General features: G+C 43.6%; 1 long non-coding RNA gene and 1 pseudogene across 3 annotated transcripts; one reads left to right on the top strand and one right to left on the bottom strand.

Annotated features, from left to right (window-relative positions):
- Positions 1–56974: 56974 nt before the first annotated feature.
- On the bottom strand, positions 56975–279075 carry LOC146785420 (ras association domain-containing protein 4 pseudogene; annotated as a pseudogene). The gene is made up of 3 exons (XR_014970402.1): positions 278976–279075; positions 98323–98444; positions 56975–58704 (listed from the first exon to the last, which is right to left on the bottom strand). The product of XR_014970402.1 is annotated as a ras association domain-containing protein 4 pseudogene (transcript).
- Positions 279076–279209: 134 nt separating this feature from the next.
- LOC146785419 (uncharacterized) lies at positions 279210–283800 on the top strand. Of its 2 annotated transcripts, none has more exons than XR_014970401.1 (5): positions 279210–279388; positions 282031–282151; positions 282236–282371; positions 282466–282530; positions 282912–283800. It is a non-coding gene; the product is annotated as an uncharacterized LOC146785419 (long non-coding RNA). The 2 variants fall into 2 exon arrangements; XR_014970400.1 differs by lacking the exon at positions 279210–279388 and adding an exon at positions 280873–281010.
- The last annotated feature ends 4558 nt before the right edge of the window (positions 283801–288358 follow it).

Raw genomic sequence — 288358 nt, 5'->3', positions numbered from 1 at the left:
TTGTATGGCTGTCCCAGGGTGGCACAATAAGTGATGCAGCCCTGGTAGGCCTACTGGGGGACCCATGCCCTGGGTACCTAGGGTACCATCTACAAGGGATTGGTAGGGCATGCCCAGCATCCAATTAGGTTTGTACCTAGAGTACTCACATCAGTTTTAGGGAGAAAGCAGATAGGCTGGGGTCCTGGATAGCAGGATCCCAGCCAGACTAGTCAAAAACCACTCAAATACCAGGCAAAAAGTTGGGGGCAACCATTAGTCAGATTCCACTCTCCTACACTGTGGTGGTCCTGAGTGATGCTGTGGTGGTGCTGAGTGATGCTGTTGTGGCCCTGAGTGATGGTGTGGTGGTGCTGAGTGATGCTGTGGTGGTGCTGACCGATGCTGTGGTGGTGCTGAGTGATGCTGTGATGGCCCTGAGTGATGCTGTGGTGGTTCTGAGTGATGCTACGTTGGTGGTGACTGATGCTGTGGTGGCGCTGAATGATGCTATGGTGGCCCTGATTAATGCTTTGGTTGCACTGAGTGATGCTGTGGTGGCCCTGAGTGATGCTGTGGTGGATCTGAGTGATGCTGTGGTGGTGGTGACTTATGCTGTGGTGGCGCTGAATGATGCTGTGGTGGCCCTGATTGATGCTTTGGTTGCACTGAGTGATGCGGTGGTGGCCCTGAGTAATGCTGTAGTGGCCCTGAGTGATGCTGTGGTGGTGCAGAGTGATGCTGTGGTGGTGCAGAGTGATGCTGTGATGGTGCTGAGTGATGCTGTGATGGTGCTGAGTGATGCTGTGGTGGTGCTGAGTGATGCTGTGGTGGCCCTGAGGGATGCTTTGGTGGTGCTAAGTGATGCTGTGATGGTGCAGAGTGATGCTCAGGTGGTCCTGTTTGACGCTGTGGTGATCCTGAGTGATGCTGTGGTGGTGCTGAGTGATGCTGTTGTGGCCCTGAGTGATGGTGTGGTGGTGCTGAGTGATGCTGTGGTGGTGCTGACCGATCCTGTGGTGGTGCTGAGTGATGCTGTGATGGCCCTGAGTGATGCTGTTGTGGTTCTGAGGGATGCTGTGGTGGTGGTGACTGATGCTGTGGTGGCGCTGAATTATGCTGTGGTGGCCCTGATTGATGCTTTGGTTGCACTGAGTGATGCTGTGGTGGCCCTGAGTGATGCTGTAGTGGCCCTGAGTGATGCTGTGGTGGTGCAGAGTGATGCTATGGTGGTGCAGAGTGATGCTGTGGTGGTCCTGGGTTATGCTGTGGTGATCCTGTTGAATGCTGTGGTGGTCCTGAGTGATGCTGCGGTGGTGCTGAGTGATGCTGCGGTGGTGCCGAGTGATGCTGTGGTGGCGCTGAGTGATGCTGAGGTGCCCTGAGTGATGCTGCGGTGGCGCTGAGTGATGCTGTGATGTCGCTGAGTGATGCTGTGGTGGTGCTGAGTGATGCTGTGTGATGCTGTGGTGGTGCTGAATGATGCTGTGGTGGCCCTGATTGATGCTTTGGTTGCACTGAGTGATGCTGTGGTGGCCCTGAGTGATGCTGTGGTGGTGCAGAGTGAAGCTGTAGTGGTGCAGAGTGATGCTGTGGTGGTGCAGAGTGATGCTGTGGTGGTCCTGAGTGATGCTCTGGTGGTCCTGTTTGATGCTGCGGTGGTCCTGAGTGATGCTGTGGTGGTGCTGAGTGATGCTGTGGTGGCCCTGAGTGATGCTGTGGTGGTGCTGAATGATGCTGTGGTGGTGCTGACCGATGCTGTGGTGGTGCTGAGTGATGCTGTGGTGGCCCTGAGTGATGCTGTGATGGCCCTGAGTGATGCTGTGATGGCCCTGAGTGATGCTGTGGTGGTCCTGAGTGATGCTGTGGTGGTCCTGAGTGAGGCTGCGGTGGTGCTGAGTGATGCTGCGGTTATGCTGAGTGATGCTGTGGTTATGCTGAGTGATGCTGTGGTGGTGTTGAATGATGCCGTGTTGGCCCTGAGTGATGCTGTGGTGTCACTGAGTGATGCTGTGGTGGCACTGAGTGTTGCTGTGGTGGCCTTGAGTGATGCTTTGGTGGCCCTGAGTGATATTGTTGTGGCCTTGGGTGATGCTGTGGTGGTGCTGAGTGTTGCTGTGGTGGCGCTGAGTGATGATGTGGTGGCCCTGAGTGATGCTATGGTGATGCTGAGTGATGCTCTGGTTGTGCTGATTGATGCTGTGGTGGTGCTGAGTGATGTGGTGGTGCTCAGTGATTCTTTGGCGGTGTTGAGTGATACTGTGGTGGTGATGAGTGATGCTGTGGTAGTGCTGAGTGATGCTGTGGTGACACTGAGTGATGCTGTGGTGGCCCTGATTGAGGCTGTAGTGGTGCTGAGTGATGCTGTGGTGGTACTGAGTGATGCTGTTGTGGCCCTGAGTGATGCTGCGGTGGTGCTGAGTGATGCTGTGGTGATGCCGAGTGATGCTGTGGTGGCGCTGAGTGATGCTGAGGTGCCCTGAGTGATGCTGCGGTGGCGCTGAGTGATGCTGTGATGTCGCTGAGTGATGCTGTGGTGGTGCTGAGTGATGCTGTGGTGGTGCTGAATGATGCTGTGGTGGCCCTGATTGATGCTTTGGTTGCACTGAGTGATGCTGTGGTGGCCCTGAGTGATGCTGTGGTGGTGCAGAGTGAAGCTGTAGTGGTGCAGAGTGAAGCTGTGGTGGTGCAGAGTGATGCTGTGGTGGTCCTGAGTGATGCTCTGGTGGTCCTGTTTGATGCTGCGGTGGTCCTGAGTGATGCTGTGGTGGTGCTGAGTGATGCTGTGGTGGCCCTGAGTGATGCTGTGGTGGTGCTGAATGATGCTGTGGTGGTGCTGACCGATGCTGTGGTGGTGCTGAGTGATGCTGTGGTGGCCCTGAATGATGCTGTGGTGGCCCTGAGTGATGCTGTGATGGCCCTGAGTGATGCTGTGGTGGTCCTGAGTGATGCTGTGGTGGTCCTGAGTGAGGCTGTGATGGTGTTGAGTGATGCTGCGGTGGTGCTGAGTGATGCTGTGGTTATGCTGAGTGATGCTGTGGTGGTGTTGAATGATGCCGTGTTGGCCCTGAGTGATGCTGGGGTGTCACTGAGTGATGCTGTGGTGGCACTGAGTGTTGCTGTGGTGGCCTTGAGTGATGCTTTGGTGGCCCTGAGTGATATTGTTGTGGCCTTGGGTGATGCTGTGGTGGTGCTGAGTGTTGCTGTGGTGGCGCTGAGTGATGATGTGGTGGCCCTGAGTGATGCTATGGTGATGCTGAGTGATGCTCTGGTTGTGCTGATTGATGCTGTGGTGGTGCTGAGTGATGTGGTGGTGCTCAGTGATTCTTTGGCGGTGTTGAGTGATACTGTGGTGGTGATGAGTGATGCTGTGGTAGTGCTGAGTGATGTTGTGGTGACACTGAGTGATGCTGTGGTGGCCCTGATTGAGGCTGTAGTGGTGCTGAGTGATGCTGTGGTGGTGCTGAGTGATGCTGTTGTGGCCCTGAATGATGCTGTGGTGTCGCTGAGTGATGTTGTGGTGGCACTGTGTGTTGCTGTGGTGGCATTGAGTGATGATGTGGAGGTGTTGAGTGATGCTGTTGTGGCCCTGAGTGATATTGTTGTGGCCTTGAGTGATGCTGTGGTGGCACTGAGTGATGATGTGGTGGTGCTGAGTGATGCCGTGGTGGTGCTGAGTGATGCTGAGGGTTTGCTGAGTGATGCTGTGGTGGCCCTGAGTGATGCAGTGGTGGCCCTGAGTGATGCTGTGGTGGTGCTAAGTGATGCTGTGGTGGTGCTGAGTGATGCTGTTGTGGTGCTGAGTGATGCTGTGGTGGCGCTGAGTAATGCTGTGGTGGTGCTGAGTGATGATGTGGTGGCCCTGAGTGATGCTATGGTGATGCTGAGTGATGCTATGGTTGTGCTGATTGATGCTGTGGTGGTGCTGAGTGATGTGGTGGTGCTGAGTGATTCTTTGGGGGTGTTGAGTGATACTGTGGTAGTGATGAGTTATGCTGTGTTGGCCCTGAGTGAGGCTGTGGTTGCGCTGAGTGATGCTGTGGTGGTGCTGAGTCATGCTGTGGTTGCGCAGAGTGATGCTGTGGTGGTGCTGAGTGATGCTCTGGTTGTGCCGAGTGATGGTGTGTTGGTGCTGAGTGATTCTGTGGTGGTGCTGAGTGATGCTGTGGTAGTGCTGAGTGATGCTGTGGTGACACTGAGTGATGCTGTGGTGGCCCTGATTGAGGCAGTAGTGGTGCTTTGTGATGCTGTGTTGGTGCTGAGTCATGCTGTGGTGGTGCTGAGTGATGCTGTGGTGGTATTGAGTGATGCTGTGCTGGCCCTGAGTGATGCTGTGGTCTCGCTGAGTGATGTTGTGGTGGCACTGTGTGTTGCTGTGGTGGCATTGAGTGTTGCTGTGGTGGTGCTGAGTGATGCTGTGGTGGTGCTGAGTGATGCTGTGGTGGTGCTGAGTGATGCTGAGGGTGTGCTGAGTGATTCTGTGGTGGCCCTGAGTGATGCTGTGGTGGTGCTATGTGATGCTGTGGTGGTGCTCAGTGATGCTGTGGCGGTGCTGAGTGATGCTGTGGTGGTCCTGAGTGATGCTATGGTGGTGCTGAGTGATGCTGTGGTGGCACTTACTGATGCTGTGGTGGCGCTGAGTGATATTGTTGTGGCCCTGAGTGATGCTGTGGTGGTGCTTAGTGATGTTGTGGTGGCACTGAGTGATGCTGTGTGTTGGACTTGGCCCTTCTGGCAGGTTCACCCCTAAACCCTTTGCTTTTAATTGTGACCTGGTGTTAGTGATTTTTGGCTTCTGCGCACTTTACCACTGTGTCCCAGGGTAAAGTGCGTGCGTGTAGTTAGGTTGGCCTGCCCTCCCATAGGAATGCATGGGGGAATGTATGTGTCCCTGGTAGTTCCTGATGCGTGGGGAGTGCAGGTGCGAGTTTGGTAAGTGTGGACTCGTGTGATGAAATGCTGCGCGATGATGTGTGCGGTGTCCATGTAGCTAATGTGGAAGGGCCACTTCTAGTCGCTGGCATAAATGTGCAGTGACTGCCTGGCGCGTGATTGGCTGGCTGAGGTCATGTGATGGGCTAGGGAATCCCCAGAGTCAGGAGGAGTCACCCAGTGGTGAATGGGGAGATCAGCAGCTAGATGGGTGGGAGGAGTACAACTAGGACCTGAATAGGGCTGGGCTTTCCCCACACAATGCTGGCTCCGCCCCCTGTGGTGCGACTGATGACCCTGGCCTGCTCTGTGAATAGGGAGAGGGGCTGAGCAAAACAAAGTGCTCAAGAACCAGTTGCATCTGGTTAGCCCCTCCCCTGCACCTTGAAACCTGTGTATAAAATGGGGCTGTGACCCCAAGTAAAATGTTCCTTGCTGATCCTAATTTGAGGGGGGCCTGCTGCTGCTGCTGGGCGCCAGTAGAGACCGCCACTGGGGACTGCCTCCCTGCTGGAGAGCCCTGTGAGCTGTCCCCTGGGCCCAGTCTTTGCCCCCCTGCCTCTGAAAACTTTTCCTGGAAGACTCTCCCTGAACCTAGTGCCTGGAATAGCGCTTTTACTTGCCTTGTTTGGAGAAGCGCTTTTGCTGAAGAGCGCCTTCGTTGTGGCCAGGAGCGCTGCACTACGATAATTCACGAGGGAACCCCGATGTAGGGATTCCCCCGCTTTTGCCGTGTTTTGTAGCGGGTGCCCACCCCGCATTGTGGTGCTCGTTGGCGGGTGCCCACCCCGCTTATTACTGGGTTTCCATTGCGGGAGCCCACCCCACTTGCTTGTGCCGTCGCGGGTGTCCACCCCGCACTTTACAGTTAAAGAAGAGGGAGCCTACCCCTCATTGCCGCCGGATTGAAATCACTGCCGCGGCCGGGCTTACCGGAAGTCAGACACCCTCTGGGGGCGGGCCGCGAGACGGAAGCCGTGCCCGGAAGCAGGAAGCAGGCGGGAGCCCACCCCGCGTTCCTGCGTATGCCCCGGGAGACGCCGTGACTGAGGAAGCGCCGCGTCAAGAAGCCCAGGCGGGAGCCCACCCCGCTCTGGGACGTGCTAGCCCGGAGAAGCAAACAGCCTGTCGGAAGGCGGGGCTCTCACGACCACGGGGAGAGCCCCGTGAATGCTGCAGCCGACACAGCGGAGAGAGCGGAGACAACGCGGGAGTCACCAGCGCACTGCCCGGTGAGTTGGGAAGGGCTGGGGGACTCCGTGCGTGTGTCGTTGGTGCCGGTCCCAGACCGGCCTATCTCCTGAGCGGCCCCCTGCCTGATAGAGGGGGGCGCTCCCACGTAAGGGGGACATTATTGATTTTGAGCCCACGAGGCTCCCACGTTGCTCGGGGGCATTTCTTTAGTGATTTTGAGCCCACGAGGCTACAATGTTGTGATAGGGCATTTCTCTGGTGCTACGAGCGGCCCCGGAAGGCAGCGGGCCGCTCCAACGTGAGTGGGGGCATATTTGTCGATCCATAATGTGACCGGCAGTACTGCAGTACCGGTAGGTTTCCCGTTACGTGAGGCTGGTATTCAACCTCACTCTGCGGTACAGCCGACGGAGCCCTTCTCGGATCCAGGGAGGGTTGTGTAATAGGACTTACGTATAATAACGTGTTCTAAGACAATAACTGTCAAACATACCTTATCTAGGATATATAAGGGAATACAGGGTGTCTTTTCCTGATTCCCCTTTTTTTGCTTTACATTTGGTCCTGATGAAGCGCTCTGGGATCCACTAGGGACCACTTCACTGCGCGAAACATGCCGACCATTTAAAAAAAAAAAACACTTCAGTTATACACTACACGGGTTGAGAGAAGTGGGATTCTATTTGGTCTTGTTTCCCCTCTCCTAAAGGCACTACTGTGCATCTCCATCCCCGTGGATTTTTTAGTCTGAACCAGGGGTCCTTTGAATAAAGTTATTAGGGCCTCCTGACTCATTTTAAACTGCACTCATTATCACTTCCCACCCACACACCCTCAGTCACAAATGCGGCAACTCCTGAGAAGATCTCCGCCAGAGAGCCCCTAACAGGGCTCGTGAGGGACTGCAGCGCCACCCCCACGAGGAACAACTTTGCCCAATGATGATGCTATACACTCGTAAGGGTGTGTGAGGGCACCACGTACCATACAAAGGAGTACACTCTCTCTTCTCTTTGCACACTCACCTATCTTACGGAGACATTCCCTATTTTTTACAGCTTAAACTGTTTGCTGTAAATCCCTTTTCTTGAAGGAACTGAAACCATCCATTGTGATTTAGTACTGGTCTTAGGAGCATTGGTCCAGGACCTCTTTCTAAATAGCTCCTTGTCCCCCCCTCTGTTTTTGTTTGACTTTTTTTTATATAATACCTTGTGTGGAGTTCTTTTGTGGTGGGCCTTGGGTGTTGTTGCTGGGTGCGCGTGCAAACGCTTTACATATTGCCTCCGGGATAAGCCTGACTGCTCGTGTCAAGCTACCAAGGGGGTGAGCAGGGGTTATCTTTGGCGTGTAACTCCCCAGCCCTGACTAGAGTGATGGTTTCTGCCTGGCTTTGGCGCAAGCCCTAGCCAACCAGAAATCCCATTTCTAACATTGGTGATCAGCGGTGGGATAGGACTTGCGTTTGCACTGTACCGCAGCAGCAACTGGCTGCACTACAAAACTCTGCATTTTAGATAATCACATGTTGGGGATTATTGTTCTGAGTTTTCGAATTCTTCTCCTAAAAAGGTGTCATTTGAAAATTGTGTACTCTTGCTTCAGCTCAGACGCCTAGGTCTCTTGTGTTGCACCTGTGTTTTAAAAACCTTGCCAGAATGGAACCTACCTTTAGTGCATATAATCTGTTGGAATACAGTATGTGGGAATTAAGGGGGTTCTGTGAGGAGAGAAGCTTAGCAGTGGGTGAGGAAGACACTCGGCTATCCCTTAGGACAGCCCTGCTACACTGGCAACAGGATAGATGGAGACAGATAGGCAGGGACCAGGCCGCACTCCAAGAGGGGGGTGGGTCTGAGGGTGACCCTGAGGAGTCTGAAGAGGAGGAAGATGACAGGACAGGGACGCCAATAGATAGTGAGGACTCCATAGGTAGGGAGTCCCTTGCTGGGTCCAGTGTCAGGGGCAGCGCCCCACCCCTTTCCCTATCCCCAGAGGAGTGGGTAGATAGGAGGGAAGAAAGGGAACATCAGCTGGTTTTGGAGAAGCTCAGGTTAGAGCATGCCAAGGAGATAGCGCAGCTGAATGTGGAGGAGAAAAGGTTTGAGACCGAGAGGGTCTTAGCTCAGAAGAAGATGGCGGAGGCTGAGAGGGCCTTCGCCAGGGAGAAATTAGCTCTGGAGGGTAAGTTGTCCCCTGAGCGCAGTGGTAGTTGTCTGGATTCCCCAGGGAGGGTAGAGTCCAGTGGTGGCAGTGATAGAGAGTCCAGTGCAGAGAGTCCCATTCCCAGTTCCCAGCGTATGGTACCTTGTTCCCGAGAGGAGGAGTACAGGTTGAAGTTCAGGGGCAGTAGGAAGCTGTCTCACCAGTCTTGGGAGGAGTTTGTGGATAAATGTGATGATGCACTGGATGATTGGGTAAAGGTTAACCCGGAACGTGGTAAGTCCGGGCTGTATGATCTGGTTATCAGAGAGCAGATGCTCAGTAGTTGTTATCCCGGGCTGCGCCAACACCTATTGAGGTATGACTCCCTTTGTCCTTGGGAACTTGCGGAGGAAGCAGAACGATGGGAAAGTGCTCAAGGTTGTGAGGAGGCATGGGAAAGCGATTCCAAAAGTAGTGGCTCAGGTATCTTCCTTTCCTGTATTGGAGAAGAGGTTCAGAGTAGCCCAGCTAGGTCCCAGAGTAGTGAGAGGGGTGTAGGGACTCACGTCCTATCTCAGTGGAGTGGGAGTGAGTGTGTGACTTCGAGTCCCCAGAGGCCCGAAACCCAGTCTCAGAGCCTGGATGGTTTCTTTAGAGAACACCAGGTTGGGGGCCTAGGCTGTCCTGTTAGTCCATTTGAGGAGGATCACCTAGCGTATGGAGAACCTGGAGCATCTGTAAGTAGAGCTCCAGTGGTTCTGATGTCTGGCAGTGCCGCTCCAGTAGGGAGGGTACAGAAGTCCAGCGAGAGGAGTGGCATGGGGCTGTGTTCCCCGGTGGAGGAGCCAGTGGGTCAGGGACCAGCCGGGAGGGCTGAGTCTCCTAGAGGTGACCATGGTGACCACACGTCTGTCCTAGGGGATCTTCGCGCACTGTCAGATGGACAAGGGACGGGTGATCTGCGACAAGCAGACTGTCACGCAACATATGAGGCATATGTTACTCTCGGGGGATGGTGTGTAAGTCCCCAGAAGTCCTGGAGTGCCAGGCAAGTACTCAGCCAAAGGGTTTAGACCACTGGTTGGGAAGCCAGGTGCAGGATCAGCCTGACCTGGAGGGAAGGGCGACTGTAAGCAGTGTCCTGACCGATGTAGCTGTTAGGGGCAACACTCCAGTTGGGAGGGTGCCGGACTCTGGAAGGGGGTGCAGAGGGAGGGAGTCCTCGCCTCTGACCCCGGTGCAACCTGAGGGGTTAAACCCTAGGTTGGGAGACCAGTTCTCAGGGAGAGGTCCTGAGCTGGTGGGAAAGTTGAGTTATGAGGGTGCCTCTCAGAGGAAGAGAGGACGGAACCCTAGAAGAAGAGGTAGGGGGAGGAGAGCCTCGACCGTGATTGTTGGTCAGCTTGAGGATACAGACCCTAGGCTGGAGGATCAGTGGCAGTTTAGAACTGCCCTGATGAGGGGTAGAGTGGAGAATGGTTGCTATGTGCCAGGGGTTACTACCCCCCACTCTGTGGTTAGGCAAGGACCAGTGGTATCTGGATGGCCTAGGGCCTGGTCCTGGCCGCGGACAGCTGAGGAGTACCAGTGGGGTAGCCCAGTTGGTCCGCCGAGTTTTTTCAGAGGGAACCACATGAGTTCAGGGTGGTGTAAAACCGGAGAGTGTCCCTGCCGTTGCGGGCCTGCGTCCGTGTTTTATCGCTCCAAGCAGGGAAGACCAGCACGGTGGTGATTGGTCTACCCTGCGTTTTGGCTGGAAGGGGGTTGTGTTGGACTTGGCCCTTCTGGCAGGTTCACCCCTAAACTTTTTGCTTTTAATTGTGACCTGGTGTTAGTGATTTTTGGCTTCTGCGCACTTTACCACTGTGTCCCAGGGTAAAGTCCGTGCGTGTAGTGAGGTTGGCCTGCCCTCCCATAGGAATGCATGGGGGAATGTATGTGTCCCTGGTAGTTCCTGATGCGTGGGGAGTGCAGGTGCGAGTTTGGTATGTGCGGACTCGTGTGATGAAATGCTGCATGATGATGTGTGCGGTGTCCATGTAGCTAGTGTGGAAGTGCCACTTCTAGACGCTGGCATAAATGTGCAGTGACTGCCTGGTGCGTGATTGGCTGGCTGAGGTCATGTGATGGGTTAGGGAATCCCCAGAGTCAGGAGGAGTCACCCAGTGGTGAATGGGGAGATCAGCAGCCAGATGGGTGGGAGGAGTACACCTAGGACCTGAATAGGGCTGGCCTGCTCTGTGAATAGGGAAAGGGGCTGAGCAAAACAAAGTGCTCAAGAACCAGTTGCATCTGGTTCGCCCCTCCCCTGCACCTTGAAACAAAGGTAAACCTGTGTATAAAATGGGGCTGTGACCCCAAGTAAAATGTTCCTTGCTGATCCTAATTTGAGGGGGTTCTGCTGCTGCTGCTGGGCGCCAGGAGAGACCGCCACTGGGGACTGCCTCCCTGCTGGAGGGCCCTGTGAGCTGGCCCCTGGGCCCAGTCTTGCCCCCCTGCCTCTGAAGACTTTTCCTGGAAGACTTTCCCTGAACCTAGCACCTGGAAGAGCGCTTTAACTTGCCTTGTTTGGAGAAGCACTTTTGCTGAAGATCGCCTTCGTTGTGGCCAGCAGCGCTGCACTACGATAATTCACGAGGGAACCGCGACGTAGCGATTCCCCCGCTTTTGCCGTGTTTTGTAGCGGGTGCCCACCCCGCATTGTAGTGCTCGTTGGCGGGTGCCCACCCCGTTTATTACTGGGTTTCCATTGCGGGAGCCCACCCCGCATGCTTGTGCCGTCGCGGGTGCCCACCCCGCACTGTACGGTTAAAGAAGAGGGAGCCTACCCCTCATTTCCGCCGGATTGAACCCCGATGTAGGGATTCCCCCGCTTTTGCCGTGTTTTGTAGCGGGTGCCCACCCCGCATTGTGGTGCTCGTTGGCGGGTGCCCACCCCGCTTATTACTGGGTTTCCATTGCGGGAGCCCACCCCACTTGCTTGTGCCGTCGCGGGTGTCCACCCCGCACTTTACAGTTAAAGAAGAGGGAGCCTACCCCTCATTGCCGCCGGATTGAAATCACCGCCGCGGCCGGGCTTACCGGAAGTCAGGCACCCTCTGGGGGCGGGCAGCGAGACGGAAGCGGTGCCCGGAAGCAGGAAGCAGGCGGGAGCCCACCCCGCGCTCCTGCGTATGCCCCGGGAGACGCCGTGACTGAGGAAGCGCTGCGTCAAGAAGCCCAGGCGGGAGCCCACCCCGCTCTGGGACGTGCTAGCTCGGAGAAGCAAACAGCCTGTCGGAAGGCGGGGCTCTCGTGACCACGGGAAGAGCCCCGCGAATGCTGCAGCCGACACAGCAGAGAGAGCGGAGACAACGTGGGAGTCCCCAGAGCACTGCCCGATGAGTTGGGAAGGGCTGGGGGACTCCGTGCATGTGTCGTGGGTGCCGGTCCCAGACCGGCCTATCTCCTGAGCGGCCCCCCCACCTGATAGAGGGGGGCGCTCCCACGTAAGGGGGACGTTATTGATTTGGAGCCCACGAGGCTCCAATGTTGTGCGAGGGCATTTCTCTGGTGCTACGAGCGGGCCGCTCCAACGTGAGTGGGGGCATATTTGTTTTAGAGCCAGAAAAGGCTCCAACAACGGGGCACAGTGGTTCACAGAGCCCCGTGAGGCTCTAAGTGCTTTGCTGACTTGGTCTCAGAGTCCAGAGGGACTCCAACGACGGGGGCACATTGTTCTAGAGCCTAGAAGGCTCCAACGTCGGGGGCATTATTTCCTCAGAGCCCAGAGAGGCTCCAACGTGGGTGATAATTGTTCTAAAGGCATCGAGGTGCCCAGGCCCCAGTCCCCACAGCTGCCCAGCACTTAGTGGGCAGCTGCAACGTTTAGGTTGTGTCCAGTGCTCTTTCGCGCTTTGGCCTGCGCAGCCTGCACGGTCCCGCCCTGACTCTGTGGACAAAGGGCGTGTGAGCCCCTGAAAGGCCAAGTTGGCCTGAGGACAGTTTCTTGTGTTGTGCCCTCACCTAGGGTACATGGTTATGTTTACCGGTTTACTTTTGCGCAATGCGCCTTTCCTTTATGCTATGTTTATTTCTAACTGTGCCTATGCGTAGGAGAGGGTTTTTCCTAGTATAGGTTACAACTAGTAAGTTAATGGTTCCCTGCGTAATATTTTCCTAAGGTGGTTAGGGTTGCGTAGGTGGTACTTACCTGTTACCAGTGGTTACTGGTTGTGCGCTACCTTTTCTACTTGGTGCTACAGTGATTGTATGTGCTATGTTCTAAAGTGTTATTCCTACCAAGTGTTAGTTCTAAAAGTGCTTATTCCTGACAGTGGTCCATGAGGCCCTGTCCCATGTAGATAATTCCCCTGTAAATTCTGCCCGTGCCAGTGGCACAGTGTAAATTGTGTGAATATTATCTAATGTGTTTTGGTATAATACAAAGGCTATTTTTATATAATACCTTGTGTGGAGTTCTTTTGTGGTGGGCCTTGGGTGTTGTTGCTGGGTGCGCGCGCAAACGCTTTACACATTGCCTCCGGGATAAGCCTGACTGCTCGTGCCAAGCTACCAAGGGGGTGAGCAGGGGTTATCTTTGGCGTGCAACTCCCCAGCCCTGACTAGAGTGGGGGTTTCTGCCTAGCCAACCAGAAATCCCATTTCTAACACTGTGGTGTTGCTGAGTGTTGCTGTGGTGGTGTTGAGTGATGCTGTGGTGGCACTGAGTGATGCTGTGGTGGCACTGAGTGATGCTGTGGTGGCCCTGAGTGATATTGGTTGTGGCCTTGAGTGATTGCTATGTTGGTGCTGAGTATTGCTGTTGTGGCGCTGAGTGATACTGTGGTTGCGCTGAGTGATGCCGTGGTGGCTCTAAGCTGCTTGTTTCTGGGGAAAAAAACAGTGCAAGAGGGAATAACAAATGCTATCGTTTTAAAAAACATCCATGTAACAAAGATTGTGTCAGAATGGATAGCTAATAATAATATTTTAAAGCACACACAAAACAAAAGCCGTGCAGGAGGGAATAATGTTAATTTGCCATTTGCGCGCGCTGTAAAGCACACCCAAAATAAAAGCCATGAAGGAATGATTAACTAATGCTGATGTGCGTTGTGCGCGTGCTGTAAGGGTGCCCTCCAGCGATGCACTTAATTAGGAAGAAAGAGGAAAGCCAGATGGCGCGTCTGCGTGTAACTGTGCGTGTGACCGCATGCTCTAGGTCACACAAAAAGCATGTGGTCGGATTTTTCAATGCCCACTTACTAAAAGTATTGCCATCGCAGCGCATGCACTGGCTCAGGCGTGACCTAAAAAGCAGTTGATATCTATTATACATTTGAACACTGCGCATTTGTATTGTAAGAACTTGGTAGGACGTTTGTATGCCAACATAGACACAGTGTTCTTAGTCATATCTAGCTCGCTTCATTAAATTCATCATATTGATTGACAATGCATCATCATAATGTTTTATCAAACAGCGTTGGTTGCGTGAATCCGGCAGAAATGTTTTAAGAAACGAAGCGCAGGCTCCCGCTCTTTGTTTGTTTTAAGCCCCCGGGTGGGTCAGGTCTCAGGGGCAATGCAGATTTATGTAGCGGGGGCCTGCGGGCCCCCAGCAGCCCCGGGAACTGCCACCTCCCCGGGATTTTGCTGATAATGCATGCGGGCTCGTGGGCCCCCCCAAGCCCTTGGTACTGCCACCTCCCTCTGGCTACTTTTTAAAACTTTGTCTGGGAGGGTTTGAGGCCCCCCAGACTGCCCCATGGACCACCACCTCCCCGAGCACAATTTATGCAAATACAGGGGTCCGTTGCGGAACCCCGGCCCGGAGACCATCATCTCCCTGGGGCTATGTACAAGTTGGGAGTTGGGCTGCGCGGTCCCCCTCGTGGAGCCCTGGAGACCGCCATCCCTCAGGTTTGGTTCCAGCAATGTCCCTGGGTGCCCACCCCTGGGACATTGCAATTTGCAATGGCAGTGCGAGAGCGCTGCTCCCTCCCTGCCAATGCAAAATTCTACTTCGCTTCATGGAAACGAGACAAGAAAAACTACTCTCACTTCCATGAGGTGAAGCAGAATTTCTTTTGGGCATAGGGAGCTGCATGTCAGCAGCTCCCTTTGCCCAAAAGCAATGCCGGCTCCCGCAGGAGGCGGTTAGCCGGCAGGGACCACAGGGGCATTTGGGCTCCCCCTAAGGTCCCCAACATGAGGCCAGGCCCCGGGGGATGGGGTCCCTAGGGCCTAAAGTGGCCAAGGGGAGGAGGGGCCAGTGGCCCCTTCCCATAATGTAAACACAGAACAAAAGAGGTAAAGCCCCGGGGGATGGGATCCCGGGCCAAAAAAGGCATCTGGAGGGGGGCCGCGTGGCCCCCTTACCGTTTAAAAACAAAAAATGGCTCAGGCCCTGGGGGATGGGCTACCCAGGGCACAAACAAATTTAAGAGGAGGGGTGCCACACAGCCCCTTTTTAAAAATATGCAAAAAAAAGAGAAGCCGGCATCTTGCCGGAGGCCCCGCCCCCTACCTTCACCACTCTGCAAAAGCGCCTCCTCGTGCGTTCTGGGTTGGGGGATTAAGTCACCTTGAATCCTAAAGGTCCTTATCGGCCAACTAGCCAACCAGGTACCTCCAGTAAGCCCCACACAGTGGGATTGCTGAGAGGTGGTCCGAGGCCTCATCCCTTTTTACACCACTCTGCAAACGCATCTCTTGGCGCACTGCTGGTGGGGTGATGAGGTTCTCTTGTGTCCTGAGGACCTCAGGACTAAAGTGGACTTCATCCCCCGAGCAGCACTGCGCCAAGAGGAGCGTTTGCAGAGTGGTGTAAAAAGGGGGCATGGCCTCGAACCACTCTCAGCAATCCATCTCTGTGGGGCTTACTAGAGATAACAGGAGGGCTAGTTGGCCCCCATGGAACCCCAGGAGGCAAGGGGACTTCATCCCCAACCAAGAGCACACCCGGAGGCGCGTTTACAGAGTGGTGGAGAAAGGGGGCGTGACCTGTGTCCACCTCTCAGCAATCCCACTATCTGGGGCTTACTGGAGGTATCAGGTAGGCTAGTTGGCCCCTAAGGACCCCCAGAAGCAAAGGGTAATTTAATCCCCATCCAAGATCATGCCAAGGAGTGCGTTTGCAGACTGGTGGGCAAAGCAGGCATGGCCTGCTATGAAAACTTACCAATACTACTGTGTGGGACTTACTGGAGGTAATAGGAGGGGCAGTTGGCCCCCGAGGTTGTCTTTGGGGGAAAACTACCCCTTCTGTTACTTCCAGTAAGTCCCACCAAGTGGGATTGTTAAGAGGTCTTCAGAGGCCACGCTCACATTTCTCCACCACTCTGCAAACGTGACTTAGGGCTCAGTACTGGTTGGGTTATGAATTCCACTTTACTCCTGAGGGACTTTTGGGGCCAAATAGCCCTCCTGGTACCTCCTGTAAGTCCAACACAGAGGGATTCTAGAGTGCTGGTCGAAGTCCCAGTCCCCTTTCTGCACCACTCTGCAAATGCAACTACTATGTTAGAGTTAGAAATTAGCATTTTAAAACCTTAGGAGTTTACTGAAAAAAACCATAGGTTTCAGGGACGTCATAGTTAGAAATCAGCATTTAAAAAACCTTGGAAATATATATATATATCTTCCCTGAAAAAGCCAAAGTAACGTTATAGATAGGTGAATTTGTCAGTGACAAGATTAACATTTTCAACTACAAATAACACAGAAATTTACCAGTTATAGTTAGCAGAGCTAACTATAACTTGCGCCCCCGCCATTTACTTCTATGACCTTACATATTACATCACTCATGACAGGATTTATGACATCATTTATGATTTCACTGATGACATCTCAAATGACTTCATTGATGACATCACTGATGATATCATCCATGCTTCTTTTGTACATGTTGCTCTATAAATGGGTATAGCATTAGAGCTCTGAAAGTAAGTACAAAATAGCTCAGAAAAATATGACGCCATGCACGGCAGACGGTTGGCTGTAGAGCCAACTCCCCAAATGCAGCCAGCCCAACGCTGTGCACAGCCGACATGTGGCCAACCTCCGTAAAAGAAGCCAAACACACACTGCGCAGGGCCTTCAGTCGTGTATGGCGGGTGGTTAGTTGCAGGCAAACACCGCCTATACTGTCAACACCTGTGGTGCGCACAGCCTTTGGCAGCATAGCATATGTTGACCACAAGACATGGCCTGCGGCCAGGCCCTCTCGCCAACCTTGCAAAGCAAGTCAACCCCACACTGCACATGATCTTCAGCCATGCCCAGAGAGGGGTTGTCCACAGGGCCTGCATGGTGGACACAATCCCCTAGGGCCTTTAGTTTTTCGCCATTCACTGCTAATTTCCTCTACATATTACAACACCCATGACATCTTCTATGACCTCAATAATAATATCATTGCAAAATTTCCTGTGAAATTATTGATGAGAAAGCTGTGCATGGCGGGTGTGCAGGTTATTGTTACCTTAGGTAGAAGTTATAGTTACTTGAGATAATTCTAAGTCCTGAATTTCAATGGTTTTGTGTGTGTAAAATCTGAACTTAACTATGACGTCCCTCTAACTTTTGTCTTTTCAGTGAATTTCTAAGGTGTTTTTAATTCTATATCCTAACTATTATGTCCCGGTAAGCTTTGTTTTTTTGTGAATGTGTGTATATTATCTACTGGCGGTCGCCAGTAGATAGTTATAGTTAGGACCGTGTTTCCATAGGAAATCCGCAACATTCTATTTGGAATAACTTTGGCGCCGGTTGACGAATCCTCGCGAAATTTTCAAAATAGGTGGGGCGCTCCGCTCCGCTCCTACCCTAAAAGTATCGGGGGGATTCGTCAAGCGGGGGCTGAGAAAAAAGGGGGGTCCCAAAACGCGTTTTTCCCATGCAATTTTCCTTAGGGACCTTTAGTCCAAGGTACAGCCCGAACAGCTGAACAGAATTACTTGAAATTTGGCAGAGAGGTAGTCCTCAGCTCAGGGATGTGCCTTTTGCATATATGGTGTCAATATGTTCAGTAGTTCCTGAGAAAATCAAAAGTAAAATCACATACATATCTGGGCGGAGCCTAACGACACATCTCATCGTGAGATCTGATTGGCTGTCAGTACTTCATCCAAGAAGTGTTGGCAGCCATCTTGGGACCAATATACATGATAGCACCTCATTAAAAAGCATTGCAGTTAATAAAAGGTTTTAAGACTTTAGTTACATTATAAATCATTTGTTGATGGTACCATACTCATTTTAGGAATTGTGGTGTGTACTAAGGTGATTTTACCATGTGAAAAAGCCTTCTGCTGTGATATCATGAACCATGTTTGAGAGAAAACTATTTTCTCATGCTTTTCCCACAGAGGTTTGGAAGGTGATCTATAAGCTAAACTGAGAGCATATTTTCTGTAAATTCACATTATCTTTCTCAGTCATGTAAGAATGAAGTCTGACATTCTCAGTAAAACATGTACATCCAACAAGGGCAGAGACTGTCAGTTGATTCCTTTGTGTTCTACTGCAGCTTCCCAGAGTGCTCTAAAGAACAACTAGAGCGCTAACAGTCTTACTTATGACAAAAGTATGGCACACCTGAAGCCATCTTGATTGGAATAATGTGGTAACACCTAAAACATTTAATTTACAAAGGAACAACATGAGGGGGTTCATTTTGCCATATAAATTATGATTAATGCTGCAGAAAGAAAAACTAGGGCACATTTTGACTTCTGAAATCCTCTTTTATTTCATAAAAAAATTCTGACATGCAGACTGAAACATGCACTTTGAATACCAGCAGCAGACTTGCCTGGTGAGCAGTAGCTTTACTACAGTGATCTAATGAGCAACTAGAGTGCTAACATTCAGAATTTATGGAAAATGTGTGACACATCTGAATGTCTTCTTGATGGAATCAAAGTAAAAAACTGAAAGTATTTCCTACTGAGGAGACTGTGGTAAATGAGGAAATTAGGAAACTTCATAACAAATAAATCTCCCAAGATGGCCACCAGAGACAAAAGAGCCCAAATGTAGCCCAAATATCACCCAGATGTAGCCCAAGTATAGCCCAATGACAGAATGTCCCAGAGTGTTCTTAAGAACAACTAGAGCGCTTACTGTCTTACTTATGAAAAAAGTATGGCACACCTGAAGCCATCTTGATTGGAATAAACTGGTAACACTTAAAACATTTAAAAAGGAACACAATGAGGGGGTTCATTTTGCCATAGAAATTATGATTAGTGCTGAAGAAAGAAAAATTAGGGCACATTTTGAGTGACTTCTCAAATCCTCTTCTATTTCATTAAAAAATTCTGATATGCAGACTGAAACATGCACTTCTAATACTAGCAGCAGACTTCCGTGGTGAGCAGTAGCTTTACTACAGTGATCTAATGAGCAACTTGAGTGCTAACATTCAGAATTTATGGCAAATGTGTGACATATCTGAATACCTTCTTGATGGAATCAAAGTAAAAAACTGAAAGCATTTCCTACTGAGGAGACTGCAGTAAATGAGGAAATTAGGAAACTTCATAACAAATAAATCTCCTAAAATGGCCACCAGAGACAAAAGAGACCAAATGTAGCCCAAATATCACCCAGATGTAGCCCAATGACAGAAGTGTGCAAAACACTTATTTTTTGTGTATTTGCAGTTTTATATAGTGCAGACTTGTCAGGTATTGGAGTGCTTTACATGAGCATCGGTTACATCACACAAGATCATATTCATTTTGGTTGTAGACATGGGGAGATTAAGTGATTTGACCAGAATCACAGAATGTTGAGCTAAGGCAGAAACTCCAACCTGGTTCCCCAGTTGCAAAGTCTGCAGCTCTGGAATAAACACCACACCCTCTCCCCTTGGATGCAACATTTAATCAAGTGGTCAACTGGATAAAAAAACTAAGATTACAAATAATTTAAAAGTTCTTTGTCGCTATTTGAAAACTCAGAAAATATGTCCTCATTTTAGTTTTTTAGAGCACTAACCATAATTTTGATGCAAATAAGACCCTCTCATATATGTAATTTCTAAAGGAAATGCTCTAGGCATTACAGTTTTGATTGCATCAAGATGACGTCAGGCGTTCCACACTTTTGTAATAAATATAGAATGTTAGCAATCTAGTTGTTCATTGGGATACTGTTGAGAGGCAGAGGTCAGGGGCACGGACTCTGAAAATTGAAGGCAGGTAGGAGAGTGCAGAGGCAACAATTTGACCACACTAGGCAGGCAGGAAGGGCAGTGGCAGCACAACAGACTATGGAGGGCAGTGGAAAGGGGGGCAGGGGCAACAAACCAACAATACAGGACTGGCAAGAGAGGCTGTGGCAATATAATAGACCATTGTGGGCAGAAGGAAGAGGCAGCGGTCATACAACCATACATGCCAACAGACCCGTTTCAGCCAGGAAACGTTCAATGTTTTTAAGCTCAAATGGGCTTTACTTGATCTGTTTCCTGTCTACAATCTTCTCTTTTTCAATGTAACTCAAAGGGGAAAATCAATACCCCAGTTTTATTTCAAAATCTCCCTCTTACCAAGTTCAAAATGTTCGCAAGTATGGTACATTGGATCATGGTAGGCAGGAGGAATTGGGGTAGGGACATGGACTCGGATAACAGAGGACAGGAGGGACATTGAGAGGTGCAGCAAACTGACCCTACAGGGCAGGCATCAGGGTTTGCAGCAGCACAATACACCACACAGGGCATGCGGGACGGGAGTGCAGCACAACAATCCAAAGCAATAAGGAGGGGACAGGACCATGCACATGGACAACAGACAACAGAGGAGAAAGAGGCAATGGTAGCTAGCTGACCATAATGGACAGACAGGAGAGAAAGCTGCAGCATAACAGACCATAAAGGGCAGGAGGGACGGATCAGGGGCATTACAATGGAACCGACAAGCCAGGAGGGAGGGAATAGGGGTCTGCACATGGAAACAGAGGGCTGGGGCAAGGGGGCAGGGCAGGAGCAGCAAGATGACCATGGAGGTCAGGCAGGATGGGCACTAGAAACAAGACACACCATGGAGAGCAACAGTGAGATTATGATGGCATACACACAGACCATGGAGGGAAGGAGGGAGGGGGTCAGGAGCATCTAGCTGACCACACAGGGAAGGTGGGAGGGGCCATGGCAGCACAGAAGACCATGCATGGCAAGCAGGAGGGTAAGTGGCAGCACAATGGCTATGATGGGCAAGAAGGAGGGTGCAGGGGCATGCACAAAGGACCATGGAGGATAGAAAGGAGGGTCTGGACCTGGGCACAGACAAGAGAGTTCAGGGGAAGGGGCCTCACAACAGACCGCGCGGGGCAGGCAGGAGGAGCAGTTGCAGCACAACAGACGAGGGAGGGCAGAAGGGTGTGGCAGTAAAATGGACAATGGAGGACAGGAGGAAGGGGATAGGGGCATGGCATGTGGACAGGCAGGGTGGAGGTGGCAGGGACAAGTTACAGTCATCTGACAATGCTAGGCAGGTGGGAGGGGAGCTCAACAGAACACTCAGAGTAGATAGGAGTGGCTGGTCCAAGGAACATGGTGGTCAAAAAGGATGGAGCAGGGGCATGCACAAAGACATCGGAGGGAAGGGGGAAGGAGCATAGGGGCAGCAAGCTAAGCACAGAGGCTAAGCAGGAGGTCAATGATGGGCCATAGAATTGGGCACTGGAGGGCAGGAGGAGTGGACTGGTACATCATGCTAAATGGAGGGCAGTGGCAGCATATCAGACCATGCATGGCAGGAGGGAGGAGGCTAGTCCATGGATTCAGACAACAGAGGATAGGGAGGAGGTGGATGGGGCAGCAAGCTAACTGTTCATAGAAGGTGGCTATTAGGAAATTTATTGTTTTTAAAATGTGTGTCTGTGCGAACTACTTAAAATATGAACAAGTATGCAGCATAATCTCACTTTAATTCAGGAAGAAGAGGACGTTTGGGACTGTGACTCCGGGCTCACTTGGCAGAAACATCCCCTGACCCTCCACCCCCATCGCAAAATGTAATGCCCGTGAAAAGGGTAGGTGGATGCAGTGTTATATAGAACATAGTCCTGAGAGCACGATTGAAAATGAAAACTAGATATAGTATATGGTATAAACTATGCACCAAAAAGTGTGATATAAGATGAACCGGGCCTTGAAATATAATATGCAATACATTGTGCGCAATGACAGATTCATTGGAGAGCGCGAGATAGCACAGGAACATGCGCTTGCTATGTGATATGCGCCTTGGAGTGTAATATGCACAGGGCAGTGTTGTATAACCTAAGTAGTCTCTAAATTTGTAATATAAAATATGTGCTGGGTAGTGTAACATTGCATATGCACTGTGACAAAGATATGGATCCCAGATTATAATATGTATGGCATAGCGCTGTGCTTTTAACATAGGCATCGAGGAAGGCACGTTAGATGGGGCAATATAACCCGTGCGAAGGCAAGTGTGGCATGATATATTCACGGGGTGGTGTTACAGTGCACATGGGCTAGAGAGTGTCATAGCATACGCACTAGCTGGTGGAATACAACACAGAGGTGTGTGGCACTCGGCGGGCACTGGTGGGTGTAACACAGCATTGGGCTCAGCCAGGAGCACGCTGTGACTCTCAAGTGAGGTTTGTCTCCTTTCCAGAGAGTAAAATAAAAAGTATTACACATCTGGCGGTGGATGTGTGTTTTATTAACCGTGAGGGGATTTCTTGCATAGTTTGGTCGAATGTTTGTCGAATCCCCTTTGAATGGCTTGGTGTTCATGTGTATTAAATGTGCCCGTCAATAGTTACCCATGTTTGTATAAATAAACGACAAGGGTGTCTACTTGGAGAGTACCCACCAGCGGGGGCGCCGGGATTAGGCACGGTAGGGTGTCAGACATGTCAGAGCTTCACTAGCGGTGTGAATACATTCTACGTGGATTCATTGTATGCATAGTCGCCTTTTAATGAATATCACACAAATTGTCATGGTGATAGGTACATACGGTTTGTCCAGCATGTCCTAGGTGTTTCTATAAATATATATTTTTTTTAAATAATAAAAATCAAAGGCCGGCCCCAGGGGATGGGGTCCCCGGGGCCATAAGTGGCCTGAGGAGGGGGGCAACACAGCCCCCCTCCTAAAGAAAAAAAAAAAAAAATAGGCCATGACCCGGCGGTTGGGGTCCCCGGGGCCGATTAAGGCCTTGGGAGGGCCAAATTAATTTTTTTCAACAAAAAAAAGTTAGGGTGCAGGCCCTGGGGGATGGGGTCCCCAGGGCTAATGAATTAGAAAAAGAAAGGGGGCCACACAGCCCTCCTTCTAAAAAAATAAATAAATAAAAGACCGGCATCGCGCCGGAGGCCACGCCCCCTCCTTGCAGCACTCTGCAAACGCACCCCCTGGCCAGTTGTAAGTTGAGGAATTAATTCCCCTTCAATACTGAGGGTCCCTGAGGGCCAACTAGCCCAACAGGTATCTCCAGTATGCGCCAGGGAGCTGCGTTGCAGACAGGTGTTCTGAGGCCACGCCCCTTTTTACACCACGCAGCTCTGTGGCGCTTACTGGAGGTACCTAGTGGGCTAGTTTGACCCTAGGGACCCTTAGGATTCAAGGGGACTTAATCTCTCAACTCAGAACGGCCACAGGGCGTGTTTACACAGTGGTGAAGGGAGGGGACGGGGCCTGAGGTGACGTGTGCCAACACGCCCTGTGGCGCGTTTTTAAGTTGGGGAAATAATTCCCTTTCAATCCTGAGGGACCCTGGGGTCCAACTAGCCCACCAGGTGCTTCCAGTAAGCACCACTGCTCTGCGTTGCAGAGAGGTGGTGCAGGCCGTGCCACTTTTTACACCTCTCTGCAACGCAGCTCTGTGGCGCTTACTGGAGGTACCTAGTGGTCTAGTTGGACCCTAGGGACCCTCAGGATTCAAGGGGACTTAATCTCCCAACTTAAAACGGCTAGAGGGTGTGTTTACACAGTGGGGAAGGGAGGGGACGGGGCATGAGGTGACGTGTTCAAACACGCCCTGTGGTGCGTTTTAAGAGGTAGTTTTGATCCCCTGCCCTATTATATACTAGGGGCTTACAGAGGAGGTCATGTTAATCACAGGGGGACCCCAACGCATAGTGTGCCCTAGTGTATGTAGGTGTTTTCACTGTATTCTGAGTGTCTTTTAACATAGCACTGGCTCTAGGACTGGTTAGTCAGACTCAGTTACCACCAGTATCCGTCTGAAAAAGTTGAGGGTACAGCATGATTTTGCAACAAGGCTTGTTTCTGCTCTTCTGTTTGTTCTTTCTGCACGTTATACTTCTTCCTGCACTTTTCTTCGTCTTTGAGGACTTCTGTTGCTTCTTTCTGCATTTCATTTTTTTTCTTTCTGTGCGTTTTTCCTTCTTTCTTCACATGTCCTATCTCTGTAGGCATAGCTAGAAATTAGCATTTAAAAAACCTTTGAAATTCACTGAAAAAAACATATGTTTCCGGCACGTTATAGCTAGGAATTAGCATTTTAAAAACCTTAGAAATTCACTGAAAAAACCATAGGTTTCAGGGGCGTTATAGTTAGCTGGACTTTTCACTCGTACAAAACCATAGAAATTCCCCTGTCATAGTTAGTTCAGCTAACTATAACTCGCGCGCCCGCAATGCACTACTGATGACGTCACATATTACATCACTCATGACATGGTCAGTGACATCACTCATGACATCACTGATGACATCACTGATGACATCATCCTTGTGATAGAGTGGCAGACCTCCTCTCCCCCTAATATAACCTTTGATACACACATTCAAAAATAGAAATTAAAATTTTCAAAACAATGGACATACCAATACCAGTTACAACAACCTACTCAGTAATTGTAAGATCCACATCCACATCCACTCATTCACCAACAGTCCTATACAGTCACTCATACATGTACTCACTCATCATATGTACTCATACACCTATACATCCTGTTACACAACGCCACTCATCCATAAAGTTACTCACACACATAGACACTCATGCTAATTAAGAATCAAACATCCGTTTACCTGCATATACAGTTATACACACACCACCACACTTACTTCTATAGAAACTTTCACATACTTAGTCTTTTAAACAATCACTTATAGAAACACATACTTATTCATACAGGAACTCTTTTAATCTCTCACTCTCACATATACTCACTTATATACACCAATAGTCACATATACTAGTTTAAAACATATGTAGTTACTCATAGAGACACTATTGAGACAGTCATTCACTCACTAACACACCCATACTCATCCACCCATACAGTCCTGCACACATGCTGTCTTCAACACATACAAACAGTGAGTCACTCATTCATGCACCTATGCACTACGTAATACCCCCCACTGAACCATACAGACATCAGACACTTATACTGATACTCAAAAACCAACTAATAACCTATATAGACACTCATGTAGCTACTCACCAACCCATACAGCCACTTATACACAAAGTGAGAGACTGATACAGATATTTACATATTTAAACATTACTCACTAAGCCATGTATTCACTAAGATACACTTAATCAGTCAGTTATACAATCAATTTTTCGAAAACAAATCATCCATTTAGACACTTATATACCCATTTATTCTTCCATCGACCTTGAGATATACATATATAAAACATATGTAATTTTCAGAAAAACACACATTCACTGGATGATGACATCAGTGATGTCATTTGAGATGAAAGTTATACTAAGAGCAATAGACAACTCTACGAGAAAAGCAACGGTTTGTACAAAGAAAAATTGGATGGGTGGAGAAATAAAAATTTAATCACAGAAGATGAATATAAGTATTTGTGCTGTAAATATCCAAAATTGGCAGCCATGTACTTATTACCTAAGATACACAAAAATAAGGAGGTCCCACCTGGTCGCCCTGTTGTTTCTTCAATGTGCAGTATGTTTGAAAGTACTTCGAAGTACATTGACCATTTTCTGAGACTGTATGTACAAGCATTACCATCTTATGTAAAAGACAGTGGACACTTTTTGAAATTAATTGAAAGTGTTTGTTGGGAACAGGATATGATGTTACTCACAGTGGATGTTAACAGCTTATATACCTGCATACCACATGAGTTAGGCCTTGAGGCCTGCAGGCATTACCTGAAAGATAGATCTGTATGCTTTTTGATGCATACTGAAATGTTGTTGAATATGATGTCAGCATGTCTTAAGAATAACTTTTTCATATTTGATCATGTGATATACTGTCAGGCCCAGGGAACGGCAATGGGGACCTGCTTTGCCCCCAGCTATGCGGGCTTGTACCTTGGCTGGTGGGAGGAGCAGGTGGCAAAAAACATCAATGCCTTTAAGCACCAGGTCATCCTCTGGGCCCGATACATTGATGACATCTTCTGTATTTGGAAAGGAGATCAAACAGAGGCAATGAAGTTTGTGGATTCGCTCAATGATAACAGTCTGAGTTTGAAATTTACCTATACAATAGACAAAAAATCTAGAGAGTTTTTAGATGTGTTAGTTGAAGTGAATGGGAACCACTTAGAGAGTAAACTATTCCGCAAAAACACGGCAGGGAATAGCATTTTACATGCCTCAAGTTGTCACCCCTTAAATTTGATTAATAGTATCCCCTATGGGGAACTATTACGGGCCAGACGTAACTGCAGTTCAGAAATGGCCTTTGCAGAAGAAATGAACATCATGAAGAGTAGATTTGAAGAGAGGGGCTACTCACAAAAGGTCATTAGAAAAGCATGTGAAAAAGTCAAAAAATAAAAAGAGAAGATCTGTTAGTTAGAAAAAATATAACAGATACTGACACGGAACCAATAAGATTTATCACAACCTTCAGAAACCAAGCAAACGACGTTAGAAAATGTCTAAATAAATTCTGGAATGTACTGAGTGTTGATAGCACTTTTGAGAAATGTATTGAGAGTTATCCCAGCATTACATTCAGACGATGTCCAGCACTGAAAGATCTTCTATGTAAAAGTATGCTAACATCCGAGAAGGATCCCCATCTTAAAATCTATAGATGTGCTTCCTGCAAAGCTTGTAGGAATAGCTCTAACTGCAAATAGATAGCACTGTCTAAATCTTTAAAACCATTTGTCATTACCAAACATCTAAGCTGCAAACCTGATTTCTGTATCTATGCCTTAATATGCCCTTGTGAACAGGTGTATAGGTGTATAGGTCAAGAGTTATAACTGCCACACTCAGACCCAATAAAGTGTCAGCATGAGAGGATGTCGTTTCTGAGGGCTCTTCTTCTTTCACATTGTTACTAACAGGATTCTCTGTTCCTGTCTTCAGAGCCTGCCCTGCAGAGTCGGCGGCCCCGGTAAAATGGAGAAATTTTTGTCTTTTTAATGGAGGGGCATGACTCGCTTTGTGGCCACACCAACGATTGGACTTCCGTGATAATTGGGTGTTGGCCGAGAGAAAGGGAGATGAAGGAGGTGTTCCCTCTCTCTGACAGACTACGATTTTCCATCTCAAGCAAGTAATTTTGTGTGTGGCAGCAAACAGCATTGTGCTTTTATTTTTCACCCGAGCGCATCGTGAAATACAGAGGACTTTTCCTGTTATTTGAATATTGGTGCATTTTGGGTAATGTGGTCTTATTGATGGCCACTGACCACTGGGACTTCATTGAACTCACCTGTGAACAAGGCGCATGCGCGCCGAACCACGTAAGGTCAAGAGTTATAACTGCCACACTCAGACCCAATAAAGTGTCAGCATGAGAGGATGTCGTTTCTGTGGGCTCTTCTTCTTTCACATTGTTACTAACAGGATTCTCCGTTCCTGTCTTCAGAGCCTGCCCTGCAGAGTCGGCGGCCCCGGTAAAATGGAGATATTTGTGTCTTTTTAATGGAGGGGCATGACTCGCTTTGTGGCCACACCAACGATTGGACTTCCGTGATAATTGGATGTTGGCCGAGAGAAAGGGAGATGAAGGAGGTGTTCCCTCTCTCTGACAGACTACGATTTTCCATCTCAAGCAAGTAATTTTGTGTGTGGCAGCAAACAGCATTGTGCTTTTATTTTTCACCCGAGCGCATCGTGAAATACAGAGGACTTTTCCTGTTATTTGAATATTGGTGCATTTTGGGTAATGTGGTCTTATTGATGGCCACTGACCACTGGGACTTCATTGAACTCACCTGTGAACAAGGCGCATGCGCGCCGAAACGCGTAAGGTCAAGAGTTATAACTGCCACACTCAGACCCAATAAAGTGTCAGCATGAGAGGATGTCGGTTCTGTGGGCTCTTCTTCTTTCACATTGTTACTAACAGGATTCTCCGTTCCTGTCTTCAGAGCCTGCCCTGCAGAGTCGGCGGCCCCGGTAAAATGGAGAAATTTGTGTCTTTTTAATGGAGGGGCATGACTCGCTTTGTGGCCACACCAATGATTGGACTTCCGTGATAATTGGGTGTTGGCCGAGAGAAAGGGAGATGAAGGAGGTGTTCCCTCTCTCTGACAGACTACGATTTTCCATCTCAAGCAAGTAATTTTGTGTGTGGCAGCAAACAGCATTGTGCTTTTATTTTTCACCCGAGCGCATCGTGAAATACAGAGGACTTTTCCTGTTATTTGAATATTGGTGCATTTTGGGTAATGTGGTCTTATTGATGGCCACTGACCACTGGGACTTCATTGAACTCACCTGTGAACAAGGCGCATGCGCGCCGAAACGCGTAAGGTCAAGAGTTATAACTGCCACACTCAGACCCAATAAAGTGTCAGCATGAGAGGATGTCGTTTCTGTGGGCTCTTCTTCTTTCACATTGTTACTAACAGGATTCTCCGTTCCGGTCTTCAGAGCCTGCCCTGCAGAGTCGGCGGCCCCGGTAAAATGGAGAAATTTGTGTCTTTCTAATGGAGGGGCATGACTCGCTTTGTGGCCTCACCAACTATTGGACTTCCGTGATAATTGGGTGTTGGCCGAGAGAAAGGGAGATGAAGGAGGTGTTCCCTCTCTCTGACAGACTACAATTTTCCATCTCAAGCAAGTAATTTTGTGTGTGGCAGCAAACAGCATTGTGCTTTTATTTTTCACCCGAGCGCATCGTGAAATACAGAGGACTTTTCCTGTTATTTGAATATCGGTGCATTTTGGGTAATGTGGTCTTATTGATGGCCACTGACCACTGGGACTTCATTGAACTCACCTGTGAACAAGGTGCATGCGCGCCGAAACGCGTAAGGTCAAGAGTTATAACTGCCACACTCAGACCCAATAAAGTGTCAGCATGAGAGGATGTCGTTTCTGTGGGCTCTTCTTCTTTCACATTGTTACTAACAGGATTCTCCGTTCCTGTCTTCAGAGCCTGCCCTGCAGAGTCGGCGGCCCGGTAAAATGGAGAAATTTGTGTCTTTTTAATGGAGGGGCATGACTCGCTTTGTGGCCACACCAACGATTGGACTTCCGTGATAATTGGGTGTTGGCCGATAGAAAGGGAGATGAAGGAGGTGTTCCCTCTCTCTGACAGACTACGATTTTCCATCTCAAGCAAGTAATTTTGTGTGTGGCAGCAAACAGCATTGTGCTTTTATTTTTCACCCGAGCGCATCGTGAAATACAGAGGACTTTTCCTGTTATTTGAATATTGGTGCATTTTGGGTAATGTGGTCTTATTGATGGCCACTGACCACTGGGACTTCATTGAACTCACCTGTGAACAAGGCGCATGTGCGCCGAAACGCGTAAGGTCAAGAGTTATAACTGCCACACTCAGACCCAATAAAGTGTCAGCATGAGAGGATGTCGTTTCTGTGGGCTCTTCTTCTTTCATATATATATATATATATATATATATATTACCTACTGGCGGTCGTCAGTAGGTAGTTATAGTTAGGACCCCTTTTCCATAGGAAAACCTCAACATTCTATTTTGAATAACTTTGGCGCCGGTCGATGAATCCTCGCGAATTTCTCAAAATAGGTGGGGCGCTACGCTCCGACCCTGAAAGTCTCGGGGGGATTCGTCAAGCGGGGGCTGAGATAAAAGGGGGGTCCCAAAACGCGTTTTTCCCATGCATTTTTCCATAGGACCTTTAGAACGAGCTACAGCCCGAACGGCTGAACAGAATTACTAGAAATTTGGCAGAGAGGTAGTCCCTAGGTCAAGGAAGTGCCTTTTGTAGGTTTGGTGTAAATCTGTTCAGTAGATTCTGAGAAAATAGCCTTTAAATCAATATATATATCTGAGCCCGCTTACGGTACGCTTACCGTACGCTTACCGTAAGCGTACCGTGGCGTGCGCGAGCGCGATTCTGATTGGCTCTTAGATCTTAGTAAACATTCGAATCGGCCGAAACCAGAAAGCGGCGTCCGCCATTTTGTCTCTCGCACTGAGTGTTGTTTATCAAACATGATGGCCAAAAACATGTTACGGGGCTGGTTTGACAACTCCCTCCCACATAGTCATGTTGAGGGAGTCCCCAAACATCCCCCAAGAGCAAAAACGGTTGTATTTTTTTTTCGGCAATTTCGCCGAGTACGCTTACCGTACGCTTACCGTACGCTTACCGTAAGCGTACGGTAAAAAATAATTTAAAAAAAACACACTATCCACACTTACCCCACCCCCTGTGCTTTTGGTGGCCGCAGGCCACCAAATGTGCAGGGCTTACTAATAACGAAAAAAAACTTAATTTTGGCAACATGAAATTATAAAATCGAAATAAAAAAAACACTATCCACATTGACCCCACCCCCTGTGCTTTTGGTGGCCGAAGGCCACCAAATGTACAGGGCTTATTAAAGTTGATAAAAACCGTGCACGGAACGAACTGCGTTAAGTGAACGCGCACGCCTCGAATGGCGTAAAGTAACTTAGCATTTAAAAAAACGTACAAATTCACTGAAAAAACCATAGGTTTCACACACGTTATAGTTAGGAATTAGCATTTAAAAAACCTTGCAAATTCACTGAAAAAACCATAGGTTTCACACATGTTATAGTTAGCGGAAATTTTACTGATAAAAAACCAGTGAAATTGCCCCGTTATAGTTAGTGCTGGCAACTATAACTCACGCGACCGCAATCTTCTGCTGATGACATATGTGTCTTTATAAAAAAAAATATTTGTAATATATGTATAGCTAAAAATGTATGGAAGAAGACATGGGCAAATAAGTGTCTAAATACAGTATTAGCATCAGCAGAGGATTGCGGTCGCGTGAGTTATAGTTGCCAGCACTAACTATAACGGGGCAATTTCACTGGTTTTTTTATCAGTAAAATTTCCGCTAACTATAACATGTGTGAAACCTATGGTTTTTTCAGTGAATATATATTATAGTTAGGACCATGTTTCTATTAAAAAAGTGTTTTTGACTTGCCCATATCTTTGGGTTTGTTTGATTAATGTTCATGTAATTTTCCCCAAAAAGTGTCATAGTGAGTCCTGTTGTGCATGGAAAGTTTCGAGGTGATCAGTCAAACAAGGGTTGAGAAAAGGTGGACTAGAAAATACCATTTCCCATGTTAATTCCCATAGGAGCTTTGAACATGACTACAGCCTGAACCGCTATACAGCATTAAACCATATTTGGCAGGAAGATAGACTTTGGTATGCTGATCATGCTTTCAGTTATTTGGTGTAAATCCATTCAGTAGTTGTGGAGAAATTGAAACTCTTGCATGCTCAGGATGGAACAGTTCCGTCCTGAGCGGCAGCAGACATGTGCTGAGGAACAATTCCATCCACGCTCCTGCCCTTGTGAGAAGCACTGGTGCTCCCCCCATGGGCCCCCCAAACAGGGTTGGTAGCGGAAAGGCTTCCGCTGCCACCCGGACCTCCCCTCTGCAATCTGATGACATCGGCATGCACAGCGTATGCCAACATCATGAAGAGCTGCCGGATGCGTTGGAGTCCATTTGGTTTCAAGCCATCGGAGGGAAAGGTAGGTTTTCCCTGCCAGGGATGGTGGTTTGGGTGTGCACAGGGGCATTGTGGAAAAGGAAAGAGTTTTTCCTCTTCCTCGATGTCTCTTCACAGGCCATTCCTGTTGCAGGATCGCACATGAGGTCATGATCATGCAGCAGGAATGTCACCACTAACACCGGGGATTTATTTTTTGGAAAATGGAAGCGACCCCATGGGCAAGGGTCACTTTAAAATGTGGCTAGTGTGCTTTGGTCATTACCTGCCCCACTGGGTGCAGATATTCCTATTTTTTAGGCCCATCTGCCCCCAAGGGGGCAGATATACCGCTAGCAACAGGGATGTATTATGATTATGCATGGGTGAGGTCCCTTAGGCAAGGATCGCTCCTCATTAGGGGTACATTTTTTAAATACATTTTAACCATTTTCTGCCCCCCTCCCGGAGGCAGATCGGCCCTATTTTGTGGCCCATCTGCCCCCGGGGGGGCAGAAAACCCAATAGCACCAGGGATATTGTTATATTAGGCATGGGGGTGGTCCTTTGGGAAAGGTTAATCCCCATTTGCGATATACTTTTTTAAATCACTTTTGGCTGTTTTCTGCACCTGTGGGAGTGGATCAGCCCTATGTGAGGACCCATCTGCACCCGGGGAGGGGGACAGAAGACCCACTGGTACCAGGGATATCGTTATTTTATGTTTGTGGACAGTCTCATAGGCAAGGATCGCCCCTATTGGGGCTAATACATTTTGTTCAATTACTCTTTTGGCTGGTTTCTGCCCTCGGGGGGGGGGGTAGAAAACCCACTAGCACCAGGGATGTTTATATATTGTTCATTTGGGTGGCCCCTTAGGCAATGGTTGCCCCCAATTGGGGATGAAATGTTTTTATATTTACTTTTGTCTGTTTTCTGCCCCACCCCGGGCAGCTCAGCTGTCTTCCGAGGCTCGTGTGCCCGGGAAAGGGCGGCGGGCAGAAACCGACTAGAATGAGAGAAATGTAAATATTTATGTTTGGGATGGCCCCTTTTTTATGGGTTGCCCCATTGGGATGGGGCATTGGTTATTATTTACTTTTGGCTGTTTGTCTGTCCCCCTTTGTGGCAGAGTGGCCATATTTATAGGCCCATCTGCCTCCAAGGGGCAAAAAACCACTAGACTCTCGGGAAAGTTTTTGTGTGTGTGAAGTTCAGTTGGCAGTGTGTGTAGACTGGCATTTGGGTAGTAACACAGAGTTTTATAATGTTAATTGTTTTATCTCTTGTCATTTGCATTTGTAATGTTTTATTTCTCCTTTTTTCTACTTCAAAGCTTTTGTTGTTATTCCTGCTTGCAGTTTCATCACTGGTAGTTTTGCAGTTTGTGTAGTTGCATGTATTTGGTAAGATATTGCTTTTTGTACTATTTACTCTAAATGAGTATCTTTTACCTGGTGAAGGCCTTTTTTGTTAAAGCTGTAAGAAAAGGATCATGTTTAGCTTTTGTTTTATTGTGTGTGAAAATCTTTTTGCATTTGTGCACAATGTGTAATGTGTTGTCTTCTGAGTAATTCTTTTTGTTTTTTCTTTCTTGTGGGATATAGTTGTTTTTTGCTGTGTCTGTGCAGACTGGGTGTTGGTGAGTCTATCTGTCTCTGGCAAGTTAGTGGTATTGTTTTCGAGTATAAAGGTCTTTGTGATAAAGCCACACGTTGTTTATTACTTATTTCACACAATGTTAGTTGTTGTTGTTGTCTAGTTTGTGAAGTTACTTTTCTTAGTAAGGATTATTGCTAGCCACAGGATGACGCCTCAGCAGGTTGTTGGTATACTTTTCAAACCTTCCTTTGACCCTAGTTCAAAGACTGACTCTGCATCGGAGGCAGAGCAAGGAGTGGAAGACTCTAGCAGTGAATGTTCTGTCCCAGAGGAATAATCTTATGATGAAGCCACTCTCAGTGCAGATGAAGTGCCTGTTTTAGAGGAGGACATTGATCTGCTGATAGTGTTGCCAGAGGCTTCTAGATTGCAGCCTGAGGCTCCGAGGTTTCCCATTGGAAGAACTGACCTCTGGGTTGCCCCAGACATGGTGCAGCCTGTGTTACCTGCCTTTACTGGTGTCACAGGGTGTAGAGTAGATACTGAAACCTTTTACCTATGCATTTTTTTCAGTTGGTTATGGTTAAAGTATTTTTGTGTGAGATTGTTGAGCAGATTCATTTGTATGCTGAACAGTATTTGATGGACCACAGTGCGAAAATTAAGGCCCACTCTAGAGCTACTTGATGGACTCTCACAAATATGGATGATTTAAAGAAGTTATTGAGTTTAACTTGTATGAAGTTCTTGATAAGCAAGCCATTGATGTCTTCATATTGGTCTGCTAGTCCCTTGATGGCAATGGCTATATTTCCTGCACACTTGAGTCATCATCACTATTTGCTTCTGGTGCGGATGGTGCATTTTGTTGATGGTTTAGTGTTGCCACAAGATCACCCCGATTGTGACCTTCTGTTTAAGATCCAGCCTGTCCTTAATCACTTTGTAAATCAATTTTCAGAGATCTTTGCTCCAGTGAAAGAAATAGGTGTTGATGAGTCTTCAGTCTTGTTCAGGGGCCATTTGGTTTTTAGGCAGTATATTCCTAGCAAGAGGGCACATTATGGAATTAAGATGTATAAGTTGTGTGAGAGTAGGACTGGATATGTCTCTAATTTCAGGGTGTAGATCAGTAGGGATTCCAGAATTGACCCCCCCCCCCCCCGTTGTCCGCCCACTTCCAGAATGAGTGAGAAAATTCTGTGGGAACTTGGTGGAGGACTTTTTAACCAATGTCACCATTTAGATGTAAATAACTTCTACACTGGTGTGCAAGTGTTTAGGGAATTGGTCAAAGTGGACACTGTTGCTTGTGGCACAATTCACTCTAACCGTAAAGGTTACCCAAAAGAACTTGTTTGACAAAATTGGGAGGGGGCAGTACTTTGCGTAGTGAAGAACTTCTAGCTGTGAAGTTTGCAGACAGGAGAGATGTGTACATGCTGACTACCATCCACGAGGAAAGTAATTCACCTGTGACTGTTTGGGGTGAGGTTGCTGAATTGTGCAAACCTGTGTGCATTTTACACTAGAATAGCCACATGGGTGGTTTTGATAGAGTAGATCAAAGGTTAGAAACTTACACTGCTCTTCATAAGGCTCACCTTTGGTAGAAAAAGTTGGTAATTCTCTTTTCCACTGAGTAACCTTTAATGCTTTTGTTGTATTTAAGGATTGCTCTCTAGCGTCAAGGATGACCTTTGTGGAGTTTCAGGAGTCTGTGATAGGCAGCCTTGCTGTAGTTGAACTGGCGAGTGTTCCGATAGATGGATTGGTGGAGGATATGGCTAGTTTAAAAGATCTCTACTTTGCTGATCACATTCCTCCCATGCCCAAAAAGGACTTTCCCAGTAAGAGATGTATAGTCTGTATTCAAAGAGGTGCAAGGAAGGAGACTCCTATGTACTGCTCTGAGTGTCCTTCTAAATGTGTGCTGTGTGTGCCTGCTTGTGTTAAGATGTACCTCACACAAAATAATTTTGGGGAGAATAGGTGAGCGTAAAAGTGAACTGCCTGGTCTGTATTGTTTTATATGTTTTGTTCAGTTTCAAGGTTGGCATTAGTGCAGTGTATTTAGTTAGAGCTTTTGTGTTTGTAGTTTTGTATCTAATTACAATTGGTATATGTTTTCTTTTTTGTGAAAAACATAACGTGATGGCAGTGTGCGCCGACTAGTGCTTGGCTGGCAGTGTACGTGGACTGGTGCTTGGCTTGCAGTGTGCTCGGACCGGTGCCTGGCTGGCGGTATGCATTTTCTGGTGCTTGGCTGGTGGTGTGCATGTACTGGAGCTTGGCTGGCAGTGTGCATGGACTGGTGCTTGGCTGGCAGTGTGGGTGGACTACTTCCTTGCTGGCAGTGTGCATGGACTAGGGCTTGGCTGGTGGTGTGTGTGGACTGGCACTTGGCTGACGGTGTGCATGGACTGGGGCATGGCTGGCAGTGTGCATGGCCTGGGACATGGCTGGTGGTGTGTGTGGACTGGCACTTGGCTGGTGGTGTGTGTGGCCTGGGGTTAGGCTGGTGGTGCATGTGGACTGCAGCTTGGTTGGTGGTGTGTGTGAATTGCCACTTGGCTGGCAGTGTGTGAGTAGTCACTTGCTGCTAGTCACTTCCCACACTGGTAGCCAAATGCCAGTCCACACTCTCCGTCAGCCAGTATAGTTGCTGAGTCAGGCATGGAGGCATATGAAAGTGATGGGCTCTTGAAAGGAGCTGTCTGTTAGTGTGAATGTTGTGATGTGCTTGGCTCACGGCTGGCGGTGTAAATGTTTGTGTGTGTGTCACGTACGAAAGGTGTGTGAATGGCCTGTTGGGGCCTTGACTCAGCTTTACAACTCACGAGCTGTGAGTCACTGGCTCAGTGTTTTGAACTTTCAATTGTGTGTATCACGCAGGAAAGGTGTGTGAATAACTGCGAGTCACTCGTTCAGTGATTTGAACTTTCAATTATTAACAGTGCATTTCATTTTTGTAAAATATCTTGTTAATAACATTTTAAATATTGAACCATCACTCACCCTTGTGCCAAATCCACCCAGTATGTATGTGTACTTAAGGAATAGATTGTTGTGCCGTAATACTTGTCTTTTCTGTCTCGCTCTGCCAGGGTGCACATTGTCTCTAGAGAATATCTATCAACTGTAAATATTTTTGTAACCTAAGCACCCAGGGGGGTACACTGTAGTGTCTCTCTCGTGGATCACAACACGTTTTCTTACCCATCATGCCCTGCAAACCTCAACATGTGACTAAAGACACCCATTCTCCTTCTATTACTGTGCAATAATCTTCCAGAATCAGAAATACCTCAAATTTCCTACCACCTAGCGCTTCCCCAGGTATCCTGATATAAATGGTACCTCACTTCTGTGGGTAGGCCAAGTGCCGGAGACAGGAAAGAGCCCAAAACCTATTGTAGAGACATTAAAATTATCTATCACAAAATAACCTGGCTTTGAAAGGGGGACACCTGTGTTTTTACTCCCAGGTTCAGCGGCCATCTAGAGAAACCTACCAAACCCACACATTTCTGGGTAGTTCAAGTATGGGTGACGTGCATGGATCTCCCACCATTTTCTTACCATGAATCCCCTGCAAACCACAAATTTAGCTAATAAATGAAATTTTCCAACATTTCTGTGTGGGATCACTGCACCAGCACACATTTCCTACCAGCCAGCGTTTCCCTTCGGTCTCCAGAGTAAAGTGATATCGCACATGTGTGCGTGGGCCAAGGGCATGTGACTGGGATGGGCCAAAAAAGTTGACATTGAGGGAATAGCACAGCCAGCCCTGAGAGCTATATTTTTTTTACGGAAGACCAGGAGGAACTTAGAAATTCAATAAAAAAAAAAGGTTAAAGTGACATTCTAGTTAGGTGTTGAAATGACACAAAAATAACATTTACAAACAACCCCTGAAACTTCCCAGTTACGGTATACTGAGCTAACTATAACTTGCACCTCTGCCATGCACTGTTTATCACCTCACATATGCATCACTCAAGATATGTATATGAAATCATTGATGACATCACTTATGACATCTCAATGAAATTATTGATGACAACACTGACACATATCATCATGTTGTTGTTACAGCATCCTATAGGGTTTATGAACTTGATATTATTTACCATACCTGTGGCCTATTTTGTATTCACCTACTGAAGTTACCTGCCTATTGATAGGTATACTTTGAGTACTAAAAAGTTACCTTTTGCCAGACCCTATGGATAACACTTCATAGTTTTGTGAAATAGACTACTTACAATCCTGAGATGGACAAAATGGCATACAACCTAAGAGCCATGCTTATAAGACTAGCGTGAGATAAACCAACTCTAAGTGGGACACTGCTACATTATACATTATTTAACAATTCGTAATGCATCTAAATATTAATCATAGTTCTAGAATTGAAAACCAACACATTACAAACATCCTTGCTACATAGAATTTATCTATAGCAATGCATTACATCTATTTTAAAATGGTCCTGTGCCCAGATATCCACTGGTGCATAATTTGTTTGCAAAAGATGCTTTGGCCTTTCTCTCACATTATTTGGAATAGACTATGACTTTAAGTTACAAGCTACCATGAAACATACTTCTGCAACCACATAAAAGGTGTGCTAATCCTTTTCCTTGTTCAACATAGAATAAAACATGCACCCCCAAACCTTAGTGATTTGTAAACAGTGCCCCATATAACTTTCACCATGCACAAACAAACTTGCCTCCAGGATTTACAATATTTCTGTGCCTTGCATCCATACATGTTTACTCAGTAACTCTCTGTTGTATATGAATGTTTTTAACACTGATGTCATCAATTATGTAAATTGAGATGTCATTAGGTATGATATCAATTATGTAATTTAACACTTCATGAGTGATGTAATACGAGAGATTGAAAACAGTGTATGACGAGTTGAAAGTTGTAGTTAGTTCACCAATCTATAATGTGGGCCACTGAAAATATGTGGCATTGGGAGGACCAAATTATGCATCAGGAGTGGTAAAATTTTGCGCCACAAAAGGACAAATTTTGTGGCACAATATGGCACATTTTGCGATAGTATTAATGTATTATTTTGTTGTTTATACACATTCTACTGCTGTCTGGGAAAAAGTTTCACATCGTTAATACCAGTTTAACACTCAAATACAGCAATAAACAACAGACAGATGACCAGTCAGCCTTTGTAAAGGGTCTTCTGCTTCACATCAACACTGTTTAGCATGCTTTTAGTAACTTCTGATCCATTTGAGTTAGAAACATAGGGCCTCATTTAGATCTTGGCTGACGGGTTATTCCATCACAATGGTGGCGGATATCCCGTCCGCCAAAATATAAATCCCATTATATCCAATGGGATTTATATTTCGGGAGACAGGATATCCAGTACTGTTGAGCCAGAGTACACATCAGCCAAGATCTAATTGATGCCCATTCTTTTTTTCTTAAAATTTGCAGATTATTTAGCAGCTGGTTGATATCGGTTACGTCTTTTATCATTTCCACACCGAACTATAGCTTCACTTCACCCCTGTATTTTTCTTTGAATTTCTACTTTTTTTAGCATAAGCTAAGATCTTAGTATTTACAAAAGTCACATAATTATGTGAAATTAAACCTATTTATGTGACACACAGATCTGTAGTTTCTTGCTATATCTTTGTGGAAAATGTATCCTCGCTTCAATATTTGGAGTGACGAGGCATTAAAATAAAAGCACAGCAAACAGCTGCTCATGTTCTGTTGTTCACAAGAGTTAGTAGTAAAAATATTTACAGCAAATTCCATGCTTGCAGTAAATGTTCACTGCAAATGGTGCGTAACTAAGCAAAGTGGCTTTATGGAGTCATTCTGGGGATTTCACGTATCAAACTTAACACTGTTTTTTTTCAATTACTCAGATTATTTCAGCATAATTAAAATTTCACCCTGGCCTACTTATTACCAAACCTAACTATATTGTCACATTAACCTTAATTTTTTCATTGAATTCCTGTGGTTTTGGTGTTTTTCAGAGTTGAGCAAATGCCTAAGGCCTTCAAACAAACTGTGCCCCAACACTGGCTCATACAGTGTTGGTTTAGCCTGGTGACTAACCACCTGCAGGTGCCCAATCCCCGATGTTCATGACCCTCGCTGTGCACAGCATTGGTTTAGCCCGAAGAGCAATCCACTGCAGACAGCCAACCCCCACTGCTCAGGGCCTATGGTCTGCACAACAGCAGATGGCCACAGGTTCTACCTCACTATGGTCTCAATGGGTACCATGGTTCCTGGTCCTGGCACAGTATTTCTGAAACACAGGGTCTGAACTCTGGCTGTGCCCTGCACCTACATCCCTATCAAACTGCAACCCCCTGCTGGCACCCAAGATCCCCCTACACACAGCCTGCACCCAGCACACCGTGAGCGACCAACACCCAGATGACCAACCAACCCTTTTCCACCCATGGCCTTAGGCCATGTGCTGCAGAAATCGGCTACAGGGTTTCTTTATTCCTGACCACCACAGGCGCCAACACCCTTCACTTTGCAGAGCCTTTAGATCTGTGCAGGGGTGGGTTAGCCCTGCGCCCAATTCACTGCAGACAGCTAACCTCTACTGTGCACAGCCTCCACCCTGTACAATGGTAGATGGCCATAGGGTCTGATGTGTGACCAGACCTTTTTTTTAAATTCTGTACCATAATTTTTAAAAAATAATTTGATTATTGGGGGACCCATTGTAATACTCTCACAAGGCTCTGGGGGACACGGTGTGCCAACTCTTTCTCTACCTGTGGCCTTTGTTTTTATTTTTGTCTGCCACAGCATATTCTCCATGTAGTCACCAGCCAATCGGTATCTGCCCATCCAATTTGAATAGGTCAGTCTCAGAATATCTGGATACCAACGGTCCAGATAGCTCTATCATTTTACCAGCCTTAACTACTTCATGCTCATCCTGAGCAACTTTTAAAATGCTAATTTCTCAAAAACTGCTAAACGTATTTACACCTATAAATGAAAAGCATGCTTTCTGAATAAAATTCTAACTTTTTGCTAAATTTAATATAATTCTGTCCAGCTGTCCGCTGCCTCTCCTGCCTGCCCTGCATATTCTGTTGTACTGACACTACCACTCCAGCCTGCTCTGTGTGTTTCGCTCATTGTTCCTGTCACCTCCTGCCCTCTGTTGCCTGAATCTGTGCCCTTATTCTCCCTGTCCTTTCTTACATGGTCTATTGGCATGCCCTGCCTCTTACCTCCTCCCCTGAATAGTCCATTTCATTGCCACTGCCTCTCCTGCCTGCCTGTCTAGTCTATTGTGCTGCCACACACCCTTCCCATGCCCTGCATTATTAGTTTGCTGTCCCTGTCACCTCCTTCCTACCCTCCATTGTCCGAGTCTGTCTCCCCACCCCATTCCTCCTGCCCTCCATGGTCCATTGTGCTACTACTGCCCCTAACTTGTGGCCTCCATACCCTGTTGTGCTGCCACAGCCTCCCTCACCAATCCTGTGGGATTGGTTTGCTGCCTCTGCATCCCCCGCCCTCCATGTTCTGTTGTTTTTTACCACTGCCCCTTCCCCTGTACTATGTGGTCCGTTGTGTTGCCAGTGCCCTACCGGCTTGCCCACATGGTCAACGTTGTGCCTCTGCCCCTGTTCCCTCTCCCCTGCCTTCAATTATCTGAGACGATGCCCATGTCTCCTCCCACACCACGGTGTTCTAATGAACAACAATAATGCTAACATTCTATATTTATTACCAAAGTGTGGCACACCTGAAGACACCTTGATGAAATCAAAACTCTAAAACTCGAAAACATTTCCATTAGAAGTGTACAACATGAGCAGGGGGTGTTATTTTTGCCACAGAAATTATAGTTAGTCCTCCTAAAAGCTTAAAGGAGGACACATTTTCTGTGTTCTTAAATCATAACAAAGGGCTTGTAAACTAGTTACTATTTTTATGTTTTTTTTTATCCAATTGATCACTTGATTGTTGCACGAGTTTTCCTGGGCGTTTTGCACACTTTTATTATTGGGCTATATTTGGGCTGCATGTAACCTTTCTTTTTTTCTCTGGCAGCCATCTTGGGTGACTTTTTTGTTATTAAGCACGATCGGATGCTCATTTACTGTGGTATCCTCTATAGCAACTGCTTTTAGTTTTACAGCTTTAATTCCATGAAGATGGCAGTCAGGTATGCCCCATCATTTATTTTTATCAACACGACAAACCTTCATTTATTTGGACTTAAAATGTATTAACTGAATTCAAAGAAAACTATTCTTCTAAACAGAAAATTTTAACAGCAAGAGCTGGTAATAGGTGGAGTCTGGCGTGGCCTATCGCTCAATGACACAAGTTTAATATTTAACAGGTACCTGAGGCATACGATTTTCCTAATAGGAGGAAGAGTCATTGCACTGTCGAAGAACATGCTCCTATGACAGTTTATGAAGCAACTCAAACAATTTCAACATGACTGACTCATTCCTTATCATTCAGACATTGCTGCTGATATTTGTGCACACATGCTAATCTGCAGATGATTATATTGATAAATTACATTGTTTCACTGGTGGCCACCAATGAACCTGTGAGACTTATGTTAAGCAAAATAGTCCACCTCCAGGTAATGTCTCACTGGACCATTCTATGCATTGATAATCCCCAACTACAGCAAGGGAATTGTTGTTATTGGTCTGGTCCTTGTCTGGATCTCGCCTGTCACTCACTGGCATATAGTTAATATTCAGGCAGGCACCTGACAGTAATAGATTTGCTCAGCAAGAGCATGCAACCTGCCCTCTAGCTATGGTAAACAGGTGACAGATAAAGCTCACCTTTTTTTTTATCAGGGAGGCACATTGTCTCTCTAACCTGAGAGTTCCAACAAGTGAGTTGATAGTAGGAGCTTGTTGCAGTCCAGCAAGGCAAAATCTACATATATTTTTCAAATGCGGTGAAAAAGCAAACTAGTTGTTTTAGTCATACACATTTATGTAGTGTACATGGGCAACAAAGATGGCACGAGATGGTGACTTTTTTCTGAATTTAACCCAATTACAAATGATAAGATCATTACTCTTATTCAGCAGGCCAAATCAGGTTCTCTCCACAACCCTTTCCCTCCCAATATCTTTAAGCAAGCCCTTGAGACTCTGGCTCCCAGTCTTACCACCATCTTTATTTCCATGTTCACTCAGGGAGTATTTCCCACCATTTGGAAAAGGGTATCTATTTTGCCACTATTGAAGAAACCCAACCTCGATCCTACTGAACCGAATAATTATAGACCTATTTCTGGTCTTCCTCTACCTACAAAACTGGTGGAAAAAGTTATGAACGAACAACTAACTCACTACCTGCTTAGCAACAACTGTCTAGACGAAACCCAGTTCAGTTTTAGGGCAGAACACAGTACAGAACCCACCCTAATTAAAGCCACAGATGAAATCAGAATAGTTGTGGATATTGGGGGTGCAGCTGCTCTGATTCTGCTCGACTTGTCGGCGGCTTTCGACATGGTCGATCACAATGTGCTACTTAAGTGTCTGAATTCTATCAGCATCTCTGGCAAGGCTCTAGCACTGGTCTCTTCTTTTCTGTCCGGAAGAATACAATCAGTAGCCTTGAGCAGCTACGACTCTCCTTCTTTTACCCTTCCATGTGCGGTCCCACAGGGCTCGTCATTGAGCCCCACTATTTTTAATATTTACGTATCTGAATTGGCAACACTTATTAGATCTTTTGGATTGGAATTAACATCATATGCAGACGATACACAAATTGTCTTGTCTGTTTCCAAAAATACTCTGCCACTGCTGCAAAATTTTAAGGACTGCATGCTGGCAGTCAGTTCATTGATGAGCTCTCATTGTCTTAGACTAAATTCAGATAAAACTGAAATAGTCACAGAGTTGGTGGCCTGATGAACTAGGGACAGCACCCACCCCAGTCGCCAAGGCAAAAAACCTTGGCACAACGGCTGACAACAAATTGAACTTCTGAGGCACAGGCTAATGCCGTCTCCTCATCAAGCTTAATTTCTTCTTTAGCCAATCAAAAAAATATTAACTTTTATCCCTGTGGACAGAAAGAAAACAGTGCTTACTTCACTGATTCTTGCCAAACTAGACTATTGCAAAGGGCTCTATCTTGGTATGCCTGAGAAGCAACATAATAGGCTGCAAATGATTCCGAATGCGGCTGATGGAGCAGGTAGTGCAACATTTTGTATACTTCCTCTATTTTGCATGAAAGTATTAATTGAATAACCTACTTATTATAATTTCCTAATTGTGTGCGGTGGTATATTAAAACTAAACAATTTGCATACACAAATCACACGTGGGAACTTGCTATTTGCATGGCAAAATAACTAATAACTAAAATATGTACGCATATTAATATTAGTATATGTATGGTAATTAGATATTGCATGATTTATGTTGCTTTTGTGATGTTTGCATCTTCGTGGAGGACCGTAAAGGTAAATAAAATGCTTTAAATGTCGCTATATGCTTGGAAAATACAAATACATAAAGGGATTAGTAAGGGTATAAAATTAGATGCATAAATTCTTTGTATTAATTACACTTTTGTGTTTGTTTCGCTTAAGTTGACATCTTGGCCTAGCAAAAGATGGCGGCAGAGTACGGGTTCAGAAGTGGCCACCGTCTAGTGCGCAGAATCGGATGGTACCGTGAATTCTCTAATGACCTCTGTACATGCCGTTCCTGTCAAGGATAGGTTATTGGTGAACTGTCAAAGACCCCTGAAGACCAGAACTATTATAAATGAACAATGAATATTTTAGAAACATTGCAACATTAGGAATTTGTTCATACCCGGAAAACTCATCAGCAAAATCCCTGTGAACCCGGACTATAGAAAATCGGACGTTTTCTCCTGACCAATCACCTCCCTTCTCCGTCCAAAAATCTTTCATGTTATCCTGAAATTTATTATAAAAGAGTAGTAGAAAAGGGAGGGATTAAGGCATTCGGCGGTTACTATGACTGCACACCCTCTTTGACCCCACAGGCATTGACGGATGCTGGCATGACTTTTGGTCCTTTGGCAATCTTTGGGACTGTAACGTGCTGAGCAGAGGACTTTCGTACTTTGAGCCTTGGTCTGCTTTATTCGGACAATTGACGACAAAATTCGGTTATGCAGAGCCAATGAATTAGAGAAACCCTAGATAGCCAGAATAGGTAAATATGATATTTTGCGATTTGAATAAATTGATCTGGAAATTCTAAACTTTGATGAGACAAATGCAAATATTAATTACAATGAAATTTAGATAAACAAATATTGTTTAACAGAAAATATGAGTTTGTGGTTTTTGTTTAAAGAGAATAAAGGATTCTGAGTCTTAGACGTGTTTTAGCTGGTTCTAAATCACCATCAACCAATCCAACTAATTGGTCCTTCGACCAAGTGGGTGGAGTGCCTTGATGTTTAGGATTAGGGATCTATAGGTGACAAATGTAAATATATATTTTGTAAGATAACCTTTCTCTCTCTTTAGGTTATAAGGTATTCCCCCACATGTCCAGCGCTTGAATTATTCATCCCTCCTGTGTGCAGACTCATGAGAGGAAGTGTGAGTGTTGGTGTTATGGGCCCCACCAATGAATACGTGTGTAAATGAGTTAGTTTGACGTCAAGTCTGTGACGCAGGGAGGATAATTGTATATTTCCTTCTTTCACCCCGGTCTCGCGCTGGATCAGTTTTACTGGTAGCAGAATGATGGTTTTATTGTTTTGGTTTGGTGATTATTGCTTATTGATTTGATTAATGCTTATTGATTTGATTATTGCTTATTGATCTCTCAATTTGCTTATTGATAATTGACTGTGGATGTTTGGATGAGTATTGGTCTATGTATTAACACTCTTATGTTGAGTCGCTTGATAGAAGGATAAAGTAGAGGGAAGTGCTACTTTATTAACGAGTGTGACAATTCTGTAGTAGGGCAGATTGTTCGCTGCTCTCAGGAAAGACTGAATTCTGTGTGAATGAACTACATTTTCCGTATGAAAGTGCGTGAATGAAATAGCATTCAGGCTAATTGTGAAACTCTGGTTTTATTTCTCAGAAGCAAAGCATCTCCAACAGGTGTCTTAATTCTAGAGAAACGGTTAGCTAATGCTTGTTAGAAGGGTAAGGTAGAGGGAAGTGCTACTTTATCAACGAATGTAACAATTCCATACTAGGGCAGATTGTTCGCTGCTATCGGGAAAGACGGTATTCTTGTGAAAAAGGTAATTAATTATACTTTTGTTAGCGAAGTAGACAATGGTGGCATTTTTATGTCGTTACTAACAGATTTGTAAGTCACAGAGAACGTAAGAAGCTTACCGATAAATTTTGTAAAGCAGGGGTCAGCAAAAGCAGGAGTAGCGAGAAAAGCTGACGTCAGTAAAGACTGCGCTGGGATTGGCCAGCTGTAAAACAACGTAGACGCTCCTGATTGGTGCGCTAGTGTACGCCGCGCTGGAAGTGGAGAATTACAGGGTGACGTGGACGCTCCAGATTGGTGCGTTGGTGTGAGTTGCGCTGGGATTGGAGGATTACAGAAGTGACATAGACGCTCCGGATTGGAGCGTTAGGATAAGTTGTGCTACGATTGGTTAAAACAGCAGAATAGGCGTAGGGAAAATCTAGCGATACTGAAAACACAAAATAATGTATTACGATCCACCAGAAAAAGAGAAAAAGTCCTGGTTTGGAAAGATCAAGAGTTTATTTTAAAAGGACAAACCGATTGTGACTAGAGAGGGACAGTTGCTTCCTCCACCGAAAACGCCCGCATCCTTCATGGTTTCGAAATACGGATATCATACATGTATTTGGTTGGACAATTGGGCAAAGTATACAAAAGATGATGGAGTTTTAGCATTTCCAGAACATGGTTCATTTAATTTAGGGGTTTTGAGAAATTTGAGAGAATGATGAATTTAGAACCGAGACCCAGACCAACTCAGTTTGAAGCATTGACAGAATGGGAAGATGAGATGCATGACAGAGAAAGGCAGAGGAGTGGCGGAAGGTATAAATATATGTTTGGTAGATCATATGGACAGGAGAATCATGATGACAGAATGAGGAGATGGCGAAGTGCAAATATGACTGATGGTTTGTTTCCAGTGAGAAATGCTGAAGAAATTAGCAGTAGAAAATGCATAGAAAAAATAAATAATACAGAATCAGGAGGGTACGGTGTGCATGAATCGGAGAATGATGTTCTTGATGACATGTTTTATAAAAATCCACCCCCGTATCAATCAGATTCCACATTATTGACACCAAGTGCCCCAATAAAAGAGACACCACGAAATATAAAGTTTGAATCAGTACCACAGGAGGTAGGAAGAAATAATCCTTTTAGAGGGATAGAGAAAGCACAACATGGTAAAATGGGTAATGAAAATTCTGCTGAATTAGCGAAGACCACCTTAGAGTTAACTGAAAAGATTAGGGAATTAACTAAAAACTTGAAAGCCGCAGCTGTTCCTGTAACTATAGGACCTGTAATGCCTATTTTTGATAAACAAAAGGATAGTGAGCATTGGCTGACAATTCCTTACAACAGTAATAAACAGATTGAGATGCCAAGCAAGAGTTCAGACGAGAATCCATTGAGACAAACAGTAGGTATTTCAGAACAAAGTACGCCTAAAAACTTGACAGTAAATCAAAGTTTAGTGGATAGGATAATAATGACGACAGAATCAGTCCCAGGATCACCAAAGGGTTCAGAACAAACCAGTAATGACAAAAATCCCATAGGGCCTACTTCAGAAGAACTAAGCGAATGGTTGAGGAGCTTACAGCGGAAAGATGCAGAACCCCAACCTATAGACGTGGCCAAGTTGAAAATTGTTTTGGAAGAATTAATAGTAGGGACTATTCCCACGGAGAAGTTAAAAGCTTATCAGGATGAAGAATTATTATTTTTATGCAAAAGTATAACATGGAGAGCAAAGAATCTACATGAAAGACTAGAAGAAGCAGCAAATGAAATGGGTATAGACTTTGAAATGGTAAAGTCTTTACAAAAACCATACCGAGTAGATATTTCTGAAAAGGATATTGAAAATCTGAACACTGCAGGACGAACAACCCAGATTCAAGACTTAATCATTTTGTTAAGAAAATGGAGAGATGTAGATAAATGGAAAAGTAGGTGGTTTCAGAAATGAGACGATGCATCAGCCTTCCCAATGAGAGAAAAGGAAAAAGTAGTAACAGAATGTCCCATGAGAGAAATTCTAGGTGGAGGCTATGTACATGTCCCCTGGACTAGACAAGATATTTTGTCATTTACCAATGATTTTTCCCGACTGCGTGAAAAGTCAGTCGAGTGGTACAGGCAGGTAGATAGGTTGGTGAAGTTATCAAAAGTTCTATGGATTGATTTAAATAGACTTTTTGACATAATAGTACCAGCAGACTTATGGACAGAATGTAAGGTAATGATTAGCTGGCCTACACAAGAGTACCCTAGGGACCCAAAAACAGGTGCCCCTGATCCAGAAGTAATGAAAAATTATGAACAGGTAATTACCTTTCTAAAAAACAAAGTACCTCCTAAAGAAACTGATTGGGTAAAAATTGACCAAACTCATCAGGAAGCAAAGGAATCAGTACATGCCTACTATGAAAGGTTGATTCTTGCCTTTAAGCAGTTTAGTGGTGATGAAAATTTGAGTGAAAAAGATTTGAGTCACTTTGTATATTGATTTGTATATGGGCTGCGACCAGAAGTAAGTGAAATGGTTAAACAGCATACAGTGGACTGGCAAAATAAAAAAATAGATGAAGTACTGAGACAAGCAAAATATTTTAGTGATGAAATTGAAGCAAAACAGCGTAAATTAAAAGAAAAAGCCATGTGGGCACAAGAAAAAGTGGCAGAAAGACAGGAGGCTCAATTGATTGAACAGGCAAATGGTACAGGTATGAAACCTAAATTTATTGTTGGAAAAGGAAAGGGACAATTTAATATAGAAGAAGCCAAAAAGAAATGGCCATGTCATAATTGTGGAAGAATAGGGCATTGGAAATCCGAGTGTAAATTTTCCCCGAGTGCTAATGGTGATAATGCATCATTGAATTCACAGGTGCAGAAAGAGGTGAGTTGTCAACCACAGCGACAGCAGCAGGTTGTTTCCCAATAGAATCAGGCGCCAAAACCGCCTTTTCCACAGAGCGTAAGTCCTCAGAAATACAGTAATGAGACAGAATTCTACAACGCAGAACAGGTAACTAAGCTGCCGCGTGCTAGTGCTGTTTCGCAGTATTGGCTACAACACGATGAGAGTGAGTCAGAAGAAAGCTATTGACGGTGCCGAGGGGAGGAAGAAGAGTAAGTACTTGGCGCAACTCTAGAAGTAGACCAGACAGGCCCATTTGTGGATGGAAAGGTAAATGACGAAAACATTACTTTCCTAGTAGATACTGGAGCTACTCGTTCAACTGTTAGGTCAGCTGATGTTAAAAATCTTCCTCTCTCGGACGAAACAATCCAAGTAGTTGGAGTATCCAACAGACAGATAAAAACGTATCTCACTGATCCAGTAAAAGTTAACATAGGGAAATATTCTGAAATGAACCGCTTTGTTGTGTGCGATTCAAGCCCTGTACATTTGTTAGGGAGAGATTTGCGGTGCAAAATGAATTGCACAATATTTTGTACTCTAGATGGTATAGCCTTTGAGACTCCAGACGAGGATGTACTATACAAAATGACAATGCCTAACATGGAACCTGAAGTTACTGAGGCATTTGCTGTATTTGATCCTGAGGAATTGCCTCAAGAATTGAAAAAGACAGTAAAAACAGAAGTGTGGGATTTTACAGGAGAAGATGTGGGTTTGATGAAAAATGAAGATCCCACAAAAATTTCTGTAAAGGAAGGAGTAAGTTACCCAAATATTCTACAGTATAAATTGACACCAGAGATAATTACCGGAGTCAGACGTATAATAGAGAAAATGATTAAACAAGGTATTTTGAGAGAAATAATGAGTAGTCCATGTAATTCACCAATTATGGGCCTGAAAAAGCCTAATGGAACGTTTAGAATGGTACAAGACCTGAGAAAAATAAACAAAATCGTTGTGTCATGTTGTCCCATTGTACCAAATCCATCTGTGATTTTGTATCAGATTCCTCATGATGCAGAATGGTACACAGTAATTGACCTGTGTCATGCTTTCTTTTCCATCCCATTGCATCCTGACAGTCAACAATTTTTTGCATTCCGGTTTGGCGAATGTATTTTGGCATGGTGCCGAATCCCACAGGGGTATACAGAGAGCCCCACAATATTCAACCAGATATTGGAAAGGTCCTTAGAAGATATTAAAATGCCTGAAAGCTCAGTGCTGGTTCAATACATTGACAACCTGCTTGTGGCGTCAAAAACTCGAGAAGCTTGTGTAGTGGATACCATAGCATTGCTAAACCATTTGGCAAAAGGAGGACTTAAAGTATCTCCGTCAAAATTGCAATTCTGTCAAAAAGAAGTACAATATTTAGGCCACAAAATTGAAAAAGGATTGAGAAAAGTGGCTGCAGATAGGATGAAAATAATAAAGGGAATGAGAGCCCCAATGACGCAAAGAGAAGTGAGAATGTTTCTTGGAATGGTGGGATATTGCCGTCAGTGGATAAGTAACCTTTCCCTGATTGCAAAACCTTTGGTACGCTTGACGAGAAGTGATGTAAAGGATCCTATTGAATTGAATAAAGAGGAATTGATGGCTATTAAACAATTGAGAGACAGTTTGTGTGAAGCACCAGCACTTGGTATGCCTGACTATGAAAAAGAGTTTGAACTCTTTTGCAGTGAAAGAAATGGATGTGCACTTTCTGTGTTAATACAGAAACATGGAAAACTGCGAAGGCCAATCGCATATTTCTCAGCCATATTGGATCCTGTAGCTGTAGCATTGCCAGGTTGTCTAAAAGCTGTGGCGGCTACATGTAAGAGCCTGGAACAAAGTGAAGGAATTGTGATGGGATATCCTGTGCGAGTGTTTGTACCTCATGATGTGGCAATCCTTTTAACAAGGAGCCGTACACAGTTCATGACGCATAGTCGTCTGACTAAATATGAGAAAGTCATATTAGGTGCAACAAATGTGAGCCTTGTGAGATTTCTGAATGTAAACCCGTCAACGTTGCTACCTGATGCTGAGAATGTGGAAGTCAGAGATGATGTGGATCATGACTGTTTGGAAGTACTTGATTTCTGTACCAAACCACGTCCTGATATAAAAGATGTACCTTTGACAGAAAGTGACTATGTGATGTTTGTGGATGGATCGTGTTTGAGAACGGATGAGGGAATTCTGAGTGCAGCATATGCAGTATGCACAGTAGCAGCGGTATTGGAAGCATCGTGCCTGAAAGGAGTAAAATCAGCCCAAGTTGCTGAACTATTTGCATTAACGAGAGCATGCAAGTTGGGAAAGAATGTGAGAGTGACTGTGATAACCGATACTCAATACGGCTTCGGTGTAGTGCATGACTTTGGGCAAATTTGGTCCCAAAGAGGGTTTTAGACATTGAGTGGAACTCCTATAAGGAATGCTGAAGTGGTTGGGAAATTGCTTGAGGCGATACAGCTGCCTAAGCAGTTAGCTGTTGTGAAATGTGCAGCTCATTCTAGCTCAAATGACTACATTTTAGCTGGCAGCCAGTTTGCCAATGATATGGCTCAATATTGGGCACGTAATCAGAACTCTGTGAATCGGGGAAGAGAAAGAGAAATTAATTCATGTCCCTTGTTGTTTACTAACATTGTGAATACATGGGAAGAAGTGAGGCAGTTGCAGGAAGAAGCAGGAGATGAGGAAATGGGGCAGTGGGTAAAGGCAGGATGTGCACCAAGGGAAACAGATCATGTGTGGGTTTATCGGGATGGAAGACCAGTTATGCCTGATAGCACGGTGTCCGCCATGGCACAGATGTATCATGGACAAGCACATGTAGGAAGAGATGCAATGATCAGACTTTTTAAACAGACATCGTATAACGCAAAATTTAGACTTGTAGCTGAAAGTCTTTGTCAGATATGTCTTATATGTCAGCAGTTCAATCCTGAAAGAAAAAACAGTGGTAAGTCTGGAACGATAGGTCGAGAAGGAGGGCCTTTCACCAGAATGCAAATGACTTAATTGAAATGCCCCCCTGTAACAGGTTGAGGTATGTTTTAGTGATGGTCTGTCTATTCTCTAGATGGGTGGAAGCATACCCAACAAGAAGAAGTGATGGAATTACAGTAGCCAAACTACTATTGAGAGAGTTTATTCCTAGATTTGGGTTTCCAGTCACAATTGGGTCAGATAGAGGAAAACATTTCCATAATGAAATCATGAAGTTAATTTGCAAAGCATTTAATGTACAACAGAAACTACATTGTGCCTATTGCCCAGAGGCTTCTGGTGTGGTGGAACAAGTAAATGGCACCATTAAAAACAGATTGGGAAAAATGTGTTTAGCTACAGGTTTGAAATGGCCTGATGTCTTGCCTCTGGTCCTCATGACTATTAGATCGATTCCAGATAGGAATACAGGTCTGAGTCCCCATGAAATTGTCATGGGAGGAGCAATGCGACATGTTTTCATACCAGTCAACAAGCTGTTGCCTATATCTGATGACTTGGTGTTGGATTATTGCAAGGGGTTGGCTGCTCCCGTTCATTCTGTGTTCCATCAGGTTGAATCGGATGCCACCACTCTTGAAAAGAAGCCAGCTCATGATTTGAGCCCAGGGGACTGGGTGAGAATTAAAGTGCACAGAAGACGAAACTGTTTGGTCCCATGTTGGGGAAAACCATGAAAGGTGATCTTGACCACAACAACAGCAGTAAAATGTGCAGGAGTAAAGAACTGGATTCATGCTAGTCACACCTTGCAAATTCCAAACCCAGTGTTAAACAAGGAAGGAGAATACTTCGAAGAATCAGATACAAGTTCTGAATCCGATACTGAAGACACAAGAACAAATCAAACTCCTGAAAGGGGGGAATCAGAACCAAATTCAGTTATTGCTCTGGAAAATCTTCCTTTAAGAAGAAAATTGCAAATTTCTGATACCAGCTCAGAATCAGATACTGAACCACTACAAGTACACGAGAGAAGAAATACAAACGGTGAAGAAACTGTCCAAGAAATCCTTGGTAAAGAAATTCCGAGTGACAGTTCAAGAGAAATTACACCTGAGGTAATAACATTAGATGGTAAGGTGCCAGATACAGAGAATGAGGGAAAGATTTTTGCGGAAGACCCCGAGGAGTTGTAAGGAATTCACACATCCAGTTAGAGAAAGGGACGGTTAGTCAGCAGGAAGATTGTGTGGAAGAACCACGAGGAGGGACAGAAGTAGGTAATAAAAAAGAAGTGGTGGGAAAAAGAACAGCTGAAAGTAAAAGTCAAGTTCAAACTGAATCAGAGGACAGTGATCAAGAAGTACCAGAAGGTCGAGTCCTGAGAAAGAGAGCATGGAGAACTGAGAAAAATGAAAAGGGAAATAAATTGAAAAGATCAGCAAGAGATGAAATTTGGCCAAACGAAATAAAGAGATTAAGATACAGATTGACACGAGTGAATCCATCTAGAGCTGAACAAGTGAATGAAGTGTCTAGCCAAGAGAAATTGAAAGACGGGGAAAAAACGACAGCAGGAGAAAATAAGAGAACGAGAAAACCTAACCAGAAGTATAAGTCGCCGGAATGGTCATATGTGGCACTGCCTGAAATAAAAGAAGAGGCGGACAGCCAAGGGGATCCAGAGGTGACTGTACCAGAAGTGGTTGAGGAAGACGAAGAATTGGAAATCCTCAGAGTTATCTTGTCCGACATTGGAGAAGAGACGAATGTTCAGGAAGTTCTGTATCAAGATTATGTAAGAAAAGTGAAAGACAATCAAATGCCAAACTGAAAAGACCAAAAGTGGCCCAAATGGAAAGACAATAATTTACTGGAAAAGACATAACTGATAGAACCAAGTAGGTGCTTAGAGCCTTGGGTTAGACAAAACTAGTTGTGGAGTAGAAGAGGCTAAGTCAAAAGACACTGATCAATTTACGAAATGGCAAACATAGAAAGTAGAAAATCAAAATGTACGTTTCTTAGAAGATGGTTCAAGATGTGTTGTTGTTGTTGTACAGGTTTAATAATGCTTCTATGGAGTGCGCTGGCTTTAATTATTTGATTTAAGGTTACATTAGAAACAATAGAAGGACATAGTGAGAATAAAACTAATATAGAGAAGACTCCGAGGGTATATCCGACTAAAATAGATAGAAACTATTTCCATGAAGACAGGTCTATAAATGATTTTTCTAACAATGTATTTTCAAAACTACTATATGAATATGTAAAGACGATGGATGTGAGAGACTGCTACGTCTGCATGCAGTTTCCCACATCTGTATCTGAGGGAGTGACTTATCATCACCTCCCGGTAACATATGGAATAACATGTAGCGTAATAGCAAGTTTATTTTACAAAATAGGGAAATTAGAATAGTATTTTTCAGACGTAGATAACATATTCTCACGAGTATCTGTAGTTAACAAATTAAATAAAGTGAAACCTGCAAAGGTGAATTTTTCTTAGAAACTAAAGAATTAACATTAGAGTCAATATTTAGAAACAATCTAACTTGCAGCTTAAAGAAGGAGAAGATTTTCTTAGATATGATTGAAGAAAGGAGATTAAAGATGCAAAAGAAAGTACCTGAAGGAAAAGAAGAGAAGACAGTCTGGGATGTTGAAAGAGAAAAACATTTGAAAGGAGAAGCTAGTCCAACAATGGCTTTAGATTGGCCTCAGAAAGGAAAGTTGTGTATTAGAAGGAATCAAACTGCATATGATAATTATTTTGTAGGCACAAGTGATTGCCATGATACTTATCGAATCATGGGTGGATCGGGATTTAAATGAGGAAATGATCCAATTTTTCCTGGATTATATTTTATCTGCGGGAACAAAGCATATTATCGATTGCCAGACCACTGGTATGGCACATGTTATCTAGGCCTGGTTTTCCCAAAGAAATTCTATGTGGGAAGAGGAAAAGATGGTGCACATGAGTTAGGTAGTCAACTAACACGTAGAAAAAGAGAATCTTGGTCAGAAATTGTAGGAGACATTTTCGGAGCGTTGATACCAGCAGTGGGAATATCTCTGAATGCACACAAAATTAGAAAACTATCAACAGTAGTGGATCGCTTGTCAACAAGCACTGCCAGAGGATTTTTATTAGTAAATACAGAAATGGTTGCCATGCGTGCCATGGTAATGCAAAATTGACTTGCCCTTGATATAATTTTAGCAAAAGAGGGTGGAGTCTGTGGAATGTTCAAAGTTCAACATTGTTGTACTTACATTCCTGATGAAAGTCAAGATCTAAAAACTTATATAAAGAATATAACTGATTTGCATGTAGAGATTGCACCACTGGAGGTAGACGGTGTTTGGGAAAAGATTGGAAGGAAGTTTTCTTCTATTAAAGACTTTTTATTAAAACTAGGTAGTACATTTATAGGTAAGATCTTATTTCCAGTAACATGTATGATTATGTTAGTATTAATTCTAAGACTAGGATGTTTATGTAGCAAGAAAAGAAAATTACGAAAAGACATAAAAAGAGAAACTGTAAGAAACAAAGAGAAAGAAAGAAAAGAAAGAGAATTTGAAGAGGTAGAGTTTTAGAAGGGTGGAAAGACAATATTTATAGAAAAACAAAAGAAGAAGAGACAGGTGAAACGATAATGTGATCTAACAAAACTAAGAGATTTGAATTCATTTCTTTATTGAAATTTGTACAAAATTTTAGGTAGTGTGGTGATGTTAAAAATCACCAAAGGGGGGATTGATGGAGCAGGTAGTGCAGCATTTTGTATACCTCCTCTATTTTGCATGAAAGTATTAATTGAATAACCTACTTATTATAATTTACTAATTGTGTGCGGTGGTATATTGAAAATAAACAATTTGCATAAACAAATCACACGTGGGAACTTGCTACTTGCATGGCAAAATAACTAATAACTAAAATATGTACGCATATTAATATAAGTATATGTATGATAATTAGATATTGCATCATTTATGTTGCTATTGTGACGTTTGCATCTTCGTGGAGGACCGTTAAGGTAAATATAATGCTTTAAATGTCGCTATATGCTAGGAAAATACTAATACATAAAGGGATTAGTAAGGGTATAACATTAGATGCATAAATTATTTGTATTAATTACACTTTTGTGTTTGTTTTGCTTAAGTTGACATCTTGGCCTAGCAAAAGATGGCGGCAGAGTACGGGTTCAGAAGTGGCCACCGTCTCGTGATGCGCAAAGTCTAGCGCGCAGAATCGGATGGTACCGTGAGTTCCCTAAACACCTCTGTACACGCCGTTCCAGTCAAGGATAGGTTATTGGTGAACTGCCAAAGACCCCAGAAGACCAGAACTGTTATAAATGAACAATGAACGTTTTAGAAACATTGCAACATTCGGAATTTGGTCATAGCCGGAAAACTCATCAGCAAAATCCCTGTGAACCCGGACTATACGAAATCGGACGTTTTCTCCTGACCAATCACCTCCCTTCTCCGTCCAAAAATGTTTCATGTTATCCTGAAATTTATTATAAAAGAGTAGTAGAATAGGGAGGGATTAAGGCATTCGGCGGTTACTATGACTGCACACCCTCTTTGACCCCACAGGCGATAACAGATGCTGGCACGACTTTTGGTCCTTTGGCAATCTTTGGGACTGTAACGTGCTGAGCAGAGGACTTTCGGACTTTGAGCCTTGGTCTGCTTTATTTGGACAATTGACGACAAAATTTGGATATGCAGAGCCAATGAATTAGAGAAACCCCAGATAGCCAGAATAGGTAAATATGATATTTTGCGTTTAGAATAAATTGATCTGGAAATTCTAAACTTTGATGAGACAAATGCAAATATTAATTACAATGAAATTTCAGATAAACAAATATTGATTAACAGAAATTATGAGTTAGTGGTTTTTGTTTAAAGAGAACAAAGGATTCTGAGTCTTAGACGTGTTTTAGCTGGTTCTAAATCACCATCAACCAATCCAACTAATTGGTCCTTCGACAAAGTGGGTGGAGTGCCTTGATGCTTAGGATTAGGGATCTATAGGTGACGAATGTAAATATATATTTTGTAAGATAACCTTTCTCTCTCTATAGGTTATAAGGTATTCCCCCACATGTCCAGCGCTTGAATTATTCATCCCTCCTGTGTGCAGACTCATGAGAGGAAGTGTGAGTGTTGGTGTTATGGGCCCCACCAATGAATATGTGTGTAAATGAGTTAGCGTGATGTCAAGTCTGTGACGCAGGGAGGATAATTGTATATTTGCTTCTTTCACCCCGGTCTCGTGCTAGAACACGGCCGCTAGGCTCTTGCTGGGAATCTCCAAATTTTACTCAGTCAAAAAACATCTGCAAAAAATGCACTGGCTCCCAGTTAAGAGCTGGATCATCTTTAAAGTCCTCTGCCTTACCTATAGGGCACTTCATGATATTGGTCCTACGTTTCTGAGACGCCTACAATACTGGTATACCCCTAAGGGACATCTTCGCCCAGATGGAGCTAAATTGATAGCAACTCCGAGATTTTTCAAAACCAGCTGTGGTGGCAGAAGCTTTAGGGTGGCAGTCACCAAACTCTGGTATGATCTTCCCTTCTCTATTGGAACACTTCCAACCTTGTTTTCATTCAGGAAGGCAGTGAAAACCTAGTTTTTTCACAAATAGAGACCTGTGCCTTACATGAACCTGCCTACTCTGGACCTCAGCGCTAAGACACCTCTGGGTATTCGTGCGCTTAATACATTATTAACATAACAATTTTTTATCCTTAATCTTCTTGTTCTCTGCTTTCTGGCCCAAACACTTGTTATTTGATGATCTGTTACAGAGGTACTGTGTGATAGATGGTCCACACAGAGATCATTTCACTGCCTTGAACTTAGTTATGGTTCCCTTTCTGAATTAACAGCAAGGACTGGCCAAAACATGTCCATCTGAGTGTGTTCTTATGAGCAAGTGGATGCCTCTTCAGTTGAAAGTGACTTTACTAAACTTCACCTTCACCATTGAAGTCACTGCTGAAGGTAAATCCTTAACAAAGGCAGTAGGCAGGGGGTGGAAGTTAAACCATAGTCTTTAAATTCGGGGGTAAACATTTGCAGAGAATCTGGAATTTTAGTGTCAATATAGAGATTTCTCGCTCCTCTTCCTCCTTCAGTTGTTTCACAAAGCTGTCCAGGATAAGCATTGCCAACCTAATGCACTGCACCACATCATGCGTCACTCCTTTGCCCAGGTCAGTCTCATGAAGAACATCTTAGCAATCTTGTCACAAGGTCCATGCATGATCAAAGAGATGAGCAGATATTCTGATCCCTTTAACTTGGTATTTTCACCAGATTTGTAAACCATATAAAGGGCAGATTCTGCTGGATTGTTCTCCACCCAGAACTTTTGCAGCAGCAGAGAACAGAACCTGGGTTGTAGTCATAGTGCTATTGACCGAATCATTTGTCACTGAACCGTAAGCTGGAGCAAACACAGATGTCTTATGGTTACAGAAGTGGTCATTTATTGAAAATCAGTAGTGCTTCATATTGCGGTTTTCCCCAAGGCTATGGTATTTTGATCTCAACATTACTGTAAAACTCGCATTATTCCTCGTCCACATCAGCCAGGAGACTCCATCTCCACAAAAACATGAAGAGTGGTCCAGGCTCAGTGACATTGTGAAGGAGTTATTGTTTGATTCATGAAATTGCTGTTTTTTCCTCAGAGGAGTTCATGATTCTGTTTATTTTGCAAGGGTTTGTATTCCAGATCCCTGGCAGGGAAGCAAAAATCTCTTATTATCATCATGCATCTGGAATGTTTTCGGCCATCTTAGTCCCCAAGAGATGCTCAAAAAGCCTTCAACGATCAGCTAACCTTCCACCTCTCACTGCTGCAGCTTGTTCTCTCCTATTAACAATTGTATTTTCTTAAAAGGCTCCTCATCTCCAAACTCAAGATGCTTCTGGTGTTGCTGACCCTTACTGAAGGTGGATTGGCGGGAACTTCCATCTTGGGTCTGCTCTTCTCAAACCACAATCTGTGGTGGAGCTTCTTTTGGGGCATCTGTTTTCTGGTTGCATCACTGATTTCCTGCCTCTGCTTCTGGTGTCTCCCTGGTCCTTCTGCCCCTCCTCATGCAGTGTCTGTAAGTCTCCCTAGAGATTACTTCTCTCTCAATGTCTCTTTTCTCCTACCCCCATCCCTCTCTTCTCTCCCAGCGTCTCTTTTCCCCTGAAGTCTCCGGTAGCTGCCTTCTTCCCCTTTCCTGTCACTGGCACTGACTGTGACCACCACCAAGTATTCCACACCTTTGTCCTAAATTCTGAATGCTAGTACTCTAGTTGCTCACTAGATCACTGTGGTGAAGCTGCAGGTGATCACAGGGCGTTAATAGGCAGGCTGTTGCTCGTGTTGAAGGTACATGCTTAAGTCTGCATGTTAGAATGATTTACTGAGATGGATGAGGAAGATATTTGAAAACTCATTGAAAACCTGTCCCAGTTTTGCCTTCTATAGCACTAACCATCATTTCTAAAAGGCTTTCAGTTTTGCATTTTTGATTCAATCAAGAGGGCTTCATGTATGCCAGACCTTTTTCATAAATACAAATGAATACTGAGACAGGCTGCAGTAGAACACTGGGGAATCAACTGACGGCAACGCTAGTTCTTTTGGAAGTACATTGTACAGACTTTACTCTCACACTTTATTCTCACATGGCTGAGGAAGATAGTGTGAATTTGCAGAAAATAGGTCCTCATTTTAGCTTCTCAAGCACCTTCCATCCATAACCTATATGAGAAAAAAACAGTTTTCTATCAAACATTGTTCATCAAATACCAGCAGAGGATTAGGATTTTAGACAGACTAAAACCCCCTTAGAATACACCACAATTTCAAAGATTTACCAAACGATTTATAACATGATTCAAATCTGTTCCAACACTTTATATGTGCTACATTTTATGACCCTCAAAACCTGCTGAATGTCAATAGGGATGTGCCCCAGAGATATGTATTGTCTGTCACAGCATTTTGTCCTTTTGGGATACCTCACATCCCCTTTAGGGGCAGGGTGTGCTCACCCTGTCCCTTACACACTTTTTTTAATTCATTTTCAGGAGACAGGGACCATGTCCCTGAACCCTGCAATGGCTGCCACAACAAATTGTTCAGGTTGTGACCAGCCAATCTAAATTGACTAGTCCCCTTTGAATTGGTGAATCAGAGCATAACTGGACACCAAACATCCAGCAATCTATACATATTGAACCTTAATTTCACAAAAACTACTGAACTGATCTACATATATTCATAAAAAGCACACTTTCTGGGTAAAGGTCTAGCTTTCTGCTAAATTTGGTGTAAATCCAGTCATCCATTTTTGCTATAGCGCTGTTCAACATCCCCAATGGAAATTTCTTGTAGATATTGCATTTTCAGAACCCCTTTTCCTCGGCTCCTACTTGACATATCAAACCATACCATTCCAGAAAGGAGCTAAGGTGAATGAATGTTTTTTTTGCAAAGTTTTGTGAAGATTCGTCAAATGGCACCAAAGTTATTAGCAAAACAAAAAATCTATTTCCTATGGTAACATTCATACTTAAGCTACACAGTGGTGAAACCTCTGTATAATATATATATTTGTCTACAAACATTTTACTATTTTGAAAATAGTGAACTGTTGCGTTGGAAAATGTGGTTAGGCAGAGTAAACAGATATAGAATGCAGTACTTATGCAGATGTTTCTCTTCTTAACAGCTTTTAGCCCCGTTAAAAATACATTATGTCTCAAATTACTATAAAATATATCTAACTTCATATTTTAACCCACTGGTTTTACCCCTGCATTAACATCTCAATGCTCATTTATTTCTGTCTGGTTCTCAGAAAAGGCTTCAAATTAGATAGTTAGTTTGTATTCACTTTTGCCCTGACTCACTTTTGCCCCAAATAAAAAATGTTAATGCTTCAATTGTTCATTAGCACTCTGTAGTGATGCAACAGTTGATTACTAGGGATTTAACTAACAGACTGCTACTGGTTTTGAAATGACAACTTTCACTCTGCATGTCAAACTGTTTATTGAAATGGATGAGGATGATATTTTAGACTTCATAGAAAAGATTTCTCTTCTAAGTTTCCAGGGCCCAGATGTACGAAAGGAATTTGCATTTCTTAATGGACCTAATGGGTCATAATTTGAATAGAGCCCCTCCATAGTAACAGAATGATTTTCCTTACATGATTCACATGGCTGGCATATCAGTGACATCATGAACGTTGATGGCAACACTTGAAAAATCTGAATGACCACCAAGAACCAGATGTTAACTGGCTCTGGTTTAATGGACAAATCCTTGTTGAATCCTTTTGCAGAACTTCTTTGACAGCTAGAGCACCCCTGGTGTGGGTTGGGGTTGCTTTCCAGTTTGGGTGGTACGTTTGGGCCTTTGGTGCTTGAGAACACCTTTGCAGCGATACCAGTAGCTCACATTGTGTTGCCTTGACCAATGGGGAGTCAAGTATGGAATCAGATTAGCCAAGAGCCTACAGCACTAGCAGAAAACATTAGTACCCATCAAGGCTATCTCATAAAAGCTATGAGCTGCCCAGGATCTGGAGTAAATGCCTGACAGTAGAAAGTTTGAGAAATCGGTTTAGTCATTTGTGAAAACATTAGGGTTAGACTTAAATGTGTACAGTTTCTCATTACTAGCAGACGAGGGAGAATTCTCCAAGCCTTTAAAACTTCACTGTACTACTGGGCTTGATTCGCATTCTGCGTATTCAAGGTATAGCAGCCCTACTGGGAAGTATTGGCACTGTACCATTAAGGCTACAAAAGCCCTGGTGAGTGTTGCTGACAGCGTCTGGTGAAACACACATGGCAGCCCTGCTGAGAAGTGCATGTACTGGCCTATTATGGGTATCTAAACCCTACTGACACAAGCCGGTACTGTCCCATTAACAGTATGGCAGCTCTGCTGAAAAGAACATTTCAATCAAAAGTTTAGAAGGTCTTCAAAGAACAGCTGGTACTTCTCTACCAGGAGTTATGTTATGTTATGTTAGTTGCATTTTAATGCGCACAGCTGCTCCAGCGAAGGAGCGTCCTGGCGCAGGGAAAGGTAAACACAACACAACACTAGGTCCGGTAACAAAAAGCAAACAATAAAAGCTAGAAACAATTAAAACAGGAAGGTTTTCAGGGCCCTGCGGAAAGACATTAGGTCATTCGAAAGGCGGATTTCCAAGGGGAGCGCATTCCAGAGGGTTGCGGCTTTCACGCGGAAGGAGCGACCCCCCATCCGACTAAGTCTGAAACGGGGGACGACCACCAAGGACTGTCCAAGGGATCGTAGTGAGCGGGTAGGAACATAGGGAGAGATCAGTGTATTGAGTATTCCGGGTGCCAACTCTCTCAGAATTTTGAAAACCAGGCAGAGAGCCTTGAATTGGATACGCTTGCATATCGGGAGCCAGTGCAAGGACCGCAGGGTGTTAGAGGTAGGGCAGGTTCGAGGCAGACCAACCACCGCCCTAGCCGCCGCATTCTGGACTCGTTGTAAACGAAGAATCTCGGCTTGGTTCGCTCCTAATAGGAGAGAACTGGCGTAATCCAACCGCGAGATGATCATTTCTTGAATGACCAGCTGTCTTGTAGGAGCATCGAAGAATCGCAGCAGGGGTCTTAGCCCGCGTAGTACTCCAAAACAGCAGGCCGCCACTCTCTTTGTATGAGTCACAAAGCTTAGCGTGTGGTCAAGCCATACTCCGAGATTCCTGAGTTCCAGGACAGGGGCCGGCGCTGATCCCAGCTCTGGAGGCCACCATTCGTCCCCCCAGTGGTCCGCTTCCCTTCCAACGATCATCACCTCTGTTTTTGACGCGTTCAGCTGGAGACAGTTGTTATTCATCCAGCTGGCCACCTCTCTCAGTCCACTTCGGAACCTGAGGGCATCCTGCTTGGCATCCCCGCTGATCGTAACCGCCAACTGAGTGTCGTCAGCATAGGAGACCATGGTAAGGCCCCATTGCCTGACGACCTCAGCCAGCGGCTGCACGTACAGATTAAAAAGCGTGGGACTCAGCGAGGAGCCCTGAGGGACCCCCAGGTCCAAAGGATGGTACTTGGACTGAAAAGGAGGGGTGGCAACGCAGAAGGAGCGATCACTGAGGAAGGAGCGGAACCACTGCAGAGCTGAACCACAAATGCCAATGTCCTGCAGGCGGTGTAGCAAGATGCGATGGGAGACAGTGTCAAAGGCAGCGCTCAGGTCTAGTAAAATAAGCGCTACCGTTTGACCTGCATCGAGCACACTTCGCAAATGCTCAACCATTGCCAGAAGGGCCGTCTCAGTGCTGTTGGCAGCACGAAACCCATTCTGCGTGGGATCCAGGACATTCACAAGGGTCATATGCTCCGTGAGGGCCCGATTTACATGGGCCTCCATAACCTTGGCCGGCCAAGGGAGCAAAGATATAGGGCGGTAGTTTTCAGGTCTCGATGGATCCAAAGATGGTTTTTTTAGGATCGGGGAAACCACCGCTTGCTTCCATTTGGCAGGGACCAGGCCAGAGGTTAGGGAGAGGTTAATCAGGGAGCACACTGCTGTGCGTCCCTGAAAAGCAACGTCCCTGAAAAGAGCAGATCTTACCGGGTCTGCAGGCGATCCAGACTTGACTCGCAGGGCCCACTTTGCGAACTCCTCATTGGAGATGGTAGGAAGGGAGTGCAGCGATGGACAGCTGCTAGAGCCGCTCCAGGGAATCACAGGAGACAGTGTGATTGGAAACGCCAGATAGATTTTCCTGACTTTATCCAAAAAGAAGGTGGCTAGGGCTTCACAGTGGGCGGTGGAACTGTCCAACTGTGGGGGAACTCTCTTTGCCATTAAGTCTTTTATGGTTTTAAAGATGGTTTTAGTCGGGTTAAGGCTATTTCGAAATTCGGCTGCGTAAAACGCCGCCCGGGCCCTGCATATAGCTCGATGGTAAAGCTTAACTAAAGCCAGGTAGATGGATTTCTTGTCGGCATCGTACGACTTACGCCACACCCTTTCCGCCCGTCTGCAAGAGGACTTCATTGCACGCAGCGCGCTGTCATACCAGGGGCTAGCCTGCCGGGGACTGGACTTGCTGGAGATGATAGGTACCAGGACGTCCAGCGCCCTGGTAATCCAGTTACAGAACCGGTCATAGCCCGAGGTGGCATTCAGCAGGGGACCTAATGGCTCAGCACCCATAATGCGGTGAAGGTCCTCTAACCTAAGTTTGTTCCAGTGGCGCCGGGGTATCCGCAAAGGAGGCGGTATAGTGGGATTGGCAGGGAGGGGAAGCCAAGCAGACACCAGATAGTGGTCAGACCATATCACAGGATCAACCGCCACAATCCGAACATCAGAGAGAGTGGTAAAAAACGGATCAAGGGTGTGGCCGGCCACGTGTGTAGGCTGAGAAATAAGCTGGGTCAACTGCAAAGCCTCTAAATCGGCCAAAAAACCACTGATGGCCAGAAACTCTAACCTATCAAAGTGGAGATTTAGGTCGCCCAAGATAGAAAAGTTTGCACAGCCGCTAGCCAATAGGCTCACAGCCTCCGGAAAGGCACCTCTAAAAGCTGCATCGCTGCCTGGAGGGCGATAGACAACCATCCCTGACAGCGAGAACTGAGGGCTGATGGAAACCTTAAACAGCGCACTCTCACATCCAGCAATCTGCAAGACCGTCCAGGTACATGTAAAGGCGGATCTGATAAATAAGGCGATCCCTCCACCTCTAGAATGGCGGTTAGATCTGAAGCATGAATAGCCCGGAGGACAGGCAAGATTGACTATGGCGTCATCAGTATCTTGTAGCCAGGTTTCAGTTACAGCCAACAGATCTGGTGTCTTATCCAAAATGAGATCAGCCACAGACAGATGGTGTTTCACTAGAGATCTGGTGTTCAGATTTAAAAATCGTAGACCAGATCCCAAGCTACCAGGCAACGGAGAGAGACCAGGAGGAGCTCGTGGGGCGGGAGAAGTGGCGAGCTCGCGAATACCTACAGGCTGGTCCAATGACCATCTGTTGCAAGCACACTGAAACGGGCCACACAGCGGATGGTGGGGTGTGGCAGAGCAGCGTGGGAGAGTATCTCTGATGGCAAGAAGCGAGGCACCGGAATACATAATCATCCTGACAGGGCGACAGCTACGGGCACACAAATAAACAGGAGTAAAACAGCCTTAATAAAGTGATGCTACAGCCTATACTATACTATTAAAAGTATAACAACCTTGCTAAAAAGGGGTTTGATACAGTCCCATGGAACGTACCACACCTTTGCACAAAAACAAGACAAAAATCAAGCTTAATCCCAATGTTGGTCATCTCCAGAGGACAAAGTGTAGCTGCACATACCTTACATATATATATTTGTACATCGGCACTTTATACGTTTCTACTATTTTGCCCGTAACTACTAGTACTACAATAAATGAAGAATTTAGATACAATAGACCTTCCTCTCACACCAGGGCCCTTCCAAGTGTGATTTCTGAGTAAAGTTGCGTCTAGGAATAAACACACAGCTCTACTCAAACAAGTTTCTTAACTGCAAGCATGCTACTTTCACTGGTCAATTCCTGTGCAGCAGATGAACGTGGGCACTTTTAACAGACATTGCGTGTATAATACACAACAACAGTTAAAACTGAAGACAGGCTCAAGTGAATGCCTTTTCCACAAAGAAACCGAGTCTAACAAAGAATTTCAACGCGAATATGCTCCACTGACAAGGTACATAATCTTAACTCCCACTGACCACAGAGAAACGCCCAGGTGCTCAAGATATAGTGCAGGGAGTGGTTTTGCTTAGGGCTATGCTCACCACTCCCTGATCATTGTGGCCTGGGGAAATCGTGTCTAAGGTTTCTTTTTCTACCCACATGACCTTCACAAGAAACCCAGTTCCTGTAACGAAGAGGAACTTGGCAACACAGGTTTCAGAAGTGCACCCACATGACCTCTACCCGACATTCAGCATCTAGAGGGTCGAGAAAATGTGCATCCAGATTATCCCTTCTTAGTAGCTGCACACATAGGACCTCGACATCACTCCAAGTTAATAAATCGTCACTCCAGGTTTCTTCATCGGGAAGGCTCGGCAAATGATCTCTACACCGTGCCCTGTCCGTAGGATACACCTGTGAGCAAGGTCCTGGCGGACTATGAACCATCAAAGAGGAAAATTATCACCGGATTTGCATGCTGCTAATTACCTTTTTAAATAAAAACTCTGACTTGGGAGTGCGACTCGCTCCTTCTTTCTGGTGAAGATGGACCGGTGTCATTTGAAATGGCGTGGTCCTGCCAGGCACCACCGCAAAGCAATGAGCGTCCATCTTGCCTGAACTTGGACCCTCTTTGGAGCCTCTGAAATGAATTAGGGCGTGGGCTGCCGCTGCTGAAAGCACGGATACGCTAGTTCTGTTTTGGCTTATGGCTTGACAAGCCAGAATGGAACAAGGCGGCAGAATACAAAAAGGCATCCAAGAAATGCAGGAACATTGCTGCCATGCTTATTGGAGGGAGAAAAGTGTGCTAGACGTGCCCACTGGAGAGCTGTAGGAAGGTATGATCCTTTTGCATGATTATCCCCACTTTTTGCCTGGTGCTAAGCTGATTTTGACTGGTCTGACTGGGATCCTGCTAATCAGGACCCTAGTCTCTCTGCTTTCTTCCTTAAAATGTTGTGGTCAGTGTGGTGATTGGTCCCTCAGGCCCGCATGCAGGTAAAGGAGCGACACAGGACACAGGATTACTGGTGCGGTAAACTGGCCACGAGCACGTGCGCTCGGCCCCTTTTATTGTCAGGGTCACCTGACTGGTGACGCCTGTGGTGGGTGGGTGTTCAGTGTGGGTTACAGGCACAATGGAACACTAGACTGTATCCAGCCGGGTACTACATCACTCCCAAACTTTAATGAAAGTTCAACCAAATGAAAGTCCGAACCTGTGGGAGTAAACACAAGTTACAAATAAACCATAAATTGGTGATCAGGACTTCCACGTAGTCTTTTTGCTGATGGTCAACTGCCGGCGCAGGTGTTCTGACAGCCGGGGACCACTCTGTCTCCTTGGCACGATGTCCAAGTGCTCTACGGATGTGTTCTTTTGGACTTACACCGTGGAAGTGCGCTTCACAGTCTCTTTCCTGTACCGCCGTCGGTGGAAGTGTGGGTGGAATGATGGTGGACCATCGTTATTCAACTTTCCGCTGTATGCCCTGGTAGAGGTGTTTCCTTCAACTAGTAGTTGTCTTCTTACAGGACTCACCGTTGCAGGATATCCCTCTCACGGATACCCCTCTCTCGTCCTCTCACTGGACGACCCGGAGGCCCTTTGTTGCCAGGTTTCCACTGGACCGGTGGACCGCCGATTTGTCGCTCCACTCGCGTTGGAGGAGTCACTACGGGTCCTCTTTCCGTGTCCAAAGTTCCGCCTGAAAGGGTGCGTTGGCACTTGGTCCTTCGCGCTCTGCCTTTGTTCTCCCAGGAGCTCCAGAGCCAGCTTCAACAGTCCATCTCTCGTCTTGGGGATCCGCTGCCACCGGTGTCCCTGAGGCCTCTGCCCCTTGGATGTCCACGGTCCTGTTTCCGTGACGTCCCAGAGGTGGTTGTTACCAACGGACCGGCCTGCTCGCCTCTGTCGTCCCCGGGTGACCTTCGGGTTTGCGCATCGACATATACTCCCAGTGGTGCTGATGTGGTTCCCAGGTACTGAGTCCGGCTGTCCATGCACCTTCTCACTTCCCTCTTCGGGTACTCCCTTTCCGGTGTGTGTTGTGTTGATCTGTCACGCACACCTCTTTGCTCTTCTCCTTTCCTCTTCGGGAGTTCCCCTTCTGGTGTGTGTGTTGATCTGTCCCGCACACCTCTTTGCGCTTCTCCTTTCCTCTTCTCTTCCTCCGTCGTGGCGTCATGCCACTCAGGATCTGTCTTCCTTTTCCTTTCTTTGCGGCGTGATCCAGTCTTCCTGCCTCCTTGCTCGTCCTTACCAGGCTTCTTCGTGTAGCGTGCACTCTACGCGTTTCCCTCTGGTCGTGTCCCGCCACTAGGACACTGTCTTCCTTTCACTCTGTGACTGGACCGGTCGTCGCGACCTCCTGTCTCGTAGTTGCTTCTGATTTCGAGTGATGTTGATGTTGCTGGACCTCTTGTCCTTCTCCTCCTGGTCCTCTTTGCGGACCTTTCATGGGGTCCTCTTCATTGATGTCCCCTCGGACTTCCTCTTCTCTCCGGCTCTGACCCTTGGCAGGTCAGTGTGCTCTCCGACCTCTTGTAGGCCTGTATCCCCCTTGCGACTAACTGGTGGTCAGTGTCGTCCTCCTTGCGACCATCTGGGTGGTCGGCTTCTTCTGTGCGACCATCTGGGTGGTCGGCTTCCTCCTTGCGACCATCTGGGTAGTCGGCTTCTTCCGTGCGACCATCTGGGTCGTCGGCTTCAGTCTTCCGTGCCACCATCTGGGTGGTCGGCTTCCTCCGTGCGACCATCTTGCTGGCCGGCTTCTGGTGGTCGTGCACCCACTCCTTTCATTCTCTCGCTGTGTTAGTGCTTCAGCGCGCTTCTGACTGCGCTCGTCAGTTGCTTCCGTGGACGCACTTGCTGCGCACTTCCTTCTGATCCTCTTGGGACTTGCTGCTTTGACGAGTCTCTTCAACCTTGCCACCCAAGGCTGGTGCACTCTGGTGTCTTCACTCTTGCGGCGACTACCCCTGGCCAGTAGGCGTCACCGCACTCCACGCAACCTTGTCAGCAGGTTCTTTTCCTGGAGGGCCTCTGGTGTGCGCACTTGTCAGCGTTTTCCCCTCGGGTGTGGGCGGTCGTGCCTACTCCACTCTGCTCTCCTGTGTTGCAGCTTTTCCCCTCGCTGCTGTGCATTCCTCGTGGCACCTTTCCCTCCTTTCGCTGTACTCCACTTGCGCAGCCTGATCCTGCTCCTCAATGCCGATCAAATAGTATGCCTCAGTGCTCTTCCTTGTGTCCCGGTGCTGTTGCACTCACTGCTCCATGCATTCGCACCTTGATTGTTCCAGGGGGCGCAGTACCTTGAATGGCCACTAGATGGCGCTGCAGTTTCTTTTTTTTTCGACTTGGGTCCTGCAGCTCTACTGCTCCACGCTGCCGGCCTCACCCAGAGCTTCCACTGCCTCCTTTCTTGGTGCCCATTCACTGTGTGCCTCTGCTGTGGACGCTCTCCTGTTGCCAGGCACTGAAACTACGGTAGGTGGTTTCGTTTACTAGACTTGCAGAGCCTTTGGCATCATACATGGTGCACTGTGCGTATGGGCCTGGCAGCTCTCTCTCCTTTGCTGCTGCACGGGTCTCTTGCGACCTTCCCACTTATTTTAAATTTGCGCTTCAATGCGCGCTGGACACCCGCTGACTCCCTTTTCCCTCCCGCCCGCAGCAGCTCCTCAGTTCATCCGCTGTCGGGGCGGGGATGGTGGGCTATGCTGCCTTTATTTTACTCATGGGGGTGGGGGGGGCTGAGTGTCCTTGCTGTGCAGTTACCTTTAGTGGTCCGCCCCTTGCATCAAGCTCACGGGCTGCGCGGGGGCTGAAACTGCTACCGGTGTGGTGTCTCTGTTATCTCCGGGCTGCATCGGGACTTAGCAGGCGGGCGCGGTCGGGTCTCACGGGCCTGCCAGTCGCGCGCATATTCGTCCGGCGGGCGGGCACTGACACAGAGGCTGCCTCCTTGCCCGTATCTCGCTAGAGGACCTTCTCATGCTCCCACCCAGCCCCTCACACGGCCGCTTCCGAGGGCACACACACAGGCTGCCGGATCTCGCCGAAGGACTCCGTGAGGCACTTCCCGTTTGCCGCCTCCGATCCGCCGCTTTCGCCTTTGTTCTCTCACGGATTCACCCCTACAGCAGAATCCGCACACAGTTCACTTCTCTGGGGGGGGTAGGGGTTGTAGCTGGCGCCGGAGGCCTCTTGCCCAGTAGTGGGGGAGTGCGTAGTTGCTCCACTCTCCGGCCTCCCTCGTAAGTCCACTTAGCTGCGCCTGCTGGCCTCACTCTGGGCTCACCGTCTGCCCGATGACGACTCGGGCCTCTTCTACAGCGGCGTCAACATCTTGGCCGTCCTGCCTTCCATGCCGTTACCTTCGCCCTCCCCGGGCCTTGCATCCCCAGGTTCGCCGGTACCAGGCTCTTCCGACGCGGGGTAGGCTCCCACTCGGCTTCCTTCCATCGGGGTCACTATGTCGCGGCCAACACGGGTGGGCTCCGGTTGGTCCGCCTTTCTCCCACGGTACTTCCACGCCGGGGGTCACAACGGCAAGCGCGACGGGGTCGGGGTGGGCACCCGACTTCCTCTCTTCACTCTGGGGTGGCTTGCACGCCCGCCGGTCTTCGTGGCGGTGCGGGGTGGGCTCCCGGTCACGGCTCACGCCCGGGGCTCTTCACACGCCCAGCGGGCGATCAGGCGCTGTTCTCGCCTGCTGGGGGGGGGGTCTCCACGCAGGCAGCTCTCTCCCCCCTTCATATTCGCTGGGCTGCTGCACGCCAGGGCACAGCCCCCTCGTCGCCAATGTGGTGATTGGGCCCTCAGGCCCGCATGCAGGTAAAGGAGTGACACAGGACACAGGATTACTGGTGAGGTAAACTGGCCACGAGCACGTGCGCTCGGCCCCTTTTATTGTCAGGGTCACCTGACTGGACGCCTGTGGTGGGTGGGTGTTCAGTGTGGGTTACAGGCACAATGGAACACTAGACTGTATCCAGCCGGATACTACATCCAGTACTTAGGTACATCCCAGATTGGATACTGAGGTACCCTTATCAGTCCCTATTATATGGTAGTAAGGTACCCAGGGCATAGGCACCCCAGAGGTCCCCCATGGTCTGAAGCATGCCACCCATGGGAGACCATTCAAAATGTAACTATCAAAATGTAACCATTGCAGCCTGTGTAAGCTGGTGCTAGCGCCACTTACAAAAGATATAGGTTTCCTATTTCTAGGGTCACTGTACTTAAAACATATAAGTCACCCCTATAGTAGGACTTATCAATCCTGAAGGCAGGGTGCTTGGTTCGAAGTATGAAGGTGCCCCTGCATGCCCATTCTCCTGGGTTGTAAGTGAAACAGCCATATACTAAATAGAGGGGCATCGCATAATTAGGCAATAACCATCTCAAAATTGGCTATAAAGGAAACCTATCATGTTTGGTATCAAACATGTTGGAATCATACCCCCACACTGTAAACGGTGTTGGAGGTATGATTCCAAGCACTGGAACGGGCCTCCGTTAGGCTCTCAGTGCTCCTGGTGCCAATCTTCTAGACCCGACAGCACAACATGGCTGCTGACGACCAGAGACACAATTCTGCCCTCCTGCTGCTGAGCCAAGCTTGAATAGGGGAAGGCAGAACAATAGGCATCCTGTCACAGACATGATTTAGTGTATTGGGGCCGGTGTGAATGCGCTTGACAGCGCCACTCCGTCTGCATGAGGGGCAGATTTGGTGCCTCCTCGCATAATCCACTTCAAACCAGCTGTTGGCTCCCGCTCTGGTGCAAAACTGGACAAAGGGCATGAGAGTAACCTCCCCGCTGTCCAAACCCTCTCCTGGGAGGGTCCCCTGAATCATCCCAACCCTTTCCTTAGGGTGCTTAAGGTCTTACCTGAAGGTGGGTCCCTAAATTCCTCGTGGGACAAGATTCAATTCAGACACCACTTCTACTTTTACCATCTGGGCACTCTGGACTACGCTGGACTTCATTTGGGCTCAACTTTGTTTCCTTTTCAGTCTGCTGCATCGTCTGTGCCTGCACACCCTACAGGAACCTTCCATGGCCTGTGGGCATCCAAACACCTGATGGAATCTCCCTTGAAGTGAAGGAGTCACTTCCCTGCATCTTCAGGCACTGAACTAAGCTGACTAGTCTGCGGATCCTGAGCTCCTTCATACTCCGAAAGGTTCTGCAATACAGGTGGTGGTTCTCCACAGCTCTCACGTCCTGCCCTGCCCTCTCACCAAGTTTGAGGCCAGTAAACCTAGTGGGAGCCGGAGGAACCGAGCCCCTGTGCACCATGTTGACTTGCAGTTGCCAAGGCTTGTTGGCTTCCTTCCACCACAATCTTCAGGCTCCAAGTATCCCCAGCTACAAGCATCTCCAGTGACCAAAGTCTTTTCCCACATCGCATCATTTACACCTTGGTCTGCATCTTTTGTTGAGCTGCTTGAGGTCCTCTTGTGACTGCTGTGCCCTCGGCCTGTGGGTCCTGTTGAGGGTCACCTTTGCTTCTTTTTGGCTCCCCTGATTACTCAGGCCTGCCCTGACTCCCCTGCTGGTGGTGAGTCCCCTGGACCTTGCTGGTATAGACATTGCACCTTCTTCAACTTCAACATTGTTTGCAGTTGCCAAGGCTTGTTGGTGCTCCCGATGGACACCGGCCCCTCAACTCTCGACATCCAACTTGGGACAGCACGTGCACAGCTCCAGGTCTTTCTCAGCATTACCTGGTCCTCACAACTGCAGAGTCAAGGTCACCGTCAACACTCCTGGAACTCCCGATATCGGTGGGCATTCATCTTCCAGATCTCCTGGTCACTTCTGAGTGACATAGACTCTGTCCCCTCTGCTTGCAGGTACATCTCAACCAGAATCCACCTTCGGATTCCACCGGACACTTTCTCCTTCTCCAGCAGCGGCACTTTCCTGAAGTCCTCCATTGGGTTTGACTGCACTGACACTACTTCACACCTATGCACCTGGCTTCCCTGGTGTAGATAACGTGGGTACTAGGGTATCCACTGGTTGGGTGGCTCTCTAACCTTCTGGCTTCCTCTGGGTTTCATCAGGGTCCACTGGGAAGGATCCTTAATCTTTAAAACTTTAACCGTGACTTACATGTTGATTTGTACGGAGAACGTAGTCATGTTCCCACACTGCACACGATCTCAGTGGGTCTACTAGTCTCTCACCTTGGGTGGTTCCTTGGGTCACCGGCACTTCTATGTCCTCTGGACATAGTATTGACACTAGTCGTGGTTCTTATACCACTTTCTTAGTATGTGGATCGTTCCCCCCCGAGGTCCACTGTGTATTTTGTGCTAATTACATGATTTCTATCTAAAGTATTGAGTGAATTGTGCATATCTCCGGGTAGGAGATATCTGTATGTGTTAGAGAGTATTATATAATAAATACATATTTTTATAAATACCTTGTGTGGTTCTTTTTCACTTAATATGTACATATAAGATTGCATTCTGGTAAAACAAGCTGCTTTACATTCCTTCTGGACTAAGCCTGAAGGCTGCTCTCAACAGTTACCACGTGAATAACTTTCTATGGTTGTTTAAGACCTCCTAAATCACCATAAGGGTTGTCTGGACTGGTGCAGGGCGTCCACTTACATAAGTGTACATCATATACCAGGACAGCCTCTCACAAGAGCGATAAAATATTTGAAACAAACTGCTGGACCGTGCATACCAGCATGCATTTGGGTAGTTAAACAAGGCAGGCCAACAAAAAAAATAAGCTGTGTGAACGAGGAGCAGTAATGAAGCTCAGAAGTCCAGTGCAGCTAGGAGCAGTGAGGTGGGAGGGAACGAAGCTGTGTAAAGTTTGCAATGCCCATAACACGCTGTACGGTGTGAAGGCCAAACAGAATGTTCTCAGAGTCAAATCGCCGGAAAGAGATCTAAACACACAAAGGAGGGACATTTACAGAAATCACCAATAACTAGCCAGCATTTCTGAATGCCACAGATAACAGCCAATGGCAATCAGTGGGTGTGCCAAAGCCCACAGGAGGGGATGCACAGGTATTGCGAGGCTCGACCTAAAAAGGCACCTAAAATGCATAAGGATAATTCCCAATGGTGGCTATGGACATCCTGGCAATATAGATAGTTATAGTTAGGACCTATTTTCCATAGGAAATCCGCAACATTCTATTCCCAATAAGTCTGGCGCCGGTTGATGAATCCTTGCGAAATTTTCCAAACTTTTGGCCACCTCCGCTCCGCTCCTACCCTAAAAGTTTTGTGGTGATTCGTCAAGCGGGGGCCGAGAAAAAAGGGGGGTCCCAAAACGCATTTTCCCCATGCAATTTCCCTATAGGATCTGTTGTCGCAGCTACAGTCTGAACCGGTGAACGGAATGACACCAAATCGTGCATTTGCTTAAATGGTGTAAATCCGTTCAGTAGTTCCTGAGAAAATTAGAGTTAAAAGTACATATATATCTATGGCCGGGGAGGATCCGCGGACCCTACCCGCACCGTGAGCGCACCCTCCCCGAACCAAGCGCGCACCCTCCTGATCGCGCGCTGAATACTAATTGGCTGTCGAGTGTCTGTCTACATTCGAAACCAGGAACTGTTGGCGGCCATTTTCTGCCTCGGTAGTGTGTAAAACATATAAAGGGGGCAGAGTGGAAATACTCTGACCCTCTAGAGGTGCTTAGGGGGTCCCAGAAGGAACCCCTGGGGCCCCCTTTAAAAAAAAAACAAAAAAAAACGCCGAATGCGCGCACGGTGCGCGCATCGTATCATGTTGGGTGCACGGATTCTCTCGCGTTGGGTGCGCGGATCCAAGGAATTTTGTTTTGAAAAAAGACAAGAAATCATTCGTTGTATGACTACTTTCTACACTGAAAGGTAGGCTGTATATATTTCTGTTTTTTAAAGGTATGAGTCTTATTGGATAACAAAAACAGATTGTAAGGAACATTATATATGATAAGCTGATATGTTGAAAAGTCACGCACACTTGCTGTCTTGTTTAGCAACATTGTGTGCTGAAATTGTGACCTGTGTGCTCAGTGCAGTGTTCCATGACCTGTTTCTATGGTAACAGGCAGAAGGCAGATTGTGGGGAAGGGTTGAAATGTATTTCAGTTGGAAAGGGTTGAAATGTTTAACCAATAGAAATGTGTATTTGCTTTTGAATTTATGCGTGAAGGATTGTGATTTGATGTTTACATGTATATGCGTGGAAAATGAAAGGGAAACTTTTCCATTCTTTGTTTTTGCTGAGAGGTGCACAGTGCAGAGATTCTATAAAAGAAAATCTGGTGTGTGACTGATATACTTCTTAATCTACAAAACAACTTGAAAGGTGAGTTATTTAAATGTGAGGGGATGTATGTAGACTAATTTGATTTTAATCAGACTAATGTATTTCTCCTGCTAAAGTGTAGGGAGTACTTTTTTTCTCTACAATCTTATTGACAGTGTGTGTGCATGTAGAAACCATTCTGTGATAAGCATTTGTGTTTTTCATGTGTTTGCAGACAGATAACTGTGCTGTTTTTATATTTTGGTAGAATTATAAACCAGTCATTGTTTATGAATTTGTGAAATGAATTATGTTTCTATATTAAAATGTAGTACTCCTTCTAGATGAAGAAATGTGTTTTGGTATAGTGCAAGGGATAGTGTTGTTTGTTTAGAATCACACAGTGAGTATGTGAGCATTTGGGAACCACTGTGAGAGAAGCATTTGGTAACATTGTGTATTTGCTGACAGATAACTCTTTTAAAACCAGTCATGTTGTCAAGTTTTAGTAGCATTAGAAGCCAGTCTTTGGTTATGCATTGATAAAATGATTCATGCTTTGACAGTAAAGTGCACTACTGAAATATGTAGATTGTGTGCAGTCCCCTTACCCCTTTCACAGCAGTGAATGAGTTTTGGTAAGCTGCTAGGGATAGTGTTGCTTGTCTAGAATCACACTGTGAGTCTGTGTGCATTTGGGAACCACTGTGAGAGAAGCATTTGGTAACGTCGTGTATTTGCTGACAGATAATTGTTTTAAAACCTGTCATGTTGTCAAGTTTTAGTAGAATTAGAAGCCAGTTTTTGCTTATGCTTTGATTAAATGAGTCAGGCTTTGACACAATAGTGCAGTCCTGAAATATGTAGATTGTGTGCAGTTCCCTTATCAGTTCCCCAGTAGTGAATGATTTTTGGTAAACTCCTAGGTATAGTGGTTGTTGTCTAGAATCACACTGTGAGTCTGTGTGCATTTGGGAACCACTGTGAGAGAAGCATTTGGTAACATCGTGTATTTTTTGGCCAAATAACTCTTTTACAACCGGTCATGTTGTCAAGTTTTAGTAGCATTAGAAGCAAGTCTTTGCTTATGCGTTGATTAAATGAGTCATGCTTTGACACTAATGTGCTGTACTTAAATATGTAGATTGTGTGCAGTACCATTACCTCTTCTAGACTAGTGAATGAGTTTTGGTAAACTGCTAGGGATAGTGCTGCTTGTCTAAAATCACACTGTGAGTCTGTGTACATTTGGGTAAGGATTGTGAGAGAAGCATTTGGTAACATCGTGTATTTGCTGACAGATAACTGTTTTAAAATCGGTCATGTTGTCAAGTTTTAGTAGCTTTAGAAGCTATTCTTTGCTTATGCATTGATAAAATGAGTCAGGGTTTGACACTAAAGTGCAGTACCATGTACTATTCTCTTCACTGTGCCAGAACTGAAAATTTAAAAGTTTTATCCAGGCACTAACCTTGCAGTAGTCTGATGATTTAGTCAGTTTCCAAGTACTCATGTTGTGAACCATACATTACCACATAGATTGCTTCAAATGTCTATGCAGTATGCATGCAGTCTTCTAACATACTATAAACTTGTCTTTCACATTTTCAATTCCCTAGTCAGTATCCATACAGTCCAGCAAACATCCTGTCACTCCCTTTGCACTCCTCTAGTGACCCATTCAGTACCAAGTACTAATCCATTCACTGTGTCAAAAGCCAACCACTTATAAATTCACTCAGGCACTCTCTTTGCTGTACTCTAATCATTCCGTCAGTTCTCAAGTACTCATGCAGTGAGCCAGGCCTTAGCACATAGACTGCTTCAAATGCATATTCACTATGCATGCAGGCCTCTAATCACCTACACAGTTGTCTTTCACACCTTCAATTCCCCAATCAGTATTCATACACTTCTAGCAAACACCCTGTCACTCATCCAGCGTGTCTCCTTATAGTACTGTCATCATTCAGTCAGTTAGCATGTAGTCTTTTAGTGAGGTAGGCTTTAGGGCATGAACTGCTTCAAAGTAGTATGCACTATGCATGTAGTGTTTTAACGATCGTCACACTTGTGGTTCAGGGCTATAGTTTCTTAGTCAGTTTTTATATAAAATGTGTTTGTACAGTAATGGAATAGTATAAATTTGAAAGTTAATAATATACATTTATTTGTGATTCTTTTTTACAGAAACAGAACAGGAGTGTTTCTCATCTGTTTGCACTCTTCTTGTGCAAGATTGTTTGGATGAAGGGCCATTCGGTGTTTTATCATACTTGCCGTGCCGTACGAGTATTTCTTTTTAGGATCCCCTTGCAACAGAACTCTTTTGCAAATCTTGCACGAGACCAAGGTGCCATTGGTCTTTGTGTGCCCCTCTGGAAAAGTAAAAAATTTCCACACAACTGAAGGAAAACGTTGTGGGTGTGGTGCGTCCTCCAAAAATTCATCCTTAGATTCGGTGAATATTTTAAAGCGACAACATTTACAGTTTTTGTAAGTTAAACTTATAACATTTTGTTAGCTGTAAGCATTTCATACATCTGTGATTTGTATCTTGTGGTATTTTGTTGAGAATAGTATGTTGTTTTTTTTAACAATCTTTGTGATTGTATGTTTTTTTGCCCGCTGTTAAGTGATGAGTACGATTGAAATCACTATTTTTAGTGAAATTTAATATATTCTGAGAACAGCAAAAAAGGCAAACAAATTACTTTGTGGAAATTATTCTGTGTTGTAAAAAATGTATTTTTATATATTATATTTTTTTTTCCTTTTCTTTAACTGATCCAAATTTTAAAATTAGCAATTTATATGAATTTAGATTGGAATGAAAATCTGAAAAAAATGTATACCATTTTTTATTCCTATTACTGTGAAGGTAAGTTTAACTAAGTCTCAATATGCAGAATGAGGAGGTCTGCAAGAAGCTACAAAGTTGAAACACATTTCTAAAAACACTCTGTTTATACCTATGTAGTTTTGAAATCTGACCATAATCAGATATCATGTGACCTGCAAAAAAAGAGATTTGAGGGGTTCATAATATTTCCCATTTTAGCTATTGAAGGACCACAATTATTTCCATCATTCTTCTTTGAACATCTTTGCAGACACAACTCTGTGCTTACCTTCTATCATTCGCAAGGAATTTTAAAAATGGAAATATGTCACTTTCTGTAACATAGTTATTGTGCAAGATACTCTTTCATATTTACAAAGAGAGGAAAAGGCACTCTGTGCACTTTTTATATTCCATGTAAATACAACCTCATCATGCACACCACTTTGTGTTGAAAGGGTGTTCTATAAGTGTTGTTGTGCATGATTGCACTTAATACTCATAGAACAAGACACATGTCTAGATTTATCAGAAATCATAAATCTCGATATGTGTGTGAATGCTGCACCATTCTAAAATTGGTGTAGGAAAGCACAACAAGGAGAATTGTTTTAATTTCTCCACATTTTTATGTCTTCAATGCATGCTGAAATGTTCAGCATACATTGAAGGAGAAAAATGCATTTTCTCATTGTTTTTGTGCAGGAAGGTGTGTCTTCTTGTAGAAATACAAAGAGCACATGACACAGATATCCTTGCACAATGGTGCAATGGTGCCTGTGTCACCACATGGCTGCAGTTTAAGCAGCCGTGCAGAGAGAAGCATAGATTTGCAACATATTTATGTACATATGTTGTATCCCTGTGCTTCGGAAGTACTACAGCACACTGCAGTTAAAGAGGTTACTGTGTAATGCTGCAGCACATCCTCATAGTTCTGCACTTATACATTCACCATACGCTACTAATGCATTCATTCAGTCAATTACGTACTACACATACATTCATCTAAACTTTCACACACTAACAAAGAAATGTAGCTCTTTTTTTAAACCAGGAAAGTTAGTTCTTACAAGAACTTTTTTGTTTCTTCTTTCTTCTTTTATATTTTTTGGGGGGTGTTCTGAACAATTTTTAATTTTTTTTGGTTTTTCTGCAAAAAAAAACCAAAAAACAAAACAGGAGGAACCAAACAATGAACTTCAGGGAACAATAAAAAAAAAAAAAACTAGCAAATGTGACTTTCTTGCCGGCGGCAGATCAGATCGATCGACTGCTCACCCTAGCACAAAGTCGCATTGCACTTAGTGCAGAGTATTTTTAAATATTGAAATAGAGGACGGATGTCCAAATTTTGGGCTGATGGATGCACTCTTGAGGTGCTCGGCTGCGATGAGGTGGAAGGCGCAGGAGCAGGAGTGTTTCTTATCCGTTTGCACTCTTGTCGGGCAAGATTGTTTGGATGAAGGGTCCGCAGGTGCTTCATCATACTTGCCGTGCTGCACGAGTATTTCTTGTTAGGATCCCCTCGTGACAGCACTCTTTTGCAAATCTTGCACGTGACCAAGGTGGCATTGGTCTTATTCTGCCCCTCGGGAAAAGTAAAAAATGTCCACACCACTGAAGAAAAAAGTTCTTTGGGTGGTGTCTCCACCAAAAATTCATCCTCAGATGTATGAGGAGATGCAGGTGAAACCATAGATGACAACAATTTGGTTATCAACATTTCCTCCTATTCTTTGAATCCGATGGAACTGAAAACTCTACAGAAAGGCACATCTTTCGTACCGACCTGTCACACCACCTCCCTTGAATTGGAAATCAGCTTTTTTAAACTGATGCGCAACCTTCGCCTACAAAACTTTTTTGAAAACATAACTCAAATTGATGACACCCAGAGAAGTGATTTCCTAAAAGGCCTCAAATCCTCCAGCACCTACATGGCTCCCGTGAGCCACAAAAGCTTAGACACCTTCGAGACACTGGTAAAAAAGGATTTACAAATGTTACCTTTCACCAAAAAATCCAAACACCGAAACCTTTCGGTTAAGGAGCACAATATCCTTTTGAAACTTGCCAACAACACCAACATAACTTGTCAAAATGCAGACAAGGGAGGAGCACTTGTCATAATGGACACAGAATATTACGTCCAACAAGTATATAACCATGTATCCAACACTGACACCTACATGAAATTGACCCAGAATCCCACAGAAGAATTTACATCCATTCTTCAAGCCATTTTACAGAAAGCTCTCAATGATGGTGTGATCCAAGAAAAGGCGTACAAATTTCTATTGAAAAGCTACCCACGGTCACCTTCTCTATATATGTTACCCAAGGTACATAAGAACATCGAAAAACCTCCTTTTCGACCTATTGTTTCCACCAGAGGCAGTTTACACGAACCTATTGGAAAACTGTTGGATAGATATCTACAACCGTTTGTGTTAAACATGAGTAGCTATGTACGAGACACCACCGATTTCATCAACAAAATAAACAGTATCATTCTGGATGATAACAACGAATATTGGTTATGTACTGTGGACGTGACATCCTTATACACTTCCATTCCACATGATGTAGGCATCTCTGCCATTGAACATACCTTGGTCAATTCCAACTTGGATCCTCAACTACAACTATTTTTATTAGAACTATTGTACTTCACCCTGTATCACAGTTATTTCAAATGGCAAGATCAATGGTACTTACAGCTCACAGGTACATCGATGGGCAATTGTGCCGCCCCGGCATATGCCAATATCTTCATGGAAAAATTTGAAAATGAGAACATTTTGAATAACACCAACTGGCAAAACCACGTCACTATCTTTCTAAGATACATTGATGACATATTCTTTATTTGGCAAGGAGCACATTCTGAACTCATGACAGCACTTAATTCTTTGAATACCATTGATGAAAGAATTCAATTTACCTTTGAAACGCATGAAGATTCTGCTACATTTCTGGACGTCAAAATCAGTCGGATTCACAACAAGCTTGAGACTACCATACATCGAAAAAAAACGGACCGCAACAACCTGTTACATTTTACCAGCTTCCATCAACCAGCACTCAAAAATCATTTACCATATTCTCAATTACTACGTGTAAAACGGATTGTTTCTCAAACGGATACTTGCACTCAAGAAATGGAAAAGATGCTCAACAAATTTTCCCAGAGGGGATATCCACAACAAATCCTCACACAAGCAGCACAACGTTGTTCCACCATCTCCCGCAATCAATTGTTGAGAAAATCAGATAAACCCACCACTCGACGAGCAGTTGTAGTTTCTAAATTTTCTACAATGAGCAACCACTACAAAAAGCTAATATTGAGACATTGGTCAATATTGTCCATTGAACCAGATTTCAGAGGGCTATTCAAAGATAAACCTATCTTCGCATTTAACAGAGGCAAAAATCTCAAAGAAATTCTCACCAAACCTACTGATACTTCTTGCACAACTTACAAAGGAACGAGACCTTGTTACAATTGCAGTAATTGTAACAATGTGATTACTGGTCCCGTCATCAATCACCCAATGAAAGGTCACAAAATCAACCTGAAAGTGAACGCCACGTGCAACACCATGAACGTTATCTACCTCCTTAAGTGTCCTTGTGGATCCGTATACGTTGGTAAAACCGAAAGAAAAATAAAGACCAGGATTCTTGAACACAAGAGCAATATTCGAACCAAGAACATCAAATTTACCATAGCAGTACACTTTTCTGAGTTTCATCACAACATCAGCCAGCTCAAATTCATGGTACTTGAAACCATAGAAGCCAAAGAAGGAAGAGACATTCACAATCTGCTTCTCCGCAGGGAGAATCACTGGATCAAATTGTTGAATTCAATGAAACCAAACGGACTCAATGATCGTATGGAATTTTTGTGTTACCTGTAACATGCTACTGTTTTTCATGTCATCCCTTTAATTGTGTATTTCGTTTACATTTTATTATTCCCTTACCTCTCGATAACCATGTCTATTAACACACACACATTAGTCACTGTTTGTTAATTTCTATACAACTCGCCACTGCAATATGGCGCTCGCACTTTCTTTATCTCATTGTCCGCTTTCCATACCCATGAAGCGCGATATTCAAAAACACCGTAGAAGCGCATTTCGGCGTTCACGTTCATGTTAACCATGAGACATTCAGAGCACTAAGAGAGCACTTCGCGTTTCGTAAGTTTGTTGCAATTTTTTGTTTACACTCGGTATGTTTAATGCCACGCTGCTTGCTACACTGGCACAATTTGTCAACTCTCCTTGGTTTTTAAACTCAAACCGGCACCTTTTATCTGCACTGAATTTCTATTTTTCGTTGTTTTGTATTTTCACCAACCCCGTACTTTGTTCACGATAGCTATCACATTTCAAAGCATTTTTCTATAAAAGCACCTGTAATATCTGGTTTCTGAATTCGCACAATTTTCATATGACAGCTTTTAGATTTTTGTGATTTACCGACGCACTGTCAGTCTTTGCGATGCATGTTCCTAGCCAATTTTATTAAGCTTCCCGCATGTGAACACTTTCATCGTTTTTGTACAATGTAAGCTATTTTCGTTTTCAATGTCTTCCTGACTCTAGTGTTTTGTTATTATTCATAGATATGTCCCCTGACGAAGGTCCGTCCGGGACCGAAATGCATTGGGCTAACTTTTGAAATGTTTAACGTTTGGATGTAAAACGGATGAATATTCATTTGATATGATTTACTAAACATCAATTGAAAAACTTGACCAAAGCTTCGCTGCATCTTATTTTCTTCAAATCATAAACATTTAATGATTCAATTTAACTTGATCAACCCCGGTGTTCAGGGGTTTCGAGCTGTGCACAGGGGGACGTCTCCTAACTCTAGGATACGCTTCATTTGGTTCATTGTTTTAACATTCCGGATCAGAGAGTGATACCCCAGTAGCACGCCACAGCTTTACAAACTGTTACAATTTCAGTTGTGCGCTTATCCATATCTTCTTTTGAGATGCAGGTGATGCCTGCTGCCCTGAAGCCATTTTTAGGTGAAAAAAGTTAGAGCTAAGTGTAAACTTAGTCTAAAAAATCTTCTTCTCTGCAAAGAGATGCTCCTCCAAAGAAGGTCAAAGAAGAATGATTGAATTGGGTGGGGTCTTTCAATAGTTAGAAGAGGAAGTGTAATGAACCAATCAAATCTCTTTTTTTGCAGGTCACATGGGATCCGCGCACCCTGCGCTTATGCAGCACGCACCCAGAGCGCATCCGCGAAATTGAATTAAAAAAAATTATAGATTTAGATGTAAAAATATATTAGTTTTAAAACTACTTTAGAGTTTGTCTTCAATTAATATTCACATGTAATACATATATATGTGTTTTTTAAAATGTTAAATATTTTATGGGATCCGCGCACCTACCGCGTCATAGACGCAGATGACACATCGTGGAAGCGCGGAAACGTCGTGTTACGTACATCGAACATGTCCCGTATAGGCTGGGGGTCGCGTACCGGTTCCATTGCAATTGCGCACTAAACACGTACCCGACGCATACCATGTGCGGATGCTATCGCGTAGGGATTGGGAGCGGTGCGCTTAGGGTGCGCGGATCCAAAAACATGGAAAAAATATATAAAAGAAAGTTTTGAACATATAGTTAAAAAAATATTTTGAAAAATATAAAAAAATATGTTTGAAAAACCCATTAAATTCAAATAATATTTTTTAATTTGTAAAAGAATTAATTGAAAAAAGAAGTTTAAAAAATGGTGATAAAAAAGTATTTAAAAAAATAAAAAATTAATGAAATTGACACACTGAATTTGAAAAATATAGAAATTCAATCAAAATCATTAAACATGATATCTTCAGAGATAAGTTAAAGATAGGAATTAGCATTTAAAAAACCTTTGAAATTCACTGAAAAAACCATAGGTTTCATGCACGTTTTAGTTAGGAATTGGCATTTAAAAAACCTTTGAAATTCACTGAAAAAACCAAAGGTTTCAGGGGCGTTATAGTTAGGAATTGGCATTTAAAAAACTTTAGAAATTCACCGAAAAAAACATAGGTTTCAGGGGCGTTATAGTTAGCTGGACATTTCCCTCATACAAAACCCTAGAAATTCCCTCGTTATAGTTAGTTCAGCTAACTATAACTTGCGCCCCTGCAACGCACTGCTGATGACGTCACATATTACATCACTCATTACATGGTCAGTAACATCACTCATGACATCACTGATGACATCTCAAATGACATCACTGATGACATCACTGATGACGTCATCCATGTGATAAATTAGTGCATCTTCTCACACCCTAATATAACCTTTGATACACCGACTCAAAATTTCAGATGGCCATTTTGAAAACCATAGATACTCCAATACCAATAACTACATACCCACTCATTGACTCTTAGGTCTACATACATCTCCACTCACTCACCTGTACAGTCACTCATACTTACAGTCACTCCATACAGGACTATCATATGCATTTATACACCTATATAGACACTCACACACCGCCAATCATCCATTGAGGTACTGACACACCTAGTCAGTCATGCAAATAAATAATCACAGTCCAATTTACTCACCAATACAGTTAAACACACTCAAGTTCACTTACTCATAAAAATACTAACAAATTTTGATGCTCTTATACAATTACTGATACAAGCACACACTCATCTATACAGCCACTCCTGCAATCACACACTCTCACATATAGATAGTTATATACTCTTACACACATATACACTGCGTTTCACATATGTAGTTACTGACACATGTACAACTGAGATATACATTCAATCACTAACACACCCTTACATAGTCACCCAACCATACAGTCCATCACAGTTACACTCTTAAAACCATGCACCCATAGCATCACCCACTCACACATCTATGCACAGAGTCACACATACCCTACTCACACAAACACTCAGGCACCCATATAGATACTCAGACAACCAATCAATAACCCATATAGACACTCATATTGCTATTCACAAAACCATGCAGCCACTTATACACCAACACACAGACACATACAGACATTCACACAGTTTAGTCACTAGTCTGCAGTAAGATACATTTAATGACTCACTTATAGAGTCAGTTATGCACCTAGAAAATCATCCGTTCACACACTTATACACCCACTCATTCTTCCACAGACCTTTCATTATAAATATATAAAACATATTTAAACTTTACAGAAACACACAGTCACTGGATGACGTCATCAGTGATGTCATTTGAGATGTCATCAGTGATGTCATCAGTGATGTCACTGACCATGTCATGAGTGATGTAATATGTGACGTCATCAGCAGTGCATTGCGGGGGCGCGAGTTATAGTTAGCTGAACTAACTATAACGGGGGAATTTCTAGGGTTTTGTACGAGGGAAATGTCCAGCTAACTATAACGCCCCTGAAACCTTTGGTTTTTTCAGTGAATTTCTAAGGATTTTTAAATGCCATTTCCTAACTATAACGCCCCTGAAACCTTTGGTTTTTTCAGTGAATATATATATATATACACACACACACATATATACATTTTTCTGTGGGAGCTGGACGGTGTGTTCATTCAATGCAGCGTGAGCGGTCTTCACGCTTTCCACGGAACACCAGTCGTTTGTGGCTCTCCCCTTGTGACCGCAAGTTCTTTGGAGGAGGACGAAAGTGCTAGGGGTTTGCCCCCATGTTTGACAGCCAGCAAGAGGAACAAGGATGGCAGCTGTTGGAGACTTGGGTCCTGCAGCGGGGCGATTTTTGCGACTGCCAGCACATGGTCCACTATCCACTGCAAGAAATGCCTTGCCCAGGAGACTGGTGTCAACTGGTGACTGGGCACTGCTGACGCCTACTCCGAAGCGGTGAAGATTGCTTGGCATACTCATCTTTTTCTTCCATCAACTCCCTTCAACCCTGAGTTTGTGCCTGATTATCTCTGAATTTTAATACTGTTAATCTTATGGACATCGAGACTCTGACCCTGGCCCCTGGTCAAATTGCACCCATGACTTGACCTATAAGTATTCAATATTTGCGATAACTCAAGTGGGTAACTTTTGGATCAGCATGGGGCATTCTGGGATTGGTAGTCCCGTGATGGTTTACTCCTGTGATTGGTGTTATGGCATTTATTGAAAACAAAGAGGTATGCAGTTCCTAAAGTTAACGCAAGGTGTGTTAGAATCACTAAAAGATACCAGGGTGATACTGTGAAAATAATGAAATAAGCAGGAGGGAAGGTTACTCCTTCTGGAAAAGAAGACCCTCACACACCCAACAAGCGGGTGTCTTGCTTCATCACCGGGTCTTTGCTCCTTATCGGGCCGGCGGTGCAATGCCCGATCAGGCACCCAATGGGGCCTTCCTATCGGAGATCTTTATTTCCAATGCCGATGAGTGAGGTGTGTGGGGGGGAGTTAATTTTAATAGTTGGTGTAGGTGCATGTGAGGTGAAAGGTAAGTGTACTAAAACAGGGGTAGGTGAACCACTTCAAACAGTTTTAATAAAGCATGGTCACCATCCTGATTAAAATCAAAATAATCCGCACATATCTCACCTTTAGGTGTGTGAGTAAACGTGCTAAAGGGATCAAAGGGTCAACATGTTTCTTGCCTTGTAATGTATTAAATGGCAATTCTTCAGGACCAAAGAAAAAGATACGGCTACCTGCACCTTTTTGGTGGTGGCCACAACCTCTAAAAGGTATCAATGGTGGACACACTTACAGCACCCTAAAAATGTGTGGTACCGCGAGTAAAAAAACACAACCTGCGGAAGAAAAAGGAAAATTACAAGTAAAAGCATTATAATAAAAACCAATCCGAGACATCAGGTTAACTTTAGACAATAGGTGATGTCAAAATGAAACCGTGACATGCGTCGATTGTGAGCAATTGTTTGTAGGACTTACTTAGGCTATCAGCAGCAAAATAATTATAAACCAACTCAAAGACCAGCCCAGGAAAGGCTGAGTCAAATTATCAAGAGTAGTGTTGCAAAACTCACCCTCATAGGCTGTGATGAATTCGAGGCCAGGGTGGGAGAGCACTAAATTTTAGTGTCCTTGAATATGGAAAGCAGATAAAACAACAGACAGGTGAGGAGAAAAGTAAGAAGAAAAAACATTGTAAGGTATTGAAACCTATGTTGCATTAAACCTCATGGTATATTGGGGTACAGAGGAAACAGTCTGCAACTGAGACCCCGCAAAGGCATAAGCAACTCGAGTGGTAAATAATGCAATGTCACTAGAGGGTTAAAATACACGTGACTGTGTTGATTACCCGTGGAACAAAGGGTACATGAGGGTCTGGGTTGAGTCGCTCAAGTACCTAACAGCGACCATCACGAGAGTAATAATGCTGTAAGTAACACGTTTGTGTCTTCAACACGCATCAGATTAGTGAAGAGATAGTGGTGTGAAAAAAACTTGGGACGTTGTCAATACAGCAAGTGGCGCTTATTAGCGTAAAACCAGTCATGCTCAACGTCAGCACACTCATAGAACAGAGAATAACATGTGAGCGATAGTATCTTGCCATTGGAGGCAGTAAGGTATCAAACAGACCTAACGCATACGATACACGCATACGGACAGCCTCTATTGGCCAGAGCTCTGAAGATTACAATTCAATTATGCGGGCACAGCCTGATGGTAAGAGAGATATATGTCTCAATACTCACGATTCCGTATTGAGGAAACTACCGTACACCTAAAACCTCACCAGCCACTGCAGTCTGGTTTTCGCACGTCCGACTAGTTCCTGGTTATGAGAACACGTCGGCGTGGAGCGCGGGTGCGTGGAGGGCGGGAACATCCGGTAGACAGAGGCGTGCCCCCGCAATAACAACTGGGCCGCTAACCTCGCTGAATATGAATAGGAAGGGACGCGAATGTGGTTGTTATGGTAACTCGTACGCGGGGAAGACAAATCCTGTCGCTCGAGTGATGGTAGAGAAACCGGAGGGGTAAAAGGCAATCTGTTCGCATTGCGGCAACCGGATCAGCAATAGACTCCTAAAGTGAAATGAGAATATTAAATGTCAAAGAGAACTGAAAATCGTTAAATAGAGCACTGGGTCAAATTCAGTAAATCGGCTTAGTAATGTGGGGTGCAAGCATACTTCATTCAGCTAGAGTTATAGGAGGCAGCAAAATTAATTTAAGTAAGCATGCTCCACGGAATATCCTCTTTGAGGCCAGTGCTCTATTTAACGATTTTCAGTTCTCTTTGACATTTTATATTCTCATTTCACTTAGGAGTCTATTGCTGATCCGGTTGCCGCAATGCGAACAGATTGCCTTTTACCCCTCCGGTTTCTCTACCATCACTCGAGCGACAGGGTTTGTCTTCCCCGCGTACGAGTTACCATAACAACCACGTACGCGTCCCTTCCTATTCACACTCAGCGACGTTAGCGGCCCAGTTGTTATTGCGGGGGCACGCCTCTCTCTACCGGATGTTCCCGCCCTCCACGCACCAGTGCTCCACGCCGACGTGTTCTCATAACCAGGAACTAGTCGGACGTGCGAATACCAGACTGCAGTGGCTGGTGAGGTTTTAGGTGTACTGTAGTTTCCTCAATACGGAATCGTGAGTATCGAGACATATATCTCTTACCATCAGGCTGTGCCTGGATAATTGAATTGTAATCTTCAGAGCTCTGGCCAATAGAGGCTGTCCGTATGCGTGTATCGTATGCGTTAGGTCTGTTTGATACCTTACTGCCTCCATGATCAATGGCAAGATACTATCGCTCACATGTTATTCTCTGTTCTATGAGTGTGCTGACGTTGAGCATGACTGGTTTTACGCTAATAAGCGCCACTTGCTGTATTGACAACGTCCCAAGTTTTTTTCACACCACTATCTCTTCGCTAATCTGATGCGTGTTGAAGACACAAACGTGTTACTTACAGCATTATTACTCTCGTGACGGTCGCTGTTAGGTACTTGAGCGACTCAACACAGACCCTCATGTACCCTTTGTTCCATGGGTAATCAACACAGTCAAGTGTATTTTAACCCTCTAGTGACATTGCATTATTTACCTCTCGAGTTGCTTATGCCTTTGCGGGGTCTCAGTTGCAGACTGTTTCCTCTGTACCCCAAAATACCATGAGGTTTAATGCAACATAGGTTTCAATACCTTACAATGTTTTTTCTTCTTACTTTTCTCCTCACCTGTCTGTTGTTTTATCTGCTTTCCATATTCTAGGACACTAAAATGTAGTGCTCTCCCACCCTGGCCTCGAATTCATCACAGCCTATGAGGGTGAGTTTTGCAACACTACTCTTGATAATTTGACGCAGCCTTTCCTGGGCTGGTCTTTGAGTTGGTTTATAATTATTTTGCTGCTGATAGCCCTAAGTAAGTCCTACAAACAATTGCTCACAATCGACGCATGTCACGGTTTCATTTTGACATCACCTATTGTCTAAAGTTAACCTGATGTCTCGGATTGGTTTTTATTATAATGCTTTTACTTGTAATTTTCCTTTTTCTTCCGCAGGTTGTGTTTTTTTACTCGCGGTACCACACATTTTTAGGGTGCTGTACGTGTGTCCACCATTGATACCTCTTAGTGGTTGTGGCCACCACCAAAAAGGTGCAGGTAGTCGTATCTTTTTCTTCGGTCCTGAAGAATTGCCATTTAATACATTACAAGGCAAGAAACATGTTGACCCTTTGATCCTTTTAGCACGTTTACTTACACACCTAAAGGTGAGATATGTGCGGATTATTTTTATTTTAATCAGGATGGTGACCATGCTTTATTAAAACTGTTTGAAGTGGATCACCTACCCCTGTTTTAGTACACTTACCTTTCACCTCACATGCACCTACACCAACTATTAAAATTAACTCCCCCCACACACCTCACTCATCGGCGTTGGAAATAAAGATCTCCGATAGGAAGGCCCCATTGGGTGCCTGATCGGGCATTGCACCGCCGGCCCGATAAGGAGCAAAGACCCGGTGATGAAGCAAGACACCCGCTTGTTGGGTGTGTGAGGGTCTTCTTTTCCAGAAGGAGTAACCTTCACTCCTGCTTATTTCATCATTTTCACATTATCACCCTGGTATCTTTTAGTGATTCTAACACACCTTGCTTTAACTTTAGGAACTGCATACCTCTTTGTTTTCACTGATTGATGGGCATGTATGCTGGACCTTTAATAATAATAAGATAGATTATTATTGATAAGACCCCCTTTTCCCTCTATTTGTTTGAGGTTATGGCATTTATGCCAATATTTGATTTCCCACAATCTGTTTTTATATTTTAAACCTGTGAGTTTAGCTACCAGTATCCCTCTTTTATGCCCCAGAAAACTTGCTATTGAATTGTGGCTTTTGTCAACGCTTCAGGAAGTATCACGGCATTCAGCATGGAGGTCAAAGGGCGCACTGTGACGAAGCTGTGATCAGTGGTGGCGTTTATTTTGGGTCAGAGACAGCTTCTGTGAAACAAACCAATGACTTTGAAAAGTATTTTTTTTGTTTTAGATTATCTCATTCTACGAGCTCAGGCATTACGAGATTAAGTAGACTGATGGCGCATTTACATGTTAACATTTCTTCCCACTTGAACGTTGATTGCACATGTCTGCTATGTCATTTATTTATGCCTGCTATTGCGATGGTAATTCATATTAGCTATTTAAAGTTTGCACTATGCATTTTATAATTTGACAACTGCTTTACCAGCATTATGAGCATGTCGTTGGCAGCACACATTTTAGCTTTACATTGTTTTGACTTACTGACAGTATATCTTCCATGTTTATCATTCACTCAAGTGAGAGTGACTATATAATAAGTGTGATTCAATAGCGCCATCAGGATTGACAAAGGCTTTTTTACAAGCCGAAACACGTCTCTTCTCTTACCTCATGGGTTGACGGTGTCTTGAATAAACTAATTGATGCTGTACCCTGACAATCCTCGTGTCCGTGCCTTCTCCTATGGTTTTTTCTGTGGGAGCTGGATGGTGTGTTCATATATATACAGATATATATTTATGTAAGGGCAAGGTGGGAGCAGGATATAGTTGTTGGCATGGGTAGGTTAAATGTTTTGGGTGGGTATGGGTTTTGGTGATCCAGGTGCTCTCAGTCTCATCCATCGAAGGGGGACAGTCTTGTAATTGGGGTCAAACTGCGTGAATCCCTTGGCTCATAAAAGTTGTTTATCACGTGGATTTTTATGTTAATCTCATCCCATGTATTATAAAGATGCAGGATGTTTTAGAAGTAGCCAGACATGAAATGGCTTCTCTTTTAAATAGGATTACTGAATTAGGAGAGAGATGCCCATTGAGCTGGTGGAGGCAGGACATGTTCAATCTAGTACCAGTACACCTTTGATCTCCATGATAGAAAGGAATCCTATCATGACTAGAATATGTTTTCCTGAAAGAAGTCAAGGTGATCCTCAAAGGCATCAATAGTTTGTGGATAATATAGGCTTCATTTCATGAACAGACAGATTTTTTCCTACTGTTGGGTCTATTGTAGCCTTCATCTTCTCGTTCTTAACAATAGAAGCTTTGACTACAGCAATGCCCCTACTAAAAAGCTAAAGCATGAAGTAAGCCTATTTGCACCAGTTTACGAATCACTTTTTACAAGAAATCCTAATAAACATCTTATTTGGGACTTGAGATACAGACAGAAAGCGCTAATATTCCATATAAGCTATTTTCAGCTGTGGTGTTCTGAATCTAAGAGTACAGATGAGTCGAACGCAGCAGCCTTCTACAATGGCCTTAGAGAAGATGAAGATGAAGATTCAATCTCACTCATACGTTAGCCAATTCTTGATCAGAGAAATTAGGAGAAGAAGCAATGGAAATGGGGCAATAGGACACTTCTTACAAAGGAGGAAATATGTAGAAGAAGAACTTCATAATAAAATTACCTTCACTAGAAGAAAATTAGACTTTTCACTCATAACTGACAGACCGAGTGTGAGCTTGCCTACTTCTCAAGAATTTACCACTAATAAATTAAATTTTCATGTAAAGGTGACCATCACAGCCCAAAGACCATTAGCGACATTAGCTATTGGAAGGCATTTGAGTGTTTTAATATCCTTTTGTGAGAAACATTCTATTCCTTTAGATACAAATATTCTGATGGCATCCTTCTTTGTATAGATAGAAAACCTCTCCCATTAGGAGATGTTCAATGGAAAGCACACTCTCTATTGGAATTACAATCTCTATTATTAGCAATGGATATTAGATATTGGGAATTCCAGGATGTGTTGGGCAAATAAAAACCTGCCAGTTATTTACCAATGCAATGTATTTATCCATCATTCTGTCCATCCAAAAGGGACACCACGTCCATGTGTGGATTACAGAGATATAAATGATCTCACAATTCAACATAAGACATCCTCTTACCTTTTCTTCTGTACTATTAGGTCAGGTAAACAATGCCATGGTATTCTGTAAAAAAGATCTTCGAAAAGCCTACATTTCTAGACCCCTATACAAGAGGAGACTCTTTATTGTTTAAATTACACCCAGGAGTCTCTATCTTTTGTTGTCAATGAGATTTATACATTTTAAAAGTCACATTCACCCTTCACATCACGCTTGCTGTCAATTATTTTTTGTGAGCACTTGAACTATATTCTGAGTTAATACGTTGCAATTTTATTTATTGGTTATAAAATAAATATTGCACGGGAAAAGAAGCCCATCTGTGTCCCTGTGTACAGTTGAATGAATTCCTTGGTCTTCATCTACACCTGATATGACCTTTCGTCAGTAACAGTCGACTTGAAATGGAGATCACTCCTCTAATTATTATGAGAACACTGGTGTAATAACGGGGGCTTGTGCATTGACATTACGTGAAGAAAGAAAGCGGGACATTGTATTCTGGGAGATGTAGTAGCATGGCGCATATCAGGGCGGAAGTGTAATAGTGTCATCATTTAGTCCATTGTTGAGCGCAGGATAAGATCTGTTTAAACACAAATCACCTGGAAGTAGTTAACGAGGGCAGGAAGATAAAAACGCTGGTTACGATAGTTTGAGTTTGCTTGCAACTGGGACATGCGTGCTTTGGCTGGAATGAAATGCGGCGAGTTGTGTCAACTCAGACCAGTACTTTTCAAAACACGATGTTAAGATATTAGAGAGATCAGCATGCCATGGTAAGTGTTCAGAAGTGGCTACAAGTTTCTGGGTTTTAAACTAGCTAGATTACTTTCTTTAAGTAAGGGGGTGTCCTTAGGGCGAATGAACCGTGTTGAAGTCATAGGAATATTAAGGGTGCTTAAAGCATGGAAATAATGTAGCATGTTGGGGGTTACTTTATGGACATGGACCTAGTAAACTATTAGAAGGTTATTGTACTGAATATGACCTCTTGGAAGAGCAGATGCTTTTTTTAGCTTAGAGTGAAGTGTTTCATTGCGTCGACAGAGATTATTATTTTTTTTTTTAACTAACATGCTTTGTAAAATATAAAATATATGTTATTGTGCTTGTATTTCCAGATGCCCCTGATGAAGGGAACCTTCTTTCCCGAAATGCATTGGGTTGTGACAATAAATCATGGCATGTGGAAACCACTTTTTGCTGCTGTGCTTTTGTGAATGTGGATGTTAAGCATTGCTCGGATAAAATGGATTGAATAAGCAGACAAGTATGAAGTTGAAAAGTAAAGATGAAATAATATGATAAACTCAAAAGATAAAATACATGAATTTGATTCATTGAATTCAAGCAGTCATGGCTGTGCAGCTTGCTGGAACCGTAATTGGTTCCTTCCTATTTTGACCTTTGGTATAGCCATATTGCTTGACACTGCTATAAAATTCATCGTTCGTTCTGTGGCACCTAACTGGCCCAGAAAGAATCATTGTTCAATACCAACTATATGCCAAGGAAGAAAATTAAATATTTGAAACTAGACAACTGTCCTGGTTGGATTTTGTTATTTCTAAGAAAAGTATCCATAAAGAAAGTAAAAGCAGTCTTGAATTGGTCTGCATCCTGTAATGTAAAACACATTCAACATTATTTAGGAGTTGCCAATTTCTATAAACAGTCAATTGACAAGTTTTCACATATTGTAAAACTATCACTGACTTACGTAAGAAAGTTCATCCATTTAAATGGGGCCTTCAACAAAACCAAAACTTTCAAAATTTGAAGGCACATTTTACACCAACTCAGATTTTATTAAAAATCTAGACTGCAATAAACCCTTCTTTGTAAAACCCAATACCTCCTTCTTTGCAGTTGGCATCATTTTACTGCAGGAACATCGTAAAATCAGAATTTTTCATCTAATATCCCTGTCGTTAACAACTCCAGAGGAAGCAATTATACCATCTTCCGTCATGAGTTATCAACTATCAAAAGGTTTTCACACATTGGTGCTATTATTTAGAAGGTTCTGAATTTCCAGTTACAGTCTTTCCAGATCATAAAAACATGAGATTTATTTTTAAGCAGTAAAATACGCGAAAGCCATTGGCCCTTGTATTTTTCATTCTTTTATTACAATGTTAAATAATAACCCAAAATCATGCAAGGGGAAGCAGATATCTTGTCTTGGCAGGGAAAAGAAGAGGCTAGAGATCACAGTAAAACACTAATTACTCTATAAGTTTAGCAATAGATTATCTGCTTAGACACTCCTAAAACAGGTCCAGTAAAATCAGATAATATGGATCAAGAGAATTGGTTAATGTCTGGTCCTTTACAGTGAAATTAACAGAGAGTTATCTTTTGCATGATCAAAAGTCTAACTTCTTGACAAGCGGATACAAGCTACTGTGAAGCAATTATGTCACAATATCCTATGTACAGGGCATCCTGGTTCAAAGAAGCCCTTGAATTTATTAAACAGTTTTTTTCTGATGGCCTAAAAAAAGATAGTCTATTCAACATTAGTTGCCAGTTGTGTTACCCATGTTCAAAGGAAATCTACAGCACAAAGATAGGTGGATTGTTGCAACCTGTGCCAGCTCCTAACCTGCCATTTCTCGAATAACAATATTGTTGAATTACTTCTGTCACAAGGATTTAATGTTCTATTGGTTTCACTGACTATTTCTCTAAGTTAGCCCATTTGATTTCCCTACCTGGATTGCATACAGCTACTGAGTTAACAGAGGTATTTCTAAAAGAAATGTTAATTACTTATTGGTGAGTGACTTATTAAAGATAATATTACAGACCACACATCATTTCAAGTTTTTGGAACATCTTATTGAAAGATCTAGGAACTATTAATTTCAAATAAACTATTATCCATCCTCAGACAGGTGGTCAGACTGAAATGCAGAACCAAGCAATTGTACTTAGACTGTTTCATTATTGATCATCAAAAGGGTTGGGTTTCCTGTATTCCTTTAGTGGAATGTGCTTATCCCCCTTTGTTTCCTTCCTTGGAGTATTCCCCTTTCATTTGTACTTAGGGATTTCACCCACTAGTCTGCCCTACTTGCTTTAGTGCTGTAGCTGTGTCCTCAAGTATATGAATGGAAAACATCTTAATGACAAGACCCATAAGGCAGCTGTCCCTAATCTCCTCCTTGGTAATGCTGCTTATAAGTAGGCCTGGGCAGAGTTCGTGAAGTTGAACTATGCGTAACTTTGCACATTGTTTAAAAAACGCCATTGCACTATGTGGAGTTCCGAGTGCGGGAAGAGTTTGCCGTGCACCCATTCACATTGCCATGCGCAATGCGGAGTACGTACTTGCCTTCCAAATCAAGTGTGAATGGCACCACGCGGTTTGCATGGGCGCGTACATCTTATTTTTCTACTCTGTTATGGTGCTGGGCCTATTTCAATCCCTCTTTAATCTCATTAATCCTCTCCCTATCAAACATATATACCCCCATTTTTTTAAATTATATTAGAGCATCTTTGTGTTCATGTATTTTACTTTAAAAAAAAATTGTGCTTTGTGACTTTTTATATTTTGTTTATATTTCCCCTTACTTACTTATTTCTTCTTTTCTTCCTTTTCCTGTTTATTTCTTTTCTAATCTTTCCTTACACCACCCAACACCATTGCAGAGGGTCACCTACCTTGTTGGATGCACCTCGGCCCAGGTGTGCAGCCCAAGCGATCTTATGGATGAGAGTTGCTACCTGGAGGCTGGTGTTGCTGGTGAGAAATAAATGCTCTGACACCCTAACCTGCCATCTTCCTTTCACGTGCAGATGATGATGGGATTTGAACCCATTCGTGCAAAGCACAATGGATTCAATTTTTGTTTCATTCCTGTTATCCCACAATTCTCTTTTTTCCCCTTATATTACATTTTTTTTTTTTTTTATAGCTGACTTTTTCTGGTCTCTAGTCATTATTTCACTATATATCTTGTGGTACTGTAAGAGTAAGAGTAAGCACACATTTTTGGTACTCTACTGTCTACTGTGAAGATTGCAGGCCAAAGTAAGTTTGCATTAATAAATAATATTCACCATGTATGTTTGTTGAGAAGGCTTTCTTTTTCCTGCTTATGCTTTAACAGTTGAGTTCATGAGAGAGTGGCCATGGGCATTGATACTACCGCCAATGTGGTGTGGTGTGAAATTAATTTATACAGTATGCCAGCAGTTTCCATGAGAGTGCAGCACAGCTAGAAAAAAGGTCATAGCTCTCCCCCTTTATTATGAAAAGGTTTTTTGGTTGGCTTCACTGCCTGTCTTATCTAACATTGTCAACCAACCAAATGCCCAGAGTAATATTTTTGTTGGAAGATACTGCAGTGTTAACCGATCTAGTGATGTACTGCGGTTGTATTTTTGTTATTGAAAAAAAATAAGGGGAGGTGTATCTGGCGTCTAAAATAATATGTATAATGATTTTTTTTTGCCACACAGACTACCACTCAAGTAGTGGTGCTGAAGGAGGGGAATCAGTTAGAGGGGGAGAAGCTGTGGCCAAGGTTGGACACTGAAAAGTCACATATTTGCTTGCTTATTGACAATTACTATTATACTCACCAGCTAGTAGTGTTGAATGAAAGGGTAGGTAGCTGAAAGGGTGTGTGGGTGGGTAAGGGGATGAATGGGGGAAAGGATGCTTGGAAGAAAGTTAGATTTGAATAAATGGATATTGGATTAGAAATGTTGGTGAAAGACGGGGTGAAAGTGGCTATGGGTGAATTAGAATGAAAGGATGCATGAATATTTTGATAGCTTGGATAAATAAGCTAGGCAGCTCTTCTCATGGAGAGGAGGTTGCAGCTCACCTATTTCGCTTACTTTTTTATGTAGGCTTATCAAAGCTATGGCTCAAAGTGTGAAGTTTTTTTTACATTAATGTTATGCTTCCTTGACTCACTGTATTCGCTAAGCATAGCCGAAGTATCACCCCGGCTCCTCGCCAATGGCATTTTGCCACCTATGATCGAAGTGCAGTATGGTTCAATACAGGACTGCAGTGTTGGCTGGGCAATGTGAGTCTGCTTCAGTTAATGCAGCATTTACATTGTTTTCAATGCATTGCAAACCGAACAAGCAAGGTGTGTTTCCCTTTTCCCACTCAGTCACCTCTTAGTACTCCACTCCTTTATTTTTTCCTAAGTTCTTCTGTCCCAGCCTACCAAAAAAATGAAAAATCCATTCTTAGCATGTCCCAAATTCGATTTTATAGCCATGTGAAGTGATTCCAAAATATATTTCATGGTTTTCCATAACAGATTTCTTTTACGCCTGTTTAGACTTTTCACTTTCAACTTCCGTTAACTAGTACAGTGACTGAATAAGCCAAAGATGACGAATCAATGATCAGTGTAGTGACACCACCATTCTATATCAAAAGCTGTACCATACCCACCTAATCCCTCTACCCTACCCTGCAGTAGTAGGAGTCATGTTTCCTCTCCTTACTGCCCAGCAAATGAATTTGTTGGAAATAAATGTGGTGGCGGGCGAGGCCAGTGAGGAAAGTGGGAGTAAGTGCATGATTTGATGATGTCAAGTTTGGCGTATAGGCTACGATGTCATAAACGTGCCAAATACAATCTATGTAGCCCGTTCCTTTCCCTGTAGTGCAGTGCATCATTTTCTCCAACATCTACTTATGACAGACAGGATAATATCCACATTTCACACGTGAGGTGTGTGATGTAGTATTTTATTTATAATTCATCTTCCTCTTTGGAGTCAGGGTTGAAAGAGAAAGGCATTTGGGGAAGAGCAGAGCCATTGGAATCACAAATACATAATTGTCAACTACAGCTGCCTCAGCTGCAGACAGTTGCAAAATACCCAACTAGCAATGAGCATGGCTCCGTTAATTTAGCACAACCCACAACTTGTACACCATAGTGCATAATGCCTTACTCATTAATGAAAGGTAATTTATTTTTCCATTCAAAGTGTCTGTTTAGTTACTTGAAAAGACTTTAGAAGAAAAACTAAATCAAAACACTGTTTTTTTAACTCAGTGTTATTTTTACTCTGCCAAATGCTTTTCTGTCACACAGTCAGTGCTTTTTATGTGAAGAATGTGTGGGTAAAACATAAAATTGGCCTCCTGACTCTTCTAATTATAATCATATCAAATTCTAATGGCTGTAGGGGTCATTTTTCTTTTTCTTTATATAGCTACCCCTGCTGGTCCACCCATAACACCCAACAGGCAGGAGATGGTGGCCCATCTGCGGTGGCAGAAGCTGGACCGTATCCAATAAGAATACCAGTGGCTGGTGGTCCTGGAGAAAGAAGAGGCAGCAATAGTAGCCTATCAGTCTCAGCCGGGCCGTAGTGCAGCCAATCCCTCTCAGCCTCCAGCCTCCCGGCCATCCCATCAATGTGCCTTCACCAGCTGACCAGAACTGCTGCCGCCACTTTCCACTCTGACAGGTCAGTACTACTGCGCATCCTGCAGTGGCTGGACGCTATGGAGAGCCGGCTCTTCAGGATGGAGCAGAGCCTGGACCAGCTCCAGACCCAAATACACAATGCCGTCTTCTAGTCCTTTTTTATTTTTTGCTTTGGTGGGAGGCACTTGTTGTAGGTGGAGAGGGTGTTAAACCAGTTGGGCCTGGGTGTTTTTTTTTAGGTCTTTGGACATTTCAATTTCATATTTTGTGCATTGGTGGTTGGGTCAGTTTAGAGGGGTGGGCTTGTTGTGGGTAGAGTGGATAGGCTTGTTTGTAAACAAATATAGGGGCAACCTATTATATTTTCTCAACATTTATGCCTGAAGTATTTTCCTTTACATTTACTTTGCACTGCTGCCTTTAGTTTTTACGCATCCTGTTGTTTATGTGCTTGTAAGAGTGCACTGCTTAGTTATATCTCCCTAACTATCTTCACCATTAGGGAGGATACTGCCATATGCTATATTGTAAACAACAACCTAGACAAATGATCCCTTGCAGAAGCAGTTAGTACCTACTTAGCAACTTAGCTAGTTCACTTCACTCTGTAGTTGTCTTACCTGAATATAGATGAAGCAATAACAAGGAAGGAATGCATCACAGCTTCACAAGCGAGGTCCCACTTCCACCCAGGTGAGCTACAACTGTAGGATTATTTGGAAGGATTATCCATTGTAGGCAACTAAATGGAAATAAAAACACTGAGTTAGTGGGTTATATAAAAGCTTTACAAAGAATGAGACCAGGCTACTACATGATGACATGACAAGAATTCCTGAAAGTGATAAAATAACAAAAATAACAAAAAATAGCAATAGTAGTAACTTGAGCAATGAGGAGCTACTAGTAACTTACAAAATCATTGTGTCATAAAAAATGGACTCAAAGTCTGGAGTGGGCAAGCTTAGTTAGGCGTTTACGCAACAAAAGTCCTGAATGATGATGCTGACAACTGATGTTCTTCGTTCTATATCTAAAATATAGAGCACTTTTTATGCATGGGTGGGTAAATGGGGCCATTGTGGGCCATCGCTTAGAAGATCCTGCAGTGAGTTGGTGTTGCTTTCACCAATTCTGCCCCACCAAGTGTATGATCCATTGATGGTGTAAATTAACCCTTGCCTCAATAAATCACAGAGCCGGGGGGAAGAGGGGGAAGGGTTTGATGAATGGATAGGAAAGGGCAAAAGATTGGACAAAGACAAACACTTCACAAGGACAACATTCATCTGGGCAATGAGCAGCACGTCATTTGTCATCAATCCATTGTGGAAGGAAACAAAGGAATGAGTATGATGGAGTACAGTTAATTGCATTGCAAACAGTCCTTCTGCCCTTGAGACCCAAGTTGTCAGATATCTAAATGTTCTGTCTTCTAGTTTGGGAGTGAACCCACCCACCCAGTTCTCCAAATATGAATGATTAAAGACAAATGACACTGTATTGCAAAATTTGATGGTGCATCTACATTCTCCTTGGGAATGTCTGTAACTCTTGGGTGTCTGTCTGGACTGGTCCAGTAGGTAAGCAGCTTTTGCCTTTCATTCGTGTAGGAGACTAGACGGCCTGCGGATTGTAAGACAGAAACTGCATTTTAGAGACAAGCAGTAGGAAGGTAAGTCTCTCTCTCTCTCTTTCGCTTCTCTTCTCTTCTCTCTCCTCCCACCCATAAGGGAGGTATGTAAATTAAGGGCATGATTTAAAAATGTTGCATGACACCTGCAATGGGTAAAGGTGTGTATTTTCTTAAGGAGCAAAAAGCAATGTATGTAAGGAATTCCTCGGTGTTACCTCTGGCTCATTGAGTTTGTGAGAATATATATTTTTTTTAATACAGTCTTGCGAATATATATATATATATTACCTACTGGCGGTCGGCAGTAGGTAGTTATAGTTAGGACCGTGTTTCCATAGGAAATCCGCAACATTCTATTTTGAATAACTTTGGCGCCGATTGACGAATCCTGGCGAAATTTTCAAAATAGGTGGGTCGCTCCGCTCTGCTCCTACCCTTAAAGTCTCGGGGGGATTAGTCAAGCGGGTGCTGAGAAAAAGGGGGGGGTCCAAAAACGTGTTTTCCCCATGCATTTTTCCATAGGACCTTTAGTCCAAGCTACAGCCCAAACGGCTGAACAGAATTACTTGAAATTTGGCAGAGAGGTAGTCCTCAGTTCAGGGATGTGCCTTTTGTAGGTCTGGTGTAAATGTGTTCAGTATTTGCTGAGAAAATAGCATTTAAATCAATATATATATCTATAGGCGTGCTCCGAGCGTGTACGGTAAGCTTACCGTACGCGTACGCTGCCGTGCGCGAGCGCAATTCTGATTGAGGGTTACATGACTGTAAACATTCGAATCGGTCGAAATCAGGAAGTGTCGGCCTCCATTTTGTGTGTCTCACACTGATAAACAAAGGAGGAGAACGTGGAAAGGGGGCAACGAAGAGAGTTGCAGACCCCCTAGCATTTGTCAGGGGGTCCAAGAAGGTCATAAAAGTATGAAAAATACATTTAAATTTTTTTTAAAAAAATCGCGGGGTGCGCGTACGGTAAGCTTACCGTACGCGTACGGTAGAAAAAAAAACCAATAAAAAAAATAGAAGAAAAAAACAAATTTAAGTGTTAAGATATTAGGGGGCTCTAAAAAGAGCCGTTGTGTTTATGAAGTGTTTTTTGGTACCTATGAGTAAGTACCGATGCAGAGTCTAAAGTTCAAGAGGAAGACTCTGTTGCCTTCATCAGTGAAATGTACACCGTCTCTTCTATAAATGCCTTGCATGTTGTAACGCAAGTTGTTGTGGTATATAGAACCCATACCATAGTCTCTGAGGAAAGCAGAAATACATTTGTTGACGTGCTTTCTTGCTTTGTCAATCTGCGGACAAAATTGGTTGGACCAGTTCCACTTTTGCCTTTGGCATATGTTAGAATATACAAAGGCAGATTGAGTAAAAAGCGACATCAATTGTACAAAGGTGTCCTTAATAAGCATTTCCAGACCTACACCAGTTAAAGTGCCTAGGTCATTTCCACCACAGTGCACAATAATAAGGTTAGGCTGTGGGAGATGTTGAAAGGTTTTCACCAAAGGCAATAATTGGTGCCACTTTAACCCTCTCTGACCAATCCATTTAATGTCTACATTTGGCAAAGCAAGGTCTCTCACCATACCTCTGATTTCTGCATACTTTTCACTCCAGAAGACATAGCTGTGACCTACAATCCACACTGTGAACATCTTTCAAGGAGATCTGGATGCACTCAGGTGTCTTTCAGTAGAATGGCAATATGAAATGAAAGACAGTTGAAAAATGGAGGCATACATATTTTTTTTAAATAAAAAGAACTCATTGGCTGATTCAAATCTTTTTACAGTAAAAAGTAGGCTGTATGTGTACATTTTTAGAAGCATGTTTTGTATTGGTTCAGAAAATTGTGTTCCCACAGAAGATTAGTTTGGATTTGCTGTTAGGTTGGACAGGTGAAGCACTCTTGCTCTTTGGATTTGAAACATTGTGTGGTGAACTTCTGAGCTCTCTCGTCACAGCAGTGTTCCATGAGCTGTTGCTATGGTAGCAGGCAGAAGTCAAGTTGGGGGAAGGGTACATTTGGAAAAGGGTTGAAGTTTTCAACCAATAGAAATGTGTGATTTCATTTGAAAAAAAGTGGGAAGCACTGAGATTTGTAATTAACATGTATATGTGTGAAAAAAGAGAGGGAAACATTGCCATTTACTGGTTGTGGAGAGAGGAGAGAGGTGTAGAGCTCTGATATTCTGACTCTGATAGTCTGCTGTTTGAGTGCCACATTTCTTTCTCAACTAACTAATTTTAAAGGTGAGTTATGATTTTGAGAGGGGATGTATGTGGTGATTTTTGATATAAATATTAGAATTGTGATTCTTCTTTAAAAGTTATGTTTTACATTTTGTGGTTTGGGAGATATTTAACTGTCTTTAACTATTTAAATATTATGGAGTGTGTTTTTACCATAAGTTAAGGTGTACTGGTATCACTGAGGAATACTGTTTTGTGCCTAGAATCAACCCATGAGTCTGTGTGCACACAGGAATTGTTGTTAGAGATTTTAATAGTGATGGTCCGGTACAGTAAGAATGGCATTTGTAGGAAAGGGGCAGCTTTCTTTTTGTAAATATGATGGTTTCCATTCAGCATAAATCAGTAAGACACAAATGGGAGGCAAATGCTAACACATTTGAAATTGATGTCGCAGATTTTGCTTATAATCATGCAATTGCTGAGCTTGGTCATACATATACAAAACTGCAATTAAACCTTGCCACACATGTACTTTTACATATATTACTACAATGTTTAAGCTGTTATGGATGCATGCATGAATATGTCTCTTGCAACTGAAATACACAGTCTGCATAAGCAGACTCTTAGCACACACCCAGCAGTTTATCCTGTAGAATCATGCTTAGTATTCACAAGTGAGTGGTGTTTCAGGTAGCAGTGAGTAATGCGAATACATTCAACATTACTAAGGCTGATTTCTTTTGCTGGAGTCTAGTCAGTCACCAAGGTCACACATGTTCATGGTCTCAAAAAGCTGTTTGCACATGTGCTGTTTTCTGTATCTGAAAACTGCAATGAAAATGTATGAGACTGTTAGAGTACTTAACACTTGCAGAAAAAAACAGTAGTAAGTGTGCTTTGAAATTGGCAAGCAAATTTCATTTTCTGCCTAAAATCACAGAAAACAGTAGTAAGTGTGCTCTGAAATTGGCAAGCAAATTTCATTTTCTGCCTAGAATCACAGCATGAGTCTCTGAGCACACAGGAATTGTTGAACAGAGATGTATTTCGTGTCACTCTGGCTCTTTTTGGATGTATCCATGCATATGTCTCTTGTAACTGAAAATACACAGTCTGCATAAGCAGACTCTTAGCACACAACCAGCAGTTTATCCTGTAGAATCATGCTGAGTATTCACAAGTGAGTGGTGTTTCAGGTAGCAGTGAGTAACGCTAATACATTCAACATCACTAAGGCTGATTTCTTTTGCTGGAGTGTAGTTAGTCACCAAGGTCACACATGTTCATGGTCTCAAAAAGCTGTTTGCACATGTGCTCTTTTCTGTTTCTGAAAACTGTAATGAAAATGTATCATACTGTTAGAGTACTTAACACTTGCAGAAAAAAACAGTAGTAAGTGTGCTTTGAAATTGGCAAGCAAATTTCATTTTCTGCGTAAAATCACAGCATGAGTCTGTGAGCACAGAGGAATTGCTGTCAGAGATGTATTTTGTGTCACTCTGGTTCTTTTTGGAAGTATCCATGCATATGTCTCTTGTAACTGAAAATACACAGTCTGCATAAGCAGACTCTTAGCACACACCCAGCAGTTTATCCTGTAGAATCATGCTTAGTATTCACAAGTGAGTGGTGTTTCAGGTAGCAGTGAGTAATGCTAATACATTCAACATCACTAAGGCTGATTTCTTTTGCTGGAGTGTAGTCAGTCACCAAGGTCACACATGTTCATGGTCTCAAAAAGCTGTTTGCACATGTGCTGTTTTCTGTATCTGAAAACTGTAATGAAAATGTATGCGACTGTTAGAGTACTTAACACTTGCAGGAAAAAACAGTAGTAAGTGTGCTTTGAAATTGGCAAGCAAATATCATTTTCTGCCTAAAATCAAAGAAAACAGTAGTAAGTGTGCTTTGAAATTGGCAAGCAAATTTCATTTTCTGCCTCGAATCACAGCATGAGTCTGTGAGCACACAGGAATTGTTGTCAGAGATGTATTTTGTGTCACTCTGGCTCTTTTTGGATGTATCAATGCATATGTCTCTTGTAACTGAAAATACACAGTCTGCATAAGCAGACTCTTAGCGCACACCCAGCAGTTTATCCTGTAGACTCATGCTTAGTATTCACAAGTGAGTGGTGTTTCAGGTAGCAGTGAGTAACGCTAATACATTCAACATCACTAAGGCTGATTACTTTTGCTGGAGTGTAGTCAGTCACCAAGGTCACACATGTTCATGGTCTCAAAAAGCTGTTTGCACATGTGCTGTTTTCTGTATCTGAAAACTGTAATGAAAATGTATGAGACTGTTAGAGTACTTAACACTTGCAGAAAAAAACAGTAGTAAGTGTGCTTTGAAATTGGCAAGCAAATTTCATTTTCTGCCTAAAATCACAGCATGAGTCTGTGAGCACAGAGGAATTGTTGTCAGAGATCTATTTTGTGATACTCTGCTTCATTTAGAATTGCATTCATATAAAAAGGGGAAGCTTGTTTTCTGGAAATGTGGTGGTTAGCATTCAGCCTAAAACAGTTTCTCAAATAAGAGGCAAATGCTAACATATTTGAAATCAACATGGTAGATTTTTCTTCCACTCTTGCAATGGGTCATGTAGTTGCTACATGCTAAAAACTCATATTAACCCTTACCACACATGTAGTCTTACATACATGTTTACAGTGTTTATGCAGTTATGTAAGGGTCCATTCAAGTCTCTCTTGCAGCTGACAGTAGACAGTCTCCAGAACCACACTCTTAGCAGAGAGCTAGCTGTTTTTCCTGTACACTCATGCTTACTAATCAGCACTGTGTGGTGTTTTAGGTAGGAGTGAGGAACGCTAATGCATTGAACATCACCAAGGATCATTATCTTTGCTGGAGTGTAGTCAGTCAGCCAGGTTACACATGTACATGCTCTAAAAAAGCTGATTTGACATGTGCTCTTTTCTGCCTTTCTAAACTATAAAGAAAATGTGTCAGACTGTTAGAGTAATTAACAGTTGCAAAAAAAAAAAGTAAGTGTGCTTTTGATTTGCAAATGAAATATCGTGTTCTGCCTAGAATCACACCAAGAGTCTGTGTGCACACAGGAATTGTTCTTAGAGATTACATTCGTGTTGGTTTTGTTGTGTTTTTCACTTGTAGGAAAGGGGTAGATAGTGTTATAAGAAAAGAAAAGATCATAACAAATATAGTAATATATTTAAATTACAAAAAGGTATTTTTTTCTAGTGTCTTTCAGGTATTGCTGTAGAGCAGTGAAGGAAATATAAGATGCCTATAAAATCAAGACAGCGAAAACAACAGAAAAAACATGTATATTTGAAGACAACTGGAGGACCCAAGTTAGTTGAAGATGCTCATGTTGGGAAAAAGAAAAAGTCTTCTGGTAAGCAGACAAAGGAATTCTTTAAAAATATATTCAAAAAAAGGAAAAATTTAAAAAATGTCCCCATTGGAAAAACTGTTTCAAGTAGAAAACAACAGGAGAATAGTGAGAATTTACTAAATGCTAATGTACAAGCAGAAGCTATAAAAATTGACTTGAAAAGAAAATCAGCATTTAAAGAGATCCGTAGGAAAATGTTTCAGAGAAGAGTGATGTCCAATTTGCTAAAGGATGTGAAAAAATATAAGAAAAGAGCTAAATTTTACAAGAGAAAAAAATATATTGAAGCCATTGTAGCTAAGGCTTTAGAATTAAAAAGAAAACTATTCATTTTAATTTTGAACAGGATGCGTACATTAGAAAAAATAGTCAATGTCATGAAGTCACAAAGCAAAACGAAAAGAGTAGTGAAAAGAAATAACTTTTGTAAAGTGTTTTTAGGAGAATGGATGCATAGTTCAAGTACTGAACCATTTTTTAATGAAGAGAGTTATCTTCAAAGTAATAGTTTGCTGCATGCAGTTGACACCACTGGACGAGCATATGAAGTAAAAGATGGTTGTAAAATGGAAAAGGAGAAAATGGTTCCAAAAAATGAGGAAGAAGTGATTGCAGATGAGGTTATGGGGAGACGTCCTAAAGCCCCAGTGTATACTTGGAATTGTAGTAGTGTTTGTACTTTGCGACAGGAATCTATTGATAAATTACGTGAGTTTTTAAGAGAATATAGTAAAAAGAGTGTTAAACAGAAGATTAAGGTGCTTCAAGGACTAGATCCATGCAGAGTGAGAGAGAATATACTGGTTTGCAAGGACACTCTCTGGTTTGTCTATCTAGGAAAGTTTGTCAAAGTGTTTTTCACCATTTTAGGATGCTGGCAGTTCATCATATTGAAATTAGAAAATTTGTGAGAAGATTGTATTTTGCTAAAAGTCCAGCACTAAAGTTAAATGATGTTAATAAGGCTCTGTTCCGTGGATCTGTATCAGATGTTGAGAAGGTTACTGATGAAATTCAGTTAAGTTACTTTGGTCTGGAACAAGAAAGTGCAGGGAATGACACAGTTATTGAGGAAAATGTGGAAGAGAATGTAGAACCCTCCGTAAATAAGAAATTTGAAGATCGAATAACAAAATTTGCTATCATCTCTAATGAAAGACCAAATATTACTTGTATTTGTTGCCGGAGAAGCCATTATAAAATCCAAACAAGGAATGTTGATCTCTAAAAAAAGTGAAGAAGAAGAAAATTATAAGTGGAAGGATTTTGCAACATATATATTTCTTGAAAATTGTTTTGATTTGGGTGAAGATCATCGTATTTGTAAATACTGTTACAACAAGTTAGAAGAAAATAAAATGCCAGCTAGAGCTGTACATAATAATTTAGAATTGGTTGAAGTTCCTGCAGAACTTTCTGATTTAAATACGTATGAGTCTATACTCATTTAATGTGTTCATCCGTTCTAGACCATAGTACGTATGGAGCCAAAAACAGGCAAATTACCGCCTTCAGATTTACAGAGAGGTTTAAAAGGAAGAGTTGTCTATTTGCCGTTGGATTTGAAAAAAATATGGTAACTATTGATACAGATACTTTGGAAACTGAACCATTAGTTATTCTGGTTAATGGTGTACCTACAAAGAGTAAGAAAATTTGGCAGGAGCTGGTAGATGTACGGAAAGTACAAAGAGCAAATTTATATTTGAAAAGGAATAATAAATGGTATGAATCAATTTATATAGATGAAGATGAAGAAGATGTACTAGGAGACACAGAAACACCAACTGGGCAAATTGAAAAAGTTGACAAGTCAAAAGAAGAAGAAATTTATGAACATTTCAGCATACATCCTCTTCATTCAAAAGAAGTAATGGCAAACACCATTGATCTGTTTCAAATGAAAAAAGCACAAGGAACTCCCGTGAGTGTATGGGAGGAGAGCTTGGAAGCTCGTTGTTTTCCCCAGCTGTTTCCTACAGGAGAAGGTGGACGATACGATGAACGTCCAGTCCAGATTCCTGCTTCTGAGTATCGGACTACAAGATTATATGCAGAAGATCCCAGATTTCGTCAAAGTATTCCTTATTTGTTCCATCTGTTATTTGAAAGTGACTTGTCTGCACTATCTTATGCAGTAAACCACATTTTAAAAAGTGGAACACATCTACATAATGTGTCTGCTAAGGATTTTATGAACAAAGTGCAGCAGCGAGATGATCATTTGGAATCACAATTGATCAATCTGATGGCTTGTCAGCGTGGGACGAATGAATATTGGTACCGACGCCATGGAGAATTGAAATGTATGTTACGGAATTTAGGAACTCCTACATGGTTCCTAACCCTAAGGTGTGCCGAGTACGCTTGGGATGATTTACTGGATTTTCAACGAGAGGCAAATTCAAACATTAAAAACATCGAATACAAGACAGCAGGAGAACTGTGCTCATTGGATCCGGTTAATGTTTGCAGATATTTCAATCATAGATTTGAGGCTATGATGTCCTTCATCTGCAATAAAAAAATCCACCTCTTGGAGAAGTTGTGGATTTCTTTTGGAGAAAAGAGTACCAAGCAAGAGGTGCTCCTCATATTCATATGCTGTTGTGGATCAAGGATGCTCCAAAATTTGGAACAGATGCTGATGAAGTAGTGTTATCTTTCATTGAAGAATATGCAACATGTGCTATACCTAAAAGCACAGAAGAGAAAAAGTTAAAAGAGCAAGTTTTACGTTTCCAAAGTCATCGGTGTGGAAAATACTGTCGACGGAAGTACAAGACCAAAGATAAATTCTACACAAAATGTCGATTTGGATTTCCTAGACCTGTTCTTTCAAAAGGAAGAGTCAACAGTTTTATGTCAGCTGTGCGACATACTATTACAAGAAAATCTCCCAAAAATACGTACAACCTAATAAGAAAAGAAGAGTCAAAATATATAAATGACTACAACCCAGTCATTTTATCCATGTGGAATGCTAACATGGATATTCAGTATGTGGCAGACAATTCTATTGCTGTTGCTCGGTATGTCACATCTTACATCACTAAATCTGAGAAAATGGAATTGAAGGAAATGTGGGAAGAGATTTCTCATGAGAAGACTGTCAGTAAGAAGCTGTAAAGTTTCAGTTTAAAGATGTTATCACTTCGAGAAAATGGATCCTACGAATGTTCAGATAGGTTATCATCTGCAAGTCTGTACTCGAAATCAAGAAGAATAATTTGGGTCAGTTTAGGCCTTGCAGGAATGCGAAATCGGGTACTGAAATCTGTTGGAGAAATTGAATATTTGTCCGAGAACGACCCAGAAAGTACAGATATTTTGAAAACAAACATGTTGGACACATATTACCCAAAAAGAAGTCATCATCTTGAGAACATGTGTCTCTATGAAGTGCTGCAGAACTACATTTTTTCACGGAAAGCCACAGAAGACATCAACAATGGAAAATATAAAGTCATTGGTGAGGAAGGATGTTTGGTGAATCAATCAAAAGGAAGTTTGATTAATCCAAGGAAGCTGAGTTGTGACACTACTGACAAAAAGGATTTTACTACTTGGCACTTTTACAGCTGTTTAAACCATGGCGTTCAGAGGACGAACTACTTGGAGAATTTCAAAGCTATGAGGATTCATTTAATGCATGTAAAGATACCATTGAATGCAGTATTTTCAGGAATTATGTCCAAATGTTAAACGAAGAAATTGAACAGGAAGCTACAATTGCAGCTGAAGTAGCTAGAGACAGTTCTCAAGACAGCCAAAGTTCTGGAACGCTCAGTCAAGATCCACTAGGACAGCCAATCTTAGAAAATGAAGCTGCAATAGCCATGACTGAAGTGGAAACGGCTATGAATCAAGCTCAGGAAGATTTAATAGACTTACCAGATTTGGAACAACAACTGAATGAAGAACAACAACAAATTTATGAAGAAGTCAGAAAAAAAATTGATCACGGATTACTACATGAAAATAAAGAGTGCACATGCACATCATTTGAACCAATTAGGTTGTATGTGAGTGGACAAGCTGGAACTGGGAAAAGTATCTTAATTAAAGTCATCAGAAGCTACCTACAGCAAAAAACTGATTCAACTTTATCTTGTGTTGTTACTGCTCCAACTGGGTTAGCAGCATATAATATTAAAGGAATTACTCTCCATCGCTTGCTAATGTTACCAGTGGAGCATGAGAACAAAATAGAATATCACAAGCTAACTGGCGAAGCATGCTTCGAAGTTTCAAGAGTGTTGAAGAAGATGCAAGTTCTCATTATTGATGAGGTAAGCATGGTATCAAACTTAATGCTTGCCTTTGTGCATTTAAGAATGCAGCAAATTCTAAAGAGAGACTATGACGTGTTATTTGGTCGAAAACATGTTATAGTTTTTGGGGATCTTCTACAGCTTACTCCAGTTAAAGGACAACCAGTGTTTAATACTGTGACACATGAGGACACGAAGAAGTCATTAGGAAGCATTGGTAATGCGAATATTTGGTCATTCTTTGAGTACAAAGAACTCACTACCAATATGAGGCAAGCAAACGATGAAGAATATGGAAGTATTCTGAAAGATATCAGAATTGGACTACTCACAGAAGTTGGCAGAAAAGCATTACAGAGTCGGTTGCTACATAATTTATTTCCAAGTGAAGAAATAGTTGCAGAGAAAATATACAAGAACATTGCAGAAAAAAATACTGTAATCTGCTTAGTGCCAACACTACGTGAATGCTCAATATTCAATGAGGAACTTTTGAAATTGGAAAAGGAAGAGATTAAGAAAATGGAAGCAGTGGACACAATCCAACATGAAAGAATTACTATTACATTAACAGGCGAACTGAAAAATAAATTGGATTCTCTAGAGAAGAACATTTCGAAAACAGCTGGATTAGAAAAAAATCTATATCTTTGCATGAACTGTCGAGTATTTTTAAGGAGAAATTTGGATGTTGAAAAAGGTTTAGTAAATGGAGCTATGGGTAAAGTTGTGGGTTTTGTTAACTACCAGAAAAAAGAAGGAATTGAGTTTTTAAAAATAAAATTTGATCAGATTGAAGAGGTAAAAGACATTAGTCGTTGTTCAGTTCGTTTTTTGCTTGTGAAAGACTTATATGTACGTAGGAAGCAGTTTCCATTTTCTCTAGCATATGCTGTAACTATTCACAAGTGTCAAGGATTAACTGTTGATAGTGCATTTGTAAACATTGGATCTACTGTGTTCAAAGAAGGTATGGCATATGTTGCTTTGTCACGAGTGAAAACATTATCTGGTTTATTCATGATAGACTTTGATGACTCAAAAGTTAGTGCTGATGCAAATTGTGTAAAGGAGTATAATAGATTAAGAAGAACCTATGCTCCTCATTTAGGTCAGTATCCTGTGTTGGAGAAACGTGTTGTTTGTCGGAAAAGGAGAATTGAGAATATCTGTAATGAGGATGTACAGAAGAGAAAACAAAAAGAGAGTCATGTGATTGCAAGCAAAAAGAAAAAGGACAATGTTGAAGAGGTTGTTGGTTGCCATTTTAAAAATAGCTCTGGTGTCAACTGCTACGCAAATGTAGTGCTGAATGTTGTATTTTATCTTGAAAGTTTGCAAGAGCAGATAATAGAAAATCATGAAAAAAGATTCTGTTCTGTGCTAAGTCTTCTTTATGAGAAGCTGAGTGTTGGTAAAGCTAAAATAGAAAGTGTGACTGAAATTAGAAATCTATTAGATGTATGTTCAGGACGAACACAGTTTTCTCAAAATGTCCAGCAAGATGCACAGGAATTCTTGATGTATATCCTTTTGGTACTTGAAGATGAAGGGATAGAAATTGAAAATTTGTTTGGTCTCTGTTATAAATGGGAACATAGTTGTGAAAACTGTTTCTACACATGCAGCTCTAATGTTGATTCAGAAAGGTTTATCTATTTAACATTGCCAGAGACTAAATCAGTGACTTTTAGTAAATTAGTTAAAGATGCCAATCATAGCATGGAATGTTGTGAATGTAAATCTGACATGTTTTCAACCTTACTTTTAAAGAAATATGGACAGTATGTAATTTTAATGATGCAACGTTGTAGAGCTGATGGAACAAAATTGGACACTTTAATAAAGAAATTTACAGGACCGCAATTATCAATTTCTGGAAAAACTTTTGTCACAGTTGCAATAATTTTCCATGATGGGCCTATTGTAACTTCTGGTCATTACATAGTTTTTCTTAAATGTGAAAAAGGCTGGACACTGTGTAATGATTCTCAATTGGTTTTCAAGCAACGTTTGCCTTTTGATTTAGCAAATTCCTATTTAATTTTTCTGAAACCAAAATTTTAGACAGAAATTGCAACATCTGTACAAAACATTATTGCAATTTAATTGGATTACCATTGGAAATGTCATCAAAAAATATTTTAAAAATTACCATTTGGCCCAAAGGAAAGGTAATAATTTGCATTGTGGACTTCTTTGACACAAATTATTTTGGTGATTATGCTTATGCAACAGAATTTTCAGGCGATATTTATTGGAATTAGTTATTGTTCTTAGGTGAGATTTTTATTGCAAATGTTACATTTCTATTACGGTATGTTTTAGTTAGAAGAGATTCTGGGCTTTTTTTAAACAATCTTTCAGATTGTTTTTTTTTTTGCCCGCTGTTAAGTGATGAATGTAATTGCTTTTACGATTTACAGTGAAATGCAATATATTCTGAAAACAGCAAAAAAAGGGCAAAAAAATGTTTGTTGAAATATGAAAATATGTGCACTGTATTCTAAAATGTATTGTTAAATATTAATACTTTTTTCTTTTTTTACAGATTGAGAAAGGAAAAATATGAAAAATAAACTTCTTTATAGAAAGTTAAATAAATCACTTTTTTTAATTAAGTTATTTTGATTGGCAGGTAAATGTGAAATTTCTGGAATTATTACACATTTACTTTAATGCTCAGTTTTTTTCACTACTCTTCTCTATGTTTTTCTCATTTCTGTAGTAGTCCCTCAAGGACCTTTTAGGTTGATTAAAAAAAATTTGTTTTAAAAAAATAAAAAAAATGCGCGTACCGTACGCGTACGGTAAAAAAATAAAAATAAAAAAAAGTGATTTCAAAAATTTTAAAAAAGTTAAGAGGTAAGGTTGGCTCTTAAAAGAACCGTTGTGTTCATAAAGGGAAAGAGGAAAGAAAGAATGGGAATATTAACAAGGACCACAGATGTGCTGGTCTATCCTATTGTTTATTAGGGAAACACTGGTCTCCGCATGAACAATTAGGCCATGACATCTTGTGCACCTCATTGCAACCCTCCCAAAACGAGGGTTTATATCCAGAGGAGCAGAAAAGGGTGATGCTCCCACCGCAGAGGAAGGGCTCAGCTGAGCTGCCGAAGATGTACTCGGCTGAGCTTCTGCAGGTGTGCTCGGGTGACTTACTGGAGATGTTTCTCCAGTATGTCGAGCATAAGTCCTGGGATGTTTATCCTTAATGTGTCTAACCATAGAGTGATTGCCAAAAGAATACTTCTTCCTTGCATTCCCTCTAGATAAGACACGCTCACAAAGTGAGCAGGTGACTAAAGGAGCCTTTAGCTTTTTCTGCCCCTCTGGATAGGTAAAATATTCCCATACAAAAGAAGTCTTTTGTTTCCTACTTCTCTCTCTGATGATGCTGCTACCAGGCTCACTCTCAGAAGAGGACTGCTGTTCTGCCATCGTATCTCAAAGTCAACTCAGCTCCTTCTCCTAAGGGGTCACAAGCAGTAATGAGGGGAATGGGTGTGGTGTAGGAAGGTTCTAGAACTGAAAGTAGTTTAAACCAATCAAATGTGTTGTTTCTTGATCACATGACCAACCGTGCGCGTACGTTACGCTTACGAAGCACTTACGGAGCGCTTACAGTAAAAGTACGCATGCGCGTACGAAAGACACGCGCGCGCGTGCATGCGCATTACAGGCATGCTCGTACACTTCCGCGTAACGTGCGCGCGCGTGCGCGTGTAAAGCATGCGCTTACGCGTCGCGTAGGAAGTACGGATGCCTACGCAAATTGCGTAACCATACGCAAACAGAGTAGAAATATTACGTACATAAAGCGAAACGTGCGCTTACGGTAAGCTTAACGTACGCGCACGTAAAAATAAAAAAAAAATTAAAAAAAAGTTTGTTAAAGAGTTTCACTATGTTATACAACTATATCTTACCTTTTTTTTTTAAAAGGTGAAACTTTATATATTGCAGAATGCATTACATTTTAGCATAGTGTTTAAAGGGAAAAAAAAGTTTAAAAAAAAGATGTAAAATACCTTGCAAAGTAAAAAAAAAAACGAAATGTTTCACACACGTTAAATTTAAGAATTAGCATTTAAAAAACCATACAAATTCACTGAAAAAACCATGGGTTTCACACACGTTATAGTTAGGAATTAACATTTAAAAAACCTTGCAAATTCAATGAAAAAACCATAAGTTTCACATACGTTATAGTTAGCTGGACATTTCACTCGTAAAAAAACATTGAAATTCCCCCGTTATAGTTAGTTCAGCTAACTATAACTCGCGCGCCCGCAATCCACTGCTGATGACGTCACATATTACATCACTCATGACATGGTCAGTGACATCACTCATGACATCACTGATGACATCTCAAATGACATGGTTTTTTACGAGTGAAATGTCCAGCTAACTATAACGTATGTGAAACTTATGGTTTTTTCATTATATATATATATATATATATATATATTTCTTTTTTTCACATTGCAACTTTCTGATATTCGTCCGCTGGCACTGACTTTGAATGAAGTGTCTGCTCATTTATGTTGCTTCACTTTACTATACTGCATTTTAATTGGGTCTGAACATACAACAATGGTTGCAGATTGGTGGAATGTGGGCATGTGGGTCAAAGTGAAGCATTAATGTGCTTACAGTTTACTTTTAAACATTCCCTAACCTTTGATGCATTTTTTATTCTATGTTGAAATCTTTGCTTCTGAAGTTGTTTCATTTTGCAAAAATTGTGCAAGCACTGGCATCTCCCATCACTAGGAAATGAAGGCAGCAGGAGGTTCAATGTGACTTTTTTCTCTCAACTGCAAAGATGGCATGTGACAGTTGTAGTGGTTCATCATCCTGCCTGCTACTACACTACTGACAGGAGGCAGTGGTACAAGAGAAAGGACAGTGGCAGACACTCACCATGCATTATATTATGACCTAATTGACCAAAGGCATGTTTACGGTCCGCCATAATGGAAACCACAGCCAGCCGGTGGAAACTTGACTTTCATTTTGTATCACTGACAAGTGGACACACCACCTAGATATAGCTGGACACTTTAAATTATGCCACATTTAACTCTTTTTTTCAGGCAAGACACATGCGGATCAGAGCATTAGAAGGCAGACAAAGCTTAGACCCCATTAATCAAATTAACAGACTTTCTCGTGAGCCCAGGCAGGTCTAAATGCAAGGACTGCCCAGCGTACAAGGTGCCTGAAGCCACATCATAGAATCCTAGCAAATGTGCTTAGGGTTTTGAAAAGAATGTTTCTTTACCAGCCTCCTTCATTTTCAAATATGTGCCCCATAGCATAAGTACAGTAACCTCCTTACAGCTGACTGGGTTAAGCCAACCACCTACTCCTGCTGCACGCCGGGATCAACCTCTTTAAACGTTTATTCCTTGGCCTACTTACAAAAACAGGACCTAAAAGCAACACACCACCCCTTGCAGACTTTAATGATGCTGCACCAACCTAACTATTTTAATTTGCACAATGGCACATGATCACCGTTTTAGGCAGCAGAATCTGCAATTTTGCTTAATTACTGTTTAAGTTAATTGCATACTGATTGGAAGATAATGTCTGTTATTCAAGCTGTAGACTTGCTATATTTTTAAACCCAAGAGTGGTAAGATTTTTTTGCTCTTTCCCTGGGAGATGAAAAAGTGTCTGAAAAAAAGCCTTATATATTTATTCTTTGCCCTTTCGCTGCACTAGAGAAATGGTAGCGTAAAGCATATTGGTCTCCATAAAAGCGTGTAAAGCATTCAGAGGATAGGAAAACAAGAACGATGGACATGGGCAAAAATAGGTACAGGCAGCCCACTTTAGTATGCCTTTTTCAATGGACACAGTTACATGAAAGGTCAACTATAGCCTTCAGCATTTCTCTTATTTTTCTGCTTCTATTGCTGCCTTGTTTCTGTCGCATGCTTTGTAAGCTCTGCTGTACCTTTACTCAGTCACACTTCTTTGGAAGCAGTAGGATTTCATTGTATGGAGACATGACATCCCAGGGCTGTCTGCCCCCATAGAGTCCTCTTCTCTGTCATTTTCTTTTAGAACCTCATCCTGCCCTGTAAAATGGTACTCTGGTACTTTGTGTATACCCATTAGCATGGACCCCCGTTAGGCACTGGGAGTGGCACCCCTAGGTGTTAACCCTGAGTGTCCTTGTAGGATCCCCGGCTAGCAATCAATATTTCCCTCTCCTGTTCAGATCCTTTTGCAGTGCTGTGGAGGTGACACCGACAGCTCATTAAGACCCACAGGTTACTGCTAAAAGGGGCATAAATTGCATGTATACAGTTGTATCTGTAAGTGCAACTTTCACCATAAAGAGCACTGTTCCAGTGTTACCCGTGGGCATACCTGTTCATGGATGTTCCCTGTTGAAAACAAATAATAAATGCAACAGGGCGCTATTAGAATTTGCAAACCTTAGTCCCCATTATTTCAATTCTACCTATAATTTTTTACAAATACAGACAAGACATTATTGAATCAGGGTTCAATGAATGATGGTCCCCATTGCCTGACGTTTACCCTCTGTAAAAAACAGACCTAAGATCGAAACATGTTAACAGTTTCTATTTGGATGGGGATGCATTAAAAAACGGTGGGGTTAAAGCATATGGTGCTACGTGTTTCCAAGTCAAGCTATTTTAAGAAATCATGTCCACTCTATAAATCCCTTCCAAGCTTTATAAGCCCAGAGCAAGACTGAATATAATAAAAAATACGGATTTTTTCGCTAACATTTTAAACTGCACCAGCGGAGATAAAAACACTTCAAAATACAGTGCTTGATCCATGAAATGAATAACACAAGCAAAAGATGAAAACCTTCTCCCAAAGATAACAAAAAAATGAATTCCATCAGGACCTTCAGTTATTGAGAAGGTTCTCTGTCAAAATAATTCATAGGGAGTGTATATTGCAAAATGTGTCAATTCCGTGGCCGGACTGACTGGCAGAAATTCCCCTACAGGACTCTCCATAAGCACTATAGAGTCCCACAGAAATAGATGTGATGAAGTTACAGTCTAAGATTAATGTGCTGGATACGTGTGGACAGTGCTTAATTTGTAAAAAAATGAAGTGCCAGGGCCCTCGTCAGGAGGCCAAACCAGCTTGCATTGCCCATTGCCCCTACCAGCAAAACAACTAACCATCTCACTCCTAGAAGTGTGACAGTACAGACTATTCCAGGCCAGTAAAAGCTATAGGAATGGCTCTGACAGCAGGAATTTGTAATTTTAAATTCACAATAAATAACTGTTGTTGCGCTCATTTCCAAAGTAGCTAACAGCACCCCAAGTGGCCGACTGCCATAAGAGCTGATGTTGACTATTAAGTGCCGGTGCTTAGCACCGGAAACCACCGGCACAAATTAAGCACTGCGTGTGGCGCTCATGCTAGCAGCCTAGCCTGGGCAAGAGGGTACTTCGCTACTGACATTTACACAGGAGCAAAGGGAGCAAGGCTTGCAGCATGTCATCAAGAGAGTGTCCTTAGGCTGTCTACTTGCCCCATGAGTTCCTAGTATGACCCATGGGGGAAGGCTGGGACTGTGTGAGGAGAGTGGGCTGAAAGATTCTTCCCAAAGTGTGAGTACCCTTTGAAGACTGTTGTTGGTTAAAGTATCTCCACTGGATGAGTGTGCACTGCTGCCGTTAGTTACAGATGTTGCAAGTCGTGTTATTTTGTACTATTTTGCCTCACACCATAATAATCATGCATGCAGGGGCGTAACACAGGCCCCTGCAGCCTCTGCAGTGCAGGGAGGCCCCACCTCTTTAGTGGGCCCCAAACTGTTTAGAGAGCCCCCAGTCAGCCAAAGTCCAATGAACATCTGTGACATAGGGTGTACTCATGAGGCCCGATTCATATTTCGTGGGGCCCAATCATTTTGCTTTAAACCACTGCATGGTTGTACATTGAGGGCCTATCGTAAAATGTTTTATGATACAGGTTTAGGCTCTGTTGTCTAAAGGGGCCCACTATGTGCAGCCCTTCTTTATTGAGTGTGACTATTATCAGCTCACTGAGGTGTAGAAGACTGACAAAGGGGGCAGCAATGCATGTTAGTGTCACATACTTTCTAACTGCCCGTTCTGTCTACTGGCGATTAATGACCTCCACTTCTGTCTGTCTTGGTTTCCGTACGGTGCCCTAGCTGTGGTTCTGGGTCTTCATTCTGTTTCCACACTTTGCCTACAGGTGTTTTTTGGCCTGTCTCTTTTCCATTTGCCTTATAAGGTCCAATGGAGAGCTGTTCTTGTAATGAAGTCTTGATCTTTTTCTGATGGTGTCTTCTATCAAACACCATCTTTTTCTCATAATGAAGGTGTCCATACTCTTTTTGCTTGCCCCTAGTGAGCAGGTCCTAGTCGGAGATGGTTTGGTGCCAGTAAATGCGCAGGATTCTTTGCAGATTACTGGTGTGAAAGGATGACAGTTTGGTGATGTTGTTTTTTAATCATCCACCAGCATTCTGATCGATACAAGAGTGTAGACAGAATGCAGCATCTGTTAAAGCCTCAGCTTAATGATGATGCTATACATGAGAGGACCTCCACATTTGTTTCAGCATTCTGTAGGCATTCCTGGCCTTGTTCAGTCTGCACTTGATGTCACTGTTGCACACCCACCATATCTGATAGTACTGCCTAGCTAGGTGAACTATTCAGGCATGACTTCTGATATCTTCATGTTGATCTTCAGGCCCACTTGCTGTGCATAGACGTTGATCTGAAACTTCCTTTTCTGCATATTTTGATGTTTGTGATACGGCAAGGCTCAGTTGTCCACATAGTATAGTTCATCCAGTGTAGAGAAAAAGGTAAATCTGATGCTTCTGGCTTGGTCTTCAATAGTGCATCACATCATCCAGTGAATGACTAGGTTGAAGAGCAACGCAAACATCACACATCCCTGTCTCACACTAGATTTGACTTCGAAGCTATAGTCCCTATCTCCCTTCTTGTAGGTAAAATTATTATAAAAGCTCTTGATGAGGAGAACTATCTGTTGCCTTATGCCATAGTCTCGCAGTGTATGAGAGGCTGTCACAGTGGATACTGTCCAAGGCTTTTTCAAAATCCATTAAATTGATGTATGGTTGTCTCTGTCACTCTGTGCACTGTTCCATGATGTTGCATAGAGTAGGGGTCCGATCAGCACAGCTTATACCCTTGCAGAACCCAGCCTTTTCTTTTCTTAACTGCTTGTCCACAGCATCAAAAAGTGACTGCTGCGGGACTTGGCTGTCTCTGCAGGTCCATTTCCCAACTTTTTGCCTTCACCCTTTTGTTTTCTGAACCCATTTTTGTTGTCTTTTAAGCCTCTGCACACTTTACCACTGCTAACCAATGCTTCTCCCCTAAACATGGTAACATTGGTGTATACACGATTGGCATATTTAATTTACTTGTACGTCTCTTGTAAAGTGGTATACTATATACCTAGGCCTGTAAATTAAATGCTACTAGTGGGCCTGCAGCACTGATTGTGCCACCCACAGAAGAAGTCTTTCAAACCAGTCTCAGGCCTACCATTGCAGGACCTGTGTGGACAGTTTACTCCCACTTCGAATTGGCATTCAAAACCATTGCCAAGCTTTAAAATCCATTTATATTACGCATTAGTCACCCCTGAGGTAAGCCCTAGGTAGCTCTAGGGATAGGGTTCTATGTAAATAAAAGGTTGGACATGTACTTTGAATGTTTACATGCCTGGGTAGGGACAAACAGCTAAATTCATTTTTCACTTCTATGAGGCCGACTCCTCTAATGGGTTATCATTGGGAATTCCGTAAACAACTTTTAAACTGTAATTACTGATTAGAAAGGAGTAGCTACCTCATGCTTCATACCTTTGAAAAGTTAATGATAAATCCTCTTTACTGGTAAAGTTTGTTTTAACATTTCTATTTTAGAAATGCCGCTTTTAGAAAATTACAAAAGAAACAATTGATGGACGGAATGCTGGACAATGCAAACATTCACCCACAGTCACAAGGATCTGGGTTTGAACCATCATTCTTTTGCTCACCACCCCAGTTTGGACCCAGCCATATGCAAATCAGTCTTGTCCCTGTTCCTTATGGGAACTGCCAAGCCAGGTCCTCCCTGGACCGGAAACAAGCATCCTGGGACCCGTTTCAGGGCATCACCCTTCATCAGCCAGGCTAGCTTGAATCCAGTGGTGTAGTGAGCACGGAACCCACATCTGGGCATCCTCTTGCCACTTAGGGCGACATATGCAAAAGAAACAATTAATGGACGGAATGCTTGACATTGCAAACATTTACCCCCAGTAAACGGGATGTGGGTTTAATCCATCCTTCTTTTGCTCACCACACCACCCCAGTTTGGAGCCAGCCATATACAAATCAGTCTTAACCCTGTTCCTAATGGGAACAGTCCAGCCCAAACTGCCAAGCCAGGTCCTCCCTGGACCGGAAACAAGCATCTTGGGACCGGTTTCAGGGCTTCACCCTTCATCAGCCAGGCTAGCTTGAATCCAGCAGTTTAGTGAGCATGGGACCCACGTCTAGGCATACCCCTCCCACTTAGGGCGACATATACAAAATAAACAATTGATGGACAGAATGCTGGATAATGCAAATATTCACCCCAGTCACAAGGATCTGAGTTTAATCCATTATTCTTTTGCTCACCACACCACCCTAGTTTGGACCAAGCCTTCTGCAAATCAGTCTTGACCCTGTTCCTTATGGGAACAGTCAAGCCCGAACTGCCAAGCCAGGTCCTCCCTGGATCGGAAACAAGCATCCTGGGAACGGTTTCAGGGCATCACCCTTCATGAGCCAGGCTAGCTTGAATCCAGTGGTATACCCTTCCAACTTAGGGCGACATATGCATAAGAAAGGGATGACCTGGCTCGGCAGTTCCGGCTGGACTGTTTCCATAAGGAACAGGGTCAAGGCTGATTTGCATACGGCTGGGTCCAAAACTGGGGTGGCGTGGTGAGCAAAAGAATGATGGATTAAACCCAGTTCCTTGTGACTGGGGGTGAATGTTTGAATTGTCCAGCATTCCGTCCATCAATTGTTTCTTTTGCATATGTCGCCCTAAGTGGGACAGGTATGCCCAGACATGGGTCCTGTACTCACTGCACCACTGGACTCAAGCTAGCCTGGCTGATGAAGGGTTGTCCGCTGGAGCAGGGTGAGGCCCTGAACCGGTCCCAGGAGGGTTGTGGTCCAGGTAGTACCTGGCTTGGCAGTTCGAGCTGGACTGTTCGCATAAGCAACAGGGTCAAGACTGATTTGCATATGGCTGGGTCCAAACTGGGGTGGTGTGGTCAGCAAAGAATGCTAGATTAAACCCAGTTCCTTGTGACTGAGGGTGAATGTTTGCATTGTTCAGCATTCCATCCATCAGTTGTTTCTTTTGCATATGTCACCCTAAGTGGGAAGGGTATGCCAAGATGTGGGTCTTTTAGAAAGTTGGCGTTTGTTCTGCTCTTACAGCTCTGTGTGCCTGCAGCTTGTCTCCAATACATGTCAGGGTGGGTTACAGCTACACTTTGGGCATTTCCTCTATATAGCCACCAGCACAGGAAGGTTAGTTGTATCTGAGTACTCATCTGCATTCATCGGCATTCTGATTGCTCTTTCTGAGCAGGAAGGGAAGGACGGGCTGACAATCAGATCTGAATAGGTGGTGGCCTGACCCCACACAGTGGGCTGATTACCCCACAGTGAGTCTGGAGCAAGGGCTGAGGAAGAAAGGATACTTATGCACTTCAAAGACCCTGCTTTGAAGTCACCCCCACTTCAAAGGCACATTATGGTATAGGTACTGTGTCTTTTACCCCACCAAATGAGGTACTTCTGTACCTACAATTAGGCGCTGTCAGAAGAACTGCTGTGCTGCTTCAAGGACTGATACTCTGATGGACTGCTGACCTGTAAGGCAGCTTGCCTTTCTGCTGTGCTGCCCTGCTAACCTGCTGTTCTCTGACCCTACGAGGAGAGCTGAACTCTGCCTTGCAACTGAAGTAATCTCCAAAGACTTGTTGGCTTGCCTTCTGTTTCTTGAGACTCAGGGATATCAAAAATCTCTACGCCTGCTCCTGTGCCAGGTTTACTGGAAGGGACCCTGATACTTGTTTCAGAGAAATCAAAGCATCTCCAGTCTGTATGTAGCAGAACCAGCACAATAACCCTTTTGCGGGAGTAGAACTCAGCGCATTGCACTCTGAACCACAGCATCACGCAGGAACAACATCTTTCGAATCAATGCATCGCTGCCAGTGCGCAGAGAAGATCTATGCATCACCTCTCCAGCCTGGATTAACGCTGCACATCATCTTTTCAGAATCATCGCACTCAGAACTGGTGCTTTGGTTAACAGACCCAACACATCGCCACCAGTGTGTGCAGAAAATTGACACATCACCTTGACTGCGGGTCCGACATAAATACATCGCTTGTCTGCTATCTGCATCTGCTGCTTGTGACCAGGATCAATGTACTGTGTCCACCTGCCCTAAGTAGCTCTTGTCCCCAGCCTGCTCCCCATGTTGACTTTGCTCCGGTATAGGGCGACCAGATATTGCTCATTGGAGCTTATTGCTTCTAAGCACTAGAACTATTTTTAATCTTTAACAATTCATTACCCATACATCGACTTATTGGATTTTTGTTGTTTTGGTCTTGAATTATTTATAAAATCATAATCTTTTTTTCTAAGCCTCTGTACATTCTTTTTGTGGTATTTCCACTGTATTATTTTGTGTGCTGTTTCACAAATACTTTACACATTGCATCTTTAGATAAGCCTCATTGCTCTGTGCTTAGTTACCAGAGGGTGAGCACAGGTTATCTTTTAGTTTGTATCTGACTCACCCTGCCATGAGTGATGGTCCCTACTTGAACAGGATGCATACCTCTGCTAACTAGATTAGAGACCCCAATTCTAACAATGGTATTGTAGGGTGCTCTTTAGAAGAGCCGCTCTCTACTTAACTTGGGAACTACCCAGATTTCATTCATATATATATATATCTATATATTCACTGAAAAAAACAGAGGTTTCAGGGGTGTTATAGTTAGTTGGACATTTCACTCGTACAAAACCAGAGAAATTCCCCCGTTATAGTTAGTTCAGCTAACTATAACTTGCGCCCCCGCAATGCACTGCTGATGATGTCACATATTACATCATTCATGACATGGCCAGTGACATCACTGATGACATCACTGATGACATCTTAAATGACATCACTGATGACATCACTGATGACATCATCCATGTGAAAAATTACCACATCTTCTCACACCCTAATATAACCTTTGATACACCGACTAAAAATGTAAGAGTTCCATTCTCAAAACCATATATACTGCAATACCAATCATTACATACCCACTTATTAACTCTTAGGTCTTCATATACCTCCACTCACTCACCTGTACAGTCACTCATACTTACAGTTCTTTATAGAAGTGTCCAATTTTGTTCCATCAGCTCTACAACGTTGCATCATTAAAATTACATACTGTCCATATTTCTTTAAAAATAACGTTGAAAACATGTCTGATTTACATTTAGAACATTCCATGCTGTGATTGGCATCTTTAACTAATTTACTAAAAGTGACTGATTGACTCTCTGGTAATGTTAAATATATGAACCTTTCAGAATCAACATTAGAGCTGCATGTGTTGAAACAGTTTTCACAACTATGTTCCCATTTATAAGAGAGACCAAACATATTTTCAATTTCTACCCCTTCTTCTTCCAGTACCATACGAATATACATCAAGAATTCCTGTGCATCTTGCTGGACATTTTGAGTAAACTGTGTACTTCCTGAACATACATCTAAAAGTTTTCTAACATCAGAAGCACTTTCTATTTTAGTTTTATCATTACTCAGCTTCTCAAAAAGAAAACTCAGCAGAGAACAGAATCTTTTTTCATGATTTAGTATTATCTGCTCTTGCAAACTTTCAAGATAAAATACAACATTCAGCATTACATTAGCATAGCAGTTGACACCAGAGCTATTTTCAAAATGATAACCAACAACCTCTTCAGCACTGTCCTTTTTCTTTTTGCTTGCAATCACATCACTCTCCTTTTGTTTTCTCTTATGTACATCCTTATTACAGATATTCTCAATTCTCCTTTTCCGACAAACAACACGTTTTTCAAACACAGGATACTGACCTAAATGAGGAGCATATCTTCTTCTTAATCTATTATATTCCTTTACACAGTTTGCATCAGCACTAACTTTTGAGTCATCAAAGTCTATCATGAATAGACCAGATAATGTTTTCACTCGTGACAAAGCAACATATGCCATACCTTCTTTGAACACAGTTGAACCAATGTTTACAAAAGCACTATCTACAGTTAATCCTTGAGATTTGTGAATAGTTACAGCATATGCTAGAGAAAACGGAAACTGCTTCCTACGTACATATAAGTCTTTCACAAGCAGGAAACGAACTGAACAACGACAAATGTCTTTAACCTCTTTAATCTGATCAAATTTTATTTTTAAAAATTCAATTCTATCTTTTTTCTGGTATTTCGCATAACCCACAACTTTACCCATAGCTCCATTCACTAAACCTTTTTCTACATCCAAATTTCTTCTTAAAAATACTCGACAGTTCATACAAACAAAGATTTTTTTCTAATCCAGCTGTTTTCGAAATATTCTTCTCTAGAGAATCCAATTTATTTTTCAGTTTGCCTGTTAATGTAATAGTAATTCCTTCATGCTGCATTCTGTCCACTGCTTCCATTTTTTTCTTAATCTCTTCCTTTTCCAATTTCAAAAGTTCCTCATTGAATATTGAGCATTCACGTAGTGTTGGCATTAAGCAGATTACAGTATTTTTTTGTGCAATGTTCTGGTATATTTTCTCTGCAACTATTTCTTCATTTGGAAATAAATTATGTAGCAACCGACTCTGTAATGCTTCTCTGCCAACTTCTGTGAGTAGTCCAATTCTGATATCTTTCAGAATACTTGCATAATCTTCATCGTTTGCTTGCCTCATATTGGTAGTGAGTTCTTTGTACTCAAAGAATGACCAAATATTCGCATTACCAATACTTCCTAATGACTTCTTTGTGTCTTCATGTGTCACAGTATTAAACACTGGTTGTCCTTTAACTGGAGTGAGCTGCAGAAGATCCCCAAAAACTATAACATGTTTTCCTCCAAATAACACGTCATAGTCTCTCTTTAGAATTTGCTGCATTCTTAAATGCACAAAGGCAAGCATCAAATTTGATACCATGCTTACCTCATCAATAATGAGAACTTGCATCTTCTTCAACACTCTTGAAACTTCGAAGCATGCTTCTCCTGTTAACTTGTGATATTCTATTTTGTTCTCATGCTCCACTGGTAACATTAGCAAGCGATGTAAGGTAATTCCTTTTATGTTATATGCAGCTAACCCAGTTGGAGCAGTAACAACACAAGACAAAGTTGAATCTGTTTTTTGCTGTAGGTAGCTTCGGATTACTTTAATTAAGAAACTTTTTCCAGTTCCAGCTTGTCCACTCACATACATCCTGATTGGTTCAAATGATGCACATGAGCACTCTTTCTTTTCATGTAGTAATCCATGATCAATTTTTTTTTGTGACTTCTTCATAAATTTGTTTTTGTTCTTCATTCAGTTGCTGTTCCAAATCTGTTAAGTCTACTAAATCTTACTGAGCTTGATTCATATCTGTTTCCACTTCAGTCATTGCTATTGCAGCTTCATATTCTACGATTGGTTGTCCTAGGGGATCTTGACTGAGTGTTCCAGAACTTTGGCTGTCTTGAGAACTGTCTCTAGTTACTTCAGCTGCAATTGTAGCTTCCTGTTCAATTTCTTCATTTAACATTTGCACATAATTTGTGAAAGTACTGCATTCAATCGTATCTTTACATGTATTAAAGGAATCTTCATAGCTGTGAAAATCTCCAAGTAATTCATCCTCTGAATGCCATGGTTTAAACAGCTGTAAAAGTGCTAAGTAGTAAAATTTTGTCAGAAGTGTCGCAACTCAGCTTCCTGTGATTAATCAAGCTTCCTTTTGTTTGCTTCACCAAACATCCTTCCTCACCAATGACTTTATATTTTCCATTGTTGATGTCTTCTGTGGCTTTCCGTGTAAAAATGTAGTTCTGCAGCACTTCATAGAGACACATGTTCTCAAAATGACGACTTCTTTTTGGGTAATATGTGTCCAACATGTTTGATTTCAAAATATCTGTACTTTCCGGGTCATTCTCTGCCAAATATTCAATTTCTCCAACAGATTTCAGTACCTGATTTCGCATTCCTGCAAGGCCCAAACTTACCCAAATTATTCTTCTGGATTTGGAGTACAGACTTGCAGATGATAACCTATCTGAGCAGTCGTAGGTTCCAATTTCTCAATGCAATAACATCTTTAAACTGAAACTGTATAGCTTTTTACTGACAGTCTTCTCATGAGAAATCTCTTCCCACATTTCCTTCAATTCCGTTTTCTCAGATTTAGTGATGTAAGATGTGACATACCGAGCAACAGCAATAGAATTGTCAGCTACATACTGAATATCCATGTTAGCATTCCACATGGATAAAATGACTGGGTTGTAGTCATTTATATATTTTGACTCTTCTTTTCTTCTTAGGTTGTAGGTATTTTTAGGCGATTTTCTTGTAATAGTATGTCGCACAGCTGACATAAAACTGTTGACTCTTCCTTTTGAAAGAACAGGTCGTGGAAATCCAAATCGACATTTTGTGTAGAATTTTTCTTTACTCTTGTACTGTGTTTCTCTTCTGTGCTTTTAGGTATAGCACATGTTGCATATCCTTCGATGAAACTTAAAACTGCATCATCAGAATCTGTTCCAAATTTTGGGGCATCCTTGATCCACAACAGCATATGAATATGAGGAGCACCTCTTGCTTGGTACTCTTTTCTCCAAATGAAATCCACAACTTCTCCAAGAGGTGGATTTTTTTTATTGCAGATGAAGGACATCATAGCCTCAAATCTATGATTGAAATATCTGCAAACATTAACCGGATCCAATGAGCATTATTCTCCTGCTGTCTTGTATTGGATGTTTTCAATATTTGAATTTGCCTCTCGAAGAAAATCCAGAAGATCATCCCAAGCGTACTCAGCACAGCTTAGGGTGAGAAACCATGTAGGAGTTCCTAAATTCCGTAACATACACTTCAATTCTCCATGGCGTCGGTACTAATACTCATTTGTCCCACGCTGACAAGCCATTAGATTAATCAATTGAGATTCCAAATGATCATCTCGCTGTTGCACTTTGTTCAAAAAATCCTTTGCAGACACATTACGTAGATGTACTCCAGTTTTCAAAATGTGATTTACTGCATAAGATAGTGCTGATAAGTCACTTTCAAATAAAAGATGGAACAAATAAGGAATACTTTGACGAAATCTGGGATCTTCTGCATATAATCTTGGAGTCCGATACTCAGAAGCAGGAATCTGTACTGGACGTTCATCATATCGTCCACCTTTTCCTGTAGGAAACAGCTGGGAAAACAATGAGCTTCCAAGCTCTCCTCCCATACACTCACTGGAGTTCCTTGTGCTTTCTTCATCTGAAACAGATCAATAGTGTTTGCCATAACTTCTTTTGAATGAAGAGGATGTATGCTGAAATGTTCATACATTTCTTCTTCTTTTGACTTATCCACTTTTTCAATTTGCCCAGCTGGTATTCCTGAGTCTGGTAGTAAAACTTCTTCATCTTCAGCCATATAAATTGTTTCATACCATTTATTATTTCTTTTCAAATATAAATTTGCTCTTTGTACTTTTTGTACATCTACCAGCTCCTGCCAAATTTTCTTGTTCTTTGTTGGTACTCCATTAACCAAAATAACTAATGGTTCAGTTTCCAATGTATCTGCATCAATAGTTTCCATGTTTTTTTTCAAATCCAATGGCAAATAGACAACTCTTCCTTTTAAACCTCTTTGTAAATCCGAAGGAGGTAATTTGCCTGTTTTGGGCTCCATACGAACTATAGTCTGGAACGGATGGACACATTGAATGAGTATAGACTCATACGTATTTAAATCACTAAGTTCTGCAGGAATTTCAACCAATTCTAAATTATTATGTACAGCTCTTGCTGGCATTTTATTTTCTTCTAACTTGTTATAAAAGTATTTACAAATACGGTGATATTCACCCAAATCAAAACAATTTTCCAGAAATAAATATGTAGCAAAATCCAACCACTTAGTATTATTTTCTTTTTCACTTTTTTTATAGAGATCAACATACCTTGTTTGTTTTTTATAATGGCTTCTCCGGCAACAAATACAAGTAATATTTGGTCTTCCATTAGAGCTGATAGTAAATTTTGTCATTTGATCTTCAAAATTTTTACTAATAGTAGGTTCTACATTGTCTTCCTCATTTTCTTCAATAACTGTGTCATTATCTGCACTTTCTTGTTCCGGACCAAAGTAACAAAACTGAATTTCATCAGTAACCTTCTCTACCTCTGATACAGATCCACGGAACAGAGCCCTATTCAACTCATTTAACTTTAGTGCTGGACTTTTAGCAAAATACAATCTTCTCACAAACTTTCTCATTTCACTATGATGAACCGCCAGCATCCTAAAATGGTGAAAAACACTTTGGCAAACTTTCCTAGAAAGACAAGCCAGAGAATGTCCTTGAAAACCAGTATTTTCTCTCACTCTACATGGATCTAGTCTTTGAAGCACCTTAATCTTCTGTTTAACACTTTTTTTTACTATATTCTCTTAGAAATTCACGTAATTTATCAATAGATTCCTGTCGTACAGTACAAATACTAGTACAATTCCAAGTGTACACTGGGGCTTTAGGACGTCTCCCCATAACCTCATCAGCTATCACTTCTTCCTCATTTCTTGGAACCATTTTCTCCTTTTCCATTATACAACCATCTTTAACTTCATAAGCTCGGCCACTGGTGTCAACTGCATGCAGCAAACTATTACTTTGAAGATAACTCTCTTCATTAAAAAATGGTTCAGTACTTGAACTATGAATCCATTCTCCTAAAATGTATTACTATATTTTTTTGTGCTTTTCAAATCTTATAATACTATCTACCCCTTTCCTACAAGTGAAACACACAATAAAACCAACACGAATTAAAGCTTCCCCTTTCCTACGAATGTAATTCTAAAAGAACCAGAGTACCTCGAATTTAATCTCTGACAACAATTCCTGTGTGCGCACAGACTCATGGTGTGATTCTAGGCAGAAAACAAAATTTGATTTGCAATTTGAAAGCACACTTACTACTGTGGTAGAGCAAGTGATAATTACTCTAACAGTCTGACACATTTTCATTATTTTTTTTCAGAAACAGAAAAGAGCACATGCCCAAACTGCTTTTTGAGACCATGAACATGTGCAACCTGAATAACGTACTACACTCTAGCAAAGGAAATGAGCCTTGGTGATGTTCAATGTATTAGTGTTACTCACTGCTATCTGAAACACCACACAGCGCTGAATAGTAAGCTTGACTGTACATGAGAAACAGCTTGCTCTCTGCTAAGAGTGTGCTTCTGGAGACTGTCTACTGTCAAGTGCAAAAGAGATCTGCATTGATCCTTGCGCAACTGCATAAACATTAGAGACATGTGTGTAACACTACATGTGTGGTAAGGGTTAATTTGACTTCTGAACATGTACAAACTACATGACCCATTGCAGGAGTGTAAGGAAAATCTACCATGTTGATTTCAAATGTGTTTGCATTGCCCTCTCATTTGTGACATATTAATTTGGGCTCAATGCTAGCCATCACAGTTCAATAAAACAAGCTGCCCCTTTTCCACGAATGCAATTCTGAAAGAACCAGAGTAACACGAATTGAATCTCTGACAACAATTCCTGTGTGCGCACAGACTCATGGTGTGATTCTAGGCAGAAAACGAAATTTGATTTGCAATTCGAAAGCACACTTACGACTGTGGTAGAGCAAGTGATAATTACTGTAACAGTCTGACACATTTTCATTATATTTTTCAGAAACAGAAAACAGCACATGCCCAAACTGCTTTTTGAGACCATGAACATATGCAACCTGAATGGCATACTACACTCTAGCAAAGGAAATGAGCCTTGGTGAGGTTCAATGTATTAGCATTACTCACTGCTATCTGAAACACCACACAGCACTGAATAGTAAGCTTGACTGTACATGAGAAACAGCTTGCTCTCTGCTAAGAGTGTGCTTCTGGAGACTGTCTACTGTCAAGTGCAAAAGAGATCTGCATTGATCCTTGCACAACTGCATAAACATTGGAGACATGTATGTAACACTACATGTGTGGTAAGGGTTAATTACACTTTTGAACATGTACAAACTACATGACCCATTGCAGGAGTGTAAGGAAAATCTACCATGTTGATGTCAAATGTGTTTGCATTGCCCTCTCATTTGTGACATATTAATTTGGGCTCAATGCTAGCCATCACAGTTCAATAAAACAAGCTGCCCCTTTTCCACAAATGCAATTCTGAAAGAACCAGAGTAACACGAATTGAATCTCTGACAACAATTCCTGTGTGCGCATAGACTCATGGTGTGATTCTAGGCAGAAAACGAAATTTGATTTGCAATTTGAAAGCACACTTACGACTGTGGTAGAGCAAGTGATAATTACTGTAACAGTCTGACACATTTTCATTATATTTTTCAGAAACAGAAAACAGCACATGCCCAAACTGCTTTTTGAGACCATGAACATGTGCAACCTGAATGACATACTACACTCTAGCAAAGAAAATGAGCTTGGTGAGGTTCAATGTATTAGCGTTACTCACTGCTATCTGAAACACCACACAGCACTGAATAGTAAGCTTGACTGTACATGAGAAACAGCTTGCTCTCTGCTAAGAGTGTGCTTCTGGAGACTCTACTGTCAAGTGCAAAAGAGATCTGCATTGATCCTTGCGCAACTGCATAAACATTGGAGACATGTATGTAACACTACATGTGTGGTAAGGGTTAATTGGACTTCTGACCATGTACAAACTACATGACCCATTGCAGGAGTGTAAGGAAAGTCTACCATGTTGATGTCAAATGTGTTTGCATTGCCCTCTCATTTGTGACATATTAATTTTGGCTCAATGCTAGCCATCACAGTTCAGTAAAACAAGCTGCCCCTTTCCTACAATTGCAATTCTGAAAGAACCAGAGTAACACAAATTGAATCTCTGAGAACAATTCCTGTGTGCGCACAGACTCATGGTATGATTCTAGGCAGAAAACAAAATTTGAATTGCAATTTGAAAGCACACTTACTACTGTGGTAGAGCAAGTGGTAATTACTGTGACAGTCTGACACATTTTCATTATATTTTTCAGAAACAGAAAATAGCACATGCCCAAACAGCTTTTTTATGCTGAATACAAACCATCACAGTTCCAAAACACAAGCTGCCCCTTTCCTGCGAGTGCAAGGCTAACAGAGCAAGAGCAACACGAATTACATCTCTGATAACAATTCCTGTGTGCACACTGTCTCATGGTGTGATTCTAGGCAGAAAACAGTATTCCTGAGTGATACCAGTACACCTTAACTTATGGTGAAGACATACTCCATAATATCTAACATGTTCAAGGCACTTAAATATCTTCCTTAACATAAAATGTAAAACACAACTTTTAAAGTGGTAGGAAAATGTACCATGCTATTTTCAAATGTGTTTGCATTTGCCTCTCATTTGTGAGAAAGTGATTTCTGCTGAATGCTAACCATCACACTTTAAGAAAACAAACTGCCCCTTTCCTGCGAGTGCAAGGCTAACAGAGCAAGATCAACACACATTAAATCTCTAATAACAATTCCTGTGTGCACACAGACTCATGGTGTGATTCTAGGCAGAAAACATTATTCCTGGGTGATACCAGTACACCTTAACGTATGGTGAAGACATACTCAATAATATCTCACAACTTCAAGACAGTTAAATATCTCCCAAAACACAAAATGTGAAAAACAACTTTAAAAGAAGAATCACATTTCTATTATTTATATCAAAATGCTCCACATACATTCCCTCTCAAATTCATAACTCACCTTTAAAAGTAGTTAGTTCAGAAATAAATGTGGCACTCAAACAGCAGATTATCAGAGCCAGAATCTCTGAGCTGTACACCTCTCTCCTCTCACCAGAACCAGTTAATGGCAATGTTTCCCTCTCTTTTTCCACACATATACATGTTAACTCCAAATCACAGTCCTTCCCACAATTTTTTCAAATGGAAACACACATTTCTATTGGTTGCAAATTTCATCCCTTTCCAAATTATCCCTTCCCCCAACATGACTTCTGACTGCTACCATAGCAACAGAACATGGAACACTGGTGTGAGCAGAGAGGTCAGAAGTTCAGCACACAATGTTTCTAATCCAAAGAGCAAGAGTGCTTGACTTTTCAAACCTAACAGCAAATCCAAAGTAATGTTCTGTGTGAACACATTTTTCTGAACCAATACAAAACATGCTTGTAAAAATCTAAACATACAGCCTAGTTTTAACTGTAAAATGGTTTGAATCAGCCAATCAGTTCTTTAAAAAAAAAAAAAAAGTATGTTAGCCTCCATTTTACATCTATCTTTCTTTTCATATTGCCATTCTACTGAAAGACACCTTCTGAGTGCATCCAGATCTCCTTGAAAGATGTTCACAGTGTGGATTGTTGGTCACAGCTATGTCTTCTGGAGTGAAAAGTATGCAGAAAAAAGAGGTATTGTGAAAGACCTTGCTTTGCCAAATGTAGACATTAAATGGATTGGACAGAGAGGGTTAAAGTGGCACCAATTAATGCCTTTGGTGAAAACCTTTCTACATCTCCCACAGTCTAACCTTATTATTGTGCACTGTGGTGGAAATGACCTAGGCACTTTAACTGGGGTAGGTCTGAAAATGCTTATTAAGGACACCTTTGTGCAATTGATGTCACTCTTTCCACAAACTGCCTTTGTTTATTCTAATATATGCCAAAGGCAAAAGTGGAACTGGTCCAACCAATTTTGGTGCCGATCACGATCCTGCAAAAACCGTGTACGAACCGTCGGACGGAGCATATTCTCCGTCCGACGCGTACCCGGTCGTCAAAATATACAACCATGGAATTACGATTCGCACGGAAACACCATTTCCGTACGAATCGTACAAAACCCCGACCGACGAAAATAAACATACAAATGCGATCCGGGAAAGCGCCGACGTGACGTCGGGACGCACGCAGCCTGCCATTCACGAACCAGGAATTACGATTCGCACCGACGTCATCCCGCACGGACAATATTTTCCGGCTGCCAAAAACTGCCGGGAAATCAGGACGACGCGAACAAGGAGGACCTGTACGCGACGGACAGACATGGACCCGAACCTACGTGTCATCCCGGCCCTCATAGCAGTCGACCTCCTCTACAGGTTCCGACGCAGACGCCGCAGAAGGTCAGAACAACTAAGGGAGGGGGAAAAGGGGGGGGGCAGGACCAGGGGCAGGCCACAAAACCACCACCAAAGTCACACAGCACACATGCCCTGGACATACCTGACCCCCAGGCCCTGGTCACTACGAGGGGGTGGGGGCGTGTCCAGCAAAGCCAGCGTCTGCCACAACGGAAGTGCCTGACGACGCGAACCGGCAACACAACTATACAGGTACGTCCCGTACCCACGCCTTAGGAGCGTGGGTACGAGTCGTACCACGCCCACACCTACGTCACCCCAACAATGGCGGGACGGCTGTACCCTCGTGGCAAAGGCCTGGGTACGGCCCGCACAAGCATCACATAGCGTGGGGACGGATATGTACGGACCGTACCCCCACCCCCATATGCATGGAGCGTACCCCCAACCCCAACAGTGTAAGTACGACCCGTACCCCCACCCGCGTACGTATGGAGCATACCCCCCACCCCAACAGTGTAAGTACGACCCGTACCCCCACCTCGTATGCATGGAGCGTACCCCAACCCCAACAGTGTATGTACGTACCGTACCACCACCCCAACAGTGTAAGTACGACCCGTACCCCACCCGCGTATGTATGGAGCGTACCCCCCACCCCAACAGTGTAAGTACAACCCGTACCCTCACCCGCGTACGTATACGTCCCACCCCAACTGTGTAAGTACGACCCGTACCCTCACCCGCATATGCATGGAGCGTACCCCAACAGTGCAAGTACGACCCGTACCCCCACCTCGTATGCATGGAGCGTACCCCAACAGTGTAAGTACGACCTGTACCCCCACCTCGTATGCATGGAGCGTACCCCAACCCCAACAGTGTATGTACGTACCGTACCACCACCCCAACAGTGTAAGTCCGACCCGTACCCCACCTGTGTACGTATGGAGCGTACTCCCACCCCAACAGTGTGAGTACGACCCGTACCCCACCCGCGTACGTATGGAGCGTACCCCCCAACAGTGTAAGTACGACCCGTACCCCACCCGCATACTTATGGAGCGTACTCCCACCCCAACAGTGTAAGTACGACCTGTACCCCACCCGTGTACGTATGGAGCGTACCCCCCCCAACAGTGTAAGTACAACCCGTACCCTCACCCGCGTATGCATGGAGCGTACCCCCCACCCCAACAGTGCAAGTACGACCCGTACCCTCACCCCCGTACGTATGGAGCGTACCCCCACCGCAACAGTGTATGTACGACCCGTACCCTCACCCCCGTACGTATGGAGCGTACCCCCACCCCAACAGTGTAAGTACGACCCGTACCCCCATGGAGCGAACCCACACACGTGTATGTTCTAAGCGTACATATTGTTAAATAGGAGGGGTGTGTGCCTATCACTCCCAGCAGTGCCCAGATGCAGGAGGGGTGTGTGCAGAGTCCTCCCAGCAGTGCCCAGACACAGGAGGGGTGTGTGCCTATCACTCCCAGCAGTGCCCAGACACAGGAGGGGTGTGTGCAGAGTCCTCCCAGCAGTGCCCAGACACAGGAGGGGTGGGTGCCTATCACTCCCAGCAGTGCCCAGAGTCAGGAGGGGTGGGTGCAGAGTCCTCCCAGCAGTGCCCAGAGACAGGAGGGGTGGGTGCAGAGTCCTCCCAGCAGTGCCCAGAGTCAGGAGGGGTGGGTGCAGAGTCCTCCCAGCAGTGCCCAGAGACAGGAGGGGTGGGTGCAGAGTCCTCCCAGCAGTGCCCAGACACAGGAGGGGTGGGTGCCTATCACTCCCAGCAGTGCCCAGACACAGGAGGGGTGTGTGCAAAGTCCCCCCAGCAGTGCCCAGACGCAGGAGGGGTGGGTGCCTATCACTCCCAGCAGTGCCCAGACACAGGAGGGGTGTGTGCAGAGTCCTCCCAGCAGTGCCCAGACACAGGAGGGGTGGGTGCCTATCACTCCCAGCAGTGCCCAGAGTCAGGAGGGGTGGGTGCAGAGTCCTCCCAGCAGTGCCCAGAGACAGGAGGGGTGGGTGCAGAGTCCTCCCAGCAGTGCCCAGAGTCAGGAGGGGTGTGTGCAGAGTCCTCCCAGCAGTGCCCAGAGACAGGAGGGGTGGGTGCAGAGTCCTCCCAGCAGTGCCCAGAGACAGGAGGGGTGGGTGCAGAGTCCTCCCAGCAGTGCCCAGAGTCAGGAGGGGTGGGTGCAGAGTCCTCTCAGGACAACCAGCAGCAGGCCTTAATACTTGTCCCTCATGTGTCCCCTATGTAAATTTGAGCTTCACACACAGGTACAGTGCGTTCCGGGGCCCTAGGGCACCCCAAATGCATAGCAACGGCCCGTACAGGCGTGTGTATGGGCCGTACCACTATGAGTACGCATACGCAAGAACACCCATAGTGGTACGGCCCGTACATGCGTGCGTACGTTCACTATCACTATGGGTGTCCTCGCGTATGCGTACTCGCAGTGGTACGGCCCGTACACACGCCTGTACGTTCCCTATCACCATGGGTGTCCTCGCGTATGCGTACTCGTAGTGGTACGTCCCGTACACACGCCTGTACGTTCACTATCACCATGGGTGTCCTCGCGTATGCGTACTCGTAGTGGTACGGCCCGTACACACGCCTGTACGCTCACTATCACTACGAGTACGCATACGCGAGGACACCCATGGTGATAGTGAACGTACAGGCGTGTGTACGGGCCGTACCACTGCGAGTACGCATACGCGAGAACACCCATAGTGAGACGGACCGTACACATGCCTGTACGCTCACTATCACTACGAGTACGCATACGCGAGGACACCCATGGTGCTAGTGAGCGTACAAAGCGGTACAAAAGGGGGTGGTGATGGACGGAGCATCAGAACCAATCAAACACTCACACCCAGTCAACAGATCTGGGTTTGATCCATCACCGTTCTTTAGCCCACTCTGCCACCCCAGTTCAGACATGGCCATATGCAAATCAGTCTGACCCTGTGCCTCATGGGAACAGTCCAGCCCGAACTGCCAAGCCATGTCTTCCCTGGACCGGAAACAAGCTACCTAGGACCGGTTTCTGGCATTTCAGCCGTCTTCAGCCAGGCTTGCTTGAATCCAGTGGCAAAGTGAGCAAGGGACTCACGTCTGAGCATACCCTGCCAACTTATGGCGAACAAAGCGGTACAAAAGGGGGTGGTGATGGACGGAGCATCAGAACCAATCAAACACTCACACCCAGTCAACAGATCTGGGTTTGATCCATCACCGTTCTTTAGCCCACTCTGCCACCCCAGTTCAGACATGGCCATATGCAAATCAGTCTGACCCTGTGCCTCATGGGAACAGTCCAGCCCGAACTGCCAAGCCATGTCTTTCCTGGACCGGAAACAAGCTACCTAGGACCGGTTTCTGGCATTTCAGCCGTCTTCAGCCAGGCTTGCTTGAATCCAGTGGCAAAGTGAGCAAGGGACTCACGTCTGAGCATACCCTGCCAACTTATGGCGAACAAAGCGGTACAAAAGGGGGTTGGTGATGGACGGAGCATCAGAACCAATCAAACACTCACACCCAGTCAACAGATCTGGGTTTGATCCATCACCGTTCTTTAGCCCACTCTGCCACCCCAGTTCAGACATGGCCATATGCAAATCAGTCTGACCCTGTGCCTCATGGGAACAGTCCAGCCCGAACTGCCAAGCCATGTCTTCCCTGGACCGGAAACAAGCTACCTAGGACCGGTTTCTGGCATTTCAGCCGTCTTCAGCCAGTGAGCGTACAGGCGTGTGTACGGGTTCCACTACGAGTACGCATACGCGAGAACACCCATAGTGAGACGGCCCGTACACACGCCTGTATGCTCACTATCACTACGAGTACGCATACGCGAGGACACCCATAGTGATAGTGAACGTACGCACGCGTGTACGGGCCGTACCACTATGGGTGTTCTTGCGTATGCGTACTTACTGACCGTACACATGCCTGTACGCTCACCATCACTATGGGTACACATACGGCAGCACTCCCATAGTGATATGGGAACGTACACAGGCCCTCTTAGCAGCAGTACGGTGGTTTTCACACATCACAGTGGTGACAGGCAGCACACAGGAAGGAATAGGGCTGACATACTTGTCCATGGATGGATATCAAGGCATTGTCTGGGCAGTACTACATGTGTGGGGCACAGGTGTGAAAGGCTGTGATGTGGCACATGACTCCTGAGTCGAGAAGGCACCAGATGTATAATGAGATGTGTACACATGTAATGTGTGACGGTGCAATGTGTGCCAGGCATGCCCTTGACTCCTTTGACATGTGTGCATGTCGTACTGCACACTTGTGATGAGCGTCACTGCCATGGCACGGACACCAACACACGGAAGTGTCCCCTGAGGCCCGGTACAGGGGTTACCACACCTGACATGTCACTACCCACGGTGCACGATGTGACTATGTCATGTATGTGTGGGGGGTTCCCATTAGGTTGATGTTGGAGCTCCCTCAAAAGCTGCAGCTGTTGCAGCAACCAACATGTGTCTGTGTGTAGATTGACATTGCACACTGTTCCGCACACCATGCCACATGTGGTATCGGATGTGAGGTGCGTATGTATGCATGGGACACGGAGTAGCGTAACAAGGACATGTCTGCATCCTCTCTATGAATGTGTGGTGAGTCATGACATGTACACCTTCATGGCAAGGTGTGTGGGCTGTCCTAGTGTAATGTCATGTGACCTGTGGCTCTAGTGTTCCGCTACCAGTCTCTGAAATCGACATCCTACTTCTGCTGATGTGTGGATGTATGTCACTCCTGTCTTGCGTCTGGCTGTTCACTTGCACTGGGACACAGCTAATCCCATGCCATGGCATGTGGAGGTTCACAATCTCCGTGTGTAGCTGGGTCTTGGTAGGAGTGTCACCTGGCAGCCATACGTGTCCAGGGCATGTGACACATACCTGACTCCGTATGTAGCATATGTGTATAGACAGATTAACATGTGCTCAGTACAAATTAATTGTTGTTGTGGTGCACTCACTCATCCTTGTCACTTCCAAATTACTGCAGAGCGCCGCCTCTTCCCCGACCAATTCCGGACTTGGCTGCCATGCGGGAGAATGACTGTATCCGGTGCTACCGCTTCCCCCAACGGTTGATTCTGGATTTGACGGCGAGACTGGCACCACACCTGCAACCGCTGCACAGGTATCCTACGGCACTGACAGCCAAGCTGAAGGTAATGGCAGCCCTACATTTTCTAGCCACGGGTACCTTTCAAAATACCATAGCTCATGTTGGTGGCATGTCCCAGAGCATGTTCTGCCATGTGCTGCATGATTTCTTAGAGGCCATGTTGATTCACCTGGATGACTTCATCCATTTTCCTACCCCTGAAATGTTGACTGGGGTCAAGCATGGATTCTATGCCCTGGGAGGGATGCCCCATGTCATTGGGTCCATAGATGGGACACATGTGGCTTTGGTACCACCACAGGCACAGGAGGTAGCGTACCGGAATCGCAAGCACTACCACTCCATCAATGCCCTTGTGGTGTGTCTGTCCAACATGGTGATTTCACATGTCTGTGCTCGTTTTCCAGGATCAGCACACGATGCCTACATCATGAGGCGTAGCAGGGTGCCTGAAATGATGACGCAGCTGCGCAACGAACGAGCATGTGTTGTTGGTGGGTACACTCTGTCTGTCCTGTATTTTGCGTAGACTTCCAGCACGACCGCTTCTCCTGTCCTGCTTATGTCCATGTACTTTCCATGTAGGGGACGCTGGCTATCCCAACATGCCATGGCTGATCACACCTCTCCGCAACCCCATCACGCCGGCCCAGCTCCGCTACAACATCGCCCATGGCCGGACAAGGCGAGTGATAGAGAGGACGTTTGGCCTCCTGAAGAGCCGATTCCGATGCCTCCACAAGACCGGCAGCGCCCTCCCATATGCCCCGGCAAAGGTCTGCAAAATCTTCATGGTCTGCTGCATGCTGCACAACATGGCAGTTGAGAAAGCTGTGCCACTCATCCTGGATCAAGATGACCAGGACCATCCACCCGTGGAGGACGAAGGGCTTGGCAATGGGGCTAGTGATGTGGAGGATGTGGAGCCGCAAGAGGACATCCGGACTCGGCTCATACGCGACTTCTTTGCTTAGTGGTGAGTACCAGTGTCTGAGTGTGCACGCATTGGTCCCCGTGTGGCATGTGTTGCGATGTGTGTCTCCACCTGCATGTATGGCACGTGAGTCAGAGGTGTGTGTGGGTGTGTCACTGGAGTGATGGTGCCAGTGATGGTTGTATTTCCCCAGTCATAATTGTGACCTAGCATGTTGTCATCCATACATGTGTCGAGTACATGCACATGCAAGTGGCTGTGCTTTTTGTGGCTGACTTCTTGTGTGTCTCTCTTCCCCAGGTACTTGTGCATGCCGTCTGCTGGTTGCATTGTTGTGGCACTGCTATTCCTCATAGACACGTCATCGTGTGCTGACTCAGCGTTACAGGCACGGACACGTTTGGAAGTCTCCTTAGGGTAAGGGATGCATCAGGGGTGTATTGGGTGTGGCAGTTGTTCACGATGTATGCACACTGCCCCTGTCGATGTTTGGTTCCTCTGCAGACATGTTGCATCACCATGGTGCACATTACATGCAGCTGGGTACACCTGAATAGATGGTCAGACTTGTTGACAGTCATCAGTGATGGGATTGTGGAATGTGATGATGGCATCAATGTGTGTAACACTGCCCTCGGACACATACGGTTTGCATTGGCTTGACATGCTGTGGGACTTCCACATCAGCGGATCAATGGTGTATGGCAGGCTCTCCGTGAGCAGCTGGGGGTGTTTAGCTGTTAGCCGACACTTGTGTGCCAGTTCCATGGCTATCACGCATTTGTGCTGCAGAAGGGGGGTGCCAGTGTTGGACCCACATGCTACTCCACATGAACTGTTCATGTGTACTTCGAGTTTCCTCTGCAATCCCGAATACATGACTAATAAAGGTGTCCCTATGCCTCCAAGGTGCCTCTTCTCAGTCAATGCTGGTGTGTTGCCACGGTGCATCCGGCATGTCTGGCATGGTTTTCCGTGATAGTGGCTATGTGTCTATGTGTCTAGTAGCAAGATGCAAGCTGTTTGTGTGGGATTAGACTGTGTATTGTGCATGATGTCCATGACTGTGTGGGTATTGTGACATGTGCCATCCCCATGCCTCCAACGTTGGCCAGGCCACCATTCTCTGCATCCACCGGACTCAAGCTTGCAGGACATGGTTATGCCACCTGTCTACACATACCTGGGTGCCCCCCAGGACAATCGACATGATCCCTGACCTCTGCGCATGACTGTTGCTGTACTCAATATGTCTGTCGGCACGGTTGTGCGGCCACCCCCTCAGCTGGTTGGGCCCATCACGGGTGTGTATGGTGCTCCATGTCTGTCTTGCCTAATACACTGTGACCCATGTGTGTCCTGTGGCAGACTCAGGCCCCAGGGTGTGGTTGGTTGGAGTCAAAAGAGAACTCAGGCATGTTTAGACTTTACAAGACACATGTAAGGTAATAATGCAACCAGCAGGCCTCTTCTCTTCATGGTGTGACTTTTTATTTTAGTGGGGGGGGGTTTGACATGAGGGGCTTTCCGGGTGTGTGGAATCCAAAGTTCACTAGGGGAGTTGGTGTCCTTGCCATTTGAAATCCTCAGAGTCCATGCCACAGTCTTTGTCAACATTGGTCAGACAGTGACCAGCAAGGCCATGTGGCAGAGAATGTCTTTTGATGCTGTGCTGCTGTTGCTCCAGTGGGCCAGGTGCCAGGCCAGGTGTCCTGGGAGATGGTGCTGTAGCGCCGACCCTCACGGTCTTTTCCGTGGACGACCCGCCCTCCTGCGGGGACCCTCAGAAGCAGGCCATGATGATGTTTGGGATGCTCCATCGGATGTTTCCTCCTCCTCCTCCTGATCCCTCCCTGTGGGTGGTGATGTTCTACGCCTTCTGGCACAGGGAGGGTTGCCCATGTTGTCGGCCATCCGACGGAGTGTACTGTGAATTCCTGTGAACACCGTCACGAGCTCAGCCTGTCTGTCCTCCATCCTCCGTTGGTGTTGCAGTAGACAGGCATGTAGCTCCGCATGTTGCTGGGCCTGCTGGGTCTTGATCCCCTCGAGGACGGACACAACCTGGGCCATGTCCGTGGTGTCCTGCCGGTATGTGTCCAGGATGTTTCGGACATGGGAATATACCGGTTCCCCAGCCAACTGGTCAGGCTGGCGCCTCCGCCATCCTCCACTCCCACCACCCCTGCCCACTTGCTCCTGGCCTGCCGTTGTGGGCACACCGGGTCTCTGGGACCCCTGAGGGATGGCATTTGCGGTGTTGCCTGCCTCCTCCTGGGTGCCCGGAGAACCTTGTCCCTCCTGGACAGACTGGCTGCTTTGTGGTGGTGGGGCAGGGATCCTGGGTGTCTCCTGGGATGTGGCAGGAGTGGGGGTGGTGGTTGGCCCCGTTGTACCTGACGCAGGTGCTGCAGGTCGTTGGACACCAGAGGGGCCAGGTTGGTCGGGGTCGTCCACAGAGTGGTGAGAGTCGTCGCTGCCGGTGGGATCGGCCTCCCGCAGAGCCAGGTCCTGTGAGTCTTCCCCCCCAGTGTTGGGGGGTGAACCACGACGTTGACCTGTGTGTGAGAGAGACAATGTTAATTTTGTTCCATGCAACATCCATGTTTCATTAGTTTCAAAGTTGGAACATTTCCTCTGGGAATTTGGATCTGTCTTGCATTCCACTCACAGTGCACTTGTGCATGGGTATGTCCCTTGGGCACAGCTTCGGTGACTTTAACTATGTGTGGCACAGTCTTACTTGCTGCGTCAAGTGTGACTGCAGTCAGCAGTGGAGTGGGCTGGTGTGGTGAGCCATGCATTGGCGCCTTCCGTGTTGCACTGTAGTTGTTCCACACACTTCAATTATGCAGGTAGCTGTCGTTGTGCTCGTGCACAGGTTGTGACATGGCCCTGTGTTTTGCCATGGAGGAGAGGGGGGGTGCTGGCACTGGCCACCCTTGTCTACATGCACGCAGTCCACCTGCTGACGAGCAGACATTCCCACACACCACAAGGCTGATTTGCTCTCCCTGTGTCTCCCTCCCTCTCTGTCCCCCTCTCCCTCCCTCTGTGTGTCGGCCTCCTCCCTCTGTCCGTCTCCCTGTGTCTCCCTCCCTCTCTGTCCCCCTCTCCCTCCCCCTGTGTGTCGGCCTCCTTCCTCTGTCCGTCTCCCTGTGTCTCCCTCCCTCTCTGTCCCCCTCTCCCTCCCTCTGTGTGTCACCCTCTGTCACCTCAGCCCAGCTTCCTGGGCACACACTGTTAGCAGTTCTTTGAATGGCCCTTGGATTGTTGCTGTGAGTTTGTTTCTGATCTCCAGGCACCCATTGGGTGTGGTGTCTGTGTCTGCGCTGCTGCTGTGGTGGTGTGTGCTGCCACTCTTTCACAGTGTTGGCTGTTCATTAGCTGCTGTCATGTGCAAAAACGTGCCTTCACCCCCATGTGTTAATGCAAGGCGTCCACCATTTGCTGGCAAGTCTTTCCTGTGTGGGGACACACTGTTTGTCTGGCTGTGACCTAGGCCATATGGGCAGAGGGCATTGTTGTCTGCTTCTGAGTTGCACTATGTGATTTTTGGGGCCCACCCTCCTGCCATCCGGGTTACCGTGTTATGTGTTGGTGTCTTCTGTGGCCTGTGACTTGACATTGTCCAGCTGGGTGCATGGGACATGGTGGCGCCAGTGGCATGCGCGTGTTCATGGATTGTGGTTGAGTCATGCGATAGCTTGGGGTGGTTGCGTGCCTGTTTGTGAGTTTGGTTGTGGATGACGTTCCCCCCATGTGAGGTGCGTTGTTTGTGTACTCACCCGGGTCTCGGAGTCCTCCTAATCCTTCGACTGCCTCCACCGGCAGTATGGCCATCACCCTCTCCTCCCAGGGATGGTAGTGTACGGGTCTGCGGGACGGCCCTCCTCCAGTGACGTTGGCCTGGTTGTGTTTATCCGTCATCTTGGCTCGGACCCTCCTCCGCAGATCGTACCACCTGGCTTGGCATTCCTGCTTGTTCCTTCTGGTGTCCGCAACAGCATTCACAGCATCGACGATGGTCTGCCACATGGCTGTTTTTGCTGAAATGCTGGTCTGTCTGACCAATGTTCCAAAGAGGTGTGGCTCGACTCTGAGGATTTCATCGACAAGGACCTCCAACTCTCGGCTAGTGAACTTTGGATTCTTGTTAGTGGGCATGGTGAGGGGTGTGGGTGTGGATAGTGGGGGGGCTGTGTGGATGGTTGGGGGTGTGTGGGTGTGGTTGTGCAGGTGTGTGTGTGAATGTGATGAGGGGGTGTTTGTGAAGGTGTGTGTGTGAAGGTGTGCAAGTGTAAGGTGTGGTAAAGCTTCTAGTATGGTGCTGTAGGTTGTCTGTGGGGTCTGGCAGCAGTGAGTCTGTTGCAAAGGCTCATGGTTTGTGTGTGTGGGCCCTTTTTATTGGTCCATTGGTGGGTGTGGCTGTGTTTGAACTTTGGGTGGGTGTGTTATAAGGAGTGGTGGTGTTTTGGGCCTCTGTTTGTTTTTGGCAGTTGCAGGTCAGTGAATGTGTTGTTTTAGTGGTTGTTGGACATGTTTAGTGGCTTTGTGCCATTCGAATGGTGTATTCTTGTGTCTTTTTGGTTTGTCCTGGTTGTGTACGTGCGTTTTTAGCGTGTGTACGGTGTGTACATGGGCCATTTTGTTGTACAGTGCTGTCCTTGTGTGTGGCTTGGTACGACTCGTACATGCGGTTGTGATGTTGGGTCCTGGGGTGCGCTCCGTACTTACAATGTTGTGGTGGGGGTACGCTCCATGCATACGCGGGTGGGGGTACGACTCTAATGTACACGGGTGTAGATACACGGGGGTACGACACGAACGTAGAGGGGGGGTACAACACGTACAGGGGTGTACATACACGGGGGGTACGACACGTACAGGGGTGTACATACACGGGGGTACGACACGTACACGGGTGTACATACACGGGGGGTACGACACGTACAGGGGTGTACATACACGGGGGGTACGACACGTACAGGGGTGTACATACAGGGGGGGGGTATGACACGTACACGGGTGTACATACACGGGGGTACGACACGTACACGGGTGTACATACACGGGGGTAGGACACGTACATGGGTGTACATACACGGGGGTACGACACGTACACGGGTGTACATACACGGGGGTACGACATGTACAGGGGTGTACATACACGGGGGGTACGACATGTACAGGGGTGTACATACAGGGGGGGGTATGACACGTACAGGGGTGTACATACACGGGGGTACGACACGTACAGGGGTGTACATACAGGGGGGTACGACACGTACACGGGTGTACATACACGGGGGTACGACATGTACACGGGTGTACATACACGGGGGTAGGACACGTACATGGGTGTACATACACGGGGGGTACGACACGTACACGGGTGTACATACACGGGGGGGTACGACACGTACAGGGGTGTACATACACGGGGGATATGACACGTACACGGGTGTACATACATGGGGGGTACGACACATACAGGGGTGTACATGCACGGGGGTACGACACGTACAGGGGTGTACATACAGGGGGGTACGACATGTACACGGTTGTACATACACGGGGGTACGACACGTACAGGGGTGTACATACAGGGGGGGTATGACACGTACACGGTGTACATACACGGGGGGTACGACACGTACAGGGGTGTACATACACGGGGGGTACGACACGTACAGGGGTGTACATACAGGGGGGGGTACGACACGTACACGGTGTACATACACGGGGGTACGACACGTACAGGGGTGTACATACACGGGGGGTACGACACGTACAGGTGTGTACATACAGGGGGGTACGACACATACACGGTGTACATACACGGGGGTACGACACGTACACGGGTGTACATAAACGGGGGGTAAGACACGTACATGGGTGTACATACACGGGGGGTACGACACTTACACGGGTGTACATACACGGGGGGTACGACACGTACACAGGTGTACATACACGGGGGGTACGACACGTACACGGGTGTACATACAGGGGGGGGTGTACATACACGGGGGTGTACATACACGGGGGTACGACTCGAACGTACGGGGGCTGGGGGGGGGTGTTGGGCGCGTATGCGGGCACATGTCTCCATGGTTGCTATGGGTGTTCGGTGCGGACGGTGTTTTTTCCATATGGTTGTAACTTCTGATGCACGGGATGGATCGTGATTCCGCGGTCGGACTTCACTTTTCACATTTGTACGGTGATTCGTCCGACGACGTGTCGGACACATTTTCCGACCCGAGGACGTGTGGGGAATAAGTCCCAATGCGATTCGTATGGACTTTTTCCCATGCGAATCGTAATTGGCAGTTTGTACGGCACTTGTACGATTCGTACGGTAAAAAGACCGGATACGAGTCGTACGGGGAATTTTTTTACCGGATCGTAATCGCCACCTTTGTCCGCAGATTGACAAAGCAAGAAAGCACGTCAATAAGTCTGTTTCTGCTTTCCTCAGAGACTATGGTATGGGTTCTATATACCACAACAACTTGCGTTACAACATGCAAGACATTTATAGAGGAGACGGTGTACATTTCAATGATGAAGGGAACAGAGTCTTCCTCTTGAACTTTAGACTCTGCATCGGTACTTACTTATAGGTACAAAAAACACTCCATGAACACAACGGCTCTTTTTAGAGCCAACCAACATCCAAACATTTCATTTTGATTTTTAATTCTATTTTTTTTTCTGCCGTACGCTTACCGTACGCGCACGGTACGCGTACCCCGCGATTTAAAAAAAAAAAAAAAAAAAAGTATTTTTCACACTTCTGAGTCCTTTTTGGACCCCCTGACAAAGGCCAGGGGGTCTGCAACTCTCTACCTTGCCCCCTTTTCACGTTCTCCACCTTTGTTTTTTAGTGTGAGACACACAAAATGGCGGCCGACACTTCCTGATTTCGACCGACTGGAATGTTTACTGTCATGTAACCACCAATCAGAATTACGCTCGCGCACGGCAGCGTGCGCGTACGGTATGCTTACCGTACGCGCACGGTGCGCGCTTATAGATATATATGTACATTTAACTGAAATATTCTCAGGAACTACAGAACAGATTTACTTCAGATATTCAAAAGGCACATCCCTGACCTGAGGACTACCTCTCTGCCAAATTTCAAATAATTCTGTTCAGCCGTTCGGGCTGTACCTTGGACTAAAGGTCCCTGTGGAAAAATGGATGGGGAAAACGTGTTTTGGGACCCCCCTTTTTTCTCGGCCCCCGCTTGACTAATCACCCCGAGACTTTCAGGGTAGGAGCGGAGCGCCCCACCTATTTTGAAAAATTTGCGGGGATTCATCAACCAGCGCCAAAGTTATTCAAAATAGAATTTTCAGATTTCCTATGGAAACACGGTCCTAACTATAACTATCTACTGGCGACCGCCAGTAGATTATATATAATATATATATATATATATATATATATATACACATATATATATACACATATATATATACAAGTATTCTGAGGCTCCTTCCGGGGTTAATCCCATAGTCGGGTGGCGCGTTTCCGGCAGGCACCCAAAAGCCGGATTTAGGTATCCCAATCCAAGAAAAAGTAGAATGCGCACTCAGGAGAATGAATTTCACCAGACTTTTATTCCTTCGTAACGCGTTTCAACAAACAATGGTGTCTTGTTCACACGATAGTTACAATGGGAATCAGACGTGTATAAGTAAACAATACATAAACATAAATGATGTACTTGCAGTTTTTTTGTATTCAAATGACCTGACGAGCAAAGCGCCATCTTGGAATGGTAAATACGAATGGGAGTTTATATATCCTTTATCGTAATTGCACTGTTATTGGCATGTGCCATGGGGGTGTATATATGGTTCATACTTTTTTCTGAATACATTATACTACACCATTTGCTTGAAAAATTGCTCGAAATCTGGCCATTTATGAATTATATTACACAAATGATAATTTGAAACACATGATATTTCAGACTAGTGCATGAATATAACAAAGTTTTGCAATAAATATGAACTGATTAAGTTGGTCTAGTGCCAATGAGTGTTTTCATACATGACTTCCTGCGAAAGTGTTCAAATATAGGCGGACTAGTGCCTTGATGTACCTTTTCTTAGTTCAACAAAACCATAGAAAGCATTTTGTGTGTATCATTTCAAGCATTCAATGATTACCAAGTAGATATTCATAATCTATAGTCATATTGGGATATCACTGCAATGTTCATTTATCAAATAAGACGATTTAAAAAAAGAAATTCTGAGAAATATAAAAAAATATATATAATAAGTGAAAAAAGTGCCAACACCAAACTGAAGAAAAGTCTCTTATCTTAATAATGAACCAGGGAGATAGGGAACCCATGAGCTATCTCGAGCCATATAGATGGAGGGTCCCTTCTTGATCCCTGTAACAAAGCAAGTGAAAAATCTCATTAAAAAACATACACTTGTAAATCTAAATTTTCATTTTCATCTTACACACAATCCAGAACAATGGATAAATTAAGAATTTACATTTCTCTTTCAATTTTCAATTCTCAATTTTCATGAAGGTGGGTTGCCAATTCTTCATCTAAATTGTGTCCCCCAGGGAAACGAGTTTCCAATTCAATGATCCACTTTGATTCTTTCTTTCTTAATGCTAATTCTCTATTGCCACCCCTCTTTCCTATATTAACCTGCTCGATGGCATAGAATTTCAATAAAGCATTATTAGACTGATGGTTTTTTTGGAAGTGGCGGGCAATAGGATAATGTAGATCACCATTGGTGATGGCCCGAAGATGTTCTTGTACCCGTTTAACCATAAACACGGTACTGCCCACGTACCGTAATTTGCAAGGGCACTCAAGTACATATATGGCAAAATTAGTACTGCATGTAAGAAACTGTGTTAAAATGTAGTTTCTTCTCCCTTGAACCATTATATCTTTCACCATCTGACTAGTTTTGCATGCTCTGCAATGTCCACATGGGAAAAAACCTTTCAAATTGTGGACATTGCGGCTGCTGGTTTCAGATATATCACCTTTGATAAGAATATCTCTAAGGTTTCTACCTCTGCGGTAGGTTATTTTAGGCCTATCATCGATTTTTGGACCAATGATTGGATCAGATTTAAGTATATTCCAATTATCCGCCAAAACTTTACGAATTTTTTTCGAGTCTTGATTGAAAGTAGTGACCATTCTGGATTCGATTTCCTTGAAAGAAGTGATACTTTTGTCCCCCAAAGTACTAGCCCTGGTGATATCTTTGGCTTTGTTCATAGCTTTACTTAACACCCAATCTGGATAACCACGTTCTTTGAATCTGGTAAGCATCCTGTCTTGCTCGACTTCAAATAATTCAGTGGTACTGCAGTTTCTTTTAGCCCTCAGTAACTCACCATGGGGTATGCTCCATTTGAGTGCCTCAGGATGAGCACTGAGGGCATGAAGAAGGCTGTTTCCTGCGGTTGACTTTCTATGGAGACTAGTGGTTAGTTTCCCCTCACGTATAGTTACTTGAGTGTCGAGGAACTCAATGCTGTTGTCACTCATTGTTGATGTGAGTTTGATGTTGTATGGACTATTGTTCAATTGTTCAATAAAGATCATAGCCTCTCGTTCTGATCCTTTCCATATAATGAAAAGATCGTCAATGTAACGAATCCATACTTTGACCAGATTAAAATACCTTGTGAAATTTCTTTCACTGCGGATTTCCTCCTCCCACTTCCCAAGGAAGAGATTCGCGAAACTGGGCGCAAAGCTTGAACCCATCGCGGTGCCACGCACCTGCCTGTAGAGGTCGCTGTTAAACAAAAAGATGTTATTCTTTAGACAAATCCCCATCATCTCTACAAGCATGTGCGTGTGCTCCAGGTTTGAAATATTTCTCTGTTTGAGAAAATGGAAACATGCCTCAATTCCTTGATCATGATCTATTATGGTGTATAGCGAACTCACATCCATGGTGATGAGGATGAATCCCTGTTCCCATATAATTTTGTCCATTTTATTAAGGAAGTCCTTTTTATCCTTAATATATGAGGGTAGGGATGTGACATATTCGCTAAGGAAATAGTCGATGTATTTGGATAGATTTTCGTTGATACTTCCCATAGAAGAAACAATGGGTCTCCCTGGTGGTGTAGTGGGATTTTTGTGTATTTTTGGTAGCAGATATAATATGGGCAATTTGGGATAATCCTTCTTTAAATAGCAATATTCATGCCATGTGATTAAACATTCCATTTGCCACTTTGTAAGTTTGTCCCATGTATCAGTTATGCTGAGATTATATTCTCTGGTATTACTTTTACAGTAGAAAGTTATATCATCCAACTGTTTGGTTGCCTCATCAATATACATTTCTCTTCCCCATAATACAATATTGCCCCCTTTATCAGAGGGCCTGATGCTTACATTTCTATCCTCTGCTAGAGAGACAATAAAATCACGTTGTACTTTGGATAAATTAGAACATGCATAATTGCTTCTAGTTTGTTTATGTTTATGTTTGATTAATTCTCTAGTCACAACGCCATGAAAAGTGTCAATTGCATCATGGGGCATAGCTGGCAGGAAGACAGATTTGGGTCTGAATGGGGTACATGCTGCCCTGTCCATGATGATGTCATCTTGTTCTTGTGGGCTCACTTCTAACTCTCTTAAAGTTGACACCTCTCCCAAATCATAGACTTTTTGTAATGTCTCCAAGTCCCCTACTGTTAGTTTTGGTACATTTAGTTCTATTTGTATATCATCATTATTTTTCTTGTACAAATTATGCCACTTCCTAAGTTTAAGCTTCGGTACAAATTTAAATATATCGACTCTGGTGTTTGTGTAATTGAAGAGTTCTGTTGGGCAAAAGGTCAAGCCTAAGCAAAGAGTAGTTTTTTCTGCTTCACTTAATGTTCTTGAGGATAAATTTACAATAGTTTTGTTTACCATTGATGCATCCATTATTGTTTGGCTTTTCTGTAGCCCCCCCTTCTGGTTCCCATGGGCTTTTGATTTGTTAGTTCTTTGTCTTGCTTTGAGCCTTCTCCTCTTAGAGCGCCCCTGCCTCTTGATCTCCCTCGTGTTCGGCCTCGAACCGCCTGTGATGTTGTGTTCGTGTTTCTGGTTTCCTCTTGGTCTCTGCGGGATCGTAGTACTCGGAATTCGTCTAAAAAGTAGCCGGTTTCTTTGTTATTTCCACATCTGACATGGTGCTTGTTGTTAAGATGGAAGCATCAGTATCCGAGTCGCTTGCTTGTACACATTCCTGTTGTTCTTCTTCTTGTCGTGTTGGTTCACTGGCATACTTTTCATTGGAGTTGTCTTGTTTATACAGATAGTCATATTTGGGATTGTATGTTAAAATGCGGCCACTTTCATAATCTCCACAATCTCTGTGAAGTTTTCTTTGTTTTCGATATTTTATATCATTTTCATATTTGATTAATCTTCCTTTGAGATCTTCCTTGAATTTTGTAATACTATCTTTTTCCGTGTTCGTTTTAAGTTCCTCTTCGATTTCCAATCATTCTTTTAATATGTTTTCACGGTCTTCCCAAGCATATTTGATTAATATGCACAGCATGTTTTTGGAGCTGATTGCTGAATTTGCCACCCATTCCTGCAGCATATGTGGATTTAAAGATTCATGTGATGGTGTAATGTATATTCTTAATCCTCGAGGAACCATATTTTTTTCGACATAATCTTGCAGACTGGTCGCCTCCCACCACTTGGAAGACTCCTGCTTCCTGAGTTTCTCATATCGGCGTAGTTTGGTATTAAGTAAATTCCCTTCGGGTTTTGCACTCGTGGGTCTGGTATCACTTGCTTTCCCTGGAGCCCGCGCAAAGAGGGCTTGTGCCTCTTTGCGTCTTTCATCTTCATTGTCCATTGTTCAAAAGTGTGTGATGAGTTGTATTGGCATTCAGTATCACACACGTCTCAGGAATATTGCGTTTAAGTACCCTTATTCCGCTTGTCCCTTCGAGCTGGTTATCACTTCTCCCCCGTCTTAATTAAGACGGTTCCCGATGCCACTTGGTGCTACCAAGACCTGAGTTATCGGTGGATTTGACGCGGGTGCGATATCAGCGAGGCTTCCCGCTTACAAATATAGTATCCCCGCTTGTCCAGTAGATACCAAATTAGCCCTTATGTGTATCTTAGGCAAGCCCAAAGCACCTAGGTCTCCGTTTGAAATGGGTTATATCCGAGCAGAACAGTTCGGACATTTCCTTCCCTCCCAAACTACCCGGGGCAGGGCTTACCTTGATATAATTGGGGCGCGCGTCTTCCACTCAGGTCTCTGTGTCAATCAGTTTGTTGGATCTTCATAATGGCCGGCATATACCCCTCAATTTCCAAACAAGTATTCTGAGGGTCCTTCCGGGGTTAATCCCATAGTCGGGTGGTGCGTTTCCGGCAGGCACCCAAAAGCCGGAATTAGGTATCCCAATCCAAGAAAAAGTAGAATGCGCACTCAGGAGAATGAATTTCACCAGACTTTTATTCCTTCGTAACGCGTTTCAACACACAATGGTGTCTTGTTCACATGATAGTTACAATGGGAATCAGACGTGTATAAGTAAACCATACATAAACATAAATGATTTACTTGCAGTTTTTTTGCATTCAAATGACCTGACGAGCAAAGCGCCATCTTGGAATGGTAAATACGAATGGGAGTTTATATATCCTTTATCGTAATTGCACTGTTATTGGCATGTGCCATGGGGGGTGTATATATGGTTCATACTATTTTCTGAATACATTATACTACACCATTTGCTTGAAAAATTGCTCGAAATCTGGCCATTTATGAATTATATTACACAAATGATACTTTGAAACACATGATATTTCTGACTAGTGCATGAATATAACAAAGTTTTGCAATAAATATGAACTGATTAAGTTGGTCTAGTGCCAATGAGTGTTTTCATACATGATAGCCCATGGGTTCCCTATCTCCCTGGTTCATTATTAAGATAAGAGACTTTTCTTCAGTTTGGTGTTGGCACATTTTTCACTTATTATATATATTTTTTTATATTTCTCAGAATTTCTTTTTTTAAATCGTCTTATTTGATAAATGTACATTGCAGTGATACCCCAATATGACTATAGATTATGAATATCTACTTGGTAATCATTGAATGCTTGAAATGATACACACAAAATGCTTTCTATGGTTTTGTTGAACTAAGAAAAGGTACATCAAGGCACTAGTCCGCCTATATTTGAACACTTCCGCAGGAAGTCATGTATGAAAACACTCATTGGCACTAGACCAACTTAATCAGTACATATTTATTGCAAAACTTTGTTATATTCATGCACTAGTCTGAAATATCATGTGTTTCAAATTATCATTTGTGTAATATAATTCATAAATGGCCAGATTTCGAACAATTTTTCAAGTAAATGGTGTAGTATAATGTATTCAGAAAATAGTATGAACCATATATACATCCCCCATGGCACATGCCAGTAACAGTGCAATTACGATAAAGGATATATAAACTCCCATTCGTATTTACCATTCCAAGATGGCGCTTTACTCGTCAGGGCATTAGAATGCAAAAAAACTGCAAGTACATCATTTATGTTTATGTATGGTTTACTTATACACGTCTGATTCCCATAGTGACTATCGTGTGAACAAGACACCATTGTGTGTTGAAACGCGTCACGAAGGAATAAAAGTCTGGTGAAATTCATTCTACTTTTTCTTGGATTGGGATATATATATATATATATATATATATATATATATATATATATTACCTAATGGCGGTCGCCAAGAGGTAGTTATAGTTAGGACCTATTATCCATAGGAAATCCGCAACATTCTATTTGGAATAACTTTGGCGCCGGTTAACGAATCTTCGCGAAATTTTTAAAACTGTTGGGGCGCTCTGGTCCGCTCCTATCCTGAAAGTCTCAGGGTGATTCGTCAAGCGGGGGCTGAGAAAAAAGGGGGTCCCAAAACGTGTTTTCCCCATGCAATTTTCCATAGGATCCTTTAATCGCAGCTACAGCCCAAACTGCTGAAGGGAATTACACCAAAGTTGGCAAAAGTTAGCCCTTGGTTCACACTCATGCCTTTTGGTTAAATGGTGTAAATCCGTTCAGTAGTTCCTGAGAAAATCAAAAGTAAAATGATAGATATATCTGGGCGGAGCCTAACCACACATCTCATCGTGAGATCTGATTGGCTGTCAGCACTTCATCCAAGAAGTGTTGGCAGCCATCTTGGGACCAATATACATGATAGTAATAAAAGGATACTTCAAGGAACATCAAGAGAGTTTATTGTAACACCCACCAGACAAACAGCGACATCGGCTGACTCCGTAACTCAACTCCCTTCACTGCGGCTCACATATTCCGCCGCTGATGTCGTAACATTCCAATGAAGAACAAGAACTTAATGGGGAAGTTACAACACATCTTCCCTTTATAAAAATGTAAAGAAGGAAAAGAAAAGAAAAGAAAAGAAAGAAAATACAGCTTATGCAAACTACAAAAACAAACAATAATCCTGAAAACAATGCTGACTCTAATTACACTTTACACAATAATCTTGAAGATACAATGGTGGTACAATGCTGACTCTAATAATACTTTACACAATAATCTTGAAGATACAATGGTGGTCTCCTGACTCTAGAACCATGAGTAGATAGATCAGAGCGAACACTACTGTCATTACACTTGGGAAGACTGGACTGAGACAGAAACCTTCTATTTCCACCCTCCCCTGAATATTTTGACAGACGAGACATGCTCCAAACATCACCACCATCAAGCATTACCACATTCCTCATCTCTTTGGTAATACGCCTGGGACCAAAATATTTGGTTTCACCTTTTGGAGACCAAACTGCCTTCTTCACAAATTCACCTACTTTCCAAGTAGAATTTCGTGCTCCCATTTTTGTATCAAACCTGCGCTTGTAATTCTCTTGATATTTTTTTACTCTCCAATTCCTCACTACACAACCCCTATCTTTTACACTCAACCAAAGTGGATTTAACTTGGAACCAGCTGTTCTCCCTTTGTGTTTTTTAAATGGCGAACAACCTGTCACACTGTTGGGTGTATTCCTGTGTGCCCACAATTTTTCTCTAAGAATGGGCTTGAGAGGGACTCTCATCTCCAAGGCAGTCTGGGCAGAAGTTCTAATTAGCCTATTCATGCTCTCGACTAGACCATTTGCCTGAGGAGCATAAAGAGCAGTTCTGTGATGTGTGATGGAGAGATCTTTTAGAAAATCTGACATCTCCTGAGAGGTAATCTGCACCCCATTATCTGAGACAAGGATATCAGAAACACCTTCACAAGTAAAAGCATCTTTAAGAAATTCTATAATATTCTTTGTCACAATAGAACTCATGCAAGAAGCAGAAACCCACTTTGAGGTATAATCAACAAGTACAACAACAAACCTTTCCGAGGGAGACAAGGTGTCAAAAGGGCCAACAATGTCAACAGCAAGCTTGGACCAAGGACGTTCAGGTATGGCAGCTGGAAAGAGAGGAGTAGCCTTAACTTTCCTCGATTTGTCATTGCCAGCACAAATTACACAACCCCTAACAACCTCTTCTATCTGCCGATCAACCTCGGGCCACCAGTAAGATTCTCTAACTCTCGCTTTTGTCAAACTGCAACCAATATGTCCCTCATGTGCAAGATTAATTATTTTCTCTCTCATTTTCAAAGGGGGTATCAATCTCTCCCCTCGGAAGAGCTCACCCTGCAAAATATTCAATTCATCACGAACATTCCAGAAACCTTTCGCACAATTTGGAATATCATTCAAAGAAGGCCAACCATTGACAATAAAGTTCATGATTTGACCTCTTGCCTCATCACTCTCAAAACTAGCTTCCCATTCTCCTTTGTCAAGAGCTGACTCTTTCACCCAGGAAACAATGCTGTCAAGGCTGTTAGTGACATTTTCTTCTAATGGCATTCTAACAGAAAATCTGCTGGAACATTTTTTAAACCAGGCAAATATTCCACTGTGAAATTGTATTCCCAAAGTCCCTCAACCCACCTTTTGATTCTGGGCATAGTGCTCTCAACATTCCTGCAGGAAAACATGTGCACAAGTGGTTTGTGGTCAGTTCTAACAAGGAATGGTAGACCCCACAAGTAAAATCTAAAATGATTGATTGCCCAAAAACAGGCTAAAGCTTCACGCTCTATCACCGAATAACGCTTTTCTGCTCCCTTCAATGAGCGAGAAGCGAAACCAATAACTTTCTCACTGCCATCAACCACATGCGATAAAACTGCACCCAACCCTCGCACACTGGCATCTGTGGTCAAAATGGTCTTTTTATGTACATCAAAATGACCCAAAGTTGGCATACATGCAATTTCTTCTTTTACTTTTTTAAAAGCATTTTCACAGTCATCAGTCCAATTAAAATCAGCACCTTTATTCAAAAGTAACCTTAACGGTTGCATTACGCTAGCAAAATTATAAACAAATTTCGAATAATACTCAGATAAGCCTAAAAAAGGCTTTACTTGATCTTTGTTTGTGGGGGCTGTTGCCTGTAAAATTGCCTCGGCAAGATAAACTTTAGGGCTTATCCCCTCACCCGAAATTGAGTGCCCCAAGTAAGAAACAGAGGTAAATCTGAATTTGCATTTTTCACTTTTCAACATGAGTCCACGTTCTTTCAATCTTGACAGAACACAAAATAAAACCTCATCATGTTTATCTCTATCTTGTCCATGGACAAGTATATCGTCTTGGAAGAATAAAACAGAGTCAATTCCACTCAAAACATTTTTCATCACTCTCTGAAAACAAGCTGCAGCGCTTGCCAAACCAAATGGCATATGAATAAATCTGTAAGCACCTAAAGGGGTTACGAAAGAGGTAAGTGGTTTGGAATCCTCATGAAGTAAAATCTGATGATACACCACAGATAAATCCATCACACTGAACAAACTGGCACCGTCAAGCTTTGATAAAGCTTCATTGATATTGGGTAAGGGATGCCTATCCACCCAAATACAGTTGTTTAAGCTTCTCAAGTCCACAAACATCCTGATTTTTTTTCCATTATCTTTAGGGACCAAAACTATGGGAGCCAACCATTCAGAAGACTCAATTTCTTCTATTACTCCCAATTCAAACAGTCTGTTGATTTCTTCCTGTAAGTGTTTCATCATAAGTTTGGGAACCTTCCTTACTTTGTGTACAACTGGTTTTGTTTTTTCCTTTAAAACTATGTTATGATTGAAACCATTAAGACAACCTAGTTTGTCGCTAAAAACTTCAGGAAACTTTTCTGCGATGTCTTGAACATCACCCTGTTGCGAAACAAGCATAACTTGATCAGGCGCATTGGGGTTCAGAATAATGCCAAGGTCTCTTTGATGGCGCCAACCTAAGAGATTATCCCCTCGTCTTGCAACGTAGATTTTTCCTACTGTTTCTCCTCCTTTGAACACAATAGGATGTATTGAATAACCTATTAAATCAATTCTCTGTCCTCCGTATCCCACAGGGTTGATGTCAGGTGATAGAAGTTTTATATTACTGGAACCAAAAGTGGAATACCAGAATTTGTCACTTAAAAGCGTATATAGTGAACCGGAATCCGCCAAAACAGGAACACATTTTCCTCCGATGTATACATCACATTTGGGCATGATTACATCACCAGTGTCTACTATTTTTACATCATTCACAGCCTCATCCTTACTGTCAGTGATACAATGATTAGCTAATTGAGAGAATTCATCATCATCACCTATCATGTTCACCTTAGTGTTCCTACACATGCGAGCATAATGTCCTCTTTTCCCACAGTTCCTGCAATTGGTACTTTTGCAAAACAATTAGGGAAATTAGGTCCATGGTTTTGGCTACCACACCTAGGACATTTTAACTTACCATCCATATTAAGATTAAAATTAAATTTTTGTCTGTCAAACTTGGTAGCAGTCTTGTCCTGTTTAGTATTCATTTTACTAACCACTGCAACTGATGTGTCACACGGAACACATTCATGATCCACTTTACTAACGCTGGAAACAGGATCACTAGAAATTGTGCTGCTAAGCATCTCTTTGACACAGAAGGAGGTGTGCTCAATACTCTCAACAATCATAATAGCTTCTTTAAGATTCAGATTTTTAGATAATAACTTTTCCTAAATTTTCGAGTCATTAGTGCATTGCACTAGTTAATCACGGATGAGAGAGTCAGTTAATTGCTCAAACTCACAGGTTTGTGCCAATGACTTTAATGCTGCTACATAGTTGCCCTCTCTCTCTCCTTTGGCTTGCACATGCATAAAAAATGTGTGTCTTTCCATGACTACATTTATGCGAGGTCCAAAATGTGTTCGTGACTGTAGTACACTCATTTTGTAAACATCACTTGGTTCACCCGCTCCTCTGCCTATTGGTATAGGATCTAAACTGTCGTAAATATTTCTTCCTTCAGTACCAAGATTGTGGAGTAATATAGCTTGTTTTCTTATGGCAGAGAATTTTTCACCACCAATGGCTAAAAGATAGGAATCAAAAAGCGGTTTCCATTTCTTCCAAGAAAGCACAGGTTCACCTCGTTCCCTTAAAAACTGTGGAGGTTGTCTCATACCACTGGACGTCGTCATGCTGAAAATGAAATCAACTTAAGCTAATAAAATAAACTAATACAATTATCTAAAATAATAATCTAAAATAAAGAAATAAAATAACAAGTTAAACAAACTCGTAGTCAAATTTGTTCCACATCTTTTTCTGCACTACAGACCATTCTGGATGCTCAAAAACACATTTTCAGTTCCAGCTCCAATTGCAAAAATAAAATTAAAAAAAATAGAATTAATATAATAAATTGAAACAAATAAACTTGTTTTGAAAAATCATTGCCTTGTCTCTCTGGAAATAACTTGTAGTAGAGTCCAAAAGTTGTTTACAGAAGAGATCTGCACGTCACTTGGCTGCTTAATCTTGTATCGCTGAATGGCAGTACACAACAAAATTCATTTTCTTTAATTTCACTCTTTAAATATGTGTGTCAGCACAATGAGTCTGTGCTCGTGTCTAATTGCTGATTGCTTGTTCTCCTTGTAAACAATGCCCTTCTGTGCTTATATGTTGTTAATTTCCTTCACGCGATGCGTGTCTACTTGCTCCAGCACCTCCTAACAATGCGCTTCTGTGATCACACATCAAACTAAAGTGTGTGTATCACACCTTCCACGCTCTGTTATCTCCGTTCAGAAATGCTTTCACGCACTAAGCCTGTGCGTGTGTCATCCGCATTCTTCTCTGTAATCTTCGTTCTATAATGCCTTCACGCGCTAAGCCTGTGCGCACCATCCAAATTCCTCGCGCTCCAATTTAAACGATGCGTAACTGCTATAAATCGTTCTTCCAAAACCCCAAAATATAGAGTTTCACTTCCGCATGCAGACACTCGCTCGTTGATAATCTTTGACTCTTTGACTCTCAGCACCGTTCCACAAGCAGCACTTTAATTTGCCTAATAAATCAAATGAACAGACCTTCTTTCTTTAACTCTTGTCAGTTCTTTTCATGGCACGCTGGGTTCCTTGGTGGGTGTTCTCCGCTCATCGTCGCCAGTAATAAAAGAATACTTCAAGAAACTTCAAGAGAGTTTATTGTAACACCCACCAGACAAACAGCGACATCGGCTGACTCCATAACTCAACTTCCTTCACTGCGGCTCACACATTTCGCCGCTGATGTCGTAACATTCCAATGAAGAACAAGAACTTAAAGGGGAAGTTACAACAGATAGCACCTCATTAAAAAGTATTGCAGTTAATAGGTTTTAAAAATTTAGTTACATTATAAATCATTTGTTGATGGTACCATACTCATTTTAGGAATTGTGGTGTGTTCTAAGGTGATTTCACCATGTGAAAAAGCCTTCTGCTGGGATATCATGAATCATGTTTGAGAGAAAACTATTTTCTCATGCTTTTCCCACAGAGGTTTGGAAGGTGATCTATAAGCTAAACTGAGAGCATATTTTCTGTAAATTCACATTATCTTTCTCAGTCATGTGAGAATGAAGTCTGACATTCTCAGTAAAACATGCACATCCAACAAGGGCAGAGACTGTCAGTTGATTCCTTTGTGTTCTACTTCAGCTTCCCAGAGTGTTCAAAAGAACAACTAGAGCGCTAACAGTCCTACTTATGTCAAATGTATGGCACACCTGAAGCCATCTTGATTGGAATAAAGTGGTACATTTTAAAACATTTAATTTAAAAAGGAACAAAATGAGGGGGTTCATTTTGCCATAGAAAGTATGATTAGTGATGCAGAAAGAAAAATTAGGGCACATTTTGAGTGACTTCTCAATTCCTCTTCTTTTTCATTAAAACATTCTGACATGCAGACTGAAACATGCACTTTCAATACCAGCAGCAGACTTCCCTGGTGAGCAGTAGCTTTACTACACTGATCTAATGAGCAACTAGAGTGCTAACATTCTGAATTTATGGCAAATGTGTGACACATCTGAATGCCTTCTTGATGGAATCAAAGTAAAAAACTGAAAGTATTCCTACTGAGGAGACTGTAGTAAATGAGGAAATTAGGAAACTTCATAACAAATAAGTCTCCCAAGATGGCCACCAGAGACAAAAGAGCACAAATGTAGCCAACATATCACCCAGATGTAGCCCAAGTATAGCCCAATGACAGAATGTCTCAGAGTGTTCTAAAGAACAACTAGAGCGCTAACAGTCTTACTTATGACAAAAGTATGGCACACCTGAAGCCATCTTGATTGGAATAAAGTGGTAACACTTAAAACATTTAATTTGCAAAGGAACAAAATGAGGGGGTTCATTTTGCCATAGAAACTATGATTAGTGCTGCAGAAAGAGAAATTAGGGCACGTTTTGACTTCTCAAATCCTCTTCTAGTTCATTAAAAAATTCTGACATGCAGACTGAAACATGCACTTTGAATACCAGCAGCAGACTTCCCTGGTGGGCAGTAGCTTTACTACAGTGATCTAAGGAGCAACTGGAGTGCTAACATTCAGAATTTATGGCAAATGTGTGACACATCTGAATGCCTTCTAGATGGAAGCAAAGTAAACAAGCATTGAAAATGCAATAGACCTCACCCTCGTTTAAGTTAAAAAGCAATTCTGTTTGTAATTAGGTGGCTTTTAGCTTTGCTTTTATTAGTGTTTTTCAAACTTTAATGTACTTAACATGCATATGTATGCATATATGTATATGTATGCATGCATTTATATTTGTATTTATATAGATATGCAGATAATATATATGTTTATATATGTTTGTATATATACACATACACATATATAAATGCATATATATGCATATATATATGTGCATATGTATGCATGTAGAGAGAGGTAGAGGGAGGTAGAGAGGTAGAGGTGTAGAGGTAGAGAGGTAGAGCTAGAGAGGTAGAGCTAGAGCGGTAGAGAGGTAGAGAGTAGTAGAGAGAGAGGTAGAGAGAGGTAGAGAGGTAGAGGGTAGAGGATGAGTAATAGAGAGTAAAGAGTAGAGAGTGAGTAGTAGAGAGAGTAGAGAGTAGTAGAGAGAGTAGCAGAGAGTGAGCAGTAGAGAGTAGTAGAGTGAGTAGTAGAGAGTAAGTAGTAGAGAGTAGTAGAGAGTGAGTAGTAGAGAGTGAGTAGTAGAGCGTAGTAGAGAGTGGGTAATAGAGAGTGAGTAGTAGAGAGTAGTAGAGAGTGAGTAGTAGAGTGAGTAGTAGAGAGTAGTAGAGTGAGTCGTAGAGAGTAGTAGAGAGTGAGTAGTAGAGAGTAGTTGAGAGTGAGTAGTAGAGAGTGAGTAGTATAGAGTGAGTAGCAGAGAGAGTAGTATAGAGTAGTAGAGAGAGAGTAGTAGAGAGTGAGTAGTAGAGAGTGAGTAGTAGAGAGTGAGTAGTAGAGAGAGAGTAGTAGAGGGTGAGTAGCAGAGAGTAGTAGAGAGTGAGTAGTAGAGAGTGAGCAGTAGAGTGAGTAGTAGAGTGAGTTGTAGAGAGTAGTTGAGAGTAGTAGAGAGAGAGTAGTAGAGAGTGAGTAGTAGAGAGTAGTAGAAAGTGAGTAGTAGAGAGTAATAGATAGTGAGTAGTAGAGAGTAGCAGAGAGTGAGTAGTAGAGAGTGAGTAGTAGGGAGTAGTAGAGTAGTAGAGAGTGAGTAGTAGAGAGTGAGTAGTAGAGAGTAGTGGAGTAGTAGAGAGTGAGTAGTAGAGTGAGTAGTAGGGAGTAGTAGAGAGTGAGTAGTAGAGAGCGAGTAGTAGAGAGCAAGAAGTAGAGAGTGTGTAGTAGAGAGTGAGTAGTAGAGGGGAGCCGCTTCATTGTTTGTGAACTTAACTGCTGTGAACTACAGGTCCCAGGGGGCGTGAGGAGAGTGCCCGCACCTGAGCCTGCCTGTGCTGAGGAGATAAAGCGCCTCGCCGCTTCCGCTTCCCGGAACACGTGCGGTCGTGTGCCGGCGAAGCCTGGGACAAGGGCGGGCCTGTTTGAGCCCGTTGGGAGACCGGAGGAGGCTGGGCTGGGCCCCCCCTCTAACATCGTTAACATCGTAAAGCCCCTACTGATTGTGAATAGCAGTGTTGATCTGTCTCGTGGAAGAAAGCTGTTACTAGTGGGGGGGGTCGTCGGCACTTTAGATCAGTTCATAACCAGGGCTACGTAAGTATTGGTACAAGAGATAGCCTTAACTGAACGTCGACCTTCATTGGACCCCATGTACACTAAACGATCATCCTTAGAAGGGCTAATGTCGGTAAATTCTCCTGAACGACAAATAGTTGTTAATCCTCATCCCACTGATGTGGCAGAAAGTAATGATGTCCAGCCACAGGTAATGCCGACTCAATCTGTGATAAAAGATTTTAGCCCTACTATCCTAACTGATGATTCTGCCCTGGCTGTTATAGCTAGTGGAACAGTTACACGTACATCCACAAGGTCAGCACTTAAACCTAAATCCCCATCCCTAAAACAAGCTACAGGACCTATTGTTAAGAGGAAGAGAGGAGGGGGCTCACATAAAGGAAATTTCCCAAAGATAACAAAAATGTCCAGAACTGCTAAGAATGCGGAATGTGAGTTTCCGGTTTTACTAGATACTGCACCCCTTCGACAAATAATCCTTCGTCAAGGGACTTGTCAACGGAGTCTGCAGGCCGTTCTTTGCCCCAGTTTGAAGATGGATTTATGTAAAAAGGTGGAGCAACTTATTAAGTCCTCTATGTTACCGCTGCTTGAGAGATTGAAATTTATCGATGAAAGATTGACAACATTTGAACAGTCTATTGCAATAAATCTTGAGGGGACACCCAACCCGAGTTGAGGGGATAATAACATAACCCGTGATCCCATAACTATTACACCCCGGTTGCCCATTCCAACTGTACCCAATACACTTTCTGTAGCATTGTGTGGGAATAGTCAAGCTGGTATAAGTACCTACAGTGTTGCAGTGATGCAAGGAAGAGGGGGACAACAAAGGGAAGGGCGGCAGGAACAGGAACCCAGGGAATCAGGATTGGCCCGAAAGTCATCAAGTACAGCTAATGAAACAACGAATAATATAAAAACCAAGGGTCTTATGTATCAAAGGGTTTTACCCATTCTGTGTCTATGGGAAAATGGTTACACAGACGAGATGGCATCTGCTATCTTAGCAGGACCATCATTACTTCCAGATACCAATATTGGTCAGAGCCTCTCCCAGGCACAGAATTGGGATGCATTGAAAGAACTCAAGCGCTGTCAGATGAGAACCCTCCTACACGGAGCCATCATGACAGAATATCTCCGTGGCAACATAGCACCAACAGGCTTGTTGGTCACGAATGCACCCAGGATCTTCCTGGATGACCCTCTCTTTAAGAAAGAGTGGTCACTCATTGCATGGCGCTGTTCGAGAGATTGGCTTATCCTGATAATTAATACTGCCAAGCGCTTATCAGATGCCATATTAATCAAAATCAAAACCAGCGAAGACCACCTAATTACAGAAATTAAACTATCACTCTATAAAAAGAAGCTTGAAGAAGTGAATAAAGAGATCATTGAACACAAGGAGTACCTCATGCAAAAAAAGATTTCTAAATTACAGAAAGACCTCAAAAAATTTAGCCATGAGAAGGTATACCCTTACATTAAGGATGATTACAAAGGAGAGGACAATTCCGACACAGGTTCCTCACGGAATGACCATTCGGGATCCTCCGATTCCGAACAGGATAGTTGGTCTAGTGATGGTTCATATAAGAATTGGCAAAACAAACCAAGAAGACCTCGACGCGGAGGCTACAATCAGAGATTTGGACACCCACAAATGTACCCATGGTCTGGCCCATTTGGTCCCGTCCCTTTTCAAGGACCGCCACAATTTCCAATGGGACCCTACTTCCAACCTGAATTTAACCAGCATTTTTTAGGCCAGGGCGGAAGGAGGGGGAAACGAGGAAGACGTCGCAACAGAAGAGTACAATGGGAGGAGGACAGGCCAGGACCGAACACAAGGAGCAACTCCAGGGACCAACCACAACCGGGGACAAGCACAATGAGGGATTAGTAGTAAACCTAACAGACATAACCCTCACTACAGATGAGATGTCAATCTTGGAAAGAGGCCTTTGATTTGTTCCAACTACCCACTTAGATAAATTCCAGTTACGCTGTGAACTTGGAGAATTTTTTAGAAAAATCAGACTCAAGGTCTTCTTCCAAGACAAAGAAGAAGTCATCAGCGATGGAGAGTACACTGATTTGAGACTAAAATCGACCTTCTATCCACCCTCAAACATGATGCCTCCAGAAGTACTAGCTTTTGAAGAAGCAGTTGCCAAAGAAATAGAAGAACTACAACCCAGAGTGAATGCTTTTAATAACTTGAGTAACAAAGAACGTACGGCCTTGACAAAATTAAAAAATCGCACAGAAATAATAATCAAACCCGCTGATAAAGGGGGTGCTACAGTCATCCAAAGTTTATCGGCATACAAGACAGCTTGTCTCACTCTTTTGGCTGACACAAAATTCTACAAAAAAATCAACCGAGATCCCACAAAGAAACTCAAGACAACTATATCAACTCTGACATCAGATGCACTTGGGAAGGATTGGATCACTAAAAAAGAACACAAGTTTCTGAACCAAGAGGAACCTAGAATTCCTCTATTCTATACCATCCCCAAGATCCACAAGGGGAAGTCACCTCCTCCAGGGAGACCTATAGTCTCAGGAATTGGCTCGATCCTGGAACCACTCTCCCAATATACTGACTGGTTTTTGCGCCCTCTGGTGAAACAAATAACATCGTATGTACAGGATACAAAACATCTCCTGAATCTTCTGACTAACATTGAATATGACCCAATGAATTGCTTTCTAGTATGTCTGGATGTAGAAGCGCTGTATACGAGTATACCCCAGACTGAAAGCATCGGGGTCATTGAACAACTCCTGGAGAATGAGGAGTGGCAATGGACTGCACCAAAGGAATGGGTGATTACGTTAATGAGACTTGCATTAACGGAAAATTTCTTCAAATTTGAATCCCAGTTATATTGGCAAATCCATGGAACTTCTATGGGGAGCACCTTCGCTCCTAGTATAGCATGCCTATACATGAGCCATTTTGAGAACCAACACATTTGGAATGCTAACCCATACACTAATAACATCTATAAATGGTATCGTTATATCGATGATATCTTTATGGTGTGGCGAGGCGATACTCAGAGTCTTTCAAACTTCACTCTATGGATTAACGATCTTAATCCTCACTTACGATTTACCATCAATAAAGACAGAGAAACCATTCCATTTTTGGACATCAACATCATTGCAAAGAATGGCACACTGAGCAGCTCGCTATACACAAAAACGACTGACAGAAACAGTCTGTTGAGATTCGACAGCGCCCATCCACGATCTCTCAGGGAAAATCTCCCTGTAGGACAATTCCTGCGTATACGTAGAAATTGTTCCGAACTCCGAGATTACAAAAAAGAGACAGAAATACTCACAGACAAGCTGAAAGAAAGAAGGTATCCAATCAAAATAATTGAACAAGCCAAAAAAAGAGCACGGAACACTCCCAGAGAGGCCCTGCTTGAAACCCAAGAAAGACAACAACCCCAGAATATGATCTGTGTTACCACATTCAATTCGTCCTCTAATGATGTAAAGAAGATTATAAATAAAAGGTGGCCCATCCTCACCTCCAACAAACTCTCGTATGACAAACCCATGTTCTCTTTTAAAAAGAATCGTAGTCTGAGAGATACCCTGATACATACAGACACTTACGATACTGTGGGTGACCTCCAAACAACATTATGGAATACACCACCAGTGACCGGACATTATCCTTGTGGGTCCTGTGTAGCCTGCGAATTTACCAGACCCAGCAAAACTCTAGAACTCGGCCTAAATACTCCCTGGGAACAACGATCGCATACAAACTGCAATTCAGAAGCAGTTATCTATCTTATCAAGTGTCCATGTGATCTAACTTACATAGGCATGACAAGCCGCAAAATAAAAATTCGCATATGCGAACACAGGAGTACCATCAGGCGTATGATCACAGCTACCAGACTAACAACACATTTCGTGGAAAAACAACATAAAGACACGGACATACGATGGACAATCATTGAGAAGATCAATGGCACCAGAAATCTACAGAAAAGACTCCTAGAGAGGGAACAACGTTGGGTGTACCGTCTGAGAACACATGAAAAGGGACTTAATGACTCTATACCGTGGAGTCAGCTTAACAAATAACCGCCCCCTATTTTCATCACCTAACACCAAAACACTGAGTTACAGACACAATGTCCAATGACTCTTGTTGATACTCTACGGCTCTATGAACCCCTCACCGAGACGCCGGATTGGTAATGAGTACTACAAGGGCAACAACAGATACTACCACAGTTGTACCCCTGCACCTAAGCGAAACGATGTTCAGAAGAATATTCACACCTGTTCATATCTGAACTAACATCATACAATCCGAGCCCCTCCTTGCCTCCCCACCCTGGCTCTGTGAACATATTTGAACATTGATTTGCAGACTGTCCCCTTGTCAATGGACCTCTTTCCAGTACTATAATTAATAGACACTATACATCGTGGCACAATAAGCTATCTATATTTCAACTACGATGCTCGCTAACTATTGTTAATCATCCCTTTCTCATCCACATTACCTCGGTTTCTACACACGAGCATTTTAACGAGTACACATAGAACCTTCATAATCCCCGGGTTTAGCCATCACGAGTCCGTCAGGTAAATCCCGCATCATTTATACATAAACTACAATTCCCATGACCCCAGCCCCGCCACACGCCGTGACGTTTCACGTCACTTCCTGTAACCGAGGGGCGTGGTCCCAATCAGCCCTATGTTCCGGCGCGCTTTCCATGTTATTTATGCGCGACCATGGCTCAACTTACTTGCGAAAGCCGGGGACCAGAACCAAACAGGTAGCAGGCAGGGCGACCGATCTTATATAAGTAAGTAAACTGATAAGCGCGATGTCTCAGTTTTTCTGACGCGACAGCACTCACCATTTTTGCCCTACCCTTTCGGATCGAAATACTGGCAGAGCCACTTAGTCTGCTCGGTGACACACTCTTTCTTCACGGTTCCCCCAGGACCGCCCATTCTGGCAAACTGGTCCTGTGAGATTCAGTCAACCTCCCCGATTTGGGTAATGTATATCTGTAAATTTAGTACGAATGAGTGTGGTGTATGCCTGTGTATATATTTTATTAACATGTTTTACCTGAGTATCACAACACACTCGTAGACAGATCTTGGAATAGCACTAGTATTTGGAGACACTGTGTGCACGCTACTTTCAATAGCAGACATCACGCTGTTATCGCTAGGATGCGAATCATTTCGCCGCTCGCACAGTATGCCTGTCACATATACAACGATATGTTACAGTGATTTTTGAGTGGCACGATTGGAGGACACTCTTCCCGACGTAAGCATGCGCACGTAGATACACGCATGTCCACTTGCGGTTATCAGTATACCGTTAAAGGAGAAATGAACTACGCGGCAATCCTACCGCTGATATATATTTTTATATGTTGTTTGTCTCGACATTTTTCTTTTCAGATGGAGCCTGGCAGTTGACATACATCCACTCTTAATCATATCACGTGGAGCAGCTACACTGCCCTCACCATACTGATAGGATAGGGACACCCCATCACGAGTAATTACACTCACATAGGGGAGTTACTTTTTTGCCCTGAAGAAAGTCCTGGACCATTTTTTGGCCCCTTTTAGGACTGAAGCATGTCGGCACTAGGGTCCTAGGACCATAATACTCCTACAAGACCCATTTTATTTATTTTAATTACCCAGACAGACCCAAGAATAAAGGGATACTGGGGATCTGCCTGCGGTATTTTATCTAGATAACTCCCTCTGCCGTAAACATATTAAAAGCACTCCCAACACTGTGGTCGAGCCCACCCGGACTTCTAGGGGTCTGGGTGACCCGATGATGAAGCATGACACCACTAGGGTGTGTGAGGGTAACTTAAAGAAATACTTATTTTCCCCACGACCACGGTTGTATTAGGCACAACCTTTTTTAGGAGTTTTCATTTTTCCCCCTCTCCTTTCATTTTGTTAGATCTCTTCTCAGATCTGTTAGAGTATTTTTTGTGCATATATGGGAAAATGTGTTCATACATATGGGCCCAAGTGTTCTTTTACACGAATCGATTTACCCCCTGATTCCTTTCCATACGTTGCTATGATGGCCGGGGTCCCCGAATTGAATAAAGGCAGTACAGAAACGTATACCGACTTGAAAAATAAGGTTATTTTTTGGCTAAACAATAATAGACACCTCCCTTCCTAAATTCATAGTGAAATTTTGTTTGTTCGCAGAGTAGGCTGGGTGGGACATAGACCAAAGGATTTAGCAGGTGACTGTATTATTATCAATTTTAGAGAAAGACAGGTAGTTGAATGTATCTGTGATTGGCACCACCGAAGGGGGGCAAGCAGTATACAGACCTTTGATTTAAGTTATTTTTATCCCCTTCCTATTGTCCAGCAATCAAATGTGTATTCTTTTGAGGCACAGCGAGGGGACTCAATGATGTTGCATAATAATCAATTCAACATCCCGACTTTTAATCGCTTCGACAGGCTCTACGGGCTTGAAGGAGTGGATTGACTGAGAACAGGGTATGTTATGGTTAATGATACTTCTAATCCACGGAATATAACTATACAAAATGGCCAACCCATACATGGATCAAGTTGTCCTCAACCTGATTCCTGTGTGGGAACCCGGACATCAGATATAGAAGCTAGCGGGGAAATGGGGGAAAACGGTCCTGCAGCTAATATCCATATTGAAAATAACATCAGTTCTAGTGACGCCCTTAGATGTAATAGTCAGGTAGATAGTGCCATTAAAGAGGGCAAATGGGCGATCATGTTTTGGAACGTGGCCGGGTTAAAAACAAAGGTGTCTAACCAATTGTGTCCTGATCTTGTAAATGGGTATGATATACTAAGTCTACAAGAAACTTGGGCGGAAGAAGCCCACCGTTTGTGTGGTTTTAAGACACTACACACATCAGCGATAGGCTCCAGACATGGAAGGGCAAAAGGGGGACTCTGTACTTATATATCTAATTATTTTAAGAGTGAAAAAATAGAAATGGTTCATAATACTAGATACTATCATACGGTTAGAATACACTTAGATAAAGTGCTTTGTTTGGTTATTATACATTTTTATAATAATGCCCCTTCGGAGACAATTGAAGACATATTAAGAGCATTGAATACAGATGTTAAAAGTTTATTAGGCTGGAAAACTAAAGAAGTCCTTGTTATTTGGGGAGGGGTTTTTAATTGCTCACTATGTAAAAGAGGGGACTCAGGGACATGCGGTATAATGTTGGATAGAGAGATTAGTTTATCGCATTTTGAACATACTGTATGGGGGGATCTAATGAATGAAATAATGTTTTCTTGTGATATGGGTTATGCTAATAGACTCTGTCAACCAGAGACCTCTTTCTGTCCCACATTTAATGGTAGAGGCGCTTCTTCAATAATCGATTTTATTATGATATCTTCCAGATATTCAACACAAGTTAGGAATTTTAATACTCTTGATATTGCCCTAAGCGATCATTTTCCGTTAAGTGTTGAAATTTTATACCTAATTACGAATACGTCAGAAATAGAACACCTAGGCAGCTTATAAATAATATTGTCTTGAACAGACAAAATGGGTACTCCTTAAAATAGACAAAGGTGATACCAGATGACTTTCTTTTTAGCCTAGTTAAGAATTGTGAAGTTAGTATCTATGCTTGCCTGGATGAAAGTTCAAATAATTCTGAAATTACCAAAAACTTTGCAGTTATCGCCTCTTACATTAAGAAAAGTTTGTGGATCGAAACCAATAAGCATAGAGAAGACTCAGAGGGTTGGTTTGACATAGCTTGCACTAAGGCGTACTCTAACCTGAAACATGCCTTAAAGGCTCCTGAAAAAGACCAGATTTTAATAAGGGACCTGAGAAAGAATTATAAGAAGACCCTTAATAAAAGAAGAGATGAAATGAAAAAAGAAGCATGGAATTCCTTGTGTGAGGCTTCACTGAAAAGAGACACCGTAGCTTTTTGGAAAGCGGTTAATGCCCTTTTTTTCAATGATAAAACAAAAGCAACGATAGAGATAGCCATAATGGAGAATGAATGGGTATCACATTACACAGATTTATATAGTGTTTCGCCCGCACTAGAGCAGATAACATTTGAGAATGCAGCAGCCTCCACATAGTTTTTAGAGAGTGGAGTTGGGTATCACCTTGAATGAAGTCAACATGGGCATTAAAACTAGTACGGGAGGAAAGGCACCGGGCCCGGATGGGGTGCCGGTTGATCTGTACAAAAATAATGTGGTGTTATGGGGTCCACTCCTTACGCAAGTGTTTAATGCATGCTGCACGAGTGGATTGTCACAGTCATGGTATAAGTCTATTATTGTACCTATATTTAAAAAGGGGGATAGAACAAGTTGCTCGTGCTATCGCCCCATTTCATTATTAGACTCAACAATTAAGATCATTGGACGTGTGATTTTAAAAAGACTACAATCATGGGCGGATGAACATTTAATTATTAGTGATCTGCAATATGGCTTTCGGAAGGGTCTTGGCACTATTGATCAGGGCCTTAACTTACATATTCTCCTAGAAAAATATACCAGAGCCAAGGGAGGTCGCTTATTTTTAACTTTTGTTGACTTAACGTCAGCCTTCGATTGTGTTACCCACACTAAGTTATGGCTAATTAAAAATGTAGGGGTGGACGAAAATATAATTTCTTTTCTCAGGGAGCTTTATTCTGGAGCAAGGGCCAAAGTTAGATTTGGAAAGAATGGGGATTGTACAAGGGCTTTTGGTATTGCAAGAGGAGTGCAGCAAGGATGTGTCCTTGCCCCATTCTTGTTTACAATTTATATTAATGATATAGAAAGAACCTTGCTGAGGGATTGCAGGGACATGCCTAAGGTAGCCAATAGATCTGTTCTGGCACTCCTATACGCGGACAACGCGGTATGGATGGCCCGGACGCCCGTTGCCATGCAGAGGATGGTAACATCCTTCTCTCAATTCATGACAAATCTGGATCTGGGAATCAATTGCACAAAGACGTTTTGCATGAATTGTGGCTCTGGGGCAAACAAAAAGAAAAAGTTAATGTTTATTAACTCTAAACCCCTTGATTTTACACCTACATTTCCATATTTAGGAATTTTATTTGACCAGACTGGTACATGGACAAATGCGGTAAAAACAAGAAGATTCCTGTTTTGTAAATCTTTAATGGCTTTGACTAATTTTAGTCGAAAAATGGGCAGAAGGCCGATTGGGGAACTTCGGTGCATCTATAGAGCCACTTGTGTAGCTATTGCAACCTATGGCGCAGGGTTATGGGGATATACAAATGTGAAATCATTACAGGTTGCAGAAAATTGTTTTCTGAGATATCTCTTAGCAGTCCCGGATAGTGTCTCCACATTTATATGTCACGCTGAACTCGGACAGTCGTACATAGAAGACGTAATTAAGGTACAACCGGTTCTGTTGTGGCATAGGGTATGGACTACTGAGGAGTGTGTTTTTAATCGTTCCATTTTGAAGGATGCGATGAATATTAACAACGTTAGTAAGATTAAGTGGTTGCATTATGTAAAGATGTTTTTTATACAAATAGGCCACCAGGAGTATTTTAGCGATCCCTCATTGATGTGTAATGTCTCTAGGAAAGACCATAAAAATCTCTGTATGACATATCTGAGTTATTGTAGAATTAACTGTGAAATGACAAAAACCACCGTAGTGGCTCACCATCTAATAATGACCACTTTTAATATCCAACCGTATGTTAAGAGACACATGAAGGACTTTGAAAGGTTTTTATTAACACGGTTTAGGCTACATATCTTATTTAGATTTTTAGGCTTCCCCAAAATGAATAACTGGATAAGACAACTTGATAAATGTCCATGTGATGATTTGTCTAGTCAATCAGATAAACACATTTTGTTTTTCGATAAGTTCTACTCTATACCGAGGAGAAGATGGATAGTACCAATATTAAAGAGTATGGAACTTAGGCAATGTCGCCCTGCATTTCTGGCCATTCAGAAACTAGACAATATATTTACTGTGGCATCTGTTTCCGCTTTTTAAAAAAATGTTTTTAAATCACGGAAATCAATTCATGCATGAAATTTTATTATTCATTTTAACGAGGGTTGATTTTTTCCTTTTTATTACTTTTTAATATATATTGTAAATGTGTTTATCAAATTGTACTTTTATGGTTATCTTATGTATAATAACCGAATAAAGTTATTTGATTGATTGATTGAGTAGTAGAGAGTAGTAGAGAGTGAGTAGTAGAGAGAGTAGTAGAGAGTGAGTAGTAGAGAGAGTAGTAGAGAGTAGTAGAGTAGTAGAGAGTGAGTAGTAGAATGAGTAGTAGAGAGTAGTAGAGAGCGAGTAGTGGAGAGTGAGTAGTAGAGAGTAGTAGAGAGTGAGTAGTAGAGAGTGAGTATTAGAGAGTGAGTATTAGAGAGTAGTGGAGAGTGAGTAGTAGAGAGAGAGTAGTAGAGAGTGAGTAGTAGAGAGGAGTAGAGTGAGTAGTAGAGAGTGAGTAGTAGAGAGAGAGTAGTAGAGAGTAGTAGAGAGTGAGTAGTGAAGTAGTAGAGAGTGAGTAGTAGAGAGTAGTAGAGTGAGTATTAGAGAGTAGTAGAGAGTGAGTAGTACAGAGAGTAGTAGAGAGTGAGTAGTAGAGAGTGAGTCGAAGAGAGAGTAGTAGAGAGTAGTAGAGTAGTAGAGAGTGAGTAGTAGAGAGTGAGCAGTAGAGATTAGTAGAGAGCTAGTAGTAGAGAGTGAGTAGTGGAGAGTGATTAGTAGAGAGTAGTAGAGAGTGAGTAGTAGAGAGTGAATAGTAGAGAGTGAGTGGTAGAGATAGAGTAGTAGAGAGTGAGTAGTAGAGAGTAGTAGAGTGAATAGTAGAGAGGGAGTAGTAGAGAGAGAGTAGTAGAGTGTAGTAATAGAGAGTAGTAGAGAGTGAGTAGTAGAGAGTGAGTAGCAGAGAGTAGTAGCGAGTGAGAAGTAGAGAGCGAGTAGTTTAATTTAAAAGGAACGCAATGAGAGGGTTCATTTTGCCATAGAAATTATGATTAGTGCTGAAAAAAGAAACATTAGGGCACAATTTGAGTGACTTCTCAAATCCTCTTCTATTTCATTAAAAAAGTCTGACATGCAGACTGAAACATGCACTTTCAATACCAGCAGCAGACTTCCCTGGTGAGCACTAGCTTTACTACAGTGATCTAATAAGCAACTAGAGTGCTAACATTCCAAATTTATGGCAAATGTGTGACACATCTGAGTGCCTTCTTGATGGAATCAAAGTAAAAACTGAAAGTATTTCCTACTGAGGAGACTGTAGTAAATGAGGAAATGAGGAAACTTCATATCAAATAAGTCTCCCAAGATGGCCACCAGAGACAAAAGAGCCCAAATGTAGCACAAATATCACCCAGATGTAGCCCAAGTATAGCCCAATGACAAAATGTCCCAGAGTGTTCTAAAGAACACCCAGAGCGCTAACAGTCTTACTTATGACAAAAGTATGGCACACCTGAAGCCATCTTGATTGGAATAAAGTGGTAACATTTAAAACATTTAATTTTCAAAGGAAGAAAATGAGGGGGTTCCTTTTTGCCATAGAAATTATGATTAGCGCTGCAGAAAGAAAAATTAGGGCACATTTTGACTTCTCAAATCCACTTTTATTTCATTAAAAAATTCTGACATTCAGGTTGAAACATGCACTTTGAATACCAGCAGGAGACTTCCCTGGTGAGCAGTAGCTTTACTACAGTGATATAATGAGCAACTAGAGTGCTACCATTCAGAATATATGGCGAATGTGTGACACATCTGAATGTCTTCTTGATGGAACCAAAGTAAACAAGCATTGAAAATGCAATAGGTCTCAGCCTCGTTTAAGTTAAAGCAATTCTGTTAGTAATTACGTGGCTTTTTCGCTTTTCTTGTATTAGTGTTTTTCAAACTTTCATGTACATAACATGCATATGTATGCATATATGTATATGTATACATGCATTTATATTTGTGTTTAGATAGATATGCAGATTATATACATGTTTATATGTGTGTGTGTGTGTGTATATATATACATATACATATATATAAATGCATAAATGCATATATATACGTACATATGTGTGCGTGTAGACAGAGGTAGAGAGAGGTAGAGAGGTAGAGGTGTAGAGGTAGAGGTAGAGAGGTAGAGAGGTAGAGGTAGAGAAGCAGAGAAGTAGAGAGAGAGTTAAAGAGAGGTAGAGAGTAGAGAGTGAGTAGTAGAGAGTAGTAGAGTGAGTAGTAAAGAGTGAGTAGTAGAGAGTAGTAGAGAGTGAGTAGTAGAGAGTGAGTAGTAGAGTGAGTAGTAGAGAGTAGCAGAGAGTGAGTAATAGAGAGTGAGTAGTAGAGAGTAGTAGAGAGTAAGTAGTAGAGAGTGAGTAGCAGAGAAAGTATTAGAGAGTAGTAGAGAGTGAATAGTAGAGTAAGTAGTAGAGAGAGTAGTAGAGAGTAGTACAGAGTGAGTAGTAGAGAATAGTAGAGAGTGAGTAGTAAAGAGTGAGTAGTAGAGAGTGAGTAGTAGAGAATGAGCAGTAGAGAGAGAGTAGTAGAGAGTAGTAGAGTAGTAGAGAGTGAGTAGTAGAGAGTGAGTAGTAGAGAGTAGTAGAGAGTGAGTAGTAGAGTGAGTAGTCAAGAGTAGTAGAGAGTAGTAGAGTAGAAGAGAGTGAGTAGAAGAGAGTGAGTAGTAGAGAGTGAGTAGTAGAGAGTAGTAGAGAGTGAGTAGTAGAGAGTGAGTAGTGGAGAGTGAGTAGTAGAGAGTAGTAGAGAGTGAGTAGTAGATAGTGAGTAGTAGAGAGTGAGTAGTAGATAGTGAGTAGTAGAGAGTGAGTAGTAGAGAGTAGTAGAGAGTGAGTAGTAGAGAAAGAGTAGTAGAGAGTGAGTAGTAGAGTAGTAGAGAGTGAGTAGTAGAGTGAGTAGTAGAGAGAGAGTAGTAGAGTGTAGTAATAGAGAGTAGTAGAGAGTGAGTAGTAGAGAGTAGTAGCGAGTGAGTAGTAGAGAGTGAGTAGTTTAATTTAAAAGGAACGCAATGAGGGGGTTCATTTTGCCATAGAAATTATGATTAGTGCTGAAAAAAGAAACATTAGGGCACAATTTGAGTGACTTCTCAAATCCTCTTCTATTTCATTAAAAAAGTCTGACATGCAGACTGAAACATGCACTTTCAATACCAGCAGCAGACTTCCCTGGTGAGCACTAGCTTTACTACAGTGATCTAATAAGCAACTAGAGTGCTAACATTCCAAATTTATGGCAAATGCGTTACACATCTGAGTGCCTTCTTGATGGAATCAAAGTAAAAACTGAAAGTATTTCCTACTGAGGAGACTGTAGTAAATGGGGAAATGAGGAAACTTCAAAACAAATAAGTCTCCCAAGATGGCTACCAGAGACAAAAGAGCCCAAATGTAGCACAAATATCACCCAGATGTAGCCCAAGTATAGCCCAATGACAAAATGTCCCAGAGTGTTCTAAAGAACAACCAGAGCGCTAACAGTCTTACTTATGACAAAAGTATGGCACACCTGAAGCCATCTTGATTGGAATAAAGTGGTAACATTTAAAACATTTAATTTGCAAGGGAAGAAAATGAGGGGGTTCCTTTTTGCCATAGAAATTATGATTAGCGCTGCAGAATGAAAAATTAGGGCACATTTTGACTTCTCAAATCCTCTTCTATTTCATTAAAAAATTCTGACATTCAGGCTGAAACATGCACTTTGAATACCAGCAGGAGACTTCCCTGGGGATCAGTAGCTTTACTACAGTGATATAATGAGCAACTAGAGTGCTACCATTCAGAATATATGGCGAATGTGTGACACATCTGAATGTCTTCTTGATGGAACCAAAGTAAACAAGCATTGAAAATGCAACAGGTCTCGCCCTCGTTTAAGTTAAAGCAATTCTGTTTGTAATTAGGTGGCGTTTTAGCTTTTCTTGTATTAGTGTTTTTCAAACTTTCATGCACATAACATGCATATGTATGCATATATGTATATGTATACATGCATTTATATTTGTATTTATATAGATATGCAGATTATATATATGTTTATATGTATGTGTGTGTGTGTATATATATATACATATACATATATATAAATGCATAAATATGCATATATATATGTGCATATGTGTGCATGTAGACAGAGGTAGAGAGAGGTAGAGGTGTAGAGGTAGAGGTGTAGAGGTAGAGAGGTAGAGGTAGAGAGGCAGAGAAGTAGAGAGTAGTGGAGAGAGAGGTAGAGAGAGGTAGAGAGGTAGAGAGTAGAGAGTGAGTAATAGAGAGTAGAGAGTGAGTAGTAGAGAGTAGTAGAGTGAGTAGTAAAGAGTCAGTAGTAGAGAGTGAGTAGTAGAGTGAGTAGTAGAGAGTTGCAGAGTGAGTAGTAGAGAGTGAGTAGTAGAGAGTAAGTAGTAGAGAGTGAGTAGCAGAGAGAGTATTAGAGAGTAGAAGAGAGTGAATAGTAGAGTAAGTAGTAGAGAGAGTAGTAGAGAGTGAGTAGTAGAGAGTAGTACAGAGTGAGTAGTAGAGAGTGAGTAGTAGAGAGTAGTAGAGAGTGAGTAGTAGAGAGAGAGTAGTGGAGAGAGAGTAGTAGAGAGTGAGTAGTAGAGAGTGAGCTGTAGAGAGTGAGTAGTAGAGAGAAGTGGAGTAGTAGAGAGTGAATAGTAGAGAGTAGTAGAGAGTGAGTAGTAGAGTGAGTAGTAAAGAGTAGTAGAGAGTACTAGAGTAGAAGAGAGTGAGTAGAAGAGAGTGAGTAGTAGAGAGTGAGTAGTAGAGAGTAGTAGAGAGTGAGTAGTAGAGAGTGAGTAGTGGAGAGTGAGTAGTAGAGAGTAGTAGAGAGCGAGTAGAAGAGAGTGAGTAGTAGAGAGTGAGTAGTAGAGAGTGAGTAGTAGAGAGTGAGTAGTGGAGAGTGAGTAGTAGAGAGTAGTAGAGTGAGTAGAAGAGAGTGAGTAGTAGAGAAAGAGTAGTAGAGAGTAGTAGAGAGTGAGTAGTAGAGTAGTAGAGAGTGAGTGGTAGAGTGTAGTAGAGAGTAGTAGAGTGAGTAGTAAAGAGTGGTAGAGAGTGAGTAGTAGAGAGTAGTAGAGTGAGTAGTAAAGAGTGAGTATTAGAGAGTGAGTAGTAGAGAGTGAGTAGTAGAGAGTAGTAGAGAGTGAGTAGTAGAGAGTCAGTAGTAGAGAGTGAGTAGTAGAGAGTGAGTAGCAGAGAGCGTATTAGAGAGTAGTAGAGAGTGAATAGTAGAGTAAGTAGTAGAGAGAGTAGTAGAGAGTGAGTAGTAGAGAGTAGTACAGAGTGAGTAGTAGAGAGTAGTAGAGAGTGAGTAGTAGAGAGAGAGTAGTAGAGAGTGAGCAGTAGAGAGAGAGTAGTAGAGAGTAGTAGAGTAGTAGAAAGTGAGTAGTAAAGAGTGAGTAGTAGAGAGAAGTGGAGTAGTAAAGAGTGAGTAGTAGAGAGTAGTAGAGAGTGAGTTGTAGAGTGAGTAGTAAAGAGTAGTAGAGAGTGCTAGAGTAGAAGAGAGTGAGTAGAAGAGAGTGAGTAGTAGAGAGTGAGTAGTAGAGAGTAGTAGAGAGTGAGTAGTAGAGAGTGAGTAGTGGAGAGTGAGTAGTAGGGAGTAGTAGAGAGTGAGTAGTAGAAAGTGAGTAGTAGAGAGTCGTAGCGAGTGACTAGTAGAGAGTGAGTAGTAGTAGAGAGAGAGTAGTAGAGAGTGATTAGTAGAGAGTGAATAGTAGAGAGTAGTAGAGAGTGAGTAGTAGAGAGTAGTAGAGTAGTAGAGACTGAGTAGTAGAGTGTGAGCAGTAGAGGGTAGTAGAGTAGTAGAGAGTGAGTAGTAGAGAGTGAGTAGTAGGGAGTGAGTAGAGAGAGAGTAGTAGAGAGAAGTCAGTCAGTGTAAGTCAGTGTCAGTCAATCAGTGTCAGTCAGTGTCAGTCAATCAGTGTCAGTCAGTGTCAGTCAGTTAGTGTCAGTCAATCAGTGTCAGTCAGTGTCAGTCAGTCAGTGTCAGTCAATCAGTGTCAGTCATTGTCAGTCAGTCAGTGTCAGTCAGTCAGTGTCAGTCTGTGTCAGTCAATCAGTGTCAGTCAGTGTCAATCAGTCAGTGTCAGTCAGTGTCAGTCAGTCAGTGTCAGCTAGAAAAGCTCTGCTGACCTGGTTCTCTGGCTCTAAAGCAGCTCTGGTGACCTGGTTTCTCTGGCTCTACAGCAGGTCTGCTGACCTGGTTCGCTGGCTCTAGAGCTGCTCTGCTGACCTAGTGTTTAAGCTACAGAGCAGCTCTGCTGATCTGGTTCTCTGGCTCTACAACAGCTCTGCTGAGCTGGTTCTCTGGCTCTAAAGCAGCTCTGCTGACCCGGTTCTATGGCTATAAAGCAGTTCTGCTGACATGGTTCTCTGGCTCTAAAGCAGCTCTGCTGACCCGGTTCTATGGCTATAAAGCAGTTCTGCTGACATGGTTCTCTGGCTCTAGAGCAGCTCTGCTGACCTGGTTCTTAGGCTCTAGAGCAGCTCTGCTGACCAGGTTCTCTTTCTCTAAAGCAGCTCTGCTGACCTGGTTCTATGGCTCTAAAGCAGCTCTGCTAACTTGGTTCTCGGGCTATAGAGCAGCTCTGCTGACCTGGTTCTCTGGCTCTAAAGCAGCTCTGCTGCCTTGTTCTCTGGCTCTAAAGCAGCTCTGCTGACCTGGTTCTCTCCCTCTAAAGCAGCTCTGCTGACCTGGTTCTCTGGCTCTACCGCAGCTCTGCTGACCTGGTTCTCTGGCTCTATAGCAGCTCTGCTGACCTAGTTCTTAGACTCTAGAGCAGCTCTGATGACCTGGTTCTCTGGCTCTAGAGCAGCTCTGCTGACCTGGTTCTCTGGCTCTAAAGCAGCACTGCTGGCCTGGTTCTCTGGCACTAAAGCAGCTCTGCTGACCTGGTTCTTTCCGTCTAAATCAGCTCTGCTGACCTGGTTCTCTGACTCTAAAGCAGCTCTGCTGACCTGGTTCTTTCCCTCTAAAGCAGCTCTGCTGACCTGTTTTCTCTGGCTCTAGAGCAGCTCTGCTGACCCGGTTCTCTGGCTCTAAAGCAGCTCTGCTGACCTGGTTCTCTCCCTCTAAAGCAGCTTTGCTGACCTGGTTCTCTGCGTCTAGAGCAGCTCTGCTGACCTGGTTCTCTGGCTCTAAAGCAACTCTGCTGACCTGGTTCTCTGGCTCTAGAGCAGCTCTGCTGACCTGGTTCTCTGGCTCTAAAGCAGCTCTGCTGACCTGTTTCTCTCCCTCTAAAGAGCTCTGCTGACCTGGTTCTCTGGCTCTACAGCAGCTCTGCTGACCTGGTTCTCTGGCTCTAGAGCAGCTCTGCTGACCTGGTTCTTAGGCTCTAGAGCAGCTCTGCTGACCAGGTTCTCTGGCTCTAAAGCAGCTCTGCTGACCTGTTTCTCTCCCTCTAAAGAGCTCTGCTGACCTGGTTCTCTGGCTCTAAAGCAGTTCTGCTGACCTGGTTCTCTGCCTCTAGAGCAGCTCTGCTGACCTGGTTCTATGGCTCTAAACCAGCTCTGCTGACCTGCTTCTCTGACTCTAGAGCAGCTCTGCTGACCTGGTTCTCAGGCTCTAAAGCAGTTCTGCTGACCTGGTTCTCTCCCTCTAAAGCAGCTCTGCTGACCTGGTTTCTCTCGCTCCAAAGCAGCTCTGCTGACATGGTTCTCAGCCTCTAGAGCAGCTCTGCTGACCTGGGTCTCTGGCTCCAGAGCAGCTCTGCTGACCTGGGTCTCTGGTTCTAGAGCAGCTCTGCTGACCTGCTTCTTAGGCTCTAGAGCAGCTCTGCTTACCTGATTCTCTGGCTCTACAACGGCTCTGCTGACCTGGTTTCTTTGGCTCTACAGCAGCTCTGCTGACCTGGTTCTCTGCACTCACGATGCATGCACCCGACTTCGCGAAAATACATTTAAAAATAATATGAGTTTATTATAAGTACAAATATATTATTTTCTATTAATCTCTTGCCCTAATATGTATATTAAAGACACATCCATATCATTTTGGAACACAATTTCTTTTTGCGGGAGTCGCGCACCCAGCGCGACCCACCACGTATATGACGTCACGCGGGACCCGCCACCGTGCAAGCATCTCGTACCATAATGCGCATGTGTCGCGAATGCGCGGGAGCAGGAATCGCTGACTGGTCGCATACCAATCGCGCACATCACGTAATATTAAATGTATATGATGTAACTGAAAAACACGCAGCCGTCGCACACCATATGTGGATCCTTCACGACTTTTCTAAAATAGCGGCTAGAATCCGCGCACCCACAGTGATGTGTACGCCTTGAGAAAATAATAGAAATATATTAAAATAAAAAATGAAAACAAAAAAATGAATCACTATTTCAGTTACAATTTTTGTGTGTGCATTTTTGAGAAAAATATATAATGTTATTTAATGAATAAAATATTTATAAATAAACAGTTAAAAAACTGTAGAAAATCAGTACAAAAAAATAGGTATAACTACTATCAAACTTAGAAATTAGCATTTAAAAAACCTTTGAAATTCACTGAAAAAAACATATGTTTCAGAGACGTTATAGTTAGAAATTAGCATTTAAAAAACCTTAGAAATTCACAGAAAAAAACATAGGTTTCAGGGGTGTGATAGTTAGCTGGCCATTTCACTCATACAAAACCATAGAAATTCCTCCGTTATAGTTAGTTCTGCTAATTATAACTCGCGCGCCTGCAATGCACTGCTGATGATGTCACATATTCATGACATGGTCAGTGACATAACTGATGACATCACTGATGACATCTCAAATGCCATCACTGATGACATGATACATGTGACAATCTGATACACCTCATCATACACTAGTATAACCTTTCATCACTCATTGTAAAATTCAGAGTACCATATTTGAAACCATTGACACACCAATACCAGTTACTACATACACTTACATGTACTCACTTACACAATAATCCAACAACACCTCATTTATTCAAACACATAGTAACTCATAGTTAAAATGTTAAGAAATCACCATTACAATTATAAACTCATTCACATAGTTACTCTCACAATCACTGACTCTTACACATACTTACTTATATACACCAACTCTCACATGCAATGCCTTTTATTTTTTTACTTTGTTGAAGATGTACAACTAAAATATATATTCGCTCACCAACACACAAATAAATACACTCAGTCACCCAAACAACTGTTTCCAGATGCACTTTTAAACCTATACACCTAGTCAATCAACCATTCACACATCTATGCATAGTTACACACACCACATCCAACCACACACAAACTCAGTGTCCCATACAAATAATCACCCAACTAATCAATAACTAATATACACACTCCTGTAGTTAGTGACCAACTGATGCAGCATGTTATACAACAACAGAGACAGTGATGCACACATTCACATAGTTTAGTTACTAATCCATGTATTAAGTGAGACACTTTTAATTACTCCCTTAAACAGACAGTCAGACAGCTACTAAATTCTCCATCCCTGGGAAATTTATTTTTTGACCACTATTTTTTTAATTTCTCAAGAACTACTGAATGGATTTACACCATTTAAAAAAGGTCTCTTTCTGATCCAAGGGCTACCTTTTTGCCAAATTTGGTGTAGTTCCGTTCAGCAGTTCGGGCTGTAGTCGTGTCTGAATTTTCCTATGGGAAATAACATTGAGAAAACGCTTATGGGACCCCTTTTATTTCTCGGTCCCCGCTTGACGAATCACCCCGAACTTTCAGGATAGGAGCTGACCGGAGCGGGACCAACGTTTTGAAAATTTCGCGAAGACTCGTCAGCCGGCGCTTAAGTTATTGGAAAAAGACAAAATGCTTTTTGAATAGAAAGAAGGTCCTAACTATAACTACCTAGGTAATATCTATCTATCTATCTATCTATCTATCTATCTATCTATGTTATGTTATGTTATGTTATGTAATAAAAAACTTGTAGAGCGCACGGACACCGGGGGGTTTCATGGCGCTAAGCTTGCATAGAGTTGACAGCGAGAGGGCTTAAGCATAAGCTTGCATGAACAACCAAGTTTTAAGAGCTTTCCTGAAGCTCAGAAGATTGTCACAGCTCCTGATTGATAGAGGTATGGTGTTCCAGAGTTTTGGGGCGAGGTAGGAAAACCTACGGCCACCTTGTCGCTGGAGCTTGAAACGGGGGAGTGTGAGGAGGTGAAGATGAGCAGAGCGCAAGTTACGACGGGGTGCGTGTTTGGAAATCATGTCGTTGATAAATTTGGGACTCCTGCAGTGTAGAGCTTTAAATATCACACAGCCAGTCTTGAATAAAGTGCGTTGGGCTATAGGGAGCCAATGAAGATTGAAAAGACAGGATCTTGCGGAGTGCCAATTAGGTTTTTTAAGAATTAATCTAGCAGCCTGGTTCTGAACCAGTTGGAGACGGTGAAGTAGGAACAGGGGAAGACCAAAGTAAATAGAATTAGAAAAGTCGAGGCGAGAAAGAACCAAAGCGATTACGACTTGTGTGAGTGCTGAGGGAGAGAGCAGGTGAGAGATTTTGCGAATTTTGCGCAGTTGAAAGAAACATGAGGAGACCACTGCCCCAACCTGACCTTTAAGAGACAAGGCGGAGTCAATGGTCACCCCCAGGCTCTTTACAGCAGATGAAGGGTTAGGAGGAGTGCCAAGTTCAGAAGGCCAAAAGTGGTGACCCCATAAGGCCTCACTCTTCCCGGGCAAGACCAGTTCCGTCTTGCCAGGGTTGAGTTTGAGATGGTTAAGATCCATCCAGCGCTGGATATGAAGCATAGTGGCTTGAAATTCGGCCACTGAATCAGCAGAGTCAAGGGTAAACACTAGCTGAAGATCATCAGCATAGTTAAAGATAGTCACCTTTCTACTTTTTAGTGAAAGAATCAGAGGTTTAAGATATAAATTGAAAAGGAGTAGGGATAAGGACGAGCCCTGTGGCACCCCACAGGTGGTAGAAAGTTTGGGGGCTGTGAAGGAGCCGAGACGGACTGCCTGTGTCCGATCATTGAGAAAAGACTTTATCCATTTAAAAGCGGAGCCCTGTATGCCAGCTTGTGTGACACGGTCCAACAAGATCTTATGGTCGACTGTGTCAAAAGCGGCCGACAAATCCAATAGCACTAGGGCCTGGGGGGTATTTTTGTCTAGGTTGGCTCTAAGGGTATCCAGGGCTGCGAGAATCACCGATTCTGTGGAATGGGCAGGCCGAAATCCAGCTTGATGTGGCTCTAGATATTCTGTCTGTTCAATAAAGGAGGAGAGGCTGCCTGTAACGTGGGTTTCCAAGATTTGGGCCAAAAAAGGGAGGAGAGAAATAGGACGATAGTTTGACAGCAGTGAAGGTTCGGATCCTGGTTTCTTTAGAAGGGGGATTACGATAGCGTTCTTAAAGGCTGAGGGGACCATGCCTTGTGCTAAAGATTGATTAAGGAAAGGAAGGACATGCTCAGGAAGGTTGGTAAGAGCGAGCTTCATGACTTGAGGGGGACAGCAGTTGTTTGGGGACCCAGATTTAACACGGGTCATCAGGTCCGAGAATGACTGAGGGCAGATGGGTGGGAAAAAAGATAAAGTTGAAGAGTTGACAGGTCCGCTGGGCAAAAAGTCCAAGCGAGTCCTAGTCGGTATGCTGGCTTTGATGGCTGAGATTTTGTCCAAGAAGTAATTATTAAGGGAATTGCATAGCTCTTGAGTCGGAGCCTGAGTAGAACGTGTGCGCTCGGGATTGCATAGAACGTCCACGATGGTGAAAATTTCTTTTGATTTGTTCTGGGCATTAAGAATTCTGGCTGAGAAGTAGTCAGCCTTAGTCTTCAGTATTACTTTTTGTACTCTTTGCGGGCTTGTACAAAAAGCAATTTGTCTTCCGTGGAGTATCTAGCCCTCCATTTCCTCTCCCTTTGGCGGAGCGCGAGTTTCAGTTCTTTTAGCTCTGCCGAAAACCATCTATGAGCATCTGAGTGACGGGCGCGGGAAAATTTGGTAAAGGGAGCGTGAATGTTGGAGGCCGAGAGTAACCAGTTGGAAATATTTCCTTCCATGATGTTAATGTCGGGGTTAGACGTGGGGGCAGTGCTAGACAAGGTGTTGATGAAATGTGACTCGTTGAGTGCCCTCCATTTCCTAGTCGTTCCTCCTATAGTAGGGGGGGCTTTAAGCCCAGCGTTAATGGAGGCAGTGAATTTTAGCAAGTGATGATCAGACCAGATACAGGGTAAGATTGAAGGTGCTGAGATATTGAAATTGAAGACCAAATTTGGTCCAGGATATGCCCCTTTTCATGAGTAGGAGCTAATACATGTTGGGTCATATTAAGATTGGAAAGCAACTCAGAGAGTTCTGTAGCGTGGGGACCACCCCGGGGATCCAGATACCAATAGTTTAGGTCTCCTACTAGTAGGACGTTGGAGTAATTCGTAAGAAGGTCAGCCATTAGTTCGCTGAGTAATGCAGGAAAGGTGGACATTACCTGAGGGGGGGCGATAAATAAGCGCAAAAACAATGGAGCCGTAGTTGGTGTCAAGTTTGAAAACAACGTTCTCAGTTTCCGGCAAAGCAAGGGGGGGGAGTGGGGCAACCTTCAAATTTTTGTTAATGATAGCCGCAACCCCACCACCACTCTTGCCTGAAGACCTATTGGCATGCAGGATGTAATAATCAGCCGGGAGTGCTGCCAAGATGTCAGGGGCAGAATCCTCGGTTAACCAAGTTTCGGTGACCAGGAAAATGTCCGGTTTTTGAGAAGACAATAAAAGGAAAACATCAAGCTGGTGCTTAACCAGGGAACGGGTGTTGAGGTAGAATATGTGCAAAGGTAAGGATTTGGCTATAAGGGGGTCAGAGGACGCAGGGATAGAAAGAAATGAAGTGGGTGGGATAGAAGGTGTTTTGAAGATGGTGTTGTCCATTAGGATCTTCTGGGTAGACTGTTTGAGTGGAGCAGTGAAGTCAGCTAGGAGTCGAAGGTCGGGGGACAAGTATGAGATATGATTAGCATAAGGCCGAGCCCCAGGGCCCGTCAGGGCGCGGACGGGTGCAGACGGGCTTGCCTTTGGCACGCCTTCGGCGCGCCAAAGGCGCACCCGCTGCGCGCGTCCGCTGCGCTCCCGCGCTGAGGTCGTCATTTAGAACCTAAGCCCCGCCTCCACTCCTCCTCCTGCCGGCCGATAGGCTGATGCCGCGGGGTGGAGAGGTGCAGGGGAGATTGAGCAGCGATCGGTAAAAAGATACGTTTTTCCGTTTTAGCAGACAATAAATGCAATACAGTACAATTCTTAGCAGTTTTTAAAATAAAATGAAGGTAGGGAAGTTAAAAAAGCGCTGTCAGCCGAGGTCCGCGCGGCAACAATACAACAAGAGTGCCCGCTCCCGCGCTGAGGTCAGCTTTGAAACCTAAGCCCCGCCTCCACTCCTCCTCCTGCCGGCCGATAGGCTGATGCCGCGGGGTGGAGAGGTGCAGGGGAGATTGAGCAGCGATCGGTAAAAAGATGCGTTTTTCCGTTTTAGCAGACAATAAATGCAATACAGTACAATTCTTAGCAGTTTTTAAAATAAAATGAAGGTAGGGAAGTTAAAAAAGCGCTGTCAGCCGAGGTCCGCGTGGCAACAATACAACAAGAGTGCCCGCTCCCGCGCTGAGGTCAGCTTTGAAACCTAAGCCCCGCCTCCACTCCCTCTCCTGCCGGCCGATAGGCTGATGCCGCGGGGTGGAGAGGTGCAGGGGAGATTAAGCAGCGATCGTTAAAAAGATGCGTTTTTCCGTTTTAGCAGACAATAAATGCAATACAGTACAATTCTTAGCAGTTTTTAAAATAAAATGAAGGTAGGGAAGTTAAAAAAGCGCTGTCAGCCGAGCTCCGCGCGGCAACAATACAACAAGAGTGTGATATATATACAGATATATATATTATCTACTGGCGGTCGCCAGTAGATAGTTATAGTTATAGTTAGGACCGTGTTTCCATAGGAAATCTGAAAATTCTATTTTGAATAACTTTGGCGCCGGTTGACGAATCCTCGCGAAATTTTCAAAACTAATGGGGCGCTCCGCTCAGCTCCTATCCTGAAAGTCTCGGGGCGATTCGTCAAGTGGGGGCCGAGAAAAAAGGGGGGTCCCAAAACGCGTTTTCCCCATGCATTTTCCCATAGGACCTTTAGTCGAAGGTACAGGCCGAACGGCTGAACAGAATTACTTGAAATTTGGCAGAGAGGTAGTCCTCAGGTCAGGGAAGTGCCTCTTGCAGGTCTGGTGTCAATCTGTTCAGTAGTTCCTGAGAAAATAGCATTTAAAAGCATATAAATATATATAAGCGCGTACCGTGCGAGCACCGTGCGAGCACCCTAACGTGCGCGAGCGTAATTCTGATTGGTGGTTACATGTTAGAATCGGTCGAAATCAGGAAGTGTCGGCCGCCATTTTGTTTGTTTTCAGTGCGAGAGAGAAAAAGGAAGGTGGCGAACGTGAAAAGGGGGCAGGGTAGAGAGTTCCTGACCCCCTAGCCTTTGTCAGGGGGTCCCTGAAGGACCCCGAAGGCAGACATTTTTTTTTTTTTTTTTAATCGCTGGGGTGCGCGCACGGTGAAAAACCCCAAAAAATTTAATACGTAGTTTATTGTAAAATAAATATATAAAAAAAATAATAATACATACATAACTTAGCATTTAAAAAAACGTACAAATTCACTGAAAAAACCATAGGTTTCATACACGTTATAGTTAGGAATTCGCATTTAAAAAACCTTGCAAATTCACTTAAAAAACCATAGGTTTCACACATGTTATAGTTAGGTGGATATTTCACTCGTAAAAAAACAATGAAATTCCCCCGTTATAGTTAGTTCAGATAACTATAACTCGCGCGACCGCCACTCTATCACAAGGATGATGTCATGAGTGATGTCATGAGTGATGTCACTGACCATGTCATGAGTGATGTAATATGTGACGTCATCAGCAGTGCATTGCAGGCGCGCGAGTTATAGTTATCTGAACTAACTATAACGGGGGAATTTCATTGGTTTTTTACGAGTGAAATATCCACCTAACAATAACATGTGTGAAACCTATGGTTTTTTAAGTGAATATATATATATATATATATGTTTGCTTTTATACTGAGCTATCTCAGATTTGTTTTTGTTTTTTTGTTTTTTTTATTTATTTGATTTTTTAATTACATACCTCCCGTGTAAATAAAAAAGAAATTCATCAATCATTTTGATGCCACGTGTGTTGAAGCCTTGCATGTGCCTTTCAAATGGGGATGGTGCCACTTCATTGTCGTGCGATTCATATTTTCTCAGTAAAACTGTGCATTTGTTATAATAAATGTCAAAACTGCACAAGAATGAGTCCATGCACACCATCAGGACATGTTGGCTTTAATACTGGCTAGCTCACAGTGGGCCATCTGCACCCTAACCTGGCAAGGAAAAGGTGGCATGTAAATCCTCAGAAAATGACAACCCTGGCTCCCCAAGGAAGTCATGGAAACAGATCTAGAACCCTTTAATTTGGGTAACTCATGCATGCCCAAATGGAGGCATAAGAAATACTCAAATCCTGTTATTTTAAACACACTAGGGTATAGGTTGGTGTGTGCCACATCGCAGGGGGCACGGGTTCGGGGGGTCGCAATCTTAGCCAAGGGCAGTGGGTACATTTTTAATCACTCCAAAACTGATACATTTGGTCGATGGGCTATTACGGAGTGCCAATATGGTAAGGGACAGAAGCTAACTCTGTGTGCCCTATATGAGAGCAATAGTGATGACCCTTTTGGATTTGATGAAATCTCTAATGAGCTTGTACATTGGCCTCTACCAGTAATAGTCTGTGGGGACTTGAATATTAATCTCCCTGCGGATTGGTCTTTAAAAAATGACTGGTTTTATAAAGGCCGCAAACCTAAAGTATTTAAGTCTCTGAAGAATATGTGTTTTGTACATGGCTTAGTGGATGGTTGGCAAAGATCCAATCCTAACGACCCAGGGTATACTTATTTTTTCTAATCCACAATCTACTCATGTTAGAATAGATTATGTATTAATGTCAAACTCACTCAAAACTAAGTGTCAAACAGAGAAGCTGCCCCGAATACTATCAGACCATAACCCTCTAGTTTGCACCCTGGAAATGGCACCTGTAAACATAGAACCAACACCCTGGACTTTTGAACAATCCCTGCTGCTAGATGTTAATTATTGTTCCCATATCAGAGAATGTATCCCCAATTTTCTAGCCGTTAATATTGGCAGTGCCTCAATTGAAATAGTTTGGGACACTATGAAGGCAGGGATTTAGGGAGAGACGTTGCAGTATTCTTTAAGGGCTAATAAACTAGAGAGGGAAAGTATGCAGGGTTTACAGGAAAACCTTAGGTTGGCTGAAGAAGAGTTGATAAGAGTAACAAATGGGATCAAAGTGGCAGAAAAAATTACTGAAACCCAAAGCCAGGTTGCAATCGCTAAGGCGGCAATCACCAATATCTTTACTGACAAAGCTGTCAGGAAAGCAATTGTGCGGAAAGAAATGGCGTATGAAGTTAATGAACAAGTGGGTCATCAGCTAGCCGTGCGAATACGACAACAAACTACATCCAATCTGATACGTGAAATATATGATCCCGCTGAGGGCCATCTATCTGATTCAGAACTTATTAGAGAGGCTTTTTGGCGATTCTACCGAGATCTGCACATGGAAGAAGGTAGGGGGGGCTCAACGGAGGTTGATAGATATCTAGATTGCGGCATTCATGATAAACTCGCTGAGGAAGATCAGAGTATGTTGGAGGAAACACCTAATCTAGACGAAATCTTAGTCATCATTAAGAATCTCTCAAAGGGGAAAGCTACCGGATTGGAGGGTATTCCTTCAGAATACTATGTAACGTTTCTAGAGCAAATTAAAAAACTTCTATTAGAATTAATTATACATATTTTTAAAGGCGGCCAACCTCCAAATTCTTGGTCTAGGGCAAAAATAGTTATTTTCCCCAAAAAGAATAAACCTCCAGAACAGCTAGGCTCATACCGCCCTATTACCCTCATCAATGCAGATTCGAAAATATATTCAAAAATTCTGGCTAATAGGGTAGCCCCCATTATTCACAAAGTGATTGATAAGTGCCAACATGGCTTTGTTCCAGGGCGGTCAACCATCAACCACATTCAGAGAGTGATTACCCTATTTGACGGTACGGAGGTTGCGGGAGACCCTATGGCTTTGATCCTTCTCGATGCCGAGAAGGCGTTCGATAGGGTCTCCTGGCAATTTCTGTGGAACTCTATGTCTAAGGTTGGGATCAAGGAAGACTTCATACAGGCAGTACAAAAACTATATATTAACCCCAGAGCAGTGGTATTGGTGAATGGAAACTTAACCAAAGAACTAACAATCTCCCGTGGAACACGCCAGGGCTGTCCATGCTCACCACTGCTTTTTGCAATTTACATAGACCCCTTTATCCGCAGACTGGAAAGGGATAGGGAAATAATACCCATTGTATTACAAACATATCCAACTAAAACATTGGCATATGCCGATGATATAGCCATTGTCACTGCTGACCCTATTACAGCAATGTCTATTATTGAGCGCAAAGCTAGCAATTTCGGTTTAGTTTCCGGTTACGCGCTCAACCGAGGGAAGACACAGATTGTTTTAAATAAAAAAAGCAGGATGGATGATCCTCGGGTCTGCTCTAATGTTGATAATATAGTAGACATAAATCTAAAGCCAATTGTGGGCTCAATGCAAAAAGATTTACGCCGATTAGACAATCTTCATTTGTCTATAATTGGAAGAGTGAACGCAGTTAAGATGGTGTATTTTCCGAAAATGTTGTATTTATTTAGAGCAATTTGTCTTGAATTTAACAGCCATTGGTTTAAGTCTATGGAAAGCATGTTCTCTCGTTTCATTTGGGCATATTCCCAACCTCGGCGCACTTACAACTTTCTCACTCTCCCCAAGAATAGAGGTGGCCTAGCTTTCCCTAATATAACAGCTTATTATTGGGCATCAGTATTACTCTATAGCAGTGACCTAATACAAAATTTGGGGGCTGAGGAAATGTGTGAGGATAATCCACCGTCTATTTTCCAATTAATTCTTGGTAGTAAAAGCAGAGGGTAACTATGGAGACATTTACATGATAGTTATCATAAAAAGGTAAAATTTAAAACACTCTATAGTGAGTTTAAGGTTTGGAAGGTGGTGAGGAAAAAGTTAGGCTTAGGGCAAGTGTCTTATTACACCCCCCTAATGGATAATCCGACTCTTCCGGGTGCTATTTTTAGAGACAATTGCATAAACAGATGGAATAAGGCAGGAATAATACAGCTAGGATGTCTCTTCTGGCCATCCGGGATTAAACCCTTTGAAGCTCTGAAAAATTAGTTTCACTTGGATTGGTGGGACTTTTTAAAATTTCTACAAATCAGGGATTTTCTTACACGTAAACTAGGGGGGAGGGTATTGGGTGGAAAAATATCCATAGTGGAAACAGTAATACACACTAGGAATTACACTATAGGAGAAGCCTACTCCTCTCTTATCGCTATGTTTTCAGATGACTTGGAGAAAATCTCACAGAAATGGCAGGGTAAGCTAGAAATATCTGCCGATGGATTTAACCATGCCTATCTTCTTTCTCAAACCATACTCATTTCTACCAAACTTCAGGCACAGTTTTACAAAACTTGCTTCTTTTTGTATTATACCCCAGATAAAATAGCTAAGTGGGGGAGTGGCAAGGGAACCTGCTGCCCCAGATGTATGATGTTTAATGCTGACTCTATTAATATTTTCGCCACTTGCACTGGATTTACAATATTAAAACAAGATATAGAGAAGTGTTTGACCACTGTTTTGATAACTCTAACTAGCGGAATAATTTTATTAGGGGCCAACGACCCTGACAGCCTTGGCTTTGGCAACGAGTTTATCTTTATTGCGATGGCGTTCTTAAGATTGTGTATAGCCTCTGGATGGCTAGACCCTATAGCACCATCTTTTCAACAGTGGTTAGCCAGGCTTTTGGCTATGTCTAATTTGGAGGTTGCCATCTATAAGCGGAAGGGCAAGCTATGGCACAAAAGGGGCTTGAGGATCTGGACTCCTCTTCTACAATGGAGCCTAGCTCAAAGTTAATCGCTATTAATTTTTCAGTTTTTTTTTTCTTTAAAATCAACCATGATGAATAAGAATGCTTTTGCTAATTACTTTTTACTTTGTACTTTCTAAGGAGCATAAGGAATTTGTTTGTATATCTGTCTGACTCCGGAGGGTGGAGAGTGGGGCGATAATTGTTGGCAAAAATCTGAATAAAGATATTAAAAAAAAAAAAAGAAATACTCAAATCAGCATTACAAATATTTATTGAATCAACAATATTCTTGTATAAAATACGTGTGCTGCAATTACCAATAGATGGATCAAAACAGAGTAATCAGCGTCATGATAATGGTATGGAAAATGAACAATTCAACCATTGTGAAGTTACATGGATTATTTGTTTGCATATAAGTACAGTTATAGTTATGCTCCTACCTAGAGCTCCCTATCCTGGTGTACCTAGGGTGGGTGAATCTGCCAGAACCCCTTAGGGCAATCTAACTCTCCAGCTACCTGTGGGTATGTTTCATCTGGGAGCCTGTCTTGATGTAGAGCTGGGCACCATCCTTCTCAGGATGTAAACAGGATTTAACTGGGCTGTAAATCTAGCATTAGGTGACCTTGACAGTGTCAGCGAAATGCTCCTCTATCTAAACAAAGGAGGGATCTTGCGTATATATTAAACTTCACCCATGTTGCCATGTCACATTCCCAGCCATGCCATCATTATTGATTCTATCCTGACAAAGATGTCAACGTGAACAATAACAAACATCAACATTTTGAAATTTAGCTTTCAAGGCTCTGATTATATGCCTACGTAGAAATGTACATGTAAGCAGAAGTAATTTCCCTCCCTCTGTAACTGCCATAAACAAATAGTTGCATTTCCCACATTCATTCATTCCTGTACCTACAACGATGGAGTGGAGGCAATCTTTGTCGGCTATTTTCCTCAAAGCCACGATCTCTTCAGAGGAGTAGCACACTGTATCTCCTGAGGAACAACCAGGGGTCCTGGTCCTTGGCACTGTCCAGTCAGGGACATGCGCAGACAGGCTTGCTTTTGGCACGCCTCTGGTTTGTTGTGCGCTAGCCTTTGCATGTCTTTAAGTAGTATGTAGGCTGGGAGGCTAGGAGAACTAGACCGCCCCCACCAGCACTGCGCGCACTCCAACTGGAAGTGAAACAGGGCCTGAGAAGATGTCGCAACATGCCCTCTGCTCAAACGGCACAAGCCGTGGCAGAACAGGGTAGGAGCACCTTCGGCTGATTGGAGAACCACCTAGAAAGTGCAGTGCCTCACAGATATAAGGTAAGTGAAACCCACATAAGAACATAAACAGAGGAGATTGAAAACAAATAATCAGCTTCCAAAGAGCCCCCCCGTTCAGCTAAAAACTACTTCACTATAAAGCAAGTGACAGCGTATATAAAACCACTTAAAAATGGGGAATAAGTATTCTGCAATTAAAAGGAAGACATGCAATGTCAGTAGACTTACAGACGCGTTATTGTGGTAACACCTCTTTTTTTTTGCATCATCAATAGAAGTCCATTGTCGGTAGTAGCTATACATTGCAAGCACCGACAGTAGAGAAAAATCCCACACTGGACATGGGAACTCTGTCTTGGTCACATGTTCAGACTAGAGCACAATAGTCTCTTGTTCAGCCACAGGTTTCGCCTGTGCTCATTATTGGATTCCTTTCCCAGACATGTATCTATTGCTGTTACAAGAAATTTATTTTTTCAAACTAGCAATACATAAACACACTTGCAGAAGAAGCAAGTCGGCAAAATATAAGAGCACAGTTAATTATACAGTGAAGAAAAGACCTATAAGAATAATGCTAACTTAAGACATTAATAAATGATGAACATTTAATATGCGTGCACACATTTAAACATGTATAAATATAATATTTCTTGAGTACTTTTAGTTCATCTTGCATAGGTCACACAAGAATCAATGAAACTTCACAATAGCAGGCATGCCTAAGAACTACACTGAAAGAACATACATGTAACAATAATTCATACATTGACTAATCATTATCGTTTGACCTATACTAATATACTACACATATGAGGAACACTTAAAATTAAAAATGGCATTCCTAACATTTATACCTGACAGTATAGCGCACATTTATGTATATTTTGTAGGACTTCTGCAATGAAGTAAAGCGGATGCTTTTTGGAGCAATTACAAGATACTGGTTTTCATCTTTGCATGGTAGTATACTGCATACTCTATACTGTAAATCTGTTTGGTTAAAATAAAGCATGTATGTTTTATTATTGCATGTCAGTTACTGTATTTATCAACATTGAGGATTATTTCTAAATCATTTTATTGAATGCAGCTCTCATTTAGTAAAGTTGATTCCTAAGTTAAACATTCAAAATTATTTATTTTCCGATATTAGTAAATATTCTATATAGGAAGTATGAATTCTACAGTAAAGATTCTTCTACAACCGCAGTATTACACGCACGTGTACATAATTCATTATGACATGTTGGGCTCATGAGCAAGTTGCATGTCCATTTTGTGTGTTAGGTATCATTTAGGTTTTAGTGAGGTGTAAAGATTGGGAAGTTTTGCACTGACCACTACCAATGAACTGTAGATAAGAAAGAACTAAGTATGTGCGAAATTGTAATTTGTGTAATTTTGCAAATATCACATGTAATTATGCAAAATGTAGTGCAAGCAAAATCTCCCATCAATATTAAACATGAGGCAATAACTCACATTCAAGTCATACAAATATCGGCAAGGGAACCCGCTTGATTAGAAAATGTTTCCAGCAAGATTTGTTTTGCTCAAACCATTCACGCATGGAACAGTTTCTGTTCAAACCAGTACTCCAAGGTAAAAATGTGTATGGAATTTGGTACCAGCAAAATCCGTGGTATTTCACACATTTCCCTAATTTTGTGGGCTTAGGAAAGGTTTTCATGGGCAAATAGGATCTTTTAATGAATCTAAGTGCTACAGATAGGCTGTGATTCTGGAATTAATGTATTAATATTTTGTAGGTGCAAATGGTCAAAGTGTATGAACGCCCTCCAGAATGTACAATCAAAACAGATGGAGGTTTAAATTTCTAGTGGCTTTGAAGGAACTTGAAAATTAATTTTTAGGGACAGTAAGATGTGTTCATACAAAGACATATGTTCTTTACTAAAAATTTGTGAATGCATATATATATATATATATATATATATATATATATATATATATATATATATATATATATATATATATATATATATTCACTGAAAAAACCATAGGTTTCAGGCACGTTATAGTTAGGAATTGGCATTTAAAAAACCTTAGAAATTCACTGAAAAAAACATAGGTTTCAGGGGTGTTATATTTAGCTGGACATTTCCCTCGTACAAAACCCTAGAAATTCCCCGGTTATAGTTAGTTCAGCTAACTATAACTCGCGCCCCCGCAATGCACTGCTGATGACGTCACATATTATTACATCACTCATGACATGGTCAGTGACATCACTGATGACATCTCAAATGACATCACTGATGACATCATCCATTGAGTATGTGTTTCTGAACAGTTTAAATATGTTTAATATATAAAGGGAAGGGCCTGTTGAAAAATAAGTGGGTGTACAAGTGTGTGAATGGATAATTTTCTAGGTGCGTAACTGACTCTATAAGTGAGTCATTAAATGTATCTTACTGCAGACTAGTGACTTAACTGTGTGAATGTCTGTATGTGTCTGTGTGTTGGTGTATAAGTGGCTGCATGGTTTTGTGAATAGCTATATGAGTGTCTATATGGGTTATTGATTGATTGGTTGTCTGAGTATCTGTATGGGTGCCTGAGTGTTTGTGTGGGTAGGGTGTGTGTGACTCTGTGACTAGATGTGTGAGTGGGTGATTCAGTGGGTGCATGGTTTTAAGAGTGCATCTGTGATGGACTGTATGGTTGGGTGAGTGTATGTATGGGTGTGTTAGTGATTGAATGTATATCTCAGTTGTACATGTGTCAGTAACTACATATGTGAAACACAGTGTACATGTGTGTAAGAGTATATAACTATCTACATGTGAGAGTGTGTGATTTTGGGAGTGGCAGTATGCGCCATAGTGCAAGGATATCTGTGTCATGTGCTGTTTGTTTTTCTGCAGGAAGACACAGAATTTGTTAGTATTTTTATGAGTAAGTGAACTTGAGTGTTTTTAACTGTAAAGGTGAGTAAATTTTACTGTGATTAATTATTTGCATGACTGACTAGATGTGTCAGTACCTCAATGGATGATTGGTGGAGTGTGAGTGTCTATATAGGTGTATAAATGCACAGAGTGACTGTAAGTATGAGTGATTGTGCAGGTGAGTGAGTGGAGATGTATGTAGACCTAAGAGTCAATGAGTGGGTGAGTAGTTATTGGTATTGGAGTATCTATGGTTGTCAGAATGGCCGTCTGAAACTTTTAGTCGGTGTATCAAAGGTTATATTAGGGTGTGAGAAGATGCAATAATTTATCACATGGATGACATCATCAGTGATGTCATTTGAGATGTCATCAGTGATGTCATCAGTGATGTCACTGACCATGTCATGAGTGATGTAATATGTGACGTCATCAGCAGTGCATTGCGGGGGCACGAGTTATAGTTAGCTGAACTAACTATAAGAGGGGAATTTCTAGGGTTTTGTACGAGGGAAATGTCCATCTAACTATAACACCCCTGAAACCTATGGTTTTTTCAGTGATTTTCTAAGGTTTTTTAAATGCCAATTCCTAACTATAACGTACCTGAAACCTATGTTTTTTTCAGTGAATTTCAAAGGTTTTTTAAATGCCAATTCCTAACTATAACGTGCATGAAACCTATGGTTTTTTCAGTGAATTTCAAAGGTTTTTTAAATGCTAATTCCTATCTATAACTTATCTCTGAAGATATCATGTTTAATGATTTTTTTCAAATTCAGTGTGTCATTTCATTAATTACATTTTTTTTAAAATACTTTTTTATCACCATTTTTTAAACTTATTTTTTCAATTATTACTTTTAAAAAATTAAAAAATATTAATTGAACTTAATGGGTTTTTCAAACATATTTTTTTATATTTTTCAAAATATTTTTTTAACTATATGTGCAAAACTTTATTTTATATATATTTTTTCCATGTTTTTGGATCCGCGCACCCTAAGCGCACCGTTCTCGATCCCTACGCGATAGCATCCGCGCATGGTATGCGTCGGGTACGTGGTTAGTGCGCGATTTAAATGCGACCGGTACGCGACTCCCAGCCTATACGCGACACGTTCGATGTACGTAACGCGATGCGTCATCTGCGTCTATGACACGGTGGGTGCGCGGATCCCACGAAGTATTTAACATTTAAAAAAACATATTTATGTATTTCATGTGAATATTAATTGAAGACAGACTCCAAACTAGTCTTAAAACTAATATATTTTGATATCTAATCCTATATTTCTTTTTAATTCAATTTCGCGGATGCGCGCTGGGTGCGTGCTGCGTAAGCGCACAGTGCGCGGATCCCATGTGACCTGCAAAAAAAGAGATTTGATTGGTTCATTACACTTCCTGTTCTAACTACTGAAAGACCCCACCCATTTCAATCATTCTTCTTTGAGCTTCTTTGGAGAACCACCTCTTTGGAGAGAAGAAGATTTTTTAGAGTAAGTTTACACTTAGCTCTAACTTTTTTCAACCAAAAATACTCATACTTCTGAGGATGAATTTTTGCCGGAGTTACCACGCAAAGAACGTTTCTCTTCAGTGGTATGGAAATTTTTTACTTTTCCCGAGGGGCAGAATAAAACCAATGCCACCTTGGTCACATGCAAGATTTGCAAAAGAGTCCTATCGAGAGGGGATCCTAACAAGAAATACTCTTGTGGCACGGCAAGTATGATGAAGCACATGAGGACCCTTCATCCAAACAATCTTGCAAAAGAAGAGTGCCGACGGATGAGAAACGCTCCTGCTCCTGCGCCATCCACCTCATCGCAGCCGAGCACATCAAGAGTGCATCCATCAGACCAAACCTTGGACATCCGTCCTCAATTTCAATTTTTAAAAGTGCTCTGCACTAAGTGCAATAAGACTTAGTGCTATGGCGAGCAGTCGATTTTTTCTTTATTGTTCCCTGAAGTTCATTCTTTGGTTTCTCCTGTTTTTTTTTTTTTTCTCACAAAAACCAAAAAAAATCACAACATTGTTAGAAAAAACCCCCAAAAAATAAAAAAGAAGAAAAAAAGTTCGTGTAAGAACTAACTTTCCTGGTTTAAAAAAAGAGCTAAATTTCTGTGTGTGAAAGTTTAGATGAATGTATGTGTAGTACGTAATTGACTGAATGAATGCATTAGTAGCGTATGGTGAATGTATAAGTGCAGAACTATAAGGAAGTGCTGCAGCATCACACAGTAACCTCTTTAACTGCAGTGTGCTGTAGTACTTCCGAAGCACAGGGATGCAACATATGTACATAAATATGTTGCAAATCTATGCTTCTGTCTGCACGGCTGCTTAAACTGCAGCCATGTGGTGACACAGGCACCCTTGCACCATAGTGCAAGGATATCTGTGTCATGTGGTGTTTGTTTTTCTACAGGAAGACACACCTTCCTGCACAAAAACAATGAGAAAATGCATTTTTCTCCTTCAATGTATGCTGAACATTTCAGCATGCATTGAAGATATAAAAATGTGGAGAAATTAAAACAATTCTCCTTGTTGTGCTTTCCTACACCAATTTTAGAATGGTGCAGCATTCACACACATATCGAGATTTATGATTTATGATAAATCTAGACATGTGTCTTGTTCTATCAGTATTAAGTGCAATCATGCACAACAACACTTATAGAACACCCTTTCAACACAAAGTGCTGTGCATGATGAGGTTGTATTTACATGGAGTATAAAAAGTGCACAGAGTGCCTTTTCTTCTCTTTGTAAATATAAAAGAGTATCTTGTACAATAACTATGATACAAAAAGTGACATATTTCCGTTTTTAAATTTCCTTGCGAATGACAAAAGTAAGCACAGAGTTTTGTCTGCAAAGATGTTCAAAGAAGAATGATTGAAATGATTGCGGTCCGTCAACAGCTAAAAACGTGAAATATTGTGAACCCCTCAAATCTCTTTTTTTGCAGGTCACATGATTTCTGATTATGGTCAGATTTCAAAACTACATAAACAGTGTTTTTAGAAACGTATTTCAACTTTGTAGCTTCTTGCAGACCTCTTCATTCTGCATATTGAGACTTAGTTAAACTTACCTTCACAGTAATAGGAATAAAAAATGGTATTCATTTTTTGCTGTTTTTCATTCAAATATAAATTGTTAAAAATTGCTTATTTTAAAATTTGGTTCTGTGAAAGAAAAAAAAAAATTATAACATATAATAATACATTTTTTACAACACAGCATAATTTCCACAAAGTAATTTGTTTGCCTTTTTTGCTGTTCTCAGAATATATTGAATTTCACTAGAAATAGTGATTTCAATGGTACTCATCACTTAACAGCGGGCAAAAAAAAAAAACAATCAGAAAGATTGTTAAAAAAAAACCAACATACTATTCTCAGTAAAATACCAGAAAATACAAATCATACATATATGAAATGCTTACAGATTACAAAATTTTATAACTTTAACTTATAAAAACTGTAAATGTTGCCGCATTAAAATAATCACCGAATAAATTACCACCAAAAAGTCCATAATTCAAAAATATACCTTTCCTTGAGGCCAAATAGTATTTTTGCACTTCTTCTTTATGTAAATTGTCCAATGGTAGTCCTATTAAATTATAAAAATAAATTCCTCAGAGAGTGAATTATCTTCCTAAAACTTTGGCTTCAAAAATATTAGGTAGGAATTTTGTAATTCCCTAGGCAAACGTTGTTTGAAAACCAACTGGGCATCATTACAAAGTGTCCAGCCTTTGTCACATTTTAGATAGGCAGTGTAATGTCCAGACGTGGTGGAAGGACCATCATGGAAAATTATTGCAATTGCTACAAAAGTCCTTCCTGATATTGATACTTGTGTTGCTACAAACTGCTTTATTAAAGTATCCAATTTTCTTCCATCAGCTGTACAACGTTGCATCATTAAAATTATGTATTTTCCATATTTTGTTAAGAATAATGTGGATAACATTTCTGATTTACATTGGCTACACTCCATGTTTTGAATTGCACTGTTCACTAATTTATTGAAAGACACTGATTTACAGTCTGGTAATGTTAAATACAGAAATCTATCAGTGTCTACATTGGTGCTACATGTATACATGTAATTTTCACAATAATGTTCCCATTTGTAAGAAAGGCCAAAATTATTTTCTATTTCTACACCTTCATTTTCAAAAATTGTAAGCATATTCATTAAAAATTCCTGAGCATCTTGTTGGATATTTTGTGTAAATTGTGTAGAACCAGAACACACATCCAAAAGATTATGAACATCTGAAACAGATTGTATTTTACTTCTATCTGTTGTCAATTTTTCATAAACAGAATGCAACAGAGAACAAAATCTTTTTTCCAGATTCTGCATAATTTGTGCTTGCAAACCTTCCAGATATAAAACAACATTGACCACTACATTAGCATAGCAGTTGACACCAGAACTATTTTCAAACTGACAACCAACAATCTCTTCAACAGTGTTCAATTTCTTTTTACCTGCAATCGCAACATTATCTTGTTCTTTTCCCTTCTTGACATCTTCAGTACAGATATTCTCTAACCTTCTTTTTCGACCAACCACACGCTTTTCAAATACAGGATATTGACCTAAATTTGGAGCATACACCCTTCTTAACCTATCATACTCTTTTACACAGTTTGCATCTGCAGTAACCTTTGTCTCATCAAAATCAATCAAAAACAATCCAGATAATGTTCTGACTTGCGACAAAGCAACATATGCCATACCCTCTTTAAATACAGTAGATCCAATGTTCACCAATGCACTGTCTACACTTAATCCTTGAGATTTATGAATAGTCACTGCATATGCCAGAGAAAATGGAAATTGTTTCCTACGGACATATAAATCTTTAACAAGCAAAAAACGAACTGAACAACGACCAATTGCTTTAACTTCATCAATCTGATCAAATTTAATTTTTAAAAATTCAATTCCTTCTTTTTTCTGATAATTCACAAAATCCACCACTTTACCCATTGCACCATTATCTAAACCTTTCTCTACATCCAAATTAGGCCTTAAAATTTCCCGACAGTTTACACACACATACAGTGTCTTTTCCAAACCAGCAGTTTTAGGTATTTGTTTTTTCTAAACAATCTAGTTTTGATCTCAACTTACCCGTCAAAATAATAGTGATTCCTTCATGTAGTATTTTATCGATGGCTTTCATTTTAACAATTTCTTCATTTTCCAATTTTAATAATTCTTCGTTGAATATTGAACACTCATGCAGTGTCGGCATTAAGCAAATTACTGACTTATTTTTAGCAATTTCCACGTACACTTTTGCAGCAACTGCATTTTCATTTGGAAAGACATTGCAAAGTAATCGACTCTCCAAAGCTTCTTTCCCTTTTTTTTAAAGAATTCCAATTCTTATATCTTGAAGAATACTTCCATATTCAGCATCATGTGCCTGTCGCATATTTGTTGTCCGTTCTTTGTATTCAAAATTACTCCAAATGTTCACATTACCAACACTGCCAAGAGACTTTCTGGTATCTTCATGGGCAAGTGTTTTAAATACCGGTTGTGCTTTTACCGGTGTCAGTTGCAGTAGATCTCCAAAAACTATGACGTGTTTTCCTCCAAATAACACGTCATACTCTGTTTTAAGAATGTGCTGCATTCTTAAATGCACAAAGGCAAGCATCAAGTTTGAAACCATGCTCACCTAATAATGAGAAGTTTCATTTTCTTCAGCACTCTTGAAACTTCACAACAAGCTTCTCCAAATAGCGTGTGGTATTCCAATTTGTTCTCATGCTCTACTGGCAGCATTAGTAAACGATGTAAAGTAATTCCTTTAATGTTATGTGCTGCCAACCCAGTTGGAGCAGTGATAACACAAGACAAATGCGACTCAGTTGTTTTTTTGCAGATAACTTGTAATTACTTTAATTAAGAAACTCTTTCCTGTTCCAGCTTGACCACTCGCATACATTCGGATAGGTTGAAATGATGTACATGAGCACACTCTCTTTTCATGAAGTAATCCATGGTCAATCTGCTCTTTCACTTGCTGATATATTTGTTTCTGTTCAACATTTAGTTGCTCTTCCAAGTTTCCTAACTGTATTGCATCTTATTGTGCTTGATACATTGCTGTTTCCACCTCATTCATTGCAATCGCTACTTCATTTTCAACAATTGGTTGTCCTAGTGGATCTTGACTCAGTGCAGCAGAACTTTGACTGTCTCGAGAACTGTCTCTAGCAATCTCAGCTGCAATTGTAGCTTCTTGATCAATTTCATCATTCAACATTTTCACATAATTTGCGAAAGCACTGCATTGTATGCTATCTTTACAAGCATTAAATGAATCTTCATAGTTGGGAAAATGTCCAAGTAATTCCAGTTCAGAACATTTGCAAAAGGGCTAAATAGTAGAATTCCTTTTTGTCAGCAGTGCCGCAACTCAGTTTTCTGTGATTAATTAAATTTCCTTTCCTTTGTTTCACCAGACATCCTTCAGAACCAATAACTCCATATTTTCCATCGTTGATGTTCTCTGTAATATTCCGTTTAAAAGTGTAGTTTTGCAGCACGTCATAGAGACACATGTTCTCAAGATGATGACTTCTCTTTGGATAGTATGTGTCCAACATATTGGTTTTCAAAATATCTGTACTCTCAGGGTCATTTTCTCCTAAATATTCAATTTCTTGAACAGATTTCAGTACCCGATTTCGCATTCCTGCAAGACCTAGACTCACCCAAATGATTCTTCTACTTTTGGAATATAGACTTGCAGATGATAACCGATCTGAACATTCATATGCTCCAATTTCACAATGCGATAACATCTTCAAACTGAAACTGTATAATTTCTTACTTAGAGTCTTCTCGTGAGAAATCTCTTCCCACATTTCTTTCAATTCAGTCTTTTCTGATTTAGTAATGTAAGACGTTACATATCGAGCAACAGCAATGGAATTGTCCGCAACATACTGAATATCCATGTTAGCGTTCCACATGGATAAAATAACTGGATTGTAGTCATTTATGTATTTTGATTCTTCGCTTCTTCTTAAGTTGTAGGTGTTTTTCGGAGACTTTCTTGTGATGGTGTGTCGTACAGCTGACATAAAACTGTTCACTCTTCCTTTGGCTAATACAGGACGTGGAAATCCAAAACGACATTTGGTATAGAACTTATCCTTTGACTTGTACTTTCATCGACAGTATTTTCCACACCTATGGCTTTGAAATCGTAAGACTTGTTTTAAGTTTTTCTCTTCTCTGCTATTTGGAAGCGCACATGTAGCATAATCTTCAATGAAAGACAAAACAGTTTCATCTGAATCTGTTCCAAATTTGGGGGCGTCCTTGACCCATAACAACATATGTATGTGAGGAGCACCTCTTGCTTGATACTCCTTTCTCCAAAAGAAATCCACAACTTCTCCAAGAGGAGGATTCTTTTTATTGCAGATGAAAGACATCATAGCTTCAAATCTATGATTGAAATATCTGCATACATTGACAGGATCCAAAGAGCACAATTCTCCAGGTGTCTTGTATTCAATATTTTTTATATTGGAATTTGCCTCTCAAAGAAATTCAAGTAAATCATCCCAAGCATACTCAGCACAGCTTAGTGTAACAAACCATGTAGGAGTTCCCAAGTTCCGTAGCATGCATTTCAGTTCTCCATGTCAACGGTACCAATATTCATTAGTCCAACGCTGACATGCCATCAGATTAATCAACTGAGATTCTAAATGATCATCTCTCTGATGCACTTTATCCATAAAATCCTTTGCAGTTACATTTTGAAGATGCATTCCAGTTTTTAAAATGTGATTTACTGCATATGAAAGTCCAGACAAGTCACTTTCAAACAGAAGATGAAACATATAAGGCATACATTGTCGAAATCTTGGATCTTCTGCATATAATCTTGTTGTCCGATATTCAGATGCAGGAATCTGCACAGGACGTTCATCATATCGTCCACCTTTTCCTGTTGGAAACAACTGCGGGAAACAACGAGCTTCCAAGCTCTCTTCACATACACTCATGGGACTTCCTGTTGCTTTTTTAATTTGAAACAACTCAATTGTATTCCCCATCACCTCTTTGGAATGAAGTGGATGTACACTGTAATGTTCATAGATCTCTTCACATCTGGACATGTCCACTTTTTCAATTTGTCCACTTAATGTTTCACTATCTTCTGCTAAATCTATTTCTTCTTCTCCAACAAACACATTTCTATAGTACTCATTATTTTTTAACAGATACAATGACGCTTTTTGCACTTTTCTAACATCCATTAACTCTTGCCAGATTTTCTTATTCTTAGTAGGAACACCATTAACTAGAATGACTAGTGGCTCATTTTCTGCATGATCTACACCAATAGTTTCAACATTTTTCCTTAAATCTAATGGTAAATACACAACTCCTCCTTTCAATCCTCTTTGCAACTCTGATGGAGGTAATTTATTTGTTTTGGGCTCCATACGAACAATAGCCTGAAACGGGTGAACACATTGTGTCAGAATAGACTCATACGTATTTAAATCAATCAGCTCTGGAGGAATAGCAACCAACTCTAGATTATTATGAACAGCTCTAGCAGGCATTTTATTCTCATCTAATTTATTATAACAATATTTGCAAATACGCTGCTCACATCCCAAATCAAAACAATCCTCTACCAACAAATAAGTTGCAAATTCCATCCACTTATCATTATCTTCTATTTCACTTTTTAAATACAGATTGACACCCCTAGTCTGATTTTTATAGTGATTTCGCCGACAACAAATACAAGAAACATTTGGTCTTTCACCTGAAATTACCTTAAACTTTGTGATTTCATCCTCACATTTTTCTGTAATTACAGGTTCTACATTGTCTTCAACATTTTGTTCTACTAATGTGTCAGTTTCTTCACTCTCTTCCTGAGGCCCAAAGTAACAAAACTCAATATCCTCACAGACCTGCTTCACATCTGAAACTGACCCACGTAAAAGAGCACTGTTCAACTCACTTAACTTTAGTGCTGGACTTTTTGCATAATACAACCTTCTCATTAACTTCCGCATTTGAGTATGATGTACTGCCAGCATTCTGAAATGATGAAAAACACTTTCACAAACTTTCCTAGAAAGACAAGCCAGAGAATGACCTTTCAAACCAGTATGTTTTCTCACTCTGCAAGGGTCTAGTCCTTGCAACAGCTTAATCTTTTGTTTTACACTTTTTTTAGTATAGACTCGTAAAAAACGACATCATTTTTCAATAGATTCCTGTCGTACACTACAAACACTACTGCAATCCCAAGTGTACACAGGGTTTTTAGCACGTCCCCCTAAAACTTCATCAGCTATCACTTCTTCTGCATTTCTTTCAACCATTTTCTCTTTCTCCATTGGACAACCATCACTAACCTCATAACCTCTACCACTGGTGTCAACTGCATACAATAATTTTTCACTTAGTGAATAACTCTCTTCATTAAAAAAAGGCTCTGAACTAGAACTGTGTTTCCATTCTCCCAAAAAAACATCACAACATTTTTTTTTATTAATAACTATTTTCCTCCTACTTTTGGCCTTCATTACATATATTGGTTTATCTAGTGATCAAATTCTGTTTAACAATAAAATAAACAGTTTCCTTTTTACTTCAAAAGCCTTTTCCACAATGCTTTCAATATGCTTCTTCTTTTTATAAAATAAAGCTATCTTTTTATATTGCTTCACATCTTTCAGCAAATTATGCACTACTCTCTTGTAAAATATTTTTTTGCGTAATTCGTTATACTGATTTTGTCTTCTTTTACCATACTTTATTTCCTTTGATTGAACATTTGCTTTTGTACTTTTCCTCTTACTTTGATTTTTTTTCTTACTTAAAATTTTTTCTGAAGTTGCAGCATTCTCTACATTCTGTTTGCTCCTACAAACATTTTTTATAAATTGCTTTGTGATCTTACCAGAATTTGTTTTCCTTTTAGCCACATTATCGTGTTCATTCAATACTTGTGGTTGATGTTTCTTCAAATAATCCTCCTGTCTCTGTTCTTTTCTTTTTCTTTTTTTTTTAGCATAATTTCTCAATTTTAACGTTGAAAAACAGTATCTGCAAAAAAGAATCACAAATAAATGTATATTAATAACTTTCAAATTTACAGTATTCCATTACTGTACAAACACATTTTATATAAAAACAGACTAAGAAACTATAGCCCTGAACCACAAGTGTGACGATCATTAAAACACTACATAAATAGTGCATACTACTTTGAAGCAGTTCATGTCCTAAAGCCTACCTCACTAAGGGCCATATGTAGGTAGCCCAATACCGGTCGGTAACGGCCGATTTTCGGTAAAAATCACGTTACCGACCGGTATTCAGGCTTTCGGTATGTAGGGGGGACATTTCAGGATTCGGTAATTTACCGAATCGGTAAAATTACCAAATCGGTAATTTTACCGATTCGGTAAATACCGAATCCTGAAATGAGATGTAGGGGGAGTGTGTGGGTGTAGTGTGGATTCGTTATTTACCACCAACTGAAAGTTGGTGGTAAATGACGAATGTCTTAGTAAATGCATTATTTGTCCCTTAGATGTGTGCAATGTGGCAGACATACATGCCCTTAGGGCATGTATGTGTGCCACATGTGCACACATGCAGGAAACAGGGGTGCAACAGGGTGTCACTGTGACACCCTGCCACCCTTGATTGTGCTCCCCCCATTACCGAATCGGTATTTACCGATTCGGTAATGGTAAATGGCTTCCCATTGATTCCTATGGGCCTCCTGGCCCATAGGAATCAATGGGAAACAAGTTACCATTACCGAATCGGTAAATACCGATTCTAAAATACCGACACTTACCGAATCGGTATTTTTTTACCTACATTACATTTACCGATTCATAAATACCGAATCGGTAAAATTCGGTATTTAAGAATCGGTAAATGTAATTTACCTACATATGGCCCTAAAAGACTACATGCTAAGTGACTGAATGATTACACTACTAAAAGGAGACACACTGGGTGAGTACCAGGGTGTTTGCTAGAAGTATATGAATACTAACTGGGGAATTGAAGGTGCGAAAGACAAGTGTGTAGGTGGTTAGAGAACTGAATGCATACTGGATAGGCATTTAAAGCAGTCCATGTGCTAAGGCCCGGCTCACTGCATGAGTACTTGGGTACTGACTGAATGATTAGACTACAGCAAGGAGACTGCCTGGATGAATTTATAAGTGGTAGGCTTTTCGCACAGGGAATGGATTAGTAATTGGTACTGAATGGGTCACTAGAAGAGTGCAAAGGGAGTGACAGGATGTTCGCTGGACTATATGGATACTGACTAGGGAATTGAAAGTGTAAAAGACAAGTCTGTAGGTGGTTAGAAAACTGCATGCATAGTGCATAGGGGATTGAAGCAGTCCATGTGCTAAGGCCTGGCTCAGTGCATGAATACTTAGACAGTGACTGAATCATTAGAGTACTGTAAAGAGAGTGTCTTAGTGAATTTATAACTGTTTGGGTTTTGGCACAGTGAATGGATTACTACATGGTCCTGAATTGGTCACTAGAAGACTGCAAAGGGACTGACAGGGTGTTTCCTAGAAGTGTATGGATACTGACTAGGGAATTGAAGGTGTGAAAACAACTGTGTAGGTGGTTAGAGAACTACATGCATACTGCATAGACATTTAAAGCAGTCTATTTGGTAATGAATGGTTCAAAACATAAGTACTTAGAAACTGACTAAATCATCAGACTACTTCTAGGACAGTGCCTGGGTAAACATTTTAAATTTTCAGCTCTGGTGCAGTGAAGACAATACTACATGGTACTGCACTTTAGTGTCAAATCATGACTCATTTTATCAATGCATAAGCAAACACTGGCTTCTAATGCTACTAAAACTTGACAACATGACAGGTTTTATAACAGTTATCTGTCAGCAAATACACGATGTTACTAAACGCTTCTCTCACAGTGGTTCCCAAATGCACACAGACTCACAGTGTGATTCTAGACAAGCAGCACTATCCCTAGGAGTTTACCAAAACTCATTCACTACACTGGAAGTGGTAAGGGAACTGCACACAATCTACATATTTCACGACTACACTTTACTGTCAATACCTAACTCATTTAATGAAAGCATAAGCCATAACTGTCTTCTAATGCTACTAAAACTTCACAACATGACATGTTTTAAAACAGTTATCTATCAGCAAATACACGATGTTACCAAACGCTTCTCTCACAGTGGTTCCCAAATGTACACAGACTCACAGTGTGATTCTAGACAAGCACCACTATCCCTAGGAGTTTACCAAAACTCATTCACTACAGTGGAAGAGGTAAGGGAAGTGCACACAATCTAGATATTTCACGACTGCACTTTAGTGTCAATGCCTGACTCATTTAATCAACACATAAGCAAAGACTGGCTTCTAATGCTACGAAAAGTTGACAACATGACAGGTTTTAAAACAGTTATCTGTCAGCAAATACACGATGTTACCAAACGCTTCTCTCACAGTGGTTCCCAAATGCACACAGACTCACAGTGTGATTCTAGACAAGCACCACTATCCCTAGGAGTTTACCAAAACGCATTCACTACAGTGGAAGAGATAAGGGAAGTGCACACAATCTACATATTTCACGACTGCACTTTAGTGTCAATGCCTGACTCAATTAATCAACACATAAGCACAGACTGGCTTCTAATGCTTCTAAAACTTGAGAACAAGACATGTTTTAAAACAGTTATCTGTCAGCAAATACACGATGTTACCAAACGCTTCTCTCACAGTGGATCCCAAATGTACACAGACTCACAGTGTGATTCTAGACAAGCACCACTATCCCTAGGACGTTACCAAAACTCATTCACTACAGTGGAAGTGGTAAAGGAACTGCACACAATCTACATATTTCACGACTGCACTTTAATTTCAATGCCTGACTAATGTAATCAACGCATAAGCAAAGACTGGCTTCCAATACTACTAAAACTTGACAACATGACAGCTTTTAAAACAGTTATCTGTCAGCAAATACACAATGTTACCAAATGCTTCTCTCACAGTGGTTCCCAAATGCACACAGACTCAGTGTGATTCTAGACAAGCACCACTGTCCCTAGGAGTTTACCAAAACTCATTCACTACACTGGAAGTGGTAAGGGGACTGCACACAATCTACATATTTCACGACTACACTTTACTGTCAATACCTAACTCATTTAATGGAAGCATAAGCCATAACTGTCTTCTAATGCTACTAAAACTTGAGAACATGACATGTTTTAAAACAGTTATCTGTCAGCAAATACACGATGTTACCAAACGCTTCTCTCACAGTGGTTCCCAAATGTACACAGACTCACAGTGTGATTCTAGACAAGCACCACTATCCCTAGGACTTTACCAAAACTCATTCACTACAGTGGAAGTGGTAAAGGAACTGCACACAATCTACATATTTCACGACTGCACTTTAATTTCAATGCCTGACTAATGTAATCAACGCATAAGCAAAGACTGGCTTCTAATACTACTAAAACTTGACAACATGGCAGCTTTTAAAACAGTTATCTGTCAGCAAATACACAATGTTACCAAACGCTTCTCTCACAGTGGTTCCCAAATGCACACAGACTCAGTGTGATTCTAGACAAGCACCACTATCCCTAGGAGTTTACCAAAACTCATTCACTACACTGGAAGTGGTAAGGGAACTGCACACAATCTACATATTTCACGACTACACTTTACTGTCAATACCTAACTCATTTAATGGAAGCATAAGCCATAACTGTCTTCTAATGCTACTAAAACTTGAGAACATGACATGTTTTAAAACAGTTATCTGTCAGCAAATACACGATGTTACCAAACCCTTCTCTCACAGTGGTTCCCAAATCTACACAGACACACAGTGTGATTCTAGACAAGCACCACTATCCCTAGGAGTTTACCAAAACTCATTCACTACAGTGGAAGAGGTAAGGGAAGTGCACACAATCTAGATATTTCACGACTGCACTTTAGTGTCAATGCCTGACTCATTTAATCAACACATAAGCAAAGACTGGCTTCTAATGCTACGAAAAGTTGACAACATGACAGGTTTTAAAACAGTTATCTGTCAGCAAATACACGATGTTACCAAACGCTTCTCTCACAGTGGTTCCCAAATGCACACAGACTCACTGTGTTATTCTAGACAAACAACACTATCTCTTGCACTATACCAAAAAACATTTCTTCATCTACAATGAGTACTACATTTTAGTGCAGAAACATAACTCATTTCACAAATTCATAAACAATGACTGGTTTCTAATTCTACCAAAATATAAAAACTGCATAGTTATCTGTCTACAAACACATGAAAAAAACAAATCCTTATCAAAAAATGGTTTCTACATGCACACACACTGTCAATAAGATTGTAGAGAAAAAAAGTACTCCCTACATTTTAGCAGAAGAAATACATTAGTCTGATTAAAATAAAAATAGTCTACATACATCCCCTCACAATTAAATAACTCACCTTTCAAGATGTTTTGTAGATTAAGAAGTATATCAGTCACACACCAGATATCAGTCACACACCAGATTTTCTTATACAGAATCTCTGCACTGTGCACCTGTCAGCAGAACCAAAGAATGGCAAAGTTTCCCTCTCATTTTCCACACATATACATTTAAACATCAAATCACATTGCTTCCCACATAAATTCAAAAGCAAACACACATTTCTATTGGTTAAACATTTCAACCCTTTCCAAATGACATAAACTTCAACCCTTCCCCCAATCTGCCTTATGCCCGTTACCATAGAAACAGGTCATGGAACACTGTACTGAGCACACAGGTCACAAGTTCAGCACACACAATGTTGCTAATCAAAACAGCAAGTGTGCTTGATTTCTCAACATATCAGCTTTATCATATATAATGTTCCTTACAATCAGTTTTTGTTAACCAATAAGAATCATGTGTTTAAAAAACAGAAATATGCACCCTACCTTTCAGTGTAGAAGGTTGTCAAACAACCAATGATTTCTTGTCTTTTTTCAAAATTGCATCTTAGCCACCATTTTAGAAACATCTTACTTTCCAAACTGCCATTTCATTTTCAGAGACCATCTAAGTGCATCCAGACCTCCTTACAAGATGCTTACAGTGTGGATTGTGGGACACAGCTACATTTTCTGGAGCCAAAGGTATGCAGAAAACAAAGGCATTCACAAAGACCTAGGTTTGCCAAATGTAGACATTAAATGGATTGGACAGAGAGGGTTAAAGTGGCACCAAATGATGCCAGTGGTGAAATCCTTCATGCAAATCCAACACCCTGACCTCATAATAGTGCACTGTGGTGGCAATGACCTAGGCACTTTGACTGGTGTAGGTCTGGAAATGCTTATGAAGGACACCTTTACACAACTGATTTCACTTTTCCCTAAAACTGCCTTTGTGTACTCTAACATATGCCAAAGGCAGAAATGGAACTGGTCCGATCATTTTTGTCCACAGATTGAGAAAGCTAGGGAACATGTGAATAAATCTGTTTCTGCTTTTCTCCGAGACTACAGAATGGGGTTCATTTACAATAACAATCTGCGCTTTCATATGCAAGAGATGTATAGGAGAGATGGAGTACACTTTACTGATGAAGGAAACCGAGTCTTCCTCAACAACTTTAGACTCTGTATAGGTACTTACTATAAGTACCAAAACTCTCACAACGGCTCTTTTTAGAGCCAATCAAGAACAAAACACTTAAGCTTAATCTTTATCTCCCAACAATTTCATTATTTTCCCTTGGATCCGCGAACCCACCGCGAGAGGATCCATGCATCCAACGCGATAGGATGCGCGCACCGTATGCGCATTTCACCGTTTTGTTTTTTTTTAAAAAGGGGGCCCAGGGGATCCTTCTGGGACCCCCTAAGCACCTCTGGAGGGTCAGAGTATTTCCACTCTGCCCCCTTTATATGTTTTACACACTTATTCCCCTTACTTAATCAGCCTCGCTTCTACTGAGGCAGAAAATTGCCGCCAACAGTTCCTGGTTTCAAATGTAGAGAGACACTCGACAGCCAATTAGCATTCAGCATGCGATCGGGAGGGTTCACGCTCGGTTCGGGGAGGGTGCGCTTATGGTGCGGGTACGGTCCGCTGATCCTCCGCGGCCATAGATATCACTAACTTTTTTACCCTAATTTTCTCAGGAACTACTGAACAGATTCAAACCATATATGCAAAAGGCACGGGTCCGAACTGAGGACTACCTCTTTGCCAAATTTGGTGTCATTCCATTCAGCGGTTCGGGCTGTAGCTGCGACAAAGGATCCTATGGGACATTGCATGGGGAAAATGCATTTGGGACCCCCCTTTTTTCTCGACCCCCACTTGATGGATCACTGCAAAGCTTTCAGGGTAGGAGCAGAGCGGAGCTGGCCAAAAGTTTGGAAAATTTCGCGAGGATTCGTCAACCAGCGCCAACGTTATTCCAAATAGAATGTTGCGGATTTCCTATGGAAAATAGGTCCTAACTATAACAATCTACAGGCAACCGCCAGTAGATACTATATATATATATATATATATATATATATATATATATATATATTCACAGAAAAAACCATAGGTTTCAGGCACGTTATAGTTAGGAATTAGCATTTAAAAAACCTCAGAAATTCACTGAAAAAACCATAGGTTTCAGGGGTGTTATAGTTAGCTGGACTTTTCACTTGTACAAAACCATTGAAATTCCCCCGTTATAGTTTGTTCAGCTAACTATAACTCGCGCGCCCGCAATGCACTGCTGATGACGTCACATATTACATCACTCATGACATGGTCAGTGACATCACTCATGACATCACTGATGACATCTCAATGGTTTTGTACAAGTGAAAAGTCCAGCTAACTATAACACCCCTGAAACCTATGGTTTTTTCTGTGAATTTCTGAGGTTTTTTAAATGCTAATTCCTAACTATAACGTGCCTGAAACCTATGGTTTTTTCTGTGAATTTCAAAGGTTTTTTAAATGCTAATTTCTAACTATGCCTACAGAGATAGGACATGTGAAGAAAGAAGAAAAAATGCACAGAAAGAAACAAAAGAAGTGCAGAAAGAAGCAACAGAAGTCCTCAAATACGAAGATAAGTGCAGGAAGAAGGATAATGTGCAGAAAGAACAAAAAGAAGAGCAGAAAGAAGCCTTGTTGCAAAATCATCCTGTACCCTCAACTTTTTCAGACGGATACTGGTGGTAACTGAGTCTGACTAACCAGTCCTAGAGCCAGTGCTATGTTAAAAGACACTTGGAATACAGTGAAAACACCTACATACACTAGGGAACATTATGCGTTGGGGTCCCCCTGTGATTAGCATGACCTCCTCTGTAAGCCCCTAGTATATAATAGGGCATGGGGATTAAAACTACCTCTTAAAACAGGCCACAGGGCGTTTTTGCACACGTTAACTCAGGCCCCGTCCCCTCCCTTCACCACTGTGTAAACACGCCCTGTGTCCGTTTTTAGTTGGAAGATTAAGTTCATTTGAATCCTGAGGGTCCCTAGGGTCCAACTAGCCCACTAGGTACCTCCAGTAAGTGCCACAGAGCTGCGTTGCAGGGAGGTGTAAAAAGTGGCACGGCCTGGACCACCTCTCTGCAATGCAGCTCAGTGGCGCTTACTGGAAGCACTTGGTGGGCTAGTTAGCCCCCAGGGGCCCTCAGTATTGAAGGGAAATTATATCCCCAATTTAAAACGTGCCATAGTGCGTGTTTGCACACGTCACCTCAGGCCCCATCCCCTCCCTTCACCACTGTGTAAACGCGCCCTGTGGCTGTTCTAAGTTGAGAGATTAAGTCCCCTTGAATCCTAAGGGTCCCTAGGGTCAAACTAGACCACTAGGTACCTCCAGTAAGCGCCACAGAGCTGCGTTGCAGAGAGGTGTAAAAAGGGGCTTGGCCTCAGAACACCTGTCTGCAGCGCAGCTCCCTGGCGCATACTGGAGATGCCTGTTGGGGGCGCGTTTGCAGAGTGCTGCATGGAGGGGGCATGGCCTCCGGCACGATGCCAGTCTTTTATTTATTTTAATTTTTTAAGAAGGGGGGCTGTGTGGTTCCCCTTCTAATTCTTATTTATTGGCCCTGATGACCCCATCCCCCAGGGCCTGTCTCCTAATTATAGTTTTTTTGACCCCAATCCCCAGGGCCGGCCACTGTTTTTTATTATTTTAAAAAAATATATATTTATAGACACACCTAGGACATGCTGGACAAACCGTACGTACCTATCACCATGACGATTTGCGTGATATTCATTAAAAGGCGACTATGCATGCAATGAATCCAGGTGGAATGTATTTACACCACTAGTGAAGCTCTGACATGTCTGATGCCCTACCGTGCCTAATCCCGGTAGACACCCTTGTCGTTTATTTATACAAACATGGGTAGCTATTGACGGGCACATTTAATACACATGCACACCAAGCCATTCAAAGGGGATTCGACAAAAATTCAACCAAAACTATGCAAGAAACCCCCCTCACGGTTAATAAAACACACATCCACTGCCAGATGTGTAAAACTTTTTATTTTACTCTCTGGAAAGGGGACGAACATCACTTGAGAGTCACAGCGCGCTCCTGACAGAGCCCAATGCTATGTTACACCCACCATTGCCTGCCGAGTGCCACACACCTCTGTGTTGTATTCCACTAGCTAGTGCATATGCTATGACACTCTCTAGCCCATGTGCACTGTAACACCACCCCGTGAATATGTCATGCCACACTTGTCTTCGCACGGGTTATATTGCTCCATCTAACGTGCCTTCCTCGATGCCTATGTTATAACGCACAGAGCTATGCCATACATATTACAATCTGGGATCCATATCTTTGTCACAGTGCATATGCAACGTTACACTCCCCAGCACATATTTTATATTACAACTTTAGAGACTAGTTAGGTTACACAACACTGCCCTGTGCATATTACACTCCAAGGCGCATATCGCATAGCACGCGCTAGTGCCTGTGCTATCTCGCGCTCTCCAATGAATCTGTCATTGCGCACAATGTATTGCATATTATATTTCACGCCCGGTTCATCTTATATCACACTTTTTGGTGCATAGTTTATACCATACACTATATCTATTTTTCATTTTCAATCGTGCTCTCAGGACTATGTTCTATATAACACTGTGTTCACCTACCCTTTTCACGGGCATTACATTTTGCGATAGGGGGTGGAGGGTCAGGGGTTGTTTCTGCCAAGTGAGCCCGGAGTCACAGTCACAAACGTCCTCTTCTTCTTGAATAAAAGTGAGATTATGCTGCATACTTGTTCATATTTTAAGTAGTTCGCACAGACACAATGTTTTAAAAACAATAAAGTTCCTAATACCCGCCTTCTCTGAACAGTTAGCTTGCTGCCCCATCCCCCTCCTCCCTATTCTCTGTTGTGTGAATCCATGGACTAGCCTCCTCCCTCCTGCCATGCATGGTCTGATGTGCTGCCACTGCCCTCAATTTAGTATGATGTACCAGTCCACTCCTCCTGCCCTCCATTGCCCAATTCTATGCCCCATCATTGACCTCCTGCTTAAACTCTGTGCTTAGCTTGCTGCCCCTATTCTCCTTCCCCCTGCCCTCCGATGTCTTTGTGCATGCCCCTGCTCCATCCTTTTTGCCCACCATGTCCCATGGACCTGCCACTCCTATCTACTCTGAGTGTTCTGTTGAGCTGCCACTCCCCTCCCACCTGCCTAGCATTGTCAGATGACTGTAACCTGTCCCTGCCACCTCCACCCTGCCTGTCCGCATGCCATGCCCCTATCCTCTTCCTCCTGTCCTACATGGTCCATTGTACTGCCACACCCTTCTGCCCTCCCTGGTCTGTTGTGCTGCAACTGCTCCTCCTGCCTGCCCCGTGTGGTCTGTTGTGAGGCCCCTTCCCCTGAACTTTCTTGTCTGTGCACAGGTCCTGACCCTCCCTTCTATCCTCCATTGTCCTTTGTGCATGCCCCTGCACCCTCCTTCTTGCCCATCATAGCCATTGTGCTGCCACTAACCCTCCCACTTGCCATGCATGGTCTTCTGTGCTGCCATGGCCCCTCCCACCTTCCCTGTGTGGTCAGTTAGCTGCCCCTGACCCCCTCCCACCTTCCCTCCATGGTCTGTGTGTATGCCATCACAGTCTCACTGTTGCTCTTCATGGTGTGTCTTGCTTCTAGTGCCCATCCTGCCTGACCTCCATGGCTATCTTGCTGCTCCTGTCCTGCCCCCTTGCCCCCAGCCCTCTGTTTACATGTGCAGACCCCTACTTCCTTCCTCCTGGCTTGTCTGTTCTATTGTAATGCCCCTGATCCGTCCCTCCTGCCCTTTATGGTCTGTTATGCTGCAGCTTTCTCTCCTGTCTGTCCATTATGGTCAGCTAGCTACCATTGCCTCTTGCCCCTCTGTTCTCTGTTGTCCATGTGCATGGTCCTGTCCCCTCCCTCTTGCTGTCTATGGATTGTTGTGCTGCACTCCCGTCCTGCATGCCCTGTGTGGTGTATTGTGCTGCTGCAAACCCTGATGCCTGCCCTGCAGGGTCAGTTTGGTGCACCTCTCCATGTCCCTCCTGTCCTCTGTTATCCAAGTCCATGTCCCTATCCCATTTCCTTCCATGATCCAATGTACCATACTTGCGAACATTTTGAACTTGGTAAGAGGGAGATTTTGAAAAAAAACTGGGTATTGATTTTCCCGTTTGAGTTACATTGAAAAAGAGGAGATTGTAGACAGGAGACAGAGCAAATAAAGCCCATTTGAGCTTAAAAACATTGGACGTTTCCTGGCTGAATCGGGTCTGTTGGCATGTATGGTTGTACTACCATTGCCTCTTCCTTCTGCCCACAATGGTCTATTACATTGCCACAGCCTCTCTTGCAAGTCCTGTATTGTTGGTTTGTTTCCCCTGCCCCCCTTTCCACTGCCCTCCATATTCTGTTGTGCTTCCACGGCCCTTCCTGCCTGCTCAGTGTGGTTAAATTGTTGCCTTTGCACCCTCCTACCTGCCTTCAATTTTCAGAGTCCGTGCCCCTGGCCTCTGCCTCTCAACAGTATCCTAATGAACAACTAGATTGCTAACATTCTATATTTATTACAAAAGTGTGGAACGCCTGACATCATCTTGATGTAATCAAAACTGTAATACCTAGAGCATTTCCTTTAGAAATTACATATATGAGAGGGTCTTATTGGCATCAAAATTATGGTTAGTGCTCTAAAAGACTAAAATAAGGACATATTTTCTGAGTTTTCAAATAGCGACAAAGCAATTATTTGTTATCTTTATGTTTTTTTATCCAGTTGACCACTTGATTAAATGTTGCACTTAGGGGAGAGGATGTGGTGTTACTTCCAGAACTGCAGACTTTGCAACTGGGGAACCAGGTTGAAGTTTCTGCTTCAGCTCGACATTATGTGATTCTGGTCAAATCACTTAGTCTCCCCATGTCTACAACCAAAATGAATTTGTTCTTGTGTGATGTAACCAATGCTCATGTAAAGCACTCCAATACCTGACAAGTCTGCACTATATAACACTGCAAAAACACAAAATAATAAGTGTTTTGCACACTTCTGTCATTGGGCTATATTTGGGCTACATCTGGGTGATTTTGGGCTACATTTGGGCTCTTTTGTCTCCGGTGGCCATCTTGGGAGATTTATTTGTTATGAAGTTTCCTAATTTCCTCATGTACTGCAGTCTCCTCAGTAGGAAATGCTTTCAGTTTTTTACTTTCATTCCATCATGAAGGTATTCAGATATGTCACACATTTGCCATAAATTCTGAATGTTAGCACTCTAGTTGCTCATTAGATCACTGTAGTAAAACTACTATTCACCATGGAAGTCTGCTCCTGGTATTAAAAATGCATGTTTCAGTCTGCATGTCAGAATATTTTAATGAAATAGAAGAGGATTTGAGAAGTCACTCAAAATGTGCCCTCATTTTCTTTCTTCAGCATTAATCATAATTTCTATGGCAAAATGAACCCCCTCATTGTGTTCCTTTTTAAATTAAATGTTTTAAGTGTTACCAGTTTATTCGAATCAAGATGGCTTCAGGTGTGCCATACTTTTGTCATAATGAAGACAGTAAGCGCTCTAGTTGTTTTTAAGAACATTCTGGGACATTCTGTCATTGGGCTATACTTGGGCTACATCTGGGTGATATTTGGGCTACATTTGGGCTGTTTTGTCTCTGGTGGCCATCTTGGGAGACTTATTTGTTATGAAGTTTCCTAATTTCCTCATTTACTGCAGTCTCCTCAGTAGGAAATACTTTCAGTTTTTTACTTTGATTCCATCAAGAAGGCATTCAGATGTGTCACACATTTGCCATAAATTCAGAATGTTAGCACTCTTTTTGCTCATTAGATCACTGTAGTAAAGCTACTGCTCACCAGGGAAAACTGCTGCTGGTATTGAAAGTGCATGTTTCAGTCTGCATGTCAGAATTTTTTAATGAAATAAAAGAGAATTTGAGAAGTCACTCAAAATGTGCCCTAATTTTTCTTTCTGCAGCACTAATCATACTTTTTATGGAAAAATGAACCCCCTCATTTTGTTCCTTTTTAAATTAAATGTTTTAAGAGTTACCACTTTAATCCAAGCAAGATGGCTTCAGGTGTGCCATACGTTTATCATAAGTAGGACTGTTAGCGCTCTAGTAGTTCTTTGGAACACTCTGGGAAGCTGCAGTAGAACACAAAGGAATCAACTGACAGTCTCTGCCCTTGTTGGATGTACATGTTTTACTGAGAATGTCAGACTTCATTCTCACATGACTGAGAAAGATAATGTGAATTTACAGAAAATAAGCTCTCAGTTTAGCTTATAGATCACCTTCCAAACCTCTGTGGTAAAAGCATGAGAAAATATTTTTCTCTCAATCATGTTATCCCAGCAGAAGGCTTTTTCACATGGTGAAATCACCTTAGAACATACCACAATTCCTAAAATGAGTATGGTACCATCAACAAATGATTTATAATGTAACTAAAGTCTTAAAACCTTCTATTAACTGCAATGTTTTTTAATGAGGTGCTATCATGTATATTGGTCCCAAGATGGCTGCCAACACTTCTTGGATGAAGTGCTGACAGCCAATCAGATCTCAGGATGAGATGTGTGGTTAGGCTCCGCCCACATATATATATGCTTTTAAATGCTACTTTCTCAGGAAATACTGAACAGATTTACACCAGACCTGCAAAAGGCACTTCCTTGACCTTATGGCTACCTCTCTGCCAAATTTCAAGTAATTCTGTTCAGCCGTTCGGGCTGTAGCTGTGTCTAAAGTTCCTATGGAAAAATGCATGGGGAAAACGCGTTTTGGGACCCCCCTTTTTTCTCGGCCCCTGCTTGACGAATCACCTCGAGACTTTCAGGGTAGTAGCTGAACGGAGTGCCCCATTAGTTTTGAAAATTTCGCGAGGATTCGTCAACCGGCGCCAAAGTTATTCAAAATAGAATTTTGAGATTTCCTATGGAAACTAGGTTGTAACTATAACTATCCACTGGCGACCGCCAGTAGATTATATATATATATATATATATATATATATATATATATATATATATATATATATATATATATATATATATATATATATATATATATATATATATATATATATATATATATATATCCTTTTCTTCCAACACGGCTCCAGTAAACGAGAACCAAGGGATGGACACAGACCCAGAGTAAGTGCTAAAAGTGATTTATTGTCCAGAAGTCGTCGACTATATATGTTCCAGGTGGGGAAGTGCCCAAGGGCTTGAAGACGCACTCCACAGCAGTGTGATTTGTAAAATCCTTTATTTGTTTGAGAAGCAACCGGCGTCCGCTTTCTGGTATAATTTTACAGCTTTGCCCTGACGCGTTTCCGAGCTCCCCTGGCTGCTCCTTGTTCACAGGGTGAAAATGGAGGTTTGCAGCATGCACAAGCACTTGAATCATGCCGAGTTTAATGAATTTACACGCCCTCTGGTGGGCCTCACAGGAGAGTAGCAGTCCAATGCATTATGGTACTTGCAGCGCTCGTGACAAATTGTTTCCCTCCGGTGGGTGCTGCTCAGTTCCATTAATTTGTTTATAGTATCCCAGCCCTCTGGTGGGCCCCAGATAGCGTTGGCACAGTCAATTAATAAGGTTTGTGGCTTCGCTGCTGTTCTCACAGGGAGGCTTGAATAATAAACAAGCCCCGTGGTCCCACTGGCTTTGTTCGTGGGGGTGCTGTCTTCTCGGCAGGACTGCCGAAAAAATGTTCCAGGTGGGGAAGTGCCCAAGGGCTTGAAGACGCACTCCACAGCAGTGTGATTTGTAAAATCCTTTATTTGTTTGAGAAGCATCCGGCGTCCGCTTTCTGGTATAATTTTACAGCTTTGCCCTGACGCGTTTCGGAGCTCCCCTGGCTCCTTGTTCACAGGGTGACAATGGAGGTTTGGAGCATGCAAAAGCACTTGAATCATGCAGAGTTTAATGAATTTACACGCCCTCTGGTGGGCCTCACAGGAGAGTAGCAGTCCAATGCATTATGGTACTTGCAGTGCTCGTGACAAATTGTTTCCCTCCGGTGGGTACTGCTCAGTTCCATTAATTTGTTTATAGTATCCCAGCCCTCTGGTGGGCCCCAGATAGCGTTGGCACAGTCAATTGAAAAGGTTTGTGGCTTCTCTGCTGTTCCCACAGGGAGGCTTGAATAATAAACAAGCACCGTGGTCCCACTGGCTTTGTTCGTGGGGGTGGTGTCTTCTCGGCAGGACTGCCGAAAAAAATTTCCAGGTGGGGAAGTGCCCAAGGGCTTGAAGACGCACTCCACAGCAGTGTGATTTATAAAATCCTTTATTTGTTTGAGAAGCATCCGGCGTCCGCTTTCTGGTATAATTTTACAGCTTTGCCCTGACGCGTTTCGGAGCTCCCCTGGCTCCTTGTTCACAGGGTGAAAATGGAGGTTTGCAGCATGCACAAGCACTTGAATCATGCCGAGTTTAATGAATTTACACGCCCTCTGGTGGGCCTCACAGGTGAGTAGCAGTCCAATGCATTATGGTACTTGCAGTGCTCGTGACAAATTGTTTCCCTCCGGTGGGTGCTGCTCAGTTCCATTAATTTGTTTACAGTATCCCAGCCCTCTGGTGGGCCCCAGATAGCGTTGGCTCAGTCAATTGAAAAGGTTTGTGGCTTCGCTGCTGTTCCCACAGGGAGGCTTGAATAATAAACAAGCCCCGTGGTCCCACTGGCTTTGTTCGTGGGGGTGCTGTCTTCTCAGCAGGGCTGCCGAAAAAATGTTCCAGGTGGGGAAGTGCCCAAGGGCTTGAAGACACACTCCACAGCAGTGTGATTTGTAAAATCCTTTATTTGTTTGAGAAGCAACCGGCGTCCGCTTTGTGGTATAATTTTACAGCTTTGCCCTGACGTGTTTCGGAGCTCCCCTGGCTCCTTGTTCACAGGGTGAAAATGGAGGTTTGCAGCATGCACAAGCACTTGAATCATGCCGAGTTTAATGAATTTACACGCCCTCTGGTGGGTCTCACAGGTGAGTAGCAGTCCAATGCATTATGGTACTTGCAGTGCTCGTGACAAATTGTTTCCCTCCGGTGGGTGCTGCTCAGTTCCATTAATTTGTTTATAGTATCCCAGCCCTCTGGTGGGCCCCAGATAGCGTTGGCTCAGTCAATTGAAAAGGTTTGTGGCTTCGCTGCTGTTCCCACAGGGAGGCTTGAATGGTAAACAAGCCCCGTGGTCCCACTGGCTTTGTTCGTGGGGTGCTGTCTTCTCGGCAGGGCTGCCGAAAAAATGTTCCAGGTGGGGAAGTGCCCAAGGGCTTGAAGACGCACTCCACAGTAGTGTGATTTGTAAAATCCTTTATTTGTTTGAGAAGCAACCGGCGTCCGCTTTCTGGTATAATTTTACAGCTTTGCCCTGACGCGTTTCGGAGCTCCCCTGGCTCCTTGTTCACAGGGTGAAAATGGAGGTTTGCAGCATGCACAAGCACTTGAATCATGCAGAGTTTAATGAATTTACACGCCCTCTGGTGGGCCTCACAGGTGAGTAGCAGTCCAATGCATTATGGTACTTGCAGTGCTCGTGACAAATTGTTTCCCTCCGGTGGGTGCTGCTCAGTTCCATTAATTTGTTTATAGTATCCCAGCCCTCTGGTGGGCCCCAGATAGCGTTGGCTCAGTCAATTGAAAAGGTTTGTGGCTTCGCTGCTGTTCCCACAGGGAGGCTTGAATAATAAACAAGCCCCGTGGTCCCACTGGCTTTGTTCGTGGGGTGCTGTCTTCTCGGCAGGGCTGCCGAAAAAATGTTCCAGGTGGGGAAGTGCCCAAGGGCTTTAAGACTCACTCCACAGCAGTGTGATTTGTAAAATCCTTTATTTGTTTGAGAAGCAACCGCGTCCGCTTTCTGGTATAATTTTACAGCTTTGCCCTGACGCGTTTCGGAGCTCCCCTGGCTCCTTGTTCACAGGGTGAAAATGGAGGTTTGCAGCATGCACAAGCACTTGAATCATGCAGAGTTTAATGAATTTACACGCCCTCTGGTGGGTCTCACAGGTGAGTAGCAGTCCAATGCATTATGGTACTTGCAGTGCTCGTGACAAATTGTTTCCCTCCGGTGGGTGCTGCTCAGTTCCATTAATTTGTTTATAGTATCCCAGCCCTCTGGTGGGCCCCAGATAGCGTTGGCTCAGTCAATTGAAAAGGTGTGTGGCTTCGCTGCTGTTCCCACAGGGAGGCTTGAATGGTAAACAAGACCCCCGTGGTCCCACTGGCTTTGTTCGTGGGGTGCTGTCTTCTCGGCAGGGCTGCCGAAAAAATGTTCCAGGTGGGAAAGTGCCCAAGGGCTTGAAGACGCACTCCACAGCAGTGTGATTTGTAAAATCCTTTATTTGTTTGAGAAGCAACCGGCGTCCGCTTTCTGGTATAATTTTACAGCTTTGCCCTGACGCATTTCGGAGCTCCCCTGGCTCCTTGTTCACAGGGTGAAAATGGAGGTTTGCAGCATGCACAAGCACTTGAATCATGCCGAGTTTAATGAATTTACACGCCCTCTGGTGGGCCTCACAGGTGAGTAGCAGTCCAATGCATTATGGTACTTGCAGTGCTCGTGACAAATTGTTTCCCTCCGGTGGGTGCTGCTCAGTTCCATTAATTTGTTTATAGTATCCCAGCCCTCTGGTGGGCCCCAGATAGCGTTGGCTCAGTCAATTGAAAAGGTGTGTGGCTTCGCTGCTGTTCCCACAGGGAGGCTTGAATAATAAACCAGCCCCGTGGTCCCACTGGCTTTGTTCGTGGGGGTGCTGTCTTCTCGGCAGGGCTGCCGAAAAAATGTCCCAGGTGGGGAAGTGCCCAAGGGCTTGAAGACGCACTCCACAGCAGTGTGATTTGTAAAATCCTTTATTTGTTTGAGAAGCAACCGTGTCCGCTTTCTGGTATAATTTTACAGCTTTGCCCTGACGCGTTTCCGAGCTCCCCTGGCTCCTTGTTCACAGGGTGAAAATGGAGGTTTGCAGCATGCACAAGCACTTGAATCATGCCGAGTTTAATGAATTTACACGCCCTCTGGTGGGCCTCACAGGTGAGTAGCAGTCCAATGCATTATGGTACTTGCAGTGCTCGTGACAAATTGTTTCCCTCCGGTGGGTGCTACTCAGTTCCATTAATTTGTTTATAGTATCCCAGCCCTCTGGTGGGCCCCAGATAGCGTTGGCTCAGTCAATTGAAAAGGTTTGTGGCTTCGCTGCTGTTCCCACAGGGAGGCTTGAATAATAAACAAGCCCGTGGTCCCACTGGCTTTGTTCGTGGGGGTGCTGTCTTCTCGGCAGGGCTGCCGAAAAAATGTTCCAGGTGGGGAAGTGCCCAAGGGCTTGAAGACGCACTCCACAGCAGTGTGATTTATAAAATCCCTTATTTGTTTGAGAAGCAACCGGCGTCCGCTTTCTGGTATAATTTTACAGCTTTGCCCTGACGCGTTTCGGAGCTCCCCTGGCTCCTTGTTCACAGGGTGAAAATGGAGGTTTGCAGCATGCACAAGCACTTGAATCATGCCGAGTTTAATGAATTTACACGCCCTCTGGTGGGCCTCACAGGTGAGTAGCAGTCCAATGCATTATGGTACTTGCAGTGCTCGTGACAAATTGTTTCCCTCCGGTGGGTGCTGCTCAGTTCCATTAATTTGTTTATAGTATCCCAGCCCTCTGGTGGGCCCCAGATAGCGTTGGCTCAGTCAATTGAAAAGGTGTGTGGCTTCGCTGCTGTTCCCACAGGGAGGCTTGAATGGTAAACAAGCCCCGTGGTCCCACTGGCTTTGTTCGTGGGGGTGCTGTCTTCTCGGCAGGGCTGCCGAAAAACATGTTCCAGGTGGGGAAGTGCCCAAGGGCTTGAAGACGCACTCCACAGCAGTGTGATTTGTAAAATCCTTTATTTGTTTGAGAAGCAACCGGCGTCCGCTTTATGGTATAATTTTACAGCTTTGCCCTGACGCGTTTCGGAGCTCCCCTAGCTCCTTGTTCACATGGTGAAAATGGAGGTTTGCAGCATGCACAAGCACTTAAATCATGCCGAGTTTAATGAATTTACACGCCCTCTGGTGGGCCTCACAGGTGAGTAGAAGTCCAATGCATTATGGTACTTGCAGTGCTCGTGACAAATTGTTTCCCTCTGGTGGGTGCTGCTCAGTTCCATTAATTTGTTTATAGTATCCCAGCCCTCTGGTGGGCCCCAGATAGCGTTGGCTCAGTCAATTGAAAAGGTTTGTGGCTTCGCTGCTGTTCCCACAGGGAGGCTTGAATAATAAACAAGCCCCGTGGTCCCACTGGCTTTGTTCGTGGGGGTGCTGTCTTCTCGGCAGGGCTGCCGAAAAAATGTTCCAGGTGGGGAAGTGCCCAAGGGCTTGAAGACGCACTCCACAGCAGTGTGATTTGTAAAATCCTTTATTTGTTTGAGAAGCAACCGTGTCCGCTTTCTGGTATAATTTTACAGCTTTGCCCTGACGCGTTTCGGAGCTCCCCTGGCTCCTTGTTCACAGGGTGAAAATGGAGGTTTGCAGCATGCACAAGCACTTGAATCATGCAGAGTTTAATGAATTTACACGCCCTCTGGTGGGCCTCACAGGTGAGTAGCAGTCCAATGCATTATGGTACTTGCAGTGCTCGTGACAAATTGTTTCCCTCCGGTGGGTGCTGCTCAGTTCCATTAATTTGTTTATAGTATCCCAGCCCTCTGGTGGGCCCCAGATAGCGTTGGCTCAGTCAATTGAAAAGGTTTGTGGCTTTGCTGCTGTTCCCACAGGGAGGCTTGAATGGTAAACAAGCCCCGTGGTCCCACTGGCTTTGTTCGTGGGGGTGCTGTCTTCTCGGCAGGGCTGCCGAAAAAATGTTCCAGGTGGGGAAGTGCCCAAGGGCTTGAAGACGCACTCCACAGCAGTGTGATTTGTAAAATCCCTTGTTTGTTTGAGAAGCAACCGGCGTCCGCTTTCTAGTATAATTTTACAGCTTTGCCCTGACGCGTTTCGGAGCTCCCCTGGCTCCTTGTTCATAGGGTGAAAATGGAGGTTTGCAGCATGCACAAGCACTTGAATCATGCCGAGTTTAATGAATTTACACGCCCTCTGGTGGGTCTCACAGGTGAGTAGCAGTCCAATGCATTATGGTACTTGCAGTGCTCGTGACAAATTGTTTCCCTCCGGTGGGTGCTGCTCAGTTCCATTAATTTGTTTATAGTATCCCAGCCCTCTGGTGGGCCCCAGATAGCGTTGGCTCAGTCAATTGAAAAGGTTTGTGGCTTCGCTGCTGTTCCCACAGGGAGGCTTGAATGGTAAACAAGCCCCGTGGTCCCACTGGCTTTGTTCGTGGGGTGCTGTCTTCTCGGCAGGGCTGCCGAAAAAATGTTCCAGGTGGGGAAGTGCCCAAGGGCTTGAAGACGCACTCCACAGTAGTGTGATTTGTAAAATCCTTTATTTGTTTGAGAAGCAACCGGCGTCCGCTTTCTGGTATAATTTTACAGCTTTGCCCTGACGCGTTTCCGAGCTCCCCTGGCTCCTTGTTCACAGGGTGAAAATGGAGGTTTGCAGCATGCACAAGCACTTGAATCATGCCGAGTTTAATGAATTTACACGCCCTCTGGTGGGCCTCACAGGTGAGTAGCAGTCCAATGCATTATGGTACTTGCAGTGCTCGTGACAAATTGTTTCCCTCCGGTGGGTGCTGCTCAGTTCCATTAATTTGTTTATAGTATCCCAGCCCTCTGGTGGGCCCCAGATAGCGTTGGCTCAGTCAATTGAAAAGGTTTGTGGCTTCGCTGCTGTTCCCACAGGGAGGCTTGAATAATAAACAAGCCTGTGGTCCCACTGGCTTTGTTTGTGGGGGTGCTGTCTTCTCGGCAGGGCTGCCGAAAAAATGTTCCAGGTGGGGAAGTGCCCAAGGGCTTGAAGACTCACTCCACAGCAGTGTGATTTGTAAAATCCTTTATTTGTTTGAGAAGCAACCGCGTCCGCTTTCTGGTATAATTTTACAGCTTTGCCCTGACGCGTTTCGGAGCTCCCCTGGCTCCTTGTTCACAGGGTGAAAATGGAGGTTTGCAGCATGCACAAGCACTTGAATCATGCAGAGTTTAATGAATTTACACGCCCTCTGGTGGGTCTCACAGGTGAGTAGCAGTCCAATGCATTATGGTACTTGCAGTGCTCGTGACAAATTGTTTCCCTCCGGTGGGTGCTGCTCAGTTCCATTAATTTGTTTATAGTATCCCAGCCCTCTGGTGGGCCCCAGATAGCGTTGGCTCAGTCAATTGAAAAGGTTTGTGGCTTTGCTGCTGTTCCCACAGGGAGGCTTGAATGGTAAACAAGCCCCGTGGTCCCACTGGCTTTGTTCGTGGGGGTGCTGTCTTCTCGGCAGGGCTGCCGAAAAAATGTTCCAGGTGGGGAAGTGCCCAAGGGCTTGAAGACGCACTCCACAGCAGTGTGATTTGTAAAATCCCTTATTTGTTTGAGAAGCAACCGGCGTCCGCTTTCTGGTATAATTTTACAGCTTTGCCCTGACGCGTTTCGGAGCTCCCCTGGCTCCTTGTTCATAGGGTGAAAATGGAGGTTTGCAGCATGCACAAGCACTTGAATCATGCCGAGTTTAATGAATTTACACGCCCTCTGGTGGGTCTCACAGGTGAGTAGCAGTCCAATGCATTATGGTACTTGCAGTGCTCGTGACAAATTGTTTCCCTCCGGTGGGTGCTGCTCAGTTCCATTAATTTGTTTATAGTATCCCAGCCCTCTGGTGGGCCCCAGATAGCGTTGGCTCAGTCAATTGAAAAGGTGTGTGGCTTCGCTGCTGTTCCCACAGGGAGGCTTGAATGGTAAACAAGCCCCGTGGTCCCACTGGCTTTGTTCGTGGGGGTGCTGTCTTCTCGGCAGGGCTGCCGAAAAACATGTTCCAGGTGGGGAAGTGCCCAAGGGCTTGAAGACGCACTCCACAGCAGTGTGATTTGTAAAATCCTTTATTTGTTTGAGAAGCAACCGGCGTCCGCTTTATGGTATAATTTTACAGCTTTGCCCTGACGCGTTTCGGAGCTCCCCTAGCTCCTTGTTCACATGGTGAAAATGGAGGTTTGCAGCATGCACAAGCACTTGAATCATGCCGAGTTTAATGAATTTACACGCCCTCTGGTGGGCCTCACAGGTGAGTAGAAGTCCAATGCATTATGGTACTTGCAGTGCTCGTGACAAATTGTTTCCCTCCGGTGGGTGCTGCTCAGTTCCATTAATTTGTTTATAGTATCCCAGCCCTCTGGTGGGCCCCAGATAGCGTTGGCTCAGTCAATTGAAAAGGTTTGTGGCTTTGCTGCTGTTCCCACAGGGAGGCTTGAATGGTAAACAAGCCCCGTGGTCCCACTGGCTTTGTTCGTGGGGGTGCTGTCTTCTCGGCAGGGCTGCCGAAAAAATGTTCCAGGTGGGGAAGTGCCCAAGGGCTTGAAGACGCACTCCATAGCAGTGTGATTTGTAAAATCCCTTATTTGTTTGAGAAGCAACCGGCGTCCGCTTTCTGGTATAATTTTACAGCTTTGCCCTGACGCGTTTCGGAGCTCCCCTGGCTCCTTGTTCATAGGGTGAAAATGGAGGTTTGCAGCATGCACAAGCACTTGAATCATGCAGAGTTTAATGAATTTACACACCCTCTGGTGGGCCTCACAGGTGAGTAGCAGTCCAATGCATTATGGTACTTGCAGTGCTCGTGACAAATTGTTTCCCTCCGGTGGGTGCTGCTCAGTTCCATTAATTTGTTTATAGTATCCCAGCCCTCTGGTGGGCCCCAGATAGCGTTGGCTCAGTCAATTGAAAAGGTTTGTGGCTTCGCTGCTGTTCCCACATATATATAATATATATATATTACCTACTGGCTGTCTCCCAGTAGGTAGTTATAGTTAGGACCTATTATCCATAGGAAATCCGCAACATTCTATTTGGAATAACTTTGGCGCCGGTTGACGAATCTTCACGAAATTTTCAAAACTGGTGGGGCACTCCAGTCCACTCCTATCCTGAAAGTCTCGGGATGATTTGTAAAGCGGGGGCCGGGAAAAAAGGGGGGTCCCAAAACGTGTTTTCCCCATGCAATTTTCCATAGGAACCTTTAATCGCAGCTACAGCCCGAACTGCTGAACGGAATTACACCAAATTTGGCAAAAAGGTAGCCCTTAGTTCAGAGTCGTGCCTTTTGGTTAAATGGTGTAAATACGTTCAGTAGTTCCTGAGAAAATCAAAAGTAAAATCACATATATATCTGGGCAGAGCCTAACCACACATCTCATCGTGAGATCTGATTGGCTGTCAGCACTTCATTCAAGGGACCAATATACATGATAGCAGCTCATTAAAAAGCATTGCAGTTAATAGAAGGTTTTAAGACTTTAGTTACATTATAAATCATTTGTTGATGGTACCATACTCATTTTAGGAATTGTGGTGTGTTCTAAGGTGATTTTACCATGTGAAAAAGCCTTCTGCTCGGATATCATGAATCATGTTTGAGAGAAAACTATTTTCTCATGCTTTTCCCACAGAGGTTTGGAAGGTGATCAATAAGCTAAACTGAGAGCATATTTTCTGTAAATTCACATTATCTTTCTCAGTCATCTGAGAATGAAGTCTGACATTCTCAGTAAAACATGTACATCCAACAAGGGCAGAGACTGTCAGTTGATTCTTTTGTGTTCTACTGCAGCTTTCCAGAGTGTTCTAAAGAACAACTAGAGTGCTAACAGTCCTACTTATGACAAACGTATTGCACACCTGAAGCCATCTTGATTGGAATAAAGTGGTAACTCTTAAAACATTTAATTTAAAAAGGAACAAAATGAGGGGGTTCATTTTGCCATAGAATGTATGATTAGTGCTGCAGAAAGAAAAATTAGGGCACATTTTGACTTCTCAAACTCTCTTTATTTCATTAAAAAATTCTGACTTGGAGACTGAAACATGCACTTTGAATACCAGCAGCAGACTTCCCTAGTGAGCAGTAGCTTTACTACAGTGATCTAATGGGCAACTAGAGTGATAACATTCAGAGTTTATGGCAAATGTGTGACACATCTGAATGCCTTATTGATGGAGCAAAAGTAAACAACTGAAAGTATTTCCTACTGAGGAGACTGCAGTAAATGAGGAAATTAGGAGACTTCATAACAAATAAGTCTCCCAAGATGGCCACTAGAGACAAAAGAGCCCAAATGTAGCACAAATATCACCCAGATGTATCTCAAGTATAGCCCAAATACAGAATGTCCCAGAGTGTTCTTAAGAACAACTAGAGCGCTTACTGCCTTACTTATGACAAAAGTATGGCACACCTGAAGCCATCTTGCTTGGAATAAACTGGTAACACTTAAAACATTTAATTTAAAAAGGAACACAATGAGGGGGTTCATTTTGCCATTAAAATTATAATTAGTGCTGAAGAAAGAAAAATTAGGGCACATTTTGAGTGACTTCTCAAATCCTCTTCTATTTCATTAAAAAATTCTGAGATGTAGACTGATACATGCACTTTTAATACCAGCAGCAGACTTCTGTGGTGAGCAGTAGCTTTACTATAGTGCTCTAATGAGCAACTTGAGTGCTAACATTCAGAATTTATGGCAAATGTGTGACATATCTGAATACCTTCTTGATGGAATCAAAGTAAAAAACTGAAAGCATTTCCTACTGAGGAGACTGCAGTAAATGAGGAAATTAGGAAACTTCATAACAAATAATTCTTCCAAGATGGCCACCAGAGACAAAATAACCCAAATGCAGCACAAATATCACCCAGATGTAGCCCACATGTAGCCCAATGACAGAAGTGTGCAAAACACTTTTTATTTTTTGTGTTTTTGCAGTTTTATATAGTGCAGATGTGTCAGGTATTGGAGTGCTTTACATGAGCATTGGTTACATCACACAAGAACAAATTCATTTTGGTGTAGACATGGGGAGATTAAGTGATTTGACCAGAATCACAGAATGTCGAGCTGAAGCAGAAACTCAACCTGTTTCCCCAGTTGCAAAGTCTGCAGCTCTGGAAGTAACACCACATCCTCTCCCCTAAGTGCAACATTTAATCAAGTGGTCAACTGGATAAAAAAACATAAAGATAACAAATAATTTAAAAGTGCTTTGTCGCTATTTGAAAACTCTGAAAATATGTCCTCATTTTAGTTTTTTAGAGCACTAACCATAATTTTGATGCAAATAAGACCCTCTCATATATGTAATTTCTAAAGGAAATGCTCTAGGTATTACAGTTTTAATTACATCAAGATGACGTCAGGCGTTCCACACTTTTTTAATAAATATAGAATGTTAGCAATCTATTTGTTCATTAGGATTCTGTTGAGAGGCAGAGGCTAGGGGCACGGACTCTGAAAATTGAAGGCAGGTAAGAGGGGGCAGGGACAACAAACCAACAATACAGGACTGGCAAGAGAGGCTGTGGCAATATAATAAACCATTGTGGGCAGAAGGAAGAGGCAGTGGTAGTACAACCATACATGCCAACAGACCCGATTCAGCCAGGAAATGTCCAATGTTTTCAAGCTCAAATGGGCTTTATTTGATCTGTCTCCTGTCTACAATCTAATCTTTTCAATGTTACTCAAAGGGGAAAATCAATACCCCAGATTTATTTCAAAATCTTCCTCTTACCAAGCTCAAAATGTTCTTAAGTATGGTACACTGGATCATGGTAGGCAGGAGGAATTGGGGTAGGGACATGGACTCGGATAAGAGAGGACAGGAGGGACATGGAGAGGTGCACCAAACTGACCCTACAGGGCAGGCATCAGGGTTTACAGCAGCACAATACATCACACAGGGCATGCGGGATGGGAGTGCCGCACAACAATCCATAGAAAGCAATAGGGAGGAAACAGGACCATGCACATGGACAACAGAGAACAGAGGGGAAAGAGGCAATGGTAGCTAGCTGACCATAATGGACAGACAGGAGAGAAAGCTGCGGCAGAACAGACCTTAAAGGGCAGGAGGGACGGATCAGGGGCATTACAATGGAACAGACAAGCCAGGAGGGAGGGAATAGGGGTATGCACATGGAAACAGAGGGCTGGGGGCAAGGGGGCAGGGCAGGAGCAGCAAGATGACCATGGAGGTCAGGCAGGATGGGCACTAGAAGCAAGACACACCATGGAGACCAACAGTGAGACTATGATGGCATACATACAGACCATGGAGGGAAGGTGGGAGGGGGTCAGGGGAAGCTAGCTGACCACACAGAGAAGGTGGGAGGGACCGTGGCAGCACAGAAGACCATGCATGGCAAGCAGGAGGGTTAGTGGCAGCACAATGGCTATGATGGGCAAGAAGGAGGGGGCAGGGGCATGCACAAAGGACCATGGAGGATAGAAGGGAGGGTCAGGACCTGGGCACAGACAAGAGAGTTCAGGGGAAGGGGCCTCACAACAGACCTCGCGGGGCAGGCAGGAGGAGCAGTTGCAGCACAACAGACCAGGGAGGGCAGAAGGGTGTGGCAGTAAAATGGACCATGGAGGACAGGAGGAAGGGGATAGGGGCATGGAATGTGGACAGGCAGGGTGGAGGTGGCAGGGAAAGGTTACAGTCATCTGACAATGCTAGGCAGGTGGGAGGGGAGTGGCAGCTCAACAGAACACTCAGAGTAGATAGGAGTGGCAGGTCCATGGAACATGGTGGTCAAAAAGGATGGAGCAGGGCCATGCACAAAGACATCGGAGGGCAGGGGGAAGGAGATTAGGGGCAGCAAGCTAAGCACACAGGCTAAGCAGGAGGTCAATGATGGGGCATAGAATTGGGCAATGGAGGCCAGGAGGAGTGGACTGGTACATCATGCTAAATGGAGGGCAGTGGCAGCACATCAGACCATGCATGGCAGGAGGGAGGAGGCTAGTCCATGGATTCAGACAACAGAGGATAGGGAGGAGGTGGATGGAGCAGCAAGCTAACTGTTCAGAGAAGGCAGATATTAGTAACTTTATTGTTTTTAAAATGTGTGTCTGTGCGAACTACTTAAAATATGAACAAGTGTGCAGCATAATCTCACTTTTCTTCAGGAAGAAGAGGACGTTTGTGTCTGTGACTCCAGGCTCACTTGGCAAAAACACCCCTTGACCCTCCACCCCCATCACAAAATGTAATGCCCGTGAAAAGGGTAGGTGAATGCAGTGTTATATAGAATATAGTCCTGAGAGCACGATTGAAAATGAAAACTAGATATAGTGTATGGTATAAACTATGCAGCAAAAAGTGTGATATAAGATGAACCGTGGCGTGAAATATAATATGCAATACATTGTGCGCAATGGCAGATTCTTTGGAGAGGGCAAGATAGCACAGGCACTAGCGCGTGCTATGCGATATGCACCTTGGAGTGTAATATGCACAGGGCAGTGTTGTGTAACCTAACTAGTCTCTAAAGTTGTAATATAAAATATGTGCTGGGGAGTGTAAAGTTGCATATGCACTGTGACAAAGATATGGATCCCAGATTGTAATATGTATGGCATAGTGCTATGCTTTATAAATTAGGCATCGAGGATGGCATGTTAGATGGGGCAATATAAGCCATGCGAAGGCAAGTGTGGCATGACATATTCACGGGGTGGTGTTACAGTGCACATGGGCTAGAGAGTGTCAAAGCATACGCACTAGCTTGTGGAATACAAAACAGAGGTGTGTGGCACTCGGCGCCACTGGTGGGTGTAACACAGCATTGGGCTCAGCCAGGAACGCGCTGTGACTCTCAAGTGAGGTTTGTTTCCTTTCCAGAGAGTAAAATAAAAAGTATTACACATCCAGTGGTGGATGTGGGTTTTATTAACCGTGAGGGGGGTTTCTTGCATAGTTTTGGTTGATTTTTTGTCGAATCCCCTTGAATGGCTTGGTGTGCGTGTGTATTAAATGTGCCCGTCAATAGCTACACATGTTTGTATAAATAAACAACAAGGGTGTCTACTTGGAGAGTACCCACCGGCGGGGGTGCCGGGATTAGGCACGGTAGGGCGTCAGATACGTCAGAGCTTCACTAGCAGTGTAAATACATTCCACGTGGATTCATTGTATGCATAGTCGCCTTTTAATGAATATCTCGAAAAACAAAGGCCAGCTCCGGGGGATGGGGTACCCAGGGCCATAAGTGGCCTGAGGAGGGGGGCAACGCAGCCCCCTCCTAAAGATTTTTTTTTAAAAAGGCCATGCCCCGGGGGTTGGAGTCCCTGGGGCCAATTAAGGCCTCGGGAGGGGGGCCACGTGGTCCCTTCCACATTTTTTTGTTTCTAAAAAAAAATTAGGGGGAAGGCCCTGGGGGAGGGAGTCCCCAGGGCCAATAAATTAGAAAAAGAGGGGGGCCACACAGCCCTTCTTCTTAAAAAAATAAATAAATAAAAGACGGGCATCGTGCCGGAGGCCACGCCCCCTCCTTGCAGCACTCTGTAAATGCGCCCCCTGGCGAGTTGTAAGTTGGGGAATTAATTCCCCTTCAATACTGAGGATCCCTGAGGGCCAACTAGCCCAACAGGTATCTCCAGTATGCGCCAGGGAGCTGTGTTGCAGACAGGTGTTCTGAGGCCACGCCCCTTTTTACACCTTTCTGCAATGCAGCTCTGTGGTGCTTACTGGAGGTACCTAGTGGGTTAGTTTGACCCTAGGGACCCTTAGGATTCAAGGGGACTTAATCTCTCAACTTAGAACGGCCACAGGGCGCATTTACACAGTGGTGAAGGGAGGGGACAGGGCCTGAGGTGACGTTTGCAAACACGCCCTGTGGCGCGTTTTAAGTTGGGGAAATAATTCACCTTCAATCCTGAGGGACCCTGGGGGCCAACTAGCCCACCAGGTGCTTCCAGTAAGCGCCACTGTACTGCGTTGCAGAGAGGTGGTCTAGGCTGTGCCCCTTTTTACATCTCTCTGCAACGCAGCTCTGTGGCACTTACTGGATGTACCTAGTGGGCTAGTTGTACCCTAGGGACCCTCAGGATTCAAGGGGACTTAATCTCCCAACTTAAAACGGCCACAGGGCGTGTTTACACAGTGGGGAAGGGAGGGGACGGGGCCTGAGGTGACATGTGCAAACACACCCTGTGGCGCGTTTTAAGAGGTAGTTTTAATCCCCCTCCCTATTGTATACTAGGGGCTTACAGAGGAGGTCATGCTAATCACAGGGGGACCCCAAAGCATAGTGTTCCCTAGTGTATTTAGGTGTTTTCACTGTATTCTAAGTGTCTTTTAACATAGAACTGGCTCTAGGACTGGTTAGTCAGACTCAGTCAGTCAGAAAAATCTTTATTCTATTGTTACATCATGAAAGATACACTATAGCAAGATTAAAAAAGAAGTAAAAAGATTCAAATACAAATACAGGTGGTTTAAGAATAAAATAAGAGCACGGGATCTAAAATCCTGAAGAACATTACGTGACTGGGTCCAGCCCAGAAAGAAACTGCTAAAATGTAATTAAATCAACATAGCGATCTTTCCTTACATCATAAGAGCAAATAAAAAAGGAAAAAAGAAGGAAAAACTTGCTAAATAACAGCTGGGTCAATTATACGATTAAATGTCAGAAATAGGGGGTTCTGAAGGAGTAGCCCTCTTCACAATAGATCTACGTATGGCCCATGACCAGCTCAAAAATTTAGCCATTGCAATAACTATGTCCTCTCGCGTATTAGTTCTCAGAATACGCCGTGCTGTCTTATGCGATCTGGTTCCTAAATTTGAACAGATCGGCTTGAGCCATGTATGCCTAGGGCGAGCAAAGGCAGGGCACACAAACAAAACATGAGTAATTGACTCATCCTGTGTTGAGCATGTAAGGCAAAACCTATCATGGCCGTCCTTCCATTTATTCCCGAAGGAGTTAAGTGGGAGAGACCCCACTCTAAATTGGTGGTATAGTTTGCGATCATCTGGTCTAGAGATAAAATTCCAATATGGTTCAAAGCTGCTTATGTACTTATGATCCATAAAGAGACCAGATAAGGAGCTACTGTTTACCCCTGACCTTAATTTCCCAAACCTAGATTCCCAATATAGGGCTTTAAAGTCCAATTTATTGGTGAATTGGTTGCCCCTAGGGTCAGACCAAAGGTGGCCCAATCCCATGTCATGCAAGCCACTTTTGATATATTGGAGCCAGGCTATTCTCCTAAGCTTAGTTAGACTCAGTTACCTCCAGTATCCGTCTAAAAAAGTTGAGGGTACAGGATGATTTTGCAACAAGGCTTCTTTCTGCCCTTCTGTTTGTTCTTTCTGCACGTTATCCTTCTTCCTGCACTTTTCTTCGTCTTTGAGGACTTCTGTTGCTTCTTTCTGCATTTCTTTTTTTTCTTTCTGTGCGTTTTTTCTTCTTTCTTCACATGTCCTATCTCTGTGGGCATAGTTAGAAATTAGCATTTAAAAAACCTTTGATATTCACTGAAAAATGATAGGTTGCAGGCACGTTATAGTTAGGAATTAGCATTTAAAAAACCTTAAAAATTCACTGAAAGAACCATAGGTTTCAGGGGCGTTATAGTTAACTGGACTTTTCACTCGTACAAAACCATTGAAATTCCCACGTTATACTTAGTTCAGCTAACTATAACTCGCGCGCCCGCAATGCACTGCTGATTATGTCACATATTACATCACTCATGACATGGTCAGTGACATCACTCATGACATCACTCATGACATCTCAAATGACATCACTGATGACATCACTGATTTGAGATGTCATCAGTGATGTCACCAGTGTTGTCACTGACCATGTCATGAATGATGTAATATGTGATGTCATCAGCAGTGCATTGCGCAGGTACGAGGTATAGTTAGCTGAACTAACTATAACGCCGGAATTTCTATGTCCAACTAACTATAACGTTCCTGAAACCTATGGTTTTTTCAGTGACGTTATAGTTAGTTGGACATAGAAATTCCGGCGTTATAGTTAGTTCAGCTAACTATAACTCATGCCTGCGCAATGCACATATGTATATATATATATATTAATGTAAATAATGTATCCCAACTCGTTGAACAGAGGATAAGGATGAACTCCATGGCAAATTGTTCAGCAAATTTAGAACGTGCAGTGTGACTGTCTAAATTATCTACTGGCGGTCGCCAGTAGATAGTCATAGTTACAACCTAGTTTCCATAGGAAATCTCAAAATTCTATTTTGAATACCTTTGGCGCCGGTTGACGAATCCTCGCAAATTTTTCAAAACTAATGGGGCGCTGCGCTCAGCTCCTAACCTGAAAGTCTCGGGGTGATTCGTCAAGTGGGGGCCGAGAAAAAGGGGGGGTCCCAAAACGCGTTTTCCCCATGCATTTTTCCATAGGACCTTAAGTCGCAGCTACAGCCCGAACGGCTGAACAGAATTACGTGAAATTTGGCAGAGAGGTAGCCATAAGGACAAGGAAGTGCCTTTTGCAGGTCTGGTGTAAATCTGTTCAGTATTTCCTGAGAAAATAGCATTTAAAAACATATCAATATCTATACGCGCGCACCGTGCGCGCACGGTGTGCGCACCCTGCCGTACGCGAGCGTAATTCTGATTGGTTGTTAGATGTTGGTAAACATTCGAATCGGTCGAAACCAGGAAGTGTCGGCCGCCATTTTGTCTCTCGCAGTCTGAGGGGGTAAAAAAAAAGGTGGAGAACGTGAAAAGGGGGCAGAGTGGATAGTTGCTGACCCCCTAGCCTTGGTCAGGGGGTCACAGAAGGACCCCCAAGGGAGAAAAAAAAAAGTTATTTTTTTTAAAAAAATCACGAGATGCGCGTACTGGGCGCGCACGGCACGCACTGTGAACCGTGAGTGCTCGGTGCGCGAAGCGCACGGTGCGCTCACAGCGCGCGCACGATGTGCGAAGCGCACGGTGCGCGCACCTCGCGATTTAAAAAAAAATAATAATTTTCACGGTGCGCGCACTGTGAAAAACCTGAAAAAAAAAATTTAATAAATACATAACTTAGCATTTAAAAAAACGTACAAATTCACTGAAAAAACCATAGGTTTCACACACGTTATAGTTACGAATTAGCAGTTAAAAAACCTTGCAAATTCACTTAAAAAACCATAGGTTTCACACATGTTATAGTTAGCTGGACATTTCACTCGTAAAAAAGCAATGAAATTCCCCCGTTATAGTTAGTGCAGGCAACTATAACTTACGCGACCGCAATCCTCTGCTGATGACGTCAGATATTACATCACTGATGACACATGTGTCTTTATGAAAAATAAATATTTGTAATATATGTATAGCTAAAGATTAATGGAAGAAGACATGGGTAAATAAGTGTCTAAATACAGTGATGTAATATCTGACGTCATCAGCAGAGGATTGCGGTCGCGTAAGTTATAGTTGCCTGCACTAACTATAACGGGGGAATTTCATTGGTTTTTTACGAGTGAAATGTCCAGCTAACTATAACATGTGTGAAACCTATGGTTTTTTAAGTGAATTTGCAAGGTTTTTTAAATGCTAATTCGTAACTATAACGTGTGTGAAACCTATGGTTTTTTCAGTGAATATAAATATATATATATATTTTCACTGAAAAAACTAAAATTGAAGTGATGATGTTATATTTAGGTGAAAAAGTCATCTAAAAACATTGCTTTTTAAGCTAAAAAAAAGTGAAATTCACCAGTTATAGTTATCTGAGCTAACTATAACTTGCATCCCACCATTCACTGCTTATGACCTCACACATTACATCACTCATGGTATTTTATATGACATCACTAATGACATCCCTGATGATATCTCAAATTTCATCATTGATGACATCATCCACCGTAATGCTCATTAAAGAAGGCTACAAACATATAGAAGATAGATATAAAAGAAAAACATTACAAAAAATACACAATTCTCTATGCAGAAATGTCCTTCTGCATAGAGGTGTGAGTGGAGAGGTCAGTACATCACCACACTGAACAATGCAAAGTCTGGCACATAGGTCTGATTGGATAGACCATTACTGTCACTACACACTACTATGCACATCCACTGTCCTGCACAGGTATCTCAATGGGAAGGACAGGTCTTCACTCTACCATACTACTCACAATTTTCATCCTCAATAGAGGTCTCGGCAGACAGGCCACTCCCTTTCCACAATTAACTACACACATATGTTGCCCTACCCAGAGGTCCCATTGGAGAGTCCAGACCCTAGCAACACCATTCAATGCAAATCATTCATCCTGGAATGAAGTATTGGTGTAGAGGCAGTCCCTCACCACTCCCTACTATGTACAGCTTTTACCCTGCAGAAAGGTTTGTTCAGAGTTGCCAGTCCCTGACTAAACACTATTGTGCACAGCCATTGCTCCGTAAAGAGTCCTAAGCAGAGAGCCCAGTGTCTCTCAAAACCATACTACACACAGGTTTTACCCTGTACAAAGATCTTTGTGGAGAGACCAATTCAGCAGAGCCATCGCTGTATACTCAACTTTTCACGGAGAATCCACTACCTACAGACTCTATGACCGTGCTGGAGAATCCACTAATACACACACCATTTGTCCTGTGGACAACTGTTCACAGTGAATAAATATCCTCCACACCTTCAAGCCCCATTAAGAGACCAAGCTTGTTGCAAAAAATGTACTCTTATTTGCAGTAGAAAAGCTATAGAAAACTTGCTCTAGGTGTAGTTCACTAAAAAACTTTCAGTGAAAGAAGCGTATAGCAAATTGTTATAATCATTGGATGATGTCATCAGTGATGCCATCAGTGATGTCATCAATTATATAATTTGAGGTATCATCAGTGATGTCATCAACGACACCATTTAACATGCCATGAGTGATCGAATATGTGAGGTCGTAAGCAGAGCATGGCGGGGAATCAAAATATAGTTAGGTCAGATATGTGGGGGTATCATGGTGTTTGAGTTCAGGGCTAACTAGGGTTGTGGACTGTTGGGGAAGTGCCATCTAGGTATTTTCACCTGCCTTCTTCTACATATTTGTAATGGAATCTGTTGTGCTAAGTAGTGCACACCATAACCACTTGGAAGGGTGTTTTAAAATTTGCATATTATGATTACGCACTGCAGAGAAGGAAGGGCCATGACAAACATGTTCCTAAATGTTTTAGGGTCGGCCAAAGTTGTGGCTTTATGACCCATTACAATTAAAGTTTCTGTAAGAGTCACATTATATGTTGTAGAGGGTAAAATTGCTGCGCCATTAGAGTTTTGTTTAGCCCATTTCAAGCACTTCTTCAGTTTGTGATTTTGCTTACATTTTGTATTAGTGGTGATTTTTGTTGGTGGGTTTTAAGGCTGAGATTGCTCATTTTTGCAAAAAAGCAAATGCTTATATTTTGTAGAATTTGTCATGCTTTTAGACTTGACGAAGGCTACTGTGTAGCTGAAACGCGTTGTTGTTTTCTCATGTAATAAACCTGTACAATGAGTTGGTGTGCCACTTCATCTTTTGTTTAAATGGGACTGATGAAAATTCCCAACAATTATACTCGGTGCAAGCCGTTGCTGGCGCCTGCATCGACTGGTAGACAGTGGCATTCTTGCAGCAGTGGTAACTGAGATATATAATTCGTTTATTTATCCATCCGGCACTCTTATTAACGTTTTCTGGTAATTTCGTCTTATTTATGGTGTGCTGCTCCCTCTTTTAGTGTTTTGTCTAGGAACACTATTTATGAAACATGAAATCAGGGGAAAGTGACGTCTCTCACTTCCAAGTAGCAGGTGCGCACAATTATCCTTAGACCCGTTAAGGTCTAGTCATATTTAATCTGTTTTATAAAGAAATCCATTTAATCCATTGTGTTTATGTTCATTTCATTTATTATTCTTATTCTTCAAATTGTCACGTTTACTCATTTCTTTAGTAAAGCAACTAAATCTTTTTACATATTCACATGTTCACACTACCCAATGCATTTCGGGTCAATGAAAAAGACCCTTCTTCAGGGGTCTGTAACAGAAAAATAAAGGAAATATAATGAGCAATTCAGTCGTCTAATCATACTCTTTCAGTATTTGACTCTATCTAATATACAAAAATTGTCAATGTATCTCGTTTATAATAAGGTTTTCATTATTCTGTCAGTTGGCGAAGTCTAAAAATCTTTACAACTCTATACCTTGAAAATCCAGTGCCTGTATTACCCCTGTCAATGTTTAAATAAAACACCTGAAAAGATAATCCTAATGAAATAAAGTTCGTGCTAACTACAATTCATTAACATTCAAATTGCAAAAAATATATCTGAAAAATGAAGACTAAAAGCTAACATATCTAAAAGATGAAGGCTGAAAGCTAGCGTAACTATTCTTTGCAAGTCTGCCGGTTACTTACTTCCATGTGCAACACGAAGTTCCCAACTCTCCTTCAATGCGAGTTCAGTTTACAAAACAGCCCTAGTGTGTGATATTTATACATGACTTAATTGGTTGAAAGCATGATGACACATCGTGCCTACAGCCAATCATATGTAGTGGTTACCAGAACCTATCAGATTCTCTTATTCGTGTAGGTGAAGCTCCCGCCTAATTTCAACCTATCAAGTGATTCTTGATAGGTTGAAATTAGGCGGGAGCTTCACCTACACGAATAAGAGAATCTGATAGGTTCTGGTAACCACTACATATGATTGGCTGTAGGCACGATGTGTCATCATGCTTTCAACCAATTAAGTCATGTATAAATATCACACACTAGGGCTGTTTTGTAAACTGAACTCGCATTGAAGGAGAGTTGGGAACTTCGTGTTGCACATGGAAGTAAGTAACCGGCAGACTTGCAAAGAATAGTTACGCTAGCTTTCAGCCTTCATCTTTTAGATATGTTAGCTTTTAGTCTTCATTTTTCAGATATATTTTTTGCAATTTGAATGTTAATGAATTGTAGTTAGCACGAACTTTATTTCATTAGGATTATCTTTTCAGGTGTTTTATTTAAACATTGACAGGGGTAATACAGGCACTGGATTTTCAAGGTATAGAGTTGTAAAGATTTTTAGACTTCGCCAACTGACAGAATAATGAAAACCTTATTATAAACGAGATACATTGACAATTTTTGTATATTAGATAGAGTCAAATACTGAAAGAGTATGATTAGACGACTGAATTGCTCATTATATTTCCTTTATTTTTCTGTTACAGACCCCTGAAGAAGGGTCTTTTTCATTGACCCGAAATGCATTGGGTAGTGTGAACATGTGAATATGTAAAAAGATTTAGTTGCTTTACTAAAGAAATGAGTAAACGTGACAATTTGAAGAATAAGAATAATAAATGAAATGAACATAAACACAATGGATTAAATGGATTTCTTTATAAAACAGATTAAATATGACTAGACCTTAACGGGTCTAAGGATAATTGTGCGCACCTGCTACTTGGAAGTGAGAGACGTCACTTTCCCCTGATTTCAACTGAGATATATAGACATATTCACCCACACCCTGAAAATATCTAAGGTTGAAGTGATGTCATAGGCAATCAACAACTTATAGTCCCTTGCGGATCTGCTGAAATGCCCCCAAAAAAACTGAGTTTTATGTTTCAATGACCGGAGGGGTCTCTTTGCAACCCTCAACCCATCTAGGGGGTCAGGATACCTCTTGTTGTCCTCCTTCCACTTTGCACCAATTTTACTTTATTTTTAGAGGATTGCTTACTGGATGAAAAGCAACTCACAAAATGTTTGCTTTCTGGAGCAAGAATTTGCTTCCTGCCAAGCTTGGTATATTTCTGTTCAGCAGATTTTGTGATATTGCAGTTCAATTCTCCTATGGAAAAATTAATGTCAAAGCACTTTCTTGGGACACTCCATTTTCCTTTTTCCCAGTTTCACGGATCACCCCAAAACTTTCCAGGAAGGATCTGAAGTAGAACAACTGTTTTTTGGAAGGTTTTGGGACGATTCATCAATAGGAGCCAAAGCTATAAGCAAACCAAAATATGGTTTCCTATGAAACACAATCCTAACTATAACTATCAATACATTGGTTGTCACTGATAATAATATTTAGGACCGAGTTTTTCACAGGAAATTGATTTTTTTTTCTTTGCTAATAACTTTCCTAGTATATGATGAATCTTAAGCAAACATTTGTGGCTAAACACTTAGTCAGAAAGTGTGCCTCTTTTATATGGTGTACATACATTCATTAGTTTTTGAGAAATTAAGGTTCTGAATGTAATGATATCCAACCATGGCCAAGCAATTTGATTGACATGTAGGAACTTGTTTTGCTAATAACTTTGATGCCATAAAAAAAACTAGACTACACTTTCCAACAAATAAGTTCATCCACCTCAGCTCCGTTTCTGGAAATGTTTGGGGTGATCCATCAAGCGGACACCAATATAAGGGTGGGGTCTCAAAATGCAGTTTTCCCATACACTATCCATAGGGAATTTTAGACATTACTCCAGCTTAAAGGGCGGACAGAAAATCCGCCAAATTTTGCAGAAACCTAGATCAGCCCTGGAAAGTGTGATTTTTGTGATTTGGTGTAAATCTGTTCAGTAGTTTGAGAAATTAAGGTTCAGAATGTATAGACATCAGGACAGTTGGATTTGCAAGAGTCTCTCGACATTCCCATGGGCATTCAACTTTAAATAATGAAGCGATCTTATTGGCAGTGGAGGCTAATTTAACTGTCAGCCATCTCGTTCTTGCAGAGCAAAAGTCTCCCACAAGTGCCTCAAGAGTACTTGCTCTGATTTGGATGACTGCAAAACAAACAAAAATGTTTCAACCATGATTACAGGACTCAGGTACTTGGTCCCCATGTCCTGAAAAATAATTAGACTATAAGAGGACAGGCTCAGGATACCCTGACTTCTAGCCCTTGTAGGGAATGTCTATGAGGGTCAACCTGGGGTTTAATTTGAAAACTAATACTTTTTGGGGCACTGCAATCTTGCAAGGGTCTCTTAGGAGCCACGGTGGCACCTGTTCTTCCTTGAGACTCTTGCAGGAGTACAGGTGGACATAATGGCTCAAGAGAGACTCTCACAAGTGAACAGCAGGATCGAGAGACTATATATTTTTTTAAAAGACCTCATGCAGTGGGGTTTGGGATGGCTGTGGGGGGTAGAGCACAGGCATTGCCAACTACTATGTGCAGAAGAGGGTTGACCACGCAGAGGAAGGTTGGCACAGGGCCTTGCCGCATGCCAGGCGCATTGGCCAACCACACGCTGTGCACTGCCAATGTTGGCACCCACACTGCAGGGGTCATTGGGCAGTGCAGGGAAAGCAATACTAGGTGTTGGTGTAAGCGGGCATATTCTCTTTGCTCCCACATGGACTAGGCCAGGACTTTTTTAACTGCTCTGGAGGGGTGGGAGCAAAGTTTAGTTCCCTGTCCAGGAGAGTGTGGGCAGAGTGTACCTACACCCTCCTTGTCAGGGAATCAACATCCCTGTATTGGACTCCCGGGACACTAAAGGGCATACGTACAAGGAGGAAATGCCGCCTTAGCAGCACTTTTTTGACGGTTCGGCGGCGATTTTATAATTACCATATGTACAAGCTGTGGCTAACCTCAGTTAGCGTCAGTTTTTTGGCGAAAACATGCATATTAATGATCGCCACTTCTGTTAGCAATGGTTAATGTAAATGAGATGCAAGGTAGGTGGTCCCATGCAAAAATGGCCGCTAACCCCACTTTGCGATATTTACAAGGAATTCCTTGTATGGAGCATGACCAAAAAAACTGCCTCTAACTGCAGTTAGAGGACGTTTTTTAAGATCAGAAAATAGCTAGTCTTAAAAATGGTGCAAAGACTTGGGGCCTCATTTCAGCAGGTTTTGGTGCTGGACAGCGCTGCAAGGAATGTTGCTGCGCTGCCCTCTGTCAAAACTACAGGGCAGGAATGAGCACTATCAGAAAGATAGGGCGCATTCCTGGTTCTCATACATGAAAAATGTTGCAGTGCTGCAGCAAAACAGCATTGCAACACTTGCGACACCATGGATGCACTGTAATCACTGTACAGTGCTCCATGTTGCAATTAATGACAGATACATTTGGAATCCTGACGTATCTGTCAACGCTAAAGGCACGCATTGCTGCAGTTGTGTCACTGGCATGACGCAACTCCAGCAATGCATTGGGCCGGCATATCCCTGTGGAACTGCATCACCCTTATGCCTGCCATGAGGCAGGTGTAAGGTACTGCCGCAGTGCCTTCCTACAATTGTTGCAGTGAAATCTGATGGATTTCACTGTGCCACTCCTATGAGGCTTTGTTGCGTAGGAACGCACACCCTGCATACATCTTACCTGTTGCAGGTGTTATGTGGCACAGGGCTTTACAAGGTCACACAAATGCCTACATGCGTCACTTTGCAAAACGGTGTAACGTGGTGCAAGAATCATGCTGTGAGTACGCCAAGAAACTGAAGCACTGTCACGGTGAAACTGTCAGAAGGGGCTCATGAATATGCACCCCTGTCTTTTTCACCTCCTTTGGCGCACAATGGCTGCCATGCACCAATGCAGGCACCCTTGCGCCATGTTGCAAGGGTGACTGTGTTGCGGAGTTGATTGATGTTGTGGCTCCATCACTTCTCGAGACGTCTGCAGGGCATCTGGACTAGTGGAGGGCGGGAGTGAACCAGTTGGCCTTCTAGGAGTGTTGTTTGCCTGGTCATTTCTTGAGGGGTGCCAGGGTGTCAGTGCAGTATGAGATCCATTGGTGGAGGTTTCGCGCTGTGTGTTATCGTCTGTAAGCATTGGCTGAGTGGTGGTGCTGAGAGAGTTGACGAGAAGTTCTTCAGTGGCCTTGATCCAGCTGTGAGGGGGGCGATGAGGGCAGTGGTGTACGGTGGGCATGGTGGAGACGTGATGTATACAATGATAGTCTGTCCAGGAGAGTCCGGTGGTGTGGCTGTAGTTGCAGTTCCCGCTGTCGGAGAAGACGTGCTCGAGCGTGTGTCCTGCTATGTGGGTTGGTGTGGTGACCAGCAGCTTGTGTCTGATGTTGGGGAGCTTCCCCGGGAGGGGGTGATGTACTGGTCACTGGGGTTGTCCAGGTGAAACTTGAGGTCTCCAAGTAGGGTGGGAGAGCCTGGGGTGCAATGAGGTCTACAATGGTATCGGTGAATGGGGGGCCATGGCCCGGGGGGTCTGTAGTTGAGAGTGCTGCAGAGGATGGGGTTTGGGTTGGTCCGGATCTGGAATTGGAGTTGTTCCATGGTCACCGTTGGGTCATTCGAGTGAGTGGTCAGTCGGAGTGTGCTTTTGTAGGAGATGGCAATGCCTCCTCCTTGATGGTCGGGGTGGTCCTTGCAGTTAATTTAGTAGTGGTCAGGGATGGTGATGGCAATGTCTGATCCAGAGCAGAGGTTGGTCCAGGTTTCCATGAAGAAGGCGATGTCTGAAGAGGTTGCGTCAAAGAGGTCACAGATTTCTGTTGCATGTTTGTGGAGTGACCGCACATTGAGGAGGATGTAGTTGAGCTGGTCGGGTGCACTGTTGGTCAGCTGGGCAGCATGAGGCACTGGTGTGCTGATGTGGCAGAAGGTGCATTTCTAGTTTCGACAGGTGCAGGGTTCAAGAGAATTCCACAGTGTTGCTAGATGGCAGGTGATGTGGCGTCCAGGTTTGATGGAGAGGAGGGTGCTGGTGCCGTAGAGGTGGAATGTCCAAGAGGAGGGGTCCTTGGTGCTGGGTGTGCTCCAGGGTCAGACAGATGAAGATGGGCTAGCCTATGGCTTGCCTTTGGCAAGGGGACGTCCATTACTACGCAGGCATTACGACTCATTGTAAGGTTAGTAATGGGAATTTGTAAGTTTTAGTGTGTGTATGGGTTTTGGGGTGCCAGGGTTAATTTTAAGGTTCAGGGTGTGTTTGGGTTTTGGGGTGCAAGGGTTAGTCTTATGGTTGTACTCACTGGCGTGGAAATAGTGATTTTTACCCCTCCGCTATCCAGCACTTTCCCTACTGTTGCAATATGTGTAGTTTTTGAAATGGGATTTCTGGTTGGCTAGGGCAAGCGCCTAAGCCAGGCAGAAACCACCACTCCAGTCAGGGCAAAGGAGTTACACACTGAAGATAACCTCTGCTCACCCCATTGGTAGCTTCGCGCGAGCAGTCAGGCTTATCCTAGAGGCAATGTTTAAAGCGTTTGCACAACACACTCACAAAGCAGCAACACACTAGGCACACCACAAAAGAAACTCCAGACACAGTTATATCAAAAATAGCCTTTGTATCATCATAAACACATTAGATCATAACCACACATATACACTGTGCTAACTGGCACTAGGCAATATTCACAGGGGATTATATACAGGACAGGGCCACTCGGGCCACTGTCAGCACCTTTTAGAAAGCACTAGTAATAACGCAACCAGTAACTACTGGTATAATAATGACCTCAGCATTATTTCACCTTAGGCATAAAACACATTAGGCCCAAACCTCATTAGCATAAACACATTACACAATAGGCCTCACCAGCATAACCACATTAGGCAGTAATCATGGTGCATAAATCACATTTGTCATAGGCCTCCCATAAATACATTATGCGCACATAATGAGGCATAAACATTATAGTACTAGCGAATCACAGTAACCCCATGTACACTCGATAAATGTATTAGGAATAACCCAAATTATGCATCACATCACAGTAGGGCCATAGGAAATACTGAGAATGTGCACATGTCAGGAAAACATCAGGGAATGAATTGCTGTACACATCCTGCCAAGTTGCTCCACCAAGAACACTGTAATCACCATCTGATGCGTAGAGTATCAACCCTGGGCAATGTAACCATAAAGCCTAATCACATCAGGGCATCACACCAACATTACTGCTAAGGCAGCCGTCCTTCCCTATGAAGGTTCGTGGGCCACCTGCCTGCCTACTACAGCAAAAATGCGGGATCCTCCGATCCCCAAACGGGGCCTCCTTTGCCCAATTTGAGAAGCGGGGGCCTCTGGCGAGGTTTTACCCTGAGCTGTCCCAAACAACAATGCCCTCAAACAGTAGGCAAGCTGGCAGGTATAATGAGGCAAGAAACACACCTGAAACATGCGAGGGATCTGAGACCTTTGTCGGCCCCACTCCGTTCCCCCACGGTCTTTTACAATGCCCCCGGCAGGTCCACACTCATGGAGGAGGCACCTGTACTGGCCGCAAGTGGCGGGAGGACTTCCCCATGCCTCCTGCCCACCGAATCACTCCGAGAGTCTCCTGCAGGTCAGGACCATCCGCCCTGACTCCTTGACCTGCGGTGGCGGCCCGTGAACATGCAGTGCTGCTGATTCAATGGGGGAGACATGCAGGGAGCGGAGTCTCCCTCAGCTCTGGTGTCTCTCCGACCTCCTTTTGAGTGCAGCCCCCGCCCCAAACATGCACAGGCAGCACGCGGGCTCCCTCTTCCTCATGGGAGCCCCGCCTCCAATCAGGCCACCTCTGACTGGCTTTGGGCGCTCGGGGGATCACTCAGCTCTTAACAGTAGTGGGCCTCATCCACAACCAGGTGTGAGAAGCATGCCTGGCTTCCTGCGTTGGGGCATGAATACGGAGCGAAGTCTCCGTCGAGTTTGACTCCCTCTCCCTCTTCTTTGTGCCTGCAACCAGTCACTGTTGATGCCAGCACATGGGGGGAGTGCACTTCGGTCGCTCAGCTCTCCCCTCCCATTGTCTGGCCGCAAAGAGGTGTGTGGTGCTGCCCACTCTGCAGAGCAGTACAAAGTGCCCCTCCCTGGTGGTGCGCGGTGTGCCTCTTCCGTGGTCGGCAAAAATTATAACCCTCACCCAGCGCTTTTTGAGAGCCATGATAAATAAAGGGGCTCAGTCTGACTCCACCATGGAGAAGAGTGAGAGGGCACAGGAAGCGCTCACCAGTGCGATGTTTCCTCCAGCATGGAGCAGCCTTCCTGGGAGATCACTGGGGTATATCAGCAAAGTGTGCACAGGCAGGCCAGCCCACAGGCAAAAGTCCAGATGGCGGTTCCTTCTGGCAGTCCTCAGGCCCAGTGCAGTCCATCCAGTCCCAGCAGCCAGCCGGCCGCAGGCTCCTGTAAGCACCCAACAGCACAACCTTCATGTGGTCACAGCCCCAGTATATTTACACCTTTTTCTTTATCTGTCCTGGCACAGAGCTAGGGGGAACCAGTCTGAGCTGGTTCTTTGGGGTTTTGGAGCACTCTGTGTACAGGGCTCCTCTTCCCCTTTGTCAGGTGGGGGCTCGTCATCAGACACACCACAGGGGGGCAGAGCCAGCATTCACATAGGCAGGCACAGCCCTATTCAGGGTCAAGGGACCACTCTTCCCACTACTCCAAATGAAGATGCCCTATTCAGACTCACCCTGCCCCTCCCGGAGCCACACACACCTCACCAGCCCTTGTCACTCCAAAGCCAGACATGCAATCCACATTGGGCAGGCAGACACATAGCACACAGAACTGCCAACTTCTAAAAGTGCAATTTCTAAAATAGTTATATTATATCTGTGCACACCATTGCGTAGCATTTATTATTACAATTTCAACCATACCAAACTTGACAACGCTGCTCCTCTCATTTCAGGAATTACCACTGAAACACTTAACAGGAAATCCCCAATGCATTCCTACGGGAGGGCAGCCTCACAGCAGTGAGAAACCAAATTGGCTGTTTGTCACTACCAAGACATGTCACACACTCAAGGTACATGTCCTACCTTTCACCTACAATGCACCCTGCCCACAGGGCTAGCTAGGGCCTACCTTAGGGGTGACTGACATGCAGTAAAAGGGGGGGGTCACAGACGTGGCACACACTTTAGGTGTCACGTCACTTCGGCTGTAACACTGCATTCACAGGCCCTGCAATGGCAGAGGCCTGAGATAGGTTTGAAAGGCTAATTTGGTGGGTGGCGCAATCAGCGCTGCAGCCCACCAGTAGCATTTAATTTACCAGCCCTGGGTATATGAGATACCACTTTACAAGGGTCTGACAGGTAAATTAAATAGGCCAAACAGGTGTAGACCAATCCTTACCATATTGAACACAGAGAGCACACGCACTTTACACTGAACAGCAGTGCAAAAGTGCCCAGAGTCCGAAAACCACCAACACCATGTCAGAAAAAAGGCTAGGAAAAAGGCAAAACATTTAGGGATGACCCTGCAAAACGGGCCAAGTCCAACACGTAGTATTAGTATGTATTGTAATGGAATGCGATGTAATAGTATGTGTTGTAACGTCATATATTCTTTGACACTCCAGTGGTACGCACGCTACGCATGGGCGCACAGAGGCCGCCATTGAGAAGTGCAGCAGGGGAGACTGGACAGCTGGGAGCCGGGAAACTCGGGAAAGGACACTAGAGGGGGGAGCAATGCGGGGGGTGAGCGGGGGTTGGAAATATTTTTGGGAATTAATTCTCCCGCGTCTTCTGTGCTCCTGTTCTCCTGAGTCTGCTTCCAGGAACAGGAAGCAGGCAGCCAGGCTCCCTCCCCAAGCCAATCCCAACTCTGCAATGCGGCATTGTGATTGTTCTTGAGCACCGTGGCAAGGCGTTCAGCCAGCGGCTGGAGGGGTGGGCATGTTCTCCATGCAGGCTGTAATGCAGCCTGTATTACAAACAGAGAAGTATGCATGACTGCTTTGGGCGGCCGGAGAGGGCCGACCAAACAGTCATTGCGCACTTGAGTGGGCATACCACTCTGCCCCTGCCCTGCTCCATGAGTGGAGCAGCCCTACCCATCCTCCCATCTGCAAAGGAAACATAGCTTGTGTGCATCAGAAAGTTATCATCATGTTATTATTTTGCCACTTCTTGCACTGCTTGAAAGCAGTAGGGCGACACTCTTCCGCCATAGCGAATGATCTGCTACTGGGGGTGCGTCATTCGCAAATGCTAGGCCTGGGCAACTCGACCCCCGGGCCTCCTCCGCTATGCGTCCCACCTTCTCCTTGCCTGGACATTGACACCGTGACACAATCCGCTGCACTCTCTCCAAATCTGTGACTCAGCCAGCAGGAGCCACAGCCAGGTGGGATTTCACAAGCCTGGGTACAGCAGTCGCCACCAAGTCCACTGGGGAACCTCCCGATGCAGGTGATGCAACAGGGCCCCTTAGGCGTGAAGTTGCAATGCTCCCGCCACACAAGTTCGGTGCAGCTCAGGGGCCTCACCCTCCACAGCATCCAGCCAGTGAACATAATCCGGCCTGTGATGCACAGAGGCGCCGCCCACCATTGATAACCTCTCCGTGCACCCCGGTGTTGGGGTGGATCGTAGTGTGTGATGCAGACCTCCCTATGTTGGTGCCCAGGAGCGCCTCTACCATTCACAGCTCCAAGGAGCTCAAGGAGGTCTTTTCACACAGGTCAGCAACGTGTCTCCACGCGACCTGGCAGACTTGCGACCTGGCAGACTTCACCAATAGGTAAGGGTGATCGCCAATGCCTCAATGTCTGCCACCATGTGCCAGCAACTCCACAGCACCTCAGCATCCCACTCCAGGTCCCAGACGCAGGCCCAGCAAGGCCTTTGGGCCCTGGGGGCTGTCCGCGCTTTCAAGGTTTTGGATGCCATGGTGTTGCAAGGAGTGCACATTGATAAGTGATGCTTCACTGGTTTTGTCCAGCGATGCGCCTCTTTTCATGATTGTAGCCCTGGATTTTCTCTTCCCCCGGGACTCTGGATGGCCATCCAGGCTGCTGGGGGGGTTGTTGATCTGTGCTGCACTTGGCCCTGGCTGCTCCAATCGGAATTCCAATGGTTTTATTTCCTATTTTTCATTGGGGGTGGACTTATAGGCTATGTTTGCCTCTAGAGGCAAAAAAACTCACTTTTGGCTGACTAACTTGAGTTTTTTGCCCACAAAGTCTTTCGTCAGTTTTCGTCCACTATCGACAGAATTTGGATCGCCTTCACGCTAGTGTTAACGGCAGTTTTCACTACAGCTACCTGGAACTATCGCCATGTAGCGACGTATTGTAAATACATCGCTAACAGGGCGATGGTTTTTGGTGATAGACCGCGTTAAGAAAACTGCATCTAACTATCGTTAGCGTCAGTTACCAGCAGTTCTTGTACATATCCCCAAGGAGGGTTTCCCATTCACATCCACCCTGAGCCTTGCAAGATATAGCATGACATATCAAAATCCCAGTTTAAGTATCGTGACTCAGGGATGGGGACCCTGTGCCTGATCCTGGAGTCTCTGAGGCCCAAGAGTGGCTCGAGGAGGGGGGCCACATGCCCCCTTCCCTTTTTTAGAAATCGGCCGAGGGGATTGGGTCCATAACGGTCCCAAAAAAGGGGTGTATGCCCACTCCCCTTTATTTACTATTGGCCCCGGACGATGTGGTTCTCGAGGTCTTACTGAGGCTTGGGGAGAAGGGCTGCATGCCCCCTCCTCTTTATTTACTATTCAACCCTAGGGAATGGGGTTCCTAGAGCCTCGTAGAGGCTTTGGGAGGGGGAGTTACAGGCCTCCAACCCATTTAATATATGTCAGACCCCGGGGCATAAGTTGCCCAGGACAGTAATTGGCTCAGGAGGGAGCGTTTGTGGGGTACATTTATTGACCACCAGGACCTGGTTCACCTCAGGAGTCTGATTAATTAAAAATTGTGGAAAAAAAATCCTTTTTTTAAATGTTTGCCGTCTGAAACACTCTCCACAAGTGCTAGGAGGCAGGGTATCTTTTAAAAAAAACTATTTTCATGTCAAGGGGCCAAGTCCCCTGAGTCCTGTTATGGCTGCGACAAAAATGTTGTTGATGCTGCAGCCAGAGGGCTCACTCCCGTGGGGGCCTCAATCCTGTTGGTCCGAGGGGGTTCAAGGGGAAAAAAAGTGTTGTAGGCCAATCAGAATGCTCTTTTTTTAAGTTGTCTCGAGCTTAGTTTGCTTGGGTAGCAGCCTGACGTTTAGTGCCTACGATCACAAGCCCAGACATGTAAAATGTGAATTTCACAATGTGTGTGGTTAAGAAACTTTGCAAATCTATTTGCAAAAGTGTATTTTTCAGATTCATTAATGTCTAAAAATTGTTTACTGCATTACGATTTTACACTCTACTGTATAATCAATTAAATGAACAGTGTTTATATGCCACCTTGGGTGCAGATTGACTTGGCGGTGCAAAAGCCTTGATCCACGTTTCTGAACTGATTGCTGCCTTTCTTTTTAGCAGAAGGGCGCTAAGCCAGCACGTTGCCTTTTTTTCATGTCCCTGATGGGTGATCTGTGGGCCTATTAGGCAAATTGCATTGTTTCCTCCCTCACTGTGCTTGGCTGAAATGTGGAATGGGGCACCTGCAGGAAGAAAAGGGCCGCTTCGGCGGGTAGTCTTGCAAAAGTTGTACTTTCAACATTTAACATAATAATGCAGACATGGGGGTGGCACTTCACCTGGGCTTCCCACCGTGCTCTGCCTCCAAGAGATTGGCTCATTTACCTAAGCCTGAGTGTTTTCTAACAGCAATTCAAACACACTTTCCGTCATTTGGTTCTGACAGTCCCCACGATCCCTTTGAGGCCCGCACAAATTGCCAAGTTTAGCTTGGTGGGTCTTGCCAAAAATTGGCTTGCTTCATGGTGTCTTTGTTACCGATCTAGCCACTCCAGCAGCTTTTCTAAATGCCCATGGTGCCAGATGATACAATCTACAGCTGCTTAATGGCAGAATCAACACTGCTTATTTTTAGTCTTTAATATATATATATATATATATATACATATATATTTGTTTAAATACAAGCTCATTCGCTCAAATGAAAAATACATAATCATATAATCAAAATAATATCGCTCTGAAAAATGCGCTATAAACTGGTAATACAAAAAAATTCCCCAATGAAAAGTCCAAAATACAGTATACAGCTATAAATTGGCTAAGAGCACTTTCAACCTTCTAAGTGTGGAACCTTTTAAAGCTAAAAAACAGACAATACTTGTTAGTGCAATACAAAGTTGTCCTACCTATATGGAATACTGTACTACATAACAATGTTAAAACAGATTTGCGCAACAGCTTTTCCCACTTGGCCATTCATCCATTACACTTAAAACTCATATTCTGTTTGAAGATCTTATTTTACGAAATTCTGAAATCCCAGTATAGGGAGGTATTGACTATTGCCAGTTACTAGTAATACACACATTGGCAATTAAAGAACCTAAATGTACTCCACACTGAGTTTACTTGTGGTTCCACAGTCTGAGTATATGTTTGTTTTAAACCTCTTTCCCAGACAGACACGCAGGGAGTTTTCTCCTGACACGTGGAGGATACTGGTTTTGCCTTTCTTTGGCAACTATGTTCTGCATGGTGTTCCCAGGTAAGACAATCTGGGGTAGTATTGCCCTAAATGCTAATGCACCTGTAACTAGTTGGTTCCTAGGCAGACCGGCAAAGTTTTTCCAATGGTGGAAACATTGGGGCTTCTATGGGTTGGTGATGTGCCAGGGTTGGGGCTCCAACAGGGGGACAGCTGCCTTGTGGCAACAGTCCCTTGCATCTGCCTTGTCACAGCAGCCATATTTTCACCTTGCCGCCTGTACTTAATTTGTAAAACAATAAGTGTTAAGCCCAGTTTTTCTCAGAAGCCGAATGACCGGTTACTCACCGGTAATATTCATTACTCCGAGTCGTAGCCCTCCCCGTCCCAGTCCTAACCAGTTGAGCATAGCTCCTCCCACCAGACACTCCCAAGCAACTTGAAACCCATCTCTTCCCTCCAGGCCACACCCATACCCTGAGGCATATAACACCGTGACCCGCCACTCCACATCCTGTATCAACCAAGCACAAGAAGCCGAACAGGGAGGGAGGGATGGGAACCAGGACTGGGACGGGGAGGGCTACGACTCGGAGTAATGAATATTACCGGTGAGTAACCGGTCATTACCTCCTCGTCAGCCCTCCCCGTCCCAGTCCTAACCAGTTGAGCAGATACCAAAGCACTAATCGGCTTCACTCAGTAGAAAAATAGACTTTAATAAGCATAGAAAAGTCACACCACTGGAGCAGAACGCAACACAGCGTCCCAAAACCCAGCAGACTCAGTCCCCCCCAACCACCAAACGATAATGGGACATAAACGTGTGAGGAGAACTCCAGGTAGCAGCTCTGCAGATCTCGGCCATGGAAGCCCCCTGAAAACAAGCCCAGGAAGCCGCCACCCCCCGAGTAGACCTCCCCTGAACAGAACCAGGAGCCAACGCCCCACAGGCCTCATACGCAGCACCCACAGCCCACCGTAGCCAACTACTGAGGGTAGCCCCAGAAGGCTTCAGACCTTGACCAGCCAGCCCAAAGGTCACAAAAAGGGATTCCACCTTACGAAAAGGCGCAGTACGCAACAAATAGACCTCCAGAGCCCTATGAACGTCCAAACAGTGCAGCCGCACCTCCACCTCCGAAAGAGGATCAGGACAGAAAACAGGCAACACCAGATCCGAAGAGCAGTGAAAAGAGGAAGGGATCTTGGGAACAAAGGAAGGATCAGGCCGTAGAACCACCCGATCAGGAAAAAAACGTAAAAAAGGGGCAGAACAAAGCAAGGGGCCCAACTCCCCAATCCACCGAGCCGAGGTAATAGCCACAATGAACAGAACCTTAATAGTCAGAAACCTCAAAGACACCTCATGCAGAGGCCCAAAGGGAGCCACCTGCAAAGCCCCCAAAACCAGAGGCAGATCCCAACTAGGAGCAAAGGCCCGAATGACAGGCTTCTGAAGGAAACAACTCCGCAACAAGCGGGACACCAGGGGAACCACCGGGTCACAGACCGAACCCCGAAAGGCCCGGACAGCAGCCCACTGAGCCCTCAGGGAGGACACAGCGAGACCCAAGTCAAACCCGTCCTTCAAAAACTCCAAGACACGCACCGGATCCACCTCCAACGCGGACCACCCACGCGCCTCACCGCGTGGGTGGTCCGGCCAAGACCGAAAAGAAACCCAATGCCGGGCATAGGACTTGAGAGTCGAAGGGCGCCTGGACCTCTGAATAAATTCCGCCACAGAAGAAGAACACCCCAAAGCCATAAGGTTCATCCTCTCAACAGCCAACCCGCCAATCGCAGGCGGACCAGACACTCCCGAGACAGAGGGGGAAACGACAAAGGGACAAGGGACCACCGGCAACCTCCAGCAGGGCCCCACCGCCAACTTTAATAACAGAGGGAACCAAGGCCTCCCGGACCAAACCGGAGCCACCAGGATCACTGAAGCCCGATCCAGCTTGACCTTCAGGAGAACACGCGGAAGCAGAGCAATAGGGAGAAAGGCATACAGCAGACCCCCCTTCCACCGGAAGGACAGGGCATCCACCCTCCAAACCGCCGCAGAGCGAACCAGAGAACAATACTTCTCCCTCAAGGCGTTCCCCGGAGCGGCAAACAGGTCCACCACCGGGATCCCGAACCGAGCCATTAGGCAACCAAACACCTCCTGAGTCAGGCACATGTCCGACAGGGAGGGAAACACCCTGCTCAGGCGATCCGCCTCCGTGTTCAAAATCCCCGGTAGATGCAAAGCCCTTAGAGACAGCAAGTGAGACTCCGCCCAAAGGCCGCTACTTCGCGCCAACAAATTGAGGGAAGCCACCTTCGCGCTCCCCTGGCGGTTGATATAACACACCACCACCGTGTTGTCTGACCGTACCATCACATCCCTCTGGAGGATCCAAGGCAGAAAATGAGTCAAAGCCAACAGAACCGCCTTCAACTCGGTTGGAAACGGCCCTTTTTGCAGGGTTATCCCCAAACTTTTTGCTTCTTCCTCCTTTATTTTTTCTGACCTGTGGTTGTTGGCAATAAGACTCTGAGCACTTTACCACTGCTGATCAGTGCTAAAGTGCATATGATCTCTGTATAAATTGTTATATTGATTGGTTATCCATGATTGGTATATTTGTTTCACCTGTTAGCCCCTAGTAAAGTGCACTGAGTGTGCCAGGGCTGGTGATTCAAATGCTACTAGTGGGCTGCAGCACTGATTGTGCCACCCACAGGAGTAGCGCTAAAATGATGTCTTAGGCCTGCTTGCAGTGCCTATGTGCAGTCCAGGACTGCCATGTCGACCTGGCCAGTGCACCCACTGACCAGGCCTTATCCTTCCCTTTCTGTACATGTCAGGCATCCCTATGGTGGCCCTAGGTACCCCCCTGGGCTGGGTGCAGTGTATCTGAAAGGTAGGGCATGTACTGAGGTATGTAACATGCCCTGGTAGTGAATTACAGCCATTTTTTGTTTTTCACTGCTGAGAGGCTATCTTGCCCATAGGATAGAATGGGGAAGGCTGTTTACATGCCTATCTTCCCATAAGGGCAAGATAGAAAATCCAAGTTTGGTATCTCCGTGTTCAGAATTTAATTATACATCTTTTTAGCAAGAAGGTTTTTAAATTCACTGTGTGAGAATAGCACTTTTTTGAAAGTAGCTATTCTCCTGTTTAACCTTCCTGTGTGCCTGTGTGCTGGTTGGCTGAAGGGTGTCATGTGATGGGCTAGGTGGCTCCAGGAGCCTGGATGAGTCAGCAGCAGGGTGAATAGGGAGATCTGCTTTAGATGGGTGGGAGGAGTAGTCCCTGGGTCTGAATAGGGCTGTCCCTGCCAAACACAAAGCTGGCTCCACCCCCTGCTGGCCAGGCTGAGGACTCTGCCTCTGCTGGCACAAAGAAGGCTCCACCTCCTGCTGAGCGTCTAACGACCCTGCCCCTCACTCTGAAAGGAACCAGGTGCTCCAGAGCAGAGCACACCCAGGAACCGGTTTGAGCAGGGGAATCCCCCCATTGGAACAAAGAGAGACAAAGACTTGGAGGGGTATAAGAAGAGGACCCCAGACACCTAAACTTTAGATCACTTTGGAACTAAGAAGAAACCTCTGCCAAGGAGAAAGCTGGAAGAAACTGAAGAGGAGAAGACTGCCTGCTTGCTGTTTTGCTTTGCTGCCAAGGAGAGGGGAAGGACTTTGCTGTGTCCCCTTCTTTTGATTCTGATCTCCAAGGGCCTGAGAAGAGCTGGCTCCCTGTTAAGAAGTCCCAGGAACAAAAGGACTTCACCACCAGCTCCCCTGGAACTCTGCTGAGAGAGTTCTGACCTGCCTTGGAGTGCTTGCCCAGTCTTGGGGCCTCAGGAGGTCGTTTTTGCTGTGTTTGGGAGCTGGGAAGCAGAAGCGTGAACAAGAGTGACTGGTACCCAACGCATCATCCGATTGCGTGTCGCAAGACGAGAGTGCGGGGAAAATTTCATCGCGGCACCATCGCAACACGCAGAGTCTCCGCATCGCCGAGTGCGTCGAGCATCGTCCCGAAGCGTGAAGCTTCCTGCCATTGCGAGGGTTGTCGCAGAACCAGTTTGCGGGCCGCACCACTGCCGGTGCGTGAAAAGTCTCCAATCGCTGCGTGCGTCGACGCAGAGTCCCGTTCCGTGGCGCATCGAGAGTTGCGGCGCCGGAAGGCAACGCTGCGCCACGCATCGCACCACATCGAAGAGTGTCGCATCGAACCTGTGCGTGAAGCTTCCCCCCAAGAAACCTACGCAACGAAAGCCAAAAGTACCGCATCCTCCCCCTACAGATCGGAGCCGGCGCATCCACCTCTGCTGCGTGAAGCAGGGCTGCTGCAAAGCCTCCCCAGGATCTCAGGAGTATCGCATCGCCTTTGCCATCTTCCTTGTTATAGCTTTTGGGAACCTTATCGCAACTACAGGTACTGTTGGGCACCAGAGTGTCGCATTTTGTGCATTGAGAGTCGCATTGTGCAGGACACTGATTTTGACATCCTGGAGTACTTTCTGCAAACTCTTGAACTATTCTTAAAGTAACCTTTTTAATTGTATGTTGGTTTGTCTGTAATATTTGGTCTTGTGAAGTTTTTAGTAAAGATTCCTTATTTTTCTAAAACTGGTGTGGAGTAAATCTGTGGTGTTTTTACTGTGAGTGTTGGTACAAATACTTTACACATTGCCTTTGATAGCCTAGACTGCTCAGGCCAAGCTACCTAGAGGGTGAGCAGGGGTTATCTTAACAGTGTATCCCCCTTTCCCTGACTAGAAGCAAGGGTCCCTACTTGGACAGTGGTACCTACCCTGCCAACTAGAGACCCCCAGATCTAACATTGGTGGTCAGCGGTGAGGATTGAACTTGTATTTGTACTTGACCCACAGTAATTGGTGTACATCACTAGTTTAAGTGCAGACCAATAGACAACCACATGCTGTATTTTTGATTCTATTTGGGAGTAACTCTTCAAGAGCATCATGTCTCAGGTGGCAACAAGTGAGAGGGCAGAATTGGAGTTTTCCATGGAGGATCTGTATTCGTACAAGGTTGAGGAGCTCAAGCAATTCTGCAAAGACCTTGGTTGCCCTGTGAAAAGCGGATCTAGAAGGGATGTGCTACAAAGAGTCTTGAAGGCCTGGTGGGAGGCTCAAGAGGAAGATGATGCAGATGAAGAGAATGGTTTTATTCCCCAAGCTCTGCCCGTGGTCAGACCAGTCTCAAGGGCTGGCAGCTCCCATTCCAGTAGGAGTCTCACTCCAGAGGAGTTGGAGGAGAATCAAAGAGCTAGAGATCATGAGTTAGAAGTCATGAGGCTTGAAATGGAAACCCAAATAGAAGAGAGCAAGAAGATGTATGCCTTGGAAGAATTGAAATTGACCTTGGCACATGACTTAAGGATGAGGGAGCTTGATTTGAAGCTCGAGAGGCTTGAGGCCATGAGGGTCTCAGCTGAAGAAGAAAAATGGGTAGCTCAAGAAGTGAGCTTTGCTGAGTTGGAGGTGGAGTCCAGCTCAGATGGTGGCAGCAAGATTGTAATATCCAGTGCTGAGGGAGAGGTACAAACACCCAGAGATGTGGCACCTAACTTGAGGGAGGGGGTTGACATACGCCAGGGGGTTCAGGTTTATGATGTAGTTCCAGTGGAGTACAGTGTCCCTGAAGTGGATTGGGGAACTGGCACAGGGGACCATATTCCTAGTGGTGGGAGGGACACTCTACTGACCCTAGATGAGAGGTACAGGGAGAGGGGTTCCCCCATGGTAGAAACCTTGGTGTGTGAGTGTGAAGACCGCCCAGAAGAGTGTGAGTTGTGTGACAGAGACAGTCAGGTACTGTCTTGCCAATCTCAGGAGAGTGGTGTGGGGTACTTGTGTGAGGCACTGGAGGGTGAGGCAAACGGTAGCTTGGTTAACAACTGTGGGGGGCTGTGTGATCCATTTGTTGGAGAGCATATTTTAAGTCCCTGTTTTCCAGAGCTATGCCAACACCCGGTGGAGTGTGAGTTCTCTGGTTCCAGAGAGCTTGCGTTGGAGGCAGACCTTTGGTTGGATGTCAAAAGGTCTGGAGAGGCATTGGGGAGTGATCCCAAAAGGAGTGGCCCGGATATCTTCCAGACCTGTGAGGTGGAAGAGGTTCAGTGTAGCCCAGTTAGGTCCCAGAGTAGTGGGAGGGGTGTAGGGGCTCACGTCCTGTCTCAGTGGAGAAGGGGTGAGTGTGGGACTGTGGGTCCCAAGGTGCCCGAAACCCAGTCTCAGGGCCTGGATGGTTCCTTGAGGGAACACCAGGTTGTCAGACCTGACCTGACAGGGAAGGGAGTGGACAAAGGGTGCCAAGCACCTGGGGCTACCGCCCCCCACCCTCTGATGCCACAGGGGTTTGAGGGCCCTGAGAGGAATAAGGCCTGGGTCTCATCCCTGACCACTGTCAGTGGTCACTGCGGCTTGATGTCTGTCTGTTGGGACACACCTGTGAGCAAGTTAAGGCTAGGTGCTGCACAGGTGGTGTCCACAGGTGAAGAGAAGGGTTCCACATGGGTTGGCGTGGTGGACCCTGAGAGTATGGATGGAGAGATCCAACCGGGTTCAGGAAGGCGTAGAACAGGAATAGTGCCCTGCTGTGTGGGCCAGTTTCCGTGTTCTCTCGCCCTAAGCAGGGAATCCCATCGAGGTATCGCTTGGTCTACCCTGGCTTTAGGCTGGAAGGGGGTTGTGTTGGAAACGGCCCTTTTTGCAGGGTTATCCCCAAACTTTTTGCTTCTTCCTCCTTTATTTTTTCTGACCTGTGGTTGTTGGCAATAAGACTCTGAGCACTTTACCACTGCTGATCAGTGCTAAAGTGCATATGCTCTCTGTATAAATTGTTATATTGATTGGTTATCCATGATTGGTATATTTGTTTCACCTGTTAGCCCCTAGTAAAGTGCACTGAGTGTGCCAGGGCTGGTGATTCAAATGCTACTAGTGGGCTGCAGCACTGATTGTGCCACCCACAGGAGTAGCGCTAAAATGATGTCTTAGGCCTGCTTGCAGTGCCTATGTGCAGTCCAGGACTGCCATGTCGACCTGGCCAGTGCACCCACTGACCAGGCCTTATCCTTCCCTTTCTGTACATGTCAGGCATCCCTATGGTGGCCCTAGGTACCCCCCTGGGCTGGGTGCAGTGTATCTGAAAGGTAGGGCATGTACTGAGGTGTGTAACATGCCCTGGTAGTGAATTACAGCCATTTTTCGTTTTTCACTGCTGAGAGGCTATCTTGCCCATAGGATAGAATGGGGAAGGCTGTTTACATGCCTATCTTGCCATAAGGGCAAGATAGAAAATCCAAGTTTGGTATCTCTGTGTTCAGAATTTAATTATACATCTTTTTAGCAAGATGGTTTTTAAATTCACTGTGTGAGAATAGCACTTTTTAGAAAGTAGCTATTCTCCTGTTTAACCTTCCTGTGTGCCTGTGTGCTGGTTGGCTGAAGGGTGTCATGTGATGGGCTAGGTGGCTCCAGGAGCCTGGATGAGTCAGCAGCAGGGTGAATAGGGAGATCTGCTTTAGATGGGTGGGAGGAGTAGTCCCTGGGTCTGAATAGGGCTGTCCCTGCCAAACACAAAGCTGGCTCCACCCCCTGCTGGCCAGGCTGAGGACTCTGCCTCTGCTGGCACAATGAAGGCTCCACCTCCTGCTGAGCGTCTAACGACCCTGCCCCTCACTCTGAAAGGAACCAGGTGCTCCAGAGCAGAGCACACCCAGGAACCGGTTTGAGCAGGGGAATCCCCCCACTGGAACAAAGAGAGACAAAGACTTGGAGGGGTATAAGAAGAGGACCCCAGACACCTAAACTTTAGATCACTTTGGAACTAAGAAGAAACCTCTGCCAAGGAGAAAGCTGGAAGAAACTGAAGAGGAGAAGACTGCCTGCTTGCTGTTTTGCTTTGCTGCCAAGGAGAGGGGAAGGACTTTGCTGTGTCCCCTTCTTTTGATTCTGATCTCCAAGGGCCTGAGAAGAGCTGGCTCCCTGTTAAGAAGTCCCAGGAACAAAAGGACTTCACCACCAGCTCCCCTGGAACTCTGCTGAGAGAGTTCTGACCTGCCTTGGAGTGCTTGCCCAGTCTTGGGGCCTCAGGAGGTCGTTTTTGCTGTGTTTGGGAGCTGGGAAGCAGAAGCGTGAACAAGAGTGACTGGTACCCAACGCATCATCCGATTGCGTGTCGCAAGACGAGAGTGCGGGGAAAATTTCATCGCGGCACCATCGCAACACGCAGAGTCTCCGCATCGCCGAGTGCGTCGAGCATCGTCCCGAAGCGTGAAGCTTCCTGCCATTGCGAGGGTTGTCGCAGAACCAGTTTGCGGGCCGCACCACTGCCGGTGCGTGAAAAGTCTCCAATCGCTGCGTGCGTCGACGCAGAGTCCCGTTCCGTGGCGCATCGAGAGTTGCGGCGCCGGAAGGCAACGCTGCGCCACGCATCGCACCACATCGAAGAGTGTCGCATCGAACCTGTGCGTGAAGCTTCCCCCCAAGAAACCTATGCAACGAAAGCCAAAGGTACCGCATCCTCCCCCTACAGATCGGAGCCGGCGCATCCACCTCTGCTGCGTGAAGCAGGGCTGCTGCAAAGCCTCCCCAGGATCTCAGGAGTATCGCATCGCCTTTGCCATCTTCCTTGTTATAGCTTTTGGGAACCTTATCGCAACTACAGGTACTGTTGGGCACCAGAGTGTCGCATTTTGTGCATTGAGAGTCGCATTGTGCAGGACACTGATTTTGACATCCTGGAGTACTTTCTGCAAACTCTTGAACTATTCTTAAAGTAACCTTTTTAATTGTATGTTGGTTTGTCTGTATTATTTGGTCTTGTGAAGTTTTTAGTAAAGATTCCTTATTTTTCTAAAACTGGTGTGGAGTAAATCTGTGGTGTTTTCACTGTGTTACTGTGAGTGTTGGTACAAATACTTTACACATTGCCTTTGATAGCCTAGACTGCTCAGGCCAAGCTACCTAGAGGGTGAGCAGGGGTTATCTTAACAGTGTATCCCCCTTTCCCTGACTAGAAGCAAGGGTCCCTACTTGGACAGTGGTACCTACCCTGCCAACTAGAGACCCCCAGATCTAACAAACTCCCTCCAATTCGAGGACATGCCCGCCTCCGGCACAGACCAGAGACCCTGCACCGACTCCTGATCCAAGACCGCACCCCAACCCAATTCGCTGGCATCGGTCGTCAGGACCAACCTCTCCTGGGACACAAAGGGCGAGCCCTGTAAGAGGTTCCAATCCACCAGCCACCAGGACAATTCTCGGGCGATGGACACACCCCCCGGAATCAACTGTTCGTAATTCAGAGAGGCCGGATCCCAATGCTCCAGAAGATGATTCACCAGGGGGTACAAGTGTAGACGGGCCCAAGGAACAATCATAACAGTAGCTGACATTAGCCCCTGAACACGCAACCACTGGCGAGCCGTGGAAGACCGAGCCCCCAACACCTTCCTCAGCTCGTGCATAAGAGTCAATCTGCGAGGTTCCGACAGGAAGACCTTTCCCAACCTGGTGTTGAACACCCCCCAATGAACAGCAGATCCTGAGTGGGGTGAAGATGGGATTTCTCCAAGTTCAGAATCCACCCGAACCGTTGAAGGAGACTGCAAACCTCCATGGACTGAGCCTGAGCCTGAAAGAAAGAAGAGGAAGAAATCAACCAATCGTCCAAGTAAGGGAACACCTGAATACCCTGAGCATGCAACAAACCCACCAAGGGAGCCAACACCTTAGTAAACACCCTAGGGGAAGCAGACAGGCCAAACGGTAATACCTGGAACTGGAAATGATCCACCCCCACACAAAAACGCAGGAACCTCTGCGAATCCGCGTGCACTGGCACATGAAAATAAGCGTCCCGGAGATCGAGCGAAGTCAGGAAATCCCCCACTGACAGGAAGGGAAGAATCAACTGTAGAGTCACCATTTTGAAGGACCGATGAGGGACACATAAGTTCACCGCCTTCAGATCTAGCACAGGACAGAAGTCCCCATTTGGCTTCTGGATCAAGAACAGGATTGAGTAAACCCCCCGACCCCTTTGACTCACAGGCACCTTCACCACAGGCCCCTTGGACACCAAGTCACGAACTCCGTCCAACAGAGCACGGCATTTTGCCGGAGACCTGGGAACAGGGGTAGACCTGAACACATCCACCGGAGGAGTTCCAAATTCTATTCTGTAGCCCAGCCGGACCACCTGCAGGACCCACTGGTCCCGAACGAACTCCTCCCAGACAGGAAAAAAAGAAGTGAGGCGACCCCCAACCGGCAACCCCATCATCACATAGTCACGACTTGGAGGGACCTGCGGAAGAGGAAGCACCCTGTTGACCCCGGGACTTGTGGAAGGAAGGGACACCCCGGCCACGTCCCCTACCACGAAAGGGCTGGGTCGCCATTTTAGACTGAAACGCCTGCCCAAAAGCCCGCTTATAACCCGCAAACTTCCCCTTCTGCGAAGAGCGGACCGGAGCCAACAATTTCTTGTCCTCCGCAGTCTTTTTAATCAAAGCCTCCAACGGCTCACCAAACAGTTTAGAGCCCGTGAAGGGGATCTTCATCACGGCCGCCTTCTGAGCAGCCTCCGCCTTCTAAGACTTAAGCCACAACTGCTTCCTAGCAGCAACCGAGGCACCCGCAGCCGCCGCTGCAGCGCTAAGGGAGTCAAAGGACAAATCTGCCAAGAAACGCAACTGCTGTTCCAACATGGATAAAGACTCCGATGGATCCTCATCCTGCATGAGCTGCGCAGAAATACCCTGACAGTCTTTAAGAAGCGACTGCACAAGATAGCTGGTGTAAGCTGCAGACCGAACTGCAAGATTAGAGGCAGCAAAGGACCGCTTCAAGGCCCCTTCCACACGCTTGTCCCCAGGATCAGAAGGAACCGCATCCTCAGACACCACCAGGCTCTGAGACGCCATGCCAGCAAGCAGGGAATCCACCTTCACCACGGCCGGGAATTCCTCCGAGAAACCCTGCAAGGGATACCTCCTAGCCAGAAACCGGGGAAAGGCATGTTTGTCCACATCCTTTCATTCCCCCTCCAGCACCCTCCGCACAGAAGCATGAATGGGGAGGCTTTCAGGTTCTTTCTTCAGGTAATTAGCGAAGAAGTCTTCAGACTCTCCCCCCGGCACGGGACCTGGGAACCCCAAATTGTCCCGAACATGCTGTAGAACACAACGAAGGTCCGACCCTTGGACAAAGCGACCCTTCACCTCCTCATCAGAGTCCATGTCTGGATCGACCTCCGCCGAGGCATCCAATTTCTGTTTCTTAGGCCCAATGGGATCACGAGCCACAAAGGCAGCCGCCACCGCCGCCTCAATCATCTTCTGAATATCTATTAAGGAAGGAGCAGTGGAAGACCCAGCGACCACCTCCTCATCCACACAGCCGAGCTCACGTACGTCCGCACCTCTACCCTCCATGTTGTGAACATGAGAACAGAGAAACAGACCCCATTAAATACCGAGCCTAACCAGGAGAGAAAACATTTTTTTATTCTCAAAGGCCAACCAGGGGAAGCCCCACCGATCCCCAGCCAATCCCCAACAGGACTGAAGGCTGGCCCAAAACCGGCCAATCAGAGACTTCCACCCATCCCAGAAAAGGAAAGGACAGGACAGGGCCCAACCGTAAGGATACTAAGAAACCCAGAAGCCCCCGCACCAGGAACCAGTGAACAAGGTAAGAAACACCCTCAAAGTCCACTGAAGAAACCTGATTTGACAGAATCAAAGGGATTTGAACCTGTAACCATGAGAGTCAGAGCCCCAGACATAAACCATAAGGCCACAGTGACTCTTTAGAGCAGTAGGAGAGTAGAGCCACAAGAAACCCCAGACTACCCCCACCGAATAGAGACAGACATGAGGACAGGAGAAATCCTCCCCAGGGCACCCACAATGCAGCACCCCCCAATCAGCAGGAGTACAAAACCCAACTCCAAGATCCGAGGAAGCGCGAAGCGGAGAGCCTAGCAGAAAAACTGTAATCAGTAAATCAATCCGCCTCATAAACGCTAAACAAACAGGAGACATGCCCCCACTGACGAAAAATTAGAGAAGCCAAAACCGTCACGCCCTCGGCGCGCAGAAAGGCAATCCGCGCCACACACACCTCCCCTCCCCCCGGGCGATCCTGCTAGAGCAGGGAACAAACCCGGAAGAGAGGAGGCCGCAGCAGGGAGTCACCACCCCACACCAGGTAGTCCTGACCCCCCAACCCCACGGTCTCGCTACAGCAGGGACTCAAAGTAAATGCCTCAATAATATAAAACGGCACATAAGGGGTTCAAACGGGCACTAAACATCCCGTTTCACACTCACCTGACAGGAGGCTAGAAGACCCAGCACCTCCTATCCCGTCGAAGTCCGCCCGGAAGTGAATCTGCAGAAAAAACAAACAGGATGTGGAGTGGCGGGTCACGGTGTTATATGCCTCAGGGTATGGGTGTGGCCTGGAGGGAAGGGATGGGTTTCAAGTTGCTTGGGAGTGTCTGGTGGGAGGAGCTATGCTCAACTGGTTAGGACTGGGACGGGGAGGGCTGACGAGGAGGTAATGCCGGAGTCGTCAAATGCCATGGCTCATTAGCTTGATTCAACTTCATATCTCTTTCGTGAACCACCATACAATCTCTGCCCATTCATCTCACTCTTACTGGTTCTTCTTCTTCACTGCATTTTCCCTTTGTCACTGTTTTCTGTCATTCTCTTCCTCATTCTTCCCCCTTTCCTGCCTTTCTCTTTCTTGTTCTGGGTCAAAGGATTATGATGAAAAAAGTTCTGTTTGGCAAATATTGAGGTTCAGTGGGCCCCACCTACAACCAGCAATTACGCACTGCTTGCCATAGAGGGTTTCTAAAGCTGTCCTTTGTAAGCTTCACATCTGCAAAGGGTACAAAGGCCAAATTGTATGAAGTTTTGCATTGGGGTTGTGTCACTTTATCTATTTTGCCATTTACAAAGCCATGCAAAGCTACTTTGCATGGTTTAGTAAATATAAAATAGCGCAAATTAACTTATAGCACTGCCTTGCATTACTGTGTGTCCTGGATGCGTTCTATGGGCGGAGCATGGGCTTTGTCATGTATCCACCCATGGATTTTGATGCAATCCCAGATGTACTCAGATGAGTAAAATGCGATTTAGCCAAAAAGCTACGGCTCCCTGAAGCAGGAGTAACAAGGAGAACTGTCTTTATTTCTCCTCATCACTTCCTCTTTCTATGCATGCTGCATGCTCCAACACACATAGAAAGAGAAAATTGCTGCTACGGATTCTGTTTGTGCAGGAAGGTATCAAGTCCTGCAGAAAAACAATCCTGTCTGCAGCACAGACACCCTTGCACCATAGTAATTGTGGTTCCTGTATTGACACTAGGAGATAGCAGAAATGTATCATATCCTAGTAGAAATGGCATATATCTGCTGTCTCCCTTTCAAGGGACACAGCACATCAACTTTGCTTGGTGCCATTCATTGCGTGATTTCAATAAATATGCCTTAAAGTTTTTTTTTTTAATTGTGCTAAATTTCTAGCCTCCTAACTTCACAGCTTCTCACACCTCTAGTTACTTACCCATTGTACATCTCTTGGGCTAACTTTTGTCACCAAATTAGTGCTATTGAAAAAGCCTGGCGTTTGGATGTTAGCTCTGGGAGGGAAATAAACAAGGATGGGAGGGCCACAAAGATGCAGGAGCATAGCTATCATTAGTGCAGCAGGTGCAGTGTCACTGGGTCCCAGATCCCTGAGGCGCCCTTCGAACTCTGAGAATTACCGTTTTTTTATTATCCTAACAGAAGTCAAAGAAGCCATTTTCCTTGTTTGCGACAGGGCTCACGACATCCTTGTTAAGCTACTGCAAAATGCATGGGCAGTGGCCAAAAAACAAAGGGCCTGATTACGAGTTTGGCGGATGTGTTACTCCATCACAAATGCGATGGATATCCTGTCTGCGGTATTGCGAGTTCCATTAAGTTCCATTGGATATAATGGAACTCGTAATACGGCAGACGGGATATAGGTCACATTTGTGATGGAGTAACCTGTCGGCCAAACTAGTAATGAGGCCCAAAGTGTTTCAGAAATCTGATATTGTAACTGCTGACATCTGTACACTTTTAACATTTTAACGCAACAAGCACCAGCCAACTTGCTACCCTCCTACACTTCCAGCTTAATGGAAGCAGAGGGACACTGTTTGTCGGAACTTAATGATGCAGATGGACTGCAGCGTGCTCCTGGTCATATGCAGCAGCACAAACATTCCACCTGCCATGCATGGCTCCTTTGCAGCTTTTTATGTTTTTGTAAAACCAAACTTGGAGTATTTACACTTTGCAAAAGCATTGAAGTTTAAAAATGCAATGTAGTAAGCCCTTTGACTACTTTGAACACTACTACCTAATACGATAATACACAATTTACCATTAGTTGTCCTCTCTTTCTATGCACACGCTCACTGAAAAAATCATGGCTAAATAAATAAGTTATGGATCTGGCAAATGCAGAAAATCACTGAAACTCACCAGTCATGAAACAAATGTTAAAACGTAGTCATAGTTTGGGAGACATTATTTAATATTACCATACAAACACCACTCAAACCCACACAAACCTTTGAAGTTTCAAAGTTATAATTATAACTTTCAATTATATCTTCTGCCACATCCAACAAATACTATAAGCCGCACACTTCGAAACACAGTGGTAAGAGAACTGTAGCCACACCACATTAACTATAACTCACCATTCTACATGCACACTCTTGTCATAAATTATATAATTATACCTGTGATAAGTGTAGGTAGGAATTCTATGATTTAACCTGCTAGGAGTGATGTTATATGAAAGGGTATACACAGCACATGTGGAAGGGCAGAGTGTAGACGGAATGTGGTGTTACATGTGTTTTCTGGGTCAAGATAAAGAATGTCCTTGTATGTTCCTAAGAGTCAGAAATGGGCAGACACCAAGGTTTTGTAGTAGTTTGATCTTTTAAAGTTGCAATGACCTTTTAAATGTCATTAGAAATGGCCTTAGCTTCACAATGAATGTATCTCTAATATTGCAAATAGAAGTGTGATTCCATTCATATACAGCCATTTATTTTCTCCTGCAGATCTTGTATAGATATTGTTTTTTTGTTTATTTTTTTGTTTTTACTTTCTTACTACGTTTTCATGTGAGACTTCATAACAACTGCATTCTTTTGGGACAGAAAGGGCAGAGTTATTATGTTGATAGTAACTTTCTTCATGAAGTATGGTTCTTTGCTAGAAGTATGTCTACCATTTTCTTGGAAAATGCTGCAGAAGGTTAGTCTTGTTAGTTGTTACCTACTTATTTTATGTACTTCATTGGTTGAAATTAAACAGGTTTTGACGTGATTCATTGTGAAAATGAACAGTTTTCTTTTTACATGAAATATTTTTTCTACAATATGTTGAATATATTGTTTTTGTGTGAGTTTGCCTGACTTTTTCCTTAGGAACGGAAGAGTTTGAAGTAGATTTTTAAGGAGACAATTTTTATAAGGCTTTGCAGTTGTATTCTAAATTCTGTTTCTTCCTGTAAAAGTGCATAATGTTTTAGAATCAGCATGAATATCTTTGTTGTTGTCGCTAGCAGTTAATACTACTCTCTTTGGAAATTGTTTCCTATGAACCTTTTAGTAGAAACAGTTTAAGTAGTGTTACCAGTAGTATTGGATATTTTATGAGCATCCCCCATATTTTTGTTCCATGATTTTATTTCTTTTACATTTCCGGGTGTTGTTTTGCAGGCATTTTGTTGAATGTGGGGCCATTTTCTGTAGAAATGAGATACAGAAGCAGTGGTTAAAAGAATGTGATTGTGATAATGCAATTTTTTTCTTTATTTCACTCCTTTCACAAATAGTATTCCACAAAGATCTATATCTGTAGTATGTAGAAATATATAAATGGAGGAATACTTTTCAAGTTTTCTGTAATACGTGATGAGGTATACTTTTCAAATTCTCTGTTATGCCTTTCAAGAAGAAATAGAGCTATATTGCTATCCAACAGTAGGCAGAGTGTCTGTGGGTGTTGGTAGGTTTTTGGCAGAATTGGGTAGTGCTTATAGCCCACTTTCTGTTACATACCAATGAGAAGATGCTTTACTTATTCATTGTATTTTTCTATGTCGCTTTCTATTTGTTGTTATGGTCATGTGAGCATAAATGTATTTTAGTAAGATTAGACTCGGTTTATAGCCCTTTCTGTGGTAATAACTAATCACATGAAGCTTAACTTCTTTATTATTTTTCTTATCCAATTTATATTGGATGTCACTGTTATATGACCAGAAATGGACATTTCAGATGTCATTGTAATGCTCATGAAAAGGCATTGTTTCAGTTTAGGTTCCTTGTTAAATCATTACGTCCTTTTTCAAAGTATTGTGCTACATTAGTAGCCCAATTTGTATAAAGCCAATAATTGACCTCCTTACAAAATGAAGTTGTTGGTGTAATATACTTTTCGATTGGCCAATCATCTAACTATGCATACATTTGTTTGTGTGGCTCTGTTTTCCTGATTCTTGTACTGTGAATGCAGGTGCAGGATGTTTCATGTTTGGTTTGTTGGGCACAGTTTCATTTTTTGGGCTAGTGAGCTTCCCAAGAAAGCAGATTTCGAAGCTGATTTAGGAATGAAACATGGATTTGGGAAGAGAGGTTTGAGATGGAATCAGTTGCTTCCTCTACTTTCATCTCTTAGTTCATGTGACCATACCCACTTTATGATTATCCACTGTGGTGGCAATGATATTAGTCACTTAACTGGATTAATAGTAGAAATCGATATGAAGGAGACCTGTTCCACCTTAATGTCTATATTTCCAAACATACATATTGTCTTCTCCAACATTTACCAGAGACAAAAGTGTAAGAGGTTGGGTGTAAATGCTGCAAAATGTGAAAAGGGTAGAAGTAAGCCCAACAAGACAGACTTGGCATTCCTTAGAGATCATGGAACATGTTACGTTTTTCATTTGTATATCACATATTGAAATGCAGCACTATATCATCCTGATGGTGTCCATTTTACAACCCATGGAAGCCATATTTTCCTGACAAACCTCATCACTTGGCTTTAGTCCCATATTAATATACATGTATTTTATTTAGTAAAATGAAACAAAGGCTCTTTTAAGATTCACCCTACTTTGTGTGTAACACAATTTTTTCATATTAAATATTGTTTATTTGTTTTTAGGTACAGCAGTACTTTCTAAATACGTTTGCAGCAGTACTGCGGTACCCTGTAACAATCTCTTAACACAATATATATCAATAAGAGACACATTCCTTCCTCTACATTAATTTACCATTTTTAAACTTGAATTTACATCCAAATACAGAACAAAACCAAAGTGTGGAATAAAGAAGATGGCTGCCTTTTTATTTTGGAAAGCCTTTCATTAACCAATTGTGTTTTGTCATGGCCCTGACAAAACACAACATGTACTACCCCGGTAAACTGCAGCCCAATAGATCACTACGTTTTTGTGCCTTATAAATTAAAAACTACTGAACCAATTTATTTCAAACAACAAAAAGGATCCTTTCCACACTATAATCTATATTTCTGCCTAAGTTTATGAAAATCTGTTCAAATGTTTGGTCACTACATCTGCTTAAAAAGTGTATGGAAAATGCATGAATGGAAAATTCTGTTTTGGAACCCCCCTGCATTTTCTTGCAGCCTATGTACCAATCACCACAAAACTTCACAACATCAGCCCATGCCACTCTGTAATTTTGAAACTCACAAGGAGGACACGATTATGCTGCAAGTTTATCGAAACTATGCAGCAAAAATAAAAGTCATGTGGTACTTTCATTCATTTGAGAAATTACATTTTTGGTGAATCTTCTAATTGTGGCAAATGTAATAAATCATTATTATGTGAGTAATGCTGCAGCTACAGAATCACCTAAATGCAATGACCATCACCATTGCTAATGGTTTTAGTAACAATGTATCAAAGGAATGTAAACAAAAACTAAACATTCTAATTCCCCTCAGTGTCCAATGTTAGCTGCACTTTAATGAAAACAGCTTTAGTTCAGCTAATTACCTCCAACTAAACATGTAATTTAAAAAGAAAGCATAACAGTTTCACATATTATATGGTCCTGTATTGGTATCTCAGGGCTCTTCTGACATTTGCAAACAACTTAGTTTTCAGCCTTGTGGTTTATGAGGTCACCAGAACAACTTTATGGTAATATTGGACCATTTTAAGAAGTCCTAACATTTATGACATATAAATATCAAAATTCATTTTTTGGCTTAACTTTGGATAGTTTTAAATTAAGTTTACCAAATTTCAGCTACCATCCTGGAATGTTCATCGAGTTATACAAACAAAGCCATGTATAGGGTGATTACAATTGTTAAAAAATATATTTTTTGAGTTGTTCCTTTTTCATACTCATTAAAACAATTGGTAACTTTTCATGACAACATTGCAAAAGGAAAATGGTGAGTCTCTGCAAGATGTACATATTTTAGTCTTAACCAAATATGGAAATAATGCAGACAAAATGGTGCGATAATCCACATGTACAGTTGTAAGCAGTTTCAGCTTTGAAATATCCTTTACAGCTTAGTATTTGAGATTGTGCAGTGACTAAGCATTTAGCAGTGCCATGATAACTAAATACCCACTTCACTTGCCTTGCTCTCCTCACTTAGCCAAGTCCATTCTGTTTCTCCTAGATCCCTCAAAAGGATTTCAAAGTTCTTGAGACATACAATACCTTTATTCCTCAATGGCGGGTGGTGAAGAACTGCCCCATCATTGTGCTATATCTTTCTTTGCTAGGGAAACCCCAGTTTTGATATCAGCTTCCCCCCTGTATGTATAATCAAGCAACTCTAAGGTGTCTGGCTAAAAGTATCCTCTCGACACAGGCTCATGAGCATGTTTCATTATTAGTTCACCCAAATTTCCACAGTTGAACCTTTGGTTAGTGCACTCTATGGAACATTTTCCAGAGGCTCTCCCAATTCGGGGGAGGCAACAATATGGCGGGGAAACCGGGGGCCATCCTCGGGCAATGGTCAAGGATTGGACACCTGGGCGCAAAGTGCTTCTGGGGTTACATGGGTCAGCCCCGCTCCTTATAAGGAATTGCAAAGCAGCAAGCAGGTCTCTTTGTTCCTGCTCACTGGCATGGACACAATGCTCCAGCCCCCTCTTTTACCACACCGCCCCCATATTTCGGATGCTCCCACCCACGCCATCATCATTTTCTGCACAGAGGCCACAGCGCTGCTAACTGCGTTGCATTAAACTCTGCCTCCCGAGAACCACACAGGCTGAGCTCTGGTCTGTCGCCCAACCCGAGTTTTTTTAGGTGTTTCTCAACTCTTGGGGGTGGCTGCAGAGGGCGCGGGAGACTGTGGCAGGCTGCTGTAGAGGTAAAGGGGATGCAGGGGCACAGTGAGGTCACTGTTTGGCCTCCATTTGTCTGGCTTTGTGTGCTCATGCTATTGGGTGTTTTATGTGGGGAGCTGATGAAATTATTGGTAACAAGTGATTTCCTGGGACAATTGCTAGTAGCACTGGGGGGCTGACTTTTTTGTTGTGTTTTTTTTCTTGCTACGCTGGTGATTTAGATTGAGTAGTGGGCCATATTTCTTTGGTATTTCTGAAAAAAGTTTATTAACTTTCTGCAGCTTTTTAAAAGTTTACTAGACAAGTGTTTTGTGGTGTTTGCTCTGTGGCGCCAGAATCACTAGTGATCAAGGGTGTTATTGGTATTGATTTGGTAAAACAGCTTGGATCACTGCTAGAATGCCAGTAGAAGTGAAGAAGGATGCCAAGCATGTGAGTGCTGGAGTACATATGGAGGCACTGATGCACAGGATGGATGCAATGGATGAGATTCTGGGTCTTTTGCACCCACAGGGACTACAGGGCCCTCAGGGCCGACAGGGGGGGAGCCTACGGAGCCAGCAGCTCCAACAGAGAGACCTAGCAGGCCAGGGGTTGGTCCACATGGTGTCAATTCCTCTAGTGAAGAAATGCGTGGTAGAGGACAAGTGGTTAGTAGTGAAGGTGGTGAAAGCACGCATCATCGCTGAGGTTCTTCAGGTGGGCAGTGTAGAAGGTGTTGACTGTCAAGGTAGCTCACCTGCAAGGATAGTGCCATCAGCAAATAACAGCATTGTTCTGAACCGCAATATTAGCATGGCGATTTGGGCATGCCAGTTGGTGAATTGGGGTAAACGAATTGGGTCGCAAACTTAGTCAGCGTTTTGCCTTGGCTATCAAAGGTTGGGATGTTGTCTGCACCATTAATGGGGGTGTGTTGGGAGGTGTTGTGAAAAGTAACAATGTCGAAAGGGCCAGTGGGCTAGTGGTCCACCTGGATTATGTAGGGGGACAAGGTATCCAAGGGCAGGCAGTAGTGGTAGGCATGCCTGCAGGAGCGGCGGGTGGGTCTGTATCGGCCATTCAGGTTGAACAGGAGTCAGCCGTGACTGGTACTTCACACGCAGGCAGTGAGTCACCAACGGAACCGGCAGTTCCCAAGGAGTCAACGCCAGCACATACATTGGCACCATTGCCTGGGTTTAGTTTGGGGGATGTACGTTCTGAGCACCATCAGTTGGGCAGCAGATGCCGACAAATGTGAAGGAGATGATGTGGAAAGGCATTTATATGGATATGTGCAAGTTAATTGCTGACAGGACACAGTGGAAGGAGAGCAAAAGTTGAAAGGAATGCTCCCATTTTAGCGATTGTGGGCATTGGCCTTACAAGAAGAAAATTGAGAAGACACTGTTGAATTGTGTCAATAGCTTTATGATTTTCCAGGCAATCATTGCGGAGCGATTCCCAACCCTGGAGGCACAATTGTCATGCTATCAGAATAGGATAGTGTGTGCTCATTATGAGTTTGGGAGCACCGCCTGGAGGGACAATGACCAGGAATTTAGGAGGATAAAGGCTACTCAGCCCATGCTGGCATGGGTCAGATGGATATGAACACTTGGCTGCACTTCATGAAGCTGCAGAAGTTTGCAGCTGCTCCAAGTCAGCCCTTTTGGGTCGGCTCTGGGGCAAATGCTAATACTGGAGGTTGCAAAGAAGGGATCATGCTGGGATTTCAATAAGAGAGCAAGCTCCGTAGCCCCAGTGAAGTGTAAATTTAAGCACTGTTCTTTCTGCTGCCTACCCTCACATGCCAAGTCCAAGACAAGTATAGGTATTCCAAAAAACAAGAATGAACACCCACTACTGGTCAAGGCCCCCTCCCTTGTTAACTGGCAAGAAATGGTGACATGGTTGAATGTTTACAGCAACACATCAGCTGCTCAGTCATTGTACGAGGGTTTTAAGAAGGGTTTAAGGATTCCGGCTGATGGCTGTGTGTGCATTACATTCTGCAAAAATCAGCAGTCACTGAGGGCTGATCCTAGCATTGCCAGGAGCAATCTAGAGAGGGGAGCAGGTCCATTCGACACAATCCCATTGGAGAATTTTGTGTTTTTCCCCTGGGAGGTGGTCCCAAAAAAAGAACCAGAGGAGTACTGCCTGATCTAGCCTGTCAGTGGCTAAAGGTCAATGAGGCTACTGATGGGGCACTATGCTCAGTCAGGTAAGCCTTGCTAGATCAAGCAATTGCAATGCTTCAGTAGCTGGGACATGGAATTTTATTATCAAAGGCAGATATAAAATCCACCTTTAGGCTGCTACCAGCGCACCCTGATGACTTTCATTTACTGGGATTCCAATTTGAGGGTGCCTTCTATTTTGACAAATGTATGCCCATGAGCTGTTCAGTCTCCTGTGCTTACTTTGATAAGTTTAGCACTTTCTTGGAGTGGGTATTTGGACAAAGATTGGGGCACCGGTGGACACAGAATTTATTTCCCCAGGCATTTTGGAATGTGGAAGGGCATTAGAATATTTCCAGGAATATGTGGACATATGTGGAGTATTGCTAGCACAGGCAAAGACTTGTGAGTGAGCAGCAATGATTGAATTCCTTGGGATAGGCAAGGCAGGTGTTTCTAGGCTTCCCCAGGAGAAAGACAAAGTGCTCACAAGGGCATTGAAGGAATGTCTAGTTGTTAAGAAAGTGATATTACATCAATTGCAAGTGGTGATAGGGCAGTTGAAGTTTGCTCTCTACATCATACCCATGGGCTGCACATTTTCTAGGTCAATCATGCAGGCCTTGTCTGCCATGAAGTTGATGCACTATCATACTAGGTTGTCGAATGAGGTCTGGCATGATGTGAGAATCTGGGAGGCATTTTTGAGGGAATTCAATAGGGCAGTGGTATGGCCAAGCCCCGCTAAGACCAATAGGGAGTTAGGTTTGTTTACAGATTCTGCAGGCAGTGTGGGTTTTGGCCCAATTTTTGGTGCATCTTGGTGTGCCCTAATGTGGCCAGAATACTGGGTGGTGTCTGGATTGGTGGAAAACATGGGCTTCTTAGAGCTCTTTCCCATCTTGGTGGCCCTCACAATATGGCCAGAGCAGTTCTGCAGTCAATCAGTGGTATTATGGTCAAACAACATGACTATAGCATAATGCATTAATCAGTAAGTGGCCAAGTGTAAGATGATCTTGGGCCTGTTGAAGTAAATCATACTTCTATGTTTGATGCTTAATGTCAATTTAAAATCCAAACATATGCCTGGCATATTGCACAATGCAGCAGATTCTCTGTCTTGTTATAAGATGCAGGCCTTCAGGTACCACCACCCAGAAGCAGTGGAGTTCCTTTGACCTTTTCCGAATCAACTATGGTGGCTTGGTGCCCCAGTCTACCTGACCATGTGGTTGTCAGCTTGACGCCCAGGAGGAGGTATGCCTATAAAATGGAATATTACATGTATTGCACGTTTCAGGAAAATGAGGGGGTTGGTGATTGGTTTTCGCCAAAGTCTGTAATTGCATTTCTTGAGGCCTTGAGAAGGTATGGGGACCTGTGTCCTATGCTAAGCGGCATACTGCAACAATTTCCTTCTTTGTCAAGATGCTAGGAAACACTGATGGGATAAAAACTTTCCTGGCGCAAAGGGCACTGAAGAGCTGGCAGAAATTGGAGGAATGCATGCAGGATTCTAGGTGCCCCATAGGCACGTTGAAACTGTTGAGTATCCTGGCCAGCCTTGAGATGGTGTGCAGGTCACTAGCTGAGGTGTGCCTGTTTAGGGCAGCTTTGTAACTGGCATTCTATGGAGCTCTAAGGGTGGGTGAGCTTGTGGCAAATCGCATAAAGGACCAATGTGGAGGTTTGCAGTTAGGCAAATGGCTCCTTGGTGGTCACCATCACCCATTGTAAGACTGACCAAATGGGTAGGGGAGACCATGTGCTGCTTCACAGGGCCAGGTGAATGAGTGTTGTCAGCAAGGGAATCTGGAAGCCTTTATGGCTAAGTGGGCACAAGGGACTGTTGGCCCCCTTTTGTTTCATGAGGACAGGAGGACACTCACAAGGTTCCAATTTACCAGGCTGCTCAGTAGGGCCCTGGAGTCAGCAGGGTTAGATCATGCAGAATATGGTTCGCATTCATTTTGGTTTGGTGCAGCCAACGCAGTGGCAGTCATGGGGCTGGCGGGACAGGCAGTTCAGAGGATAGTCAGGTGGAAGTCTGACTGTTACATGCGCTATGTGAAATTGAACATGTTGTAATGTTTTGGCATTAATTTTTCCTATACTCTATGGTATTCTCCTGCAGTGCTTAATTTGTAAAATATGAAGTGCAGGTGCTCAAATGTTTGTCGGAGGCCACACCTACTTTTCTCTGGCTCCACCCACATCCTCAACTGGCTCTGTGAAAAGTCACATGAATTTTAGCAAGAGCGCCTTCCTCATAGTAAGGTTTTGATAGAAGGTTCCCCTGCCCTGTGAACATTTTGAAAAAGATTAAATCAAAAGTGCATTTAAAGCACAATTTTTAGAATAAATTAGCTAAAATCACAAATGCATTGAAAAGGGACAATTCCAGTGCTTTATGTGCCGATTAAATTAGATTAAACACCACCACGCTCAAACAAAAAAAAAAAAGAAGCGTTGGTTTGGCTCTGGGCATGGAATGACCTGCTTAGTATTACTTAGTTATTTATACTCGTGGTGGGCCGGGCGTCCGGGGCACTGCCTTATTTATTACACTATATAGCTAGGTAGGCCTGCAGGTTTGGCCCAGGGCAAAGCAAAGAAACCTAAATTTAGAGAAGGCAAATGTGCCTTGGAATGAAAATTAAACCATGGGTTCTGCACCAGGGTTAAACAGAACCATTAGGTTTTACAACACAGAGCTGTAATCCATATTTTTTCATACAATTCCCTGCCATGGGACCAGGAAAGTTCCAATACCTTTCTTTTCAGCGTAAACAAGCAGGACATTTCAGCAGGTATACATCCAGACTGTCACTATGCCCAAGATGATAATAGGTCCTAGGGGTACTGTGAGGGGTTATGAAGATCAAAAGTGAAAAAGTGTCTCACTGTTCTAGAGGTACAGCGCTGTCAATCGTAATCTTAAAAAAATTGCATTTTAACGTTCGGCTAATTTTTCCCTTGTCATTCTGTGTGAACCAGAAAATACTGTCAAGAATAGTACGTTTTTGAAAAACAGTGGCTATTTGGAAGATGTGCTCCGTATGTGGCAATATATTGTAATTCAAATTGTAATTCAAATTACTCCACATAATGATAAAACAATAAGATTTTAAGAGGATAAAGTGCCCACTGTGAGTGACTCTTTTTGACACCTTGATTAACTGTTACAGATCCTCATGTTCCCAGTCTTTTAACTAAGTTCAACACTCTCAGAGGTCGGGTCACATCATCCAAAATCTCCTCACATGTTCTCTTTGAGAAAGTACATTTGCCTTTTTCGTGCCATAATTGAAGATTCCTTCACTGGGTGCAACATAAAAATCCTTCAAAAAAGTAACCTCATCAACCCATATGTATATAGCGTATAATCTAGAATTTTCCATGTGAAAGCGTCATTCTGACTGCTTTTTCTTGGTGCAACATTTAAAACACAAAATCAACCAACGTGTAATAAATACCCCACAAGAAGCAGCATAATTTACTCCACCCTGTGCCTAGCAGGAATGAAAGACTATACTGTAATCCAATCGGTATCCAGAAACATAATCAAATGTGACATCTCTCTAGTAAGAGTCGGACATTCATTCGTGTTTTAAGGGAGGTAGAAATGGCTTTTGAAACTTGCCTTAAGTGACGTGCAATTTCTCATCTCTGTTCTCTCAGGATGTTCTCTTGAGTATGACATTACCTCCATGTTTAGGAGATTAACTATGTAGACTTTCCCGATCTGCATTTTGGGAATTATTTATGGGAAATAAATCCCCAGTACCTGACCTTTAGTTTTGAGAGAACAAAATCACGTCTGTTTTTCCTGAAAGCAGTGCTTAGGGTGTTAAGGCCTTGATCATGATTACGATCCTTTCCTTGCATTCAGGTGGTAATAGCTGCTCGACTGGTTTATAGGAGCCTGCCTGGTGCTGCTGCTGCCTGCCTGGCCTGCCCACAACGTCGTCGGGCTGATGATGGATCGTCACGGGGGGGGGTGCGGGTGTGCCAGGGCTTGACAATCGGAAACAAAATCTGTGCACGCCGCGCTGCCTGCCCTACATAACATCCTGCTTTTCATGGTATTATTTATCCACTTTTAAGCCAGTAAAAGCGGTGCCACCGTTAAGCATTGAGGCCGGGAGGAGGACACAAGTTCAAACAAGGCAGGGGCCATCCAGGGCATTTAACTTTAAACCCGGCCGACCGTATATCGTGATACGTCAAGGGACAGAGCCTTCTTTAACAACTTAAGCCCGGCCGGCCCTATTCTGATATAAATAAATGTATTTCGTTTAAGTGTACATTCTACCATGGGCCGGGGCAGGCCAGGCACAGTGCGTCATCGAATCTCTTGTTGATGGAGCAGGAGCTATAGCGGTGGAGGTGCCCGACACGCCACCACACTTAAACAAAAAAAAAGTAGCATGCGTTTAGTTTGGGAATGGGCATGCAATGCATGGCATGATGTCTGCTTAGAGGCGTGCTTACTACTTACGGTTACGCTCGTGGTCGGCCAGGGCTGCTGAACACTGCCTTTCCGCCTGTTGCTACTGCTGCACTGCCTGCCCTCAAAGTGGTCGGGCTGATGACTCGTGAGGTACGGGTGTGCGCCGGGGGCGTGGCAATTGGAAAAAATCTGCGCGCAGTGCGCACAACCAAATCTAGCCTAGGCCCAGCCCAATAAGTGTCTCACTCCCACCCACCACCGGCAACACTGAGCAAAGGAAGGGCCGCCATCACAATGATCACATTTATGATGATGATCAATGCGCAGACTGAAATTATGCATTAATCTTTCCTAAATGCAGTCTCCGGCCGGCTCACAAGTCACAACGAAGCACTCACTGTGAATCCGGAGACCGAGAAGACAGAACAGCACTCTGCGCCGAGTTAGTAAGCCAACATCAGGTAAAATGTGACGTGTTGTGCAGTCGTAAAGGGTTGCAGACGCGTGTAGACCCGGTCCTGAGAAATTAAGCACTGTTCTCCTGTCAACGCAGGTGGAGGACATGATAAGTGGCTGCAGCTGCTGGATACTTTACTGCCTCTTGTCGACGTTGGAAAATAAGATGTTATAAACGTGCTGGTTTTGGCACACTCTTACGTGAGGTGTTCAAAGGTTTTTTATTCTGCAGGTGACTACACGATGTGAGAAAGGAAGTTTGGTTATCAGCTGATTTTCTGTAGTCAAGGAGGGCTGCATTTGGCCCACTGGAGAACTGAATTGGACAGAATTTGCCCCTGAGGCTAAAGCTTCCAGGGGTGTTCATCATGCACTTGGGAGGTAATGATCTGGCTGAGCTAGAGCACAAAGATTTGTTTGAACTGATTCTTTTTGAAATGTATTTTTTTTCAAAGAATTTCCCAGAGGCCATGACATCATGTTCCAATATTGTCCTGAGGTTGAAGTGGGGAGGTGGTACGTCTGTCAGGGCTCTCAAGGAGTCAGTAAATGGTTGAACAGGAAGGTTGGTATTGTTGAACACAGCTAGTTTATCATCTATACCTCATGGAGACATCAAGAGAGAGCGTTTTTCCTACAGGATGGAGTACACTTATCAAAGGAAGGTAATGCGATGTTTCTGGAGCTTGCTGGCCCAGTTGGACCAATGCTCATGGTAAGGGAAGTGCCAGATAGTAGGAGAACTATGCTGGCCTGTGGCGGGTGAGGTCATGATTGGTAGGAACACTTTGGGTCCCTTCACAACATCCTTTTATACCAAAATAACATCAGCATAACTGGACGCTCCAAGGACTGCTTGCAGCAAGTTGAATGAAGTTTGCGGTGGTGCACGGGGAATGGGGATGGTCGCTGACATGCGGTTCTTACCTGTCAACCACCCATGCAGGTGCAGTTGGCACAAATTTGCAGATATACCTTGGGGGGCAAGGAACACAGGTGTAGGGGGTGCCCGAGGTAGGTATCCCAAGGGCAGCCAGGCCCCCTGCACAAGAGCCCTGAGGAGGGAGAGCTCCCAGTACAGGAGAGGGTAGGTGAGGTCCTCCCATAAGGAGAGACCCATCATCTGGATGGGGAAGGCTTTAAGAGGAAGTGCACAAAACCACTTATAATCTCACCGTTACGGTTATTATTTTGTTGGTTGTTGTGTTTCTTGGTAGTTATGGTTAGGTGACTCGCATGTTCTAGAGTCTCTGTTAAAGCTAAGTCTCACTTGTAAACAAGATGTAAATAATGTAGTTACTGTGCAAATTCAACAATTTTCATTTGTACCAAGTGGAAATCAGGTCTTGCTGATAACTCTCTGGGGTGTATGCAAATGCCTCCTCCCATAACTGATATTCTATTTCTTTCTCGCATTTTCTTTGAGGTCATCTAAGTTTTTATATGAGAGATTGCTTTTGTTTACTATTCAAGCAACATGAACGGACCATAAAAGAAGCACTCCATAGCTCTGCTGACCTACTCATTTAATACAAAGACGTCAACTGGAGTTAAGGTTACACCTGGTACACTCTATGAACCCTATGAACCTTTAAACACATATCTTGAAGGCACTAAAATGTATCAGGTAAGGTGCCTTTGGAAAACAAAAAAACATAACAGTGCTATTCAAATCGCTTACTTAATTCTGAAGGACCATCAATATTACGCTATACAAATTCCTTATAATTTAGGAATAACTAAGGTATTTGTATAGTGTTATAATGCATTTTAATTTTAAAAAGCACCTCAACTGAAGTGTTTCAGTTCTTTTTAGATTTTGTTCCTTATCGGTTGTAACCTGCAGCAGTCGTAACTTTGACATGTATTGAAACCTGTGTTTTTCCCCCCAAATCTTAGAATAGACTTTCATGTGTTTTTATGTGGTATCTGCTACCTCAGAATTTGCCACACATGTTCTTATTAGTCAACCAAGAGACACTCATTTTATCAGCATCATAAGAATGAATTTGTGAGACGACCATGCTGGCAATTAAAACAGTGTTCTGCAGATTACACATTGACCCCTGCACAAAGCACCATTTCAAAATGGAACCGACAGCAACATAGGCGCACATAGCAAGACGTATACCAGCATGCAGGGGAACACGTGATTCAACATCGCAGGTGTTCGTAATTAGTAAGTTTGTATCGTATAAAAAGGGAATGGTTTCACGGCTACTATATAGGAGCCGGAGTCTGTTTACCACGTTGTCGAAGGAAAATACGAAACCATCGATAGGTATGATACCGCGTCAAGATAATGGACACTCTAGAACCTTTTTTAGGTTGTTTGACTTAATTTAATCCTTCTCGTCTTAGTGCCTCAACAAATTAGGAAGTCTGTATGTAGTGATACCACTAATATATCAAAAGGTTTTTCTCGGGGGGGAGAGAAATAGTAACTGGAGGTAACAATCAGAGTACACAGGACTTGTAACTCTATATGGTTAGTTTCTAGTAAAAATACGACGATTACAGACATTAGTGAGAAACGAACTCTAGTGAGATGCTTTGGTAATACTATAAGAATAACTATAAGAAGTCGCCTCATAATGCGTCCTATTTTTTTGTTTTTTTTACTATTCTAATCTTTATTACCTACTAGAGCACACAACAAGAAGGGAACCAGCCATCCCCTTACGGATCAACGCGACTACATGATGAAATAAGAAACAAGGTCGCACTGGGAAGAATTAATACCCCTCGCTTTATACAAAAAAGACTATGTAGGTAATCACACATTAACTAAAATACGCTGTATGGGTAACAACAAGACCCAGAAATACTAATTATTTTAAACTTCTCACTAGACTATACAGCACCGGGAAGACCATTTGAGGGCTGGTCAGCCATGTGCTCTGGGAGAAAGGCTTGAAAAAAAGGAATAAATAGTTTTATGACGATCGTTGATACTGATTCTTAGGATCGCAATCGGGGCTGACCAAGGTACATACAATATAGATACAAAGCAGATACGTAGAAGAGGTAGTGTACCCACAAAAAGTAATATGTGTAACAATAATATGAAATCTCCTTGCAGCACTGGCAATATGAAATACCAACTGAGATGAAGACCTTCATTACCTGAACAACAGCATAGAACAGGTAGCTTTAGGTTCTCTTCTGCATGTTCATGAATAAGCAGTAATAAAATGGAGTAATTCCAGCGAGACCCCAAAAACAGAGAAAATTAGCCAATAGGACATAGGCCCGTAGAGAAATAAGATCCTTATGAAAAAAGTAAGATTACTCGAAGTATATATCTCTCTCATTTATCCTATCCTTTCTACTCTCTGAGCAATCACCATTTTTTTCCAAACTCTTAGAGAGCTATGTAGTGACAGGCACATTTGTAATTTGGACAGAAGTGTAAATTCTTGGTTTTTTAATTGTATATATTGGAGAATAATGAAGTATTCTCCTGTGGGACACATAAATAATATATGGTGTGAAACTATGTTCTAATACTATTTAATTGATTTACAGAATTACAATCCCCTCATCTTTACCCGCGATAAAAAATTCGTAAACAACAGGTCCTGAAGAAGGTGGCAAGAAAAGAAGCTAGACCCACCGAAACGTGCGTCGACCAGACAGAGTGACACACCCCAGTATCCTGCATCATAATCAAAGGGTCGAGCATTTGGCCCAGTCCTGGCTAGTCCAGTAACACCTTTGGTGCCTATCTGGGGTGTAGTGTGAATGTGCCGTATGATAGTGATATGCATGTAGTATGAGTAGAGGAGTGATTGCTGTGGGGATTTCTCTCAAATCATTGGAGAGACGCTTTGCAGAATGACTAATAGTTTATACCTTTATGTACTGTGTTGATAAAGTTGAGTAAGCGCAGAGTAATCAAGAATATTTCTGTATAGGTTATTTTTAGTAACAAGAAAAGAATCCGATGTATATCTGAGAAAAATGTATATAAATAAGCAAAAATATTTAAAAAACAATTTATAAAAATAAATTCAGTAGTAGAAATGTAAACATACAATTGGTGGTCTTTTCTTTATGTGAACCCACAACAAGTTATTTGTTAAGTAAAAGAAATATAGGTCCAGAGGGATACTTATTAGCTTTGTTTGTAGTATCTTGTTCCCCCTGATCCCTGACCTAAAACAAAACTTACTAGGGGGTTACCTTTTTCTAATCAAAGCACCATTGTATTACATGTAACCACATAATACATTAAAATATGGTGGGGTTAATGGAATAATGCATAGAATTTTCTTTCTTTGACCGAATATTAGGATGGAATATGTTATTCTTTTGTTGTCTTTTTTTAATGACTTGTCATATAATGCTGCAAGTTAGGAATGACCTCCCAGCTGGAGCAAAATAAAATAAATCCTCACTAAAACCTACATCCTGATTGAACTCATTTTGCTAATAAAATTATTTCCCGAGCATTTCTGTTATATTCCTGTTTTCTATTACTAAGTACCTTGTGATGGGAGCCTTCAGCCTCTTCTGTGTGTGAGTGAGTGAGTGAGTGAGTGAGTGAGTGAGTGAGTGAGTGAGTGAGAGTGTTCAGCATATCCATGCTATTCATTTGTTAATAATAGCACCAACTAGCAGTCCTGAAAGCAGTCCACAGAAACGATGTTAATCATTAAAACACCGATTATTCAGAGCTTGAAGGGCTGCTTGCTCCTGTCAAATATTAAGGAAAAAACACTGATTATCCTGTTCGTAATGGCCTTGGGTGGGCAATGGTCTTCCTTGGGTGAGCCTGTGCCACCTGGCCCACCCTTTAGAACCGGGCGTGTTCACCCATGTATTTGCTAAAGCCACAGGGTCTAAATGGTTGCAAATTGTATGTAGCCCTCACCATTGAATGGCTCAGGCTCCTTCCTAGATGAGGCTTGTCAGGGACGAGAAAACGTGTAAATTTTCATGCTTTGCATCGCCAGCAACTTGTAACAGAATCTCCGAGAATAATTTAACCTGGAGGTCAGCGGTTTTCAGGGACCACAGCGTAGCCTCTGCTTATGGCCGAGCGGCCTTGCCAAGCAGACATCTTTTTTTCACTGCAAAGGTCATCAGGTCACGTGCCCTTGCCAGCTCAGCTGCCCTGAACAGTGTCCCCCGTGTGCACGTGTTTACCATGCTCCCTCACCACAGCTGGAGAGATACTGGCCTGTCTCCATTGTGTGCGCGTGCTAATGAGGCTGAATTTGTGCTAATGAAGGACAGTGTTTGCGTGACACAGACAACAGGGGTGGGGAGTCCATGAGTGAATGCTAATTCATATTTTTCTGAAGGTAAATTGAGACCTGGTCTTTTAAATATGAACAAAGACACAGTGCTGCGGTGGCCGGCATAAACTCAAGTGGGTGAGAGAAGAGTCTGTGGGAGAGGGAAGCGGCGGTATCACAGTCATATCTCACAGAAAAGGCGATTCCTGGAAGAACAGAACAATGCTAGGCAAAAAACACGAATTTTAGGCTTGATTGCTGGAAAAGGGTCCATTGCTCAGAGGAAACAGTCACTTAATTAATCTGCAGAAAAATACTCCTATAACATTTTACTGGCACCAAAATCAATCTGTCTGTTACACAATAGTATCCCATTCAACTTGGGAGTTGCCGATCACATCCATTGCCTGTGGGCAGATACCAAATGTCTCTGTGGTGCCAGCCTTTGCAAGCCTAGCCCTTGCCACCTTAGAGTGTACCACTGAGGAACCAGCCATCACAGCCTTCCTCTGTTGCATGATGCCATATCTCTTAGGGGATTCAGCTTTTCCAGTTCTACCTATGGTACGTTTTCAGGTACCTTTGGGGAGCCAATGACCATAGACTTACTCTATTGCAGGATACCTTGTTTCCCAGTGGAGCCAGCTTTCCAGACCCAGCCAGGCCATGGTTACCACATTCCTCGGAGGAACCAACAGTCACATTTGTTGTTGGATACCTTATTGATGAGATGGCGTAACCAACATCTGTTTCCATCTTTACGCAGACGATATTCAGATATATCTGGAAACCATCTCTCTAAGTGACATTCAAAGACTCAATGATGTACTGAGAGATGTCCAACACTGGCTGTCCTCGAATCACCTTAAACTTAACCCCGACAAAACCGAGATACTTCTCATTTCGAACAAGGAGGAGAACCCTCAAATTGTTGAATGGCTAAAGGCCGTGGACGCGCTCAACGGGAATCTCACCCTAGCTGACTCTGTCAAATCACTAGGCATCACACTAGACCCGAAACTAAACATGACCAGACATATCAAGAATTCGGCCAAGAATGCTTTCCTTAACCTTAAACTACTGAACAAAATAAAACCCTTCATTCCGCCTAGTGATCTCAAACAGGCCACTCAAACACTGGTACTGTCAAGACTGGATTATGGGAACGCAGTCCTCTCAGGAATTGCAAAGTCACACCTAGCTCTCATCAGAACAACTCTGAATGCGGCAGCCAGAATGGTCACTGGAATCAAGAAATTTGACCACATCTCTCCTGCACTCAGAGATCTTAAGTGGCTCCCAGTTGAAATGTGGATCAGCTTCAGAACAACCTGCCTCACTCATAAAGCCCTACATACCGGCAAACCCGAATACCTGGCGGCCAAACTCATAAAAGCCGGTCGGGCCAGGAACCTCAGAAACTCAAACTCTATCCTTCTCATCTCGCCAAAAACTAAAAACTACGCTCGATCCTTCGCCGGAAGCGCGCCCAAAAATCTGGAACTCCATTCCCCCTTACTTCAGAACCATTCCCTCTTTTGTAAAATTCAAAAGCCAACTCAAAATCCTATTCCTTAATCGTGCCTTAGGGAGTAGATAGGAGCACTCGGAATAGGGGTAACAGACACCCCGCATTGCTCCAACATCATGTCCGTAAGAATACGAAGCAGATGTTCCCTTGACTACGAAACAGACCCCTCAACAACGCCCTGCATTCTTATAGTGTCGTTCTCCTGTCTCGTTTGTTGTAATCTCTGCAATGTATCCTCTGTAAAGCGCTCCGATACCCTCGGGTCAGGCCAGTGCTATATAAAACTTCTAAATAAATAAATAAAAATCTGACACTTGCCTTTTATAGGAAAGAATATCATTCAGAACAAGCATTTGCCCCAGTTTTTTTATATTTGAAGGACATCCAGTGTTAGCTCTTCTTTTGAGCAGTGTTCCATTTTGGACATAGGAAACAAGCGCCCATTGTCATACCTTATCAGAGGACAGAAAAGCAAATCCTTTTTCTTTCAGGAGAATAATACAATGGTCAGACAGGCCCTGAATTCTAGGCTCATCTCACCTTGCTAGTATAGAGTGAGAAGCAAAAAGTAAAATGAATCTTGTTTTTCTGTGATGCCTGCAAGTGTATGTGCTGATAATAAAGCTAAGAAGGAATTATAGGGCATATTTACTAGAATGGGTGTGCAGTGCACAACTTGCTGCACTGCCCTGCATCACGGGGAAAGGGATTACTGCACTATATGTATCCAATACTGTGCATTCCTGTCCTTTCCCCCTGCACTGGTGCCACCGCAGGCACCCTTGCAACATGGTACAAGTGTGCCTGCATTACAGGCAGGATTGTTTTTGTGCAGGAAGGGGCACTTTCCTGCACAACAACAATCCAGAGAGGAGGTTTCCTCTTTCTATGTGTGCTGCAGAATGCAGCACAGAGAAAGATGAAGAAACAAGGAGAAATAAACATATTTCTCCTCGTATATGCCTCACCTGGGGAGGTGCAAGATTTTAATGCATTACTAGGTTTACAAGTCGTTGTAAATCTGTCAAATGCGTCAAAAGTCATGGGAGTTGAGTGGGAACACCCATCACTTTGCAGGGCTTCCTAAATATGACTGAGAGGTTTGCGTCGAGAATGTCAAGCATGACGCAAAGCTCTCATAAATATGCCCCTGTATTTGAAGGATTCAAACTTGAAGTTCTTGTGGAGATCCCAGAGAAAGGAGATCCGCTTGTGTCTTGCTTTGCAAACAAAGGGGCCTATTTGTGATAAATTCACACGGTGCAGCGCAGCATGTTACCTTGCTGCTCTGCGTCACAGAGAGAGGGCAGGAATTCACCATATTTATCCAATATGGCACATTCCTTCCTTTTCCTCAATGCTGGCACCCTTTTGGCACCCTAGCACCAGCACAGGCACCCTTGAACCATGATGCAAGAGTGCCTGTGTTGCATGCAGGATTTTTTGTGCCGGCAGATGCACCTTCCTGCACAAAAACAATCCTTAGAGGGGATTTCCTCTCTCTGTGTGTGCTGCAGAATGCAGCACACTTAGAAAGAGGAAAGAACAAGAAGAACTAAACATATTTATCCCCCTTACGCCTCAGCTGGGGAGGCATAAGATTCTGATGCATCACCAGGTTTACAATTCCTTGTAAATCTGGGAGTAATTGAAAAACAATGGGAATTGTGTGGGAACACCCACACAACGCCCAGGGAATACCTTCTAAGGGCAGAGTAAGGCAACGTAGCGATTTGCGCGGTGTTGCTTACTCCAGTTTTATGGAGCCACTCAGGGCAAAGCAAAGTGGGCTTGCATAGCATCATTAATTTGACTTAAGGTTTGCATCATTCTTGCAAAGTCTACAAAAAAGGGGCAAGGGACGAATGGATGTCCATCATACATGCCCCTAATAGTCCAATGTGGACCATTGCATCAATTTCTGGCCATCATATGTTTTTTTCTGTAACAGAGTGCTCCAAACATTAAATTCATTTTTGGATTGGCTTTAATTAATTTTAAACTCACTTCATAGCAGTCTACTCACTTCAGCACATTCAAACTACACCTCACTCTGCAAATTGGCGACAGCAAAAGAACTCTGGCGAAGAGCCCCTGTGCAGGGCCCATTGGGAATTGCAGCACCGGCCCAATAAGGAGCTTCCCAATGAAGAAGCATGACACCCTTTGGGGTGTGTGAGGGCTCTTGCTCCCGATGGATC

This window comes from Triturus cristatus, chromosome 11 (genome assembly GCF_964204655.1).
Source record: "Triturus cristatus chromosome 11, aTriCri1.1, whole genome shotgun sequence".
Lineage (NCBI taxonomy): Eukaryota > Metazoa > Chordata > Amphibia > Caudata > Salamandridae > Triturus > Triturus cristatus.
The sequence above is the reverse complement of the archived record's forward strand: the minus strand, read 5'-3'. Positions and strand labels throughout refer to the sequence as shown.